The 288,358-nt window shown below is 47.0% G+C and overlaps 3 protein-coding genes and 1 non-coding gene across 4 annotated transcripts; 3 read left to right on the top strand and 1 right to left on the bottom strand.

The window, feature by feature from the left end:
- Positions 1-115,560: 115,560 nt before the first annotated feature.
- Positions 115,561-196,173, top strand: IGFBP7 (insulin like growth factor binding protein 7). Its single transcript, XM_045017721.1, has 5 exons — positions 115,561-116,002; positions 178,308-178,417; positions 191,844-191,960; positions 193,873-193,999; positions 195,967-196,173. Exons 1-5 carry the CDS (start codon positions 115,576-115,578, stop codon positions 195,984-195,986), a joined length of 801 nt encoding a protein of 266 aa, XP_044873656.1. The 5' UTR covers positions 115,561-115,575; the 3' UTR covers positions 195,987-196,173.
- POLR2B (RNA polymerase II subunit B) lies at positions 196,162-231,667 on the bottom strand. Its single transcript, XM_045017720.1, has 25 exons — positions 231,515-231,667; positions 227,943-228,015; positions 227,101-227,251; positions 224,502-224,614; positions 222,181-222,400; positions 220,912-221,070; positions 220,276-220,440; positions 219,094-219,290; positions 217,795-217,914; positions 209,520-209,706; positions 205,542-205,685; positions 205,100-205,239; positions 204,900-205,011; positions 204,394-204,548; positions 203,883-204,081; positions 203,561-203,729; positions 202,947-203,043; positions 200,486-200,580; positions 199,858-200,108; positions 199,669-199,758; positions 199,341-199,448; positions 198,664-198,777; positions 198,392-198,552; positions 197,719-197,914; positions 196,162-196,447 (listed from the first exon to the last, which is right to left on the bottom strand). The coding sequence occupies exons 1-25, from the start codon at positions 231,531-231,533 to the stop codon at positions 196,358-196,360; spliced, it is 3,525 nt and encodes a 1,174-aa protein (XP_044873655.1). The 5' UTR covers positions 231,534-231,667; the 3' UTR covers positions 196,162-196,357.
- On the top strand, positions 196,770-196,863 carry TRNAI-UAU. The gene is made up of 2 exons: positions 196,770-196,807; positions 196,828-196,863. It is a non-coding gene; the product is annotated as a tRNA-Ile (tRNA).
- A 5,401-nt stretch (positions 231,668-237,068) lies between the features above and the next one.
- NOA1 (nitric oxide associated 1) lies at positions 237,069-268,308 on the top strand. The gene is made up of 8 exons (XM_045019436.1): positions 237,069-237,569; positions 238,077-238,688; positions 246,563-246,727; positions 251,562-251,758; positions 259,396-259,527; positions 262,599-262,715; positions 264,784-264,901; positions 265,299-268,308. Exons 1-8 carry the CDS (start codon positions 237,134-237,136, stop codon positions 265,532-265,534), a joined length of 2,013 nt encoding a protein of 670 aa, XP_044875371.1. The 5' UTR covers positions 237,069-237,133; the 3' UTR covers positions 265,535-268,308.
- Positions 268,309-288,358: the final 20,050 nt, after the last annotated feature.

Raw genomic sequence — 288,358 nt, 5'->3', positions numbered from 1 at the left:
TCCAGCAAGTGACCCGTGCCCCATGCTGCAGAGGAAGGCGAAAAACCTCCAGGGCCTCTGCCAATCTGCCCTGGAGGAAAATTCCTTCCTGACCCCAAATATGGCGATCAGCTAAACCCTGAGCATGTGGGCAAGAATCATCAGCCAGCACCCAGGAAAAAATTCTCTGTAGTAACTCAGATCCCACCCCATCTAACATCCCATCACAGACCATTGGGCATATTTACCTGCTAATAATCAAAGATCAATTAATTGACAAAATTAGGCTATCCCATCATACCATCCCCTCCATAAACTTATCAAGCTTAGTCTTGAAGCCACATATGTCTTTTGCCCCCACTACTCTCCTTGGAAGGCTGTTCCAGAACTTCACTCCTCTCATGGTTACAAACCTTCGTCTAATTTCAAGTCTAAACTTCCTAGTGTCCAGTTTATATCCATTTGTTCTTGTGTCCACATTGGTACTAAGCTTCAATAATTCCTCTCCCTCCCTGATATTTATCCCTCTGATATATTTCTAAAGAGCAATCATATCTCCCCTCAGCCTTCTATTGGTTAGGCTAAACAAGCCAAGTTCTTTGAGTCTCCTTTCATAAGACAGGTTTTCCATTCCTCGGATTATCCTAGTAGCCCTTCTCTGTACCTGTTCCAGTTTGAATTCATCCTTCTTAAACATGGGAGACCAGAACTGCACACAATATTCCAGATGAGGTCTCACCAGTGCCTTGTATAACGGAACTAACACCTACTTATCTTTACTGGAAATACCTCGCCTGATGCATCTCAAGACCGCATTAGCTTTTTTAAGGGCCATATCACATTGGCGGCTCATAGTCATCCTGTGATCAACTAATACTCCAAGGTCCTCCTCCTCCTCTGTTACTTCCAACTGATGTGTCCCCAATTTATAACCAAAATTCTTGTTATTAATCCCTAAATGCATTACCTTGAACTTTTCACCATTAAATTTCATCCTATTACTATTACTCCAATTTACAAGGTCATCCAGATCTTCCTGTATGATATCCCAGTCCTCCTCTGTATTGGCAATACCTTCCAGCTTCGTGTCATCCGCAAACTTTATTAGCACATTCCCACATTTTGTGCCAAGGTCAGTAATAAAAAGATTAAATAAGATTGGTCCCAAAACCGATCCCTGAGGAACTCCACTAGTAACCTCCTTCCAGGCTGACAGTTCACCTTTCAGTATGACCCATTGTAGTCTCCCCTTTCACCAGTTCCTTATCCACCTTTCAATTTTCATATTGATCCCCATCTTTTCCAATTTAACTAATAATTCCCCATGTGGAACCGTATCAAATGCCTTACTGAAATCGAGATAAATTAGATCCATTTCGTTTCCTTTGTCTAAAAAATCTGTTACCTTCTCAAAGAAGGAGATCAGGTTGGTTTGGCACGATCTACCTTTTGTAAAACCATAGAATCATAGAATATCAGGGTAGGAAGGGACCTCAGGAGGTCCAACCCCCTGCTTAAAGCAGGACCAATTCCCAACTAAATCATCCCAGCCATGGCTTTGTCAAAACTGTACTTAAAAACCTCTAAGGAAGGAGATTCCACCACCTCCCTAGGTAACCCATTTCAGTGCTTCACCACCCTCCTAGTGAAAAAGTTTTTCCTAATATCCAACCTAAACCTCCCCCACTGCAACTTGAGACCATTACTCCTTGTTCTGTCATCTGCTACCACTGCGAACAGTCTAGATCCATCCTCTTTGGAACCCTTTTTCAGGTAGTTGAAAGCATCTATCAAATCCCCCCTCATTCTTCTCTTCTGCAGACTAAACATTCCCAGTTCCCTCAGCCTCTCTTCATAAGTCATGTGCTCCAGCCCCATAATCATTTTTGTTCCCCTTCGCTGGAATCTTTCCAATTTTTCCACATCCTTCTTGTAGTGTGAGACCCAAAACTGGACACAGTACTCCAGATGAGGCCTCACCAATGTCAAATAGAGGGGAATGATCACGTCCCTCCATCTTCTGGCAATGCCCCTACTTATACAGCCCAAAATGCCGTTAGCCTTCTTGGCAACAAGGGCACACTGTTGACTCATATTCAGCTTTTCGTCCACTGTAACCCCTAGGTCCCTTTCTGCAGAACTGCTTCCTAGCCATCCGGTCCCTAGTCTGTAACAGTGCATGGGATTCTTCCATCCTAAGTACAGGACTCTGCACTTGTCCTTGTTGAACCTCATCGTATTTCTTTTGGCCCAATCCTCTAATTTGTCTAGGTCCCTCTGTATCCTATCCCTACCCTCCAATGTATCTACCACTCCTCCCAGTTTAGTGTCATCTGCAAACTTGCTGAGGGTGCAGTCCACACCAACCTCCAGATCATTAATGAAGATATTGAACAAAACCAGCTGCCAACTAGACATGGAGCCATTGATCACTACCCATTGAGCCCAACGATCTAGCCAGCTTTTTATTCACCTTATAGTCCATTCATCCAGCCCATACTTCTTTAACTTGCCGGCAAGAATACTGTCGGAGACCGTATCAAAAGCTTTGATAAAGTCAAGGAATAACAAATCCACTGCTTTCCCCTCATCCACAGACCCAGTTATCTCCTCAGAGAAGGCAATTAGGTTAGTCAGGCATGACTTGCCCTTGGTGAATCCATGCTCACTGTTCCTCATCACTTTCTTCTCCTCTAAGTGCCTCAGAATTGATTCCTTGAGGACCTGCTCCATTATTTTTCCAGGGACTGAGGTGAGGCTGACTGGCCTGTAGTTCCCCAGATACTCCTTCTTCCCTTTTTTAAAGATGGACACTACATTAGCCTTTTTCTAGTCATCCGGGACCTCCCCCGATCGCCATGAGTTTTCAAAGATAATGGCCAATGGCTCTGCAATCACATCCACCTACTTTTAGCACCCTCAGATGCAGCATATCCAGCCCCATGGACTTGTGCTCATCCTGTTTTTCTAAATAGTCCCAAACCACTTCTTTCTCCACAGATGGCTGGTCACCTTCTCCCCATACTGTGCTGCCCAGTGCAGCAGTCTGGGAGCTGACCTTGTTTGTGAAGGCAGAGGCAAAAAAATCATTGAGTACATTAGCTTTTTCCACATCCTCTGTCACTAGGTTGCCTCCCTCATTCAGTAAGGGGCCCACACTTTCCTTGACTTTCTTGTTGCTAACATACCCATAGAAACCCTTCTTGGTACTCTTAACATCTCTTGCTAGCTTCAACTCCAAGTGTGATTTGGCCTTCCTGATTTCACTCCTGCATGCCTGAGCAATATTTTTATAATAATATAATTGGAGATACCCTATCTCCTAGAACTGGAAGGGACCCTGAAAGGTCATTGAGCCCAGCCCCCTGCCTTCACTAGCAGGGCCAAGTACTGATTTTGCCCCAGATTCCTAGGTGGCCCTTTCAAGGATTGAGTTCACAACCCTGGGTTTAGCAGGCTAATGCTCAAACCACTGAGCTATTCCTCTCCCCTTGGTCACTTGTCCAATCTTCCACTTCTTGTAAGCCTCTGTTTTGCATTTAAGCTCAGCAAGGATTTCACTGTTAAGCCAAGCTGGTCGCCTGCCATATTTACTATTCTTTCTACACATCGGGATGTTTTTTTCCCTGCAACCTCAATAAGGGTTCTTTAAAATACAGCCAGCTGTCCTGGACTCCTTTCCCCCTCATGTTATTCTCCCAGGGGATCCTGCCTATCAGTTTCCTGAGGGAGTCAAAGTCTGCTTTTCTGAAGTCCAGGGTCCGTATTCTGCTGCTCTCCTTTCTTCCTTGTGTCAGGATCCTGAACTCAACCATCTCCTGGTCATTGCCTCCCAGGTTCCCATCCACTTTTGCTTCCTCTACTAACTCTTCTCTGTTTGTGAGCAGCAGGTCTAGAAGAGCTCTGCCCCTAACTGGTTCCTCCAGCACTTGCACCAGGAAATTGTCCCCTACACTTTCAAAAAAACTTCCTGGATTGTCTGTGCACCGCTGTATTGCTCTCCCAGCAGATATCAGGGTGATTAAAGTCTCCCATGAGAACCAGGGCCTGCGCTCCAGTAACTGCTGCTAGTTGCCGGAAGAAAGCCTCATCCACCTCATCCCCCTAGTCTGGTGGACTATAGCAGAGTCCCACCACGACATCACCTTGTTGCTCACACTTCTAAACTTAATCCAGAGACTCTCAGGTTTTTCTGCAGTTTCATACCGGAGCTCTGAGCAGTCATACTGCTCTCTTACATACAATGCAACTCCCCCACCTTTTCTGCCCTGCCTGTCCTTCCTGAACAGTTTATATCCATCCATGACAGTACTCCAATCATGTGAGTTATCCCACCAAGTCTCTGTTATTCCAATCACATCATAATTCCCTGACTGTGCCAGGACTTCCAGTTCTCCCTGCTTGTTTCCCAGGCTTCTTGCATTTGTGTTTAGGCACTTAAGATAACTCGCTGATTGTCCCGCTTTTTCAGTCCGAGACAGGAGTCTTCCCCTCTTGCACTGTCCTGCTTGTGCTTCCTCCCGGTATCCCATTTCCCCACTTACCCCAGGGCTTTGGTCTCCTTCCCCCAGTGAACCTTGTTTAAAGCCCTCCTCGCTAGGTTAGCCAGCCTGCTTGTGAAGATGCTCTTCCCTCTCTTCATTAGGTGGAGCCTGTCTCTGCCTAGCACTCCTCCTTCTTGGAACACCATCCCATGGTCGAAGAATCCAAAGCCTTCTCTCTGACACCACCTGCGTAGCCATTCGTTGACTTCCACAATTCAATAATCTCTACCCAGGCCTTTTCCCTGCACAGGGAGGATGAACGAGAACACCACTTGTGATCCGCTCAAGGTCATTCTTGGCAGTATCATTGGTGCCCACATGGAGAAGCAGGAAGGGGTAGCGATCTGAGGGCTTGATGAGTCTCGGCAGTCTCTCCGTCACATCATGAATCCTAGCTCCTGGCAAGCAGCAGACCTCTCGGTTTTCTCAGTCAGGCGGCAGATAGATGACTCAGTCCCCCTGAGGAGGGAGTCCCTGACCACCACCACCTGCTTCCTTCTCTTGGGAGCGGTGGTCATGGAACCCCCATCCCTAGGACAGTGCATCTCATGCCTTCCAATCGGTGGAGTCTCCTTCTGCTCCCTTCGCTCAGATGTATCATCTAGTCCACTCTCCGCATTAGTACCTGGGGAGAGAACATGAAAACAGTTGCTCATCTGTATCTCCATTGCTGGTACATGGACACTCTTCTTTCTTCTGGAAGTCACATGCTGCCAAATTTCTTCACCGTCCCTCTCTCCCCTCTGCACAGCCTGCTCCGATTCTTCAGAACGTTGTGCCCTTAGAAGCATATTCTGATATCTGTCCAGGAAATCTTCATTTTCTCGTATGCAACGCAGGGTCGATACTTGTTGCTCCAGACCTCGAACCTTCTCTTCCAATCAGGGACGGCTTTAGGAAGTGCGGGGCCCAATTTGAACATTTTCGGCGGGGCCCCGGCAGGGATGACTGAAAAAAAAAAAAACGTGTAAAAAAAAAAAGCCTTTCATTTCTTAGCAACCAGTTCCCTATAAAAAGTTCTGCCACAGTATGTATTTTTTGTACCAATAGGGTTACCATATGTCCGTATTTTCCTCCCAGATGGCAATTTAAGAACCAAAAAGCCTGACATGTCCGGGAAAATACAGATGTATGTTAACCCTACCTAAAGTTCTTTTTTAAAAAGATGGGCCTGAACTAGAACTGAGCTCCGCCACTCCCTGAGGGTGTGCTAGGGTGCACATGTGTGGGTCCCAGCTGCTCCCTGCCCACCTCATTGAAGCAGGTGTGCAGGGTTACTGCCCTGGGAACTGCAGGGCACCAGTGGACATGGGGCTGGCTGGAGGTTGGGGGGTGAGGGGGCTGGAGGTAGGGTCTGGCTGCAGGCTGGAGACAGGGGGTGTGGGGTGGGCTGGCTGGCTTCAGGCAGGGCCACAGGGGGCGTGCGGCATCGGTTGGCAGGGCTGGAGACAAAGGAGTGCGGGACTGGCTGGCTTCAGGCAGGGGGGTGCGGCAGGGGTTGGCTGGAGACAGGGCAGGGGGTGCAGGGCTGGTGCGGGCAGGGCAGGCGGTGCGGCAGGGGCTGGCTGGAGACAGGGCAGGGGGTGCAGGGCTGGCTGGAGACAGGGGCTGGTGCGGGGCTGGAGGCAAGGCAGGAGGTGCGGGGCTGGCTGGAGATGGGGGCTGGTGCGGGCCAGGCAGGGGGTGCAGGGCTGGCTGGAGACGGGCTGGCTGCAGGCAGCGGGTGCAGGGCTGGCTGCAGACAGGAACTGGTGCAGGCAGAGCAGTGGGTGTGGGGCTGGTGCGGGCAGGGGGTGCAGCAGGGGTTGGCTGCGGGCAGCTGGTGCAGGTACAGGGAGTACAGCCCATCCTGTACGGTGAGTGCCTCCTCCTCCTCCCTCCCCCACCAGGGTAGCAGCAGCAGCCTGGGGCTCAGGGGCTATTTAAAGGGCCCGGGCCTCCCCTGCTTCCACCGCCCCAGCCCTGTAAATAGCCGCGGGAGCCCTGGGGAAGTGGCGGGTCTCTGGGGGCTATTTAAATGACCAGGCAGCAGAGGCAGCTGGAGTCCACCCCCCGGATACCCCAGGGCTCTGGGGGCTATTTAAAGAGCCTGGGGCTCCCCTGCTTCTACCGCTCCAGCCCTTTAAATAGCTGAGGGAGCCCTGGGGAAGTGGTGTGGCTTCGGCCGCTATTTAAAGCTGGAGCCCCAGCCCTTTAAATAGCCCCTGGAGCCCCCCGCTACCCCAGGGCTCTGGGGGTAATTAAAGGGCCCAGGGCTCCCCTTCTTCTACCGCCCCAGCCCTTTAAATAGTCACGGGAACCCTGGGGAAGTGATGGGGCTCCGGTGACTATTTAAAGGGCCAGGGCGGTAGAAGCAACGGGAGCCCCAGACTTTTAAAATAGCCCCCACAGCCCTAGCCCAGGGCTCCAGCAGTGGTGCTTTGGTGGCAATTTAAAGGGCCTGTGGCTCCAGCCCCTGCTGGGAGCCCCAGGCCTTTTAAATTGCCCCCTGGGGAAGCTGGGCCACCCTGGGACAGCGCACTGGCTTTTGCCGGTACGCCGTACTGGGGTTTGGGCACGGGGCCCTCTTAGGGGCGGGGCCCGATTCAGGGGAATTGGTTGAATTGGTCTAAAGCCGGCCCTGCTTCCAATATGGAGACCAGCTTGCACTTTGTACAGACAAAGTCGCTTCTGTCCTGTGGAAGAAAGACAAACCTGGCATAACCTGCGCAGGTTACAAGAGCTGAACGCTCACCTTCCATAATTTCTTCCTTCTAAGAGCTTCCTCAGCTGTTGCAGCAACTCACAGAAGCCTGCGAGATGAAAGCCTCAGTGGGCTCTCTCCAGGTGAACTCCCAGGCAAACTCCCTCTGTTAGCCTCTCCGCTGTTCACTGCTGACTGCCTTTTTATAACAGTCAGGCCTACTCAAGGCCCAGCTGGAACAAAGCACTCCCAATTCACACTTTTCAAACAAAGAATCAACCATGTTGTATTTTGTCCCCATTACCATTAACCTCAATGTCCTTAACTACTTTCTCCTTCAAAAAATTTTCCAAGACCTTGCATACTACAGATGTCAAACTAACAGGCCTATAGTTACTCAGATCACCTTTTTTTCCCTTTCTTAAAAATAGGAACTATGTTAGCAATTCTCCAGTCGTACAGTACAACCCCTGAGTTTACTGATTCATTAAAAATTCTTGCTAATGGGCTTGCAATTTCATGTGCCAGTTCCTTTAATATTCTTGGATGAAGATTATCTGGGCTCTCCGATTTCATCCCGTTAAGCTGTTTTAGTTTGGCTTCTACCTCGAATGTGGTAATATCTACCTCCATATCCTCATTCCCATTTGTCATCCTACCATTATCCCTAAGCTCCTCGTTAGCCTCATTAAAGACTGAGGCAAAGTATTTGTTTAGATATTCGGCCATGCCTAGATTATCCTTAACCTCCACTCCATCCTCAGTGTTTAGCAGTCCCACTTCTTCTTTCTTTGTTTTCTTCTTATTTATATGGCTATAGAACCTTTTACTATTGGTTTTAATTCCCTTTGCAAGGTCCAACTCTACATGGCTTTTGGCCTTTCTCACTTTATCCCACATGATCTGACCTCAATAAGGTAGCTTTCCTTGCTAATCCCTCCCATCTTCCACTCCTTGTAGGCTTTTTGCTTTTTCTTAATCACCTCTCTGAGATGCTTGCTCATCCAGCTTGGTCTACAACTCCTACTTATGACTTTTTTCCCCTTTCTTGGGATGCAGGCTTCTGATAGTTTCTGCAACTTTGACTTGAAGTAATTCCAGGCCTCCTCTGCCTTTAGATCCACAAGTTCTTCAGTCCAATCCTGAACCCTTGCCTGTGCTAGCACTCCCATCGCTGCTGCCACTGGCACTGAGGAACCAGGGGAGCACCAGTAGGGAAGGGGGAAGTGCCTCCCAAATTGAAGAGGAGGGTTAGGAGAGCTGCTGTGCTAGGCGAAGCAGTAAAACACCCACTCCGTATCAGCCCACAGTTTTGCAGAAACATATTTTGCTGGCCTTGTTTTCTGTTAGGCCTGTCTGGCAGAGCGGGGCCTAGATTTAGTCATAATCTTTTCAATGACACCTTACATGACTCATCTTGTACAAAATGCATCATAATTATGTCATAATCATACCATAATAACATTACTGTGAAGAATATGAGGTGCAGTGTCACACAAGGATTTATTTGATTTTTAGTATCTTATCTGAAATTTGCATAGCTGCTTTGGCATATACCAGGGGTCGGCAACCTCTGGCATGCGGCTCGCCAGGGTAAGCACCCTGGTGGGCTGGGCCAGTTTGTTTACCTGCTGCGTCTGCAGGTTCAGTCGATTGCGGCTCCCACTGGCCATGGTTTGCTGTCCCAGGCCAATGGGGGCAACGGGAAGCCGCGGCCAGCACATCCCTTGCCCGCGCAGCTTCCTGCCGCCCCCATTGGCCTGGGACAGCGAACCGCGGCCAGTGGGAGCCGCGATCCGCCAAACCTGCCAACGCGGCAGGTAAACACACTGTCCCGGCCCACCGGGGCATGCCAGAGGTTGCTGATGCCTGGCATATACCATATACGAAGAGCTGAGTGTCCTGAGAGCAGGTGTATGCATGGATGGGTTTCGGGGCCACATTCCCCTGTGTGCTCTGGCTGCTTTGCAGGGCTCCTGTGAGGCAAATCAGTTGAAATCCTGGCTTTTTTAGTGGGCTGAGCCAAGTTCAAGGCTGCTTTGCCTCACCAGAGGGGCACAAAGCAGCTGGAATGAGCTGGTGAATCTGGCCCTTTTATTGGAACCGACGTTTTTAAACACCGTTCCTAGGCCAGGCTAGACAAGGCCTCACCCCCTAGCTACAGCACCCGTCTTGAACCACGTTAAGGAATTCCACCTAGTAACCAGGCCCCACTCATGCAAATGAAAGACAGCACAGGGACACAAATGGCCCTACTGGCTTCAACAGACCAATCCACACGCCTAAAGTTAAGCATGTAACTAAAATACTTGCAAGATCAAGCTTAGAAGGCTGATGCATGCACCTGCTCTCAGGACACTCCCCTCTTCGTATATGGTATATGCCAAAGCAGACATGAAAATTTCAGATAAGATACTAAAAATCATATAAATCCCTGTATGACACTGCACCTCATATTCTTCACAGTAATGTTATTATGGTATGATTATGACATTATTATGATGCATTTTGTACAAGATGTGTCATGTAAGGTGTCACTGAAAAGATTATTATTTTCTGAATAAGATTATCCTATTTGTATCTATGTATCTTTTGTGTATCAGAAGTTATGAATATTGACTATGTATCTGTATTTCAAATGTACCGGTAGTTAAACCCGGGTAATGCCCACTAGACAAGATGCTTTCAGTCTAGATAGTGGGTGGGGAAGGGTCTATTAGGGGCAATGGGCCATTAAGGAAAAACAATAGGCCTCAGGAGAAGCTCATCTCCCACCTGGTGAGCCTTCCTGAGAATGCTACAGACAGCCTGTGAGTGATGGCTGCTATGACTCTACAAGGACATGTGACCAGGCCACATGACACTAGACTCCATCTTGGGACGTCAGTATTTTTCCACAGACCGGTCTGGGAACCAAGCTTTGGAACAAAGGGTTCCTGCCATATGCAAAAGCTACATAAGGCAGGGAGTGACATCGTCTGGTGTTCTTCCCTCCCCACACAAGACTCCTGGAAACACCTGAGGAACAAGGACTGAACTGGGGGAAGTGCTGGACCCAGGCTAAAGGGATTTCTAGCCTGCGAATGGAACACCTGGGGATTCCAAGCTGTAAGCAAGTGCAGCTTGTCCCTTAAGAATCTGCAGCCTGCTGGTATCATCCCTTAGGGTGAGAATCTGCTATTCATAACCAATCTGTTTAGTATGTTAAGCTTAGTTTGCGTTTTTTGTTTATTTGCTAGGTAATTTGCTTTGATCTGTTTGCTATCACTTACCGCTTAAAATCTATCTTTTCTAGTCAATATACTTTTTATGTTTTAATCTAAACCAGTGAGCTTTGACTGGAGTGCTTGGGGAAAATCTCTGCATGGTTACCACAAATGTGCGCTGTTTTCTTCACACTGAGGGAGAGGAGGACCAGGTATTAAACCCATATACTGGCCAGATTTGACCAGGACAGGACAGTACTGCTCTGGGGTCTCAGGCTGGGAAGCTGGTGGTTAGAGAGCCTGCGTGTAACTGCAGCTGGGTGTGTCCCTACCTGTGTGAATGCTGGTGAAAGTGCAGCTTGGAGGGTTTGGCAGCTTGTCACAGCAGCACAGTGTGCGAGGCAGCCCAGGCTGGTGGGTCAGGGGGCTCAGTGGTACCCCAGTTCCAGGTGGCACCCTGGGGGGAACCTGTCCCAGCTTGGTCAGTTATTCCTTATCTTCTTGCGTGTGCCCCTTTCCCCAGCTTGCCACTCAGCAGAGATTAGTGCTATTGACTGGAGGGAGGAAGCTCTGTGGCTGGAGTAGGCTATGAAAGCTGAAGTGATGCAGAACGCATGCATGCAGCACACTGGGCTGAATGAAGTGCTTGGAAATTTGCATAAACCCTGTCACCTTCATTACAGCCCTCACTAAAACTTTCAATGAGTTATTGTACACATTAAATTGTCATTTAATTGTGCCCAAGCACTATCATAAAAGCAAATGAAGCAAATCGAGCAGCACAAAAATGAAAAAATCCCAGACTAGCTACATGTTAAGCACAAGCTCGGCGCGGTTACTGTCACTCCCCCGAAAGGAAGGGAACTGCTGCCGTCATACTTAGCAAATGGTTTATGGACACCTCACTCAATCATCTGCCTTTCTGCAGCACCCAGAGACTTGCTCTTGGCCACATGGCGGCAACTTTATTGCCACTTCCACTCAGTAGGGTCAGGCCTAAGCCAAAAGGTCATTTGTACAAGCAAAATCGGCATCACTCACTTGCACCGTTCTACTCTTGGTGTTCCAGAGAGCCTCCTCTTGTGCCTCCATTCCAAAGAGGACATGCCAGCTGCTGCTGTGCCATGAGTGCACATTGCCATCCGTAAAATCTCCACGAGGGGCTTCCTTGTACCTCAGGTACCTCACTATGGACAGCCAAGTAGGAGCATGCTCACCTTCAGGGCCCTAGTGCTGTGCATCCTCATGTAGACTTACTCTGCCCGTCCCACATGCAGTTCCCTCTCAGCCTTGTCTTCAGCAGTGCCCTGACTGGTTGGGAAGCAGGCTGGAAATCTCACCCCTCACTCCCTAATGCCAGCTCTCCGCTCACTAGAGGATGGGGAGGCTGCTCAGGAGGAGACCACATTGAGTGGGCTGGAAGCAGGAGCTGCTGCAAGGATGCAGCAGGCCCAGAGACCAAGCTCCGGGTGAGGGGAGCAGCCTGGGAGCAGCCCCACCATGAACTTGCATTGCACACGAGACTCTTTCACAGCCCAGGAGGGAGTTGCCCTACCCGGGGGCTAATGGCCTGAGGCAGGAGGGGGCACTTTGGTGAAGGTGCTAGAGCTCCTTTGTTAAAGATTTACAATTGTATTAACTCGCTGTTCTAGTCTGTTCCATGTAGATTTTTGTATCGTGCGCATCACCCTAGTCTCTGAAGACCTTCCTGAAGTGCATTAAGCAATGTGACTAAAATTTGTCACCTGCTGTTTGTTCTCCTGCCTTTCCCCAGAGGCAGAAGTGTGCCTGGAGTGGAGTGTCTTGTTTTGGTAGGGTGTCTTTTTTTGTCAGTGAAACAAACATGCCTGTCGCTCTGTGTTCATGTTGGAGAAGGCAAGGTCAAGGATCTGTGCCTTGCACTTGGAGTGGAAAGCAGTGAGGTCAGCAGCGGTCCTTAGTTCCTGGGGGAGGTCACTGCACAGTCTGGGGCCGGGCCTCTGAGAAGGTGCTTTCTCCCGTGCAGACAAGCTCTACTCTTGTTGTCGAGGGTTACAAAAAAAGCCAGCAGAAGTGAATCTGTGTAGTATGATAGAACATTTCCAGGAGATAAAGAGCCAGATTCTCCAAAGAGCTTAACACCCAACAGCTCCCATTGAGAACAAGGGAGAATCCCCACCACTACTGAGAACAATGGGAGCTGCCAGGTGCTTTGAAAATCATTCACCCCAATCGTTTCATAGATGTGAAAGCCAGAAGAGATCACTATAATTAGGGCCCTACCAATTTCATGGCCATGAAAATGCATCACTGACCGTGAAATAAGCGAAGAAATAAAAATGCATCTTTTCCCATGAACTCCAATGTCCCCGTGTTCCTAGGAGCCCCCCCCTGCTCCTGGGGGAGGGGCTCCTAGCTCTGGATGGGCTGGGGAGGGACAGGACTTGTCCATCCCCTGCACAGCTGCTCGGGGGGGGTGGGAACCAGACCCACCTCCAGGTGCCTCACGCTGCTGAGGATGCCCTGGGACTGGGCAGCAGCCCCAGAGGTTCCAGCAGCTGGAGGAGACTTGTGGAGGTGGGTCCGATCTTCCCTCTGCTGCTGGGAGCGCCCCAGCAAAGGGGGCTCCTGGCTCCAAATGGGCTGTGGCACTTGTCCATCCCCTGCACAGCTCCTCGGGCAGGAAGGGGGGGAGATCAGACCCACCTCCACCTCTGGGAATATCCCGCAGCTGCAGGACGCTCTGTGGTTGCTGCCTTCAGAGTCCAGCTCTGAACTTTCAGAGAACCTTCAACAAGTTCCTTCCCCAAAGGCTCTTAAGCAAAGTAAGCAGTGATGGGAAAAGAGGGAAGGTCCTCTCATGGATCAGTAACTGATTGAAATATAGGAAGCAAAGTGTAGGAATAAATGGTCAGTTTTCACTATGGAGAGAGTTGAAGAGCAGGGTCCCTCAAAGAACTGTGCTGGTGCCGTTCAACATATTGATTAATGAGCTGGAAAAAGGGGTGAACAGTGAAGTGGCAAAATCTGCAGATGAGACAAAGACATTCAGGATAGTTAAGTCCAAAACAGACTGCTAGAAGTTAGAGGAATCTCACAAAACTGGGTGACTGGCAAGAAAATGGCAGCTGAAATTCAACACTGATAAGTGCAAAGTGATGCATACTGGAAAATATAATCCCAACTCTACATATAAAATGATGGATTCTAAAAAAGAAATCTCGGGGTTACCATGGATAGTTGTCCGAACATGCCCACTCAATGAGCAGCAGTGGTCAATAAAACTAACAATGTTAGGAACTATTAGAAAAGGGATAGAAAATAAGACAGAAAATATCATAATATCATTATATAAATCCATGGTGCACCCACACCTTGAATACTGCATGCAGTTCTGGTCACCCCATCTGAAACAGGATATATTGGAACTGGAACGATACAGATATGGGCAATAAAGACAATCCAGGGTAAGGAATAGCTTCCACATGAGGAAAGACTAAAAAGAGTAGGGCTGTTCAGCTTTGTAAAGAGATGATTAAGGGGGATATAATAGCGGTGTATAAAATCATGAATGGTGTGGCAAGAGTGCATAGAATAGTGTTATTTACCCTTCCACATAACACAAAAAACAGGGGTCACCAGATGAACTGAATAGGCAACAGGTTTAAAACAAACAAGAGGAAGTATTTCTTCACGCAATGCACAACGAACCTGTGGAACTCATTGCCATGGGATGTTGTAATGGCCAAAAGTATAACCGCGTACTTGTGGCGACCCTGAACCTCTGACGGCCGGAAGCCAGGAGTGGAAGACGGGGTGGATCACGCCATAATTGCCCTATTCTGGACACTCCCCCTGGCGCTCTGATATGGGCCAGTCAGTGACAGGATACGGGGCAAGGCGGGCCATGATCTGACCCAGTATGGCTGATCTTATTTTCTTATTTATTAGCACCCATGGCATCAGAACAGCTAACATCTCCAAGGAACAGAAGAAGAGGCTGGGACGAGGGTGCAACACCAGCCTGCAGAGGCTAAGGAAATACATTATTTAGACAGAATTAAACAAAGGAACAAATTAAATGCTGCAAATTATTCATGGACTAAAAGAGGCTGATTATTCATCTGTAATTAAAATATACAGCTGGAATAGCAGCTGCTGGTGTAGTAATCAGTGAACACTGCGACTATAAAAATGTAATTCAGTTTGTGCAGCCAATTAAAGGAAAACAGCCAAATAATCATCCAAAGCTGCTGACTTGTAATATAAGGTCACAGGGCAAAAGTTAACAAGCTCCATGAAATTATGGATGACAAAGTGGGATCAGATTGGCTCCGACCATACATTATCAACATTGGCCATGATAGCCACACTGCCATTAATCATCAGGTCTAATAAGAAGTGAATCACATGCCTAGTGTCAGCAGAAACATTTTCTTTCCACTGACTGTATGACGCGTTGCCTGTGATAATAGGAGACACTGGACTTGATGACTGGACTTGAATGTTCCCAGTCAATATGGGGATAATTGAAATCCCCCACTATTATTGGGTTCTTAATTTTGATAGCCTCTCTGATCTTGGAGCTATAATCTCCCTGTCTCATATTGTTTGCCCAACTCCGTTTTCACCAGGGAGACTGTAACTCCCCAATGTATTAAATGTGTCTTACTGGGAGCCAGCTCATTGGAGCAGAACAGGGAGCCTGGGGCTCAGATTTTGTTCACCCAGTATCTGATACCCTTGCCATTTATTGAAAATCTAAGATGAGGGTCAGATGATCAATGGATTAGACAGAGTAAAGATGTTTCGATAACCAAGTGACTGCTAAAACCCAATGGATAGCAAAACAACACAGTCAAGAGTGGCCTTCTGTTGGAATAACACAATCTTAATGAGACAAGGTAGGCTGGGGGAGGTAATATGTTTTATTGGACCAACTTCTGCTGGTGAGAAAGACAAGTTTTTGAGCCACAGAGCCCTTCCACAGGTCTGAGAAAGATGCTCTGAGCATCACAGCTAAATAAAAGGTTGAACAGATTGCTTAGCATAAGTACTTAGCACATATTTCAAGGGACCATCCAAGGTGAAGTGGCCTGTAACCCCTGTAGCCATAGGACAAAAATGGGGGTTAGCGGGCTACAGATTTTAATAAGCCATAAATCCAGTGTCTTTATTAAGACTATGATTTTTAGTGTCTAACAACGTTATGAATTTAAACTCCCAGGCTTGTCTTTTGAAAGTGTTGTGCAGGTTTCCTTTGAGTTATGAGGACTTATAGGTCAGATACAGAGTGATCGCTTTTGTGAAAAGTGTTCACCCACAGATGATAGCGTGTTTGTGTCTTTTATCATTTTCCTGTGGGACAGCACAGTGATTGTCTGGTTTCACCCACATAGTTTTTATTGGGGCATTTAGTGCCCTGGATGAGGTACACCCCCTGTTGTGATAAGCATGTGTAGGGCCCATGGTTTTTGAAAGATGTGGGGGGGGGTAATTGATCATTCTAGCAGCAGAGGTATGGCTGCAGGTTGTGCATCTATTGTTCTGGCAGAGTCTGGGGCTGCTTTGAGCTGGTGTGTCCTGGTCTGTGGGGAGCTTACGTCTGACAATGACCTTGGAGAAGTTGGAGGTTAATTAAGAACATAAGAAAGGCCGTACCGGGTCAGACCAAAGGTCCATCTAGCCCAGTATCTGTCTACTGACAGTGGCCAATGCCAGGTGCCCCAGAGGGAGTGAACCTAACAGGCAATGATCAAGTGATCTCTCTCCTGCCATCCATCTCCATTCTCTGACGAACAGAGGCTAGGGACACCATTCTTACCCATCCTGGCTAATAGCCATTTATGGACTTAGCCGCCATGAATTTATCCAGTCTCCTTTTAAACATTGTTATAGTCCTAGCCTTCACAACCTCCTCAGGTAAGGCGTTCCACAAGTTGACTGTGCGCTGCGTGAAGAAGAACTTCCTTTTATTTGTTTTAAACCTGCTGCCTGTTAATTTCATTTGGTGACCCCTAGTTCTTGTATTATGGGAATAAGTAAATAACTTTTCCTTATCCACTTTCTCAACATCACTCATGATTTTATATACCTCTATCATGTCCCCCCTTAGTCTTCTCTTTTCCAAGCTGAAGAGTCCTAGCCTCTTTAATCTTTCCTCATATGGGACCCTCTCTAAACCCCTAATCATTTTAGTTGCCCTTTTCTGAACCTTTTCTAGTGCTAGAATATCTTTTTTGAGGTGAGGAGACCACATCTGTACACAGTATTCGAGATGTGGGCGTACCATGGATTTATATAAGGGCAATAAGATATTCTCAGTCTTATTCTCTATCCCCTTTTTAATGATTCCTAACATCCTGTTTGCTTTTTTGACCGCCTCTGCACACTGCGTGGACATCTTCAGAGAACTATCCACGATGACGCCAAGATCTTTTTCCTGACTCGTTGTAGCTAAATTAGCCCCCATCATGTTGTATGTATAGTTGGGGTTATTTTTTCCAATGTGCATTACTTTACATTTATCCACATTAAATTTCATTTGCCATTTTGTTGCCCAATCACTTAGTTTTGTGAGATCTTTTTGAAGTTCTTCACAATCTGCTTTGGTCTTAACTATCTTGAGTAGTTTAGTATCATCTGCAAACTTTGCCACCTCACTGTTTACCCGTTTCTCCAGATCATGTATGAATAAATTGAATAGGATTGGTCCGAGGACTGACCCTTGGGGAACACCACTAGTTACCCCTCTCCATTCTGAGAATTTAACCATTAATTCCTACCCTTTGTTCCCTGTCCTTTAACCAGTTCTCAATCCATGAAAGGACCTTCCCTTTTATCCCATGACAGCTTAATTTACGTAAGAGCCTTTGGTGAGGGACCTTGTCAAAGGCTTTCTGGAAATCTAAGTACACTATGTCCACTGGATCCCCCTTGTCCACGTTTGTTGACCCCTTCAAAGAATTCTAATAGATTAGTAAGACCCGATTTCCCTTTACAGAAACCATGTTGACTATTGCTCAAGAATTTATGTTTTTCTATGTGTCTGACAATTTTATTCTTTACTATTGTTTCAACTAATTTGCCCGGTACCGATGTTAGACTTACCGGTCTGTAACTGCCGGGATCACCCCTAGAGCCCTTTTTAAATATTGGCGTTACATTAGCTAACTCCCAGTCATTGGGTACCGAAGCCGATTTAAAGGACAGGTTACAAACCTTAGTTAATAGTTCCGCAACTTCACATTTGAGTTCTTTCAGAACTCTTGGGTGAATGCCATCTGGTCCCGGTGACTTGTTAATGTTGAGTTTATCAATTAATTCCAAAACCTCCTCTAGTGACACTTCAATCTGTGACAGTTCCTCAGATTTGTCACCTACAAAAGCCAGCTCAGGTTTGGGAATCTCCCTAACATCCTCAGCCGTGAAGACTGAAGCAAAGAATCCATTTAGTTTCTCCGCAATGACTTTATCGTCTTTAAGCGCTCCTTTTGTATTTTGATCATCAAGGGGCCCCACTGGTTGTTTAGCAGGCTTCCTGCTTCTGATGTACTTAAAAAACATTTTGTTATTACCTTTGGAGTTTTTGGCTAGCTGTTCTTCAAACTCCTCTTTGGCTTTTCTTATTACACTCTTGCACTTAAGTTGGCAGTGTTTGTGCTCCTTTCTATTTGCCTCACTAGGATTTGACTTCCACTTTTTAAAGGAAGTCTTTTTATCTCTCACTGCTTCTTTTACATGGTTGTTAAACCACGGTGGCTCTTTTTTAGTTCTTTTACTGTTTTTCTTAATTTGGGGTATACATTGAAGTTGGGCCTCTATTATGGTGTCTTTAAAAAGGGCCCATGCAACTTGCAGGGATTTCACTTTAGTCACTGTACCTTTTAACTTTTATCTAACTAACCCCCTCATTTTTGTATAGTTCCCCCTTTTGAAATTAAATGCCACAGTGTTGGGCAGTTGAGGTGTTCTTCCCACCACAGGGATGCTGAATGCTATTGTATTATGGTCACTATTTCCAAGCGGTCCTGCTATAGTTACCTCTTGGACCAGCTCCTGCGCTCCACTCAGGATTAAATCTAGAGTTGCCTCTCCCCTTGTGGGTTCCCGTACCAGCTGCTCCATGAAGCAGTCATTTAAAGTATCGAGAAATTTTATCTCTGCATTTCGTCCTGAAGTGAAATGTTCCCAGTCAATATGGGGATAATTGAAATCCCCCACTATTATTGGGTTCTTAATTTTGATAGCCTCTCTAATTTCCCTTAGCATTTCATCATCACTATTACTGTCCTGGTCAGGTGGTCGATAATAGATCCCTACTGTTATATTTTTACTAGAGCATGAAATTTCTATCCATAGAGACTCTATGGAACATGTGGATTCGCTTAAGATTTTTACTTCATTTGAATCTACATTTTCTTTCACATATAGTGCCACTCCTCCCCCTGCATGACCTGTTCTGTCCTTCAGATATATTTTGTACCCCGGAATGATTGTGTCCCATTGATTGCTCTCAGTCCACCAGGTTTCTGTGATGCCTATTATATCTATATCGTCCTTTATCACAAGGCACTCTAGTTCACCCATCTTATTATTTAGACTTCTGGCATTTGTGTACAAGCACTTTAAAAACTTGTCTCTGTTTATTAGCCTGCCTTTTTCTGATGTGCCAGATTCTTTTTTATGTGACTGTTTATCATCTGATCCGGCCCTTACATTATACTTCTCATTCCTCTGCTCCTGACTATAACCTGGAGATTCTCTATCATCAGACTCTCCCCTAAGAGAAGTCTGTGTCCGATCCACATGCTCCTCTGCAGCAGTCGGCTTTCCCCCATCTCCTAGTTTAAAAACTGCTCTACAACCTTTTTAATGTTTAGTGCCAGCAGTCTGGTTCCACTTTGGTTTAGGTGGAGCCCATCTCTCCTGTATAGGCTCCTCCCATCCCAGAAGTTTCCCCAGTTCCTAATGAACGTCAACCCCTCCTCTCTACACCATCGTCTCATCCATGCATTGAGACTCTGAAGCTCTGCCTGCCTACCTGGCCCTGCACATGGAACTGGGAGCATTTCTGAGAATGCCACCATAGAGGTCCTGGATTTCAGTCTCTTCCCTAGCAGCCTAAATTTGGCTTCCAGGACATCTCTCCTACCCTTCCCTATGTCATTGGTACCTACATGTACCACGACCACTGGCTCCTCCCCAGCACTACACATAAGTCTATCTAGATGCCTCGAGAGATCCGCAACCTTCGCACCAGGCAGGCAAGTCACCATACGGTTCTCCCGGTCATCACAGACCCAGCTATCTACATTTCTAATAATCGCATCTCCCATTACTAACACCTGCCTTTTCCTAGAAACTGGAGTTCCCTCCCCCAGAGAGGCAACCTCAGTGCGAGAGGCAACCCCAGCACCATCTGGAAGGAGGGTCCCAACTATGGGAAGGTTTCCCTCTGCTCCCATTGACTGCTCTGCTTCCCTGGGCCTTTCTTCCTACTCAACAGCACAGGAGCTGTCTGAGCGGAGGTGGGACAATTCTACAGTGTCCCGGAACGCCTCATCAACATACCTCTCTGCCTCTCTCAGCTCCTCCAGTTCCGCCACCCTGGCCTCCAAAGTCCGTACATGGTCTCTGAGGGCCAGGAGCTCCTTGCACCGACTGCACACATACGCCACCCGCCCACAGGGCAGGTAATCATACATGCAACACTCAGAACAATAAACTGGATAGCCCCCACCCTGCTGCTGGGCTTCTGCCTGCATTGTCTCTTAGTTAGTGGAAGGGTGGTTTACAGAAAGGAGTTTTGGAATGTGGTTTGGTTTACAGGTTTTAGGGGGGGGCACAGGGAAGGTGTTATGGCCGGCGAGGGACTCCCGCTCCCTTCCCAACTCCCTTGCGAAACTCCCTGTTAGCAGCCCCTGGTCGCTTGTGCACGGCTTTATAAAGCCCTGGCCTGAGTGAATGCCCCGCCCACTGATTAAGGCTCAGCCAATTACCAGAGGCTTCGAGCTTTCAAACCTGCCTCCAACTGCCAGCCAGAGCACACGGTCCCTCAAACAACCAAACAAACAAACAAACAGACTGACAAACACAAGCTCAGCACACAGCAAGTAACCCCCAAACACAAACAAACACACACTACAGACAGTCACTTACCCCTCAGATGCTGTATTAGCTCCTCCTTCACCTGGAGAACTCCCTTGCGAAACTCCCTGTTAGCAGCCCCTGTTCCCTGTTGAAGGCCAGAAGAGGGGATTGAGGAAAGATTTCTTTCAGGATGGGATCCCCATCGAGTTTGGGCTGTAATTGTTTGATGATACCTCATATGGGGTCAAGTGTGGGGTGGTAGGTTACAAGTGATGGGGAAGGGTCAGAGGGGGTTTATTTCTGTAATTAAGTTTCTCTCGGGGTATTTGTGTGGACCGTTCCATGATGCAATCTAGGTCTCTCGTGGAGTGTCCTTGTTTCGTGAAAGCAATTTTGAGTGTGTTAGGGTGGGGAGCCAGGAACATAGACACAAAAGGAGAGTGGGACCTAGAGAATTAATATTGCAGAAAGCTTTACATGTAAGAGATTCATTTCTTTGACATAAATCAGTTAATTTGTGGCCTAACAATGCAGCCTTTCACACTTGATTTTGTTGGGATTAATTGTGTAAGTGCACATCAGTGTGAGCAAGGGATGCACAACTGGGGCCTTTATTTTTAGTCAGTATTGCCCAAGTGTCTGAGCTGCAGACAGCTTACACTAATGCCTGGGAAATGGTCACACATCCATGTGGCTCTGAAATGAGACGCTGTCTTGGCCTTCCAGGCATGGTTTTTCAAATGGACCTAAAGGATTTAGGTGCCCAGTGTTCATTGAATTTCAGGGTGGGTGCCTAACTCTCTTTGGCTCCTATGGAGCCCTGCCCCTCCTCTGAGCTGTCTCCTCATTGAGACCTGTCTCGACATATGTTTCCCCCAAGTCCATTTCAAGCATTTGGTGCACAGAACTGTTATTGATGCCAGGTTTCCCCTAGGTCCAATGATTTGCTCTGAGAAGTAAATTCCTACAGTACAGCCCAAGGAGCCAGGCACCCAGCTGTGGCACCAGGCACCCATGCAGACGAAAAGCTGTGGCTGACGGCAGCGACCAGGGATCTGTCTGATCAGCAGGGCATGAGGCCTCCTCGCCTCAGTGAGCAGCGGTACAGGTACATCTATCCGGGAGCAGTGGTAAGAGAAGTGAATCACTTGGACACTACCGCACCCAGGCTCTTCCTCAGAGCTATGTCTCCTGCAGCTCTCATGAGGCCCAGCTCCCACTGACTGCACTGAGAGCACCCCAAGCAACAGCTGCAGTGCCAGCCCCTGCCATTCCCTCCCTCACAGACACAAATCGCTGGTGTTTCCCTCTGCAGAAGCCAGTATCCGGCGTGTCAGGATCCCAACAAGGGCAGTCGGGACCAAAAATCAGAGCAGGGGCAAACCTGAGGCTGGGAGTAGAATACCAAGGGACCAATACCAAGGGACACATGCCAAGTTAGGTTTGAGGGCCCGAGCCAGGAGGCGAAGCCAAATCAAGCCAAGATCAAAGCCAGGAGTTCATGAGCAGGAATGGTCATGACAGGAGAGCTGCACTGTTGCCTGGACTCTCCCTGGAACGCCCCTTGGGGTATATAAGGCGGGGAGCCAATCATGCACCATGAGGTTGCTGCCTGTCAGACACTTGGGTGGGACTTCCCATGGTCTGTGTCCACTGCGGGTCATGGGCAGTGGAGCGCAAGCTGGTTACAGCTGCTGCTGCTGCTGGGTGGCAGCCTGGATATGCCAACTGCCTGGCAGCTCTGCAGGCCAGGGTGCTAGACCCACAGGGCCTTACACTGAGGGTGTGGAGGAAAGAGTCTGTGACAAGAGCCTCCCTAGCAATGGCTGCAGGAACTCAGGCTGGCTAAAAATCCATTTGATGCCCTTCAGGGCAAACAGTTACACATGTTGTGCCTCAGTACAAGACAGGAAGAATATTAGAGGGCCAGGGATGTATTCCCTCCAGTTTTATGGGCTGTTCCAAAGAAGGGTTGGCACCAAGCAAATCCAGCTAACTCTGAAGCTTGGCAAAAGGAATGTGGAGGATGGCTTAGAAAGGGAAACTGAAAGGAGAAAATACTGAAACAGCCATTAAAGCAAAAGTGCCCTGCAGGAGCAGACACCTAACTGAGCGAGCTCAGACAATAATGCTAAAGCTGAGAAGACAGCTGATAAAGCACTCGTTATTTATGTGATAATAATAAAAAAACCTATAGAACATAGAGGCTTGAAGTGGAAGGTAAAATAGGAGTGCATTCCATTCCATGGGATTCAAACACACACCGCCATCAGAAAAGCCATTGGAAAAATGGATAGCTGCAACATGAATAAGGGCACCTTTGGAAAACGAGCAGCAAGAATGAAACCAGTAGCAACGAAGAGGGAAGAATGATCACACAGGGAAAAGTAATTGAAACACATCCCTCCTCTTACTGTAAATAGAATAAGAATAATAACCTGCTACCTAAACCAGAGTGAACCGTCGCTATTGCTTGCTTCTTATTTGTAATGTTAATTGGCTGTGGGGTCCCGTGTTGTTTAGGATTCAGGGATAGATAGCACTTAATGAAAGATAGACATCAGCACTCTCTCATGTACAGTATGTGTCTGTTAATGTTTGAGAACAGTGATGGTATTTACCACATCCATGTTTCCCAGATAGAAACACACATCTCTTAAAGTTGGGGGTGGGGTGTTTTGCTTTTTGGCCTCCTACATACATGCCCTCATCATTAGCCATTAACAAACTGTAAAATGAAGCAGGGGGGGTTCCTTTTAAACCTTTTTCTCTGTAACCAATACACTGTATGTTGTATGCTGCTTGCATATGGGGTAGAATCATGCCTTTCTACATGAGGAGTACGGAAGAGAGAGTTTTAGAAATAGGTTAATCTGTCTTATATTTTAGCAATGATTATGCACAATGATTGAAGATTTGTTTACTGTTGTCTATGTATTGTCTGCATTACTCGCGATATAAATTGTGAGAGAAGAGGGAGCTGGCTCTTTAAGGATAGAATCGGGGCAGCTGGTGTGTGCTGTGGCAGGGGCTCTGGGTGGGGTGTGGGGCTGTGTTGGGGGATGGTCTTGTAGTTGGGGTCTAGAAGGACTCTGCCTGCAGGAAGCTCCCGAGGGAGGTTAGACTCCAAGAGTGAAGAAGTTCTGAAGTGCCCCAGCTGGTCTTGGACGACGTGACTAACAGAGGACCACTGGAAGGGAGAATAGGCCCACTTCATCGCTACTGTAACTGCACTGCAGGCAACGGAGTCACAGCAGGGATTTATTAATGCATATCAGAGGAGTACAGGAAGCAATAAAGGCCCAATCCAGCTGAGTCAATGGGAGTCCTCCCTTTGATTGCATTGAGAATGGGATCAGACCCTAACTGGGGTTTGTGGGTGATTATTAAACACCAAGAGGAGAGCTCTTTGTTCAGGAGGGGGCACTATTTTCACTGCTCTTCTGCAGAAGTGACTGCAATTCCCAGCAGTAACCAGCCCACCCCAGGCTCGGGACTCCACCACAGCCCCTCACAAGGCACTATGGATTGGCCACTGGGCCCGCCCTTTGCTCTTTTTAAAATTTCTAGGCAGTTTTAAAGGAACATACAGCACCCATCCTCTGGTCACTGCAAAATCCTCGGCACTGGTGCCCCCTCATGAGCCCCACACGACTCCTCCCACGACTTCTTACCTCCAGCCTGTGGGGCCACCTCCCAGGAATGTTCAGAGTCGTTGCTTCAGAGAAACAATGAGACACTTCAAATAAATGAATATCTCACACATTACCAGCCTCAGATGGCTACCTGAGTATTTTAAATCATTCATGCGCTCCCTGCCTTGACCTGAAGGACAAGGGAGAGAATGCAGCAGCAGATAGTCTTTGTTGGCTGTTGTAAACAGTGCAGGCAGCTGGCCCTGTATGCATTATAATAATGGGGGAAATACTAAAACCATTTCAACACAGTTAAAGGGCAAATGAAATATTTGGCGAGGACTGACGCCCTAGAGATCACGTGACACACTTGTAGCAAGAGCTGTTTGTACCTGTCAATTAAAAGCTACTTAAACCCACCAGGAAGACTTTAGCCTGGCCACAGAGGCACCATTTAGAGGGGGCAGGGGAGGGCTCTAGCCCCCCCCTGCCCCCCCCCCGCTCCCCCGAGTTTCATTGGGGAAGTCTCCTCACACCCTAGCCCCAGATGGAGCTCTTAATTGCAACAGCTTGAGTGTGAATCATAGAATATCAGGGTTGGAAGACCTCAGGAGGTCATCTAGTCCAACCCCCTGCTCAAAGCAGGACCAATTCCCAACTAAATCATCCCAGCCAGGGCTTTGTCAAGCCTGACCTTAAAAACCTCTAAGGAAGGAGATTGCACCACCTCCCTAGGGAACCCATTCCAGTGCTTCACCACCCTCCTAGTGAAAAAGTTTTTCCTAATATCCAACCTAAACCTCCCCCACTGCAACTTGAGACCATTACTCCTCATTCTGTCATCAGGTACCACTGAGAACAGTCTAGATCCATCCTCTTTAGAACCCCCTTTCAGGTAGCTGAAAGCAGCTATCAAATCCCCCCTCATTCTTCTCTTCTGCAGACTAAACAATCCCAGTTCCCTCAGCCTCTCCTCATAAGTCATGTGCTCCAGCCCCATAATCATTTTTGTTGACCTCCACTGGACACATCCTTCTTGTAGTGTGGGGCCCAAAACTGGACACGGTACTCCAGATGAGGCCTCACCAATGTCGAATAGAGGGGAATGATCACGTCCCTCGATCTGCTGGCAATGCCCCTACTTAAACAGCCAAAAATGCCATTAGCCTTCTAATGTTGACTCATATCCAGCTTCTCGTCCACTGTAACCCCTAGGTCCTTTTCTGCAGAACCACTTCCTAGCCATTCGGTCCCTAGTCTGTAACAGTGAATGGGCTTCTTCCGTCCTAGGTGCAGGACTCTGCACTTGTCCTTGTTGAACCTCTTCAGGTTTCTTTTGGCCCAATCCTCTAATTTGTCTAGGTCCCTCTGTATCCTATCCCTACCCTCCAGCATATCTACCACTCCTCCCAGTTTAGTGTCATGTGAGATGTGATGAGTTTGGAAGCTGGGAGCAGCACAGCCTTGATGGCTGGGAGTTTGTTTATAAACAGAGGCAGGGGGATTAAGATAACAAACGGCTTATCAATAAAGTAAATTAAGGATCATTAGATGATCCTGAAAGCACTGCCAGGCACTTCCCTGAAAAAATAGGAAACAAAGGGTAGGAATAAAAGATGAGAATGGAGAGAGGTACATATTCATAAATGATCTGGAAAACAGGGTATGCAGCGAGGTGGTACAATTTGCAGGTGATACAAAATTACTCAAGAAAGTTTAGTCCAAAGCAGACTGTGAAGAGTTACAAAGGGATCTCACAAAACTGGGTGACTGGGCAACAGAATGGCAGAAGAAATTCAATGTTGATAAATGCAAAGTAATGCACTTGGCAAAATATAATCCCTGGTGCCCAGGCCAACAGGGAGGAATTGCAATCAATGGTGCAATCAATGGGGAGGGTGGTTAAAGCATAAACCTGCGTTCTCCTCCAGCCACTGCCAGAGAACTCCTGGGTGACCTTGGATAACTCAAGAGTGCTGTCTGTGTCTCAGTCTTCTCCCCTTGTACAATAATGTATGTATAGCCCATCTCACAGGGGCAAGTGTGAGGCTACTTGGCTTAATATTTCCAAAGCACTTTATGGAAGTGCAAAGTATTCTTACCAGTGGTAAAGCAGCAGCCTGGGAACTCAGGAGAGCGATCTGTGGCCCCTGTTACCATAGTACCTAAGCACCTTTACATGTCAATGCATTTGCCCTCACACACACCTGGGAGGTAGGGAAGGTCTGTACTCCCCATTTTACAGATGAGGAACTGAGGCACAGAAGGCGTAGACAGCTTGCCCAAGGTCACACCCCAGATGTAAGGCTGGTCTGGGAATGAACTCAGGTCTACCAAAACTCAGGGTAGCACCCGAACCACTGGGCCATCCTTCCTCCATGCTCTGACACCTCCACCTGCAGACTTCTGTGGGATTGTGGGTGCAGGCCTCGCCGGAGCCGTAGGCATGGCTAACAGTATGACTCAAAGGCTGTGAACCAAGTAGGTGTTGTAAGAATAGCGATGCTGGGTGTCAGCTAATACCAAGTAAGCACACTCCTGACCAGAAAGGATGGTACAGGAACACACAGAGGTCCCATGTAACTACGTAATCACATGCCTAAGAGATGGCCCAAGAACACACCAACTCCTGGTAAAGATAGGGAGGGGATGACAGGCTAATGGATGAGGATGCTTTGTTTGAGCTAGCGGGTACAAGGGATAGGGTGGTAACTAACAACCTCTAATTGATGGAGGGGAGGGCAGTCTGTGTCAGGGGTCAGGTTTTACCATCAAAAAGGAAAATTTTCCACCCATGAATGCTCCATGGGATGGGACTTGGGGGTATATCTAGGGACAGGATTTCCAATCTTGTCTCCATGCTAATTGGTCAGAGGAGAAAACAGAGGGGGAGCTACCGCCAGAAGACCCACCCGCTACCCACCACACATTGTGCCGGGGCAGGACTTGGAGATACAACGACGGGTGGGGTTCCTAGGCCTGTCTCCACATGGTTTGGTCTGGGGGCAGAGTTAGGGGGCAGGGCTATAACTGAAGCTGACATGTTTCTGGGGGCAGACCTGCGAAGCAAAATTAGTGGCGCTGTGGTCGCTGGTGGAGATGGATCCTATAGCCCAGGGGTGGGCAAACATTTTGGCCCGAGGGCCACATTGGGGTTGCAAAACTGTATGGAGGGCCAGGTAGGGAAGGCTGTGCCTATCTGACCCCTTCCACTTCCCGCTCCCTGACTGCCCCCCTCAGAACCCCCGACCCATCCAAACCCCCCAGCTCCTTGTCCCCTGACCACCCCCTCCCGGGACCCCCCGCCCCTAACTGCCCCTGGGACCCCACCCGCTATCCAATCCCCCTGCTCCCAGTCCCCTGACTTCTCTGACCCCTATCCACACCCCCGCCCCCCGACAGGCCCCCTGGGACTCCCACACTTATCCAACCCCCCGTCCCCTGTTCCCTGACCGTCCCCCCCCAGAACCTCCACCCCATCTAACCACCCCCTGCTCCCTGTCCCCTGACTGCCCTCCAGGATCTCCCGCCCCTATCCAACCCCCCGGCCCTGGCCCCCGTACCATGCCGCTCAGAGCAGCATGTCTGGCAGCCGCGCCGCCCAGCAGGAGCCAAACATGCTGCCGCATTGCTCAGCAGGAGCGCGCAGCCCCACCGCCCAGAGCGCTGACGGCACGGCGAGCTGAGGCTGCGGGGGAGGGGGACAGCAGGGGAGGGGCCGGGGGCAGCCTCCCCAGCCAGGAGCTCAAGGGCCGGGCAGGATGGTCCCACTGGTCGGATGTGGCCCGTGGGCCATAGTTTGCCCATCTCTGCTATAACCCATAACCAACACCAATTGGTCAGGGAGAGGGCTAAAGGAGTATGATCAGCTGTCACTCACTTACCCCTAGGCTAGCTCTAGACTATTTTTCAATTACGATCTATGGACGGGGGTCGGGGGGTGTCAAGGGACATTACATACACTTTCAGCCTCTCTTCAGAGGTCATTTTCCATTCTTGTTTGGTCAGGCTGTGTCTTGCCACACTCTCCTGATGTGAAGCATGTGAACTACTTGCTTAACGTCCCATTGTCAACAGCACTGAGGGACATCTGGAAAACACATATCTTTGCCTTCATTTCATTTGGCCACAGGCAACAGCATGGAATCCAAGGTAAATACTGACACAGTGGCTGAGGAAAGAGACAACAGTATCGTTCCATACTACAAGGAGCCACCCTGCCTCAAAGCAGAATCCAGTGTCACAGCTGGGGTTTAAGTCACTTGAATAAAGAGAGATGAACCACCACTGGAAGAGAGAGAGAGAGAGAGAGAGAGAGAGAGAGAGAGAGAAACAATGTTCTGAACTAGGAGCAATGTCTGGGGGTTATTGAGTCAGTAGTCACTGTACTTTTAGTTAGAATTATCAAAAATACCTAAGGGAGTTAGACACCCAAGTCTGTCATCAGAACCCAACTCTCTTAGCTCCTATGACGATCCAAACCTCGATGGCTGTACACTCCAAAGATTTCTACACTGGCTTACAAGATGAGAGTTGTTTGTGCCCTGGGAGAACTATCCCACATGCACTGTGAATTTACATCACAGAGATTAGAAAAACCATGCAATAGTGTCTGAGTTGGCCGCTAACTGGCATGGAAGCAATAACAGATTCAGAAAACGCTAAGCTATTTTTTAAATGTCATATTATATCTCACCTGTTTGGGTCAACGGTTTTATCCTTTCACTCTATGTTTATGACCTTCTCTTTTTTAATCTGTTTTTTAAATTGCAGGGGCCCCCTTCCCCCATTTGTTTTTATGTGTTTATATTTTAAGAGGGGAGCATTTGATTAGGTTTTTATTAGGCTGTTCTTGCTTTCCTGTGCTGTGCGCCCCCTGCTGAAGCGGGGCGTGGAATACACAAACAATAGCAAAGCCAATAACTATTTTATCTGTATTTATTTCAGTTATTACCAGACGCCGAAGCTGCGGACACAGAGGTAGGATGCAATGAGATTGTCAAGATCAGCAGGACTCCTGAAGCATAACAGAGATGAGAGAGATCTGTCAATCTCAGGCAATATTTGCCTCACTAAAGATTTGAATTGCAAGTTGTTTGTACCAACTGGGGCAATGCTACTCTTTTGGGAGAGCCGCAGTAAGCGTGTTCATTTATATTATGCTACTTTGAACAGCACCGTTTATAAATCTGCTAAAACGGAGCTGTCTTTACTTATTGGCTGGGATTTTTCAGACTTTCAGCGTTGATCTAATTCAATGGTACAACTCCTATTGACTTAAATGAGAGCAGAGTTAGACCTATGAGGTGAACTTTTGAAAATGCCGTCCTCTGTACTGAATGGTGTGGAATTCTGCAAAACCTCAGACATGTCAATAACATTGTCCTTTTCCGCTTTGACTGCTTAGACCGGTGATATATCCCACCACCATAGTGAAGATGGGATGGGACTTGGATTACATCTAGGGGCAGAATTCCATCCTGTCTCCATACTAAATCAGTCCAAGGCAGCAGGGTAGAGGTGGAGCTACTAGTGGAAGACTCCCCACTGTGCATACTCCAAGGGCAGGACATATGGGTTTGGCTATGGGTGGGGTGCCTGGGCCTGTTTCCCTCCTGATTGTTCTGGCAATGGAGTTGGGGCAGGGTTATTGCAGAAGCTCCACCCCGACCTTATTGCACAGGCTCAAGGGGGCAGGCCTAGGAACAGAGCCTATGACTCATATTTGACTTTGATTGGTCAGAGGGTGGGGCTAAGGGAGCATAACTTTGAATCGCTGCTGAATGGGAATAAAATAATTAATTATATAAGAACTATAATGGTCTCAACCTTGACTTTCAATATTCTTCCTTCTTCATATGACCCACCATCACTCTGTGAAAGCCCCCACTCAGGGGCTAGAGGGTCCTTTCTTCACAAAACCACTGTGTCCTCATATGGATGATGATGAAAGAATTCATTTTATGAAGCTGTGGTATGTAGCAAAGCGACGAATCGCCGGCGCAGTGCCTCCTGCTGGTCTTCTTGGGAATTAGCTTGTCCAGCACTCGGAGCGCCCTCTGCTGGCCGATGTCTCGCTTGACTCAGGCCCCTGTGTCCCTCCCGGACCCCAGCGCCCCTTTACCTTGGGGTTCCACCCCTGCAGTGCCCCACTCTGGGTCTCCCCAACTCTCTAAACCCACCTTGCCTCAGTAGCTACTTCCAGTCATCATCTAGCCCCCACTCTCTGGGGCAGACTGCAGTGCGTAATGGCCACTCATCACTGGCAAGGGGGTTAGGACCTACTGCCTTTGCCTATCCTTGGGCTGCCCCTCTGCAGCCACAGTACCTTTTTGGGCCTTTAACAAGGCCTGCAGCCTGGGGGTTTACCAGGCCGGAGCTCCCCAGCTCCCCTTTGCCCTTAGAATCATCGAATCACATCAGGGCTGGAAGGGACCTCAGGAGGTATCTAGTCCAACCCCCTGCTCAAAGCAGGACCAAACCCAACTAAATCATCCCAGCCAGGGCTTTGTCAAGCCTGACCTTAAAAACCTCTAAGGAAGGAGATTCCACTACCTCCCTAGGTAACCCATTCCAGTTCTTCACCACCCTACTAGTGAAAAAGTTTTTCCTAATGTCCAACCTAAAGCTCCCCCTCTGCAACTTGAGACCATTACTCCTTGTTCTGTCATCTGCTACCACTGAGAACAGTCTAGATCCATCTTCTTTGGAACACGCTTTCAGGTAGTTAAAAGCAGCTATCAAATCCCCCCTCATTCTTCTCTTCTGCAGACTAAACAATCCCAGTTCCCTCAGCCTCTCCGCAGAAGTCATGTACTCCAGCCCCCTAATCATTTTTGTTGCCCTCCGCTGGACTCTTTCCAATTTTTCCACATCCTTCTTATAGTGCGGGGCCCAAAACTGGACACAGTACTCCAAATGAGGCCTCACCAATGTCGAATAGAGGGGAATGATCACGTCCCTCGATCTGCTGACAATGCCCCTACTTATACAGCCCAAAATGCCGTTAGCCTTCTTGGCAACAAGGGCACACTGTTGACTCATATCCAGCTTCTTGTCCATTGTAACCCCTAGGTCCTTTTCTGCAGAACTGCTTCCTAGCCATTTGGTCCCTAGTGTCTAGCAGTGCATGGGATTCTTCCATCCTAAGTGCAGGACTCTGCACTTGTCCTTGTTGAACCTCATCAGATTTCTTTTGGCCCAATCTTCTAATTTGTCTAGGTCCCTCTGTATCCTATCCCTAGCCTCCAGCGTATCTACACTCCTCCCTGTTTAGTGTCCTCTGCAAACTTGCTAAGGGTGCAGTCCACGCCATCCTCCAGCTCATTAATGAAGATATTGAACAAAACCGGCCCCAGGACCGACCCTTGGGCCACTCCACTTGAAACCGGCTGCCAACTAGACATGGAGTCATTGATCACTACCCGTTGAGCCCGACGATATAGCCAGCTTTTTATCCACCTTGTAGTCCATTCATCCAGCCCATACTTCTTTAACTTGCTGGCAAGAATACTGTGGGAGACTGTATCAGAAGCTTTGCTAAAGTCAAGGAATAACACGTCCACTGCTTTCCCCTTATCCACAGACCCAGTTATCTCCTCATAGAAGGCAATTAGGTTAGTCAGGCATGACTTGCCCTTGGTGAATCCATGCTGACTGTTCCTGATCACTTGCCTCTCCTCTAAGTGCACTAAGTCCTTCCCCAGCACTGCTCTATTCCCAGTACCCTGAGTGCCCAGGCAGCCAGGTCCCTCTCTCTCCACAGCAAGAGAGAGAGACTAACCTAGTTCCTTCCTGAGCCCTTATAAAAGGGCCAAGTGTGGCCTGATTGCGGCATGGCCCCAGCTGTGGCTGCTTTTTCCAGCCACAGCCCTCTCCAGGGCTGCTATTGACTCCTGTTCTGCGGGAGTGGAGCAGCCGCCCCACTACATGATACAAAGAAATATAAACTTTAAAAGTAACTGTCAAAACTTCACCATTTCCCCTGGTTTCATGAACAACTGTGAATTGTTCATGTTCTGAGCAGAAAACCGGAATCTCATTTCAAAACTGAGCCTCGGTTTTCTCAAGGCATAGTTGCACAGAATGGTGCCCAGGTTGGCTAGAAAGGTTCATAACCCTTAGAAAGTCTTTTGATAGCCTTGATTTTCATCACAAGTTTGTAACAAGCCCCCAAAACAGGGTTTTCTATGGAGCTTTGGGCTTTTCCACAGACATTTCTATTCAGCTGCTTAGGGTGGCATCACACAAATCAGCTGCAATAAACACAGCTGTTTCATTAATGTCGTTAACTTTCGATTGCTCTGACCCTGACCGAGGCTGTCCAGTGGTGAACTGATATGGGGCTTTGTTATGAAGCCTTTACTCACTGGCAGTCTTGCCTGGGTATAAACAGACAAAGTGCTTCAGCGCTGGGTCCATTGTCTGCAAACCTGACTTGTTGTAATGGGCACTGTTTTACACAGCCAAGACTATTTCTAAATCTCCTGAGAGCCTACACACTGATGCCCTAAAATCAGCAGAAAGTCAGCATAACTATGCATAACGGGCTCCTGCTGATCACTCAACAGCAACTACAGAAAGTTGTTATTCTTCATTAAGGCTGATCGTGGATTAGATTGCAAGTGATCCATTAGTGGCAGTCTACATCCTACCAGTGCAGCCTCTGTGCACTGTCAGTACTGCTAGCTTTCAATAGCAATAGCTAATTCTTTCTACAATGGATGTGAAATGATAATCCTTTGGTCACTTAGTGCACTTGCAGTGTGCACTCTATCATTGCTGAGCTAACAGAGGAAATAATTCATGAGTTTTAGTCAGTACACACAGCCCTGCTGCTAGGGTACTTCTGGAATGCAACAAATAACTCCACCATCATGGTCTTTTAACCCTTCCACTGGCTGGAAAGTAAATGACTATGTGAACATTCTGCTTCCAACAATTAAGGCCTGGTTAGCCTTGTTCTATCAGGAAGGATGTGTTCCTACCAATCTGTATATGTCAGATGTGAGCCTCCTCGAAATCTCTTTATACATCATGCTTTTCATACTGAACAGTATAAAAGATGTAATGCCCATGTGGAAATGTGATGATACTGACCTAATGGTACGTGCCTCAAGCAGGGCTAGCCTACAACATTTTGGCACCTGAGGCGGGGACCTCAAATGATGCCCCCATGCCCCCTCGCTTGGGCCAAAACTTTGAAAGGTCTCAATTCTGCCTTCTTCCCGGTCTACTCCTCTCACAGTGCTGCTCTGCTAACTAACAACTTAAAAGGCTTTGATCAAAAACTTTAAGTAACACTTAACTTTCAAACACCCGAACAGCAAATGTAACTTTTCTTGTCTGCATAGTAAACACTGGCATTTTTATCTGTTTGAATAATCAAAGTGGTGCTTTCTGTGCCTTCTTGGCTGCAAAGATATGAACTGCTTCCTGAAGGTCCACAGTCTGGGCCAGCTTATGCTCTGCTGAGATGGTTGCAAGGCCGACCAGCCTCTCCTGCGTCATTGTAGAGCGTAGATGTGTTTTTATTAACTTCAGCTGGGAGAAGCTGCATTCTCCACTGGCAACTGTTACAAGAAGTGTTAGAACAGGGGTTCTCAAACTGGGGGATGGGACCCCTTAGGGGGTCACAAGGTTCTATATAGGGGGTCGTGAGTTGTCAACCTCTACCCCAAACCCCGCTTTGCTGTCAGCATTTATAATGGTGTTAAATATATTAAAAAGTGTTTTTAATTTATAAAGGGGGGGGGTCGCATTCAGAGACTTGCTATGTGAAAGAGATCACCAGTAAAAAAGTTTGAGAGCCACTGTGTTAGAAGTATGTGCAGAGCAACAAAAACATTTGGAAAGAGGGTGGTTATCTTATTTGTGCACATATATTCCAGAACAGCATTTGGAGTTGATCCTGCTGAAATGTATCTTGAAAGGGCTTTCAGTTCATCACCTAAATCACTCGCATCAATCAGTCAGCCTCACCTCAGTCCCTGGAAAAATCATGGAGCAGGTCCTCAAGGAATCAATTCTGAAGCACTTAGAGGAGAGGAAAGTGATCAGGAACAATCAACATGGATTCAGCATGGATTCATGCCTGACTAACCTAATTGCCTTCTATGAGGAGATAACTGGGTCTGTGGATGAGGGGAAAGCAGTGGATGTGTTATTCCTTGACTTTAGCAAAGCTTTTGATACGGTCTCCCACAGTATTCTTTCCAGCAAGTTAAAGAAGTATGGGCTGGATGAATGGACTATAAGGTGGATAGAAAGCTAGCTAGATCGTCAGGTTCAACGGGTAGTGATCAACGGCACTATGTCTAGTTGGCAGCCGGTTTCAAGTGGAGTGCCCCAAGGGTCGGTCCTGGGGCCGGTTTTGTTCAATATCTTCATTAATGATCTGGAGGATGGCGTGGACTGAACTCTCAGCAAGTTTGCAGATGACACTAAACTGGGAGGAGTGGTAGATACGCTGGAGGGTAGGGATAGGATACAGAGGGACCTAGACAAATTAGAAGATTGGGCCAAAAGAAACCTGATGAGGTTCAACAAGGACAAGTGCAGAGTCCTGCACTTAGGATGGAAGGATCCCATGCACTGCTAGACACTAGGGACCGAATGGCTAGGAAGCAGTTCTGCAGAAAAGGACCTAGGGGTTACAGTGGATGAGAAGCTGGATATGAGTCAACAGTGTGCCCTTGTTGTCAAGAAGGCTAACGGCATTTTGGGCTGTATAAGTAGGGGCATTGTCAGCAGATCGAGGGATGTGATCATTCCCCTCTATTCGACACTGGTGAGGCCTCATCTGGAGTACCATGTCCAGTTTTGGGCCCCACACTACAAGAAGGATGCAGAAAAATTGGAAAGAGTCCAGCGGAGGGCAACAAAAATGATTATGAGGCTGGAGCACATGACTTCTGAGGAGAGGCTGAGGGAACTGGGATTGTTTAGTCTGCAGAAGAGAAGAATGAGGGGGGATTTGATAGCTGCTTTCAACTACCTGAAAGGGGGTTCTAAAGAGGATGGATGTAGACTGTTCTCAGTGGTAGCAGATGACAGAACAATTAGTAATAGTCTCAAGTTGCAGTGTGGGAGGTTTAAGTTGGACATTAAGAAACACTTTTTCACTAGGAGGGTGGTGAAGAACTGGAATGAGTTCCCTAGGGAGGTGGTGGAATCTCCTTCCTTAGAGGTTTTTAAAGTCAGGCTTGACAAAGCCCTGGCTGGGATGATTTAGTTGGGAATTGGTCCTGCTTTGAGCAGGGGGTTGGACTAGATGACTTCCTGAGGTCCCTTCCAACTCTGATATTCTATGATTCTATGAATATCGCACATGTCATCATGTGTCAACACTGTCTCTTGTGCCCTGCATTGCTGGCGTAGGTCTTCTTCAGGTAGAGTGAGGAGTTTTGGAATATCATACAACATCCCAAATATACTGCTGTGTTCCTTGAGCTGCATGAAACGTTCTGCAACTGGCTGTATTGCACAATCTAGCACCGGTTAAATAATTCAACTTTGAATTGTTGTTTGGGGTCTCTTATGGGATTATCCTGTGTCTCGTAATCAAAATGTCGTCGTCTTCAGTGGCTCTTGTATTCTTGAATGGGTGGGAAAATAGCTTCAGTGTGAACAGGGCTGGTTCCAGCTTTTCTGCCACCCCAAGTGGAAAAAAAAAAAAGATAAGCAGTGGCACTTCGGCGGCAGCTAAATCGCGACGCTTCTTCAGCGGCAGTTCGGCAGTGGGTCCTCCCTCTCTTCCTCTTCGGCAGCAATTCGGTGGCAGCTCAAGTAGGAAGAGAAGGAATGAGGGACCCGCCGCCGAATTGCCACCGAAGACCCAGACGTGCCGCCCCGATACCGGATGGGGTGCCGCCCCTTTGAATTGGCCACCCCAAGCACCTGCTTCCTGAGCTGGTGCATGGAGCCGGCCCTGAGTGTGAAGTTCCTCTGCCAACTTCTGTGCACTCTTCAGAATGTTTTGAAATCCCTCATCTGACCGGTAAGACTGTAGGTATGACTTTGCTTTGTCCAGTTGTTCCATTGCTCCAGATTTATCAAGGTCAAGACCTCAGAGTCTCATGCTTACAACATTTATTTCAAACAGTATCTCATGCCACTGTAAGGGTTTTTCTTTTTCAGGCCTATCTGATCAGAAGACTTCAGGGAACAGCACAGTTTACCTCCCAGTGGGTCCCCCTTTTAGCCCGTCTATCAGAGCTGGTTTCAATAAACACCACAAACGAATGAACCACAACACTTTATTTACTAAAGGGAAGGAAAAGAAGGGAAGAGGGATGGATTAATGACTCTGGAGATTTGGAATAAAATACATACACATGCACACATGCACACATACACTTAATGATACAAAGATGTTCTTGTACCTTTTCCAGGGGCTGCGGATGGAGAGGTTTCAGGATACGGATCACCAAGATCAGCAACGGACACCAACGGTGAATGGCAGATGGAACAGATGAGTACATAGCCCTATCTTAACCCCGACCCTATCCCATTTGCGTTGTCTATGAGTGTGAGTTTAAACTAACTAATCGGACCAGGTCCGTATGTGTGAGTTTGCTTTCCCAAAATAAAATAACCAATTAACACAAAACACTTACTGAGTGACTACTGTGGGCCAGTAGTCACTGTGGAAAAGTATACCACACCACCGAGAGAGAGTCTGGGACCTTTTAGCTCCAACCACTCCAAACTCCAAGAAATTCAAAATGAACCCCTGGCTCCTCCCGTCATCCACCTATATAGGGACTTGTTGCCTAGCAACAGCAGGCTCTTTCTGTTTCCCGCCTTTTCTTGGCATGGGGGAACAAGAACCTGACACAAAATGGAGGTTGCCTTGTCCTTTTGCCAAATCAAGATGGCCTTTCAATGTACAAACCTTAACTTCAACTAGATAGATAGATAGATAGATATCAATAATTTGGCTAAACTAAACAGGGTTTAAACTGAAATTAACATTTCCCCTCCTTGTCGGTGTTACACCCACCATTACAAGATGTAACTGCCGACACTTATGGCTTTGCCAAATTATAGCCCACCTAATGAATAAACTGACGCATAGTAAAAAATTTACAGTGAATCCAAATTACTAGTACAACTATAATAATAACTATACCCACTTCAATTAAAACTATAATTACTAATGGATGAGAAATCCATTCCACTAACTTTAAGGAATTTCCTGGGAAGGAAAAGGAACGTTGCCACCAATAAGAAAAGGTAGCGGTTTTCTGTACTTTATCCAGTATTTTAGTAATAGAGTCTACAGAATGGTGGATCATGGCCTCTAATATCTGTCCTTGCCTTTGTAATTGGTTTAATTTAGTTTCCAATTCAGGGTGCTTTAGTAACTGACCTTATAAACTTAAATTCATTCCCAGATGGATTGGGTCAACATGTTTATACAATTCATATAAACAGCAGGGCGAAGGGATAGCTCAGTGGTTTGCACGTTGGCCTGCTAAACCCAGGGTTGTGAGTTCAATCCTTGAGGGGGCCACCCAGGAATCTGGGACAAAAATTGCTCCTTTTAGTGAAGGCAGGGGGCTGGACTCAATGACCTTTCAAGGTCCCTTCCAGTTCTAGGAGATTGGTATATCTCCAATTATAAATAAATAAATATGACAAAGGCAAATTTTGAGTTTCCCATTCCCAAGAGTTAAATTTAACATCACATCCAGTTAGTGTAAATACAAAACATAAACACAAATTGACTTCCTTTGGATTGACAATATTATACACTTGGTTCACAAGAAATTTGGGACATTTACTTCATATACGTACACATCCAGGTTTTACAATGACTATTTCAGAAGTGGTATAATTTTGTACTAGAAAACCATAATGACATTTTCCTTCTTTAGCCAAACACACATGAGGTCCCCTATAAAATTTTGATGGACAAAGGTATCCCGCTTGAGGATACCATTGGCAAGAATTGATGATCACATGATGATATTCCTGATTCGCATAGGTTACCCAGTGCGGAATATCCTGTGGGACCATGAGGGTATGATTGACATATAATCCCAAAAGTATTACCAGCCAAATTTGTGAGGTGTCCCCATCCCTGATGGTAAGTATGATACACTGTACTCCTTTTGCTTGTGCATCATAAGCAAAATGCAATACTCTCCAAAATTGGTGATGTTCCCGTTTAAAAGGACTAACTTTACTTATAATGGCTTGCTTTACCTCTGGGGCAATGACTCCATTATATCCTTCTCAAATGATGTTATGTAAGATTATTCGTAACCACATTTGTACCTGGGTACAAGAGATGGCTTCAGAGGAATCTCACTGTAATTTACCCAATCCCTGTACTATGCTATCGAAATCTGACTGTTGAGTAGCATACCAAGAATGGAGGATAGTTACTAGGTCCAGATTTAATCGAGTTATAGAATTTAATGAATTGGAGAAGGGTTCTTTTAATTCAGATAACTTATAGCCCAGATTTGTTAATTTTTTTGCCACTGATCCAGAATTTAAAAGTTCCGCTATTCCTACCCCCGTGCCAATTCCTCCCTCCTTGCTGCGTCTCAAGCAACCCGAAGATGTGCGGTGAATATTGTGCTGAGCCACGCTTCCCACCCAATGTCCAACAAGGGCACAAATGAAGCACATGCTGAATACAAATTAATTACAGAGGGAGTGGTAGCAATTAAAACATTTTTATAGTAAACTGGCGGTCTGTGATGTTTGTTTGATTAGCCTCTTCTCTGATAACAACGGGGCCAATCAAACTAGAAATAGAAGGGGGAAGAACTAAAACAAATTTAACTACCATTAGACCATAGAGACCTACTACAGACCACTTGCCGGAATCTGCAATAGTCATATTAATCCTAAACATGGTTATACAGCTATAACTATTTACAGAGAAGTTTGGGGAATATTTTGAGATAAAAAATACCTTTTCCCATCTTACAACCATTTCCCTACATAGATGGAATATCACAGCTAAGTACAGGTGTAACTGTACATTGAGAACCAAGGAGGAAGGATTGTGCTGGGGTACTATCTCGATACATTGCATTAGGTCTTCCTTGAATCCAGGAAGACAATGCATTTCCAGACACCCACCCCACAGGTACATTTTTAGGCACTTCTAACTTAACACATCCGCAAATACGGGAACTGTTGGTCACCTTAACTTTGGAACAATTTCCAAACAGAGGTTTGACTATTTCCCATTTACAAGAACGTTTTGGTTTTTCTATACACTCTACAGGTGTAGCCTGATAATTGCAGTAAGTTTCGGAGACTAGTGCCTGGAATTTGCCTTCCTTAATTGATCTTTCTTTTACCCACTTGAGCGCACAGTACAATTCCTCTTGAACAACCAAAATAGAGATGGGTTCATTTTTCTCCAGGGGATCCAGGATTGCCATGGGATCCTCTGTAGTGTAATGACTACCCATCATACAAAACAAATGGTCGCCTTCGACAAGATCAATAAAGGCTTCCACCTTAACAAACACAGTGCAACCTATATACGTAACAAACATGACGATAGTGGTCATGACGATCTAGGGATGAAAAAGAAAGTACAATTAGCATGTCAGATGGGTTGACTCCCCTTCCATTCCTTCAATTGGCTGCTGTGATACCATTTTAACTTGGTCCTCCTTTTTTCTGGAATTTGGACTTGGTATAATGAGGCACCTGCTCTGTTTGTGGTGATTACTGGACCCACCCAACAGGGACTAAGGACGTGTTCTTTTTCTGAATAATGCCGGAACATCATGTTGGCACCAACCTCCCATCCCACATCGTTAATGTGGCCTAAATGAGTAGTTATTGCCTGGTTATTGCCCTTTAGCTGGAAAGCTACTTGTTATTGGAGGCTGCTGATGGTGTCTAATAATTGTTGCATGTATTGGTCTATTTGTACCCTAGGTTGGTATTCATCAGGTGGGACTCCTCCCACCCACCAGAGTTCCGGTGTATGCATAACCCTGTCAGTCAACACCTCATGAGGTGAAAAACCATGTACAGTCTTAGTAGATTGCATGGCCATTAAAATATAAGGGAGTTTGCTATCCCAATCCTTCTCTTGCGCATCTATCAATTTCCTAAGAGCCGTCTTGATAATTCTATTAGCCCTCTCAACGATTCCAGAACTTTGTGGGTGAGCCGCTATGAGCTTGATGTTTAATGTGGCACATAGTGCTTTGGTGATTTCCCCCACAAAGTGTGGTCCCCTGTCGGAATCTATTTCCCCTGTCGGAATTCCAAACCGAGAAAAGGTTTGTTCCATCAAGATACGAGTAGGTGTTAGAGCCATTGTGTTCTGCATGGGGTACGCCTCTACCCATCACGTAAAGACATCAACTACCACTAAACAATATAAGTTGCCTTTTTTTGATCGAGGGAGTGGCCCTATAAAATCAATTTGAACACAATACCAGGGTCTGTCTGCTAGATACATAGGATGTTTGATGGGCCGGGTATCAATGTTGTTCTCCACACACTGGAGACATGACTTAATATGATTAGACACCTCCTCTTTCATATCTGGCCACCATGATACTCTAGAAATTCGTTCCAAAGTTTTGGAAGTGGCATAGTGTCCTTGACTATGGGCTAAGGTAATTAATTCCTTTCTTAAACTATCTGGCATAACCAGCACAGGTAGTTCACAGTGTGGTGGTTTTGCTAGAATTAAACCATTCTTGTCCTTAACTATAGCATACCCCTGATGTTTTTCTGTTGTCAAAAGGGCTTGGAGATTTTTATCCTGTCTTTGGAGGGTTAAGATGTCATTGCCTACTGACAAGTCTGGGGATGGCATCTTGACAACAGCAGCCACAATCAGGGTCTTATTCCATAAGTTCTCTGATCCCAGCCTAGCAGCTTGTTTTGCCAGCTGATCAGCCTGACTGTTGAGCTTTGCCAGAACCGATCCCTCTTTCATGTGAGCCTTTACTTTTAGCATAAATATTTGGCCCTCTCTGGAGGAAGCGTGATTCAAATAAGTGGCATACTTGACAGCCTTCCCATCTTTAGTGTTCATGCCTCTTTCCTGCCAGACAGGGAGCCAGCTAGTAAGCGACTGAACAACCCAGCTGGAATCAGAACACAGACACAAGTTCTCTCCCAGTGTCTCCTGAGATTTCACTGCTAAAACCGCGAACAATTCTGCAGCCTGAGCAGAAGGCAGCCTAACTGTTCCCTGCAATACTTGTTGTGACCTCTCCTTGATTGCAGCACATCCTGCCACAGGATCCCCTTCATGATAATATGTACTCCCGTCAACTGCCCAAATCGCTAACCTCTTTTCCTGTGCTTCTTTCCAATATGTCAACAATAAGAACAAAGATTGTAAGTCCAAATCAGGGTCTGGTAACAGGCATTCATGCTTGTCTCCTTCGGTAATAAGAGCATAGGGACTTAGGGTCCATCCCGCCAACCGAGGTGATGATACCCTACCCTCATTAATTTGCCCAGAGATGACGTACTTTACTGGAGTGTGACATGTTCTAACTACAATGGGAGCTGTGACAGTCAAGTCCTCCCAATGTGTTAGGGACCATACCAGGGCGAATACCTCGCATTCACAAGCCGAAAACCTTGCCTCCACCTCACTGAGAGTTTTGGAGGCGTAAGCCACCAGTCTTAATTGGTCAGCTTGTTTCTGCAGCAAGACTGTTCCAATGCTTGCAGGAGTAGTTGCAATATGTAAATAAAATGGCAGGCCTTGTTTCGGGTAGGCTAGCGCTGGTGCAGCAGCTAGAGCCTTTTTAAGACAGTTAAAAGCATCTTGCTCTTCCGTTCCTCACCGTCAAGACTTCTAAGAAGTTGATATAGAGATTTAGCAATCTCCGCCTAGTTTTTGATGAATTCTCGGGAGAACCCAGTTAAGCCCAAAAACAACCAGAGGGCGGAAACATCTTTTGGGATTCGCAGTTTTATGATAAGTTCCACCGTGTTTTTGTTTGGGGACTTCCCTTCTTGACCCAAGGTGACACCCAGGTACAACATAGTTTGTTTAACTAGTTGTGCTTTCTTGGGGTTCACTTTGAACCCGTTGTTTTGAATCACCTGTATGACTTTTTCAAGGACCGATAGATTTTGTTCTCGGGACACGGTGACTATTAAGATATCATCAATGTAAGTCAAAACACACCAGCAACATTCCAATGCCTGACACATGGCAGGCACTCTTTGATGACAAATAGTAGGGCTGTTGTGTAACCTCTGTGGAGTGCATGTGAATGTTAATTGCTTCCCTTCGAAAGTAAAGGCGAATTTATGTTGGCCTGCCTCCTGGACTGGTATGCTAAAGAAAGCATTCACCAGGTCCAGGACGCTGAACCAGCGAGCACCTCCATCAATAGTGGCCATTAGCTCTTGGTATTTGGCTACCACTGGTGCCAAACGAGGGGTCACCCTATTTAATTCCCGGTAATCTACCGTTAATCTCCACATATGGCCATCCGCTTTTCTTACGGGCCACACTGGGGAATTACATGGGCTGTTTATGGTTTTTAACACTCCTTGGTCTTCCAGTGATTTTACTGCCTTTCTAATGCTGGGAATGGCTTCCTCTGGGAACCCATATTGTTTTAGTGATCAGGGATCCGGTCCCGGAATACTGACCTCCCCTTTTGCCAAACCGCAGTGCAGCTTATGCTTGATCCTTAAGTAGGATTTTTTCTACTTCGGGTTCTTGGGGTGGTGAACTATACCTCTCCATGGCTTTTATAGCTGCCACTCAATGTGAGGCAGGAACAACTATTCCCGCTTGATCAGGACATTTTGAAGGTAGCAACTGGTAATTAGGCAAGTCAGTGATCACCTGTAATTGTTTTAAAAGTTCATTACCCAATATTCCAGAGCCCCCTAGATGATGGATGAAGCTTTTACTGTGAAAGGTCCCACTGTGCAACTAATTGGCACAGTGAACGGAATGGTGGTAGAATCCCCTCCTGCATACCCTTCCACGGTCTGTGAAAAGGCCACAGGAATTTGTCCTGCCTTGTCACTCCCATCCTTACAAAGGATAGACACTGCTGCCTCAGTGTCTACCAAAGCTTCTTGTTTTAACCTGCCAAATTCCCCTACGATGATTAACAGGGTGACTGGCCGGCCCCAGCGGTCATTGTAAGTACGGGCAGAGTTAGGAGTGGCCAGGGAATTGGGTAGGCATCATAAGAGATTGGGAGGCCCATCTCCCCATGGTTTCATTGCTCACTGCTGGTGGTTCACGAGTCGCCTTGTCAGCTCTGGAGTGGGGAGACTATCTATGTCCTGCTTACGCTTGTAAGCCAATAGTTGTCCCCACACCAGCCTACGAAAGGCCTTACGGTCGTTTTCAGGTTGCCTTTGCATCTGGTATCTAGGTTGTTCCTTATGCACACCTTTGTTCTCTGGACATCCTTTTTGTTGGAAGGAGGACTGGCCCCTTTTTCCCATCTTTGGGCTACCACCTTCCTCCTGTTCGTTGTTGGTGACAGCTACTATTCTTTTCCCTTTAGGGTTAGAGAATGCGCCCCTCTGCAGCTCGTAACCCTCCCTCAATCTGTTCTCTATTTCACGGACAGTAAGAGGGTGAGGGTCAAAGGATCCTACCGCAATCCGAAGGGCTGGTGTTAACCCTTGGACCACGGAGTCCTTGAACTCATTTGTATCCCAACCATTACCACCCGCTAGGAGATACAGACATTTTTTCCTCCCGAAGTAGAACTCTGGTCGTTCCTCTCCCCTTTGTCGATCTGTCGACCAATAATGCTACTCCTGGGATAGAAAAACTGGTACAGCCCCATGTACATTTGAGTTGGAGTCTGTACATTGGCTGCCTGGATTTCTACTGGGAGGCCTAAATTCTCTTCCAGACGAATGCACTCCCTTACTAACGCAGCCACATCTCCAAGTACCAGATTGGGGATGGCTGCCACCCTGGCCATCCAGTCTAAAGCGGTTTCCCGTGTTAATGGGCCCAGTGATTTTCCCAGGGCACGCACTTGCTCAGGGGAAAACACCTTGCTCTCCTGTCTTGTCTCACCACCTTGGCTGTGGTCACCGTCACAAGTCACCACTGTGGTAGTGATCAGAGCCAAGGGGACTGGTGCTTCCGTTACAGTAGGGGCTGATGGTATAGTCTCCCTTCTGGTAATAGTTTTATCTGGATTAGACTCCGGTGGTGATTCTTCTTAGATGCTCGTGGAGTACAGCATCAAACTCAGCCATCAGCTCCACAATTTTAAGGAAGCTTCCATTGTTTGGCACATACAGCTGATCTGAAGTGCCACGCCATGCTAGGTTTTGGGTAGCAAGCATTCTCACAATGGCAATGAGCCTTTTCAGAACATTTTGCCAGTAAAGACTCTGATGAATTCTTCTCTTGATGCTGATCATCTGTGGTGGCCTTTAACCTTAGTCTCGTCTCAAGCTCTTTCCACCTATGGAATGCTCTCTGGTCATTTGCTGCCTTCTCATGGCATGCCAGATTTCTAGCCAGATTTTTCCAGTCCTTTGTTCCTGTAGAACCCAATGTGGCTGTAACATTAGACTGGAAAAGTTTGCAACAAAAACGGTATGCAGCATTCTGGGTTTTTGAGTACATAAGCCATGGCATCTCCACTTTGTCACCACTGGGGATTTCACGCCAGTAATTTGTTGGATGGAAACTTCGATATTCATTGTCTTTGGGGAACGTGAAGTTTTTCACTTGCTGTGGCCCATGCAGTACAAGGAAGTCCCTCAGGCTATTGCTCAAGTGGGTCCACAGTCCTGGATCATCTAGATCTAAGGAACTAAACTCAGCAGCAGCTGTTTCTTGTGCCTCCACCACACTCTTCTTCAGGAATGTGCATGGTTACATCCATTTGAGATGGAGATATGGATGCTGCAGTAGCTGCCAGGTCACCCGCACTCTGACTAACTGGAAGATCAGGCATCTCCTCAGCACTCACATCCTCACTGGGGCCGGAAGGCTCACCGTGAACATTTGTGTCTATGTATCTCAGGAGAGCTCCTTCCTGCTTAGATAGAAAAGCTTCCTTTGCTTTCTTTCTTTTTCTGAATGCTGCCCCAGAGGGGCGTTTTCTTCTTTCACTCATGACTGCTGTTCTGTGCCAGCTATAGTGGCTGTCAACACTCGATTGAAGGGGACAAATAAGCAGGCTGGTAGCAGGGCCTGAGTGAGGGAAGATATCAGTGTCTTAAGGGCCTAACGGGCTCCCACTACTTCAGTTGACTGCCTGTTCTCCTCAAGTGGGTTCAGGGAAGCAGCAGAAAACAGGAAGCTCCCTGAGAAGCTGGTGTTAATCAGTCCAGGCTCCTGCAGGTGCTAGAGAGGTACATAAGAGGCTCCTCCTCCTCTCTCTCCCTGCAGCTCCTGCTGCTTTCTGTTATTCCCTCTCACCTTTTCTCCTGCCTGCCTATAATGTCTCTTGTGCCCTCCCTCCTCCAGCACAGCACTCCACCATCTCTGTGCAGCTAGAGCAGAGAGAATACATATGCACCAGCAGCAGACACAATTTTCCACACTCTGGGTCCTAGTGGCACCCCCCCAGTCTGGCACCTGAGGCAGCCACATCAGTTCGCCTCCCTCAAGCGGCTTGAGGAGACACAAGGCCAATAGCTGAATGAGCCAATAATCACAGGTTCTGTTGTATCACTTTAATGTGTGTGTGCGCGCACACACACACACACAGAGTGTTATTATTTCTGTGCTTGTATAATATTGGGATTTTAAAGACCACAATCAAATAGTTATTTTTTTCTATTTTATAAAAGCATTTATTAGAGTATCGCTTTAGACACCAAGGCAAATTTTCTGAAAAGTAAAAGCGTGGTTTATGCAGGCAGTTACCATGTAAATTAAATGCACACCCAATCAGATGTACACCTAAATGGTCAGTTACAGGTGTAACTCCCATGACCATTGGCACAAATTAGTTACATGATTGGGAGTACAGATTGCTGAATATTTAGGACTGATTGTTCAAAGCCATGTTCTGATAACACACTGTTTAGAGCTTTCTGTGCATCAGCTCCCAATGGTGCACAGCTGGGATCTTGTCAGTGGGGTCAAAAAAATGAGGAAAATCCCTATGTTTCTTAGCTTAAATGGATTTGAACATAACAGACCAAGATTTTTCTCTTCAGATTTAACCACAATGCAGATATAGCTTGAACCCCCACCCTCCTATTTAATCTTTTCTATCTTATCTATGTCCCCCTCAGTGCAACATGCTCTCATTGTGTCCTTTGCAGCTCATCCTTAAACTAGCAAACCAAAAGAACAAATTAACAGGCTTAACCACCATGAGCATGGACAGCCCACGTCTCTCTTCATTCCCCCGAGCAGCAGTCACTGCTGGCACATTCTCTCCACGGCTAGATTCTGCTGATGCTGCTTGTCTTCATGCTGGTGCTGCCTCCCACTGGCCCCTCCAACTTGACTGCCATTCTCTTGTTCTTCAGGAGGAGTTTCTCGTAGGGAGAGCCCCAGCCTACACTGCGGTTTGACGGGGGTTGTTTTCTGGCTCTCCTAGTCCTTTGAGAAACCTTTCCCACTGCCTGGTTAGTCCCTCACTGAGTTCCCCGGAATGCCCTTGGTGCCAGGTCAACATAGCTCATTCTTATTATTTGTATCACGGTAGCTCTAGAGGCCCCAGCTGAGAACAGGACCACATTGGCCCTACACAAACACTGAGGGTGTCTTCACTGCAGGGTTAACCTGGGTGATCAGCCCCCAGGTTGGCTTAGCCCATGGGTGAGCAGCCAGACAGCAAAGCCCTACCCCAGTGATTGCTTCCTCACCGGTGCTGTACAAGAGTGTGGCTCTAGGATTTCTTGGGGCACATCCCATGGTTCCTAATGCTTCAGTGAGCTGCGCTGCTCTATGATTCCTTCCCAGTTAATTGTGGGAGAGCCTGTCCTTTTTCTGGGCACAAGGCGGGGAGTTGTGGGAAGGCCCTGGAGGACTGAGTGAGCCTGGGTCCTCACTGTGGGATGCCAGTAGAGCTGGTTGGCAGTTGGGCAGCCCAAATAGACAACCCACCATGAGCCTAGAAGCCCTGGAGTTCCAGGCCATAGGGGATGGCAGGGTTGTCCTGGAGCCCCAGACTCTGGGAGCCCTGGCAGATGCTGACTAAAACTGACATTCTAGTCAGTTTCACAATAGGGGTTAGTCACCGAAATAGCTTTGAGAATCTGGGCCTAAGTATCTATCTGTCATGGTTGTAGAGAAAGCCTCCAAAATGGGAGGCCCATGTACCTGATGCAGACATGTGTACCTGAGTTAGCAGAGAGCCTGAAACGTCTTCGTTCGTTTCAGAGGGTACTAAATCTGATACCCAGTTATTTCCCTTTAAATGTCAACATGGTGAGTGAACTCTTTCACTGTCCATCAAAGCATCCAAGAAAGAAGAGGAAAGATCATATTTTGAAGATCTACACAATATACGTGGCGTGACCATACATTTCAGGTAGGCAACACAGGGCAGGCTGCCTGTGGGACACTGTGATTGGTTTAATTTTTCTGCACAGGGGACTCAGCTTTCAAAAGTCTGGAAAGTTCTGCATCAATGTCAGTTTTAGCAAGTTCATGATTGCGACTGAGATGGTGACCAGCACATATTAACCTGAATCACGATCAGTGGTAGATTGACGCCCTGAAAAGCTTCACTAATGAGGTTTACCCTTTTCATTATAGTTTATTAGGTAAGCATACGCAGAAGTCGTACATGTTCGAAAGATTGGTTACTTTTGTCCCCTCTGGGCTGGATGGGAAACAGTTTTCCAATCCCATGAAAGTTTGATATTGTCAAAAAATTTCTCATCCTGAATCAGGATGGAAAGTTGGAATCTAGGAAGTTTTTGTGAACTTAAAATCTAAAAAAAACAATTTGGTTCAGGTCATTTGAAACAGTTTGTTTTGATAATTTCAAATATTTTTCTTTCCCTTTTTTAGTGTCATATTACTGAAATTTCAAAACACAAAGTCATTGTGATCAAAACACTAAAACTTTCCAGTTCAATAATCTTGAAATTTTTTTGCTCAAAAAAACCCAAACAAACCGATGTTTCACGAACAGCTTCAGTTTGGACCAATCAGCATTTTTCACTGAAAACATGTTTTGTCAAATAATCCCTGACTAGCTCTAGTCCCCGTATTAGCAAGTATCTGCATCTTGTCTCAAATTCTGTGTGTGTGATTAGGCAGAATCCAGGGAATCTGAGACTTACCCTTTGTAACTGTACAACCTTCATTCATAGTTCCTCTGGAGCTTGAGTGTTCAGGTATCAAAATTGTTAATTAGCCGGTTGAGCATTATGGCCCAGATCCTCAAAGATATTTAGGCACTTTGTGCCCACAGAATAAGGTGCCTAAATACCCTTGAAATCTGGGCCTATGTCACCAGTTAGCTCTGTTTTTAATACACTATCACACCAGAAATTCTTCACTACTCCATAGCTAGGAAGCTTTGATCCACAAGCTGTTTTTCTTCTGGCATAGCTCAAATGAGTATTGCCTCATTTCAAAGCATTTGTGTGATGCCAAGGGTGAGGGGATTTATGAATGCACAAGCCTTTCCACAACAAAACCAGTTACACACTGCACGCTATGCTGTGACTGCTAACACCAAGGTAAGTTCCAGTAGGTAGCCAGCCTGAGAGGTGGCAACCATGCCCTTTTGGGAGATCCTTTTAAAGTTAATTGATTTCTTCTCCCTAGGACAGCTCTCTGTTTTGCACAGAGACAGTATGAGATTCATTATTTGCAATAACAAATACAGCTCAGACTAGATTTTCAGCAAGACCGATGATTTGTAGTAAGAATGTTCTCAGCAACTCACCTGTCAGACAAGGTGGGTGAGGTAATAATATCTTTTATTGGGCCAGCTTCTGTTGGTTAGAGAGACACACTTTCAGGCTACACAGAACCCTTCTTCTGGTTATCAACAGGTGTGTCCCCATGACTAGAGCATTCCAGCTGCTACCTACAAATGCTACACTCTAGTGCATATTTAATAAGAAAGACGTATTTCCTTATCCAGGGGTTTTGAATTCCTCACTGCAGCTCTCTGGCACCTGCCTACAATCCATTTCTACATCTGAAAGCTCAGCAATAATCACAAATCTCACTGGCGATGGGGGATGGCAATTAGGGGGGCAGGGCAGCCTAAGTTTTGGTGTGGCAAACCCTCCGTGGCTGGCTGGCTTTAACCCTTGGAATGCTGGCCTGCACTGGACACACGGAGCCGCTGCTGGGGGAAAGGTGCCATGAAATGCGTACTTTGATAGCGAGTGAGACACGTCCAGCCTGAGCTGATACAAGGCTTCACTAACATATACACCCCAATATGGCAGAACGTTGCTGGGAGGGTAGGGGAAGAATTGAGTTGATGGAAAGTGGTTGCAACTTTTATTCCCTGTGGAGTCAATAGTAAGCCAGCAATGTCCCCAAAGTGGGTGTGGTCTGCTGGGAAGAGGGAGTGGCCAAGCTGGCAAGGGGATGTACCTTGCACAGCACTGCTGGGCTGAAAGCTCCTGGACAGCTCTGGCTGAAAGCTAAGGCTCCCTGCCTAGAAAGCCACAAGGCCTGTGCACTAGCAGCACTCGCCCCAGGTAGATTCTCCCCACCCCAAGGTACCGGCCCCACGCTGCTGTCCAAGCAGTGTGGTTCGCTGGGTGCGGCTCTCACCCACTACATGCAATGGAGGTGAGCCAACATTAGTACAGTTTGCCAGGAGCAATTTGGCTCTGGTCCCATTTGAGGTTCTGTTCTGGCCCATCTCTACCTGCACCACAAGTGTTAACTTCCCACTCCATCTCGTTACACTAAGACAATGCTGGGAGTGCACAGGATGAAAAGAACAAGATATATCAGTGGCCTTATTGAGTGACATTATTTATTAAACAGCGAGAAGCCAATTTCATGAATATTCAGAGCTTTCTGCTCTGCTACACGGAAAATAATAAGAATGAATGATTCACTGTCAAGGTTTTTTTTATATCTTTATGCTCAGGCAAGAGCACAAAATGCTACAAGTCAATCAGAAATCAAAAGGATGAGTAAATGCCAAAAGCCCTCTCCAACTATTCCTGTATTTCTGCCGACCAGGCCCTTTGTAGCCACTGCAGGAGCCTAGCAGAAAGCAGGATCCAGTCCTGCACAGCCCGTTCGTATGCCCACACATATGTATAATGATCATCAGTGTCCCAGATCCTAGCACCAGGTCTCACAGCTGTCACATCTCCCCCTACAGAGGTTACATACAATCCCAGCCTGCAATTATACACAGTCTTAATACAATAAGATCTTTCCAGGATATTACAGGAAATTGCCCTGGCACAATCAGAACATAGTTGTTGCTTTCTCCAGCCTCCTGAAGGAGAATGGATACCTGGGGCACACACTATGTGGAGAGAGGGGCACCTCTCGCAATTTTCATCTCTTTCAGGGGTACATGGGAGTCCCTTCGGTAGACTCCTCCCTTTGGTATTCCATGGCTCTTCCTCACCCGTACCCCCACACATTCGCCTTGCTGTTACCAGTGCAGTGCACCAAATGTTTTCGGATAACTGACTGCATGTACTTAGTAACTTACCTTGTTCTGTCTGTTATTACTTGGAACCACTTCAATCCTACTTTTTATACTTAATAAAATCACTTTTGTTTATTAATTAACCCAGAGTAAGTGATGAATACCTGGGGGAGCAAACAGCTGTGTATATGCCTCTATCAGTGTTATAGATGGCAAATCATTTATGAGTTTACCCTGTATAAGCTTTATACAGAGTAAAATGGATTTATTTGGGGTTTGGATCCCACTGGGAGCTGGGTGTCTGGGTGCTGGAGACAGGAGCACTTGCTGAGCTGTTTTCAGTTAAGTCTGCAGCTTCGGGGGCATGGTTCAGACCCTGGGTGTCTGTTGCAGCAGACTCACTTGTCTGGCTCAACAAGGCAGGGTTCTGGAGGCTCAAGATGGCAGAGAAAATGGGCTCAGAGGTAGTCTCAGCACATCAGGTGACAGTCCCAAGGGGGTCTCTGTGACCGAACCGGTCACACCCCAGTCTCACAACACGGGAGGATTTTCCAGGGCTCCTGGGAAGGAAAGGGAGCCAATATCCTATTCAGCTACAGAAAGAAGATGCACTCTTAAATGGATACCCTAGTGGTCAGTCCAATATGGGGGTGGAAGAACAGCCTTGCCTCTCAGGTCTAGTAGCTGGGAATGCCCTTCCAATCCGTTTTCTTTAGTACCAGATGACAACACCCTTCCTTAAAGTAATACCATCTTACCCTACAAGCACGGTCTGTCTGCAGCAAGACCAGGCATTATGCAACATGAAACCATCTGCCCCCTAACAATTTCATCCTTCTCAGGCTATTTCTGGTACTTGCATGACACCTTGGCCAATGCACCAGAGGATTGAATCAGGAACCTCAATGTGCTAGAAGGAGGAGTGATGGCACCTTGAGCTAAAGAGTCACGCTCTTCCGGGGAAGGGAGCGCATAAGATACTCTCACCTTCTATGGATTGGGCACAGAGCAGTGAGTTCTGCATCCCGCCCTGATCAGGGGGTTACATTCAGGGAGTGGCAGCCAGGCTTAAAGCTATGGCTACATCTCAGTCGGGACTGTGAAGAGGCGTGATCCCTGACCGACACAGCTGCACTGGCAGAAGTCTCTAGTGTTGATGCAGTTATACTAGTGGCAGAACTTTTACTAGGATAGCTGGGGTTTTTTTCAGGGGTGGTGGAATATACCAGCAACAGTTGCTGATATAAACTGCATCCACACAAGAAGTCCTTTCCCAGTAAAGTATACCTACACAGGGACAGAGACCCTAGTGCAGACAAGGCCAAAGAATGGATTTTTGATCCCATGTGGCCAAGTTATTTATTTAGAAACAGAAAGAATACCAGATAAAAGTGAATATTTCCTTAGTGCCTAGAGACCAGGCCAAGGGCTTACTGTGCTAATGAAGCCAGCCTCGATTGTCTGTACTTCCAGTACATCTCTAACATGACATACACGCCGCTAGGCTCAGGAGTTTTGCACAAGGATCAGAGGATCTGCAGACACCTGAAGGGATCTGTCACTTTATAGTTTCATCGGGAGCTGTCAGCTCTACAGACCACTCCTGGTATCACATCACTGGGGGTTGTAATAATGTCTCTACAGCACTGAGGTAGCCAAACCTGAGCAGGGCTCTCTGCTCTAACCCAGCAGTTAATATCTTTCTCCAAAAAATTCCTTTGGGGCAGAAGTTTCACATGTTGGCTGGGCTCCAGCCAAAAGGAATTTGTTCTTCAAAAAGATTTTAAAAAAACCAAAACATTCAGCTGGTTTGAGTTATATAAAGATGAAAATACTTATTTTGTGCTTTCAAAATATTGATCCAAGGATATATATCTATTATACTTTACAGTCAACTCACATAAAGCAGGGTTAAAAAAAAAGGTCACCTGCAAATGATTGGGTTTCTGCCCTTTGTTTTTGCTTCTTTATGATGCATAAAGAAATCTTGAAACAGGTTTTGTTTGTTTCCCTTATAAATCCCAGGATTGTAAAGACTGGAGACTGTTGGTTTTACTGAAGGACCTCCAGGGCAGAGGAGAAGGGGTGGTGTCAGAGCCCTGTATTGTGTTTTCTCACACCTTATTTGAAAGAGGGGAGGGGTTTGAATCTTTAACAAAGATCTCCTTTCTTCTAAGTGGTCATTAGGCACTGAAGTTCAAGAGGTGTCCCAAAAAAGCAAAACATTTTAAGGCAGTCTGACTAAAACTCTCTTCTTCTCAACTGCTCAGCTTTCATGGGTTGGCTCTGGGGATGTCATTATTTCACTCACTCTCCAGTAGCCCAACTCATCCAGAGTTGACAAAACCTGAATTCCAAATGTAAATGACAAGCAGAAAAGAACACTTTCCCCCCTCAATCCTTTCTGGGCTTCTTCACACATCATAAGGAAACAAAACATTTTATTTTAGACCAATTTTATTCTCTTTCCAAGTTTCCTTTAAATATCAAATATGGTGTGTGACTAATCCCCCTTGAGCAACAGTCACCCTGCTAAGGGTGAATTCATTCCCCAGCAGTGGGAACCTTCCCATCTTCTACCCCACCAATGACAAAGCCCCTGAACCTTCCTACCAGCATAATCCCTCCTGGCTTCCACCTCTCCCGCAGTCACATTGCCAACTGCAAACACAAGGGCAGTCAGATCTCAATTTCAAATACACAACGGTGAGAAGATTTTAACATGTGATCTGGTTGTTCACAGCATACGTAGTAGCATTTATTCTTTGCACTTGTCCCTGGGAGAACACGGAGGTCTGCAGCTGGAAAAGAATGTAAGGGGGAGATTGTCAGCGTACAAACCAAAGTGACACTGGAAGCCACATGGCGTTGGGTGTCTTCCTGCTGTCTTCCCCCTGGATTGTGAAATGGGCATGGGGAAAGTAAGCGCTGCCCCCAGTGGGAACAGACTTCTCTAAGGCAGTAAGGAAAGGGCTGGCTGGAAGGAACACCTCATTTCTTATCTCATCTCTACCCATGATTTGCTGTGTGGCTCTGCCCAGGCTGCTGCATTTCTCAGCCTCATCCGTAAGGATACTAAGTAGAGCTAATATTTACACACAGGATCCACCTAGTAAGGGCTGGGGGGACTAGATAGTATTGGCACAATGCTTCGATGAAGAGTTGTCAGATTAAATAATGATCATAACTATGTGGAATGGGAAGGAGGAAGGGGAGGATGTAAGACCCAGGTGAGCAAAGCTGTGATAGAGGGGGTCATGAGCTTTAGATGGAGAAACTAATGGGTTTTGTTTTGTACAATATTAAATTATTGTTATTATTTATCTTGTGACAGCACCGAGGACTCCCAGTTGTGGGCGGGGACCCCCCTAGTCTAGCTGTTGTATAGACACTGCCCCAAAGAGCTGACAATTTCAGTAATAATGTCCCCACGTGTGCAGAACTCAATAGTAAAATGCACCTTGGAGTTCCTGTAGCAGAACACGACTGATATCCCCACAGTCTTGGCCCGCATTTACAGTTTTACTACGTACAAGTGGGCCAGTTCCTCGTGCTATGAAATTCAGAAAGTTACATTTTTAATTTACTACCAAATGATCTCACTGAAACATACAGCTGTTTCTCAGAAAAGGTGATCCTCTTTGTTCCATATTTTCTGTTGATGTCTCTTAGCATTTCTGTCTTCCATCACAACATTCAAGGTTAAGCTATGCCCAGAACACCAAGAGACATGAAACCAGCCTTCATCAAACAAAACCAAGTGTTCTGTGCATGTCCCAGCTGCTAAGAGCCGCAATCTGCTTTCTCAATCAAATGCAGGTACAAATGACTCACCCTCTCCCATTACAATGAGCCACAATCCAGCTGAAAGTGTTGGGGTTTTTCTTATTCTTCCGAAACCACAAAGGATACAAAACAACCTGAGGAGATAATGAAATATCATCTCTCTCCAATGAAATCAGAACTCCCAAAAAGCTGAGCACTGCAATCATAGCGCTTGATTACATTAAAGGAAAACATTACATGATAAAGAATACCCTTGGCATTGACCTTCAAAGACTCTGCCCTACCTAAGAGTGATGATACACAACCAGTGTAAAATAGTCTCTCCCTGCTACACTCGAATTCCTCTGATATTTCCTTCTCCCCCCTTACATTAGTGCACAAAGTGATCAATGGACAAGAAGTCAAGTATATCCCAGGGGACAAGAATTCAGACAAAATAAAACATTCTATTTGGTCATTTCAAATGTTTATTCTTTCATGCCCCATCAGTTCTTTATTATATATAATCATTTCACTTGGCTGCAAAAGTAGAAGGTTGTTCTTACACGCCCAAGGCTTGTGTGCAGTCTATCAATGTTTTATGAAGGAAGGTCTTTTTAAATGGGTGTGAACCTGAGCGGCCCAGCTCAGTAGCCGTACATTAGGATCTGAAAGCGAGCTCTCTCCCAGCACGACCAGGACAAGGTCATGATGCTCTAATCAGACCATCCCTGACAGGCGTTTGTCTAACCAGCTGTTAAATATCTCCAGTGATGGAGATTCCGCAACCTCCCTAGGAAATTACTCCAGTGCTTAACCACCCTGACAGTTAGGAAGTTTTTCCTAATGTCCAACTTAAACCTCCCTTGCTGCAATTTAAGCCCATTGCTTCTTGTCCTATCCTCAGAGGTTAAGAAGAACAATTCTTCACCCTCATCCTTGTAACAAACTTTTATGTACTTGAAAACTGTTATCATGTCACCTCTCAGTCTTCTCTTCTCCAGACTAAACAAACCCAATTTTTTCAATGTTTCCTCACAGGTCATGTTTTCTAGATCTTTCATCATTTTTGTTGCTCTTCTCTGGACTTTCTCCAATTTGTCCACATCTTTCCTGAAATGGGGTGCCCAGAACTGGACACAATACTCCAGTTGAAGCCTAATTATTGTATGAGTAAAGGGCAGCAGACTGTGCTTAGCCTGCCTGGACTGAGGGGGTCTCCCTAAACTGAACCTCACTTGCTAAGCAAGGGTAGGGATGCCAAATTCCAGTGAAAGAGAAAAGCGGTAGGGCTGAGTGTTTGTACTTGGAGGTCTGTACTCTGCTTAGGGAGTCCTAAACGCCAGCTGACTTCCTCTCTGCGGTGTTTAAGGCAGAGCTGCTTAGGCTCAGTTGAGGGTCCTTGTTTCTGTTCAGTGGTTACCAGAGCTGAATCCCTGAGGAGCAGGTCTAGGGGCTAAGCCTTAGACCTGGTGTGGGACAGTATTTTAATGAAAGGCAACTCAGAGGTTCAGTAGCACTGAAACAGAGTGGGGGTGAGAGCTGCGCCCCCCTTTACTGCTGTCCGCATCCCTCCCTCTCCCTAGAGCTGGAGCCAGCAGCAGGGCCATGGCTTTGGGAGGGAGGGATGCCGATGAGGTAAGGGGCCCGAGGCGGAGGCCACAGCTGGGGGTGGGGGTGCAGCTCTGCCATGGGGTTGGCAACTGGAACCCCGCGTGCAGGGCTGGCAGTGGAGTCCCTGGGCGTGGGGCCAACAGCCTGGACCGGGGCCAGAAGCAGAGCCTCTGGTTGCAGGGCTGGCAGCCTGGACCCTGCACAAAAGCTGTGGGTGCCCCAGTTCCCGCTCCTATGCAGAGGTTGCACTAGTAGTGCGGTTCTCAGCTACCCAATGAAACCACTAAGAGCTGCAATCCCTGGGAGCTGGGCTAAGCAGTGGAACCCCAGAATGCGGCATCGCAGATGGCTGTGAGTGGCCAGCAGCAGCAGAGAAAACAGCAGCAGCAATAAACCAGTTGCAGAGGTGCATGGCAGCAGCAGAGACATTGTTTGATATGCTGCCCCCAACCCCTTTCAGGGAGGTGAACCCCTGTGAATGCACTTCAGAATTCTGGGTCTTTGCTGTTCAAAGACAACTCATGCAGTAGAGGGAAAGGGGAGTGGTGTGTTTAAGGGACAGTCATTTGTTGGACTTTCACACCACAAGGTGGGGAACTCAGGCAAAGGACACTGCCCAACGTACTATGGGGTGGGTGTTTGCTTACCGTTAGGTGCTTCTGAATCATGGATGTGGAGTTTTCACAAATTAATGCTGGGTTCCCTTTTAATAAAAGCTTGTCTGGTTCTTAATTCACATCTAGAGATGACAGGGCCTGCTGCACAGGAAAGCCGGCAGTTACTGTCATCTGAAGCATAGCAGGGGTTCTCCTGAGCTAGACCAAGAGAGAAGGAAGTCTCATCCATAAGTTAATTATAGGCGTCTTTGGTCTGAGAAACTAACAGAAGTTGGAGAATTCCTTATCAAGCATCAGAACTTTCCTTTCCTGGGAATTGTGTATTTTAGCTGTAGCTTATTTAATGCTCCCCAGGCAAGATGTCCCACTTGTTGGGATAGGCCTATTGATTCTCATTGTCTTTAGCTCTGAAAGGAAGCAAAGGTTTGGGATATGCAGAAGGGTGACTGCAATCAGATAGTTAAAAGGGCACAGAAAGAAAGGAAACATTTCCCAGGCGTGTTTGAATGTCATCTTATACTCCACACTCTTTGCTAGGGAAGTGGGGCATTTCTCCCACTTCTTAAGTAAATTATCAGGGCTGATCTCATGGCACCTAAGTTGCAGCTCCCTGCGATGACAAGCACTTGTAGAGTGTGCAAAAGCAATCTTTGTCAAATGAGCCTGTGATGCAGGAGCTGGGTGTTGCTACAGAGAGAGAAGTCTGGAGCAGAAGGGGGCCGTAGGGAGTCATCTTTGTGGTAGCAGAGAGACCTGACTGGATCTAGGAGGTTCCTGCAGGGAGAGAAGGAAACCAGGGGCGGAAGAGACAGGACTGGAGCAAGCTCCAGCAACTGACCCTGACACAAGGGCAGGAACCCGACCTCTGGGTGTGTTGATAAATTGTGTAGTCCATTGCTTGACGCACTTTGCTTCGTTATTTCATTATGAAATCTACTCAAGAGACCAAATAACCAGTGTCAGTCAGGTGTATTAATATGGTACAGGGCAAAGGTTCTGTACAATACCAGTCTCTGAAGAGCAGTCCCATACAGCAATGCTACTTTCACCTTGCCCAGAAGGTCTGCTTCCCGAAGTGACATCCCTAAAGCCATCTTTTTATACCCTATTGTTTACCAGTAAAAAGTTCTATATTCCAGGCATGGTCAAACTGTGGCTCATGAGCCACATGCAGGTCTTTTACAGTTAACGTGCGGCTCCCGGAGCCCCCCACGTACCCACCCCCATTCTCTACCTACAAGACTGGGCAGAGGGGAGCTAGGAGCTTCTGCCCTGCAGTGAGGTGGTGGGACTAGGGGCTTTTGCCCTGCAGGGAATGGCCTTAGCTCAGCAGGCAGTGCCCCGTGGGGCAAGTTGTGTGTGTCTTGCCGCTCTCGAACTTCTGAAGTTTATTGTATGTGGCTCGGAAAGTCAGTACGTTTGCTATATACGTCACCTGAAACTAGATCCAATTAATCAGCTTTTTACCTTGTTTGTTTCTGGTACCATGGTGTACCCCTTTATCCCTTGTTCTGAGCACATGGATCTCAGGTCCTAAAGGGCATGAAGACACCTCTTAGGTTTGTGAGGGTAACTCCTCTCTTGTTGCCATGAGGAAACAATCACATGCCCTGATGTCCTGTCTATTCAAGTCAAGGCTTACTTTAGCTAATGTGAGGTGTTATGGGATACTTAACATAAGTGAACAGGAGAATAACAAAGGTACAGGGCAATCTGGGCTATATAAGTGCTATACTAAAGTTTAATAATATATATACTTAAATGCTTGAAATACATATTGTGGGTAGTATTGTCAGTATAATCTATATGTATGCTAGCCAGCATATATCAGTCAACAGGAACAGCCCTTCCTAGCATCCTCCCAAAATGTGGCCACTCCTGCCCTTTGTTCATGGTACTGGGTGGGAAAACTTGACTGTCCACGAAACTTGACTTCCAGAGGACAAAGGAAATTAGCCTGTGGACCTGTGGGATACTTTTGGTGGACTCCCAAAGCACAAGTCTAGTGGGGCTCTGACTACACTGCAAAGCAACAGGGCTTGAACTCTGTGTCCTGACTTGACTTGGGCTCAGACCCTCCACCCCCATGGAGTCTTGGGACCCTGGGTCAGTGTGATTTGTGTGTAGATGGAAGGATGGTTAGGTTTCAGCCTGAGCTGGAACCTTGGGCTTGCACTGCAGTGCCGACGTACCCTTCAGACCTAGATAATACTTAGTCCTGCCATGAGTGCAGGGGACTGGACTAGATGATCTCTTGAGGTCCCTTCCAGTCCTATGATTCTATGTGTAACTCTTCTGCCCCTCTGAGTGGGCACCCATGTCCCTTGTCCAGCGAGTGCTACTTAAGTGATGGTGAGACTCTCTGTCATAAAGCAGTCTCATAGTTCCTCATTCACATAATCAGGGTGACAACACTTTATTCCTCCTGCCCCAATAACAAAGAAATTGGGGATCCCAGAGCTGTCAAAATAACCATCCCAGGCTGCCGTGGGCTATGCTAGGCAGGGTGAGTGTGCAAATGCAAACACCTGAAATTCCTGTCCACTCTCCCTGAAATTCCTTTCCACACTCCCCATAATTCACCACCAGATGTCAGGGTAGAGCTCATCCTGACTCTGCTTACATATGAATAAGGATAACAACATTTCATTAACCCTGCGTTCAAAACTAAAGTAAATTGTAACCAACACTAGCCAAAATTGATCACTATGGCAAAGGAGCAGCATCTTCTAGGCACCTAGGCAGAGCAGGTGTGTCTATGCAGATACAGTCTGCTCCTGAAGTCGTTTTTCCTGCAGTTCATCACTAGATGTCAGGGGAGTGCTCATTCAGACCCTGCTTACACACACACACATATATATATATATATATATATATATACTCCAACTTAGAATTGTACATTTGTTTGCCTTATGAATCAGCTGTGCACGTCTCTATGTCAATAATTTGTCTTGTTCCTCAAATGTAGTGTCTCATATCCCATGATAAGTCTGGAAGGATGTGAAATGAAGAGTATTAGACATAATCAAAGAATATAAGGATCATGTCTGTGACAGAGGACCAATATCCTGGACAAACTTTAATGAATCAAATTAAACCTCCTTGCATTCAGTTTCACATCTTTGGAGTTCATCGTATTAAAAATGCAACAGTTTGTGTGTTATTGTGAGACTGACAGTTACTACTCTAGGACAAGGGGGGTGCTAATGTAATTCCTCCTGTTATCAGCCCTTTCAAGCCACCCCTGGAGAGGTTCACATATACTACTTCAAAATGAATTTTCCAGGAACCAACAGACAAAGAAAGGATTTTTGGATAAACAGCCAGGTCTTAAACATGCTCAGGGCCTTCCCCCAATCCAGCAAACAGACAGGCCCCAATCCTTAGGGAAGGGTTGAAGGGCTGGGCCCACTGAGGCCCCATCATTTTGTGTGCTAGTTCTGAGCTGAAGCTGTTATGAACTTGTGAAAATAGGAGAGACCCTTCTGGGGGTTGAAGGGCTGCTGTTGCCCATGTAAGAGTTGGGGTGAGCTCCGGTGAGTGTATTACGCATGCATGTAGGCTTTTTTATTGTTTTTAATGTTTTCTCTGTAGTACTTTTACCTTAAGAATAACATAAGCTTGAGCAGGACATGCTGCGTAGTACCTTAAAACTGTGGGCAATTATTCTATTAGTCTCTGAAGAGACACCTGCTTAGGTACCTGTCTTTTGCTGTGAATACCACAATGAAGGCCGGGAGATACCCTAATCAGAAGGGAGAGAGACACGTGTGTCTACCCAAGAGAGGTGTCGGCCAGGGGAGCCAGGACTTGAGAGCAAGCACCCTCGCTGAACCAATGAGGGGAAAGACAGGTGAAGTTGCCCAGAACTTTGACAGTGTCCACTAGCTTTAAAAAACTATAGAGGATTTTGTTTGGTTTTTTTGTAAGTGATGGTTGCAGCCTATAAGTGATAAGAATTGTATCACACAGAAAGGAATGTTGACAGATATAATCAACCTAACTAGGATATAACTTTGGAATATTAAGAGAAATTGTTTAAAAGCGGCAGGGGGCGGAGGGTGGTGTCCCAATTAATAGTGAGGCTAACCAGGAAATACAATCCAAGAAATGAAACAAACACTCCAGCTAAAAGAAACATTGAAAAAATTTGTTACGCGTTGATGCCATCTATTGGATATCAATGGAAGCAGTAGAGAATCAGAGAGTTGAGAGCCATTTGGCAAATGACCAACAGAAATCAGAGGGACACCCTGCCAGGAGCCCTGAAATCAGGGTATTTAAAACTGAGGTCCCCATGTGGAACCCCAGAATTTGCTACACCCCTGCAGACAGCCTCACCCCTTGTCCATGGTCACAGGACAAAGAAGAGTTCCCCCAGCTAACTGAACCCCTGTGCAATGAAGACTCTCCCCATTGCCCTGGTCACAGGATCAAAAGTTGACTGAAGACAAAAAGATTCTGTGACCAATGCCCAGACCAGCCTGCAGAAAGGACGCTTCCTTATTCCAGGGTGAACAGGATAAGGAGAAGAAGTGTTGAGATTTCATTTCAAAGATTGTATTTCCCCTTCTGTACTTCAACATAAATAACTGTAAGTCTTCTTGTTTTGTTTAGTGAGACATCAAGTAACCATATTTTAGATTTTAACTAATACTATACGACTGGCCTCCTTTAACAAGTCCAAGCAAATTGGCCTAAAAGAGATTTTAACTATAACTAAGCCATTGCTATTGATATTCTAAACTGGTCCTTTTTGACCAATCCATTAACCTGGGCCAGCTCCTGCTCAGCCGGGGCTGCCTCCTACCTGCAGACAGGCTCCTTGTCAGGCTGCAGCAGCTCCAGTCCCAGCCCCGGAGCAGGGGGGGAGGGAGGTGGAGACAAGCGAGCGATGTGGGGAGGGTCACAGCCGAGCCACCCCAGGTAACCCAATGGGGTGGAGAGAAAAGCAGGGCTACCCACACCCTCCACCAGCCTCGAGCCCGGGTGTCATGGCACCCTGGCAGTAGCCAATACCACTCCACCACGCGCAACACATGGGGCTAATTCCGATGTCCTGGGGGTATGTCAAAGCAGGAAGGGGGAGTTCAGGCAAAAGGATGCTGTCTGGGTCTCAGTAAGCATGAAGGAGTCTAACTTACAGCTTCCTTGGAGCTCTGTCCTGACCTGAACCCTGGACGGTCTCTGACTGCTGGGCTGTGTGTGCGTGAAGCCTATTGTATGCCACTTGTTCCCAGACCAAAGCTGCATTGATCCCCCCCAACGAGATGGGCGGGAAGCAAATACCTGTTAGAGAGCTTATTCCTTCACTCTCCCACTTCCCTGGTCCTTCTCGCATGAACAGAGAGCAACAGGGTTCAAGGAAGTAATAGGACATCTTATGCGGTCCCTTGCGCTGTTGGTTTTTTTATTAAATAGAGAGACATATTAACAAATAAACAAAGAAAAACCCCTGATGCAATTTCAGTAAGACAATACATGGAAGGGCTCTTGATATCATATCTCATAAGTTTCAAACGTGGCCTACTATGCCCCACAGCTTAATTAAAAAATCTGTAATATATTCTACCAACAGCACAGTAAATGCAACCAGTCAACATTCTGAACATGTAATCCTTTCTCAAGGTGAATGAACTAAAGCAACACAAATCACTCTTCTTTCACTCAGAGACCATTCTATCAGGAGTGGCAGGGCAGGAAGGAAATAATACGTCAGTAATAATGCTGTGCACTTTTGGAGTACCTTTCAAACTGCTTTACAAACATTAATTAATGGCACATCCCTGCACTCCTGTGAAATAACACAAATCGGTGCATTATCCCCAGTTTAATAACGGGGGGGAACCAAGCACAGAGAGGTTGAAGGTCATTCTGACTGTCTGTGTCAGTGCAAGGAGGAGAACACAGATCTCCTGTCTTCCAATCCCATGCTTTTTAGTGCAATTTCTGCTCTGAAGGTGATTGTGAAAATGGCAATGGGCAATTCCCTGTTTGCTCAATGAATCCAGGACAAATCTGCTTGATCTACAAGTAAAAATCTTCTCTCCCTCTGCCCCCCTCCTCCTCCATTCCCTGCCTGCCAGATCTGCAAACTGAATCTGGCTCTGAATGTCAAGCTGCATCTTGTCTTGTTTGCACCTCATCAGCAGAAATAAAGATTGGCTGAAATTGTCAAAAGCAACTAGTGATTTTGGATGCGTCATCGTTTGGGTGTCCAACATGAGACAAAAGAAAAAACAGAGACACCCAAAGTCACTATTTGCTTTTGAAAATGTGGATGTCTGCAGTCAGAACGTAGCAATTCTTTGGCAGCTCTGTACAGTGAAACACGAGTCTCTGGCTGACTGGCTCTTTACAAACTATACCAGAGCTACATTGTGGTTTTTTTGATATGGATGTAGCATGAGAGGGAGCAGAGGAAGGAGCCTCTTCCATCACCTGTGCTCCTGGACTGAAATGCCCCTAGGAAGCCTATCACAGAGCTAAGACCCCAGTTCTGAAGGTGCAGTGCATGAGCTTTTCTACAGCTGCATTGTTCCACACCAACAAGGCTGCTGGTGCTACCGTACAGTGTGTCATCGCTTATGGGGCTGGACCTGTGTGCAAAGGAACCTTCCTGCTCTGCATCCTTCACAATCATTGCACTACCCCAAGTCCAAAGTGACCCGTCTGGGCAAGGTTATTTCCATCACTACTGCACACCAACCAACAAAGCTGCCCATTCTGGACCCTCTCAAAGTGTCTTCACTCCTACAGGGCTCCTGGGGGCATGGTGCCTGCCTGAGGAATGTCGCTACGCTGAGTCTCTACTGAGGTCATAAGTCTGCGCATGACTCTCCAGGCTGGGCTTTGCATTGCACTGCAGTAGCATTATGTAGTGACCCAGAGGTCTCCACGTCATGACACAAACATGCTCCTCACAACGAAAACACCACCATTGGAATGTGATAGTGCTGCTGAGCTGGTCCCAAGGAAACAGCTGAAATACTTTCAGTGTGCTGTGAGTCCTAATACTGACCTGAGAGAACGTGCTTTCCTTTCACCTATCCGCATGCACAATCGTCCATTAATTACCTGGAAGCAATACCTTCTGTAAAGCAAGTGTCATCTGATGGACCAGAATTATTAAACTTTTAAAAAACACTCAAACTGGCATGTTCTACCATATTCTCAACCTGAAGAAAATTCATCTGAGGCCTAGGAATCTGCTAAATGCATCTGCTACATGCTAAGATACTTTCAAGCCACTGTTAGTTGATGAGCTTTCTGTTCCAATACAAAGAAGTTAGAATGATAGTGGTCTGGTGGACACAAACATTTTTAGGTGCATTTTTCCATTCTTTGAGATGTATGCTGGAAAATTTAATAAATGTTTTAGGCAGCCTGAATCTGTAAATATCAGTTAATATTAAGGTGACCAGACATCCCGATTTTATAGGGACAGTCCTGATTTTTGGGTCTTTTTCTTATATAGGGTCCTATTACCCCTCCACCCCCGTCCCAATTTTTCACATTTGCTGTCTGGTCACCCTAGTTAATATCCAGACACTGTTGTACACAAACCAGTAGTGCAGTAGGGTCACTTGGCTTGTAGCAATGCATGAAGAATGTCAGCTTATCTCAGAATTCAGTGTGATTTCCTTCACTTTGAACTGGGATCCTATTTAAAGCAAGGGAGTTATCTATAAGGAGGAATTAATGAAGGAATGTCTGCAGCTATTGCGGGAACAGCCTGAGTTTCAAAATAGTACTCTTGAGAAATGTAAGATAAACTCGGTTAAGTATAACTGGGATTTCCCAGTTCACAACTGCTGAGTGGTTCAGGCAATGTGCTGCTGTCTGTGCTTCCCCTCCTTGGCTAAGAGAGTGCTGGAAGTAGCACAAGAGACTTTGAGGTTTGCATTGCTGTAAAGAGGACACAGTTATGATTATACTTAGAGACAATGAGCCAAATACGCAGCAGGTTACTCCCGGAGATCAGTGGAATCACACCAGGGGTAACTGTGGCCTGATGACTAAAATGGTGTGTGGGAGGAGTATGAAATAAAATCTCCTAATCACAGTGGGCTGGTAAATCACACGCAGTCTCTATCACTTATTTCTGTAATACAACATCTATAGAGTAGATACAGATCTGATTTGCCATGAAAGGATGAAGCATGCAGTCGCTCCAGCTGAACATAGGAATTCAGAAGCAAAGGAATTGTATGCTAATGTCCAGGATCATCTCCCAGCTCTCTGCTGTTTCACAGCATGGCTGATGTTTGAGCAGCTCTGGGGACAAAATGAATGATCTGGCCAATGGAAGGGTAGGAATTGCCTATGCTGTTCTGAGTGAGATGCAATAGAATCCTTAACAAGAATTGTGTGTCAGTTTTTCTGCCCACATCACCACAAGTCTCATGGGCTCTGGGTGGGCACCGTGTATGCTACAGTGGTTTGCTCATGAGGATTGTGTCAAACATTTTCTACGTTCAGCCTTTGCTTTTTTTAATGTGTTATCCTGGAAGTGAACTACTGCGTTCACTACTATTCGCTATGATATTCTATGCGTCTATATCCATTCACTGCTGACCAGTCATCAGCTAGCCTTGTAAATTCTGGTACAAAGTTAAATAGTCGAGGCCACCCTAGTCAATCAGTTAAGCTAGAGACATTTTTAAATCACCTTTAAAGAGGGGAGAAACGTGCTTTTCTCACACACACCTTTCTCCAGTCTGTCTGTGAAATACACAAGATGGAATTCACAGGGAGCTTCAGTGATTGTAAAAAGATAGGAGGTTTGTGACAGAAAGTTCGGTGGGAGATCTCCCAAAACCACTGGGTTAGCAGACATCTCCTCCATTGTTATCATTTTCTTGCTCAGAAACTCTGGGAAGTTGTAAGAAAAAGCCGCTTGCTTCCTCAGCACCTATTTATAGCATTCATTATATCACATTGGTAGATGTGCACCTGCAAGCATTCTTAAAACTACAATACTCACCTGCTGAAGTGAAAAAACAGATTGACAAAGCCTGAAGAGTACCCAGAAGTCATCTACTCCAGGACAGACCCAACAAAAAAAATAACAGAACGCCGCTAGCCGTCACCTTCAGTCCCCAACTAAAACCTCTCCAGCGCATCGTCAAGGATCTACAATCTATCCTGAAGGACGAGCCCTCAACTCTCACAGATCTTGGGAGACAGGCCAGTCCTCACTTACAGACAGTCCCCCAACCTGAAGCAAATACTCACCAGCAACCACATACCACACAACAAAAACATTAACCCAGGAACCAATCCTTGCAACAAAGCCCATTGCCAACTCTGTCCACATAGCTATTCAGGGGACACCATCATAGGACCTAATCACATCAGCCACACCATCAGAGGCTCGTTCACCTGCACATCTACCAATGTGATATATGTCATCATGTGCCAGCAATGCCCCTCTGCCATGTATGTTGGCCAAACCAGATAATCTCTATGCAAAAGAATAAATGGACACAAATCTGACATCAGGAATCATAACATTCAAAAACCAGTAGGAGACCACTTCAATCTCTCTGGTCACTCAGTAACAGACTTAAAAGTGGCAATTTTGCAACAGAAAAGCTTCAAAAACAAACTCCAGTGAGAAACTGCTGAACTTGAATTAATATGCAAACTAGATACCATTAACTTAGGCTTGAATAGAAACTGGGAATGGCTGAGTCATTACACAGATTGAATCTATTTCCCCATGTTAAGTATCCTCACACCTCTTCTCAACTGTCTGAAATGGGCCATCTTGATTATCACTACAAAAGTTTTTTTTCTCCTGCTGATGATAGCTCATCTTAATTAATTAGCCTCTTAGAGTTGATATGGCTACTTCCACCTTTTCATGTTCTGTATGTATATATATCAGGGGCTGGCAACCTTTCAGAAGTGGAGTGCCGAGTCTTCATTTATTCACTCTAATTTAAGGTTTCATGTGCCAGTCATACATTTTAACGTTTTTAGAAGGTCTCTTTCTATAAGTCTATAATATATAACTAAACTATTGTTGTATGTAAAGTAAATAAGATTTTTAAAATGTTTAAGAAGCTTCATTTAAAATTAAATTAAAATGCAGAGTCCTCCAGACCGATGGCCAGGACCCGGGCAGTGTGAGTGCCACTGAAAATCAGCTCACATGCCACCTTTGGCACGCGTGCCAGAGGTTGCCTACCCCTGATATATATCTTCTTACTATATGTTCCATTCTATGCATCCGATGAAGTGGGCTGTAGCCCATAAAAGCTTATGCTCAAATAAACGTGTTAGTCTCTAAGGTGCCACAAGTACTCCTGTTCTTTTTGCGGATACAGACTAACACGGCTACCACTCTGAAACCCTGTCATTGTTTAAAATGTAATTCATAGTTTGCAACTTCCTTGGGACACGTTTGCTTGTTTTTAGAAAAAAGTTATATTGTGTCCAGTCAATTCTGGGTGGGACCCTGCTCACTACAGTGATAAATTTGGCATTGTTCAGAAAGGGACCAATTGTAGATGAGGGGAACCAAACAGCTCCAGCATTCTCATATTTGATATACTAGCAAATGCTCTCCTGACTGGTTAGTGCACAATTTCCCCCATTAAATGTTTCATGTGTGTATCATATAATGTCACAGAACATGATAGGCTATTCTATCTGTGTGACACTAGCTGACCATACTAGAGTGTATTCAGGTCAATTCACTTGTGTAGATCAAAGTAACGGTTAGATGTACAAGTGTGTATGTTACTTGTATTGTTTTCGCTTATCTATTCCTGTCATAATGTAATAGCAAACATTTACATGGTAAATACCCTGGTAACTATATTACTCATCAAAGAAATCTTGTGAAATGCTAAGAAAGGACTTAAGAACTTTAACAGAAAATGCTAACTTCAAAGTGAGTGGCCATTATGTATATGGTCAGAGGTCAAAAGTCTAAGCGCATTCCTCATGCAGTGTTATGAAAGGAAAAGCCCGCATGGGTACAGACTCTGTCAGCTAGCTTTCTATGTAAAGGAGATACAAAAGATGGATTCAAGGAAAGATCCTGGATCTCTGGAGTGTTTGGATTCCAACAGGGCAGAATAACTGAATGAGAAGAGAGAGATCCCCAGAATTCTTCTGTGTAGCCCTGAATGACTTTTGGGAAATTAGCAGTTATTACATCACTGTGATTTACCTGTTATTATATTACCTGCTTTAACCTCTCAATAACCTAATTCTTTTTTCTTAGCTAATTAACCTATAGTTAGTTTACTATAGAATGGCTGTCAGCGTTGTCTATGGTGTAAGATCTTGAATACCAATTGATTTGGGATGAGTGACTGGTCTCTTGGGACTTGGAACTTAGGTTTAAGTGACTGTTATCACAAAGTCCATAGAAATGAAAGATAGGAAAGATTAGAGTTGTGCCAAACACAGCGGCTTCAGTCTGCTTCACGCTTCCTGAGATTCGGGTTCAAATTAATAAAAACTCTGAGCAAAATTCAATCGAAACAGTAGCATTTCTTTGATGTTCATGTGAAAGCTGGACAAAGCCAATAATTCCAGGACCACGCAAAATGCAGCCTTAGAGTCACTCTCAGTTCATCTAAGCCAGAGTTTCTCAACTTTTTCAGGTTGGCAGCCCCTTATCTGAAGTAAAAAATGTTCATGGCCCCTTACATTTGCTATGAAAGTAATATTAAAAAAATGTATTTATGATAACAATGATAGGCCTATATAATGTGTGTGTTGAGGTTGACAGAGCATACTTGACCTTGAACAATAAGGGTATGTGCGGAGTAGGGGAGCAAGATTTTCTTTGCTTTACATTTTAATAATTTTCAGTGCTTCACAACCCCTGCCCTGCCTTTCACAGGCAATGCATGGGGGGGGGGCATACGAGGTCATGTCTTCCCCTCCTCCCCCATTTGCTGCTTGGCTTGTATTGAGCATGCTCAGTAACAAAGCTGAAGCCAGCTGCCCTCACTCTGCCCCCCACTATCAGTTCTTTCGCCTCTAGTGTCCCCTGCCAACGGTTGCTCCAATCTGCACCACTTGGCACTCTGGCCAGGGTATGTTTAATCCCACCCCTTCCAGGATAACAGAGAATCCAACAAATAATTCCAAGACCTCAAGTCAGGTCCCCGGCCTGAGTCTGGGCCCCGTGCTCCTTACACCCTTCTCTCAGAGCTTTACATCATCCTTGTCCCCTTGCATCAGGGGGCTTCATGCGACTTTCTCAGGGGCTGAGAGGAGAATCCAGGCCCTCCCTCTACACAGGGTTGCACTCCAGGGACCCTAGGACAAGCAGCCAAGGTCTGCTCCCTCTAACACCTCACCGCTGCCTCCCTGAACATCTTCCTGCCCTTAGCCTTTCCTCAGGCCTTTTCCCCAGCCGCGTCTAGCATTCTGTGCACCAAGCAGCACCCCCAGCACTTCTCCTCAGAAGTCTGATTCCTCCCCTCTGCCAGGGCCAGCCACAGGCGCTTGCTCCAATCCTGTGACTTCAGATGTATTCCCCACCCCACAGTTTCCGCCTCGCTCTGCAGGAGCCTTCCTGTTCCCCACACACCTCCCCCCTCTATACGACCAAAGGGGTGACTGCAGAGTTCTCCCCTTTCTCCTGGCAATCACCTTCTTCCCAGACTCCCCCTGTTCACAGCCCCACCCAGCTGGGCTTCATCTAGCCTTATGCCTGGCCCATCCTCCGGGTGCAGCCAGGTGTGTTAATTGGCCTTCCAGGCCAACATTAACCTTTTCATCACCTGTACGGGGTAAACTCCCCATCACACCATCTTTTCCACACCTTGGACAATACAGGAGAATTCCTGAAAGTAACTAGTTCTTTCTTTGATACATTTTTAGATGAGTCAAGCAACAGAGCTTCCCCAACTTCCTGTGGGCAATTATTCCAGAGTCTAAAAGCTCTTTCCATTAGGAATTTTTTCCAGTTTAAATTTTCTTTTGTTCAGTTCCATCCAATCACATCTCTGAACAATCCCTCCTTGACTTTCACAGCCTTCTACTTCTTAGAATAAGATATTAGAAGCAGGGCTGGTAGTGCCCTGTATTATTAAGGTTACCTGTCACTTTCTATTATAAGATCCTTGTGACCGAGTTCCCGGGGTGCAACCTGGACTGTGGGACTGTGTTACCCTCTGTCCCACCAACCTGGGGTATCCCTCTCACTCTGTGGTGTTGTTGCCAAGCTACAAGCCTCTGACCGGTGCTGTACTTACTCAGCCATGGACAGGGACACACCCAACATAGTTACATGAATGCTTTCGCAGCCACTCATGAACCAACAATAGAGAGGCTCCAGCCAATTCTCCTTCCCTGCTCAGCTCCCCAGAACTGTACATCTAGCACAGGTCAGAAGCTGGCCAGTGTAAGTTCATTACCCGTCCACCCCTCCCTTGATGTGGAGAGGTCACATGCTAGCCTTTGTAAACTCAGCTGAGATTTCCCAAACACTTCAACAAAAACACACTGTTTTAAGTAAAATATAAAAGAGATTTATTTATTACAGAAAGATAGATTTGAAGTGCTTATAAGTAGCAAGCAAAGAGATCAAAGTTGCTTACCTAAGAAACAAAAATAAATTTGCAGGCTGAGTTCTATAAACTAAAAAGGATTTGAATCAAAGTGGTGTCTCACCCTGACAGATGGTATAGTTTCTCAATTCACAGACTGGGGCTCTTTTCTAGTCTGGGACCACCCTCCCCAGTTCAAAGTCTTTGTCCTCCAGATGTGTTTCCAAGTGTTGAGTTGTGGGGGGAGTGACACCAAGTCATGATGTCACTTCCCCTATTTTATAGTTTCTTCCAGCTTGCTGGAAAGATCTTTTGACATGGGAATCGAGTAGCTCCCATTCATCAGGCAGTCTCCATTGTCTACATGTTCTCTCTGAGAAGTCTTCTGGGATGGCCATCAGTAGTGGATTCCCTTTAATGGGCCATCAGTACATCTGGCTACCTCACTGCTGTACCTGAAAGGCCAGTTGTGGGTGTTCACAGCACAACATACTTCACTAACACACACAAAGCAAAACTTTGTAACTTCACATACAATAATAGCACATACAAACGAACAGCATATTAATGTTCAACAGATTAAGACTTTTAAAATGATACCTCATAAGGCATACTTTGTACAAAACATATCATAATTATATGACAATGGTGGATATGGGGGTTCCAGGGTGCTGCTTTAAGGGACAGAGTGCCACAACCTTCTTTTCTGTTGCTTATATAACTATGTAAAACTTTAACCATTAGAGATGTAATTTTCCATACTGGTTGTCTGCGTCAGACTATGTTTTTATTTATTTATTTCCATTTCAGCCAAAACGTCTGAGTTCTTTCCAAGAATGAGGCTGGGTTAAACATGTTGTTACAAAATGTTTTTTAAAATCTTAAAAATTAGTTAAAATGATATCACCCTCATCCTTTGGGGTGGGGACTTGAAATTTGGCAGGGTTGTGGCCTTTCTTTGATGGAGCCTTCCTTAACTTTTCCCATGAAAATCCTCCCAAATTTGGCCAAGTTAGAAACCTTTGAAAAATTGCGGTTGTCACATGCTCAGTAGAGATTTCTTAAATTTTTAGCAGCTAAATTCCCTGAAGGTTCCATTTGCACTGAGCATGCTCCAGCTCGGGCTAAGCAGGGCTTTCCCTGTAATTGCTGCTCTGGGTAGCTGGACACTGTGCCAGATCTAGGTCCTGGTCCATGTCCAGGCATCTGAACAGGGAGTCTGTCTCTCCAGTGCTCTCAGTGATCCCCCGTTGGACCCGGGCAGCATGGAGGTGGAAGTTGCCTGATCCAAAGGCAGGGGAACAAAAGAGACAAGAGATGGACCTGTGGTGGGGGCAGGGGTGTTGATTGGAACAAGGAGCCTTGTGGGGAGCCTGGGACTGGAGGATGGGGGGCAGAGAGAGAGGATACTGGGAGCTTGAGTGATGAGGAACTGGGACTGGACAAGCAAGTGCAGGGGAACAGTCAGGCGGCTGGGAGCCAACGGGTGGTGGAAAACTGAAAACAGATGAGGAGCCAGGGGGAGACTGGGACTGAGAACCGGTGGGAAAGGGAATGTGGGAGGCACAGGTCTGAGGAGGTTGGCATGCGGGGGAGGAAATGAGACAGACTGAGCAAAGAGGCTGGGACTAGGAAATCTGGGAGGGGAGACAGATTGTACGGGGAGCCTGAGGAGGGAGATTGGAACAGGGAGCAGGGTGGAAGGGGAAGATGGGTGGGGGTGAATGGGGACAGGGTTGAGGGGAGAGTGATTGGATGAGGAGCTGGGAGGTGGAGGAACTGAGACTTGCTGGGCAAGGAGCTTGGAGACAAGGAGCTGGGGGGGATTGGAAATGGCGGGGCAAGGAGACTAGGACTGAGAGTGGGGAAGAGTCTGGGATGGGGAGTCCAGAGGAGTGAGACTAGGGCCTGGTCTACACTAGGAGTTTATGTCGAATTTAGCAGCGTTAATTCGATTTAACCGTGCACCCGTCCACACCAGGAAGCTAATTAGTTCGACCTAGAGGGCTCTTTAGTTCGAATTCGGTACTCCACCCCGACGAGGGGAGTAGCGCTAAATTCGACATGGCTATGTCGAGTTAGCCTATGTGTGGACGGAAATCGACCTTAGTAGCTCCGGGAGCTATCCCACAGTGCACCACTGTGTTGACGCTCTGGACAGCAGTCCGAGCTCAGATGTTCTGATCAGCCATACAGGAAAAGCCCCGGGAAAATTTGAATTCCTTTTCCTGTCTGGCCATTTTGAATCTCAGTTCCTGGTTGGACATCGGGGCGAGCTCAGCAGCACCGGCAGCAATGCAGAGCTCTCCAGCAGAGGGGTCCATGCAATCTCAGAGTAGAAAGAGGGCCCCAGCATGGACTGACCGGGAAGTCTTGGATCTGATCGCTGTGTGGGGCGATGAGTCTGTGCTTTCGGAGCTGTGCTCCAAAAAACAGAATGCAAAGACCTACGAGAAGGTCTCCAAAGTCATGGCACTCAGAGGATACAGCCGGGATGCAACGCAGTGCCGCGTGAAAATCAAGGACCTGAGACAAGGCTACCAAAAAATCAAAGCGGCAAACGGACGCTCCGAAGCCCAGCCCCAGACATGCCGCTTCTACGAGGCACTGCATGCCATTCTCGGTGGGTCTGCCACCACTGCCCCACCAGTGACCGTGGACTCTGAGGATGGGATAGTGTCGACGGGCAGTTTCTCGGCGATGTTCGCGGATGGGGAAGATGAGGAAGGGTTTGTGGAGGACGAGGCAGGCGACAGCGCTTACAATACTGATTTCCCCGACAGCCAGGATCTCTTCATCACCCTCACAGAGATCCCCTACCAACCCTCCCCGGCCATTAACCCGGACTCTGAATCGGGGAAGGATCAGTCGGTAAGTGCTATAAACATGTAAACATTTATTTTTTTAAAAACAGGAATAAAAACTATATGAAAAGAAGGTCAATACATATAGGGATCGAACAGAAATCCTCCTGGGACACTTCCACGAAGCTCTCTGAGAGGTACTCGAAAAGCCTCCGCAGGAGGTTCCTGGGGAGAGGTGCCTTATTGGGTGCTCCGTGGAAGCACACTCTTCCGCGCCAGGCCATCAGGAGGTATAATGGGAGCATCGCCTCCACCAGCATGGCAGCATAGGGCCCTGGTCTGTGCAGGGATTCACGCAGCATGTCTGTCCTAGTGACCCGCCTCAGGGTGATCTCGCTCGGCGACTGCTGCATCTAATTAGGGGAATTAATGTAATGTTACTATTGTGAATGCTTGACTTTTCCTTTGCATAACAATGACTGTCGTTTAACAGCCATGTGTTGGAGGCTGCAGAGGGAAAGCATACAGGGATCTTTCCCGGGGACAGCCGCGAGGGGCTGGAACAGGGTCAGACTTTATGCTTTCCAGATTGCCTGCAGCAGGAGGCCACTGCTATCCATTAACTGTTAAGCAGCCTAAAGTTTACGGCTTACCAGGCCTGGCTGCTACACGGATTCTGCTGTCCTGCCCCGCTTGTCCGATCTCCAGTGCAAGACCCCAGGCAATGAAAGCGAATGCCGAAAATTCGAACTTGTCCTGAAAGCACATGAGATAGGTGCCCTGTATGGTCTTGTTCACAGAAACTGAGTAGACTGTGTTCAGTGTTCGCAAACATGTATCTTTGCAAGGAAATCACTTCCTTTTTCCCATCACACAGCTGCGGCTCTTTCCCGAACTGCCCCGGCATCCCCCTCACAGAGGCTGGCGCAGATTAGGCGGCGAAAGAAAAAGACTCGGGACGAGATGTTCGCTGAACTGATGGCCTGCTCCAGAGCCGAGGTGGCCCAGCAGAGCCAGTGGAGGGAGACCCTCTCTCAGCAGCAGCGCTCACACAGCGAACGGGAGGACAGGTGGCGGCAGGAAGACCAGCAGGCGACTCAAACGCTGCTTGGACTAATGAGGGAGCAAACGGACATGCTCCGGCACCTTGTGGATGTTCTGCAGGACCGCAGGCAGGAGCAGAGAGCCCCCCTGAACTGTATCTGCAACCGCCCTCCCCCGCCACAAAGTCCTGTCCCCCCCTCACCCAAAATCACAAGAAGGAGAGGCGCTAGGGACCGTGAAAACTGTCACTCCACCCCAGCAGAGCACTCATGTACCAAACAGCTCTCATTCCCTAAAGTATGAGAATTGCTTCCCTTCCTGGCTCACCCGATCCAAAATCCCAGTTTCATCCCCCAACTGTGTAGTTGAGTATTAAAAATAGTTTGCTGTTCATTACTGTTTCCGTCATGTTTCTTTGCAGAAGACTTTGTGTGAAGGGGAGATAGGGGTTTGTTAATTGCATAGGACAGCCACCATTACCAGGGTACAGACATGGGGGCAGGATCAACAGCAGGTCACACACAGAGTGCAGTCACTAGGCACCCGGGTCACTCTGGGAGGTGTCTGCTGCCCCAGGTCAGTTTGGGAGGTGTATGCTGCCCCAGGATCCGAGCGCCTGGCATCCACAAATGGCAAGGCAGGCTGCCCTTACCATGCCCTTCCACCCTAGCCATGAACCTCTCCGATGCCCTGAGCCCCAGCCAGAGCCATCATCCCCCTACACCTACTCACCCTTCCCACACACCCCTCACCCCTTCCTGCAAACCCACCCCTTCCTGCACACCCTCCTGTAACCGTCCTCCCCCCAGAGACCGCTGTAGGAGCAGGAGCCTGTCAGTCCTCGAGTGTAGAAGTGGTCTGTACATCACTGCACACCGTACCCACCACAGTCTGCGTCCCTGTTTGAACCCTTTAACGTGAATTCGTTAGTAAAGAAAACTTTGTTAATTAAAAATGTTCCAATAACTTTATTTTTAAACGTCTGTTGGAAGGGGGGAAACCTGGTGAACGGGGTATGTAACCGCTGAAAAAAGTCAATAGTAACTGAAACAGGGGCAGGTTCAGCTTCTCTGTAAAGAGACTGGACAGTCATAGGTTACCCTGCTCTCTGAGGAACCTAGCTTTCAAAGCCTCCCGGATGCACAGCGCTTCCCGCTGGGCTCTTCTAATTGCACGGCTGTCTGGCTGAGCGTAATCAGCAGCCAGGCGATTTGCCTCAACCTCCCATCCTGCCATAAAGGTCTCCCCCTTGCTCTCACAGAGATTGTGGAGCACACAGCAAGCTGCAATAACAATGGGGATATTGGTTTCGCTGAGATCCGAGCGAGTCAGTAAGCTCCTCCATCTCCCCTTGAGACGTCCGAAAGCACATTCCACCACCATTCTGCACTTGCTCAGCCGGTAGTTGAAGAGCTCCTTGTCACTGTCCAGGGCGCCTGTATAGGGCTTCATGAGCCAGGGCATTAGCGGGTAGGCTGGGTCCCCGAGGATCACTGTAGGCATCTCCACATCCCCAACACTTACTTTGTGGTCCGGGAAGAAACTACCTTCCTGCAGGCGTCTAAACAGACAAGAGTTCCTGAACACACGCGCGTCATGAACCTTGCCCGGCCACCCGACGTAGATGTTGGTAAAACGTCCCTTATGGTCCACCAGTGCTTGCAGCACCATTGAAAAGTAGCCCTTTCGGTTAATATTCTGGCTGGCCTGGTGGGCCGGTCCCAGGATAGGGATGTGAGTGCCATCTATAGCCCCACTGCAGTTTGGGAATCCCATCGCGACGAAGCCATCTATGACGACCTGGACGTTTCCCAGGGTCACTACCTTTGACAGCAGTAGGTCAACGATTGCGTGGGCTACTTGCATCACAGCAACCCCCACGGTAGATTTGCCCACGCCAAAGTGGTTCGCTACTGACCGGTAGCTGTCTGGCGTTGCAAGTTTCCAGAGGGCTATGGCCACTCGCTTCTGCACACTCAGGGCTGCTCGCATCCGGGTGTCCTGGCGCTTCAGGGCAGGGGCCAGCAAGTCACACAGATCAAGGAAAGTGCCCTTACGCATCCTGAAGTTTCGCAGCCACTGTGATTCATCCCAGACCTGCAGCACTATGCGGTCCCACCAGTCCGTGCTTGTTTCCCGGGCCCAGAATCGCCGTCCCATAGCATGAACGTGACCCATTGCCACCATGATCTCCGCGGCGCGGGATCCCGTGCTTTGTGAGAGGTCTGTGCCACTCTCACACTTCATGTCCTCACCGCGCTGCCAGAGCCTCCTCGCCCGATTTCTCAGCAGCTGACTGTGGAAGAGGTGGACGATAAGGTGCGAGGAGTTGACAACGGCCATAAGTGCAGCGATGATCGCAGCGGGCTCCATGCTCGCAGTGCTGTGGCGTCCGCGCTGTCACTGACCAGAAAAGTGCGCTAACAGATTTCCCGACGGCGCTTTCAAGGAGAGAGGGCGGGAGTGACGGTTGAATGACGACAGTTACCCAAAAACCACCCTCGACACATTTTTCCCCCAGCAGGCATTGGGGGCTCTACCCAGCATTCCAATGGGAAGCGGGGACTGCGGGAACTGTGGGATAGCTGCCCAGAATGCACCGCTTCCAATGTCGACGCTTGCCCCGTTAGTGTGGACTCACAAAGTCGAATTAGTGTCCTTAGTGTGGATACACAAATTCGACTTCATAAGGTCGAATCCACAAATTCGACCTAAGTTAAATCGAACTACTCTTGTAGTGTAGACATACCCTAGGACTTGCTGGGAAAGGATAGTGGGACTAGAATGAGACATCAGAGGAGAAGAGACTGGGAATGGCAAAGTGAAGAAAATGAGACAAGGATAAGGAGCCAGGGGAAGAGAAGTGACAGGCCCAGGGGATAGCATAGAAGAGGTCACAGGATGCACAGGAGAGTCTGTGCTCCCTAGAGCACACTCCCCTCCAGAGCCTGGAATAGAACCCACGGTTTCCTGAGCTTCACGATTCCGCTGCTGTCTGCAAATATCAGTGAAACCTGCTGGCAAAGTGTCCCATCCCTCTTCAGTGGTGGGCCACAGAAAGGGTGACCGACTGCTATCAGTTACACTGGTGCAAGTGTGTGTGGTGGAGCTAAAGGGTCCAACCCTGCTGCTGTATCATAGCATAGATGCACAAAGGGACTGAATGAAGGTTGCACAAGCAACCTTAATTCTGGCATTTCCTAACTTTTGTGTGATTGACTTTGCAACCTTCATGTTCTTTTAACATAGTTTTTGTGCGTGCATGATTGTATCAGATATCCTACTGTAGATCATATGTCACTAGCATGAGTTTTCATAATGGCTCTTTCTAATTAAAGACAGGCCTACACCCTGTGTGGAAAAAGTGGGGAAATGTGGCTTATTTCTTATCGCTGCAGGCCTGGAACAGGGAGGGTTCTGATTCAATTTACCAGCTCCTCCTGTGCCTTTTAACTAACTTTTCCATTCCTCTCCCTGCAGCAGAGACTCCGTGCTGTTTCCAGGGACAGATTTGCACACAGGGTTGTTTTGTAACCTTTGCTAGAATTTCAGAAAATGAAAGTTGAAGAAAAAAATTTAATTAAGATGATTTGTTACAGAGGAGCCAGATAGGAGGTCCTAGCCCAGAAGGTAGGACAGATTAGAAAATGGCATTGCAGGGACTGAGAACAGATCTACAAAGAAAGGAAAACTTTAGCATATTGGTAGAATCCATATCCCAGCAGAGTGAAACATTTCCCCTATTTTTCCTCAGAGATTCACATATTAGGTAAATACTTACATGTAGTCAGGGTCCACGAAAAGGAGTTCAGTCACTCTCATTGCTGGCCTCACTCTGCTACCACTGAATTCAACAGGAACAGAGTCAAATTCCAGCTGATTTCAATGGAAGCAAAGGTAGGCAAACGCTGAGTGCTTTTGAAAATCCCAATCCAAGGGCTCATGAATTTTACATTTCCAAAGCTACATTCAAAAGAAAACAAGTATTTATAAGAGGCAAACAATGCGTTCAAGACACCCATGTTAAAAATTCCATAGCCTCTGGAAGTTAAATAGCATGAATACCCTGAGGGTCCAATTTTTAACAATCATAGAATATCAGGGTTGGAAGGGACCTCAGGAGGTCATCTAGTCCAATCCCCTGCTCAAAGCAGGACCAATCCCCAACTAAATCGTCCCAGCCAGGGCTTTGTCAAGCCTGACCTTAAAAACCTCTAAGGAAGGAGATTCCACCACCTCTCTAGGTAACCCATTCCAGTGCTTCACCACCCTCCTAATGAAATAGTGTTTCCTAATGTCCAACCTAAACCTCCCCCACTGCAACTTGAGACCAACTAGACATGGCACCGTTGATCACTACCCGTTGAGCCCGACAATCTAGCCAGCTTTCTATCCACCTTATAGCCCATAACTGAGCATGTATCAGCCTGATACTGACTGATACTTCCTCATACAAGTACTGCCATTTAAGTGACCAAGTACAGGTCAGTTCTGATGACATTTGGATAAGTAGTGTTTCAGGTAAACCAGGGTTATGTTCAATACAAATTTCTGATCCCGGTGACATAGCTGAAATCTGGTTAGTCTGAAATTCAGATAGTTGGGTGGGATAATCAGAGTTTAGCTTTACCTGTTTTAGGCAACTAGGTACCAGTGTGAGCACCTAATGGTGAAACAGAGAATCATCTATTATCCTGACATAAAATGCTCCCTGTCTGCTGTCAGACTGTGTCCCAACACCATGTGATATTTCTGTCCCCAATAAGTGATGTAATGTGTTTGGGTCAGATTCACTGGTACGTTCTGGCAGTTTTGCCCCATTGGCAGCCCTCATATCAGCCATAAGCCTGACCGAACTGGGCAGTTTCTTAGGGTGGAGAGCTGCTTGGTGTTGCTGGAGCAGCACAAAACAATCAGAGCAGATCAGTAAATCTGGCCCACACTTTACCTCATCTGCACTAGTTAACGTTTCCATATGCCCCTGCCCATCCCCCACATGCTGTCACGCAGCTGGATTCTACAGAGCAGAGCCACACTGCACAGCTTTCCTCCATGCAGACCCCCGAGCCCTGCGGCAGCAGCTCCATGACTCAGACTGTCAGCTGTCTGGGGCAGGGAGTGTTTATGCACGATGTGTGCTTCTGAGGCTGCTAGACACTACCGTCCGCAATGCAACTAACCAATCACGAATCCTTCCAAGGGAGCCTCTACAACCGCAAAAGATTCACCTCGGAATGCCTCTGTGCCTCCGTTTATTTATCTGCAAACTGGGCAGAGCTGGGTTTTGCTAGGTACAGTTAGCTATTGTCTATAAAGCCTTTTGAGAGCCACAGGTGAGGCATGTTGTATCTACGCCCTGTTATTAAATATACATTAAAAAGATAATACAGTACTCATCTGTATTCCTCCTCCAGAGCCTATTGCTGGTATTTAACATTTACCCAGAACCTTCACTCCACATGTCAGCAGAAGTGCTGTGGATCTAGGATCTGGCCTCTCCACCATCAGCACCCCCAGAGCCCTGGTTGGTTAAAGAGCAGGCAGGAAATTCCAGCCCTACTCCCTGCTCTCCTCCCTCTGGAGGATGAGGATGCCATTCAAGGAGGGATCATACAGGCAGGTTGCAGGAGAGGTCCTGTGCTGCTGCTGCTGCCACAACTCAGCGGGCTCAGGGCTCAGGGCTGGGGGACAGGCCTACAAAGCAACCTGGGTGTGAGCCTGCACCATTCCAGAGAATGAGCCACCAAGACGGAGGTTAGGGGTCTATTACAGGAGTGGGTGGCTGAGGTTCTGGGCCTGCAATGTGCAGGAGGTCAGACTAGATGATCACAATAGTCCCGTCTGACCTTAAAGTCTCTGAGGTGCCTTAATCCAGGACTAAGGAGCCAAGACTGATGGGGCCATCAAAACTGCGAATGATGGAGGCAGAGTTCCACTGGGGCCTCTGGGATTTGTGCCCTACGCCCACTGACTCTGCAGGCTTCTGTAGGTCTGCTAATCATGGCAGAGATGATCATTAGCAGGGTCTGCTAATCATGGCAGAGATCTGTGCATTAGAGCAGTTCCTGCCTCCCCAAAGACTGTGAGAGTTGGGAACAATCTAGTCACCCCCCCACACTGCCCTCTGAATAGCAGTTGATGCCATGAAAGCACTGATGAGTCTTCAGACACCTGGGAAGTGAGTACTGTTATCCTCAAATTACAGATGGGAAAATTGGTGCAGAGAGGTGAAGTAACCTGCCACAAAGCCAGGGCTGGAACCAGGCCTAGTCCAACCTACGTCCAGCCCACTCGGCCATGTCTCTCTGCTCTGATGCTATACTGTAGCAGTCACCTTATAAACCCTCCCCTTTCAGAGTATATTCATCCAGCTGGAGCCTTCACTCAGGACTGAAAGATCTTTGTCCAAAAACTGCAGCTATCCAGTTCTGAGCTAATATAGCACCCAGTAACTTGTATTCATGTCTTGTTAATGGCTCCCTACTGTAACCTGGCACTGGATGGCATGTGTCAAGACGATCCTTTTACGAGCCATCTTGGACAAGTTATGTTTTCTGGACCTTGTTTTTTAAAATGCGTGCGCTAGGGACTGTGCTCCCTAGAATGAGGGCAGCACAGCTTTCAGTCATGGCAGGCAGAAAACAGGCTTCTTGCCGCACTCCTGGGGAGGCTCGTCCCGTGTGGGCACTGATGAAGAGTGGACTCACCCCTGGTGCACTCTCTCATGGCCGGGTGAAATGCAGCAGGCTCTCCTCTAGCACCCACACCGACAGTCGCACTGACCCCGCAATGGTCTGCCTCTTCTCAGAACTCAGCCTTTGGCCAGCTCACCTCTGGGGTAACAAAGGTCCACCAGAAGTAGTTCTGTCTCCTTACATCAGACTTTCAGACCCAATTCTGGGCCCTGTGACCTTACATCCTCTCATCTCAGGGCTTTCAAGAGTCCTCAGCCCCTTATATCGGGGGCCACATGCCACCTTCCCCAGTGCCTGATAAAGGAACTCAGATGCCCCCTCTCCTCTGGGTTCTAGCCCAAGGACCCTGTTGTGAGCAGGTAAGGTCTGTCTGCTCAGCCCCCCGCCCCCCCTTCTCCCTTCCTGGGCTTCTCCTTTCACCAGCAGCCCCGTCCCATACCACAGCCCCTTCTGGGGCCCACTGTGCACCCATATTCCTCCCAGGCTGCAGAGTCCTCCTAGAGTCCCCCAGCTTTCAGAGCAGGGGCTTGCAGGGCTGTCCCCTGTGGTCCCCCAGCAAATCCAGCTAGAAGCCCAAACAAACCATTCTGCCTTTAATTGCTCTTTAATCCTCACCAGAGCCTGCTCCACACATAGGCGCCGACTCCGTGGATACTCCGGGGCTGGAACACCCATGGGGAAAAACTGGTGGGTGCTGTGTGTATATATATGTATGTATATATAGTCTTTTGTCTGGTGAAAAAATTTCCCTGGAACCTAACCCCCTCATTTACATTAATTCTTATGGGGAAATTGGATTCGCTGAACATCGTTTCACTTAAAGTCGCATTTTTCAGGAACATACCTACAACGTTAAGTGAGGAGTTCCTGTACCACCCAGCTCCTCCCCAGCTACAGCTCCTCTGGAATTGAACCTGGCCCACCCTAAGGTGCACCCACGTGACCTAGAGCTCTCCAGCTCCCTTACCCCTTTCAGTGCCAATGTGCCGTTAGTTACCATCCCATCACAGGCACCCATCCCACCCCAATCTGCAAATGCTTCAGCACTCCAATCAGAACAGATGATATCCATCCACTGATCACAGAAATAGTGTTTGCAGCCACAGACCATCAGGTCTGTGAATCAGGTTGTATCAGATAATCTTCCACCTTAGCCTGTTGAGCAGTCTAAGTGGGAGTTAGTCACGGTAGAAGGGGACCACCTTTTTGTTAGAAGAATGTAAATAGAATAAAAACTAAACAATAATAATCTTGCTTCTGACCTTGCTTTTAGTTTAAACAGGCTAAATAAGCAAGCAAGAGAATGTAAGTGAAAGCACAAGGCTGCACTCCTCTCCCACCCACCGCCAGCTGGTAGCCTTGCTTTTCAGTGACAAGAGAAAATAAGGGCTAATCGAGGGGTGGGAAGGTGTAAGGAGGAGACACAAAGTCTGCAAGTAACCATGGCCACAAGTAACCCCGCTCCTTACCCCTCTCATCAGGTACAAAAAAGGTGGTCTTATTGACACCAGATCCAAGACCCCCCCAGAACAGAACAGGACCATTTTTTGGAAGAGGTGGTACCAGGGGAGGGGCACTACCAGTAAAATTAAGTTTGCCAAGAAGAGGGAGGGGGAAGAGGGAGCTCCCTCGGCATGCGGAGCTTGGGGTTAGGAGAAGAAAGGGTTCTATCGGCCTATAGAACAGTAGAAGAGGGAGGAGAAGAGGAAAACTCTATCAGCATATAAAAATAAGCCTGACTAATGTCAAGGGCTTCAACGCTTGCTTGCTTTTTTAGCCCCAATAACCCCAACAAATTGCCTGCAGACCGGACTCTGGACTGTTATTTTCCAACAAACTGTGTCTAAAAACTAAGAGGGAGGAGGGAGCTGGACCCCCGCCAACACTTTTAATCCAGGGAACCTTGTTGGCAGCGGACTAAAGCTACAGTAACTGAAGCAGCCAGAAGTTTGCTGCATTGTACTCTGGCCTCTCCAATAGGCGGGTGCATCATTGCTGACCTGGCACTGGCCACTGTCAGAAGACAGGATACTGGGCTAGACAGACCTTTGGTCTGACCCAGTATGGCCACTCTTATGTTCTAATGCTCATCTTGGAAAATCAGCAACCAGCTTGAAAGTGGGACTGAGATTTATGGGCCTGGTTCTCTTACTGAGGCCTGACCTACACTTAACATTTAGGTCAACATACCAACATCAGTCAGGGGTGTGAAGAATCCACACCCTGGGCACAGTAGCTATGCTGACATACCCCCAGCGTAGACGCAACTAGGTGGATGGAAGAATGCTTCCGGCAGCCTCGCTGCTGTCATTCAAGCAGGTGATGCTTCTCCACCAACAGAAAAACGCTTTTGTGGGTGTAGGTTGTGTCTATGCTACAGGGTTATGTCAACTTAGCTAGGGCAATGTCACTAGGCTGGTATAGGCAGCAAAGAGTCCTGTGGCACCTTATAGACTAACAGACGTTTTGGAGCATGAGCTTTCGTCATGCATCCGATGAAGTGGGTATTCACCCACGAAAGCTCATGCTGCAAAACGTCTGTTAGTCCATAAGGTGCCACAGGACTCTTTGCTGCTTTTACAGATCCAGACTAACACGGCTACCCCTCTGATACTATGCTGGTATAGTCCCCGCAGTGTAGATATAACCTTAGGGCCTGAACCACAGCCCATTGAAATCAGTGGGAGCCTTTCCATTACTCAATCAACACTGGATCAAGCCCTTTAATCTAAGGTATTTATCTGGTCCCCATTACCATTGGCTCTGCACCCCTCACAATCTTCAGGGTGTTTATCCTCATAACATCCCTGAGGCAGAGCAGGGCTGTTCTACTATCCCCATTGTACAGATGGGGAACTGAGGCACAGAGGGACTTAGGGCTGGCCTACACTTCAAACCTACATCAGTATAACTATATCAGGTCCTCAAGGAAACCATTTTGAAGCACTTGGAGGAGAGAAAGGTGATCAGGAACAGTCAACATGGATTCACCAAGGTTTGCCTGACTAACCTAATTACCTTCTATGATGAGATAACTGGCTCGGTGCATATGGGGAAAGCAGTGGATGTGCTTTTATCTTGACTTTAGCAAAGCTTTTGATATGGTCTCCGACAGTATTCTTGCCAGCAAGTTAAAGTATGGGCTGGATGAATGGACTATAAGGTGGAAAGAAAGCTGGGTAGATCGTCGGGCTCAACGGGTAGCGATCACCGGCTCCATGTCTAGTTGGCAGCCGGTGTCAAGCGGAGTGCCCCAGGGGTCGGTCCTGGGGCCGGTTTTGTTCAACATCTTTATTAATCATCTGTGCTTCTGTGAGTGGCTCTGCATAGTCATCTTTTTGAGTAGTACTGGTGCCTAGCGGTAGAACCTTCTCCAAACAGAGCTTATTAGAGCGATGGCACGCTCCCTCTTACACTTCCACCCCCAGCGTTCCAAACATTCTGAGCATGAGGCTGTATAAGGGGTGCAGCATCCTCTACTGCCTCAGTTTCTTCTAACTACTGCCAAAGAGAAGTGCCAGAGAGAAGTGAACCAGTCCAGGCCATTCGGATCCAGGATTTTCTTTATTCTAAGTGTCTTGGTCATTGTTTAGCATAGTTATAGTTTAGTATAGATAGTGATAAGTATAGGTAGTTACATTACTAGCTTGGTTCCGGGTTATGGCAGAACTGAAGAAAAAGAAAACCCAGGATCTGAGATGTGTCCTTCACCCCCAACTGTTTTCCAGAAGCTAGGATTGGGTGACAGGGCATGGATCAGTTGATAACCTGTCTGTTCATTCCCTTTGGGGCACCTGCCATTGGCCACTGTCAGAGGACAGGATACTAGGCTTCACGGACCCAGGGCCGGCCCACAACATTTTGGCACCTGAGGCAGGGAGCTCAAATGACGCCTCATGCCCCGTTGCTTGGGCCAAAACTTTGAAAGGTCTCAATTCTGCCTTCTTCCTGTTCTCCTCTCATGGTACTGCTCTGCTACCTACCCCAATAAAGGAGAACTAACAACTTAAAATGCCTTGTTCAAAAAGCAACAGAGAGTCCTGTGGCACCTTTAAGACTAACAGATGTAATGGAGCATAAGCTTTTGTGGGTGAATACCCACTTCATCAGACGCATGTAATGGAAATTTCCAGAGGCAGGCAAAGAAACAGTCAGGACCAGACTCCAAAGAGAAACTGCTGAGCTTCAGTTCATTTGCAAATTTGACACCATCAGATCAGGATTAAACAAAGACTGTGAATGGCTAGCCAACTACAAAAGCAGTTTCTCCTCCCTTGGTGTTCACACCTCAATTGCTAGCAGAGGACCTCACCTTCCCTGATTGAACTAACCTCGTTATCTCCAGACTGATTCTGTCCTGCATATTTATACCTCCCTCTGGAAATTTCCATTACATGCATCTGACAAAGCTTATGCTCCAATACGTCTGTTAGTCTTAAAGGTGCCACAGGACTCTCTGTTGCTTTTTACAGATCCAGACTAACACAGCTACCCCTCTGATACTTAACTTTCAAACACCTGAACAGCAATGAAACTTTTCCTGTCTGCATAGTAAACACTGGCATTTTTATCTCTTTGAATAATCAAAGTGCTGCTTTCCGGGCCTTCTTGGTTGCAAAGATTTGAACTGCTTCCTGAAGGTCCACAGTCTGGGCCAGCTCATGCCCTATTGAGATGGTTGCAAGGAGCGTAGATGTGTTTTTATTAACTTCAGCTGGGAGAAGCTGCGTTCTCTACTGGCAACTGTTACAGGAAGTAAACAAAGACTGGTTCTCAAACTGGGGGTCGCAAAGTTATTATATGGGGGGGGTGTCATAGGTTTATTCCCCACTTTGAACTTTAGCGTTCACAAGATGGGGACCTGCATGGACTCCTCTAAACTAAATCCCAGTTTAGATCTGGTAAACGCTGCCACCAACTAGAAATTCCAGTGTCTAGTACACTCCCTGTTCCCCCAAACTTGCCCTGGGGAACACAGATCCAAATTCCTTGAATCTCAGCACAAAGGGAAATAAACCATTCCCCCCTGCTTCTTCCCCCTCCCTTCTCTTAGTCCTTAGGAGAGATACCTGGATTCAAATTCCTTGAACCAAACAAAGAGGGATTCACTTTTCCCCCCTCCCCTTCCCCTGAAAATCCAAACAAGGGAAGAAATCAATCAAGTTCTAAAAAGAAAAGATTTTATTAAAGAAAGAAAAAAAGTACACTCTCTCTGTATTACCAGGATGCAAAAATACAGGGTCTAACTTATAAACCTGGAGAGGCTTTCCACCCCCCCCCCCTTCTCAGAATAATCAGAGTAACAGCAAACAGAAATAAAGATATTTCTTCAGCAAACACACAATTGCAAATGCAGAAATTAATTATAAGACTAATTCGCCTTTCTAATACTCACTATACTGAATAGAAGAAAATACTTCAGGAAACTTTGGAGAACTTGAAGAATATGTCTGGCCTCTCTTAAATCCAAAGAGAGAACCGCAATCCAAACAAAGGACACAGACAAAGACCTCCCTCCTCAGAGATTTGAAATTATCTTGTCCCTTGATTGGTCCTCTGGTCAGGTGTTCATCAGGTTACTGAGCTTGTTAACCCTTTACAGGTAAAAGAGACTTTAATCCTTAACTATCTGTTTATAACAGGGTCACAAGCTGTCAACCTCCACCCCAAACTCTGCTTTGCCTCCAGCATTTATAATGGTGTTAAATATATAAAAATAATGTTTAATTTATAAGGGTGGGGGTCGCACTCAGAGATTTAAGGGCCTAACTGGCTCCCACTACTTCAGTTGACTGCCTGTTCTCCTCAAGTGGATTGAGGGAAGCAGCAGGAAACAGGAAGCTCCCTGAGAAGCTGGTGTGAATCAGTCCAGGCTCCTGCGGGTGCTAGAGAGGTACATAAGAGGCTCCTCCTCCTCTCTCTCCCTGCAGCTCCTGCTGCTTTCTGTTATTCCCGCTCACCTTTTCTCCTGCCTGCCTGTTATGTCTCTTGTGCCCGCCTTCCTCCAGCACAGCACTCCACCATCTCTGTGCATCTAGAGCAGAGAGAATACATATGCACCAGCAGCAGACACAATTTTCTACACTCTGGGTCCTAGTGGTGCGCCCCCTCCCCACACACACAGTCTGGCACCTGAGGCAGCTGCCTCAGTTCGCCTCATGGTAAAAATTGCCTCACTCATTGAGTTATAGCTGATGTGATGCACATGAAGAAACCTTTCTTCACTTCCAATACAGTCATGGCACGAGACGCCAAAACTCCGTGTTACAGTCACTCAGACTCCGAATGAGACGTCTGTCCCCAGCTTTCCAGGCATGCTTAATCTCTCTTCCTTGTGGTGATCTGTGAGGAAAAAGCTGGAGCAGAAGATGTATTTAGGAGCCGCTATCATCAATAGTGGTGAACAAAGATGATTATAGTGTCCTAGCAGGCCACCAGATAGAGTGGCTTGACCCAGTATACTGCCTCAGTGCGCTCAGAAACACAGTGGTTTTCATTAGCAGCCAAGAGTCAAGCATTCCAATGAGGCTTTGGCCCAATAGGAAAAGCGCACACAAACATAAGACTGGCCATGGCAAATGGTTCACCATCACCTCCTCTCCTCCAGCCTCAGTGCAAAAGCCGGAGCCATAGTGTAGTCAGATGCACGAGCTGAGCCATGACCAACCTGCGGGAGAGTCAAGGTTATCATGACAACCATGAGATCTTGCTCCAGGCATTCCAGAACCCTCATGATTTATTGAAGTCACCAAGAACTACAAGTCTGGCTGACTCATGCCAACCAACTCTCTAACTCATCCACTGCTTCTAACGCTGACTTGCTGTTTAATGTTCCTCATGTTTACGGGGAATGGGAGGGAAAGATCTGGACCAGAATCTACTGCAAGTGCATTGCTACTTGATCTACAAAACAATGGATGATTTGAAGTGATATTATTATTATAATCCATTACTATAGTAGTATTTTGGAGCCCCAGTCCTGGTCTGGGACCCATTGTGCTAGATGCTGTACAAGCAAAACAAACAAACAAAAAGATGGCTCCTGCCCCCCAGGAGCTTACATCCTAAATGTAAGACAAGAGGCAACAGGTGGAGGCAGACAGTGGATCACAAGGAAACAATAAGACAATACTTGTCAATATATAGACAGCATTACATTACACTGTCCTGGTACAACCTTGGCCTTGCTTAGGGTGACTTCAGCTCTAGCTATCATACTAAAAACAAGACCATTCCATCCAGCCACCAGACTGCACAGGGAAGGACAGCAGGGTAAATTCCATGAGCTGCCAAGAACAGCCTAAAATAACTAAATACATGCTCTAGAAAAAGATATTTATGAAGATGGGATTTAATAAGACTATGAAAATTTAAATGGCAGATAGACAAGGTCAAGCCAAGTCACTATTCACAGCTCAAAATAGATGATGAGACAGGATGACACATACAGAAATAAAAAGAAAGAAATCAGAGCAGATCAGGATGTTACAGAAAATAATGAGTGGAATGGCTTTCTAGGCACAGCTACTGTGATACAAATACTGGATCATTCAAGAAGTAATGAAAGGATATTCCTGGGACTGGAATAGTTCAAATGGATGCATCTAGATGGACCTACTGGATTTATTCATTATAGCTGCAGCACTAGCCACAGTTAAGAACATAAGAAGGGCCATACCAAGTCAGACCAAATGTCCATCTAGCCCAGTATCCTGTCTTCCAACAGTGGCCAATGCCAGGTGCCCCAGAGGGAATGAACAGAACAGGGAATCCTCAAGTAATCCATCCCCTGTCGCCTATTCCAAGCTTCTGGCAAACACAGGCTAGGGACACCATCCCTGCCCATCCTGGCTAATAGCCATTGATGGACCTATCCTCCATGAACTTATCTAGTTCTTTTTTGAACCCTGTTATAGTTTTGGCCTTCACAACATTCTCTGGCAGAGAGTTCCAGAGATTGACTGTGCGTTGTGTGAAGAAATGCTTCCTTTTGTTTGTTTTAAACCTGCTGCCCATTAATTTCATTTGGTGACCCCTAGTTCTTGTGTTATGAGAAGGAGCAAGTAACACTTCCTTATTTACTTTCTCCACACCAGTCATGATTTTATAGACCTCTATCATATCCCCCCAGGGGCGTAGCCAGGTTTTCAGTGTAGGGGGAGCAAAAAACATAAAAAAGGCGCCCCCCCCTTGGCTCCTCCTCTGGCCACGCCCCCTTGACTCTTCCTCTGGCCACGCCCCCAGACCGGATCCCCTCCCCCGCTCACCTTCCCTCTTGTGCTGCCGCCCATCCCTGGCTCCTGTCCCAGTGCTCGGCTGCACGGGCCGGCAGGCGCAGCTTCCACGCCGGCCTGCAGCCCCATGGCTCCCCGCATGGCTGGAGGAGCCGCAGGGCAGCAGCCCGACGTGGAAGCAGCGCCTGCCGGCCAGCACTGCCAACCACATGGCTGGAGGAGCCGTGGGGCAGCAGGCGCCACTTCCGCACCTGCCGGCCTGAGGGGAAGCAGCTGCTTCCACTGAACCCTGCCAGCTACGCTACCCTTAGTCGTCTCTTTTCCAAGCTGAAAAGTCCCAGTCTGAATTGCTTATCGCTTTTCCAAAATGTTCACCTTTAGAGTTGACATGTTCCGAGTCTAGTCTCAGCCTGAAGGTGAATGTTTGGAGAACATTCAAGCCAAAGTGGTTCTATCCTTTCGCAAATGAAGATATTGTAACTTCTTTTAAGGCTGTTGCTTAAGTGGTTTAAGCCATTTAAACGGCTAGGGATAGAAATAGCCTTTGCTGAGAAGGCATGCCTTTGAGTCCTCTGGTGGAATTGGTTGGGTTTGGCCACTTTATGGCCCATTAAACATCACACTTCATGCTGCCTCCCCAAAGGAAAACACAGGACAGGAATTGACTGGGAAGCTGCCAGAGCTCCCTGCCACCAAGCCTCATAGCCAAGCTCTGGGAAGTCTGTCGACCATGGGTGATGGCTCACTAGGGCAGATCAGAGGGGAACACAGGAGGGAACCCAAATCCAACCTATGATGACGTCCGAGGGAATGGTACAAGGGTCGGAAGTGACCCAGGGAGGGCACTTAGGGGTACTGGGCTCTGAGCCCTGTGCAAGGGCCATTGTTTCAAAGGACCCTGGGTCAGAACCCAGTGGAATAGGGTGGGCCCGGGTTCCTAGTGGGTGACACTACCCTAAACTGTAACTGCCAGGGAGATTGACCTTGGGACTCTTGCCATTAGGCGTTACACCCCAGAGTATAGCCATTAGGCCATACTGCCGGCCTGGAGCACAAAGCCAACCTCTATCCACTGCGTACTTTGCAAGGAAACTGTAACAGGCGTATGCACTCTTGCCGCTCTGGTGCCTCCGCTAGCCCATCTGGGGATCAGCTCGCCACATGGTCTGATGCCCCTTCCCACTCACTCGCTCCGTGGCCTCTCTCCTGCTCCCAGAGCTGCAGTGCTTTCCTCTTTGTGGCTCACAGCCCTCTGGCCAAGCAGAGACAACCTGACAGTGGGGGGGGCAAAGTGAGGCCAGCTGGTGTCAGCAGTGTTACTAAGCATGCAAATCTGCAGGGGCACATGACCCCACGTGCCTTCCCCCCCCACATTGCCTCTGCAGCCAAGTCATATTAACATTCCCCCTCTTCCAGGGTACTAGCAAAGTCGCCTTTCAAGTTGTCCCCAGCAATCCCCAAATAGGCTGTCCCTGACATGCCGCTCCTGCAGTGGCTTGTAGGGGAACCAGGGCCCACCCCTTACACTGGGGTCCAGTCCAGGGACCCTCAACCCAGGTCTTTATTCTCCCAACCCTTCCTGCTCCTTCCCTGGACTACTCCCTACACTACCTGTGAGAGGTTCCTTGTATCAGGGAATGTGAGTGCAGGCTTCTTCCCAGCATGCCTCCCTCTCTTGCCAGCTCCCAAGCTTTATAGAAGCCCTGCCTGTTTCTGCACAGGTGAGCTTCATCCCAATTAAGCCTTATTATCTCCTATCTCCCCCCAGGTGCAGCCTATAGCTAATAGGCCTCTCTTGCCTATATTAACCCCTCCAGTGCTAGTGTGGAGTGAACGGCTCATCACAGGGATCTATGGAGTTCTGCCACTTAGACTTTGCAGCTTTCAACATGCACATTACGAGGTGGCAGACTAAAGCTCTCTAATAGGACACTGCATTATCTGAGATAGCATGTGATCATGTAGAATATGGGGGAAATTTTACATCCACCTTGCAAAGGTGTAAATGAAGACATAAGGTACAGGGCAGGTGAGAATCAGGCCTATTCCATTTTCCACCAGTTCCATCATGCTGCTAAAACTTCTCGGGCATTGGCAGCAGGCATTTGAAAGTCTCCTTTCAGAACATCACTGACTCACTGGCCACCGGCTTTCACTGACAAATGCTGCCATCTACTGTGCAGCAATGAAAACACCAGTACTGGAAAGGCAAAAGGAAGCTGCTACCAGAAGCTGAAGCCTTCCTGAGTAATCTGCAGCCAGATGAGCAGGAAAAAAAAAACAGAACAGTTACTAACCTTACAGTAACTGTATTTCTGCAAGATGTTTGGTCCATGTGGATCTCTCTTCTGGGACACATGTGCCCCATGCATGCATAAGTGTACACGGGGCATATATGCCCCCAGTGGTGGGATCCATATGGACAAATAATCAAAGAAGGAAGAAGAGTTCCTTCAGCAGCAAAGCTGATTACAGTTTCACATGTTGTCCTGAGAACTGTTAAAATGTGTAATGCGTCTGCATTTTATGTACATACCTGCCCCCCTGAACAGTTTTTATTCTTTTTAAACCTCCATCTAGTTATTTAAATATGTCATTGTCAGGGCCGGCTCCAGGGTTTTTGCCGCCCCAAGCAGCGAAAAAAAAAAAAGCCACGATTGCAATCGGCGGCAGCTCCACCGCGCCGCTTTCTTCTTCGGCGGCAGGTCCTTCCCACCAAGAGGGACTGAGGGACCCGCCGCCGAATTGCCGCCAAAGAGCCCGATGTGCCACCCCTTCCCCTCGGCCGCCCCAAGCACCTACTTGCTGCGCTGGTGCCTGGAGCCGGCCCGGGTCATTGTCTCTTTACACAGTATAACCCCGTGTTTTCCAAAAGACACCTGAGACTTTCAGAGACTGGAAATGCTGATCATTGGGGTCTGAAACTTAGGAACCATGCAATGGTGGAAGTATGAAGTTTCTCTCCAAAACATGTCAGGCGCTTATCAAGAGCAGAGATTCACTCAGTGCAGTCCCGAAGAACTGGGACATGGTAGCTTCAGTTAGTAGGAGTTAAGAAAATCAGCATTGCACTGTGGCAATATGGTGGCCTGGTGTCCGCGTCCCAAACACCGCCACTACTGGGACCAATTGATGACAGTTGGCAGTTTGAGCGAAATGCTAAGCAGTGAATGAGCCATTGAAACTGAACTATCCTCTCAGCCTAACAGGGAGCGCTCAAAGCAGTGTGGGGAGGCTTGCGTTGGCACTGCTTATGATTAATTTGTTCTGAAGACAAATAAATAGAGGATTTCAAACCACAAAGGTTGTCAATCCAGCACTTTTCACCCATCCTAAACACCGCTAAGAGGGTGGGGGAAATGCATTCCTACAATAATACAATTTATATTCTCCTCAGCATCAGGGATTTAGTCTGCAATATTCATTTTTACATTGCAAAAAAAACCTTCTTCTATATTTGCAAATTTTTAAATTGTCCCTAAATAAAATGAGTCACCTTGGGTTGTCCAAGTCTAGGAATTTCTTATTACAACCAACATTCACCTCAGATGCATGTGGGCAATTCCAGTTGATCTCAGTGCATGTATATGGGCACAGGGTTTGGCCTGTTGTAATTTGGAATCACTCCTTGATTTAATATACAAAGACAGAGTTTCTTGATTGTATTTGTTGTTTTTGATTTTGAGACCCAGTACAGGTATCCAGGCAGGTGCAATCTGTACCTCCAGGCTCTGTTGGAAACAGACCATAGGGGCACAGAAAGCAGAAAGGCGCTATTATTGTTATTAAGTTGTATGACAGTGACATGTAGAGGTCCCAACCTGAGCCCCGTATCGGTTGTATCACAGGAGAGCCTGGGCTGGAGATCCTCCATTATGCTAGGTGCTATAAACACACAGAGAGGGAGGGCAGTCCCTGAAGTCCTCCAATACCTCTTCCTCGTCAGTCAAAGAAATTACTGCCACCTGATCGTAAAACGTGATCCTTGCTCAGTGCTACAGAAGCTGGAGAAGTTTTTTCTCTTGCCAACATCCCTAGAAGGAAAATTCTTCATATTTGCTGATCAGTGTAACCCCATGTACGTGAGCAAGGATAGCCATAGTGATGTATCTAATCCCACAGTGCGCCAGTGGGGACCAAGTAATTGTCCCGGGTTTTCTTGAACTGTAGTTCTCCTTAGACTAACAAAGCTGTTGTTATTGCCACTATAAAGCAACTAAACAATGTGCAGCGACCATTTTTGTTTTAATCAGGGGGACTGCTGCATGCTGAGGTTACTAATTAGTCCTCCACTGCTGCTCAAGAAAGGGAGGAAGCATCTTTTTAATTAAATTGGTTTTTAAATGAAAAACATAAAGCATCAGTAAGTGCTTAATAATGCATTAATATGTGCCCCAGAACATGCTTCTCCTCATCTTGGAATGCTGACCTATCAAGGTCCAAGCTGTGTGTCAAAGACACATATATTTGTAATGCAGAAAAGCCTCCAAGGATTTCATGTTCTTCACCAAAAATATACTGTATATTGCAGAAGGGCAATGCTCCTGTGGGAGCGTCTTTTCAAATACTGTTAGGTTCAATCTATATTTCATCCCTACATTCTCAAGAAAAGAACACCTATTTCTATACATTTTCACAACAGGGTATTGCTTCAGAATCCTTGTTTTGTCCCTAATCCATATCCAAGAAAGCATTTTAGCAGCCTATAAATTACTTCTTATTCATAATTATTGACTTGGGTTGTTGATGGGGGGCACCATCACGATTTAAATATCCTTCTGGATCAACAGTCATGTCTCAGGTAGAACAGGGAAACTCAGTGATATAACTTTGCAGAGTTTGTGTGAATGGTTAATTTCTTTTGGTCCTTATGGGTCAGCTAATTTAGCATCCCATCCTCGCCCCATGTCTCTCTGGGTTCCTGTTTTAAATCTTCAGTGGAGCCCAGATGCCATGGTAATGGGTGCCAAGTATAAGTCAAAGCAATGGTCTGACTCCAGGAGAGGGTGTGTTCTGATCAGGATGCTAAGGAATCACTTCTAAAAGCTAACTAGAAGGATGTGGAAAAATTGGAAAGAGTCCAGCAGGGGGCAACAAAAATGATTAGGGGGTTGGAGCACATGACTTATGAGGAGAGGCTGAGGAAACTGGGATTGTTTAGACTGCAGAAGAGAAGAATGGAGGGGATTTGATAGCTGCTTTCAACTACCTGAAAGGGGGTTCCAAAGAGGATGGATCTAGGCCAGGGATGGGCAAACTATGGCCCGCGGGCCGGATCCGGCCCTTCAGGGCTTTGGATCCGGCCCGCGGGATTACCCCTGGTGGTGCTGCGGGCCCGGCGCTGCTCTCAGAAGCAGCCCCCGGGCCGGGAGGCAAAGGGCTCCATGTGCGCACGCAGAGCCCTCTGCCCCCCCCATCCCCCGCCCAGGGGCCGCAGCACTTCCTGGAGTGGCGTGGGGACAGGGCAGGCGTGCAGGGAGCCTGCCCTGGCCCTGGTGTGCGCCACTGCCACCCCGGAGCCACTTTAGGTAAGCGGCACCGGGCTGGAGCTCAAACCCCTCCTGCCCCCCGCCTCCCAACTTCCTGCCCTAAGCCCTCTGCCTGTACCTCGCACCCCTCCTGCACCCAACTCCCTGCCCTGAGCCCCTTTCTGCACTCCTGTGCATTCCAACCACCTGCCCTGAGCTCCCTGCTGCACCCTGCACCCCGTGCACCCCAACTCCCTGCCCTGAGCCCCATCCTGCACTCCGTACCCCTCCTGTACCCCAACCCCCTTCCCTGAGCCCCCTCTTACACTCTGCACCCCTTTTCTGCCCCAATCCCTTGTCCTGAGCCCCTTCCTCCACATCCCGCACTCCACCCACCCTGCCCCGGCCCTGCATACAATTTCCTCACCCAGATGTGGCCCTCGCCCCAAAAAGTTTGCCCACCCCTGATCTAGGCTGTTCTCAGTGCTAGCAGATGACAGAACAAGGAGTAATGGTCTCAAGTTGCAGAGGGGGAGGTTTAGGTTGGACATTAGGAAAAACTTTTTCACTAGGAGGGTGGTGAAGCACTGGAATGGGTTCCCTAGGGAGGTGGTGGAATCTCCTTCCTTAGAGGTTTTTAAGGTCAGGCTTGACAAAGCCCTGGCTGGGATGATTTAGTTGGGGATTGGTCCTGCTTTGAGCAGGGGGTTGGACTAGATACCTCCTGAGGTCCCTTCTAACCCTGATATTCTATGAGTCTATGATTCTAACTCACTAGGCTACACTTATAAAACAGCAGATGCAAATGGGCAAATTCAGAGTAATTCACAGCTAACTCTGCAGGCAGTGTGAGTGATAGCTTGTTAGTAGGGTGCGCTATTTCCAACAGAGCAGGCACAGTGAGTGCACATTTATGCACCAAATAAAAATATTTGAACTATAATGACCAAGGAGTGGGTGGATCTCATTTCAGAGAGAAATTGGCAGGGAAAAAAAGTGACATCATGGTAGGGTCAACTAAAAACCACCAAGTCAGAAAGAGGAGGTGGGTGAGGCATTTCTAAGAACAAACAGAAATATCCAAAACAAAAGTCCTGGGGTAGTAATGGGGGACTCTACCAATCCAGACATCTGTTGGAAAAGTAACAAGGCAAAACACAAAATTTCCAATAAGGGCTTGGAATGTACTGGGGGCACCTTTGTGTTTCAGAAAGTAGAGAAAGTAACCAGGGAGGCAGCCATTTTAGACTTGATCCTGACCAACAGGGAGGAAATAGTTGTGAATCTGAAGATGGAAGGCAATTTGGCTGAAAGTGATCATGAAATGATAGATTTCATTACTCTAAGGAATGAAGGACTGAGAGCAGCAGAATAAGGACAATGGACTTAAAAATGCAGCCTTTAACAAACTCAGAGAACTGGTAGGCAAGGTCCTATGGCAAGAAAATCTAAGGAGAAAAGGAGTTCAGGAAAGCTGGCAGTTTCTCAAGGAGACAATATTAAAGGAAAAACTACAAACTCTCCTGATGCAAAGGAAAGATAAAATAGTAAGAGGCCAATATGGCTCCATTAGGAGCTCTTTATTGACCTGGCAATGAAATAGGAATCCTACAAAAAGTGGAAGTATGTATGGATTGCTGGGAGGAGTACAAAACACACGGTTTTACACTAATGCACTGGTTCTGAATTGGTGTGCCATGACCCCAGGCCAGGGGCTCAAAAAAACCAATCAGGCAGTCTGCAAAGGGTTGATTATTTTTGTTACAATCTACAGCAAAGAAAATAAAATTTCCAGAATAATCTAGAAGGGGCCAAAGTTTGTGAGATCAAGTGCAGTGGTTGTAGCAGTGGTTGTATTGTATGGGCTGATCATTAATACTTTATTTACACTTACTTTTGTAGCAAGTGGAAGTGGGTTATGAAAATGTTTGACTTTGAATAATGGGGTTGCCATTGTGAAAAAGTGGAGAAACACTGCACTATGTGTCACCACAGCTTTAGTGGAGGGGCCTGTTACCCTTTCCTCACTGCAACTGGGAGAGAATGGTGAAAACAGCAACTTGGAGAGAGAAAATCTTAATTCTAGACCATAAAAATGTGTCCTCTTGTTTATGGGAGTGATTGAGCGCCTGATCCAAAGCCGACTGATGTCAGTGGAAAGACTCCCATTGACTACAGTAGGCTTGGGATCAGGTCCTGAATAGAGACAAAAATCAGGCTGATACAAATGTGCTGTTTAGGGTCTTTGAAAATACATTTTAGCAAACACTTGAGGCTGTGCACATGCCTGATCCTTAGGGATTTTCTTTTTGTATGGCGCAAGGCAGCAAAAAGTGTCCATCCCATGAGGATGAAAGAGGGACAGCACAAAGAAGCTGGTCTCTAAAGGAGGAAACTAGGTCAAATGCTTTATTTTCGCATGATATCACATTGATTTCTGCAATGATGAGTCTGGCTAACAAACCGGAACTTGGCTTTCTAGTAGGCAGTGCCCAGGGACCTGTGTGCAAGATCATAATCATCAGGAATACATTGCAGAGAAAGCACTACAGTAATGTTCAGCCTAGACAACGGTATGCAAATGAAAGATATTGATGACTTTCCAAAGCACTTGCAATCTATTCCCATATATTTCCTAACTTAAGGAAAGACAGAAGTTGTATGAATAAATGTATCTCTTGCATGTCCAGCCAGCACATATTTTTCTGAAAGTTGAAGAGCCTGATATAATTTGCAGTTGCAAAGATGGTAGTTGTAGTTAGATAAATATTTCATTGGAAAGAATCTAGTAACATCGTGTCATAAAGTTCTCAATGTTCCCATGTGAAGAAGAGTTTCTTGCCAGGTAGGAATGGTAAAATGTAATGGAAAATAAAATTTCTTACTGAGATCAGTAATTTTTTTCCTGTTCCTGATGTCCACCATCTTGCCAAAAAGTGACTCCAGCAGTGCAAGCACCCTGCACACATTTATTTCTCTGATGCATTAATATTAGTCTAAAAACCAGAAAAAGGTGGAGTTTTCAAAAACGAGTTAGGTGCTGTTGGCTTTCAGTGGGAGTTGGGCACCTAACTCTCATAGGCACTTTTGAAAATTCAATGCTAGGTACTTAAATTGCATCTGCAAAAACATGAGTGTGCCTTGGAAACAGGTGATCTCACATATGCTTTCACATACAGAGAGGCGTGTTTGTGCACAAAATTACCCTCTTGTTCATCCAGTTGGTCATTTGTATTTGCAAATACAGTAACTCCTCACTTAAAGTCATCCTGGTTAACATTGTTTCGTTGTTACATTGCTGATCAATTAGGGAACATGCTCATTTGAAGTTGTGCAATGCTCCCTTCTAACATCGTTTGGCAGCTGCCTGCTTTGTCCACTGCTTGCAGGAAGAGCAGCCCATTGCAGCTAGCTGGGTGGGAGCTTGTAACTAGGGTGGACTGGCCAGGGGCGTCTCTAGGAATTGCGCCGCCCCAAGCAGGGCGGCACGCCGCGGGGGGCGCTCTGGCGGTCGCCGGTCCCGCGGCTCCGGTGGACCTCCAGCAGACGTGCCTGCGAAGGGTCCGCTGGTCCTGCGGCTCCGGTGGACCTCCCGCAGGCACGCCTGCAGATGCACCACCGAAGCCGCGGGACCAGCGGACCCTCCGCAGGCATGTCTGCGGGAGGTCCACCGGAGCTGCCTGCCGCCTTCCTGCGGCACGCTGCCCCAAGCGCGCGCTTGGTGCGCTGGGGTCTGGAGCCGCCCCTGGGACTGGCAGCCCCCCATCAGCTCCCTGCTCCCCTAAGCTCCCTGTGCTGCAGCTGCCCAGCAGTCTATCAATTGCAGGCTATCAATTGCCGGCAGTTCAGCTGTCCCTCCCCCCACTGCCAGGTGCTACTCCTGCCCTCTGCCTTGGAGCTGCTCCCCGAGACTCCTGCTTGAGGTGCAAGGGAGGAAGGGGGGGCTAATGTCAGGGTGTCCCTCTCCCCCCTGCTCCTGCATCCCGCTTACCCCTTCTCCATATAGAGCAGGCAGGGGACACAGACGGAGAGAGACATAGAGAGCTTGGGGCAGCAACTGCTGTTTCAACTTCCTGATCCACTTATAAAGACAATGCACTTAAGAGTGGGTCAGCTTCCTTAAAGGGGCAGTGTGCATCTCTGGTATGTGTCACGGACTCTGTCTGATATGCTGTCTCCCCTCACCTCCATTCCTGCTGCCCTGTAGAGTGTGAGAGACTATATTAACAACGTGTTAACCCTTGAGGGCTCAGCGAGTGTTAGTTCATCATTTAGCAGTAAGGCATTCTCTGGGAAATATCCCACCCTCTTCCACCCTCTGACTCCACCAGCTCAACCAAGCTTCACAAGCATCATTGCTGTGAACAGTATTAAATTGTTGGTTTAAAACATATACTGTGTGTATAGCGATATAATATAATATAGTTTTTTGTCTGGTGAAAAAAATTTCCCAGGAACCTAACCCCCCCCCACACTCCATTTACATTAATTCTTATGGGGAAATTGGATTTGCTTAACATCGTTTTGCTTAAAGTCGCATTTTTCAGGAAGCGGCAAAGAGTTCTGTGGCACCTTATAGACTAACAAACGTATTGGAGCATGAGCTTTCGTGGGTGAATACCCACTTTGTCAGATGCATGACGAAGTGAACATAACTACAATGTTAAGCGAGGAGTTACTGTATGTTGGCAAGTATCAGAGGGGTAGCCGTGTTAGTCTGGATCTGTAAAAGCAACAAAGAATCCTGTGGCACCTTATAGACTAACAGACGTTTTGCAGCATGAGCTTTCGTGGGTGAATACCCACTTCTTCAGATGCAAGAGTATGTTGGCAGGCACAGTTACCTGTTTGCACTGTACTCGTGTATTTACATGAGTATAAATCTAGCACCAACGGAATAATTTCATATTTACAGAGAGCAAAATTTGGTTTAAACAATAAAATTCTTCTCACTATTGTTAAACATACAGAATCAGAGAAGTTAGCATCTCACATTGATCTCAAGATTAATAATATAGGCCAATGTTTTCAAAAATGTTTGCCTAAAGTGAGGATCCTAAATCCATGTTTTAGAGGTGGCTCAAGTGGCCTTATTTTCAGAAATTCTGAGCTCAGAGAAGTTTGAATAAGTTCAGGCAACTTGTGACACTTTTAGATGCTTATTTAAACCTCTGAACCTTTACAGGAAGGACCATCCATGACAATAATTGCAGGGTTTGTCAGAGAGATAGATCTAGGTATATAGCTATGCACTGGACTAGGGCTTCTGTTTTATTTCTTTTAGAACACCAGACATATGCCAGATATAACTTCCTCTGACAGGGTGTCTGCTTCCTCTTAAAAGGGGCAGAGGAAGAGAGGGACTAACTTCGGGCCCAGCTGCGGCAGATGCTGGGCCGGAGGCATCAGAAACCCCAAGGGCAGTAGGCTTGAAGGGGAGGATGTGTGACAGGCTGTCCGCCCTGCACTGGCCCTGATAGGGTTAAAACCCAGCCTGGAGGGCTGCAGGGAAACAGCCAGTGAGGGCAGTGGCTGCAGCCAATTAGGGAGGCAGATGGACCAGCCAATCAGGGCCCAGCTGGCCCATATAAAAGAAAGCTGCAGGCCAGAGCAAGGCAGTCTACTGCAGGAAGCCCAAGGGAGGGACCTGGCTTCCTAGGGGGTTACAGAGACTAGCACCGTGAACAGGGCTGCTAGGGCTTGCAGTCCCAAGGCCCTGGGAAGAAGGTGAAGGAGCCAGAGGCAAGAGCTGAAGGTGCTGGGGCTGTGAGGAAGTGGCCCAGGGAATTGAGACAGACTGGTGGAGGAAGGAGGGGCAGCAGGACGCTGTTGTTTACAAGATCCTTGGGCTGGGGCCAGGAGTAGTGGGTGAGCCTAGGTCTGTCCTCCCGTCCCTAACTCGCCACTGAAGAGGTGGCCAGGCTGTGGACTGCCAAGCCACTGCGAGGAGCAGCTAGACTGAAGGAGTCTCCAGAAGGGGGGAACCTGGATTGTGATATGGCTGGAGGAGTGTGCCACAAAGCAGAGCCAGTGAGACTGGAACTGTGGTGGGTCTGCAGGCGGAGATGAGGACAGGAGAGCCACGACCACCGGAGGGCACAGCCACTGACCAGAGCTAATTCCCGAAACAGCCAGAAGGAGGCGCCAATGTGGTGAGTGCCCCCGTGATACTTCCGACCAGAGAAAATCTCTTTACCTTACTAACAATATTCCAAGCCATCCAGTCAAGAACCAGCCTGATGTAAAACCAGCCAGCCAAAATCTTAGACCATTCCTTTTTGCAGGTGACCTGCAAAGGTGGGGTTTTTTATGTGTTTGTCTGCTTTTTGTGTTATTTTTGATAAAAGGAGGTGCAGAAGGTTGGTTATTTATTTGTTGTGTTGTTTACATTTTATTCTGCTTGATTTTTACCGTAGGAATGTCAAGTGTGGTCTTCCCTGTATTTACTGCTTCCTACCGTGGTTCTTGCTGCTGCAGTCTGGGCATCTCCACGGTCTCTGGATTCCCCAGTCTGCGCTGTCCCTGGCAACTCTGGGCTCTGCAGGGCCTCCGTGGGTAGCCTGGCATCAGCCTGAGTTGCAGCGTCTCCAGCTCCTGTGGTCTTAGGCTTCACCTGATCCTTGGCTGGAGCCAGAGACATGCACTCTTTCTCTCCAGTGGTCAGCTCCAACTGAGCTGAGCTGCTCAGTGCTCCCTCTTATACTGGTGCATTTGGAGCATGCCCAGTAGAGTTGAGGGGGCGTGGCTTCCTTTGCCCACCATGTAGGGTTAACTCTTCCCCATCCAGTGGGGGGCGAGTGTACCCCATCACACAGCCGTTAGGTCAGGAACCCCAACTTGGGCAACGCTGGTCTCCCCTGTGAAATCTGCAACGTACAGGGTAAAAGTGCACAAGGCCAGATTTCCTGGGGGGAGGCCAGATTTCATGGTCCATGATGCGTTTTTCATGGCTGTGAATTTGATAGGGCCCTATTTATATTTATATAAAACAATTTAGAAAATCAGGCCTTGCACGTGTTGTGGGTTAAAAGAGGTGTTGTTCTCTTTTATTTGAGCACCAGTTTTCATATGTTAAGGGAAAGCATGTACTTTAAAAAAAGAGAAAAACTATTAATAAACAGTGTTTGTGTAAGTGCTACTAATGGTGCACTGTTTCAGAGGGGTAGCCGTGTTAGTCTGTTTCAGCGAAAACGATGAGGAGTCTTGTGGCACCTTAAAGACTAACAAATTTATTAGAGCATAAGCTTTCGTGGGCTATGACCCACTTCTTCAGATGTATGGAGTGAAAATTACAGTAGGCAGGTATAAATATACAGCACAAGAAAAGATGGGAGTTGCCTTACCAAGTGGAGGGTCAATGATTCGATCTAGGTGGATGTGTCCCATTCCCAACACTTGACAAGAAGGTATGAATGTCAATAGAGTAAAAATTAGAGTTGAGGGGCTCCGTGCCTGTAAACACTCCAGATAAACAAAACATCCAGGCCCGCTAGCGCTTACCCTAACAGGCCAGGAGCCAAAGTTTGCCAGCCCCTGAAATATAGGGTCAGCTTATGAAAGGTTCATGCAGTTTTTGCTATTTTTACCTAACCATCTTGGGGGGTCAGCTTATAAACTAACAGGCTGATGAATAATTATATACAGTAATAATAGCAGGAATAAATACATAAATGCAAAGTAAAACAGGAGTAATTAATTTGTTTTAAATATAAATTACCCCATAATCCCATAATGTAGGGACATACACAAGGGTATCAGAGTTGTCAGTCTGGATCCTTTCACAAGAACTACATTCTTTTAAATAAAGGAGACCAGCATTGAATGTTTCTCTAGGGGTCTGAAGTGGAAATAATGAAACCACCTTACATATTTCAAAAGCAGGCTACTCCATTTTAGTAGGCCTAGGGTAATTTCATATTTAGAAAAATAAATTGATCTCTATCCCAGTGGCTTTGTCATCTGCCATAGGTATTACATGACACTGGGCCATGATACACAGGTTTGAGTTCTTTGAAATAATTGCTTTTTGTATCTTAAGATCTCTTTTCAAGCTGTCCCAAAAGTCTCTCTCTCCTACAGAAAATGCATGGTAATAATTCACCCCCTGTTGGGAGCAATTTTAATTTTGACAAGCCTATTAGTAAGTCATCTCAACTGATACCTCTTGCTGTACTGAAAAGCAGATCTCAGGGATGCTATACGGTTACTGACTCTCTAGTGAACAGTTGTTTTCAGTAACACTCTGATTCGCTGCCGTTCAAACTCCCCATCCATATTTCCTATAACAAAAAGAGCCAGCTCAACATTACATTTCATTATTTAATCAATCCTTTTCTAGGCCCTATTCTGCAATTCTTACTCCTGCAAAACTCCCAGTGAAATCAAGGGCAGCTTGGCCTTGGTCACACCCCAAAGCTACCATTTTAATTCACCCTAACATTTAGGGCCAGTTCCTTCATCAAACAGTGGCAAAATCTTGCCCTTAACCATAATGATGCTTCATGGTGCTTCCTGTTAATTTGCAAATAACTGGGCTAAATGAACACCTTGGCCTTATCTAGATACGGAGATGGACACAATTATCATTACCTCATAAACAGGAAGCAGCTTCAGGTCATCATCTAAATAACCACTCACCTAGATAAGGAATACTCCCAGTCGCAGATTTATACATATGTATACACACGTGTGTATGTATACATATAATTAGAAGGAGTTACACTAACAGTTAAGATTGCAGTTAGGTGTTGGTTTGTACTTAATCAGCTGTTAGGCTGTCTTGAGGGGGGAAATGATTTACTATCTAAGAAATATCGTTCATCATATCTTTGCCTTCATTGTACAGCATATTAAAGGTAAAAAAAAGTAGGGGATCTTCAGAGGATGTTTAATGCAGCTTGGCACTTTTAAGCAGAGGTAAAATAGTACCACTTATGTACACAGCGGTTTAAAAACACAACAAAACATAAAATATATTCAATTTAATTAAAACATAAAAAGAAAATGAGGTATCACTAGTACAAAGAAAACAATAATGTTGCAGTTATAATCATGTGCTACATCAAAATATTTTCAAGTCATTAGTGAGAATATGGTAAAACAAAGCAGGGAAAAAGGAATTTAAATTAGTGACATTTTTGTTTGCATTTAGCGGTTTCTAAATAAATAGTATTAAAAATCTTAAAGCAACTTTTGTAATCAGAGTATTATGTAACTGAAAACAACACCCGATGTTCATTATTAAAACTTCCTTCATAACAGCAAAATCAAATTCTTGGGAATGCTTTAATGAAATAATTGTCAATCTCCTTCTGCAGAATAAATGCCTTGCAACATTGAAGAATGGAATTTTTTGTGCTGCCTCTGTATAAACTGACACATTTGTAATTCTTCCCCCTCTTTTTGACCCATGAAAATTAGCTACAGTTTATCTCTGCGTGTAGGCTGGAGCTGCACAAGACTTGGTGGAGTGAAATCTGAAACCAGACAAAACTAGTGGTTTCAGGTTCAGCTATGAAGCACGAGTGAAAATAGGCTGACTGAAAGACCCACAGATCACACTTCATAATAAAGGGTATTGTAATGACAGTGTAATCACATTGCACTCAGAGCATAGTTACACTGGGGCTTGGTTTTGGATTCCTGTCATTCATTATTATTGTGGCAGCACCTAGGGGTCCCTGTTGTGCTGGAGCCTATGCAAAAATGGGAGAGGAGAGAGTCTCTGCCCTGAGCAGCTTACGCTCTGAATTGTCCGGCTGGACACAGGGCTGGCGGGAAGGGATGCTAAAGCAGTCTGATGGGCTGCAAAGAGCATAATAGTGCCATGCTTTACAGGGGGGAAGAGAGAGCTGGGCGGTGTAGCTTCATTCTTTAAAACATGGAGGGCAGGGCGAGTCGGGCTGAGGTGACGGGACTGGGAGTGAGGGGCAGGAGGAAGCTGCAGCAAAACGTCCAATCAGCACATGGGGATGAATGTCCAGAGCAGCATCGTAAGAACCAGTTAGATATCGATGACATCGACATCATCCTCATGCACCCGTCCCTGCTTCCTTCAGCCCTGATGCTGCCAGCAGCATGGCCTCCCCTGCACAGTTCTGCCTAATTCCCTCTCATTCATATTACATCCAAAATAACGCCATTACAAGAATGTTACTGCAGTTGCAAAGTCAAGCATTCAAAATGAGGAATGCCAGAATTAAGGTCACCTTTGCAATGTCCCCCCCCCCCTTGGTATGCATGCTGTATGATGCAGTCTGTAATTACATAATCACATAGTATTTTTTCCCACATAGGATCCTGCCTCATTTGGTGAATGGACAGCTACTCAATATTTCTTTTTATCCTTATTCAGCAGATGGGGCCCTCAGCTTTATTTACCACATGCCATCCTAACCCTGCACTGAATGCTGAATTAATTTCCTCCTGGCCATTTCTATGGAGCACATCCCTATAGTATCTGAGAGTTTCACAAACATTCATGAATCTATCTCCACAACTCCCCGGTGGGAGTACATGGTATTATTAGCCCCATTTTATATCTGTGGAACCAAGGCACAGAGAGATTAAGGCAAAAATTGTCAAAAGTGTCCACTAACAGTGGGTGCCCCATTTGAGACACCTAGTCTCTGATTTTTCCAATTACTTAGCATTTTTATATGCAGTGTAGTTGTAGCCATGTCAGTCCCAGGATATTAGACACAAGGTGGGTGAGATAATATCTTTTATTGGACCAACTTCTGTTGGTGAGAGAGACAAGCTTCTGAGCTACACAGAGCTTTTCACACAGCAAAATCCAGACCTGAAAAAGAGCTCTGTGCAGCTCAAAAGCTTGTCTCTTTCACCAGCAGAAGTTGATCCAATAAAAGCTATTACTTCACCCACCTTGTCTCTCTTAGAATTTTTACATTACTTAATATGTTCACAGCCCAGCCCCCATCTACTTCAATTGCAGCTGTGGGCACTCAGGATTTCTAAAAATATGATCCCAGGTGTCTCAAGTTGGGCATCCAGAAAATGAGGAAAGCGCAGCAGCCACCCGTGAAACGTTTGGGTTAAAAGTGACTTGCCTAGTACCACACAGGAACTCTGTGGCAGAGGCAGGGATAGAATCCACTTCTCCAGGGAAGCATTCACCTACTTGAACTATGAGACCATATTTTACTTTCTGCAGTCTCCTGCTCCATTCACTACACATCTTCCAACTTTGGCAACAAATGAAGTAGGGGCCCTTCCAACAGCAACCTCCTTCACTGCACAGCCCTGACTCGTTCCCTGTGCACTGTCCATCATGTGCACTGAATGAGGGAGGGGCCCTATGGGAAAAACAGTACGTGATCATGTAATTAAAGTTTACATCATGCATGGGCTCCCTTAATGCTGGTATTTCCTAACTGTTGGGTGCTTGACTTGGCAACCTTAATAGTCTTCTCATGGGCGGGGGGGTTGTTGTTGTTGTTTTTAATTAGGAAAGTACAAACTGAAAAAACAGACATTTCATCACATGAAACCATATTGAGTTTGGACTTTTGAAAGTGACAAAAAGAAATCAGCCTGAGACACGGAAAACTTCAGCCTGAATGTTTAAAGTTTGGCAGTTATATGGAACTGAAAATAGAGTCTCATAGTGGGAAGTGTCAGGCAACCTGAACTATAGGTGTCATGACCTATACCACCTGTAATAAAAGGAGATACTTTTATAAGGTACCATATAGCCGTCCTGTGGCACTTGCTGCCGCGGCATATTACTGATTTAGTGGTTGGGTTCAGATTATCGATTAACAGGACATTAGATAACCCACCTCAATCAGTTCATTAAACATATATAAATCAGCACAAACATACATTACCAACCTGGGGAACAGGTTTTCAGCAGTTACATCTTCACTCTGTTTCAAAGTATGAGATCACTTCTACTCATGTATATTCCCCTTGTTTACAACAGATAGGAAATTCCACAAATTCCACTGTATTATTACATACCTTAGTTCCATTTTCTTATCTAGTTTCATACCTATTGTTCAGGGTACATAGACAACTATATTAACCATCCCTAGCATATTACACCAACCATACCGAGCACACACTGTTTATATTTGGCAAGCCTCAGTAGAACATACATCTTGTTTGACAGATTCTACACATACAAAGAACAGAAGTTATGCAAAGTTTAGCTACTAGTAAATTTTCACTATAAAGTTTAGCATGAGTACAAGGCATTCTGGGAGTAACGTTCATGGTTATACAACTTAGCATAATAAATACATATAAGCTACCACTGAGATCTAAGTGATCTAACTCAGTGGTTCTCAACCAGGGATCTGGGCCCCCTGGGGGGCCACAAGCAGTTTTCAGGGGCTCAGCCAAAATAAACCAGAGTGCAGGGCCAGTGTTAGACTTGCTGGGCCATGGAATTTTTATAGCATGTTGGGGCGGGGACGAAGGATCAGAAAGAAAAAGGTTGAGAACCTCTGGTCTAACTTACAGAGGCTTCTCCAGGACTTCCTATGAGCTGCAGAGCAGCCCAGGATCCCCTGTATTTCTCAGTACTATGTTACTCTCTCTGCTTGTCCCTACAAACCCCATCCAGCCTTTTACATAGTAGGCCATGATGGGACCTATACATCAACCATAGGCAACTTCCACCCTGCAGTGATTTTCCCTCAGCCACTTGCGGTTCTTTTACAGCAGGGGGCAGAATCAGCACCTAGGAACTTTGAGCATGTTCATACTGAGAATATGAAATATATAAAAGCAGGGGAGGATTTTTATATTTCAGACAAAACAACTAATGAAATAAATACCATATATACTCATTCATTAACCCTCTCATTTATAAGCCGACCCCCCAAGATGCTTAGGTAAAAATAGCAAAAACTATACAACCCTTTCATAAGCCGACCCTATATTTCAGGGGTTGGCAAGCTTTGGCTCCCAGCCGTCAGAGTAAGCCACTTGCGGGTCGGGACGCTTTGTTTATTTGGAGCATCTGCAGGCATGGAGCCCCTCGGCTCCCTCTGGCCACAGTTCGCCATTCCCAGCCAATGGGAGCTGTGGGAAGTGGCACCACTTCCTGCAGCTCCGATTGGCTGGGAACGGCGAACCACGGCCAGAGAGAGCTGAGGGGCTCCATGCCTGCAGACACGCCAGGTAAACAAAATAACAATGTATTAGATGAGGGGTAGGCAACCTATGGCACGTGTGCCGAAGGTGGCACGTGAGCTGATTTTCAATGGCACTCACACTGTCCACCAAGCCGGGGGGCTCTGAATTTTAATTTAATTTTAAATGAAGCTTCTTAAACATGTTCAAAACTTTATTTACTTTACATACAACAATAGTTTAGTTATATATTATAGACTTATAGAAAGAGACCTTCTAAAAACATTAAAATGTATTACCGGCACACGAAACCTTAAATTATCATAGAATCTCAGGGTTGGAAGGGACCTCAGGAGGTCATCTAGTCCAACCCCCTGCTCAAAGCAGGACCAAACCCAACTAAATCATCCCAGCCAGGGCTTTGTCAAGCCTGACCTTAAAAACGTCTAAGGAAGGAGATTCCACCACTTCCCTAGGGAACCCATTCCAGTTCTTCACCACCCTACTAGTGAAAAAGTTTTTCCTAATATCCAACCTAAACCTCCCCCTCTGCAACTTGAGACCATTACTCCTTGTTCTGTCATCTTCTACCACTGAGAAAAGTCTAGATCCATCCTCTTTGGAACCCCCTTTCAGGTAGTTGAAAGCAACTATCAAATCCCCCCTCATTCTTCTCTTCTGCAGGCTAAACAATCCCAGTTCCCTCAGCCTCTCCTCATAAGTCATGTGTTCCAGCCCCCTAATCATTTTTGTTGCCCTCCGCTGGACTCTCTCCAATTTATCCACATCCTTCTTGTAGTGTGGGGCCCAAAACTGGACACAGTACTCCAGATGAGGCCTCACCAGTGCTGAATAGAGGGGAATGATCACATCCCTCGATCTGCTGGAAATGCCCCTACTTATACAATCCAAAATGCCATTAGCCTTCTTGGCAACAAGGGCACACTGTTGACTCATATTCAGCTTTTCGTCCACCGTAACCCCTAGGTCCTTTTCTGTAGAACTGCTGCCCAGCCATTCAGTCCCTAGTTTGTAGCAGTGCATGGGATTCTTCCGTCCTAAGTGCACTTGTCCTTGTTGAACCTCATCATATTTCTTTTGGCCCATTCCTCTAATTTGTCTAGGTCCCTCTGTATCCTATCCCTATCCTCCAGCGTATCAACCACTCCTCCCAGTTTAGCGTCATCTGCAAACTTGCTAAGGGTGCAGTCCACACCATCCTCCAGATCGTTAATGAAGATATTGAATAAAACCGGCCCCAGCACTGACCCTTGGGGCACTCCACTTGATACCGGCTGCCAACTAGACATGGAACCATTGATCACTACCCGTTGAGCCCGACCATCTAGCCAGTTTTCTATCCACCTTACTGTCCATTCATCCAGCCCATACTTCTTTAACTTGCTGGCAAGAATACTGTGGGAGACTGTATCAAAAGCTTTGCTAAAGTCCAGAAATAGCACATCCACTGCTTTCCCCTCATCCACAGAGCCGGTTATCTCATCATAGAAGGCAATGAGGTTAGAGTGAACAAATGAAGACTCGGCACACCACTTCTGAAAGGTTACCGACCCCTGTATTAGATATTCAATTCAATGATTCCATAGAGTTTAAAATCATCAAAATTTGGGGTAGACCCATTTATAAGCTGACCCCTGCTCTTTGATGAGTCACTTTTTTACCAAAAATATTCAGTTTATGAACGAGTATATACGGTATGTCTTTTGTGATTATCTGTGTAATACTGGTTTTCCCCAATGTTACCATCCTCCTCCCAAATAACTCAATAATGCCATTTTGTATTTGCTTCACTTCTTCATTTTATGCTACTTAAATGGAGGAGGAAGAATGGTCCAGTGGTCAGGGCACTCGCTAGTACTTGAGAGATCTGAGTGTAAGTCCCTACTACTTTGCCACAGACTGCATTTGTGACCTTGGGCAAGTCACTTAATCTACCTGTTCCTTACCTGAAAGTGGGGATAAACATATTAAAGGTGAGGTGCTCAGTAATGGGTAGAAGATCAGTAGAATACAGTGCCCTACATAACATTTGCAATGTAAGGGCTCAAACCTGCCATTCCCCTTGCCCATATTAGTAATTCAGATTCATGCAAGTAGATGCATTACCTTCAGTGGAAACACACAAGTAAGCACTGTAGTGCTGAGGAAGGCCTTACAGGGTTGGACTCACACGTTTATACAAACATTTGAGATAATAGCTTGTCTGCCCACAACATGCAGAGTATAATGTACATTTCACTAGTGTTCTCATTAAAAGTGTACTATAAATAGTATTCTTACACTGACTACCAAATTCAATTGGTTTGGAAGTATGTTCAAGATACATATTACTAAGAGAAACAGGACACTAGATCCACCAGGTCAAACAAGGAACTCTGACAAGACACTAGGGGTCCTTCTCCCAAAGCCATACTGTGATGTATTGTCCATGTGGGAGCAGAGTGCTGTCAGGACTGAAGTGCACTTGCGTCCTATTTAATATGAAAATAAAGAGACTTTTATGTGGAAGGAAAAACAGGAAGTTCGTTGATGTCATTCCCCATGTCTGAGCTTGGAACTGTATCATGTTTTTTCCCACTCCAAATACAAACAGAAACATGCTGTTTGGATTACTGTGTTGCACCAATATTAAATTCCAGTCAGCAGTATTCAGTTTAGTACGCCTGTCATAAATATAGAGATACGAGTATCATAGAGTCCCTCCTGGGCAGCTGTACTGAATCGCTTTACCTGTAAGGGTTAAGAAGCTCAAATAACCTAGTTGGCACCTGACCAGAAGGACCAATGAGGAAAGAAGATATTTTTAAATCGGGGAGGGGGGGCAGGGAGAGAGGATTTGTTTGTGGCTCTCTTTGTTTGTTGAACTTTGCAACTTTGTCCTCACCCACAACTATTTCACATTTGGGGACAATGTGTACCTTCAAGTCAGCGGCACGGCTATGGGTACCCGCATGGCCCCACAGTATGCCAACATCTTTATGGCTGACTTAGAACAACGCTTCCTTAGCTCTCGTCCCCTAACGCCCCTACTCTACTTGCGCTACATTGATGACATCTTCATCATCTGGATCCATGGAAAAGAAGCCCTTGAGGAACTCCACCATGATTTCAACAATTTCCATCCCACCATCAACCTCAGCCTAGACCAATCCACACAGGCGGTCCATTTCCTTGACACTACAGTGCTAATAAGCGATGGTCACATAAACACCACCCTATACCGGAAACCTACTGACCGCTATACTTACCTACATGCCTCCAGCTTCCATCCAGGACACACCACACGATCCATTGTCTACAGCCAAGCTCTAAGATACAACCGCATTTGCTCCAATCCCTCAGACAGAGACAAGCACCTACAAGATCTCTATCAAGCATTCTTAAAACTACAATACCCACCTGTTGAAGTGAAAAAACAGATTGACAGAGCCAGAAGAGTACCCAGAAGTCACCTACTACAAGACAGGCCCAACAAAGAAAATAACAGAACGCCACTAGCTGTTACCTTCAGCCCCCAACTAAAACCTCTCCAGCACATCATCAAAGATCTACAACCTATCCTGAAAGATGATCCCTCACTCTCACAGATCTTGGGAGACAGCCCTGTCCTCGCTTACAGACAGCCCCCAACCTGAAGCAAATACTCACCAGTAACTCACCACACAACAAAAACACTAACCCAGGAACCTATCCTTGCAACAAAGCCCGATGCCAACTCTGTCCACATAGCTATTCAAGTGACACCATCATAGGACCTAATCACATCAGCCACACCATCAGGGGCTCATTCACCTGCACATCTACCAATGTGATATATGCCATCATGCGCCAGCAATGCCCCTCTGCCATGTACATTGGCCAAACCGGACAGTCGCTATGCAAAAGAATAAATGGACACATCAGGAATTATAACATTCAAACACCAGTAGGAGAACACTTCAATCTCTCTGGCCATTCAGTAACAGATTTAAAGATGGCAATTTTGCAACAGAAAAGCTTCAAAAACAGACTCCAACGAGAAACTGCTGAACTTGAATTGATATGCAAACTAGATACTATCAACTTACGCTTAAATAGAGACTGGGAATGGCTGAGCTATTACACACATTGAATCTATTTCCCAATGTGAAGTATCCTCACACCTTCTTGTCAAACTGTCTTAAATGGGCTATCTTGATTATCACTACAAAAGTTTTTTTTCTCCTGCTGACAACAGTTCATCTTAATTAATTAGCCTCTTAGAGTTGGTTGGGCAACTCCCACCTTTTCACGTTCTCTGTATGTATATATATCTCCTCACTATATGTTCCATCCATGCGTCTGATGAAGTGGGCTGTAGCCCACGAAAGCTTATGCTCAAATAAATGTGTTAGTCTCTAAGGTGCCACAAGTACTCCTGTTCTTTTTGTTTGTTCCCTCTCTGGACGGAGAAAGAGACCAGGAAGGTACAACATCTCCTGAAAATATACCTGAAATGATCCATCTAAAATTACAAAAATTCTAAGTAAGGCAAGGTAATGCGTTAGGTTATCTTTTGTTTTGGCTTGTGAATTTTCCTATGCTGCAAAGGTAGTTTTATTCCTGTTTTTGTAACTGTGAAGCTGAGTCCAGAGGGGAGTCCTCTGTGTTTTAAATATTTTTATTACCCTGTAAAGTTACCTTCCATCCTGATTTTGCAGGTGTGATTCTTTTACTTTTTTCTTTATAATAAAGTTCTTCTTTTAAGAACCTGATTGATTTTAGTGCCCTAAAGATAAAGGGTCTGGTCTGTACTCACATTGCTAAGGCAATTAGTTAGTATATTATTCTCAAGCCTCCCCAGGAAAGGGGATGAAGGGGCTTGGGAGGATATTTTGGGGGGATAGGGATTCCAAGTGACCCTCTAATGAATTTTTGTGTAAATCACTTGGTGATGGCAGCAATACAGTCCAAGGACAAGGAAAGGAATTTGTGCCTTGGGGAAGTTTTAACTAAGCTGGTAGAATATAAACTTAGGGGGTCTTTCATGCGGGCCTCATCTGTACCCCAGAGTTCAGAACCCTGACAAAGCCACTGCTGATTGATAAAATATATTGAGGTTTGCTACCCAACGAATGTAAGGAGAAAGGATATCCCAGCTGGATGCCTGCTGAAGAAATGTAAAGATATCATAAACTCTGCGAGGGAAGGTTGAGTATTGGCATGGAACTGTGGGGGGATGAGAGAGAGGTGCACTGTGCAAAGTGATTTCAACGTGTATCTTATAAAATCAAATGGTTGTTTATGGGTCAGAGTCTGTCCCAGGCAGAAAAGTCTTCAAAGCAGGCCTACATATTGCTGCAACAACAGCATTCCTTTGCACTTACCCTCTCATTAGCAATGGCTCTTCAACACAGATTGCTCCTGCTGGAAGACACAATAACCTGCATGAGAGAAGGATGCTGTTCTCATTGGCATCACAAGGATTCACATTGTCAGACACCAAGACATGGAGGGGCAAGCATAGTGGTCGGAGCAGTGGTCGTCTGGCTGTGTGGTGGCAGCCAGGCCAGATGACCACTGCTCCGACGACTAGGCTTGACTCGTGACTGTGGCTCTGACCTCCGAGTGGGACCAAGGGTCAGAGGCAGAGGAGAAAAAACACTGCAGAAGGATCCTTGCTGTGAAACTCCCACACTGTCAACAGCAGTAGCATAGGAAGATCCACCATTCCCAGTCAGATTGTTGAGTTTGGGAAACTTCCCACATCCCAGGTCCTTGTGAGCAAAGACCAGCAATCAGCACTGAGACTGTGCTCAACATTGTACAAAGCATAGAAAATGATTTGGGCTCAGATTCCCAAAGGTACGTAAGTGCCTCACTCCCATTGAAATCAGAGTTAGGTGCATAAAACCTTTCAGGTTCTGGGCTATGGTCCCTGCTCCAAGAAGTCAGTCTAGCTAGACACAATCCAATCCAGAGATATTACCATACATACATATAATACATACATATGGGAACACAAGACACATATGCTGATGAACAAACCTCATGAATTACTTTTAAACGTATATTCAGTGTTTGGTGGGTTCTACTGAAAGACAGTACAGGGAAAAAGATCTATTTTAATGAAGGTTAGGAAAGTACAGAGGGAAGTTGGTTGGTGAACAAGGCACACCACCTATATTTTATGTTTGCCCAACACATGAACTTTAGCATACAGACTTTCAGGCCCAAACGTTTCCTTTTTCAAGTGAGAGCGCATAATTTTTTGTAACTGGACTTGTTTTTATGATTTGCAGTGACGCAATGCACAGATATTCATTGCAAGACAGATTATATGAGTAAAATCATACAAACCCATGCTCAAAGGACAGGAGTGGCGCCAGGGTTTTTGGCGCCCTAGGCGGGGGTCCTTCCCCGCTCCCAGTTGTTGGTGGCAATTCTGCAGCGGGGGGGGGGCTGTCCTTCCGCGCTCCCAGTCTTCAGGGCACTTTGGCGGCGGGTCCCAGAGTGAGTGAAGGACCCGCCGCAGAATTGCCGCCGAAGACCCGGAGTGCGGAAGGACCCCCCCGCTGCCGAATTGCCGCCCCCCCAAATACTGGCGCCCTAGGCCTAGGCCGCCTAGGTCACCTAAATGGAAGCGCCGGCCCTGGCAAAGGATACTCTCACAGTATGTAGTGATGGCAGATGAGTAAATTAAGATGTTTTTCATATCCTGTTTTAAATCACCTATGAAAATGTGTTGGTGCAACTTTTGTGACCATCATAAATCCCCCCAGGCACAATTCAGCACAACTGAAGTACACAACACAACTGCTTAGCCATGTTAGGTATTTCAGAGATAGGACATATATGAACAGCAGTGACTATTAACTAGTGCTAAATGATGCCTTTGCATGTGGTGCTTGATTCCACAACCATTACAGCTCCTACTGACTGCAGAATGGGGCTCATGGGCCAGGGAAAACAAAACAATAATATGATAACAATTAAAAAGAAATGATAAGATTAAGTAAGGAAAGCTTAGAACCTGGTTATGAGGGAAATTTCCTGAAATGATTAGTGCTACAAGACCGGAATAGTCTCTTAAGGGAAGTGGTAGAAGCCACATTACTTGAGACATTTAAAACTAGACTAGAGGATGTCTTGGAAAATATAGTATAGATAACAATCTTGTGCTGGCCCCAGGAACTGGACTTTTCCATTTCTGATTTCTGTGCTTCCATGACACTCTGAACACTTTTTGGGATTCTGTGCTTTTCTATCAACATATGAATGTGGTAATTTAAAAAAAGTTCAATAACATTGTTTATTACAAGCCCTTGTTTCCTCCTGACCCACCTCCAAACACATGGAATGCAGAAGACAGTAAATACACCGTTTTGCAGTGAATCTTTTCTCTTTTACACTGTTCCCATATTTTAAAACTTGCCACTAATTTAAAAAAACAAACAAGGTGAAATAGGGGGAGACAGCTCTAGATCCAATTTTTAGATGTTCTTTCAATGTTTCTTCAGTGGTTAACAGCACTTGGGAAAGTGCCCACTGGTTTCTGCTGTGAAGGAATGAAGTTTAATGAGGAGCAGGTGACCACCCCGGAGTTATGTGCAGCTGTTGTGTTGTTCCCAGGCTACGGCAGCCAGTGATGCTCTCACAGGGGAGGGGGTCACGCTGCCTCAGTCAGATGGGCAGCCAGGGCTGGCCGGCCCTGGGCTTGGGAGGAATGTAAATGCCAGGGCGTTACACTGACAAGGGGAGGGAGTTCGTTGTCTTTTACTGGACCAGCTTCTGTTGGTGAGCAAGGGGACCTGGCTGCCTTGGCCTCACACAGAGGCAGAAGCTGGTCCGATAAAAGCCATCACCTCCCGCGCCGGGGGTCTCCCTCACCCGCTGACCCGCAAACGCTGCCCGTGGGGAAGCCCACCTGGGGCTCGGGCAGCCGGCCGGGCACAGCCGGGACAGCGCCGCCTGCCTCCCACGCCCGTGCGGTCCCCCGCGGGGCTACGGGGGCGGTCCCCGGGCGGGGTTTGCGGAGGGAGCCCAGGCCGGCCCCGGCCGGGCGGCTCCAGTCCGGTCCAGTCCCCCGCCATGCTGCGGCTGCTCAGCGCCTGCCCGCTGCTGCTGCTGCTGCTCGGGGCGCGCCCGGCCGCGGGCGAGGAGCCCTCGGGCGCCGCCTGCGGGCCCTGCCTGCCGGCGCTGTGCCCGGCGCTGCCCGTGCGGGGCTGCGCGCTGGGCCGGGCGCGGGACGCCTGCGGCTGCTGCTGGCTCTGCGCGCGCGGCGAGGGCGAGGCGTGCGGGGCGGGCGCGCGCTGCGCCGCGGGGCTGGAGTGCGCCCCCCCCCGCCCGGGCCGCGCCGGGCCGCCCGCCCTGTGCGTCTGCAAGAGCCGCTACCCGGTCTGCGGCAGCGACGGCGTCACCTACCCCAGCGCCTGCCGCCTGCGCGCCGCCGCCCTCCGCGCCCAGCGCCGCGGCCAGCGCGGGCCCAGCCAGCGCCGCAAGGGGGCCTGCGAGCAAGGTGCGGGCGCGCGCGGAGGGACCGGGGCGGAGGGAAGGGGGGGCGCGGGGCGGGGTCACGGCAGGGGGCGCTGTGCGGGGTCACTAGGAGCTGAGTTGCCTGAGGGCAGGGGGCGCTGTGTGGGGAAAGGGCGGGAGCAAGGGGCATTGTGCGGGGGCAGGGGGCGCTGTGTGGGGTCACGGCGGGAGCAGGGGGCGCGGGGCGGGGACACGGCAGGGGGCGCTGTGCGGGGGCAGGGGGCGCTGTGTGGGGTCACTAGGAGCTGAGTTGGCGGGGGCGCTGTGCGGGGTCACGGCAGGGGGCGCTGTGTGGGGTCACTAGGAGCTGAGTTGCAGGGGGCGCTGTGCGGGGTCACGGCGGGGGGCGCTGTGCGGGGTCACTAGGAGCTGAGTTGCCTGAGGGCAGGGGGTGCTGGGCAGGGGGCGCTGTGTGGGGAAAGGGCGGGAGCAAGGGGCATTGTGCGGGGGCAGGGGGCGCTGTGCGGGGTCACGGCAGGGGGCGCTGTGCGGGGTCACTAGGAGCTGAGTTGCCTGAGGGCAGGGGGTGCTGGGCAGGGGGCGCTGTGTGGGGAAAGGGCGGGAGCAAGGGGCATTGTGCGGGGCAGGGGCGCAGTGTGGGGTCACGGCAGGGGGCGCTGTGTGGGGTCACGGCAGGGGGCGCTGTGTGGGGTCACTAGGAGCTGAGTTGCCTGAGGGCAGGGGGTGCTGGGCAGGGGGCAGGGGGCGCTGTGTGGGGAAAGGGCGGGAGCAAGGGGCATTGTGCGGGGGCAGGGGGCGCTGTGTGGGGTCACTAGGAGCTGAGTTGCCTGGGGGCGCTGTGCGGGGTCACGGCAGGGGGTGCTGTGCGGGGTCACTAGGAGCTGAGTTGCAGGGGGCGCTGTGCGGGGTCACGGCAGGGGGTGCTGTGCGGGGTCACTAGGAGCTGAGTTGCCTGAGGGCAGGGGGTGCTGGGCAGGGGGCGCTGTGTGGGGAAAGGGCGGGAGCAAGGGGCATTGTGCGGGGGCAGGGGGCGCTGTGCGGGGTCACGGCAGGGGGCGCTGTGCGGGGTCACTAGGAGCTGAGTTGCAGGGGGCGCTGTGTGGGGTCACGGCAGGGGGCGCTGTGTGGGGTCACTAGGAGCTGAGTTGGCAGGGGGCGCTGTGCGGGGTCACGGCAGGGGGCGCTGTGCGGGATCACGGCAGGGGGTGCTGTGTGGGGTCACTAGGAGCTGAGTTGCCTGGGGGCGCTGTGTGGGGTCACGGCAGGACCAAGGGGTGCTGTGCGGGATCACGGCGGGAGCAGGAGGGCTGTGTGGGATCACTAGGAGCTGAGTTGCCTGGGGGCAGGGGGTGCTGTGCGGGGACAGGGCGGGAGGAAGGGGCGTTGTGCGGGGGCCGGGGGCGCAGGGCAGTGTTTGGGGCTACGAAGGGCTGAGTTTCTCAGTGGTTCCGGTCGGAGGATGTTGGCCAGGGCATTAGGGGCTACTAGGGATTGTGGGGCAGAGGGATGCATGAGGAGACACATTCTGAACATCTTTAGCAAGTTTGCTGAGCTGAAAAGCTCAGCTGGGATCCCATCTTTGGGCTCCTGGTGCAGTGGTGAGGCTGGCTTCCACTGCAAGGCAAGTGTTATTGATGCATCAATGCCAGGCACTCCCAGGACATTTCCAAGGAGCTGTGTTCTTGGCATGGTTTTCAGTGCATAATCCTCAGGCATTAACTTAGTGCTGGATCTCTGGCTGCCTGTGCACTAGTTAGAGCAATGGTGAGAGAGATCCCAATCTAACACAGATGTATGCGGTGGCAAAAATAGAATACTTAATTCACCCCCACTGTAGCTCCACCATAGACAGGGCTCAGGTGTTGTCTAAACCTGCTCAAACCCACCAGACACCTGCTTTCACCACTGCTTCTGCTGTTACTACCAATGGCGGCACTGCCCCAGGGACCCTGTTTTTGCAAGTAGACAGACAAGCACTACTTGGAGTTGGATTAATGCCCTGTGCCCTCCTCTAGACATCAGCGAATTTGTCCTACGATGGTGTACAATGGAATCTCTGTATTGGAGATCTTGGGTGCATGTAGGTGGTGGACTAGGGAAGGTAGTGAAGAGGGGAATTATTCATGAAAGTCCTAGTTAGACAAAGATGGGGATTAAAACGTCCTGTGTAGCACCAGAGTCCAAGAGATTTCATTTCACCTACACTCCTTCCTGGGCATACATTTTCATCATTCCCCCCCTCCCCCCCAGTTACTGATATGTACAGTAGTTATTTTTAAAAATGAACGAACCATCTGTACAAACAATGGGATGCTGCTCCCCAAAGCAAGCTCAGTTTGGTGGGGTATAGTAGCTTTTCTACAGTTTCTTAGCAGGGTTTTGTTTTGTTTTCATTGTTTGTTTTTGTTTTTTTCCCAGTAGCCTACATGGTTCCGTCTGTGGACTGTTCTCAGTCCGTAAATTCAGATAAGACTAAGCCATTCATTCTTTTTGTTAATGTATATTATGGAATCTAATACAGTAATTTGATTGTCTGCTTCCTAATCTTTTGTACTAAAACTATCCTGTAGCACCTGGTATGGGGTGCAAATGGGAGGGACAAAGTTGCAATTAGCTCATCTCTTCTCTGTTCCTTCTCCCCAACTAACTGTCAATGTAAACTAGATGAATTATTACCTATTTTACAACAGGATCTCCAGAAATCCCAAGAAGAATGCAAATCAAAATAAGTCAACTAAATGATCACTACAAGTAGCATTTTTCTGAATTATTACAATGATTTTAAGTGGAAGGCTAATATCAGATCATTCATAGTTTAGTTGCAAGCTTACGGGGGGAAGCTAAAGCAATAAACTCTTTTTCAAGGGAATTTATTGCTTTTAAATGTGATATGTATTTAACTGGGTAATATAGTATCAACTGCAGAACACTTGCTAATGTTCTTACAACATGTTTCAGAAGAATACTTTTAGTTGTTTTGCTTAAGAAACCTGATGCTGATCATCTATAAAGGATTTAATGATCCCAATCAAAATCCAAAGATCAGCAGAGAAAATTGAAAAAATCATGTTGTAGTATGAATTAGGTACTCCATGGATGTTGTCTAATTTCTCTTGGTAATTTTATGAAAACAAATTGTGTGTTGAGCACTTCAATATACACAATTTAAAAAGGGAAAGTCATTCTGGAATCATAGTTACATATAGCAAGATCCAAAAGGATAGTTGCAAATGTAGTTTGAAACAGTCTTATTCCACATAACTTAAGAGCCGATTGTAGCATTGAAAACATCAGTTGATATTTCCTATATTAGCATGCCTTATGGGTCTTATCCAAAGCCCAATGAAGTTGGTGCATGTCGGCAGACTTTAGATCTGGTCCAATGTCAGCAATTTGAGGTATACAGTATTCTCAAAGGAATGCAGAAAGCTTTAGCCATGTAACTTGTTAACAAGAGGGTAAAGCATTTTGCATGTTAGGGCCAACATTTTAAAAATATGACCTGTAATTTTGGGTGCATAAATTTTGGGGTGTCTAACTTTACTTTTAGAAGGGCTGAGCACCCATTGGTGCACATTTTTTAAAATCACGCCCAAGGTGTGTAAAGCTAGTCTCTCAAAAATTGAAAATCTGGTTCATTGGGACACTAATTAAAAAGCAAAATGGACCTCAGACCGTCTTAAGTGGGTTTTTAGGACACTATGAGACACATGGAATCTCCTGACTAGGGAGCAAGAAACATGGGGAAGGTTTGCCATGTCACAGAAACACACACAGCCTCAGAAATGAAGCCACCAGAACTTTTCATCAGCTGCTCTCTGCTGGGCACTGGCTGCCATGGAACCATCCAACCTGGCTTTTCATGCCTTGAGTGAATTTTCCCAACCATCTACCACCATCTGCTTCCCTGACCCCGACATTCCTACACAAGGTTTCACAAAAGCTGGGGCTTTCCTGCACAGGGGCTTTCCAAATACCCAAGCTATTTAGATGCAGATGGCTGTCAAAACCACAAAAACTCTGTCCCAACTTATTTGAATCAAAGCTTAAACAAGTGGGTTCATTTAACTGAAATTATTGTTTGCTTTGAGAGGCCTCAGGAACAGCTGCAGAAACTAAAGCCCTACATAATTAATAAAATGGCTTTCGCACTAGCCACTGGAAGTATGTGCCAGTATTCTTAATATCCTCTTTCCCTTTACAGTGTTCCAAATCAGCAGTGCTGTAATTATGTGCAGTGCTGAAGCTTTTGTTTTGAGAAAATGCTACCCGAAAAAATCTCTGCAGCAGTGCCATTGATAGGAATCCTAGCTTCTAAGCTGTCCTCAGGTTCCACAACCAATGGACTGATTTTGACAGGGAGGAATGGAGTGGCATACTGTTCAAGACACGTCTCAAGGACAGAACTGAAACTCTAATCCCATTTTGCTGGAAGGATGTTTTCATAACCAAAGTGTGTTAGGGTTATCATCCCCCACTTCCTCTTCTTGCTTCCCACATTTCAAGCCAAGAACATCTTGTGAAACTCAATGTGCTTCTGGAGCTTCTGAAACTAAAAGAAAAGAGTAAAGCATGAGCACCATACGTGTATGCTATGTACTCAATATTACCTCTATAGCACTGTAAATCATACTTTACAAACTGTACAAAAAGACTACCATAGATCCCTTTCCTTGAAGAGTTGAATTCATCCCTGCCCCAGACCCAGTACCAGCACAAGGTCAGCAGTTTGTGCCACCTCCATTGGGACTACCTCGGGACTACCCTACCTTGCACCCCTGCTACAGTGAACAGAATTACTGGGCGCTCCTCGGCCGTGCCCTCTCCTACTCTTGACTTTGCCAGAGGCTTCTGTGTGGGGAAGGACACTAACAAAATCATCCAAAGCCCAAGATTTGGTGGTGATGGGGGACTTCAACTGTCCAGATATATGTTGGGAAAATAACACAGCATGGCACGGACTATCCAATAAGTCCTTGGACTGCATTGCAGACAACTTTTTATTTCAGAAGGTTGAAAAAACTACTAGAGGGAAAACTGTTCTAGACTTGTTTTTAACTGTCTAGGAAGGAGTACGGCAGAAAGGGATCTAGGGGTTATAGTGGACCACAAGCTAAATATGAGTCAACAGTGTGATGCTGTTGCAAAAAAAGCAAACGTGATTGTGGGATGCATTAACAGGTGTGTTGTGAGCAAGACACGAGAAGTCATTCTTCCACTCTACTCTGCACTGGTTAGGCCTCAGCTGGAGTATTGTGTCCAGTTCTGGGCACCGCATTTCAAGAAAGATGTGGAGAAATTGGAGAGGGTCCAGAGAAGAGCAACAAGAATTATTAAAGGTCTTGAGAACATGACCTATGAAGGGAGGCTGAAAGAATTGGGTTTGTTTAGTTTGGAAAAGAGAAGACTGAGAGGGGACATGGCAGCAGTTTTCAGGTATCTAAAAGGGTGTCATAAGGAGGAGGGAGAAAACTTGTTCACCTTAGCCTCTAAGGATAGAACAAGAAGCAATGGGCTTAAACTGCAGCAAGGGAGGTTTAGGTTGGACATTAGGGAAAAGTTCCTAACTGTCAGGGTGGTTAAACACTGGAATAAATTGCCTAGGGAGGTTGTGGAATCTCCATCTCTGGAGATATTTCAGAGTAGGTTAGATAAATGACTGTCTGAGATGGTCTAGACAGTATTTGGTCCTGCCATGAGGGCAGGGGACTGGACTCGATGACCTCTCGAGGTCCCTTCCAGTCCTAGAATCTATGAATACCCCTGTTGTATTATTATCTCCATTTTACAGATGGGGAAACCGAGGCATGGAGAGATTAAGGCCAAAATTCTCAATGGTATTTAGGTGATTGATAGAGCAGGGAATTGAACCTGGGCCTCTCAAATCAGTGCCTTAACCACTGAGCCATCCTTTGTTTCCATTACATTTGGAGTATGCAGGCTGTCACCAGTCGGGGCTTATCAGCTATGATCACCATGTTCTATGAGGTCATATGGGAGCCCCATGGACCTCCAGTGCTCTGGAGCAACATGAGCTGTTTACTGTGTTTGGGGAGGGAGGAAAGGGGAGATTCACCTCTGGTCAGCATCCTTTGAATGTTCCTCATAAGGCTTTCCACAGCATCACTCCTCCCCCAGATAGTGCCCAGATTCTGGACTATCAGTATGGCAATTGGGCACTTGAGAAAGATGCTGAGGGACTCCTCTGAACATGCTGGGGAAAGGGGGAAATTCACCCTGGTGCCAGGGGTCAGCATAGACTTGTGCACCAATCATGTCCCACTTAATACCTTGAAAGAGGGCTTAATTGATGCCTAGGCCTTATGTGGGGCTTCTGCACTGGGGTGAATGTCACCCAAAGTCTCTGTAGCCTCCTAACATGGTTGACCACACATCAGTCGCCCAGTGGGGAACTGAAGAAGGACCAGAGCCTACAGGCAGAGGGGGAGCTGTTCATGCCAGCTATTGACCTCTGATGTTGCTGAGGAGGTAAAGGCCAATAGGTGGCATAGACAATGGAGCTGGCCAGTCAGCTGCGAAAGATAAAAGGACAAAGAAGACCCTGTGTAGCGGGGTAGTTACCCCGCTCCTGCCCCGAAGGGCTTAAACCAGCCCTGGGAGAGGGTTGTGGCAGGGGAAAAGCTGGGCTGATTGGGAAAGCAGCCACAGCTGTAGCCAGAGCAATCAGGGCCCAGCTGGCCCTTATAAGAGGGCGGTGGGCCAAAAGGGGACACTGTTTCTCTCTAGCTGTAGAGAGAGAAGGACCTGGCTGCCTGGGAGCTGAGAAGGGCAGAGGGAGCTGGGGAGCTCCAGCCTGGTAAAACCCCAGTGTGCAGGCCTTGTTAAAGGCCTACGAAAGGTGCCAGGGCTGCAGAGGGGCAGCCCAGAGACAGGCAGAGGCAGCTGGTCCAACCCCTCCTTGCCGATGATGAGTAGTTTACAGACTGCAGTCCGCCCCAGTGAGCAGGGGCTAGATGGTGACTGGCAGTAGCCACTGAGGCAAGGTGGGGATAGAGGATTGGGGATTTCCCTGGGTGGGGAGACACAGATTGAGGGTTACTGCTGGGGGCAGAACCCTGACATAGAGGGACATGGGGGGCAGCAGCATGCGAGACACTGGCCTGCAGAGGGCACTCTGGGCTGAAAGAGCTAATTCCCTGGACAACCAGCAGGAGCGCTGGGCCAGTGAGTCATCGCCCCGCCACACCTTTAAGGAAGTGGCCCAAATTGGTGCACATCCGGGGCTGCTTTTATTAAATGGCTAGTTATGCGTGATCTTTTAGCTTAAAAACTATATCTGAGGATGGATCACTGAGCCTATACAAGTACCTTACTTGTGCCTCTGCAGGAGCCTTTACATGGTTTCCATTTACATTGCAGTCATGGGGATAGACTGAATGGCTGTTATTAGTCGTCATGGATGATGGGAGGAGAGTTTATTGTGGTGCTGCGATAGCCATTCCTTGGTGCTTCTTCAGTAGGCTGACCTTTCTGCTGGATGGATTACTAGTATCCCCATGGAAGTGAGATGTGCATCTCTCCAAGGAGTGTTTGTGATGGGCTCAAGCTCATGGCTGCCTGATATGGAGGAGCAACAGAGAGGTGTGTCCTGTCCTGACAAGCCTGAAGAAGAGAGTGCCCATCATTGTTCACATTTCTCTAAAGAAAGGAGACATATATTCTTCCTGATTTAAAATATATATATATTTGATGTTGATTGTTTTTCAAATGGCAGAGAGAAGGCAAGATGAAATGGTGATTGGGGCGGGAGAAATCACCAAAGGGCAAAATCTTTGGCTTTCCAATTTCCCAGTAGCCAAGGGTGGGGCCCACCCCCACCCCCACCCCCACCCTTCTTATAAAGCTGGGTGGGAGACCCTGTGCAGCTAAGTAACTAGGCCAGGCAAACTCCCTTTATGGTAAATTATTTGTATAAAACTTCTGAACACTTCTAAGCACTTGTTGCTGTGTATATTTTCCACAGGAAGGAGTGGTGCAAAAGTTCAGGCATCTTCATTATGGCAGACTGAACACTATTGTGTCTCACTGCTTCTGCTAGTTTGTTCATTCACTGAAACGTTGTAGTCACGCCACATATTTCATAAAGCTGTAAGCAAGTGAAACCGTCTTGGAAATCTCAGAGAGTAGCAGTCCAGAAAAACATGTTTACTACAGTGGATGTTGATTGATTTTATTTTTAAATGGAATTTGGGATTTATTTTTTCCTATTTTGTTTAACTATACGTAGCATTTAAAAACTGAAATAGGGGCATTAGAGGAGGAAGTGTAGGCCCAAGGGCAGGGGAAAGCAAAGGTGGAGATGGAGGCTGGGAAAAGCTCCGTAGAGCTATAAAGTGAGAAGGAAGAGTTTTAATCCCAGGCAGAGATAGCGGTGAAGGGAATGGAAGAGTAGCAACACAGGGTTCTCCTGCTGTGGCTGCTGAACACTCATATAGAACAAATGATACAGTCTGAGCAAATGTCCACCTGCGTTGGGTAAAAACTAGGTCTTGGGGGGGGGCGGGGAGAGATGTGTGAGAGAGAAAGATATGCCACCAGAGCCAGTGCCAGCAATACTCACTCAGGTGCCCATCTCCTGTTACCCCTTCCAGTGGGCAGGGCCAATAGAGTTTAAATAAAATGCCCACTGTGCACCATACTTAGCCTCCAGGATGAGGAAGCTCACCCTCATCTACTCTGTTCCCACACCACACCCCATTTTTCCTCTTGCACTGGGGGAGCAGGAACTAGCCATGTGTGTTAATGGTGGCAGGATTCGGGACCCTGCTCTTATTTAACAGGGTTTGCATTTTGTGCTTCCCAGTGGGCATTTAAAGGGTCTGTGTTCCCCTCTGCCTGCCATACTGGTTGATGCAGGGTCAGCCTTTATTTACTCAAAACAGCACAAGCATGATAAGAAGATTAAATTACTTCCCCAAACATGCCCAAGCAAATACTCTTTGAATTTCTAGCATCTTTGCCTTTGAATACTTCTGTTCTGTGGAGATGCGGAGTACCCTTTATAACCACAGCAGAAGAAAATTTCACAAATGCACTTCCATTTTTGCTACATGGCTGGATTTTTTTTTATGATAAAGATCAATTTACACAATAGCATCTATCAGAATATTCAGTGTTTGAAGTGCATGGGCAATGCCACTTGAATACTTATTCTGGATTTCACAAGAGATTATTTGCAGACCTGGTAAAATAACTTGGAAACAAAGATCTTCTTATAGAGAGGGTTACATAAGTTTTAACATGCAAAATACTTTTTAAGATGCACATATTTTCACATATTTTCATATTTAACCATCCTGACATTATAATCAAAGAGGCTGATAAAGGAGGTGCTGTTGTCATCATGAACAGGTCTGACTACCAAAAGGAGGCCGCCAGACAACTCTCCAATACTAAATTTTACAGGCTACTTCCCTCAGATCCCACTGAGGAATACACTAAGAAACTGCACCATCTACTCAGGACACTCCCTACACTAACACCAGAACTAATCAACATACCCTTAGATCCCCGACCAGGGTTATTCTATCTACTACCTAAGATCCACAAACCCGGAAATCCTGGACGCCCCATCATCTCGGGCATTGGCACTCTCACTGAAGGACTGTCTGGATATGTAGACTCTCTACTCAGACCCTATGCTACCAGCACTCCCAGCTATCTCCGTGACACCACTGATTTCCTGAGGAAACTACAATGCATTGGTGACCTTCCAGAAAACACCATCCTGGCCACCATGGATGTAGAGGCTCTCTACACAAACATCCCACACACTGATGGAATACAAGCTGTCAGGAACAGTATCCCTGATGATGCCACAGCACACCTGGTTGCTGAGCTCTGTGGCTTTATCCTCACACACAACTATTTCAAATTTGCTGACAATATATATCTCCAGATCAGTGGCACTGCTATGGGCACCCGTATGGCCCCACAATATGCCAATATTTTTATGGCCGACCTGGAACAACGCTTCCTCAGCTCCCATCCACTCACGCCCCTTCTCTACCTACGCTACATCGATGACATCTTCATCATCTGGACCCATGGGAAGGAGACTCTGGAAAAATTCCACCACGATTTCAACAGCTTCCACCCCTCCATCAACCTCAGCCTGGACCAATCTACACGGGAGGTCCACTTCCTAGACACCACGGTGCAAATAAGTGATGGTCACATCAACACCACCCTATATCGAAAACCTACCGACCGCTATGCCTACCTTCATGCCTCCAGCTTCCATCCCGGACACACCACAAGATCCATTGTCTACAGCCAAGCACTGAGGTACAACCGCATCTGCTCTAACCCCGCAGACAGAGACCAACACCTAGAAAATCTCCACCAAGCATTCTCAAAACTACAGTATCCGCACGAAGAAATAAGCAAACAGATCAACAGAGCCAGACGTGTACCCAGAAGCCTCCTACTGGAAGATAGCTCAGTGGTTTGAGCATTGGCCTGCTAAACCCAGGGTTGTGAGTTCAATCCTTGAGGGGGCCACTTAGGGATCTGGGGCAAAAATTGGTCCTGCTAGTGAAGGCAGGGGGCTGGACTCGATGACCTTTCAAGGTCCCTTCCAGTTCTAGGAGATTGGTATATCTCCAATTATATTTTTTATTTTATATATTAATAAGACAAACCCAAGAAAGAAACCAACAGGACTCCACTGGCCATCACATACAGTCCCCAGCTAAAACCCCTACAACGCATCATCAGGGATCTACAACCCATCCTGGACAATGATCCCACACTTTCACAGGCCTTGGGTGGCAGACCAGTCCTCGCCCACAGACAACCTGCCAACCTGAAGCATATTCTCACCAGCAACTGCACACCGCACCATAGTAACTCTAGCTCAGGAACCAATCCATGCAACAAACCTCGATGCCAACTCTGCCCACATATCTACACCAGCAACACCATCACAGGACCAAACCAGATCAGCCACAACATCACCGGTTCATTCACCTGCACTTCCACCAATGTAATATATGCCATCATATGCCAGCAATGCCCCTCTGCTATGTACATCGGCCAAACTGGACAGTCTCTAAGGAAAAGGATAAATGGACACAAATCAGACATTAGGAATGGCAATATACAAAAACCTGTAGGAGAACACTTCAACCTCCCTGGCCACACAATAGCAGATCTTAAGGTGGCCATCCTACAGCAAAAAAACTTTAGGACCAGACTTCAAAGAGAAACTGCTGAGCTCCAGTTCATCTGCAAATTTGACACCATCAGCTCAGGACTAAACAAAGACTGTGAATGGCTTGCCAATTACAGAACCAGTTTCTCCTCCCTTGGTTTTCACACTTCAACTGCTAGAACAGGGCCTCATCCTCCCTGATTGATCTAACCTCATTATCTCTAGCTTGCTTCTTGCTTGCTTATATATACCTGCCCCAGGAAATTTCCACCACTTGCATCCGAAGAAGTGGGTATTCACCCACGAAAGCTCATGCTGCAAAACGTCTGTTAGTCTATAAGGTGCCACAGGATTCTTTGCTGCTTTTACAGAACCAGACTAACACGGCTACCCCTCTGATACTTGACATATTTTCACTGTGGATTTATTTCTAAGGGAATAAAAGTTCATTAAAATGCTAGTTGACAAAGTTGACAAAATACATGCCCAGTTGAGCTTTCCATATTCATCAGTATTGTGTGTATTGCAGCTATGACTGAAGCTTTTGCTTACAGTGAGATCCCCTTCAGCAGCTGGGGAGTACTTTGACATTTCTTACTTCTTGGACAACAAAAGGAAAGAGCCAACACTTGAGTCTGTATAATTTTCCCTGACCTTGTCCTTGGGACTATGTCTCTGTGTTGCTTTGTTTTCTAAAATCCTGTAATCTGAAGTTTGTAGTGCAACAACATCCAGTAGTTGTCTGATGAGTTGTATTCTTTGTGCTAAAGTAGCTAAATTGTGTAGAAAATTTATTTCCAGAGAGACTGATGTTTCCTGCTTGTGAGTCAAATGAAACTGGAAATGTTTGTGAGGAACAAGAATGGAAATAACCCTCACTGGCACCATGCTAAGCAGCTGCAGGGACAGAGAACAGAATCTGCATCAGCCTAGCCAGTATCATGCTCTCCTGGGATAAAATAGGCGAGTGTGTGACAAAACTCAGTAAACAGAGGCTCACCTTCCCAGCTTTCCTCTTTTGGGAGAAGTTTAGAGGAACATAACCTTTTAGAGCTTTGGAGCCAGGAAGTGCTCTGCTCCCAATCCCATGGAGCCTGGCCCTTCATATTGCACTGGGCTTCTCCTCTCCTCATGGCAGCGCAGCTCCCTCAAAGACGTGGCAGCATTGAAGTCCACATACAACTGTGTGACAGAACCCCACTAGGTATTAATATTACTGACAGCCCAGTGAGTCATCATTCACAAAGATAATCTAAAATCACCCACTAGCCTAGCCATCCAGGATTCAACACTGCTCTTGCGTCATCAGAATAACGCTTTGTGTGCCACGCTTCAAGTCACTCGCTGCTTGGCAGAATAGAATAGCAGAGCCAGAGACATCTTGCAATTGATTCTCTGAGGGTTCGTGTCCCTGTGTTGTGTGCCTCCTCTGCTCCATGCTTCTGCTGTTCCCCTACTATTCTGATCTGTGCAGGGTAGCTAGCGGCCGTAGACTGAAACTGTGATGGGGCGGAAGTGTAAACATGATCCAATGAAGGACCCAGTTCCATGGGAGTTTTGTCATTTATTTTAATAGGTGTGGGATCATCCCCTAATTCCTGCTCCCATGAATCCTGATGCTAAATATACTGTAAGAATATCTTATCATACCACTGCATGGTATTAGTCCTCCCCAGCTATAGTCCCAGACAAGGGGGCCTGTAATCTGAGCCCCAGGGCTAAAGCCCTCAGGCTTCCGCTTTGGCCCCAAGTGGTGGGGCTCGGGCTTTGGCCCCAGGCGCCAGCAAGTCTAAGCCAGTCCTGATGACCCCATTTGGGGTCCCGACTCACAGTTTGAGAACCGCTGGGTTATTTCACTGAAAAGGGGACTGGCCATCCCTAGCCACATGTAAATCATTGCTCAGGGAAGGCCAAAGCCTACATCAATCACACAAGGAGTCCTCTTAAGGTCAGTGGGACCACACAAACCCTTGGTGGTGTGTGAGGAGTTGCAAGACATTAGCTCTCTGTATATAGGAGTTGCCTCAGTCTGTGCCACGTACATTGACCCTGACATTATTGGCCAGTTTTCCAAAGGGACTCAGCAGCTCCCTTTGAGTAGAAATGGGAGCTGAGCTCTTATGATAATCTGACCCCAGTTGTGGGGGCTGAGCACTTCTGATATTCTGGCCCTGTGGTGATCAGAGCCAAGCAAACAACTAATTAATGAGGTTGTGATAGGAATAAAGTGTGAGGTTTTGGACTTAAGGAGGGAAGGGAAGACAAGGCATTTTTTTCGTTATATGTCTTTAATTATATTTAAAACTCTTTCTCCCAAAGACAGAAGAGCTAGTAAAACTAAGCACTGACTTTTTACAATAAATCTAGAGTAACACATACCAACTCCAAAGAGGATGGATCTAGACTGTTCTCAGTGGTAGAAGATGACAGAACAAGGAGTAATGGTCTCAAGTTGCAGAGGGGGAGGTTTAGGTTGGACATTAGGAAAAACTTTTTCACTAGTAGGGTGGTGAAGCACTGGAATGGGTTACCTAGGGAGGTGGTGGAATCTCCTTCCTTAGAGGTTTTTAAGGTCAGGCTTGACAAAGCCCTGGCTGGGATGATTTAGTTGGGTTTGGTCCTGCTTTGAGCAGGGGGTTGGACTAGATGACCTCCTGAGGTCCCTTCCAACCCTGAGATTCTATGATTCTATGAACTCTTTTCAGTCATCAGAAGAAATATTCTGTTTTGCCATTAACGAACATATGCAGTTTTCTAATAAACTATGAATGCTGTGGAGAAACATAAAAAGGATAACCTCTCAAGGGTTCATTTGGTTACAGACAGACTTTTTGCCAATTTATGCTTGCCAAACACCCAGCTAGAAATATGTAATCCTTTGGGACCTCTGCTCTTGTCATCCTTTAACACATTTTTATCAAGTAATGTGCCCTTTTTGGCTCAAAGCACAATAATAGTTTGTATTCAGAATGTGAGTGCTACAACTTCAGAGGACTTGCTCATGATGTAAAGCAAAACTAGAGCATTATGCTGATAAATTCAGTTATCCCAATTCCAATGATTATGGAGCAGTGATTCTCAATCTTTTGTACTGGTGACCCCTTTTACATAGCAAGCCTCTGAGTGCGACCCCCCTCCCCTTATAAATTAAAAACACTTTTTTATATATTTAACACCATTATATGTGTGCTGGAGGTGAAGCGGGGTTTGGGGTGGAGGCTGGCAGCTCGCGACCCCCAGTTTGAGAACCCCTGTTTTGGAGTAATGAAAATCCCAGGTAACCATCCCAGGGTACAGTGCTAGCACAATGTCCTTGGGCCCCATCTGAGCCGTTTACTAAGTCCTGAATTCCACCCTGGCTAGCAGATAGAAGGTGCACCTGTGCTTCTAAAAAGCATTAAATAGCAGGGAGCTTTTTAAAATCTCTCCACATATTTATTCTGAAATGGACAACAGTGCCTGAGCCCCTGTGCTGCTGAGTTCCCTCTGCTCCCATTGAGGTTATTTCTTGTCTCTGGGAGCTCCCAAGGCTCAGCTCCTCACAGCAGATGCACAGTACCTGGCAGGATTCAGCCCAAAAACTGCATAACTAAGAAGGATGTGACTAATAAAGAAAATGACATCAGAGCTGATTTAAGTCACTTCTTGTAAATATTTAAACAGAGGTTTCATTTGTTTTCCTTTATGAAGGGGAAATATGCAGGGCCTGTGAAGGGGACACAGTTCAATAATACAGCTAAACAGCTGTTTCCGTCTCACACAGGGCTTGATTCTGATCTGGCTGGCACTGGTTTTACAGCTGTGCAGCCTGAATGAAATCATCCCTGATTTATGTCAGATGAGAATCAGGGCTCCTACATGTAGATTATCCATACATAGAAAAGCAAACGTCTTTCCTCTGTAGAAAACATGCCTTTCCTGGGGTAAGAGAACAGAGATCTTGTCATGAGGATTGAAATTGAGTAGGACATGGGTTAAATAAAAGCAGTGTACAATCTGAGCTAAAGGAAGCACTCTGCTGTGCTTTCCCAAGGCCTGAAAGTTGTGCTCTGCTATTCCATTTAGATACAGGCAAAGGGAGCTGCAGAGGACGTATGCCCTGCCCCTGGAGTAAAGGAGGTTCTATGCTTTTGGCTCTTTGCAGCCTCAGGCCATGCCTACACAGGAAATCTTGGTGTTGCAGTGCCCTAGCATGCGTCCGCACACAACTGCTTCTCCATACTCCTCATCACCGGGATTCTGTTTGCTCTGGGCAAGGCTACTCACTGTTATCCATACCAGGACAGAACTGGTATAGACAGCAAGGAGGAGGTAGGTTCCTGCAGTACAGGGTCTCATGGGAGGAAGAGACTAGTGGGGATTTTTGGAAGTCCTCGCAGGAATAGAGGACCATTCATTCATGTAGCACAGCCGTCCTCCCCTCTAAGGCCCTGCACAACTCTTCCCCTAGGCATTTAGGCTTTCATTATTTCCTAATCCTCATGTCACTTCTTCAAAGCGTCCTGCCTCACTTCTCCATATTTTTCCTTCATATTCTCCCAGCAGCCCCAGGGAAATGGGGAGGGAGGCTTGGGGTTTACCAGCCATCTCAAGTACTAGCTAGAGATGGATGCTAAAGACAGATTTCCTGAACAGATTCCAGGGACAGTACCCTACCAAGAATCCCAGCACCATCCTCTCAGCAGTTCAAGGAGGGTGTGGCTGGGTTCTCCCCCGCTGTTGCCCCCCTACTTTTCATAGTGGTCTTTAGCTAGTAGGTTTAGTTTGGGGGTTGATGGAGGTGAACAAGGGGGAGAGAGTGATGGGGTAAGTTAAGTAAGAGAGAACAGTGTGAGAGAGATGCTGCAGGGAGAATGGGGAGAAGAAAGGAGACCATATAGGGAAAGAGGTAGAGAACGCAGAGTGGGGAAAGAATGGGAGATACAAAGAGGTGAAGGGAGAAAGAGAGCATGGAGAAAACAGACACTGGTGGCAACTCTGGGAAAGTTTTCATGATCTATTAAAGGAAAGAAAAATGTAGTGTGAAGCCAGGATGCGGAAAGAAACTCTAACAAAAGCAAGGAGTGCAGTAAGGTACTCCTACACAGTACATTGACTAGACCAGTGGTTCTCAACTCACAGTTCGCTTGTGGCCCAATCGGCATACAGCAGTGGCCCATGTGACATCCTTAGGGCCATACATGTATATATGTTGTGGATGTAGCCCACATAACACATAGATGTATGAACTCTTTGGCCCAGTTCATAGTCCTGGGGACAAGCTGGTCTCTTTTATGTTTGTGTGTTCAATGCTGAGCTCACAGCCAGCCCTTAATAAATAATAAATGGATGCACTGGTTAGTGGAGGATCTTGGCTCTCTGGGCTAATGTTCAGATGAACTATATACCATGGGATTGATACTCCCTTAAATTCTTAGTCCCTTCACTCCAGTCAGCCTTTTTTTTTTTTTTTTTGCTGGTACAAAGTGCTTCACTTCCAAATTTCTTAGTGCTAGCTCCGGAATGAAAACAAAGATAAACTTTTCAAGTTCCCATAGGTCAGTTTAAAGATAAATAAGAGCTACATAAACATATAATTGCTGGAGCATTCCATCTGAATTTAGCCATAGACAGTGCTATGCCAAGGATTTTTTTTTTTACCCACTCCTGTGCAAGGCACAAGTTGAGATTCCTAGGGAAGTTTCCTAGGGAATGTAGGCTTGTTTATCACCACAGCACCTGCTAGTGCTTTCTTGGCATGTCTGTGCTAAATTCCAGCATTGATTAATCTTTAAAACTCTAGATGACTTTGTTCTTATTGGACTGAATCTTGCAAGAGGCTCTCATTCTGGATGCATGCTCTTTTAATTAAAAAAAATATTTTAGTCATTTTTCTCAATTCCAGAAGATTAAAAATACAGTACCTTTTCCCCATATTAGAACTGTTCTTTTTCACCTCCTAGTTAAAAATAAAGGATTAGGCCCTGTTCCTGAATGTATTAGGGTCAGGGGGCCTGAATGCCCCAAAGCCTATTGCCTCACAGTCTCAGATCTTTACTTTTCAAAAATTAGGAAGGGACATGAGAATATTCTACCTCTGTGTACAGATCTCCTGTGGTTATTAGCGAGAGCTCTGCTGTTGGAACAAAGGTGGAGATTGTCAGCTCTTTGGGGTTGGGACTGTCATTTTTGTTCAGTGTATGTATAGCACCTGGCACAATGGGGTCCTGGCCAATGACTAGGGCTCCTAGGCACTATCGCCGTAGACATATTAATAAATACACTCCTTCAGTGGGCTGTTTGGTGTTGAGCATGCAGCGTAGGTGAAAACTCTAACCTTTTCTCCTGATAAGCAAAGTTATCCATGTTTCCCCACCATACATGAGAGTGCTGAGGACACAAGCTTGGTACACTAGCATTTTGGTCTTGAAGGTAAGCTTTGAGTTGTTCCATGCTCTTTTAGCTAGTCTGCTAAAGGTGGTGGCAGCCTTTCCAATGCGAACATTTAGTTCTTCATCCAGTGAGAGGTTGGTGGTCACTGTAGAACCTAAATAGCTGAACTTTTGGACGACTTCTAGCTGGTTTGTATTTAAGGTGATTGAAGGATCTTGTGGAACACCTTGTCCTAATACAACCATTTTCTTAATGCTGATGGTGAGAGCAAATGCCTGACAGGCACTTGAAATGAAGTCTGTCCATGAGTTCTTGTAGTAGATCTTCATCATGGGCTATGAGGGCAGCAGCAGCAGCGAATAGAAGTTCCCTGATTAGCACCTTCTTTGGTCTTTGACTTAAGTTCATAGAATCATAGAATCTCAGGGTTGGAAGGGACCTCAGGAGGTATCTAGTCCAACCTCCTGCTCAAAGCAGGACCAAACCCAACTAAGTCATCCCAGCCAGGGCTTTGTCAAGTCTGCTTTTCTGAAGTCCAGGGTCTCTGTTCTACTGCGCTCCTTTCTTCCTTGTGTCAGGATCCTGAACTCGACCATCTCATGGTCACTGCCTCCCAGGTTCCCTTCCACTATTGCTTCCTCTACTATTTCTTCCCTGTTTGTGAGCAGCAGGTCAAGAAGAGCTTTTCCCCTAGTTGGTTCCTCCAGCACTTGCACCAGGAAATTGTCCCCTACACTTTCCAGAAACTTCCTGGATTGTCTGTGCACTGCTGTATTGCTCTCCCAGCAGATATCGGGGCGATTAAAGTCACCCATGAGAACCAGGGCCTGTGATCTAGCAACTTCTGTTAGTTGCTGGAAGAAAGCCTCGTCCACCTCATCCCCCTGGTCTGGTGGTCTGTAGCAGACTCCCACCATGACATCACCCTTGTTGTTCATACTTCTAAATTTAATCCAGAGACTCTCAGGTTTTTCTGCAGTTTCATACTGGAGCTCTGAGCAGTCATACTGCTCCCTTACATACAACGCAACACCCCCACCTTTTTTTATCCCTCACGGGGGAGGGATAGCTCAGTGGTTTGAGCATTGGCCTGCTAAACCCAGGGTTGTGAGTTCAATCCTTGAGGGGGCCACTTTGGGATCTGGGGCAAAAAAATTGGTCCTGCTAGTGAAGGCAGGGGGCTGGACTTGATGACCTTTCAAGGTCCCTTCCAGTTCTAGGAGATTGGTATATCTCCAATTATTACTTAAGTTGTTACAGGTTGAAGAGTTTCCCATCCAATCTTGTGTGGAGATACACTCCATCTTTCATGTCCTTAAACACACAGTTCAAGAGTACCAAGAAGAAGATTCCAGAGAGTGATGGGGCTTGCTTCACTTCGCTTTTCATCTCAAAGCTGTCCAAAGTGGACCCGTCATACTGGACAGTTGCTCTCATGTTGTTGTGGAATGAATGTATAAGACTTAACAGGGTTGGTGGGCATCCTGTCTTTTCTAGTAATGCACATAGACCTGCTCTACTGACTGTCGAATGCTTTGGTTAGGTCCACAAAGGTACAATGGTCAGTTTTGCTCTCTGCACTTTTCTTTTTTCAACACCAAAAGATAAAGTCACCACCACAGAGATTCTTCAAAGGGAAATTTACCAAGTGTGACAGCCCTGCTCAAGCAAAGATGACTGCACTGGCTGGGCCATCTGAATAGGTTAGAAGACAGATGCATACCCAACGACATGCTCTATGGGGAGCTATCAGAGGAAACAGGAACAATAGGATGTCCCAAGCTTCACTATAAAGACACATGCAAGCGAGATACGAAGGAATTTGGAATTGATCCTGACCAATGGAAAATCTTGGCAAGTGGTCATGGCAAGTGGCACTATCGTCTCCATCAGGGTACCAAAGTCCATGACAGGAGCTGGCTCCTACACCTTGAAGAGAAAAGAGCCTGTAGGAAGCAAGGAGCTCCCAACCAAGATATGTACATTTGCAATAACTGCTAAAGATCATGCAAATTTCCGATAGGACTATTCAGTCACATGAGACATTGCAAACCCATCTAGGTCATAGGCTGCAATTCCCACCGTCTCTTGTAGATGAAAGGATGCCAACAACTCAGTAGACTAATTTTGGGAGAAGCAGTTTCAGCCACCCTTGCTCTACAGAGTCTCATTAATAGCAGAGAGGGACACATGCTCCTCTTTGATGTGTGGCATGTATCAAAACATTTAGTCTGCAGAAGAGAAGAATGAGGGGGGATTTGATCGCTGCTTTCAACTACCTGAAAGGGAGTTCCAAAGAGGATGGATCTAGACTGTTCTCAGTGGTACCTGATGACAGAACAAGGAGTAATGGTCTCAAGTTGCAGTTGGGGAGGTTTAGGTTGGATATTAGGAAAAACTTTTTCACTCAGAGAGTGGTGAAGCACTGGAATGGAGGTGGTGGAATCTCCTTCCTTAGAGGTTTTTAAGGTCAGGCTTGACAAAGCCCTGGCTGGGATGATTTAGTTAATTGGGAATTGGTCCTGCTTTGAGCAGGGGGTTGGACTAGATGACCTCCTGAGGTCCCTTCCAACCCTGATATTCTATGACAGAAATCCTTGTGCATTAAATCCAAAGGGGAATTGAGCCTAGGTGCTCTGATGCCGTAGTGAAACAGAAACATATCATAAATGCCAATATGCAGATGATGGGTGGGTTAGCATAATGCTTAAAAAAAGAGCAGTGGTTTGTTGAAAGGTGAGAAATCATGGGGGGTGGGAGTCCCCCAGGGAAGCTGCTGGCCGCTCAGTCTTCAGAAAATCAGTCCACTTCTTTAGCTACCTAAATACAGACTTAGGAGCGCAACTTTAGGCTCCAGTTTTTGAAAATCTTGATCCTCATGGGCTCACAAATTAGCACAGGCAGCTAGTCAGATATCTAGCTGGCCATAGATGTACAAATATAATTGACTTGTGTGCATACTTCCAGTATTCACATGCAGAAATTAGGCACATACACTTGCTTATGTATGCCTAAATTTAAAAGTTTGATCCAACTGTCAAATCATACTGCTCCCCACCTGTTCTAAGAAGACTCCCCATCCTCCTCCTCCCCCCCCCCCCGCAGTGTGTGTGTCTTTGGTAGTTTTGCTTATTTATTCTTCCATGCCCAGTTGCAATTATGACTAATTTATTTTTGTATATGTACCCACATGCAGAATCTGACTCCAGTGCTGGCTGGATACATAGGGGCTTAAATCAATTTTTCCATAAAGGGGCATTATTCTGATTTCATTTATTTACATTTACATTCATTGTCTTCTGGATATATGAAGTAGTAATTTTTTCTTCATAACATTTTCAAGCACATGTTGCTGTATTACTTTAGTAACAGCTCAAAGCTCTGGTTTAATATCATGCAACATGGGCTGTCGTGTTCTATCAAATATCCTTGAAATGTCTATCTGTAAATTATTCCCTAGTTTTCAGACCTTCAGTGGATTATGACTTTGATCCAAACATTGTTTCAAATGCTGAAATCATGCAGATACACATTTGCTGGTCTACTGCTTTGTGTTTTTCCACTGTTTATAAAAAAAATTCTTATTTCACCTTAAAGGCATTCAGTTATTTTTGCAGTGTTTAGGTTCATTGACACTTGGTACGCTTATGGTTTTTATGGTTGCTTTGCTCAAATCTTATTAGAGGAGCTGTTTAATATATTACTTGGCCGTTCAGAGTTTCGTATGTTTCTAGTTCACTAGTCAGCATGACTCCGAGAGCCCAGAGAAATGGCCATTCTTTAGTGTACGTAGAGTGCTTATGGACCTCAACTAACAAAATGCCATATGTTATTTGTAACATTTTTTCTCAGAATCTGGAATAAGAAAATTGTTATTATGGAATGAAAAACAACTCTAGTTTACTTCAGCTAATTCCCCCAGTGCTTGTTATTGCCAGCCCTGGGAAGACTGTGCTGTGTTCAAGAATTTCTCTAATCCTTTGTTGGGCAAAATGTTGTCTGAGACTCCTGCCTAATCATAGATAACTGAGTAATGATTCTAATCAGGATGGACTTCTGAAACCATGCTCATTTTACCATGAATAAATGCACTCAGATCTCATGCCTCACCTTCACATTTTCAGCCCTGAAATTGCAGGCTTCCCAAATTCTTTACAGGTTTAGGCCTCTTTCACAAAAGAGCTGTCAGAGACAGAGAAAGCCCATCTGGCTGCTAACAAAGTGTTGTTCTGTCTGGTGGTTCATTCAGTGTACAACAAGTGTGTGGACTGTGTGGCAGCAAAAGTGAGTACAATCCTTGACCTTCATCTGCAAACCTTCAGCTTCCTGAGAAAGGTATTTGCAAGTCTTTACATACATAAGCATCTTGGGTCTCTATTACCCTTCATGCCCTGCAGAAGCTCCTCCATAGCACGCAGGCCAGGGTTTGGGGTCAGGCAGAGGCCACTGTCCACAGCATCTTACCCCCTTCCCCCTCCAAGCCCCACAGGAGAGTAGAGGGTACATAAATGCTGACCTTTTCATAATTCTCCCCCTACTCTGCAGAAACCCTCACCCCACGAAGAAGGGACATCATGGTTATGGGCTGCCAGTGGGGTTTGAATCATTGCTGCAGCATGGCCCTGATGGACCTGAGTTACCCACTGCATTTCTGTGGGAGGGTGGCAAGTCCCACCCCCCCTGAGCTTAGAATGAGGCAGAAACTCTATCTAAGGTCCACGCTTGCAGCATTGACCTGAGCGTAGCTAGCATAGTGGGACAGTGGGACAGCTTCATGGAATTAGGCTATAGCCTAAAAACAACAGGCATTTCTTGTTCTATTAAAGACAACAAAATTACACTGATCTATAGAGCAAAAATAGCACTGACTACTAATACTGCAGATTACTCTGCTGAGGTATCTAGCCTGCACTGCAGACTTCATATTTTGTGTGCTCTATAGGGCGCAACAGACTCTGGGGAAGAGCACACAAAACATGAGGCCTATTACTGCAAGCCCTCTGCTAGGAGACCTCCCACTGACTTCACTGTGAGTCCTGCACATCAAGGCCTTGTGGTATCAGCCCATCAGTTCAAAAGTGCAGTGTAAGCTACATGTGGATTATCTGTGCCTAAACGCCAGACAAAAATGGGGCCCCATTAAGCTAGGCTCTGTACAAACACTTACTGTCATAGGCCTGGTCTACACTAGGATCTTAAATCGAATTTAGCAGCGTTAATTCGAACTAATCGCTCAACCGTCCACACCAGGAAGCCATTTAATTCGAACTAGGGGGCTCCTTAGTTCGAATTTGGTACTCCACCCCGACAGGTGGAGTAACGCTAAATTCGCACTTGCTAGCTCGAATTAGGCTAGGTGTGGATGCAAATCGAACTTAGTAGCTCCGGGAGCTATCCCACAGTGCACCACTCTGTTGACGCTCTGGACAGCAGTCGGAGCTTGGATTCTCTGACCAGCCACACAGGAAATGACCCAGGAAAATTTGAATTCATTTTCCTGTCTGGGCACTTTGAATCTGACGTCCTGGCTGGACATCGGGGCGAGCTCCGCAGCACCTGCAACGATGCAGAGCTCTCCAGCAGAGGAGTCAGCCCAATGCAAGAATAGAAAGAGATCCCCAGCATGGACAGACCGGGAAGTCCAGGATCTGATCGCTGTGTGGGGCGAGGAGTCTGTGCTGTCGGAGCTGCGCTCCAACAAGCGTAATGCAAAGACCTTCGAGAAGGTCTCCCAAGCCATGACACAGAAAGGATACAGCCGGGATGCGATGCAGTGCCGCGTGAAAGTCAAGGACCTGAGGCAAGGCTATCAAAAAGTCAGAGCGGCAAACGGACGCTCCGGAGCACAGCCCCAGACATGCCGCTTCTACGAGGCACTGCATGCCATTCTCGGTGGGTCTGCCACCACTGTCCCACCACTGACCGTGGACTCAGTGGATGGCATAGTGAGCCAGGACAGTTCCTACTCGATGTTCGCCGATGGGCAAGACGACGAAGGGTCCGTGGAGGAAGGCGCAGGCGACAGCGAACACAATGCCGCTTTCCCTGACAGCCAGGATCTGTTCCTCACCCTCACAGAGATCCCCTACCAACCCTCACCGGCCGTGAACCCGGACTCAGAGTCAGGGGAAGGATCAGGCGGTAAGTCGTATAAACAAGAAAATATTTATTTGCTCGAAAACATGTATACCAAAAATATAAATTCTATCTATAAATACTATATCTAAAACTTTTTAAAGGGAAACTAAACGAACAGTAGGTCTACACAGATTGGGATGGAACAATAGTCCTCCATGGACAATTCCACAAATGCTTCAAACAGTTCCTCAAATACCCTCCGCAGGAGGTTTCGAGGAAGAGGTGCCCTATTTGGTCCTCCGGTGAAGCTCACTCTTCCACGCCACGACATCCTCAGATACAGGGGAACCATCGCCTCTACCAGCATGGCCGCGTAGGGTCCCGGTCGGTGAAGTGCTTCCCTTAACATCCTTTCTTTCTGCACTCGAGAGACACGCCTCAGGGTAATCTCGTTACTGAAGTGCTGCATCTAATTAGGGCAATTAGCGAATAGTTACTGTTCTTAATGGTTTACTTATACTTTGCATAACAAAGCCCCGCGCTTAGCAGCCACGTGCTGTAGGCCACACAGGAAAAGCATACATTGATCTTTCCCCTGCAGTGTCGGGAGTGGCTGCAAAAGGGTCATAGTATCTGATTTCCAGATTGCCGTTAGCACGACGGCACAGCTATCCGTTAACTGATAAGCATAATGTACTGTAAGGCTTACCAGGACTCTCTGCTAGAGGGATTCTGCTCTCTCTCCCGACTTCTCCGCTCTCCTGTGCAATGGCGCAGCCAATCAGAGCGTAGGCCAAAATGTTGTGCTTCTCTGGAGACCACGTGACACTTGTTGTCCGGTACGGTCTTCTTCATGGAAATTGACTAGACGGTGTTCACTGTTCGCGAAAATGTATCTGTACAAGGAAATCACTAACTTTCCCCATCACACAGCTTCGGCTCCTTCCCGGACTGCCCGGCATCCCCCTCGCAGAGACTGGCAATGATTAGACGGCGAAAGAAGAAGACTAGGGACGACATGTTCGCTGAACTGATGGTCTGCTCCCGAGCAGAGGCTGCAGAGCAGAAACACTGGAGGGAGACCCTATGTGAGCAGCATCGCACACTCATGGAACGTGAGGATAGGTGGCGGCAGGAAGACCAGCAGACCACCCAAACGCTACTTGGTCTCATGAAGGAACAAACGGACACGCTTCGTCGCCTTGTTGATGTCCTGCAGGACCACAGGCTGGAGGACAGGGCCCCCCTGCAGTGTCTCTGCAATCGCCCTCACCAGCCAAGAAGTCCTGGCCCCCCCTCACCCAAAAGTACAAGACGGAGGGGTGGTAGAGGACGTGAGAACTGTCACTGAACCAGAGCAGAGCGGCCGTGTACCCCGCACTTCTCACGTTAGAAATTTGTAGAAGTGCTTCCCTTATAGGCTCAGCCAGTCCCAAATCCAAGGTTCATCCCCCCACTGTTTATTAGATTAATAAAAGCTGTTTGCTGTTAATCACTGTTTCCGTCATGTCTTTCCTGTCAGAGGATTTTTCGGTGTATGGGGTGGACAGGGGTTTCATACTTGCACGGTATAGCCTACAGTACCAGGGTACAGACTTGGGGAAAGGATCAACTGCGGGGCACACACACACTGCAGTCAGTAGGCACCAGGGTCATTCTGTGTTGTGTATGCTGCCCCTGTTCATTTCGTAATGTGTATAATTGTCCAGGGTCCTAGCGCCTGTCACGCCATTACTGTGAAGGCAGGCTGCCCTTACGATGCACTTGCAACGGATCCACGAGCCTATCCGCTGCCCTGAGCCCCAACCAGAGCCCTCATCCACGGACAGATAGTCACCCTTCTCCCACACCCATCACCCCTTCCCACGCAGAAACCCGCAGCCCACTGCCGTCATCCAAACCCCTATGCAAAGAAGGCACCACTCGCCCCTTCCTGCAAACCCTCCCCTTCATGCAGAACCACTGTCATCCGTCCCCCACCCCAGAGACCTATGTAGGAGCAGGAGGATGTCAGTCCTCTATGGAGGAAGCGGTCTGTACGTCAGTGCACACCGTGCCCAGCACAGTATGCGTCCATGTCTCAACACCAGAACAGAAATGCAAAGTAAAAGAAAGATTTATTAATAATGAGTGTAACAATTACTTTGCTTAAAAACGTGCTTTGGAAGTGGGGGAAACTTGGAGAACAAGGCATGTAGCCGCAGATCCAAATCGACACAAACTGACACAGGCCCAGGGTCAGTTTCTCTTGAAAGCAAGTGGAGAGTCATAGGTTACCCTGATCTCCGAGGAAACTTGCTTTCAAAGCCTCCCGGATACAGAGCGCTTCCCGCTGGGATATTCTCTCGGCACGGGTGTCTGGCTGAGCGTAAACTGCAGCCAGGCGATTTGCCTCAACCTCCCATCCGGACAAAAAGGCCTCGCCCTTGCTCTCACACAGATTGTGCAGCACACAGCAAGCAGCAATAACTACGGGGATATTCTTTTCGCTGATGTCCGAGCGAGTGAGTAAGCTCCGCCATCTCCCCTTGAGACGTCCGAAAGCACACTCCACCACCATTCTGCACTTGCTTAGCCGGTAGTTGAAGAGTTCCTTCTCACTGTCCAGGGCGCCTGTATAGGGCTTCATGAGCCAGGGCATTAGCGGGTAGGCTGGGTCCCCGAGGATCACTGTAGGCATCTGCACATCCCCAACCGTTATTTTGTGGTCCGGGAAGAAAGTACCTGCCTGGAGGAGTCTAAAGAGACCAGAGCTCCTGAACACACGCGCGTCATGAACCTTGCCCGCCCACCCGACGTTGATGTTGGTAAAACGTCCCCTATGGTCCACTAGTCCTTGCAGCACCCTGGAAAAGTAGCCCTTTCGGTTAATGTACTCGCTGGCCTGGTGGGCCGGTGCCAGGATAGGGATGTGAGTCCCATCTATAGCCCCACCGCAGTTTGGGAATCCCATCGCGGCGAAGCCGTCTATGATGACCTGAACGTTTCCCAGGTTCACTACCTTTGAGAGCAGTTGCTCAACGATTGCGTGGGCTACTTGCATCACAGCAACCCCCACGGTAGATTTGCCCACGCCAAAGTGGTTCGCTACTGACCGGTAGCTGTCTGGCGTGGCAAGTTTCCAGAGGGCTATGGCCACTCGCTTCTGCACACTCAGGGCTGCTCGCATCCGGGTGTCCTGGCGCTTCAGGGCAGGGGCCAGCAAGTCACAGAGTTCAAGGAAAGTGCCCTTACGCATCCTGAAGTTTCGCAGCCACTCTGTGTCATCCCAGACCTGCAGCACTATGCGGTCCCACCAGTCCGTGCTTGTTTCCCGGGCCCAGAATCGCCGTTCCACACCATGAACTTGACCCATTGCCACCATGATCTCCACTGCCCGGCGTACCCTGCTTTGTGAGAGGTCTGCGCCACTCTCCTCACCGCGCTGCCGGAGCCTCCTCGCCCGATTTCTCAGTAGCTGACTGTTGCACAGGTGGACGATAAGGTGCGAGGAGTTGACAACGGCCATAAGTGCAGCGATGATCGCAGCGGGCTCCATGCTCGCAGTGCTGTGGCGTCCGCGCTGTAACCGACCAGAAAAGTGCGCGAACAGATTTCCCGCCGGCGCTTTCAGGGAGGGAGGGCGTTTGTGAGTGACGGTTGAATGATGACAGTTACCCAAAACCACCCTCGACACATTTTTCCCCCAGCAGGCATTGCGAGCTCTACCCAGCATTCCAATGGGCAGCGGGGAGTGCGGGAACTGTGGGATAGCTTCCCACAGTGCACCGCTTCCAAAGTCGACGCTGGCCCCGTGAATGTGGACTCAGAAATTCGAATTAGTGTATTTAGTATGGATACACAAATTCGACTTCATAAGGTCGAATCCACAAATTCGAACTAAGTTGATTCGAAATAGTCTTGTAGTGTAGACAAGGCCCTAGAGAGTAAGAGTCAAAAAACTCAGTCTAAATAGATAAGACCAGATGGAGGGTAGGAAGGGAATATAAGAACGGCCATACTGGATCAGACCATAGGTCCATCTAGCCCAGTATCCTGTCTTCTGACAGTGGCCAATGCCAGGTGCCCCAGAGGGAACAGAACAGGGAATCATCAAGTGATCCATCCCCTGTCACCCATTCCCAGCTTCTGGCAAATAGAAGCTGGGGACACCATCTCTGCCCATCCTGGCTAATAGCCATTGATGGACCTATCCTCCATGAACTTACCTAGTTCTTTTTTGAACCCTTAGGCCCATATCCTCAAAGGTTCCTAACTTTCATTAAAATCAGTGGAAGCTAGGAGCCTAAATACCTTTGAGGAGCTGGACGAGAGAGAGAGTAAGTGACTTACCCTAAGTCACATGGTAGGTCAGTGGCAGAACCAGCAATAGAATCCTCCCTTTGGCTGAAGTTCCCCATTCCTGGCCAATAGGAGCTGCAGGGGAGGTGCTGCAGGCAGAAGCAGCCTGCAGAGATCCCCTATCCCCCCACTCCCCTGGAGTTACAGAGATGTGCTGGCCACTTCCTGGAGCGGCGTGGGGCCAGGGCCAGGGCAGGCAGGGAGCCTGCCTTAGCCCCGCTACGCCACCGGACTTTTAGCACCCAGAGACTGCGATCAATTGGCAGAGGCTTCGGTCGAGATCTACTAGTTAGTGGCCACTGCTGTACAATATACTGTGATTGCTTGGCTAGGCCTGTCAGCTGTGGTAGTTTTTCCCTAGACGTGATGATAAAGCACAGAGATTCATGATGTGTACAGAAAGGATAAATCTATCTGGAGCTCTGCAATGTGTGTGAAATATGGAATTAGGCTGCAATTCTTGTGCACCCAAATTAATGGGAATTTTGGACGGAACAGGAATATAATGTGAGAATAGAAGGTTCTCATAGATTGGGTTGCTAAGATCTTCAGAGAGCGAAAATGTTACCCCTATGTAGAGTACCTGCACCATGGCTATGAACCACCTAAATCCCACTGTCTCTTCTCGTGAGCCCTAAAGTGGTGCTGATGTTTTTTGTGATATTCACCACAAGATGGTAATGTATGTGCATAGATTACACTGTTGGATTTCAAAATTGGAGTTAAAGTTTATGGGCCTGCAGCTCCTCACTTTGGGAATCTGGCTTGTATAAGGGCTGCAGTGTTACTCTGACTGTTCAGAAACACAGAAGTTGGAGCCATTCATGTTTCTTCTTGTTTATCTGTTGCAAGCATATTTTATTAGTTGGTGGGTTGTTTTGTTTGTTTGTTTTTTTGCTTTTTGAAAGTCCATCTGCTCCTGAATATAATTTGATTGCTCTCCTACATGGATCCATGGGTCACAGTTTTAAATAGTAAATATCAAGATCTGTGAGCAAGCCCAAGTTGTTCTGATCAGTTCCAGTGCAGGATGCCAGACTTGTTACCCTCCTCTGGAAATTTAAAAGCTGACGACACAAAAGAATAAGGAAAGATTTTGCATTGATTTGTGGTATGGAGCAATAGAAGTGCTTTGAGTGTGAAAACATCACTGCGTGTTTTCATCGTTTGAAGCAGCATTTTGATTTCAGATTTGTATTAACTGCATTGCAGAAAAGATGCATTTGTGGGTAGCTCTAGGCCCCATCTCCTTAAGCCCCTTTCCCACTTTGTCCTCTCAGTTCTGCCCAAGTCAGAGAACTAGCTGTCTTCTGTATGTCCTTCTGCCACTGTGGTGTGTGATTCTCATCAAGCCATTTTCCATCTGCCCCCTGTGCCTCCCTGATCTAGTCCATCTTTTTTCTCTTTGAAGTCCATAAAAAAAATCCCTTTCCCAGCAACCTATAAACCGTAGACCGCTGTGCAGAGAGGTGTTAACAGAATGGAGTGCACACAACACTTCCTCCCCTCGTCCCTCTCCAGAATAGGGTGACCAGATGTCCCGATTTTATAGGGACACTCCGGATTTTTGGGTCTTTTTCTTATATAGGCTCCTATTACCCCCCACCCCCTGTCCCGATTTTTCACATTTGCTGTCTGGTCATCCTACTCCAGAATGTCATGCAAAATCTAGTGGAATAAAAACTGCATGCAGCTAAGAAGGCACTCAGAGACTATTGTGATAGGCATGGAACAAGAACCTGAATAGAATAAGAAAATATATTCCTTTCTGGTTAATTACTTCCATTTCATGTCTAAATATCCCATCCTTAGTCTATACATTGTCTCTTTAGATTGTAAATTCCTCAGAGCAGCGACATTGTTTTCCTGTTTGTACATAAAGAGCAAGTCACAATGGGATTTAGGCACCTACCTGCCATTTTAGGCACCTAAACTGACTCAGCACCAAAGTTTTTGCAGTAAAAGTACCCTGGGCGCCTATGTTTCTGCTTCTGGGCATGTACAATGTTGCTCCACTCTAGGCATCCAGATGCTTATGCTCCACTGTGATTAGGGTGACCAGACATCAAATGTAAAAAATCAGGACGGGGGTGGGGGGTGATAGGAGCCTATATAAGAAAAAGACCCAAAAATCAGGACATCTGGCCACCCTAAGTGTGATGCACGAAGTGGGGGAAGATAAACAGGTGTTCCTCTGCCTCAGTCACCTGTGGGGTCTGCTGCAGGTGTGCACAGAGGCTGCTTCCCAGGTTGGGCCCCACACAGGAGCTCATACAATATGGCCTGCAGGGGCAGAGGCCCTCCCTCAGGACTGTTAGCCCTGTGGTGGAGGTACTTAGCTGAAATGTGGGAGACATCCCCTGGTTCAAGTCCCCCCTACGCCTGTGGGGGGAAGAAATTTGAACAGGAATCTGCTACCTCTCAGGTGAGTGCCCTAACCACTGGGCTATGTGATCTACAGGTGGGAAATTCCTTCACACTCTCCTGTTGAAGCTGTTCCACTTTGGATTAAATAATTAAAAAGAGTCATTGTGGGAGAGAGCAAGCATGAGAATTGTTAGGCCTGAATAAAGATATAGCAGACAAAAACAGTTATGCCAACCTGACCGAAGTCAGGCTAACAAGGGCTTCTGGGTAATCCTGGAGTGGAAAATACTGAGACGCAGCATGTCTCACAAAGCGCTGGGAAAAAGTGAGATAAGTGAGGGTCTGGATTCCTGGCATAGTACCAGCTGTGCTGTGTTAGGAACAGTTCGTTTGAAGAACTGATAGGGAGCCAGCCTCCCTGTATTCACTCCCGGTTTCTGTCTTAGGTCCGTTCTTAACTCCTGTCTTCCAGTTTCTGGTGCTTGGCAACCATGCTGATAAGAAAGTTGCTGGGGCATCACAACTTGCTTACATTATAAAGAAAGATAGATATGCTTTGTTACTAAGGTTTTTTGTTACTAACCAAAGTGGGGGTGGGATATGGGTTGTGTGAAATGAATAATTTGTGACGCGACGGAACTGTCTATATAACCTATACTTAGTTGTAAAAGAGTGGGCTGGTTCTCTCTGGAGATGAGCTGCTCTCTATTGATGCGTGCACTTGTCAATAAAGAACTTTTGATTGGACCTTGCTGGTGTTGCCTGTCTCTCTGCGGTCAGACAACGAACTTTGCTGTCGGGGTTAGAGTCCCTGACATCTTTGGCAACTCCGCCGGGACTTTGTCTGACTCTCCGGCGGGGGATCAGACTCTGAGGCAATGCAGCGCGCATCCTCTGGTTTAGAGGAGCCTTGCCTGGTAATCTGATCTCTGCGTTGGCGATAAGGCGAGTTCTGTGAACCAGCTGAAGCTCGTAGAAATCCAGCAACATCCACCTACCGTTGAGTAGGGTCAAGGTTGCCTGGGTTAGAGTCCCAGTGCAGATTGTCGGGGTTCGAGTCCCTGACAACTTAGGTCTGGGTTAGAGTCCCAGTCCAGGTCTGGGTTAGAGTCCCAGTCCAGGTTTGCGCAGGATCCAAGTAGTCTGGGTTAGAGTCCCTGACAGAATGATTTTGTATCCCTGTGATTAGAGCACTCACCTGGGAGGTGTTGTTACCCAGGGTCCCTAATCATAGAATCATAGAATCTCAGGGTTGGAAGGGACCTCAGGAGGTCATCTAGTCCAACCCCCTGCTCAAAGCAGGACCAAACCCAACTAAATCATCCCAGCCAGGGCTTTGTCAAGCCTGACCTTAAAAACCTCTAAGGAAGGAGATTCCACCACCTCCCTAGGTGGTGGAATCCCAAAGCTCTTGCTAATTTTACTGTCTGCAAGGCAATATCAGGTGTGGCAAAGTACCTGCTTCTCCTCAGCAGGCTCAGTGTCTCCTTAGCCTTGGAGACACTGGCTTGGGCAAAGCAAATCCTTCCAGGTAGCACAGGGTCTGGCTGATCCTTCCCTCAGTCAGTCCCTTGTGCTGGTTTTCTCCCCTTCTGGGGACAGAGTGCAGCCTTCCTTGCTGGAAGGGTTCAGAGCCTTGCTGCACCTAACTTGATGGCTGCTTCTCTCACTCTCCCCCCTGCTTCCATGCCAGGGAGGGTTTAAAAAGGTCTCCAGCAGTTGGGGCCAACTGAACCTAATTAGTTCCTTGGTAACCCCTGTTCCAGCTGAAACTTATTTCCCCATGGCTATCTCTCCTCAGTGGATAGGGAAAGGCCTTTTAACCCCCTGGGACTAATTACTACCCGTTCCTTTGTAGCCATTTGTCCTGGCTTTGCCACACAGGAAATAAACCAGGGGAGATGCAGCACCTTTGTCTGCTATATGGTTGGCATAAATCACACAAAATCAAGTGCTTTTACGTAAAGCCTTCGCTTTATTAATCTCCAGTACTCTCAACAGGATGCCTTTACTCAAAGTCTCTGCTTTATTTAATCTCAAGCACATACAAACACAATATGTTATAGACCGCCCCCCAATCAATACTTACCCATAGTCTGGAGGGGTCTCGATTGGTCAAATGACAAGGTTCCAGTGGCCAGCTATCTGCCTGTTGCTGGGGATTCCAAGAGATGTGCAGAATGTCAAATCCAAATTCCTCAGACCTGTCTACCTCTTTATGTTAATAACTGATACAATTGCATCAACAACATGTCAGTCAAAGAAAAAACATTATGCAAGCACTGTTTAAGTTCTAGAGATGTGTTTTTGCAGAGTCTGCAGTCTCGTGGGTCTCAGCACACCCACCCACCCACCCGAAGTCAATTATATGTAGGCTGCCTGTTTTTCATAGACGCTTACCCCAGCGTATCAGAGAGGACATAGAATCAAGCTCACTCCTCATGATCGCTGTCCCCGCCCCCCGGCTACCTTTGTGATACTGGTACAAAGGCCTTATAGGTGCTACTCTTGGCAATAAGTAAAATAATGGATAGTCCATCCCATTAATTGGCAGTGGTTTGAGCACCTGGCTGGTTGTTAAAAATGCCCCTCTACAGTATGAGACCCAGGATCGTATGTGCCAATGACATTTTTTTTAATTATTTAACAAGAGTGCAACGGCTTCAACAGGAGAGACTGAGGGAGCCTGTGATGGGGTGCTCCACTCATCGCTAGGATGGCATGGCACCTCCCCCAATCACTCTGGGGCAGAGGTTCTTAAACTGCGGTCCGTGGACTACCAGTGGTCCATGAGCTCCATTCAGGCAGTCCGCAGATAGTTCCCTCTAAGGTGCGCACCTGGGCGGCCATACAGGAGAGAATGAAGGGGGCTGCCATGGCAGGGGAGAGAGGGCACATCCATTGCATTAGAAAGGTAAGACTACTGATATTAAAATATGAATTGTTTGCTTTTATTTGTAGAACAAAAAAAATTATCATTAAGGGTGGTTTTATATAGCGCTTTTATCCAAAGCACTTTACAATAGTTAGCTAATGGTACAAACAACATTTGGAAAGATCATTAAGTGGTCTGCTGAGACCCACAGCAATTTTCAAGTGTTCTGTGGAAAAAAAAGTTTGAGAACCACTGCTCTGGGGAATAGCTCGCTAGGTTGCTGTTCCTCAGGGCCGCCCAGAGGATTCAGGGGGCCTGGGGTCTTTGACGGCGGGGGGGCCCCGCTTCGGTGGTAATTCGGTGGTGGGGGGTCCTTCCGCTCCGGGACCTGCCGCCGAATTGCCACTGAAGACCCGGCACTTCAGCAGGTCCCGGGGCAGAAGGACCCCCTGCCGCGGGTCTTTAGGGCACTTCGGCAGTGGGTCCCGGAGCAGAAGGACCCCCCGCCACCGAATTACCGCCGAAGACCCGGAGCAGAAGAAGCTCCGGGGGCCTGGGCCCCGTGAGAGTTTTCCAGGGCCCCCGGAGCAAGTGAAGGACCCTGCTCCAAGGGCCCCGAAAAACTCTCGTGGGGGCCCCTGTGGGGCCTGGGGCAAATTGCCCCCTTTCCCCCCCCTCTGGGCGGCCCTTCATGATTCAGCCCTCTGGCCAAGTCACTCAGCGTTTCCCCCTTCCAGGGTACCATAGTCTTTCGTCAGTAGGCCTAGGTAGGCTTCCCATTCACTACCACACAGTGCCACCCTCAGTGGCTGGCAGGGGAACCCAGGCCTCCCCTCTACTCCAGATTCCAATCCGGGGCCCAGTAGTGAGCAGTTAAGGAGTGCATCTCCAACACCTTACTGTTCTCACCCCTAGACTCCTTCCTACCACACTTCTCCTCCCCTTCCTTCTTCCTGACCTCAGGGATGGGGACTTCAGGCTTCCTCTCTGCTGCCTCTTTTATCAGTCCTGGGCCAATTCAGATTTTACCCCACCCAGCCTACCAAACTGATTAGATTGTTACCTCCCATCCATCGTGCATCTGAGCAGATTTCCTTTGGGCCTTGTCTGCTGGCTCCCTAGACACCTTAGAGGAGCACTGTCCGGGACTCACTGCTCGGTGCCCCATTCTGGATCCTTGCTTTGACCCTGTGACCCCAGGGCTTCAATAGGTACTTACTCTCTGAACTCTGTCAAAGAACCTACATCAGTGTCCTGCAGGTCAGTGGCTAGAGCACTCACCTGAAAGGTGGTAGAGCCCTGTTCAGATCCCTTCCCTGCCTCAGGCAGAGGGGGGCAGGGGTGCCGGAATAGGAGAGGCCAGGGGGCCATGGCCCTTCCACTTTTTGAAAGTGCACAGGCCTGGTCCATTCACTTTTTGGTAGGGGCCACGTTCCCCCCCACCACCTCCCAGGCCTATCCTGAGGAGCCTGGGCAGCTGTGGGGCACCGTGCTACAGACCCTCCACCTGCCCAGGGTGGGGAGTCAAGAACATCCCATGTCCCCACCCCGTGGGCCCCCTGCCCAGGGCAGGTGGAGGGTCCATGGCGCAGTTCCCCACAGCTGCCTTTACCCACCTCCAGCTGTAAGAGCCGCGTGAGCAGCTGTGGGGAGTTCCGGACCCTCCTGCTCTGGGCGGGGACACAGGCCAGGAGCTGCTCCCAAACCCCAGGCAGTGTACTGCCTTTTGTGGATCCCCTTCTGAGGCTCCTGTCTCTCCCGATTCATTGTACAGGGAGCCGAGGCGCTGCACTCAGGCTTTGTGAACCCAAGTGATTTTCTAGGTACCTAAGAGTTAGGCATGGTGACATTGAGTGTCACTAAACCCAAGTCACTTTGGAAGTCTGGCCCACAGGGCCTAGCACACTTTTGGTGATTTAAGTTATGCAATATTGCTTATCATAGAATCATAGAATATCAGGGTTGGAAGAGACCTCCCTAGGTCATCTAGTCCAACTCCTTGTCCATATTATCCTTATCTGTAGGCAAGGCAGGCTAATCTCCCACACGAATTTGACTGTGGAAAGTAATTGCAACAAGCTGCCATACAGGTTGTGAGTTTATTGTTGGAGATATAGATCGGCTAGGATTTTTCAGAAGCACTTGCACTGACCTGACTTTTCTCCCACTCTTCTGAAAATGCCTCCCAACCTGTACAGGAGCTATGCTAATGTGCTGTTATCTCCATCTGCTGTGCCTGATGCAGGGATGGTATTGCATCTTCCCCAGTACACTGCTCTTTGGAAAATGTTACTACTTTGCCGAACCTTCTTTTGCCTCGTACAGCCCAACTATACAGCACATAGCATCAGACGTGTTCTCTAGTGAGAGCTAGGCTAGAGCTCCAGCCCTTTGGAGAGAGGAGTACAGCAATTCTCAAATGCTCTTCTCTCAGCCTTTCTGCAAACCTTCCATTGACTCTGGTGGGAATCCTCCACATGGGACATGGGCAGAGTATACTCCTCTCCTGGAGGAAACTCACAAATACAGACCTGTCCAAGTGGTAGAGATGCAAATGAGCATTCCTGCAAACTGATCTCTCATGGCCCCAATTCAGCAGAGCATTAAGCATATGCTTAACTCCATCTCTGTTCAGCAAGGCACTTGAGCACCTGGTTAACTTTGAGCACCCGCTTAAGTGCTTTCCTGACTAGGGACTGATGAATGACTGGGGGTTGACAAGAGGAGATGGAAGGATGAAGAGACATGGGATGGAGAAGGCAAGAGGGGTTTACTGTACATCATGGAAAAGTCTTTTTATATTCAGCGCAGGATCCTGGGCACCCCACCCTTTCCCTCGACTTCCCTCTACCTGTGTGAAATCCCTGCTGGGGAGGATCCTGCCTGTCCCCATCCAGGCAGCCCCTCCCCTCTCTTGGGAGGCCTGTCACTGTGTCCTGGAACCTGGGCAGTCTCAACATGCAGAAAAAAGACGGAACAACACGTGGAGATGATTGTTCAGCTCTCAAAAGCTTTAAAAGGGATGTGTCACTCCTTTGTCTGAATTTCTTGCCTGGTATCATTGCTGGTAACACCTCAGGTGTCTAGAACCAGAGGCTCTGACTTTCTGAGTTCCCAGGAGGTGCTCGACCCCCGCCCCAGATCTCACCCCCACTCCACCTCTTCCTGCCCCCTCCCCCTGCCTCTTCCAGCTCCTGCTCCTACCCCTCTCCCTAGTGCCTCCTGCGTGCCGCTGAACAGCTAATCACCGGTGGGTGGAAGGCACTGGAGGGGGAAAGGGAGGAGCTGATCACTGAGCACCCACTGTTTTTTTTCAGTGGGTGCTCCAGGGCTAGAGCACCCACAGAGTTGGCGCCTATGTCTAGAACCCACCAAGATTAGAGACAGACCCTGTGGTCAACATAGTTACCCTGTGCATTTGAGATCAATCCGTACAGCCAGACCCACTCTTTTCCCTCTGTTAGGCTGGATTGTAACCATCCAGTCCAGCTGAGTAAGGGATGAGCCAGGCAGGAACCAAACTGTGACTCAGGGTATGTCTATACTGCAAAAAAAAAAAAAAGTGTGTTCTTAGCTCAGGTTACCTAGGCCATGTTAAAATAACAGTGAAGACTGGGCGATTTGGTTTTGAATTTAGGTTAGCAGCACAAGTTCAACTCCAGACGGCTCTGTAGGTTTTAACTCACTCTGCTAACCCAAGTTAAACCCCAGATTGCTGTGTGTTCACTACTATAGAACCCAAGTTAAGAACACACCTGGACGCACCCTGAGCAGAGCTGGATTAATCTGTTGTGGGCCCCAGCACCCGGACTGTGGCTAGTCCCCCACTCCACTCCACCCATGCTCCGCCCCAAGGCCCTGCCTGCTGCTCGCTCCTCTGTCCTCTCTCCCCTTTGCCCCCTATTCACGCCTCTCCACCCCTCCCTCACACCTGCTGTTCACTCCTCTGCACCCCCTCCCTCCGTGCGAATGGCGTGTGGAGCCTTGGGGGATGGGCTGAGCAGGGGCGGGGCCTCGGGGCAAAGCATAGGTGGAGTGGGGGAGGCAGGACCACAGTCCAACTGCTGGGGTCCCTTCTGAGTGTGAGCATGGCACCATTGGCACCATAGTAAACCCGGTACTGACCCTTAGTTACAGTTTGACTATTTTGAGTCTTTTTTTTAAACTGCCTAGATTTCAAGTTGACCATTTCCCTTTTTGAGCCTTACTCTGGAAAGAGCAAGTTGAGGGTGTTGAAAACAAAACTGGCAGATGCTGTTTACAAAAGACTGCTTCTCCATATAAAGTCATTTCTAAGTGAAAACGGCTTCTTGGCAGCTTGCGAAATAAAATGGAAAAGTTATTTTTAGAGACAGATTTTTGTGAGTGTTTGGGTGCAAAATAAAATCAAAACCCATCATGAAAATAGAGAATTCCCAGCTTTCTGCTTTTGTTCTGATAGCACGAATTCGTCTCCCCATATAGCGATCAGATCCCATACCTCCTGTTCAGTCTATGCTGGAGCTCTTTTGCGATTCTGGGACTCCATCATGGTCATCTTTGCTGATGAGATCTGCACTCACCTGAAGATTGCCACGCTGGCCCCAAACAGGAAATGAGATTCAAAAGTTTATGGGCCTTTTCCTGTCTACCTGGCCAGTGCATTGGAGTTGAGAGCGCTGCCTAGAGCGTTCACAATGGAGCACTCTGGGATAGCTCCCAGAGGCCAATACCGTCGAATTGCAACCACACTACCCCACAGTACCCCAAATTTGACCCAGCAAGGTCAATTTCAGTGCTAATCCCCTTGTCGGGGGAGGAGTACAGAAATCGATTTTAAGAGCCCTTTAGGTCGAAAAAAAGGCTTCGTCGTGTGGACGGGTGCTGGGTTAAATCGATATAACGCTGCTAAATTTGACTTAAACTCAGTATAGACCAGGGCTTGGTCTGCAGGGAGCTTGCTTCTGAAGATGGGCTTGGTGATGTTATGAGGGATTATTTGAAGACTAGAAGAGGTTTGGGAAAGATTTCTTTCAGGACATGGTTCCCATCAAGTATGAGTTGTAATTGTTTAAAGACACTCAATGTGAGTTCCAGTGTGGGGTGGTCGGTGACAACTAGAGTTGTGTGATTGGTGGGGGTGGGGAAGAGCTTCCTGTATTGAAGCAGGTTCTCTTGGGGTATTTGTATGTGTGATCTACTTTTCTGGTGGAATGTCTTTGTTTGACTTTCTCCTCAGAGCATATTCTGTGATATCTGAGTGTATGGCTGTAGAGAACAGATTTCTTGGTTTGTTTGGGGTGGTTACTGGACCTGTGAAGGTAAGTGTGGCAATCTGTGAGTTTCTTGTACATAGTTGTCTAAAAGTTCCATTGTTGAAGCTGATCATGCTGTCCAGGAAATTGATGTTGGTGTGAGAGTGTTCCAGCGAGAGTTTGATGGATGGGTGGTGGTGGTTGAAGTTGTGGTGGAAATCTGTGAGGGAGTTTAGGTCGGCTGTCCAAAGGATGAAAATATCCTTGGTGTATCTCAGGTATGTCATTGGTTTCATGGTGCATTTGTCGAGAAATTCTTCCTCAAGCTGGTTCATGAAGAGGTCGGCATACAGGGAAGCCTTCCTGGTACCCTTGGCTGTTCCCATGGTTTGGACAAAGTGTTTGTTGTTGAATGTAAAATTGTTATGGGTGAGGATGAAATGGATAAGTTGGTGATGTGTTGAGGGGGATATCTGATGGTTGCACATAGTCTTGTAAATATTTGAGGCAGGCAGCTATGCTGTCATTGTGAGGGCTGTTGGTGTATAAGGAAGTGACATTCTAGAAAGAAAAGAAATGAAATTAATGGAGATATCCTATCTCCTAGAACTGAAAGGGACCTTGAAAGGTCATTGAGTCCAGCCCCCTGCCTTCACTAGCAGGACCAAATACTGATTTTGCCCCAGATCCCTAAGTGGCCCCCTCAAGGATTGAACTCACAATCCTGGGTTTAGCAGGCCAATGCTCAAACCACTGAGCTATCCCTCCCCCCCTAGGATCCCTTGTTTGTGTATCTTGAGATGCAGGTAGAAGGTCCATGAGGTGGGTTCATGGGGGATGAGATTGTAGAGTTTCTCTTGGAGTTGATTTGGGAAGGATTTGATGATATCCTGTTATTCCTGGGTGTATTGTGGTGTGGGGTCTTCTTTGACTTTTTTACAGTAGGTGGTGTCTGAGAGTTGTTGGCCGGCCTCATTGATGTAGTCAAAGTTGAGGACTATGATGGCGCCCCCTTTGTCTGCTCCCTTTCATCACTATGTGGAAGTTGGATTTCAGTGACTGTATAGCTGTCCTCTAGGCAGTGGAGTGATTGTGGTGGATATGATGTTTGTTAAGGATTTCACAGTCTATATTTTTCCTGAAGCAATCAGTGTAATAATCAAGTGTGTGGTTTTGTCCATTGTGGGGTGTCCAATCAGATGATTCTTTTTTCTTATGACTGTCAGTGTGGACCTGGTAATTGTGGGTGGGGTCGTGTACAAGAGTTTGCCGGGGCTTGACCCTCTCTGGGGTGGCGGGGAGCCACACCGGCTCACTACACACAGTCGATGTTGGGGAATTAGTCTGGCCGCGGGGTCTCCCTCGGCAGCCCTTGTTGTAACAGGAAGCAACACGGTAAGCCCGGCCCTGGGTCAGGGCGGGGCAACACCAGGTCATGTGCTCAGACCCTCAGGCTGGAGCTGAGCACTGACACTATAAACAGTAGCAATAAGCCCAGGCCCTAGGTCAGGGCAGGCAACAAACGCTGAGTCAGGGGCTCAGGCCCTCAGGCAGTGGTGAGCAGTACGTACAAATAGGCCCCAGCCTCCTCAGGCCAGGGAGAGGGGGAGTCTGCCACCCAGGAGTTGGGTGGCTGGGGGGACGCAGGCCCTCCCACTCCACTGCGTCCCAGCCCGGGGCCCTAGCAGCGGCCAAAGATCCACTGCTTAGTCAGTGGGGATCCGGACCGCAACACACCGACATGGGCTCTGGTCGTGCTGCAGCCAGACTGGGGTCGGCTACCCCTGAGCTACTTCCACACTCCCCCTTGGGCCCTACCTGGGTCCTGGCGTTGGCCTCTGGGGGGTCCAGGAGCATGGGTTCTTCGGGGCAGGGGTTGATCGGCAGGTCCGGCAACTCCTCCGGATAGCGGGCGCAGGGCAGGCCCGGCCAGTCTGGGCAGCCACCTTGGGCCGCGGGTCTTCCCAGTTGCGGGCTTGGCTAGAGACGTCTGATCTCTCCGGCGGCTGGGCCCCTACTGAGCTCTGAGGGCCAACCTTTATACTTCCGGGTCGCCGCCTGACCCTTTGAGGGGCGGGCTCAGAGCTCCCTAGCTCCACCCACTCTGGCCTCCAAGTGGGCTCTTCCTCCTCCGGGGCAGTGGGGAGCCACACCGCCTCACTACAGGTTGTCATTGTTGTGAAAGAATTCTTTGACTGGAGTCTGTGAAAAAATTCTAGTTCTCCACATGTTAGTACTGTATCAGGTTCTTTGGTGGGGCAGAAGTTCTGTCCCTTGGAAAGTACGCTTTTCACAAAGCCTTCACTCTATATATGGCCTCTCAGTCCTCATTTTGAAAGCAAACCTGCACAACAACTTAAAAAGACGAGCCTGGGAACTTAAATTAATAACTTTGCTAGATACTAAAAATCATGGAATCAATAAAGGCATTGGATTTATGGCTCATTACAGCAATCTGCAGTCCACTAAACCTTCTTTATTGTACAGCTTCAGAGGTGTTAACTGCCCACTTCACCTTGAATGGTCTCTTGCAACTTTCTGGGGCTGGTTCTCCACTCACTTGCACCTCAGTGAGTCATTTACACACACACAAATGAAAGTGGTAGTGTTTTATCCCCACTTGAGGCTCACCTTGGAGTGTCATGAACAGGGATGCAGGTGGTCAGACTCCATAGTCAGAGCAGTGATGGGAGCCTGGAACTGGAGCTGAGGGGTCAGTCAGGAGTCAAGCCAAGGGTCGGAGCTGGAGTCAGTAGCCACGGGTGGGGCATAGAAGGTGGGATCTGGAACAAGGCAGGAATCAGGAATAAGACAGGGCTCAGGAGTCAGGCAAGAAAGCAAGACCAATGTAGCAGCCAGCTAGGAATTCACCTCAGACAACTTCTTGTGCCTCCTTCTGGCTTAAATAGCAGATCTGAGCCAGCCGGAGAGGCTGGATGTCTCTTCCAATGAGGTGTGTCAAGGGCGGTGCCTCTGGTGAGCTAGGGTCCACAGCCCACACTTCCTGCTGGTATATGGAGCTGCCAAGTGATGGCAGCTGCCTGGGGACCCACAGACCTGGGTTTGAGACCCACCACTCCCTCACAGACAGATGTGAAACAACTCCACAAGGGGTACAAGGCAGTAGATAATCAGGCCTGTTGACCCAAATTCATCTCTGATATAACTCCACTGGCATCATTTAAGTTATATCAAGGATGGATTTAGTCCAGAGGATGAATTCTGCACTCAGCTACATGCCTGCAGCCCCATTGACTTCAGCAGCAGGTGAATGAGGGGCAGGATTTGACCCTCTATATCTGTGTGTACCTACAGTATACAGGAGATTTGCATGTGGATTTTACCTCTGCCAGCTGCACTTTCTGTAGGATGCTGCTCTCCTGATATTTTTGTCTTTGCTTTCATCTGGCTTTAAGTGATGTTAATACTGACAGTAGTTTCAAACTCTGGATTTAGTCAGACCTTGAGCCAGTGTTGCAGATAACATTCTTCCAATCTCTGTATCAGTTTCACAGTTGGTGGTGGGGAGGGATGAAGGTTCAAACAATAAACGCTGCTAAGAAATAACTACATGTCATCCTAGTGCCAGGCTTAAGGAAATGAAATGCCAAATATATTGCTATCCTAGATGCAATCTATTCTTTGCTGTCATATGGCTTGCTCTGGAACAGTCTAGTATGGGCACCTTATTACCAGAAAAATAGAGATAAATGGGAAGGTGTTGGAAGATGAGAACAAAAGCCCTAGGAGTGAGCTGGAGATGGGGACAGGGTAGCAGGTAGTGGGGGTAGTTGCTGAAGAAAAATTAAGAACATAAGAACAGCCATACTGGGTCAGACCAAAGGTCCATCAAGTCTAGTATCCTGCCCTCTGACAGTGTCCAATGGCAAGTACACCAAAGGGAATGAACAGACAAGTTACCATCAAGTGATCCATGCCCTGTCACCCAGGCCCAGCTTCTGGCAAACAGAGGCTAGGGACAGCCTTCCTGCCCATCCTGGCTAATAGCCATTGATGGACCTATCTTCCATGAATCTATCTAGCTCCCTTTTGAACCCCGTTATAGTACTGGCCTTCACAACACCTTCTGGAAAGAAGTTCCAGAGGTTGAAAGTGCGTTGCGTGAAAAAATACTTTCTTTTAAACCTGCTACCTGTTCATTTCATTTGGTGGTCCCTTGTTCTTGTATTATGAGAAGGCGTAAATAACACTTCCTTATTTACTTTCGCTATACCACTCATGATTTTGTAGATCTTTATCATATCCCCACTTAGTTGCCTCTTTTCCAAGCTGAAAAGTCCCAGTCTTATTAATCTTTCCTCATACGGATGCTGTACTATACCCTTAATCACTTTTGTTGCCCTTTTCTGAACCTTTTCCAATTCCAATATATCTTTTTTGAGATGGAGCAACCACATCTGCACGCAGTATTCAAGGTGTGGGCATACCATGGATTTATATAGAGGCAATATGATATTTTCTGTCTTGTTATCTATTCTTTTCTTGATGATTCCCAACATTCTGTTAGCTTTTTTGACTGCTGCTGCACATTAAGTGGATGATTTCAGAGAACTATCCACAATAACTCCAAGATCTCTTTCTTGAGTGGTAACAGCAAATTTAGATCCCATCATTGTATATGTATAGTTAGGACTATGTTTTCCAATGTGCATTACTTTGCATTTATCAACATTAAATTTCATCTGCCATTTTGTTGCCCAGTCACTCAGTTTTGTGAGATCCTTTTGCAGCTCTTTGCAGTCTGCCTGGGACTTAACTATCTTGAGTAGTTTTGTATCATCTGCAAACTTTGCGACCTCGCTGTTTACCCCTTTTTCCAGATTGCTTATGAATATGTTAAATAGGACTGGGCCCAGTACAGATCCCTAGGGGACACTACTATTTACCCCTCTCCATTCTGAAAACTGACCATTTATTTCTACCCTTTGTTTCCTATCTTTTAACCAGTTACCAATCCATGAGAGAACCTTCCCTCTTATCCCATGACTGTTTATTTGCTTAAGAGCCTCTGGTGAGGGACCTTGTCAAAGGCTTTCTGAAAATCTAAATAAACTATATCCATTGGATCTCCTTTGTCTGCATGCTTGTTGAGCCCCTCAAAGAATTCTAGTAGATCGATGCGGCATGATTTCCCTTTACAAAAACCATGTTGACTATTTCCCAACAAATTATGTTCATCTATGTGTCTGACAATTTTGTTCTTTATGATAGTTACAACCAGGGCTGGTCTTACCATGAGGCGAACTGAGGCGGCCGCCTCAGGTGCCAGACTGTAGGGGGGCACCACTAGGACCCAGAGTGTAGAAAATTGTGTCTGCTGCTGGTGCATATGTATTCTCTCTGCTCTAGCTGCACAGAGATGGTGGAGTGCTGTGCTGGAGGAAGGCGGGCACAAGAGACATAACAGGCAGGCAGGAGAAAAGGGGAGAGGGAATAACAGAAAGCAGCAGGAGCTGCAGGGAGAGAGAGGAGGAGGAGGAGCCTCGTATGTACCTCTCCAGCACCCCCAGGAGCCTGGACTGATTCACACCAGCTTCTCAGGGAGCTTCCTGTTTCCTGCTGCTTCCCTGAACCCACTTGAGGAGAACAGGCAGTCAACTGAAGTAGTGGGAGCCAGTTAGGCCCTTAAGATACTGATATCTTCCCTCACTCAGGCCCTGCTACCAGCCTGCTTATTTGTCCCCTTCAATTGCGTGTTGAGAGGCACTCTAGCTGGCACAGAACAGCAGTCATGAGTGAAAGAAGAAAACACCCCTCTGGGGCAGCATTCAGAAAAGGAAAGAAAGCAAAGGAAGCTTTTCTATCTAAGCAGGAAGGAGCTCTCCTGAGATACATAGACACAAATGTTCACGATGAGCCTTCTGGCCCACATGGGGATGTGAGTGGTGAGGAGATGCCTGATCTTCCAGTTAGTCAGAGTGCTGGTGACCTGGCAGCTACTGCAGCATCCATATCTCCATCTCAAATGGATGTAACCATGCACATTCCTGAAGATGAGTGTGGTAGAGGCACAAGAAACAGCTGCTGCTGAGTTTAGTTCCTTAAGTCTAGATGATCCAGGACTGTGGACCCACTTGAGCAGTAGCCTGAGGGACTTCCTTGTACTGCATCGGCCACAGCAAGTGAAAAACTTCACGTTCCCCAAAGACAATGAAAATAGAAGTTTCCATCCAACATATTACTGGTGTGAAATCCCCAATGGTGAGAAAGTGGAGAGGCCAGGGCTTATGTACTCAAAACCCCAGAATGCTGCATACTGTTTTTGTTGCAAACTGTTCCAGTCTAATGTTCCAGCCACATTGGGTTCTACAGGGACAAAGGACTGGAAAAATCTGGCTAGAAATCTGTAATGCCATGAGAAGGGAGCAAATTACCAGAGAGTATTCCATAGGTGGAAAGAGCTTGAGATGAGACTAAGGTTAAAGGCCACCATAGATGATTTGCATCAGAGTCTCTTTACTGGCAAAATGTTCTGAAAAGGCTCATTGCAATTGTGAGAATGCTTGCTATCCAAAACCTAGCACTGCGTGGCACTTCAGATCAGCTGTATGTGCCAAACAATGGAAACTTCCTTAAAATTGTGAAGCTGATGGCTGAGTTTGATGCTATACTCCAGGAGAATCTAAGAATCACAACCCAAGAAATTTACACACACCACTACGTTGGAAAAACAATTCAAAATGAGATCATACAGTTACTGGCAACAAAAGTCAAACAGAAGATTGTGGCAGATCTGAAGTCAGCAAGATATTACTCTGTTATTCTGGACTGCACACCTGACATCAGCCATACGGAACAAATGATTTTAATGGTGCATTTTGTAACAACAACAGAACCTAGTGAAAATGTCCCTGCAATGGTGACTGTCAGAGAGCATTTTCTAGAATTTATTGACATTGATGATACTACAGGAGCTCATATGACAACTGTGCTTCTTAAAAAGCTGGAAGTTACGGGAATTGCGATAGCTGACATGAGAGGTCAGGGCTACGATAATGGTGCCAACATGAGAGGAAGTAACAGAGGAGTGCAGACACGGATCCGAGAGTTAAACCCTCAAGCTTTTTTTGTCCCATGCAGTTCTCATTGATTGAACTTGGTGGTCAGTGATGCAGCATCAGCTTCTAGTGAGGCTGCTGAATTTTTTAATGTAATTCAAAGCATCTATGTATTTTTCTCTGCATCAACTCATCAATGGCAAATTTTGAAGCAACATCTGAGAACATCCTCTTTGACACTGAAACCACTGAGTGCCACACAATGGGAAAGTCGAGTGGAGGCAATAAAGCCTATCAAACACCAAATTGAGAAGACAGATGTTGCCATTATGGAGGATAATACTATGACAGGAACTGTTCGTGGGAGAACAGTGGCAGAGGGAAATGGAATCACCAGAAACATACATAACTTCAAATTTCTGTGTGGCTTAGTGTTGTGGCATGACATACCATTTGAAATAAATGTTGTAAGCAAGAGACTTCAAGGTGTTGACCTTGATAAATCTGGAGCAATGGAACAACTGGACAAAGCAAAGTCATACCTACAGTCTTACTGGTCAGATGAGGGATTTCAAAATATTCTGAAGAGTGCACAGAAGTTGGCAGAGGAACTTCACACTGAAGCTATTTTCCAACCTATTCAGGAATACAAGAGTCACCGAAGAAGAAGACATTTTGATTACGATGCACGGGATAATCCCATAAGAGACCCCAAACAACAATTCAAAGTTGAATTCTTTAACCAGTTGCTAGATTGTCCAATACACTCAGTTGAAGAACATTTCTTACAGCTCAAGGAACACAGCAGTATATTTGGGATGTTATATGATATTCCAAAACTCCTCACTGTACCTGAAGAAGATCTACACCAGCAATGCAGGGCACTAGAGACAGTGTTGACACATGATGACATGCGCAATATTGATATGAGTGATTTAGGTGATGAACTGAAAACCCTTTCAAGATACATTTCAGCAGGATCAACTCAAAAGGCTGTTCTGGAATATATGTGCACAAATAAGATGACCACCCTCTTTCCAAATGCTTTTGTTGCTCTGCACATACTTCTAACACTTCCTGTAACAGTTGCCAGTGAAGAACGCAGCTTCTCCAAGCTGAAGTTAATAAAAACACATCTACGCTCCACAATGACACAGGAGAGGCTGGTGGGCCTTGCAACCATCTCAATAGAGCATGAGCTGACCCAGACTGTGGACCTTCAGGAAGCAGTTCAAATCTTTGCAGCCAAGAAGGCACGGAAAGCAGCACTTTGATTATTCAAACAGATAAAAATGGCAGTGTTTACTATGCTGTTCAGGTATTTGAAAGTTACGTGTTACTTAACATTTTTGAACAAGGCATTTTAAATTGTTAGTTCTCCTTTACTGGGGTAGGTAGCAGAGCTGCACCGTGAGAGATGTAGAACAGGAAGAAGGCAGAATTGAGACCTTTCAAAGTTTTGGGCCAAGCAGCAGGGCATGAGGGCGTCATTTGAGCTCCCCGCCTCAGGTGCCAAAATGTTGTGAGCCAACCCCGGTTTCAAACAATTTGCCCGATACTGAAGTGAGGCTTACCGGCCTGTAGTTTCCGGGGTCACCTCTGGAGCCCTTTTTAAAAACTGGCATCACATTAAGACATTAAGAGTATATTGGCCAAGCCACAGCTAAAATGGGGACATAGTAATTTCACGTTTTGAAGCGTTTAAACACCAATACGTTGGCTATGGGTACAAAGGATCGAACTAGGAGACATAGGATAATTTAGGCAGACTCTTAGGGAAAAGTCCTACCTATATATTGAATCCTAACAGTACAGAGCAGAAGCGTGGTTGAATAGACTGGGGACTTAGGAGCCCTTGGTTCTGTTTCCAGTTCTGCTACTGGGCAAGTCCCATTTTCTCTCTGCTTCCACTCCCACCCTTTGTCTGGATGGACTGTAAATTCTTTGTGGCAGGGATAGTCTCTTCCTGTGTGCTTGTACAGTGATTACCACAGTGGGGCCTAAATGTTGGCAGGGGTCTCTAGGCACTGCTGTGATCTAAATAAATATTAGCCTGTGAAACAGTCTCCCAAAGGGTGTGGTGGAAGGACCTTTTCCTGAGATATTTAAAGCTAGACTCTACAGCATACTAGAAAATTGTTTGCTTTGGCAGGGAGATGAGATAGCCTATTAAGGTTATTTTTTTTCATCTGCTACTTCTATTTTTACACAATGTAGACAAATAGCTCCATAAAAGCCTGAGAAAGCTGAGCTACAGGCTCCCTGGTTTCTCTTCCAGAGCGAATGACATCACTAGAGCTATAACTAGCCACTCTCCATCACTACCAACAAGGCCAGTAATACCTATTTGTTTTTAAAAATAATTAGTAGTGTGAAAAATCCAGTGCTAGTTTTAGTGAGAACCCTCTTTCAGCTATAACTACTTTATTTCAGCTAAGAGAATATATTCTGTAGGCACAAAAGATGTGCACCTTTCTCACTAAAGCAAAGAGGGTTACATGATGGGACTATCTTCCTCACTGTGCCCTACATTTGGAGGATCAGAAACCACAGTGAACATCTAATTTAACATGATTGAATCATCACACCAGTGTAAGTCACATGAGAACAGAAGATTGTGAAGTGCAGCCTGCAGTTGTCCAGTCCAAAGGAAGTTGTTGTGAATTGTGTTTGTAATCAGAAGTAGAAATGTCACTGCTCTACTTGATTAAAGTCTAGAGCATTTACCAAGGTTTAATGCAAAATGTAAGGCACCTAATGAGAGTGCTCTTCACGGTGCTTCTCTGTGTACTGAACTGGCACTCCTCGCTCACGCACATGACCATGTTTCAGTAGCCATGACTGGTGTGAAAGTAATTTACATTTCTTACCGGTACGGTCCAATCGCAAGCAACCCATCTCTCCTACATATTTCATGGATCCCTCCCATTGCATGACTTAGATATAGAAACTAAAGCTGCTACTACTACCAGTACTGTCTGTAATAAAACTTTAATATTGGAATAAGCCTGAAAAAGTGAAAACTCACTGTCACATTTTTCTCCTTGTCCTCCCTCCTCCTCCAGCCAGGCTGTGGATGCGGCTAGGCTCCACGCTCCCCCACCATCACCACCACCATGCACTCAGCAGGGGCTGCAGCAGCTCCCCTCTAGCTTGCAGCATGGAGCAGGGGGACTGTCTCAGGGAGAAGCCTGCCCAGGACACCTGCCACCTGCATAAGAACAGTTTAAACTCGGCTGTTCCCTCTGCTGTTCAGCCCCCGGGATTAGAGGCCATTTCTGGCATCTTTGTTAATTTCACTCACAGGTGTGTGTGTGTGTGTGTGAGAGAGAGAGAGAGAGACCGACCAAGACAGGGGCAATTCTTTTCTGCCCCCTGGATGAGGGGATTTCCAATAGTATAATACAAAAAAAAATACAATCAAAATCAGGAACCATTTCCAAGCCCCTTGCCCCCCTGGTCAGTGTAGGAGTCAGACCAACAGCCCCCCCGGATGCCATTAAGCAGCACACATTAAGCAGAAGTTCCTGAGGTGTTAGCCGCAGAAACACTGTCTCCCCCGTCCCCCCGCCCCTCAAAATGGCACCGGCGCCCTCCCCACGGGCTGGGCGCCTGGAGAATGCACCTGGCCGCTGCAATGCGTGGCCACCTGCTTGCACAAGAACAATAATACATACAGTATGTATGTGTATGAATGTGCCACAAACAATGCAGCTGCAGCCTGCCGCCGACCAGCAGCGACCCCAGTAACCGGCCCCTGCGGGCTGCTGTCTGCAGAGAGCCAGCAGGTGCCTCTGGGCTGGGTCTGCCAAGGAGTAAATAACCAAGGCAAAAATCACAACCAGCCACCAGCCAGGTGGGCAAGGGGCTGTGCTGCGCCATGCCCCGCTTTCCTTAGACCCTCCCTACTTCCCAGCAAGTCAGATATCAAGGATTGTTTAATCTCCCTTCCAGGCACATAAAAGGGTGGAGCGGGCACACCAATGGGTGGCTAGTAGTAGGGGAAGGCAGGGTGAATGAAAGACAACTAGGATAGCCTTCATGATATATACAAGATACTTAGAGAAAGTTTTGTCAATTTCAGCCTCGGCACTCTGCAGGACACCGACAAAACAAAAAGAGATCTGAGATTGCGCCCCTATGTCCTAAGGGCATTTCAGGTGTTTAATTCAATATATAAAGAGGGTGGAATGAAAACTACTATTTCTTTCAAAGGAGGCACAATAATTTCCCTGAATATCCGGTTTTCCCCTCCAATCCCTCTGTGGTTTTGTCTATCGGACTATTTGCTTTCCCTGTAAATCTTTAGTTGCTTTACCCAAAATAAACCCCCCATCATCATGACGCATCTTCTCCATGGGTTTTTTTTGTTTGTTTGTTTTCTTTTCTTTTGTTTTTTTAACAGTAACATTTCAAGGAGGATCTGCAAGAAATTTGGACATCACAACCACGATCCTCTGCTGGGGAGGAAATGGGATAGATTTGAACTTGGAAATGGTTCCCGATTTTGATTGTATTTTTTGTGTGTTATACTGTTGGAGAGCCCCTCATCCAGGGGGCAGAAAAGAACTGCCTCTGCCTTGGTCACACCCCACCCCCAACAACTGTGAGTGAAATTAACAAGGATGCCAGAAACGGCTCCTATTCCTGGGGGCTGAACCATGAGGGAACAGCTGAGTTTAAAGTGTTCTTATGCAGGCGTCCTGGGCAGGCTTCTCCCTCAGCTAGTCCCCCTGCACGCTAGAGGGGAGCCACTGTAGCCGTTGCTGAGTGCCAGGCCGGGGAAAAGCGCGGAGCCTAGCTGCGTCCGCAGCCTGGCTGGAGGAGGAGAGGGAGAGAAACAATAAACACATGTGACAGTGAGTTTTCCCTTTCCAAGCTTCTATTAGCTCTGAGTTTAAGCTGTTTGTTATGCAGCCAAAAGAGATTAAGTAAGCTGGTGCTGAATGCTCCACTTTCTTGCCATTATACTGCTGCACCTTTTTTTACTGGTACGCTGTACTGTCCCATACCAGCTGACTTTCACCCCTGGCCATGACACACTTCACTTTTTTATAGACATTCAAGGCAGATTTCTGGATTCTATTGGCTAGGTCAGAATTAGGGGCTCTGGTTCTTTGCCCGGTCTCTGAAATGTTGCTGTGTAGCTTCTAGCAGAGAATTCAGATGCTACTGCAAGATCCTAGATGGCACTGCTGCAAAGGGGTCCTGGTCAGTACATTCACCCTATACTAGGGCAGGATTGCTCTCGACCCCAGCCAAGGTTCCAGCCCTGCAAAGACTTAAGAAGGCAAGTTACTTTACTCACGTGAGTAGTCCTGTTGAAGTCAATGGGGCTACTCACAAGAGTAAAGATATACTTAAGCCTTTGGAGGATCAGAGCCTAACTTACTGTTGCACTTTCTCAGGGGGGCAAATGCAAGAGGAAATCAGATGGAGGGGGTGAGGGAAGAAGCATAGTTAGGGCCCTACCAAATTCACGGCTATGACAGACGCATCATGGACTGCGAAATCTGGTCTTTCCCCATGAAATCTGGTCTTTTGTGCGCTTTTACCCTATACTATACAGATTTCACAGAGGAGACCAGCGTTTCTCAAATTGAGGGCCCTGACCCAAAAGGGAGTTGCAGGGGGGTTGCAAGGTTATTTTAGGGGGGTTTTGCCACCCTTACTTCTGTGCTGCCTTCAGAGTTGGGCGACCAGAGAGCAGTGGCTGTTGGCTGGGCGCCCAGCTCTGAAGGTAGCGCCCTGCCAGCAGCAGTGCAGAAGTAAGGGTGGCAATACCATATCATGCCACCCTTACTTCTGCACTGCTGCCTTCAGAGCTGGGCGGCCAGACCATGGTGGCTGCTATCTGAGGGCCCAGCTCTGTGGGCAGCAGCGCAGGAGTAAGGGTGGCAATACCATACCCATACCATGCCATTCTTACTCCTGTGCTGCTGCTAGCGGCTCTGCCTTCAGAGCTGGGCTCCTGGCCAGCAGCCACCGCTCTCCAGCTGCCCAGCTCTGAAGGCAACACCGCTGCCAGCAGCAGTGTAGAAGTAAGGGTAGCAGTACTGCAACCCCCCCATAACCTTGTGACCCCCCCCCCACAACTCCTTTTTGGGTCAGCCCCTCTACAATTACAACACTGTGACATTTCAGATTTAAATAGCTGAAATGACATTTAAATTTTTTAAAATCCTATTACTGTCAAATTGGCCAAAATGGACTGTGAATTTGGTAGGGCCCTAAGCGTAGTCTGTGCTGCATTCCCCAACCCCACCCTCCCTGGAGCAGAGGGAGGGGGTGATTGTGGGGGACAGAGGGAGTTCAGGGGAGTGGAGCTGCAGGAGGAATGGAGGGGGTGCAGGTGTGACTGTGGAGAGCAGGAGGAAGGCAGAGTAGCAGGGGGAGGGCATTAGGAGTTGGAGGGGGCAGTGTGAGGGGATAGAGGGGTGCAGGGGAGGGAGAATGATGAAGAGTAGGATGTTGTGGGGGGGAAAGATGTGGGGCAAGTGGATCCAGGCAGGGGGAGCAGACTGGGGGGGAGCATGGAGAGGGAATGCGAGTGAGGCAGCTGCTAAGCCAGGGGACAGGAGAGGATAAGCTGAGACCCCTCCGATCGATGGACAAGAGGGCCTTCTGCGTTCCTGGGCATGTTTAAGGCTGAATCATGATGATCTCACAGATATTGGGGCCATGCAGCTTTCCCTAATGGATAAAAAAAATCAGAGAGCATCCTGACTTCTTTTTGTTCATTATTATTATTATTTTAAATCTGATGATTTTTAAGCCAGTCATGATTGTGGGGCATCTGACCGATGAGTCTTGGATGCTAGGACCCAAGAGACATCAGTTCCTTTTGTTTTGAAGAGCTGCTTCTTCTCATGACATTTGTGCCTCTCTTGGGGACACTCACTCCCTTCCCAGCTTCGGGCTCAGGCCAAGTAAATCAGGACAAAAGGACATAACCTCTCCAAATTCAATTTCAGAACTAGGCTTTCCAGCAAAAGGCAGTGGATTCCTGAGCATATTCCTGCATTATATGTTTAAACTCTGAACTGCAATCACAGCACTGTTTTGTAAAACAAAATAAGTAGATGAAATGCTGGTCAGGAGCTGCATTGCAGTGTGTGACTCCAGCGTTCCCAGTGCAATTGAGCACAGCCAGGTGTTGTTATCAGGGTTTTCATCGCAGAGATTTAGGGGAGATTTGGGAGATCTCCCTCCTTCTGTCAGCTGATTCTTTTGAAAGCCTGTTCTGGCCTTCTCCAGGCAGTGAGTGCAGGAGGGAAGATAGTAACTCAGACTACCAGCAGCTATTGCAAGCCAGGAAACAGGTGTTCCCCTTTGCTCTCTCCAAATCCAAGCCTAAGAAGAAGCTGATGCTCTGTGATAGGCTGGGCCAGCTCTTCTCTGCTGGCCGCATGGCTTTCTGCTCTCACTTGGGAAGGGACAGGAGCCCCCTATCCTTCTGGTTGGAAAGATATTGGGCCTGATTCTCCAGTCGCTGACACCTGTGTATGTGAGGATCGGCTCCCTTGACTGCAGTGGAGTTACACTGATGTAACAACCAGTATGACCAATCCCAGGCATTCACAAATCATGAGTCAGAGCTCTGGAAAATAAGGAGATTGGCTTAAAAATCAGGAGATTTTTAAGATAACAAATGTCAGGTCCTTATTACAGTAAAAGCTGTGTTATCCGGCACTTTACCTAGCGGAAAGCTCTAGAAACCAGCATTTCTGATCTTCATTAAAAGTCTGGTTGGCATGGGGCTGGCAGTCTCCCTACCTGGCTCCATGTGGCTACCCGAAAGTGGCGACATGTCCCTGCTGCTCCTAGGCAGAGGAACAGCCACGGGGGCTCTGTGTGCTGCCCCCACCCTGCCCTGAGCACTGTCTCTGGTTTGGCTGGGAACCGCGGCCAATGGGAGTTGCAAGGGTGGCACCTGAGGGCGGAGGCAGCGCGCAGAGCCACCTGGCCACGCCTCCGCCTAGGAGCAGCAGGGACATGTTGCTGCTTCCAGGGAGCCACCTGAGGTGAGTGCTGACTGGATCCAGCACCCCAAAACCCCTCCCACACCCCAACCCCCTGCCCTGAGCCCTCTCCCAAACCAAACTCCCTCCCCACTTAGTTAACCGGAATTTTGACTTACTGGCATTCCCTATTCCCCCAACATGCCAGATAACACATTTTTTGCTGATTTTGCCTTCCAGTCTTTTAGTCCTTAGGGGTCACATTTTCAAGCTTTTCTCCATTACCATGAAGACTAGAAACTATCTATTTTTTAAAATTTATTTTAAATGGGAACTGCGACTTTCATGTATTCACAAGACTCCAGGTGTTGGGGCTCTAAGGAAATATTGCAAGTCGTGTGATAAAATCATGAATGTTAGTAGCATTTAGAAAGAGTGCAAAGGCAATGAGACCCAGGCCCATTCTGAAAGTGAACCAGGGCAATTCTGAGTCTGCAGACAGGCTGGAGACACTGAACCTTGTTCCCCATGGCAGAACTCCCACTTTATACTGGTGTACTCCATTGACTGCCCTAGTGAAAGCTGGAGTAACAGTGATGAATTGGGTCCTCTAAAGATCAAATATCAACATTCTGCCCCCCCCCCCCGCCTGCCCACACACACACTATAGTCACAAAAGCCTCCCACTGAGCAGAAATGCTGTGGTTCTGTGTGATGAGGGTGTGGAAAATAGGACACACAGTGGCATTTGGTGGCATGGCAATGCAGGCGACCCATCCCTGCTCAGACCCAAAGATCTGAACCCCCAGCAAACAGTAGTGGCCAGTCAACCGCTCTACACCAACCCACCCTATAGCCAAGGAGAAATGGCCTCTGCTCTGCTGAGGAAGGTGTCAGGAGAATTACCCAGCGCTCGCATTAAGAGTGAAGAATTATGTCTCCTGCGTGGGCCCTCTCCCTATGACTGCACAGGGGGCTGTCCATAAATTACCTAACGTGGTAGATAGATCCTTAATTTTGCATGACAGTCTTCGTTTCAGTGTTACAAAGCTTTACAAGGGGGCAGGTGGGTTTTGAAAATCACCAAAAAAAAGTATTATGTAATTTATGAACATCCCTCATTGCCTGGGGTGGGAGATGCCCAGCCGCCTCTCCTGGGTCAGAGGAGGGGAGGTTTTGCTAGCCAGGTTGGCTCTAGTTTGTAGTGAAGCCTTTAATGAAACCCCCCCAGGCTTCACTATAAGAAGAACCCCTCTATTTGAAGGGTGATGACAGTAAATGCCAAGAAAGGTGCAGAATTGGGACACAAAGGGGCGTGACTAGCACACAGGGCTGGAGTCTAGCAAAGCTAACAGACTGCACAGGAGCAGGGCCGGCTCCAGACCCCAGCGCGCCAAGCGCAAGCTTGGGGCGGCGTGCCGCGGGAGGGCGGCAGGCGGCTCCGGTGGACCTCCCGCAGGCGGAGGGTCCGCTGGTCCCGCGGCTCCAGTGGACCTCCAGCAGACGTGCCTGCGGAGGGTCCGCTGGTCCCGCGGCTTCGGTGGAGCATCCACAGGCATGCCTGCAGGATGTCCACCGGAGCCGCGGGACCAGCGGACCCTCCGCAGGCACGTCTGCTGGAGGTCCACCGGAGCCGCGGGACCGGCGACCGCCAGAGCGCCCCCTGCAGCGTGCCGCCCTGCTTGGGGAGGCACAATTCCTAGAGCCGCCCCTGAACAGGAGTAAGTTTCCTGTCCCAGTGAGATCTGTTAGGCTGTGGGATATTCTGTCCAGGGGTGTTCTGGGTGCCCCATTGTTTGAAAAACATATATAACAATAGAAACAGGCTGCAGGAAGTGGCCATATGCTGGCAAGCAGCAGATGATCTGAAAAGGCCTTTTCCATCTTTAACTTCTATGGTTCTAAAATGGCTTTTTCCTTTGCAACTTTCAGTGGAGTCAGTATTGCGTAGGGCTCAAATATGTTCTCGTCAGTTCTTGGGCTGTGCTCTGCAGACGTGCAGCTGATGGTGTGCTGGGGGAGGTTGGGAGAGTGAGGTTCCCCCAGGAGGGGATTGCGCCTATGAAATGTTCCAGAACTACTGTGCTGGGGGAGCTGTGTATTGTATTAATAAAACAAAGCCCTCCCTTAAAAAAACAATTTATATTGCAGGCTTTGGCTACACTTACACTTCGCAGCGCTGCCGCGGCAGCGCTTTGAAGCGCTAAGTCTAGTCAAAGCGCCAGCGCTGGGAGAGAGCTCTCCCAGCGCTGTCCGTACTCCACCTCCCTGTGGGGAATAATGGACAGCGCTGGGAGCCGCGCTTCCAGCGCTGGGGCTTTGACTACACTGGCGCTTTGCAGCGCCGCAATTTGCAGCGCTGGAGAGGGTGTGTTTTCACACCCTGCTGCAGCGCTGCAAATTTGTAAGTGTAGCCAAGCCCAAGCATTTATGCAGCCTTAACTCAGCCCCCTGCGTGGGTGCACTATGATATATGTGGTCACATTCAGACTTGGCATTCTGTGTGGACCAAATTCAGCTTCTGGTATAAACAGGCACAGTTACTGTTGAGGTCAGCCAGAGGTGCAGCCCCTATGGGAGGTCTGAATTTGGTCCTGACACAATGCCAAACTGGCGATATTACCCTCATTTCACACACCCACTAAATGACCAATTGATGTGCTGTGTGACTCCTCCCCACCCTTACAGCCCCACTGAGTTTGCCCCAGAAACATCTAAGGAAGCTTTTCTTTCTCTCTCTCTCTCTGCCAAATTCTGTTGTCAGTTACAATGTATAAATCCAAAGCAACATCCCAGAAGCCATCGGAGCTACTTCAGATTTATACCAGTGCTACTGGAAGCAGAAACTTGGCCTTGATGTTTTACATTCAGTAGTTCCAACAGTGCAGTCCAGTGGCTTGTTACATACTTAGTTCACATATGGAGCAGGCACCAATAGTGTAAACTCCTTCACACGCCCTTGCTGTAATTTCTCCTGTCAATCCTACCTACTCTATACCTTGTATCAGCAACTATCCCTGTGCCGAATACTCCAAACTCGGATGGGTGGCATTTCACACCCACTTTGCACTTGTGACAGCCGCCATCTTGACTGACACACCAGGAACCTCAAGAGCTAAAAGCAGGAGCTGGCACAGTTTGAGCTAAGGAGCCAATGCTCTTTAGCTGGGGCTATAACAGATGCATATTCTCTCTGGATTGCCACAGACAGGGACCTGTAACCCACACTCACCAGTGAATTATACGCGCTCTGATTCAACCGAGCATTTAAGCATGTGCTTTACTTTTAAGTAATGAGGCTTAAGCACGTGATTAAGTGCTTTGTCAAATTGGGGTGTCTCTGCACTTGTGTAAGTGGCTCCAAATGGTGCAGACAGGGGATGATCAAACCCCTTGTTCCAAGATCTATAATCCAGGTTTGATCTTTTCGTACATACCAGGCCCTTGTTCAGGTATATTTTGTGATCTCACAGTATTAGGGTGACCAGATGTCCTGATTTTATAGGGACAGTCCCAATTTTTGGGTCTTTTTCTTATATAGGCTCCTATCACCCCCCACCCTCTGTCCCAATTTTTCACATTTGCTGTCTGGTCACCCTACACAGTATGCACCTGGGATGTCTGATATTGTAGTGCATGGCCCTGAAGAGAACTATGGTGTCTCAAGGAAACTAAAGCCACTAACTGACTTGCAAAATTAAATTGTCAGGAGGAAGAAAGATTTAAAGTGTAGAGGAACCCTAATTAAACACTAAATTATCAGTTAGTTAATAGAATAAGTTATATTCTGGTGATAAAAATAAGGGCTGGGTTTGACAGTGGGTTTAATATCTGCAAGAGAACAGTGTACCCAGCCCTGACTGTGCATTGTTTTAGCAATTAATTAATTTCCCCTGTTGCTGAAGGACATATTTGTCAAGGCCCATTGTAAGAAGGTGAGAGGACAGCATATGAGTGGGGGAAAGGAGGGATAGAGAGAGCAAAACACACTGGAGGAGAGAAAATAAAAAGGGACACTGGATACAGACTATACAGTGCTGAAGCAGTTCAAACCGGAATTAATTCAGGGAAGTCCCATAGCCTGTGTGATGCAGGAGGTCAGACTAAATGATCACAGTAGTCCTTTCTGGCCGTAGAATATATGAATCATGACCATCCCTTGTCACAGCCATGCAGTGACATCCTGCAATCCATGTTTCTGCCCGTCAGTGGTGCTGCAGTCCCTGTAAGATGACCTGTGAGAACCATGCAAGAAGGTGAATGAAAACCTAATCAGGAGCAATGGAGTTTAGTAAGATGAGGCCCTGAAATATAAACTCTTGTGTCAGAGGCCTAGTCTGAGGCCTGAAGCCTGAACCAAAGTACTTCCAGGCACTGCTAAGCAAAAGCTGGGCTGTAAGCCAGAGGCAGGCCTCACTCACAGAAATTGGCAAGAAGAGGGTTGTTAGAAGCAAGTGCGTTCACACATAAGGACTAATAAGAGGAACTTGTGCCAAGATGGCACCTGGACAGCCTGATACAAGGCCACTCCATAGACATAACAAGGAACAGGCAGGTGCATCTTAAAGACAGGACAGCGTGATGGATAGATCTGTATGTCTGGAACAATATAATCAAAGAGGAGACAGCACCCTAATGAGCCAATACGTCAGGAGGGATGAGTAATTTGTCCTGTAACTGTATAAAAGTAGGTCCCAGAGTGCGTATCTTTGGCCAGCCTAGGGGGCAGTGGAGTGTCCCGCCACTGACTGAGCTGTGTCCATTGCCAGGGGGCACATATTCGTAGTATGTCCTGTAGAGTCTATAGGAAACTATTACTGTGCTTTGTTTGACAGTAAACCTGGCTCAGGTTCCTTCGTATCTTACTGGAGTCTGTGGTCTTTGGGGGTTCTCTCGGGGTTTGCTGTGTCAGCTATCTGCGCAGAGCCAGGACAGCACACAGAGGGAACACGCACGCAGCCGACTGTTGTTATCATCATCGAACAAGAGCAGAGCACCACACTGGTAGTTACTAACAACATGGGGTAAAACTAAAAAAAGGAAGAGGTTGAATACCAGTGAGCTCTATTGGTTGGAGAAACAGTCTCGTATGGGACATGATGAAGCCTCATCCCTGGAATCATTCAGTACTAACCTGGACAGAGCACTTAGGAACACATTATAGTAGGAAGTGGCCCTGCCCCAAGATGGATGGGACAAGCTAGTGAACTAACATGGCTTTGCCATCTCTTGCTTCTGAGACAAGGGGCCACTTCCTTAGCTGTTGTAAATGGTCACCACTCCATTGATCTCAGTGGGGCTTTGAAGAAGTGCATCTGAAGAAGTGAGGTTTTTTACCCACGAAAGCTTATGCCCAAATAAATCTGTTAGTCTTTAAGGTGCCACCAGACTCCTTGTTGTTTTAGGGGGGCTTTGCCAATTGAGGATCTTCCTCTTTATGTTTAAGAACAGAAAATTTCTCGTCCCAATAATTTTCTTTCTGCTAGAAGCATCTCCCACAGTTTCAAAGCTTAAAACACTGACATCCCAAGATGGAGTCTAAAGACGTGGTCTCATCACATGTCCTTGTAGAGTCATAGCAGCCCATCACTCACAGGCTGTTTGGAGCATTCACAGGAAGGCTCCCAGGTAGAAGATAAGCTTCTCCCAAGGTCTGTTGTTCTTTCTAATGGCTCATTGCCCTGAATAGGCCCTTCCCAACCAACTATCTAGACTGAAAACATCTTGTCTAGTGGTGTTACCCAGGTGTAACTACATTGAAATACAGATACATAGTCAATATTTATAACTTCAGATACAAAAATGATACATGCATACAAATAGGATAATCATATCCAGCAAATCATCATTTTTCCAATGACATCTTATGACTTATCTTTCATAAAATACATCATAATTATGCCGTAATCATAGCATAATAATACAGGAACTCCTCACTTAAAGTCATCCCGGTTAACGTTGTTTCGATGTTAAGTTGCTGATAAAATTAGGGAACATGCTTGTTTAAAGTTGTGCAATGCTCCCTTCTAATGTCGTTTGGCAGCCGCCTGCTTTGTCCACTGCTTGCAGGAAGAGCAGCCCGATGCAGCTAGCTGGTGGGTGGTTGGAACCAGGGTGGACCAGCAGCCCCCTATCAGCTCCCCACTCCCCTAAGTTCCCTGTGCAGCAGCTGTCCCTCCCCCCACTGCCATGTGCTGCTCCTGCCCTCGGCCTTGGAGCTGCTCCCAGAGACTCCTGCTTGCTGTATGGGGGGAGGGGGGGAAAGGGGGGCTAATGTCAGGGTGTCTCTCCCCGCTCCTGCACCCCGCTTACCCCATCTTCCATAGAGCAGGGGGGACACATGACAGAGGGAGGGAGCTTCTAGGCAGTAGCTGCAGTCTCAGGTCTCAGCAAGCTGATTTAATGAACAAGGCAGTGTACTTAAGCCTGGGGTCAGCTACTTAAAGGGGAAATGCACATTTTTTCTCTCACACACAGGGGGTGTGTATGTCTGCCCTCCCTCCTTTCCTTCGGCCTTGTAGAGTGCTGTGAGAGTTAACCCTTGAGGGCTTAGTCAATTGCTAGTTCATTTAGCAGTAAGGCATTTCCTGGGAAATATCCCACCCACTGACTCCTCCACCTGAACCAAGCTTCACAATCATCATTGCTGTGTACCAGTATTAAATTGTTTGTTTAAAACTTATACTGCTTGTGTGTGTGTGTGTGTGTGTGTGTGTGTGTGTGTGTGTGTGTGTGTGTGTGTGTGTGTGTGTGTGTGTGTGTGTGTATATATATATATATATATATATATATATATATATATATATATATAGTCTTTTGTCTGGTGAAAAAATGTCCCTGGAACCTAACCTCCTCATTTACATTAATTCTTATGGGGAAATTGGATTCACTTAACATCGTTTCGCTTAAATTCGCATTTTTCAGGAACAAAATTACAATGTTAAGTGAGGAGTTCCTGTATCACTGCAAAGAAGGGATGCAGTGTCACACACACGACTTGCTTGGAGTATCTACCTTACAGGGACGGAAACCATACATGACAACTGACCACTGAGCTGGATGTCATGGCCCTGACTGAAAACATCATAGTGTCCATTGAAGCATTAATCAGAACTGCTGTTGCCAGGGAAATTTCTTCGAAAATTGGCAACCCTACTACCCCTTATAGCAGGGGTTGGCAACCTTTCAGAAGTGGTGTGCCGAATCTTCATTTATTCACTCTAATTTAAGGTTTTGCGTGCCAGCAATACATTTTAATGTTTTAGAAGGTCTCGTTCTATAAGTCTATAATATATAACTAAACTATTGTTGTATGTAAACTAAATAAGGTTTTTTAAATATTTAAGAAGCTTTATTTAAAATTAAATTAAAATGCAGAGCTCCCCGGACTGGTGGCCAGGACCTGGGCAGTGTGAGTGCCACTGAAAATCAGCTCACATGCCACCTTTGGCACACGTGCCATAGATTGCCTGCTCCTGCTCTATAGTAAAGTTCTTTCAAGCTGTGAGAAAGGCGATTCCCTGGTATTTGCGAAAATCCAGAAAGATTTGTTCCTGCAGTCTCCTCCCCATGCCGTGATGCTGAGTGGTTATCTCCTCCCCTTGTTAGCTTGACAGTTTTGTTTCCTCTTATGTAAATGGATTCCCGTGATACCTTGGAAGTACCTTCAAGATAGCTGAACCACATTCCTTTGTGTAGGATGGGGTAATTTTAAAAACATAATTCCCAGTACGTTTGTAATTTTGAATTTGACTTCAATACCCACACTTTGCAATAATATTAATGATCAGTATGTTATTAGATTTCTGTTGGTATCTTACTAGAACTGGAATGGGTTACCTAGGGAGGTGGTGGAATCTCCTTCTTTAGAGGTTTTTAAGGTCAGGCTTGACAAAGCCCTGGCTGGGATGATTTAGTTGGGTTTGGTCCTGCTTTGAGCAGGGGGTTGGACTAGATACCTCCTGAGGTCCCTTCCAACCCTGAGATTCTATGATTCTATGATACATGATACCTTTTAGACACTGGTTATGTCATTAATGAGTTGGGGTACACTGAACTGGTCAGACCATCTGAAACTCCCTATCAGGGAGCCCCTTGCCCTCTTGCATTGGGATGCTGTTCAGCTCACACACACCCAGTCCAGCTCTTGTCCCTTCATCATTCAAATCAGGCAGCTTCCTCCTCCTCGCTGCCTGGGCACCAGCAGAGGGGCCACTGAGAGCACTGGAGAGTCAGGCTCCCTGCTCTCAGTTCCAGTTCTTGGAACCCAGCGCAGCCCAGAGCAGCTGGAAGCTGCAATTGCCGAGAAAGTCCTTCTCAGCCCCCTGTGTCCCCAGGCTGGAGCATGCTCAGTGTGGACAGAATCTAAGAAGGTTTTAGATGGTAAACTCCATCAAGTCTCTACTGAGCATGTGAAAACTGTAATTTTTCCAAGGCTTATAACTTGGCCAAATTTTCATGGGGCAAAAGGCACATACCTGACACAAAGGCCACTCCCCTGCCAAATTTCAAGCCCCTGTTCCAGAGCATAGAGGTGTTAGAGCCTCTCAATGAAAATGTCACCTGAATTTTTTAATGTGAGTAAAACAACGTATTTTCCCCTATTTTGGTTCTTAGAAGCAACTGAACCATTTTGGCTGAAATTTTCCAAACTAATTCAGCCTGAGGCAGATACACAGTCTGGAAAATTTCAGCCCAAACAGTTCACATTTGGCAAAGTCATAAGCAACTGAAAATGGGAAGTGTTGGGCAACCTTAATTGGGTGGAGCTACCAAACCTGCTTATAATAGTATTAGAGAGTCCTGGCACTGAAAAACTACTGAATGTAACTGGGTACAAACAAGAAGCAGGGAACCAGACATCAAGTTGAAGTCACCTGTTTTAAAGGATTTCTCTCTTTTCAGGGCCTTCCATTGTGACTCCCCCTAAGGAAATCTGGAATGTCACTGGAGCAAAGATTTACCTGAGTTGTGAAGTCATGGGCATTCCAACCCCAGTGCTCACTTGGAACAAGGTCAGTGGCACGGGATCTGTTTTTCATGGGTAGTTTGGCTTATGCCATGTTTATTTACTATAGTACAATATTCTTCACCTCTTGGGGGAGATGGCAGAGAGAACTAGAGAAAGGCAATTTACAGCAAGCTCTGCACTGCTTTTAAAGTGGCAAGAAAGAAGGGCAGTCCCATTTGTGCAAGGATGAGAAAAATACTGAATGTGTTACCAAATCCAGCACCACCTGTGAACTGTAGCACTTTCAAAAGAATAGCTAAGACTGTTAGACAGCAATTGCAAGACAAAGGCTACAGCAAACCCACCATCAGAAGAGCGTGTTTACAGTGAGTTTCTCTGGTCAATGCAAAAAAAAAAAAGAGAACATCTTTATTTCCCATTCCCACTCCGGATGTATTTAATTCCTCCCTCTGCCCCCCAAAAACAGTATTTTTTTTCTTTTGCACTTTTGTTTATGCTGATAAGAGAAACACAATTATGCTTTGCCATATTAAAGACTGGTATTAAGAGTAGCTAAAGAATGCTTCCCAATGATCTGTTTTATGCTTATACATGCCTGTGGCTTTGAAAACACTGGCCTTGTATGCCCAGGTCAGAGTCATAGTAATCCTGCAGTGTTTTTGTTGGAATGGCAATATACAAAAAACTGTAGGAGAACACTTCAACCTATCTGGACACGCAATAGCAGATTTAAAGGTAGCCATCCTGCAGCAAAAAAAACTTCAGGACCAGACTCTAAAGAGAAACTGCTGAGCTTCAGTTCATTTGCAAATTTGACACCATCAGCTCAGGATTAAACAAAGCCTGTGAATGGCTTGCCAACTACAAAAGCAGTTTCTCCTCCCTTGGTTTTCACCCCTCATCTACTAGAAGAGGGTCTCATCCTCCCTGATTGAACTGACCTTGTTATCTCCAGACTGATTCTGGCCTGCATATTTATACCTGCCTCTGGGAATTTCCACCAGATGTGTCTGACGAAGTGGGTATTCACCCATGAAAACTTATGCTCCAATACGTCTGTTAGTCTATAAGGTGCCACAAGACTCTTTGTTGCTTTTTGTTTTCTTTTGTTAGCCTTGAGGTGATGCTGCTCCTGGGCTGTGTGGTTAGAGAACGCTGGTGGCCTGGGTTTGTTTTTTACCCTTCGTTCATAGCAAGGAAGGTGCACAGTCATCTTCAGCTCCAGAAACTGCATCGGAATCTGGCACTGGGACCTCCTAGGAGCCTGCAGCCCAAAGCAAGGCAGGTTCCATACATTCACTTGTGCGCCTCCCGCTTTGCTGCCTCTTTGGAAGTGATGGGACAGAGAGAAGACTTTGATTTGGTGTTAAATTTCAAACAGAGTGTGCAGGTTAAAATCTAAAAATAGTGCCATTGTGCAGACTCCATCACTTTTCAAGTTTTCTCAAACCCACAGGCTCTTGGGACCTCTGATGGTTTATAGCCCTTTACAATCAATTTAAAGAATGTATATTTAAAACATTTTAAGGAAAATTGTTCAGATAGTGACTCACCTAAATAATAGGGCCAACTACAGACATTTCCTGGTGACATAGGAGACCTTGTTGTTTGTAAGTGAAATCAGCTGTGGTGTACGTTGTCAGACAGATCGTCAGTGGACTTTTAAAGCTCCACAACTAGTTATGTGATCCAGTGCCTCCAATTAAAGTCTGGCCGGGCCGGCTCCAGGCACCAGCTCAGCAAGCAGGTCCTTGGGGCAGCACGTCGGGTTCTTCGGCGGCAATTCGGCAGCGGGTCCCTCTAAGAGGGAAGGACCAGCCGCCAAATAGCCGCTAAAGAAGAAAGTGGTGCGGTGGAGCAGGCACCGATCATGATCGCGGCATTTTGGGGTTTTTTGGTTTTTTGCCACTTGGGGCGACAAAAACCTGGAGCTGGCCCTGAGTCTGGCACAGAGAAATGACAACCTCCTCTCACAAGAAACTGAACATGCCACTCACCAGCACTTTCAGGAACTTACTAGAGCACTGCATGGGAGGAGTGTGCAGGAAGGGCAGAATTAAGCTGCTCTATTCTGTAAACAAAATAATCATGGGAAGGACTAATATTTACCAAATGAACTGTAGAACGTTTTATGGTACATTGCCAGGTGCAGCTTGTTCACACCATTAGCTTCATGGCTGATTAACGAGGCAGATCTTTTGTTATCTCCTCCCTCAGCACCAAAAAGGCTGAAAAAACACAAACTACACATTAACAAAGAGGTGTGGTTTTCTGCTTCCAGGCAACATTTCTATCAAGGAGCCTCTCAGCTAAGCTGGTCATAGTGTGGCTTTGCACTGTGCATAAGTGTCTAGAAGCTTCACAGTGACAAGCCTTTTTTGCCAGTCTTGCCCATGGCCATTTGGAAAACATTGGGGTTAGGGCAGCAGTTGCTCAGGTTGCTGCCTTTGGTTTACTCTGTGCACCATTCTCCTTGGGAAAGTCACGTGCCATGGGCCCTACCCTGGTAACAGCATGTGCAGTGCTAGTTTCCCACTGCTCCAGAGCCCAAAGGCCAAGTTTTTTCAAAAGGGCTCAACACCCAGAAGCTTCCACTAAGGATAGTATCAGAGGGGGAGCCGTGTTAGTCTGGATCTGTAAAAGCAGCAAAGAATCCTGTGGCACCTTATAGACTAACAGACGTATTGCAGCATGAGCTTTTGTGGGTGAAAAGACGGTTACTCACCGTAGTAACTGTTATTCTTCGAGATGTGTTGCTCCTATCCATTCCAGTCAGGTGTGCGCGCCGCGCGGGCACGGCTCTCCGGAACATTTTTACCCTAGCAACTCCGGCGGGCCAGCTGGGCGCCCCCTGGAGTGGCGCCGCTATGGCGCCCGTTATATACACCAGCCGGCCCGTCCGCTCCTCAGTTCCTTCTTGCCGGCTACTCTGACAGTGGGGAAGGAGGGCGGGTCTGGAATGGATAGGAGCAACACATCTCGAAGAACAACAGTTACTACGGTGAGTAACCGTCTTTTCTTCTTCGAGTGATTGCTCCTATGCATTCCAGTTAGGTGATTCCCAAGCCTTACCTAGGCGGTGGGGTCGGAGTGAGACGTGGCAGAGTGTAAGACTGCGGAGCCGAAGGCTGCATCGTCTCTGGATTGCTGCACCAACGCATAGTGGGAAGCGAAGGTGTGGACAGAAGACCAGGTGGCCGCTCTACAGATGTCCTCGATAGGAATATGGGCCAGGAAGGCGGCAGACGAGGCCTGCGCTCTCGTCGAGTGAGCAGTGAGGCGGCATGCAGGCACGCGAGCAAGCTCGTAGCATGTCCGGATACATGCCGTTACCCAGGAGGAAATCCGCTGCGAGGAGACCGGCTCGCCTTTCATGCGATCGGCAACCGCTACAAACAGCTGGGTCGAACGCCGGAGGGGCTTCGTCCGCTCGATATAAAAAGCGAGGGCCCTGCGGACGTCCAGGGTGTGAAGCTGTTGCTCACGAGGTGAGGCGTGCGGCTTCGGGAAGAAGACCGGGAGGAAGATTTCCTGATTAAGGTGAAAGGCCGACACCACCTTAGGGAGGAAGGCCGGGTGTGGTCGAAGCTGCACTTTGTCTCCGTGGAAGACGGTGTATGGTGGACTAACCGTTAGAGCACGGAGCTCAGAGACTCGTCTTGCTGATGTAATTGCGACGAGGAAGGCTGTCTTCCAGGAGAGGTAGAGCAGAGAGCATGTGGCCAGAGGCTCGAAGGGCGGTCCCATCAGCTTGGCCAGAACGAGGTTTAAATCCCAGGTCGGAGTAGGACGCCGCACCGGCGGGTACAAACGGTCCAGGCCTTTAAGGAAGCGGGAAACCATCTGGTTAGCGAAGATGGAACGACCTCCTATGGATGGCCGAAAGGCGGACACGGCTGCCAGGTGCACCTTCAAGGAGGAGACCGCAAGACCTTGCTCCTTAAGATACCAGAGGTAGTCCAGGATGGTAGGGACAGGGACTACAAAGGGATTGAGGCCTCGTTGATCACACCAGAGCACGAAACGCTTCCATTTCGCAAGGTAGGTGGAGTGAGTGGAAGGCTTTCTGCTCTCTAGCAGGACTTGCTGCACTGCCTCCGAACAGTCCCTCTCCGCGTGGGTCAGCCACGCAGGTACCAAGCTGCAAGATGGAGGGAGCCTGCCGAAGTCCTGCGTGATGAGGTCCGGCCATAACGGGAGGGGCATGGGATCCCGAACGGAGAGCTCGAGCAGCAGGGTTTACCAGTGCTGCCTCGGCCAGCTCGGAGCGACGAGTATGACGTGGGCCCTGTCCCTCCGAAGCTTCAGTAGCACTCGGTGTACGAGCGGGAACGGAGGGAAGGCGTAGAGGAGGTGATCCGTCCAGGAGCAGAGGAATGCGTCCGAGAGGGAGCCTGGAGAGCGACCCTGGTACGAACAAAACTGGTGCCACTTCCTGTTCTCCTTTGAGGCAAACAGGTCTATCTGGGGAAACCCCCACCTCCGGAAAATTGTGTGCACCACATCCGGGTGAAGAGACCACTTGTGTGAGAGGAACAACCTGCTGAGATGGTCGGCCAGCGTGTTCTGCACTCCTGGAAGAAATGAAGCTTCCAGGTGAATGGAGTGGGTCACGCAGAAGTCCCACAGGAGCATCGCCTCCGTGCACAGGAGGGAGGAGCAGGCTCCGCCCTGCTTGTTCACGTAGAACATTGCCGTCGTGTTGTCCGTGAAGACTGCCCCGCAGCGGCCTTGCAGACGGGCGCGGAAGGTGTGACACGCTAGGCGGATCGCTCGCAGCTCCCGGACGTTGATGTGGAGAGCGAGCTCTTGGGGGGACCAGAGACCCTGGGTGTGAAGGTCGCCCAGGTGAGCCCCCCATCCCAACGCCGAGGCATCCGTGGTCAAGGTGACGGATGGGCGAGGAGGACGGAACGGGACTCCTGCACACACGTCTGGGTTCAGCCACCAGCTGAGCGACGCAAGTGTCGGCTTTGTGACGGTGACTACCATGTCTATTGAGTCGCGGTGCGGGCGGTATACCGACGCCAGCCAAGATTGAAAGGGGCGAAGGCGGAGCCTCGCGAACGCCGTGACAAATGTACAGGAAGCCATGTGGCCCAGGAGGCGCAGGCAGGACCGAACCGTCGTCGTGGGAAAGGTGTGCAGGTCTCGGATCATAGAGACCATCGTCTGGTGCCGAGAGCGTGGGAGGCAGGCCCTGGCCAAAGAGGAGTCGAGGACCGCTCCGATGAACTCCACCCACTGTGATGGAGCTAGAGTGGACTTCTCGGCATTGATAAGAAGGCCGAGGGACCGAAACAGGGATAGTATCTCTGACATCTGGTCCTTTACCAGCTGTCGGGATGTCCCGCGAACCAGCCAGTCGTCGAGATATGGGTATACATGAATGCGACGACGGCGGAGGGCTGCAGCAACTACTGCCATGCATTTGGTGAAGACCCTCGGTGTGGTGGACAGGCCAAAGGGTAGCACCGCAAACTGGTAGTGCGCACCGTTGACCACAAAACGGAGGTAGCGTCGATGGGGAGGGTAAATTGCGATATGGAAGTACGCATCCTTCATATCGAGGGCGGCAAACCAGTCTCCCGGATCCAGGGAGGGAATGATGGTCCCCAGGGTGACCATGCGAAACTTGAGCTTGAGCACATACGCGTTGAGCTCCCGGAGGTCCAATATGGGTCGAAGACCTCCTTTCGCCTTGGGGATGAGAAAATATCGGGAATACAATCCCCTGCCCCGCATGTCGTGCGGCACCTCCTCTATGGCACCCAAGCTCAACAGAGTCTCGACCTCTTGTAGGAGGAATTGCTCGTGAGAGGGGTCCTTGAAGAGGGACAGGGAAGGCGGGTGGGAAGGAGGGGGCAAAACAAATTGAAGGCGGTAACCAGACTGGATTGTACGAAGCACCCAGCTGTCCGATGTTATTTGGGACCACGCCGGAAGGAAGTGGGAAAGGCGGTTGTAAAATAAACGGGAAGGATCCGGTACAGAGACTGATGGGCCGTCCTCAGGCGTCCCATCAAAAGGCCTGTTTGGGTCCTTGAGGGGCCTTGGAAGGCGCCTGGCCCTGGTTGCGCCTATTGCCCGACGGTCTACGGCGACTCAGTCCGGGACGCCTGTTATTGTAGGGTCGCGACCTAGGCTGGTTAAATGGCCGGTAGGGTTGCTGCCGAAAGGACCTTCGCTGGGTAGCCGGTGTGTGCATACCCAGGGTGCGAATGGCTATGCGACCGTCCTTCAGGGTCTGAATTCTGGAATCCGTCTTTTCAGAAAACAGACCCTGAGTGTCGAAGGGTAGGTCCTGCAAGGTGTACTGCACCTCCGGTGGCAATGTGGAGGACTGCAACCAGGAGATGCGCCTCATGGTTACTCCTGAGGCCAGGGTTCTGGCACCTGAGTCCGCGGAGTCCAGAGCGGCCTGGATGGAGGACCTGGAGGACTTCTTGCCCTCTTCCAGGAGGGCCGTGAACTCCTGGCGCGAGGCTGTTGGGAGCAGCTCTGTGAATTTCACCAGGAACACCAAGATGTCAAAGGTGTATCTGGCGAGGAGGGCCATCTGGTTGGCGATTCGGAGCTGGAGACCCCCTGCCGAATAGATCTTTCGGCCCAACAGATCCATGCGCCTCGCTTCCTTGGACTTCGGCGCAGGGGCTGGCTGACCATGCCTTTCCCTGTCGTTGACCGACTGGACCACTAGCGAGTCTGGTGCAGGATGGGTATATAGGTACTCGTATCCCGTGGGGGGGACGGAGTACTTTCTTTCGACACCGCGGGCGGTGGGAGGGACGGACGCTGGTGACTGCCAGATGGTAGTGGCATTTTTCTGGATAGTGCGGATGAATGGCAAGGCCACCCGCACTGGAGCCTCCGCTCCAATCACATTTGTCACCGGGTCCTCGTCCTCAGTGACCTCCGCTACCGGTAGGTCGATAGCCTTCGCCACCCAGCGAAGAAGGTCCTGGTGGGCCCGTAAGTCAATAGGCGGAGGGTCTGCCGTAGAAGCCCCCGCCACCGCCTCGTCTGGTGAAGATGACGAGGACAGACCTTGGACCACCGCCTCCGCAGGTGGGTCCTCAATGGGGTGGGCAGCTGACTCGGACGTGGATGCTCCGCGGGATCAGGCGGTAACTGGGCCTCACCCGGTGATGGGGGTGGCCTGCTGACAGTGGCCTCCGGCACTCTGCGCTCGGAGGCTGGGGTCCGCTGGGGGCAAGGTAGCCCTTGAGCTTCGTATTGGGCCCAGGGGACCCAAAAACCCCACTGCTGTGCCCCGTGGACTTGGCCGTGCAGGGCCGCCTGGAGATGGCCATAGCTGTCCGCCCGCGAAGCTACTGATGAGTGACGGGATGGCCACAGAGGTGCGGAGGCGCTGACGGACTGCGCCGTCGAAGCTGGCAGCCTGTCCCCGGACGGTGCCGAGGGTCGGTGCCGGTCGTCGCGGTACCGAGATGGCGAGCGAGACCATCGACTGCCGCGGTGCCGGGAGCTCGACCGGTGCCGGGAGCTCTACCGGGATCTCGACCTGCGGTGCCGGGAGCGGCTTCTGGAGTCACGGTGCCGGGACCGGTGCCGGGACTCGGACTTCCTGCGGTGCCGACGGGACGGTGATCGGGACCGTGAGCGTCTCCGGGAGTGCGACCGGTACCGCGATGTTGAGCGGTACCGGGACTGCGACCGGCGTCGAGAGGGTGAACGGTACCGCGATGGAGAGCGGTGCCGGGACCTGGAGCGGCGCGACGGTGACCGTCTTCGGGACCGGGAGCGAGACCGAGTCCTGGAGCGCCGTCTATCCCGTCCGTCAGGGGAAGGGGGCCGCATCATGGCCGGCTTGCCCGCTGACTGAACAGCCCGCACCGGCGGTGCCGGGGGCCGGAGGCTCGGTGCCTCTGTGAGCTCGATGAGCTCTCTCGCCATCGAGAATGTCTCGGGCGTGGACGGGAGATGCAGCTCGACCGTGGTTGGCACCGGGGAGCAGGGAGGTACCGGACTCGACGGCTCTTGAGGTGCCGGAGTCAACGGGACCGTGCACGGTTTGTGCACTACCACAGCCGGTGCCGGAGGTGCCGGTGATGGCTGGGTAAGCTGTCCCGAAGCAGGAGGCTTAGGAGCCGAGTGCGCCATCTTCCGCTTCCTCGGTGGAGAGAGGGAACGGTGCCGGGACTTCGGTGCCGTCTGCGAAGATCTAGCAGTATCGGTACCGGGGCGGCTCGGTGCCGCTGGTGCGCTGCGCGCCGAGGACGGTTTCGGTGCCGCCGGGGACGGCGCGGGAGGCTGAAGTGCCGACTCTGTAAGGTGCTGCTTGAGGCGAGAGTCTCGCTCCTTTCTGGTGCGCGGCTTAAACGCCGTGCAGATCGGGCACTTATCTGTCCTGTGAGATTCCCCGAGGCAGCGCAGGCAGGAGTCATGTGGGTCGCCCACGGGCATGTGCCGCTGGCAAGCCGCACAGGGCTTAAACCCCGGTGCCTTGGGCATGAGCCCGCACCGGTTGTGGAAGAAGAGGGGCGAACCCCTCTAATTCCCCTACTATACTATAACTAACTAAACTTATTCAACTAATCTAACTACTAAACTAAGTTAACCAACTATGTACAGAGAAGAATGGAGAAACGCTAGGGCTGTGGAGGTAAAAGAGCACTCCACTGTTCCAACTGGCCGTCACGGGCGGTAAGAAGGAACTGAGGAGCGGACGGGCCGGCTGGGGTATATATCCAGCGCCATGGCGGCGCCACTCCAGGGGGCGCCCAGCCGGCCCGCCAGAGTTGCTAGGGTAAAAATGTTCCGAAGAGCCGTGCACGCACGGCGCGCACACCTGACTGGAATGCATAGGAGCAATCACTCGAAGAAGAATACCCACTTGCATCCGACGAAGTGGGTATTCACCCACGAAAGCTCATGCTGCAGAACGTCTGTTAGTCTATAAGGTGCCACTGAGGATAGAGAATCCAGCCTCACACTCCAAACTATCACTGAGGACAATGGGAGCTGCTGGGTGCTGAACACTTTGAAACTCTGGCCTTTTGGACTGTAGGTGCTACTGAAAAACAGACAGCAGCCACCATGGACAGCCCAGGGAACCACCTTTTCCCATCTTTATACAAGTACTTGCACCATTTCAGGCATTTAGGATAGGATCTTCCAAAAAGTGCTAGGCGCTGGCCTAGCTCCGCTCCCATTGTAGTCTGTGGCTGTTTTACCACTGTCTTCAGTGGGAACACAGTTAGGGGCAATGCGAAGTGCTAGAAAGTTGCCCATGGAACCTGCCTTGCTTTGGGCTTCAGGCTCCTATGAGGTCCCAGTTGCCTAATAAGTCTACACTACGGGGTTAGGTCGAATTTAGCCGTGTTAGGTGGATTTAAAAATGACTGCGTCCACACAACCAACCCCGTTCCATCGACCTAAAGGGCTCTTAAAATCAACTTCTGTACTGCTCCCCGACAAGGGGAGTAGCGCTAAAATCGACTTTGCTGGGTCGAATTTGGGGTAGTGCGGATGCAAATCGACGGTATTGGCCTCCAGGAGCTATCCCAGAGTGCTCCATTGTGGCCGCTCTGGACAGCACTTTGAACTCCGATGCACTAGCCAGGTACACAGGAAAAGCCCCAGGAACTTTTGAATTTCGTTTCCTGTTTGGTCAGCGTGGCGAGCTCAGCAGCACAGGTGACCATGCCGTCCCCTCAGAACCGTAGAGCGTAGACTGTTTCTACGCTCCCCTATCATCTCCATCCCTGACGTTATTGCAGATTAGAAGGCGAGAAAAACGCACTCGCGATGACAAGTTTTCCAAGCTCATACAGTCCACCCGCACCGATAGGGCACAGCTTAATGCATGGAGGCATTCAGTGGCAGAGGCCAGGAAAGAATTAAGTGAGTGCGAAGAGCGGAGGCAGGACGTGATGCTGAGGCTAATGGGGGAGCAAACGGACATGATGAAGCATGTGTAGGAGCTGCAGGAAAGCCAAGAGCACAAACCCCCACTGTATAACCGCCTACCCTCCTCCCCATGTTCCATAGCCTCCTCACCCAGACACCCAAGAACGCAGGAGGAGGCTCCGGGCACCCAGCCACTCCACTCCAGAGGATGGCCCAAGCAACAGAGGGCTGTCATTCAAGCAGTTTGATTTGTAGTGTGGCTACAATAAAGAATGTGGCCTTGTCCTTCCCTCCTCCCCCACCCCACCCGGGCTACCTTGTCCGTTATCTCATTTTTTTTTAATTATTAAAGAAAGAATGCACGGTTTCAAACCAATAGCTACTTTATTTTGAAGAGGGGAGGGTGGTTGGCTTACAGAGAATTAAAATCAACAAAGAGGGCAGGTTTGCATCCAGGAGAAACACACACAACAGTCACACCGAAGCCTGGCCAGTCATGAAACTGGTTTTCAAAGCCTCTCTGATGCGCAGCGCGCCTAGCTGTGCTCTTCTAATCGCCCTGATGTCTGGCTGCTCATATTCAGACGCCAGGCGATTTGCCTCAACCTCCCACCCTGCCATAAACATCTCCCCCTCACTCTCACAGATATTATGGAGCACACAGCAAGCAGCAATAGCAATGGGAATGTTGGTTGTGCTGAGGTCTGACCAACAGCGCCAGCTTTTAAACGTCCAAAGGCACATTCTACCACCATTCTGCACTTGTTCAGCCTATAGTTGAACTGCTCCTTACTACTGTCCAGGCTTCATGAACGGATCCCCCGAGCAGGAGAGCAGAGTTGCAGCAGAAGCAGTGGACGAGGATGGTTAACAGTCCAACTGCACCATCTGCTGCCAGCAGCACCCAGGAGGACCAGAACGGATCCCCCGAGCTCGTCACTGGGGAGCAGGAGAGCAGAGTTGCAGCGGAAGCAGTGGAGCCGTACACCAGGCCCTGGAGTTTTCTAGGAGCTGAGCAGGGAAGACGTTCCCAGAACCCCCGGCCAAGCTACATGTCCGACGAGGACGGTTAGCAGTCCTACTGCACGGTCTGCTGTGAAGGCAAGGAGCTGCTGCTGTGTAGCAATGCCAGCTGCTGCAGGTGCATCTGTATCGAATGCTCAGAGGTCTGGGTAGGGCAAGGTACCTCGGCCAAGGCAAAAGAGCAAGAGCCCTGGAGCTGTTACACGTGTCAACCACAGAAGTGCTATGGGGTGTTACAGCGCCGACCAGACTGGAATGTATGGCTGGAAGACTTCTTCACCAGCGACAAAGACAGGAATATGATGCATCTAAAATCTGAAAAGACCCGCACGTTTCCCAGAGTCACTACCCTTGATAACAGAACGTCAGTGATTGCATTGGCTACTTGGATCACAGCAGCCCCCACAGTAGACTTGCCCACAACAGCAGAGGTGACGATGAGCTGAGCGGGCTCCACGCTTGCCATGCTATGGCATCTGCACGGGTAACCCAGGAAAAAAGGCGCAAAACGATTGTCTGCTGTTGCTTTCACGGAGGGAGGGGTGACTGATGACATGTACCCAAAACCACCCGCGACAATGTTTTTTCCCCATCAGGTATTGGGAGCTTAACCCAGAACTCCAATGGGCGGTGGAGACTGCGGGAACTGTGGGATAGCTACCCACAGTGCACTGCTCCGTAGGTTGATGCTAGCCAGGGTAGTGAGGACGCACTCCGCCGACTTAATGTGCTTAGTGGGGCCATATATACGGGGGGGATAGCTCAGTGGTTTGAGCATTGGCCTGCTAAACCCAGGGTTGTGAGCTCAATCCTTGAGGGGGCAATTTACAGATTTGGGGTTTGGTCCTGCTTTGAGCAGGGGGTTGGACTAGATGACCTCCTGAGGTCCCTTCCAACCCTGATATTCTATGATTCCCTATAGGAGTAACCATAGTGGTAGCAATCTCTTTAAATCAATGTAACCATGCCAAATGTACAGGCCTAGTTAAACCAGGACAGCTTTTGTGTGTAGACAAGGCTTTATGGGTTTGGGGGCTTAGGTATTGTAGGTACAGGAACTCCTCACTTAAAGTCATCCCGGTTAACGTTGTTTCGATGTTAAGTTGCTGATAAAATTAGGGAACATGCTTGTTTAAAGTTGTGCAATGCTCCCTTCTAATGTCATTTGGCAGCCGCCTGTTTTGTCCACTGCTTGCAGGAAGAGCAGCCCGTTGCAGCTAGCTGGTGAGTGGTTGGAACCAGGGTGGACCAGCAGCCCCCCATCAGCTCCCCACTCCCCTTAATTCCCTGTGCAACAGCTGTCCCTCCCCCCACTGCCATGTGCTGCTCCTGCCCTCGGCCTTGGAGCTGCTCCCAGAGACTCCTGCTTGCTGTATGGGGGGAGGGGGGAAAAGGGGGGCTAATGTCAGGGTGTCTCTCCCCGCTCCTGCACCCTGCTTACCCCATCTTCCATAGAGCAGGGGGGACACATGACAGAGGGAGGGAGCTTCTAGGCAGTAGCTGCGGGTCTCAGCAAGCTGATTTAATGAACAAGGCAGTGTACTTAAGCCTGGGGTCAGCTACTTAAAGGGGAAATGCACATTTTTTCCTCTCACACAGGGTATGTGTCTCTGTCTGCCCTCCCTCCTTTCCTGCTGCCTTGTAGAGTGCTGTGAGAGTTAACTCTTGAGGGCTCAGTCAATTGCTAGTTCATTTAGCAGTAAGGCATTTCCCGGAAATATCCCACCCACTGACCCACCATTGCAGGCAGTTCTTCCCCATTTCCCAGCACTCAGAGTCCGTGGGAACAAGGAACCGCGCACACCTTTTATTTGGGAAAAACACAGTCACTATATATTTACCTGCAATAAAATGGGCAAAACCCAAACTGTCCAATTCTGGTCACTGGTGTATAGAAAGGATGTGCAGAAACTGGAAAGGATCCAGAGACGAGCGACAAAGATGATCCAAGGGATGGAATGCAGCCATACGAGCAAAGGCTGAAGGAACTGGGTATGTTTAGTTTGGACAAGAGGAGATTAAGGGGGAGATATGAAAGCTGTCTTCAGATACTTGAAAGGCTGCCATAAAAAGATGGAGAGAAGTTGTTCTCTCTTGCCACAGAGGGCAGGACAAGAGGCAATGGGATCGAACTACAGCACAGCAGATTTAGATTAAAGCTCAGGAAAAGCTTGCCAATTGTCAGAACAGTAGGAGAATGGAACAGACGCCTAGGGAGGTTGTGGAAACTCCTTCACTGGAGGTTTTCAAAAGGAGGCTGGACAGAGCTACCTGTCTCGGATGGTTTAGACACAACAAATCCTCCACCTGAACCAAGCTTCACAATCATCATCGCTGTGTACTGCTTGTGTGTATGTATATATATATTCTTTTGTCTGGTGAAAAAATGTCCCTGGAACCTAACCCCCTCATTTACATTAATTCTTATGGGGAAATTGGATTAGCTGAACATCGTTTTGCTTAAAGTCGCATTTTTCAGGAACATAACTACAACGTTAAGTGAGGCGTTCTTGTATTTACAATGGCAATCTCATCAAACTACTGACAACTTGACTCTTAATATTCCTGCTCAGATAATAAGGGGACAATATGGTGTCCAGAGGCTGGAGCTCCTGCCTGGAGACCGCGACAACTTAGCTATCCAGACCCGTGGTGGCCCTGAGAAACATGAAGTGACTGGCTGGGTATTGGTAAGTACTTGTGCACATTCACATACAATTCTGATAACTTATCAGCAAGATCCAAGTTTCTATGCATAATACTGGGAAATTACAATGGAGTAGGTGCAGTATTTTTCTTGGTGTTGAAAATAAGAGTCCATGTGAATTTGAAGTTAAAAAGCAGTGACATGTATGACAAGGAGTAAGATTAAATGCATTCAGTTGGCCCAGTTCTTTGCTTTTATCTTTTGTAGTTACTTACACTCATGTAAAATGTGTGTGAAAACAATGAGGAAGAGCAGGATGTTTAAAAGCTTTCAGGAATAGGACCCGACTGAAATGACAGACCACCTCTCCTTCTGCACTGTCTGTAAAATACTGTGATCAACAGGTGCAGCACAGCAGATTGCTAGCACTGGAGACCAGTTATCTTTGGTGAAGGTCACATGGGAGTGGAACTCTCCATAGATCAGGGCACTACTGTCCTACCTTTTGTAGAGCATAGTGCAAGACTGAGCTCGACACCAGACTCCCTCTCCACAGAGACAGAGTTACTCTCATAATTTCATATGAGCCCCACAAACCCAAGCTAGAATCAGCCTGGCCTCTCTGAAGCAGTTTATATTTTGTACCTGTCTTGCTGGGGCACTCTTTCCAATCAAGTCTGTACAGCTCAAGAGACAGTCCCCTATAGTTACAAGCTTGACCAGATGAGATGCCCTCCTCAAAGAACTCTGACCTGCTAGGTATACATTTACTTAAGAGGAAAGAGGTAGAGACCTTTACTTCCACTTGATTCCATGTCCTACAGCTCAGACTGAGGATTGCTACATGAACATGGCAGGACTGGTCTGTCCTGGAGTTCACAGAAAACCCTCGCTCTTAGCATCTCTGATCTGTGTCCTTAAGGAATGTGAACTCTCAAGAATCTGCATCCCAGACATCTAAAACTTGAAGTTAAACGGTTGGTTTTTTAAAAAACTGTTCTCAGATAGGGAGTTACTCAAGTGGGAGTGTGACAACATCCTAGGGCCTGAGCTGTAATGCATGGAAATGGATTGGAGAGGGGAAAGAGCAGCAGCAGCAGGGAAGCCAGCGGAGAGGATGGCACCATAGGTCAGGGATGAGAGATTTGCTTTGGAAATAACAGACCACACTGTGCAATCTCTTCAGCTGCCAAATGAGGTGTGGCTGGGGAATAGAACTCAAAGGCATTAGCTTACACTGTACGCCAAAACAGAGGTGGAAGCTTGGGCAGAGAAAGCTTTGGAGTAGGGCAAATATGCTACTGAGCCAACAGAAATATGATGAATCCCCTTCCTGGAGAGGAGCATTAGGGCTACCACTTTTTTCCTGCCCCCCCTCTCCATGACAACAGGAAGTTCTAAAACATCACAGACACAAACCTAAGCAAGCACAAAAAAGGCTTGAAGTCTGGCTAAAGCAAATCCTAATGTGGAAGACAGAGTGAAATTAGGAGTGGATTGATTCACTGAGCTCCAGGACAGGTACCAGAGTGCTTGTTGTAGTATAGTTGGATACTGCCACCTATCTGATTTGGGAACCATGGCAAACCACTACTGACCAAGTCAGGCTGACTGAAGCCCTTCGACTCAGTTGAAAGAAGTCCGGATTGAGTTTTGTGCTCTCTTTGCTAATAGGGAATAAATTCTCATTTTTAAAAGTTCAGTTTATGATGCAATTTTTTTAAACAAACTATTGCATGTTCAGAAGAACATGTGCATTTTCCATACTGCTGGCCATGAGAATATTCTGGACATGTGCAGTCTCCAACTATTAGTTCCCACTCGATCAATTACCTGTATTGAGTCTGTTACTAGTTCTATTGTTTACTGCTGTTATACAACCCAACAGTAACACAAAGGAACTTGAGAACAAATCCTCTGTAGTAAACAAGGATACTTGCTGCTTGTTTTCATAGATATCTCCTTTGAGTAAAGAAGATGCTGGAGAGTACGAGTGTCATGCATCAAACTCCAAAGGAGAGGCTACAGCCTCTGCACGAATTACTGTTGTCAATGCCTTACATGAAATACCCATAACTAAAGGTAGGTAATATGTGCAAAGTTTTAACAGTTATATATGTGCAAAGATTTTTTTTAAAATGGGGTTTATGCCCTTTGGTTGTTTAGGATATAAGAGAACAACCTGAAAAGTTGCATTTAAAACTGTTAGCTGTAGCTTGCTGATATTTCTAATGTCAAAGCCAGTCTTTCTGGTTTTGGTGAAGCACTCATGGAGGTCTCTAGTGTAAGAGCTCACAAATAGCTGAGAATTGGGTTGTTGCATCTTTATTAAAGACATGCTTTTTCCAAAATATGTGTTAGGTATAGGTTAGCTAGGTAAAAGTTAAAACATCTGACTAAAAATCCCATCTGTTCCAAATAGCTCAGCTTTCAGGCTCTGGTTGTGATTTCATTGGTTCTTCAGCCACCATGATATCTGAAAAGACCTGAATTTCAAATTGTATAAAAGGCTTTAAAAACACTTCCAAAAACAGCAGGACTATTTTGCCAATATATGTAGTCCTAATAGCCTTGATCTTCCATCCTAGCAACCTTTAACATAATTAAGTCATGCCCTTTGCTAGTGTCCAACTTGACCCAATTGATGGTGGGATTCATTTTATACTCTTGCTTTACTGCTGGACAATATCTGATTTTTTTTAAAACAGCTTCCAGCTATTCATATGTGTCATTTAAAAGAGCTGAAGTCTAGAACCTAAATGAATGGATTACATACATTAACCTATACATGTGTGAGATAAATATAAAGGTGCTTGGTTTTGGCCATATAATACCTCTTTTTAGAAATCCATTATCACAAATGCAGGGGATAAATGATTTAGCTTTTTAAAGGACAACTGAAAACTGTCCAAAAGCAGGTCAGGGAAGTGATGGGCTTTTGCTGTTTGTTAATGGCAATGCTAGTACTAGACTGCAGCATGGTACAGGCTTGATAGTAAACCATAGCCACAAAGATACATATGAGGAGATATAAAAGTATGCCATGAATTATTGCAGCTCCTTCTCACCTTTAGGAAATGGCAAGAAAAGTGTTGATGCAACAGAAATTAATTTCCGTTGCAGCAAAGTTTGACGCATGCTTTAGCTAAGCAATAAGTGAAGGTGCAGACGATCTATAAAAGGAGTGTACCTCAGGGCTGTTAAAGGGGCATTGTGATAGGGCGACCCTGCTTCGAGTGCCATCCAATGCATGACAGTTGTGTCAAGCCTGGTTCCCTTTTGCTCACCCAAAGGTACACAGTCTGAGCTCAATTTATTCATCTACACCAGTGCCATAGTTCCTCAAAAGCCTGGTTGTAAAGCAGTAAAAATACATAGTATGTTTTTCCATTCCCCTCACCCATCCAAGAGTCTCCATCAGCACTGTGCTCTGTTCCTTATGCCTCCATTCAGGACCTCGGTCTCTAGACCTCTCTGCCTGAGTGACCAGTCCTCCCACAGCGCTTCATGGAGAGGGTTCTCCCTCAAACAGCGTTCCTCTCCCTGTCCTCCCTGCCTGCTTCCCCTCACCAAGCAGAATCTCCCCCTTTTTTCTAGAGGCCACTGCCCAAGCCTTCTGCTCATTAGGAGTTCTTGCTTTGGTCAGTCCCAGCTCTCATCCACATACAGCTGTCACTTCTGGGGCTCCTGAAGCTCTTGTCCAAGCAGCGTGCCAGCTCTGACTTGCTGTCTGACTGTCTCAGGCAGCGACAGCCACGAAGTCATCAGATGGCATCTCAGATGCATCAGTAATAAGTACAGTCTAAATGTCTATGTAGTTAGCCAACTACTGACAATGGACATGTTCCAGTGACCTTAGAGCAATGGGACTGGGACCTTTCACTAAGCTATCCAGTTCCCTCAGAAGAAAGAAAAAGAGGAAAAGGACTGATTGTTCTTAATTATCCACATTTAAGTCAAACAGAAAATTCACTTCATTCATTCGAGTATCTGTAGTGTTACCCTCTTGTAATTATGAACCCACATCCCTTTTTGTTTTTCTTCCACAGATGATGGTGCAGAGCTGTGATGTGAGGACTTTATCACTTATGCACAGTTTAAGTATTAAGTAGTATTTTGGAAAGCTGCAGCCACTGACTTCTAGGCTAGAGCCTGATAATCAGTTCCTTATCTGACTCATTCTTCCTTTTAGTAATGTTTTGCTTACATGCTTTTGGCAGACATACAAATAAATGTAATTCACATTTGACTACAAATCTTTATTTCTATTTACAAAAAGTAAGCTCAAGATCATTCATTTAAACAAAGTGTTCAGATGCAAAACATAACCTGACGTAAATGACATATATAACATTCTGCATTCAAAATCTTTTAAAATGGAACACTAGAACTGCGCAAGCAGATACGTAAAATCAGAACTAAAGCAAAGCCTTTTAAAGGCTAAACACTCATCATACGAGGTGCAATACTCATGGACATCAGTTCTTGAAAGAGAAGTTTACAGGCATATGGCATTCGCACCAAGGAAATCTGAAAGGGAGGTAAGAAAATTTAGTTCATGGTATCTTTTTAAAGATTAATTTCACTCTCCCTACCCACTAAGTAAATATGTTTGGGGGTCTAGTGCTTCATATGAAGTTATTTTTTTTGTTAGCCTTTTAGGGAAAGTCTTTACAATTCACCTTGAAGTGATGACTGATCCCACTCCATCCAGGGTGGCATTACTTTACTCAATAGTGTTGATATGTTTCTCTATGGGGTCCAGATCAACACAACACTCAGTTGGCAGAGCATCGGGCTTTTAATCTGAGGGTCCAGGGTTTGAGCCCCGTCCAGGCACTTAGCTTTATGGGCTCCAGTGGTGCAATGGGTTAGCACACAGTACTTATAGAGCCGTGCTGCATGGAGTGATGCTGAGGTTGTGAGTTCAAGCCTCACCTGGCGCATCAGTTTTTTTTGGGAGAGGGATAACTCAGTGGTTTGAGCATTGGTCTGCTAAACCCAGGGTTGAGAGTTCAGTCCTTGAGGGGACCATTTAGGGATCTAGGGCAAAAATCTGTCAAGGACAGAACTTGGTGCTGCTGTGAAGGCAGGGGACTTTAATATGGAGATAGAACTGGAAGGCACCTTGAAACACTATTTATAATTTATCATTTTAATACAGTAGACTTGTCCTTCAGTGGTCAAAAACTGTAGACAAAAGATTTCTCTTCTGCTCCTATTGGTCAAGATATTTTATTTGTGCATATTAACTATTACCAGACAATTAAGCTCCTTAGAGGTTGAAGGAGTAACTGAGTTATGGTAGAGAAAAACAATCCTATTTACAGTTTATACTTGAATATAAACTTCCGTATTAATTCAAAACCTGTGATTTCCTTCCCCCAGCACCTCAACTATGTGACATTTAAATTTATTCCTCTCCCAACCAAAACATAATATTCTGAAGAGTTAGAGAAGTGGCAAAGCCATCAAATCAATCCATGAGTTATACAGCATCAGTTTTCCCCCCAAAATTTAAGATTTAATGTTCACTTTTAGTTAAGTTCTCTGAAAACCCAGTATTATAAAATACATAAGTGAAACGTCCTGCCAAATGACAGCCAGAATTCTGGCAATTATAGGGAAACATGAGTGAACTCTGACACTTACTATATAACTTGTTTTTTCTAACTATTGGGTTAATTTTTGTGTTTCTTTTACCACTTGCTCTCTTCATCCTCACTCACCCTCATACTCCTTTAATCATTGTTTGTTCTTGACTGCAAACAGAAATACTTGCTGAGGAAATCCATACATACCTGTGTTTTATTACGGCACCCCCTGCACTCGTACGTGTGTGTCCTTGTGTTAGCTATTGCCATTATTCCGCAAAGATTGCAAACGTGAACTTGGTATGGGTCTGAAGCCTCAAACAATCTCTCTCTCAAAAACTGAGCTGCTCCATGAGCAATCTGACAGTCTCGCTCCATTTCTCCAAAACGAAGGCCACCATCGCTATGGGGGAGGGGGGGATATTTTATCATTAAGTCAGAAATGATGGTTCCAGCAGCTAAGATGGAGACCTAATTCTGTACAAATACATCAGCAGTACTACAAATAGGTGCCTCTGTACCCAGCAAGTTGTCATTATCTCTTCTCCTTCTCCCAAAAATAAGATCATTGGGAAGAAGTCAGCCAAATTATAAAACTGCTGCTCCCACTAACAGTCACATGACTAAGAAAATTTCTACAACAGAGGACAATATAGTGTTTGAACAGACAAAACCACAGCAAACTCTACTACAAATGACTACATCATGTTTTATCTGCCCAAACCTAAGCACATTACCATCAGCTCCAAAAGGGTGGGTAATTGGATGAGCCAGTTAAGATACTGCTGTACAGTTGAGGCAGCTAATTCTTCTCTACCTTAGCAAACTTAGTGAGACTTCAAGGACACTCATAAAAAAGAAAATCCACAAATATTCTTACCGAGATCTACCTTCCATTGGTTGCCTGTTAAGAATCTGAATTGGCCCTCTTGCACGGGAATGAATTTTGTCATCTACCATATGTTTCAACCTCTGGTAGTAAGTAGGACCAATGAAGATTTGTGATGTGATTTTGCGTCCTGTGAAGCCATTGTAGAGAACCTGAAGTAAAGAATACAATCTCTGAAGCACAAGCCTAAACTAGACATATTAACAAAATTTATCAAAACAAACCAATAACCTTTAGCTAGACTGGCATTTTGAACACTATACCTCATTTCCTCTCAGATGATAGCCATAATCTGATAGTAGATTGGAAATCTTCTGCACATTGACTGCATCATTAAAAGGTGTAGCATCACCAATTTCTCCCTTGTTTGCTGATACCTATAGAGAAAAAGGGTTTGCTGAATACCGTACATTTGTATAGACATAAGCTGTGCATTCTATATAAAGTAATCAGACAGAATGTGGGTAACTTGAAAAGGCTAACCTACTCCCGCTGTTAAGATATCAGACCCAATGCCCAGGACTGTATCCAACCTAAACTTTCTAATGCAATGGATATATTTCTGTTGAACAAAAAACTTAGACCCACAAGTTACAGGTGGGATTTTCAGAAGCACTTAAACACCAGCCTAACTCTGTTACTCCTTTCTTTTCCATAGATTAGGAGACTGCTTTTATAGTAATTCTGTCAATAAAAGCAGCAAAGAAATTCTGCTATAAACACATTGTGGTTTGACCCACTGAAGATAGCACTCTGGCTTCTCCCTAAGGAAATTAATATACCTTTTGTTTTGTTACTAGATCCTCAAATAGGAACTTGATCATCATTCTTTAGTGGATTAACAAATACCAGGAACTAGCAGATCAGCTTCTCCACAAGATAAAACAAATGCAGTTTAATTCTCAGATTTTAGCTACACAACACAAACTGTTCTCCTTACCTTCCCTTGAAGACATTCAATCAAGTGACCAATTGTCATACGGGAAGGGATGGCATGGGGGTTGATGATTATGTCAGGTGTGATGCCTTCACAGGTGAAAGGCATATCCTAAAGCAGGAAAGAGATTCTCATTATGCCTCGTGAGAAGCTAGGGAGTTCCAACAAAATAAAAATCCAATTCAACTTAAGTGACTCAAAGACATTTTAAATAAATGAAGAGAGGTTAAATTTAAATCAATATATTAAGGTAACTTATTTTGCAGGCAATCCACATTAATACGTAAGTTTCACTGTACAGTGAGATATACAAGAGAAAAAAAGTTGCTACCTCTTGCCTGTACTGGATACCACAGGTACCCTTCTGACCATGCCTGCTGGCAAATTTATCTCCAATTTGTGGGATTCTCACAGAGCGCACCTGGAGGCAACAGAAAACACTTTAGATCAGTGACTTTTTTTTTTTAATTTAAAGGGAATAAGTATAAACAACCCAGAAGCCATAGACACTGGTACTGACCCTAATTTTGCAAAACTTGTATCCTTCCTGGTTAAGGGTTACCATGACCTGGTCTACAATACCAGTCTCACTTGTTCTTAGGAAAGTGCTACAGTCCCTCTTTGTGTATCGTCTATTAGTGCTTTCCAGTTCATCTTCGTTCTCAGGCAGAGTTACTGTTTTCCCAATGATGACATCATCTCCTGACACACGTACACCAGGTGCTATCAAACCATCATCATCTAGTTTGTCATAGATGGCATGCCTCATACCTGAGATTAAAGACAAATGAATTCAGAGCCAAAAATCCTTCAAAGTATTTCTACAAAAACATTAAGGATCACGTTCTCAGAATAGCAGACACCATATTTGCATTCTGTGCCAGTACACTCCAGTATTGTGAATTCATGACATTTAGCAAATGCAGATTCTACTATAAATGTATGTGCTGCTAACATATCCAGAAAAGGAATATTTGTATTTTTACTCACCATACAAGTTTCTTTGTACCAAGAGCACAAAATGTATCATTACATGTTTACAGTTCAATACAGTCAAATATAGTAAGGTTAACATGAAGGACTCTGTCTGGCAAAGTCTGGCTACTATTTGCAAGGCTTTATTTCTTCCATCTGCCATCATCTCTTACCCTGACAAGTTTCACGTGTAGGTTTTTCAAAAACTTCTTCTTGGTCAAATCCTTTCTTGGACTCTTGTTCTTTATATGAGCGATAGAACACAGATCTGAAAGAAAATTTTAAAAGAAAAAACTTGTTTAGATATCAGTGTTCTTTAAGTTGTGTGCTATAACCCCATCTACATCACAACTGAGATGTTTCTGTTTTTATTGATTTGTCCAGAAAAATTCCTAGATTTTGCAAAAGCTGATTTTTTTTAAACTGATTTTCACGCAAAATTTGGATCATTCAAGTGAATGAAAATACAGATTATGTTAAAAAATAAAATCTGCTCTATTACATTAGATAGTGTTTGTTAATAAATTAGTCTATCTAAGTGTAAATGTGAGGCAATGTAGTAGAAGATATGCACATCCATGTTTGTATGTATACGAGTACAGAGTGTTAACGTGCAGTTCATGCAATAAGCCACAGCATTAACTTCTTTTACTTATAATACACTTATTTTCCTGTCTGTTGCTTTTTTCCTGTCCTTTTGTTCCCTCATAACAACCCTGGTATTTACCTAGAAAACTGGGGTTAGTTTTTGCACTGATTTTCACCCACTTTTAATTTAATTTTTTGTAATAAACTGAAGTTCCCAGGACATTTTGTTTTCAGTTTTTATTTTGTTTAAACTGCCCTGGCTCACAGCACAGTTGGGTTAGGGTTACCGGTAATGACAAGGCTGAAAGAATGCGCAGGTCCCACTCAAGAAGTTTTTACTTGGATACTACAGTACGACTTCTAGAGCAAATCAAGGAGAAACAATGAACCCCACAAGGACATTATGACAGTCACTTCTCACAGTTTTACTCTGAGATGTCTACAAATAAACTGCTGGTTAGTGACAGATGGTGGTGACTTTGGGATCTACTATACATCTTACAAAAAAGGGAATTGTGTTATCCCTGTGTTACAACCCAGATCACTTTACTCATATTTCACCCCTTTTCCCGCCTTTTAGCTTGCATGTTTTGATAGCACCCCATCACCCAAATGCTAATGTAAACAATGACACCACCCCGTACACATATACTAGAACATCACGTGTCCAGTGATGAGTAATTAAGAACACTTCTCCCCCCCCTCCCCACAGCATCTATTAAGCTGCACTCTGAAGTACACCTCCGATACAACAGTGCGCTTTGGTTTTATTCAGGTTTTTCAATTTTTCTCTTTTCTTTCTTTTTTTTTTTTAAATGCTGCCTTAAAGGCTGGCATATGCATCCACAGCCGTACTTGAAGTTTAAAATTTTTTTATTTTTAAAATGTGCCAGTGAACATAACCAATGCTCACTTTAAGCAATAATTATTAATGCGATTCATAAAAATCCAGCCCAGCTTCTCATTTCTTATTCTACATAAGTAACCAGATGTGAAGAGCGAACATGCCTCTAAGGTCTATCCAACCAAAAGTAGAACAGAATGTGGACCTAGATAGCCAAAAGACAACAATGAATGTGTCCATTATATCATTCAGGGGTAACTGCGGCCAAGTGGTGAAAGGTCCCATCAATGAATATTTGCACCAATAATGGCTATGTTTCTTAGGGCAGGTCTACACTAAGGGCGGGGGTCGAACTAGGGTACGAACTAGGGTACGTGAATAGCGTAGCTGAACTCGAAGTACCCTAGTTCGAACTACTTACCCGTCCAGACGCCGCGGGATCGAAGTCCGCGGCTCCAAGGTCGACTCCGCCACCGCCTTTTGCAGTGCTGGAGTACCGGAGTCGACCGCGGCGCTTCCGGAGTTCGAACTATCGTGTCTAGATCAGACGCGATAGTTCGAACTCCGAGAAGTCGAACTCACCGCATCGACCCGGACGGTAAGTGTAGGCTAGCCCTTATTCTAGAACACCTGCAAAAATTCTCTGTGCAAGCATTTACCACTTCCCTGGCTAACAATAGGATTATATTGGGAAGCTCAAATGCCTGGCATCAAGGGGCTCACATAACTGACAGTTCAAAAGAGAAGTCATCCAAATTCTATCAACATACAAATATGATTCAATGCAGTGAGCAAGAGCTAACTTTAAAGCAAGAGCAGGAAGAAGGTTGGTTGGGAAAGTGTGTGTCATGTTTTTAACTTTGGCCCTAGTTATTCACTGGAGCTGTTAGTTTTGCATCTTCTTGCTGTGGCAGTTGTAACTTTTATAAAATGACTTTTTTTTTTTTTAAACAAAAATAGGGTGAAAAAGAGCAACTGTACATTTTAACACACTAACAACAATAGGCAGTAATCAGCTGCTGGTAGTATTTTAAAATGTCTGACTGTAAGTTAAAATTTGTCTAGAGGCTTAGAAAAGGCATGTTATGTCCTTTAGACATCTGAATAAAGGCTGGGAAAGATTTAAATCTTCAAATGAGTAAAACCAACCATAAAATTTACATGAGCAATTTTCCACAGTTCAAAGTTCAGGAAAACCATACCTGAAAAAACCTCTATCGACAGCAGAACGGTTCATGATGACAGAGTCTTCCTGATTATAACCAGTGTATGACGCAATAGCCACAATTGAGTTGATACCTGTAATGCAAATCAGCAAATGTTTAAAGGATCTACAGCTCATATAAGCAAGGCTTCTTCATTCAAAATGAACTGCATTCCATATATTTACACTGCCTGGCCATTTATTAAAGCAAATCTCCACTACACACACACAAAACATAGGCCATGTGGTACTGAATAAATACAAAATCAGAATATACCATAGATTAGAACTTTCAATACAACAGTGACCCCTTGTGGAGATCTAACAAATGCTGATGAAAAATACACTATTTCCAACAATTTAATCTGGGGGTGGGGCGGGGGATTCTTTTTAACATACTGTATGCATGTTGTGGGCTCAGCAACTATGCTGAGAAAATCTCCTTATAGCTAGTGATGCCTAGATTACAAGGCACAATAATATGAATGACCAGAAGTTACTACTAAGCACAATCCTAGTTACTTTTCACCATAATGAATGGTCTTTAAATATTAGTATGTGTGTACATTTTATGCAATATATTTTAGGTTTGCTTATTAAGCCACAACATACCTGCTGGCAACTCTCTAAATCGCAAGTACTCCATAGAGCGTGTAGTCACAAGGGGTTTTTGAGGGTAATACAGCACATGGGCTAGTGTATCCATACGAACGTGAAAGTTTGTAATATAAACTCCCATAGCCTGTTTTCCCATAGCAGACTGGTATGTGTTCCTAGGAGACTATGAAGGCAAGAAAAGAAGCAGTGTCAACAGAACATCTATTAAACTCTTCATGCATATACATGTCTACATATGTTAAACATGATTTTAATTTTCCTTTTGTATTATATTCTCTCTTTTAAAGTTGATAAGAAGGAAAGAGAGGCTACTGACCTGGTTGTGATCAGGGAAAGGAATAATAGATGCACATACTCCTAGGATCATGGATGGGTGAATCTCACAATGCGTGTAAGTCGAACAGTATGCGACTCCTTTCTCTTGCAAGTCATCTGGAGTCATTGCCAGCATCACTGTCTCTTCTTCTAGCGTATCGATGTATTCTACTACACCACTGGCCACAAGATCCTGCCAACTAAACAATCAAACTGCCTCAGTGCCTTACCATTCAAAAGTAACATTTAATACAGATTTCATTAGCGATGTCAAAAAGCAAGACTTATCTTGTTTGAAATTAGGAAATACACCACTGCCTTGATTTGACACAATCACGCTCTATGGTGATAATAAGCAACACTGTGTAGAACACACTAAGTAGTCAAGTAACAAGTTCTTAAATACAACGGTGGCTTGCAGCTTCAGCTGACTTCAAACAAACCCTCAGAAGTGTACATCACATTTGGAAGAAAGAGCAAGACATTTCTCCTGTTCTGGGGAGATTTCTTACCTGTAGTTGTTATACTCTCGTTCTTTTAGTTGGTCAATATGCCTCTTCTTCAACAGCAGCTTTTGTTTTTCCACAATTAAAAGTGGCCTGCAGATTCTGCCAGCATCAGTATAGATGCGGATTTCTCGCTCCCTAATATCCCTGATCATGGAGACCTGAATATGCAAACAATGAGAATTAATGGGTACACACATTTGAGTCTTTGTATGACCCATGGAACAAGAGTCATGGTACACACAGCAGGAGCTATAACAAAGTGAAGTTCCCCAAAGTGGGAGCCTTTAAGCTACTGTCTACAGTATGCTGTGAGTATTAGTGCTCCACTGAACATGGTTCCAATTTGAAAAGGGCAGTTTTCAGCTAAATTCTCTTTAAAAATGGTTTTAGTCACTAAGCCTTTGAAAAGGCTTTCTGCTTGTACTCATACCTAGGAAAGGTGTGTTCTGCCTACTACATTCCATCCTTCGCAGCTAGAATTTACATGGTCGTTCATTCAGAAAATTTACCTCTGACACAATGATGTCCATCTGACGACGTAATTTTCTTAGTGTGTTCATCAGCTGTTCTGGATCTTTGTGTATTCCTACCCAGCAGCCATTAACAAAGATCTTGGTTGCACTATGCAAAGGAAAGCCAGAATTATTTTAAAAAATGGTTTTGAATTAAAAGTTTAAAATTATTCAGAGACAAACTCATTTATACATACTCTGCAATGGCTGCTGGAGATATTTCTTCTAGATTTTCCATACTCCATTCTTCTAAAAATTCCAGAATCGGAGATGGCTGAGACCCCACAGAAATGTAAGCCATCAAGGCTAAGTTCTTCACAAGTCCTACTGCATGGCCCTAACAAACAGATTTTAGTTTTGTTGTAAAAACCAACAAATCAATATGCCTTTGAAAAGGCTAGACAAATAGTTTCCAAGAAAACACACACACACAGAATTGATAGTGATTCAGACACAATCACTTTAGTTAAAAAACATCTTATGCCTTCACTGCAAATTTAACTTTAAATCTGAAATATTTTAAATTAAAATACCAAAAGTTAAAATGCAATTACATATTGCAACTAATCTGCAGATGTTATACCATAATACAAGCAAATATGCTTTTGAATACATTAGTTTCAATGCAATTTGTGTTACCTCTGGAGTCTCCGCAGGACAGACCATTCCCCACAAGGTATTGTGCAGCTGTCTGGGCTTTGCTAGTTTACCATCTCTACCAATTGGAGAATTCAAGCGTCTCAAGTGGGAAAGTGTGGATGCAAAGGTCAGGCGGTTTAACACCTACATGTAATTGTAAGATTTCAAAATTAGACACCCAAGCTGTCTTCTTCATTTCAAAATGCCTACTAGAAGGAAGTCACTTACCACGTAAACTGACAACTATCTTTATGCCTTTCAACAAAGTAATGATAAACAGAAACCAGTTCACCTCAACTCATCTTAGACTAGTGCGATGTCTTGCCCAGGTCACCCAGAACTGTGAGCCACTGTATTACCACTCTGCCTCAGCACGAGTTAGCTTTGCTGCTGCTAAGCTCTGTCAGGGTGCTGACACATCAGCTTGTCTGCCTTACCAGCAAACTCTTCAGGACTCTGCCAGTCCAAACCTTCCCTTGCAGGCAACAGTGAACCCAAGTTCCTCAGAGATGTATTTCTGCAGTGTCCAGTCCCTCTCACTGACCACTCACAGAAGTTAAGTTTGCTGCCTCCAAAGAGACAGAGCACACAAAAGCCTGTTAGATTAGCTAAAGTCCCACACTTCACTTCAATATAAAAATCACTGAGATGGTCTGTAATAAAACAAGAATGAGTTTATTAACAACCCACATAGACTTAAGTGATTTCAAGTAAGGGTGAAAGAGATGAAAGATTACAAACAAACCAAAACACACACATTCTACTGACTAAAACAACTTTAGCAAGTTACAATCTTTGTGTCAGCAGGTTTTTCACCTACAGTCAGTTCCCAGAGACTTCAACCCCTTTGGCTGAAGGATCCAACTCTCCCAGATTTAAGCACTCTGGCCTCTTTTGTCCCCAATTAATTAATCCCTGTTTCTGCTTGTATTTCATTAAAACCCATTGTCTGTTTAGCCAGAAAGGCTTCCTGGGGATAGAGCCTCCATCCCTTGTCATAATCGTTAAGTGGTCATCTCCCCCACTTGCTAGTTTAAGGGCTTCATTTACCAGATATGTAAATGTACTCTCCTGGTTTCTGGCCTCACCTGGCTCAATTTACATTGGAGAGACAGTCAAGCAGGCGAAACAACATTTGTTTGTCTTGGACCGGCTGGGCTTATGCACTGCTTGCCAAACACGTCTGGAACATATTTCCAGCACACACACCTATAATTCTTGTGGAAGCAGGGGAAGAATTAATAAGGATTTGAAGGGGATTTTAATGCATGTCAGTCAGTTAGCAAGAGTCAGGCCATACTGTAACCCTAATGACGTGAGACTTGTAGAAGCAAGGATAGTGCGAGGCGAGAGGACAAGAACTGTGTACAAAGTTATTACGACCTTGCAACAGTCTAACCAAATATGCAGGCTTGCTTTTCTTAGGAGTGAGACAAATAAGATAGCAGAAAGGCTTATGTATAAACAAAATGTATTTGTTGCTTTTTACCGTCTGTATTATTGCTAGAAATTGTCTGTAACAAAGGTATAAAGCTTGCTGTAATTGTTTACCAGTTGAGAGACCTGTCCGGGACTGGGGTGACCCTGTGTCCTAGGGCACTCTCTCCCTCCACTGTAATTACTGGAGAAATAATAAAAGTATTTGATTTTGCTGCACCCAAACAAAAAGCGAGAACTGAGTTTTTCTCCGACAATTTGGGGACTCGTCCGGGATGGCAATGCCCACGGACCCACAGACGGCTACTACGGATCATTCCCCTTCGAACCCCCTGGCGCCACATGAGAGGTATGAGACCTTTTGAAATCTCTATTGGGGTATCGGAGGACTGTCCGTGAGGACGTCTGTCTCTGTTGGGCTCACGCCATCTGAACTTATTGACTGTGCAGCAAGATCAGATGCAAGTGGTATTGGGGAAAGGCCCCAATAAGGTTAGTTTATAGCAGTATTGGGAACTGCTGAGTTGGCCAACAAGGTAATGCATAAGGTAATGCATAGGTAAATGCATTAGAATGCACCGGTGCTGAGGGGTTTTTACCGCCTCAAGAGGGGTTGTCATACCGCCTCATGGTATTGATCCGGACCAGGTAAAGATGCATCGTGGTAAAAAAAAAGGTAAAGAAAAAAAAAAAAAGGTTAAAAAGGAAAAAAAAAAGGCCTTGGTGTGTGTACACACACCAGTGTGAGTGGCTGTTACCGGAAGACGCCCAGAATACCCTATGAAGCGAATGCTCATGATCAGGACTACTCTAACGCAAGCCCAGTAACTAGTGGATCTTTAGGAGATCCGACCCACGGTGGGCTGACTCGGCCTGGCATAGTCCAGCGAGGAAACTGCCTGGGTCTAGGCGTGTGTGAACCCATCTTCCCTCCCCTTCCTTTCCGTGTGGGCTACTGACAGTCTGATCATCTCACTGGATGCAATCAGAGTAAGCGGCGCCGTCTCCCAGAGACTAGCCGACGCTCTTTGCTGAAGGGAGGTGTAGGAGAGTCGTAGTCTTCCTTGTGAGTCTCTCCTGTGTGAGTGCCCTGTAGGGAAAGATCCTTAGTTTCTGAGCCGCTAGCGCGGACAGGGCACCCTCTCTGTGTGTGTAAGTGGAAAATGGGTAAGGGACAGTCTAAACATTCCACCTTACCCCCTAAGGGTACCCCAGCATATTACATGTACGTACATTATGGTCCTAAAACCTGCAGGTATTTAGAGAATTGGAATCTTCACACGCGTGAAAATCCATCTAAACAATGCCCATTAGAAGGTACCTTCAATCTAGATAAGATCATATATCTCAGAGGAGCCTTTAATCACCAAAGAAAAGCCTCTGACACAGTGTGATCAATTTGTCTAGGAACGGGTTAATTTGAAATTCAGCTTAGCCCAGAGATAAAGGAGAAGTTGTTTTGTGTTCAAGGTCAAGAATCAGCGTGGACTATGCTAAGTGCAAAGAAAAACTGCTTTCAGCCTCAGCTGATGTGGAAAAATAGAGACAGAGGCAAACCAAAGGCAGTACAAGTTACGGAATTGGAATTATATTTGCAAAGCTTAACTTTCCAGTGAGACATGTGTGAGTATTAAAGTGGCTTAAGGCTTGGGGCATTCATATTTTTCCTGAGTGAGGTGGGAGCATTCCCAACACTCTCCATTGTTGTTTTATTATTTTTAATGAAGCTTTAAAATTTGGTTATATGGTGTGTTTTCTTCCCTCAACCTCCTGCAGTGTCAGTCTGATCACCTGACATGAGGGATAAATTGGTAACAGGAATTTGTCAGTTTGGTGAGCAACTAATAATGGGCAACTAATAATAATAATAGAAAAGCAAGCCTGCATATTTGGTTAGACTGTTGCAAGGTCGTAATAACTTTGTACACAGTTCTTGTCCTCTCACCTCGCACTATCCTTGCTTCTACAAGTCTCACGTCATTAGGGTTACAGTATGGCCTGACTCTTGCTAACTGACTGACATGCATTAAAATCCCCTTCAAATCCTTATTAATTCTTTCCCTGCTTCCACATTCTTTACACATATCATACAACAACATTAACAACCAGTTGTGTTACCAGTCTGGATAGGATACCTTACATGACACCTTTCAGATACAGATGATGACAACAGTTTGTTGGGGCAAGGAGTACATCAGGTGTTTTGCGTTACGGTATGGCATGCCCTTTGCCAGTTGGCACTGAAGAGCTCCCAGAATCACAGCTAGGTCTCCACTTGAGATATTACTCTACTGGCAGAACTTTTAACTGTGTGCATTTGGGCGTTCAGCAACTTCTATAGTAGGGCTGACCCTGAAAGAACTCTGTTCACCTTTAATATATACCAGGAATGCTCTGTAGTGACCGCCTAGCCAACATTAAGATTCTGTCACATCAGAGTTTTTAAGAGAGAGCTTTTAATATGAGCATTCTGGGTAGGTGGATAGCATCTTTTACAAGACTAAACCTATGCCTGGTCTAAGACTTATTTAGCTATGTTACCTGAGATACTCCTGCTCTGGCCTGATGAGCTTTCTTCTGATCACCCCAGTTTCCAGTAGCCAATGAGTACTTCAAACCATCTGATATAATCCTTGTTTTAATTGCCAGTTCCAAGTTAAAATCTTTCCCTCTGTCAATAAATTTCTGTGCGTATATTCTCACTTCTTTGAGCAAATTCTTAAACATTCTGTTAAAGAAAGCAGAAAATGTAATTGTTAGAAGCCAGGAAGGGTAATTGTAGTAACATTCTGTAGCAGGTCAATTTAATCAAACAGATTTATGGAGAGTTCTTGAAAACAGGACACAGAAAATAGAAGTGAAATGCTTCACAGGAGTCAAAATAGAATTACATTTTGGGTATGGCTACACTTGCAAATTTGCAGCGCTGCAGCAGGGTGTGAAAAAACACCCTCTGCAGCGCTGCAAATTGCGGCGCTACAAAGCGGCAGTGTAGTCAAAGCCCCAGCGCTGGGAGCGCGGCTCCCAGCGCTGTCCGTTATTCCCCACAGGGAGCTGGAGTACGGACAGCCCAGCGCTGGGGCTTTGACTACACTTAGCGCTTCAAAGCGCTGCCGCGGGAGCGCTGCCGCAGCAGCGCTTTGAAGCGCTAATGTAGCCATAGCCTTTTATATGGATAAGGATTCCATCCACAGTTACATTAGGCAGCATAAATATAAAGGCATATAAACGCCTCATCCTACAGCAGGGGTCGGCAACCTTTCAGAAGCGGTGTGCCAAGTCTTCATTTATTCACTTTAATTTAAGGTTTTAGGTGCCAGTAATAATACATTTTAATGTTTTTTAGAAGGTCTCTCTCAATAAGTCTATATATTATATAACTAAACTATTGTTGTATTGTAAAATAAACAAGGTTTTCAAAATGTTTAAGAAGCTTCATTTAAAGTTAAATTAAAATGTTGATCTTACGCCGCCAGCCCGCTGCTGGTCTGGGGTTCTGTTCACCTAGCCCGGCAGCGGGCTGAGTGGGTCTGCAGCCGGGACCCCGGCTGGCAAGGGTCCAGCAGGCAGAAGAGACGGTTACTCACCGTAGTAACTGTTGTTCTTCGAGATGTGTTGCTCCTATCCATTCCAGTCAGGTGTGCGCGCCGCGCGTGCACGGCATCTCGGAACTTTTTTACCCTAGCAACTCCGGCGGGCTGGCTGGCGCCCCCTGGAGTGGCGCCGCCATGGCGCCCGTTATATACCCCAGCCGGCCCGTCCACTCCTCAGTTCCTTCTTGCCGGCTACTCCGACAGTGGGGAAGGAGGACGGGTCTGGAATGGATAGGAGCAACACATCTCGAAGAACAACAGTTACTACGGTGAGTAACCGTCTCTTCTTCTTCGAGTGATTGCTCCTATGCTTTCCAGTCAGGTGATTCCCAAGCCTTACCTAGGCGGTGGGGTCGGAGTGAGACGTGGCGGAGTGTAATACCGCAGAGCCGAAGGCTGCGTCGTCTCGAGACTGCTGCACCAACGCGTAGTGGGAGGCGAAGGTTTGGACCGAAGACCAGGTGGCCGCTCAACAGATGTCCTGGATGGGAACATGGGCCAGGAAGGCGGCGGACGAGGCGTGCGCTCTCGTCGAGTGAGCAGTGAGGCGGCATGGTGGCACGCGAGCAAGCTCGTAGCAGGTCCGGATACATGCTGTGACCCAGGAGGAAATGCATTGGGAGGAGATCGGTTCGCCTTTCATGCGGTCAGCAACCGCTATGAACAGCTGGGGTGAACGCCGGAAGGGCTTCGTCCGCTCGATGTAAAAAGCGAGGGCCCTGCGGACGTCGAGGGTGTGAAGCTGTTGCTCCCGAGGCGAGGCATGCGGCTTCGGGAAGAAGACCGGGAGGAAGATCTCCTGGTTGAGGTGGAAGGCCGACACCATCTTGGGGAGGAAAGCCGGATGTGGTCGAAGCTGCACCTTGTCTCGATGGAAGACGGTGTATGGTGGACCAACCGTTAGAGCACGGAGCTCAGAGACTCGTCTTGCTGATGTAATGGCGACGAGAAAGGCTGTCTTCCAGGAGAGGTAGAGCAGGGAGCACGTGGCCAAGGGCTCGAAGGGGGGACCCATCAGCTTGGCCAGCACGAGGTTCAAATCCCAGGTCGGGGCAGGACGCCGCACCGGCGGGTACAAGCGGTCCAGGCCTTTAAGGAAGCGGGAAACCATTGGGTTGGAGAAGGTGGACCGACCTTCCACAGATGGACGAAAGGCGGACACGGCTGCCAGGTGAACTCTCAAGGAGGAGACCGCAAGACCTTGCTCCTTAAGGTACCAGAGGTAGTCCAGGATGGTAGGGACAGGGACTACAAAGGGATTGAGGCCTCGGTGGTCACACCAGAGCGCGAACCGCTTCCATTTCGCCAGATAGGTGGAGCGAGTGGAAGGCTTTCTGCTCTCTAGCAGGACTTGTTGTACTGCCGCCGAACAGTCCCTCTCTGCGTGGGTCAACCACTCAGGTACCAAGCTGTAAGATGGAGGGACTGCAGGTTCGGGTGGCAGAGTCTGCCGAAGTCCTGGGTGATGAGGTCCGGCCACAACGGAAGGGGGATGGGATCCCGAACGGAGAGCTCGAGCAGCAGGGTGTACCAGTGCTGCCTCGGCCAGGCCGGAGCCACGAGTATGACGCTGGCTCTGTCCCTCCGAAGCTTCTGTAGCACTCGGTGCACGAGCGGGAACGGAGGGAAGGCGTAAAGGAGGTGGTCCTTCCAGGAATACAGGAAGGCGTCCGACAGGGAGCCCGGCGAGTGACCCCGGAACGAGCAAAACAGGTGGCACTTCCTGTTCTCCTTGGACGCGAATAGGTCTACTTGGGGAAACCCCCCACCTCTGGAAGACTGTGTGTACTACATCGGGACGGAGAGACCACTCGTGGGAGAGGAACGACCTGCTGAGATGGTCGGCCAGCGTGTTCTGCACTCCCGGAAGAAAGGACGCTTCCAGGTGAATGGAGTGGGTGACGCAGAAGTCCCACAAGAGCATCGCTTCCTTGCAGAGGAGGGAACAGCGGGCTCTGCCCAGCTTGTTCACGTAGAACATTGCTGTTGTATTGTCCGTGAACACTGTCACACAGCGGCCTTGTAGGCGGGCGCGGAAGGTGCGACACGCCAAACGGATCGCTCGCAGCTCGCGGATATTGATGTGGAGAGCGAGCTCTTGGGGCGACCAAAGGCCTTGGGTGTGAAGGTCGCCGAGGTGAGCTCCCCAACCGAGCGCTGAGGCATCCGTGGTCAGAGTGGCGGATGGGCGAGGAGGGTGGAACGGGACTCCGGCACACACGACCTCCGGGTCGAGCCACCAGCTGAGGGACTCGAGGGTCGGCCTGGTGATCGTGACCACCATGTCGATGGGGTCTCGATGCGGCCGGTACACCGACGCGAGCCAAGACTGGAACGGGCGGAGGTGGAGCTGCGCGTACGCGGTGACATACGTGCATGATGCCATGTGGCCCAGGAGGCGGAGGCAGGAGCACACCGTCGTGGTCGGGAAGGTGACGAGGTCCCGGATGATGGAGACCATCGTCTGATGTCGAGATTGCGGTAGGCAGGCTCGGGCCAACAAGGAGTCGAGGACCGCTCCAATGAACTCCACCCGCTGTGACGGAATCAAAGTGGACTTCTCGGCGTTGATGAGAAGACCGAGTCGCTGAAAGAGGGACAGGATTTCTGTCATCTGGCCCATTACCAGCTGTCGAGACTGTCCGCGAACCAGCCAGTCGTCGAGATACGGGTAGACGTGTATCTGATGACGGCGGAGGGCTGCGGCAACCACTGCCATGCATTTGGTAAACACCCTCGGTGCGGTAGCGAGCCCGAATGGTAACACGGCGAACTGGTAGTGGGCATTGTTGACCACAAAACGGAGGTAACGTCGATGAGGAGGATAGATCGCGACATGGAAGTAGGCGTCCTTCATGTCGAGGACGGCAAACCAGTCTCCCGGATCCAGAGAGGGAATGATGGTCCCCAGGGTGACCATGCGAAACTTGGGCTTGAGCAGGTATTTGTTCAGCTCGCGAAGGTCCAGGATAGGACGTAGCCCTCCTTTCGCCTTGGGGATGAGAAAATAACAGGAATAGAATCCCCTGCCCCGCCTGTCTTGAGGCACTGCCTCTATGTCACCCACGCTCAACAGAGTCTGGACCTCTTGTAGGAGGAATTGCTCATGAGAGGGGTCCCTGAAGAGGGACAGGGAGGGTGGGTGGGAAGGGGGGGGCGAAACAAATTGAAGGCGGTATCCCGACTGGACTGTTTGAAGCACCCAGTTGTCCGTTGTTATTTGGGACCACGCCGAAAAGAAATAGGAGAGGCGGTTGTGGAAGAGAAGGGTAGGATCCGGTAGGGAGAGTGATGGGCCGTCCTCATGCGTCCCATCAAAAGGCCTGCTTGGACCCCTGAGGGGTCTTGGAAGAGGCCTGGCCCTGGTTACGCCTGTTGCCGGAAGGACGACGGCGATTTGGGCCCGGTCGCCTGCTATTGTATGGGCGGTAGCGTTGCTGATGGAAGGACCGGGGGGGTTGCTGCCGGAAGGACCTGCGCTGTGGAGCCGGCGTGTGCATCCCGAGGGTGCGGATGGCAATGCGACCGTCCTTCAGGGTCTGGATCCGGGAATCAGTCTTCTCAGAGAAGAGACCCTGCGTGTCAAAAGGCAGGTCCTGTAACGTATACTGCACCTCCGGTGGCAGGGTGGAGGACTGCAGCCAGGAGATGCGCCGCATCGTCACGCCGGAGGTTAAGGTCCGAGCTCCCGAGTCCGCGGCGTCAAGGGCGGCCGTGATGGAGGACCTGGACGATTTCTTTCCCTCGTCCAATATTGCTGAGAACTCCTGGCGGGAGGCTGTTGGCAGGAGTTCTGTAAACTTCGCCAGGGACATCATGATGTCAAAGACGTACCTGGCGAGGAGAACCATCTGGTTGGCGATGCGCATTTGCAGGCCGCCCGCCAAGTAGATTTTGCGGCCTAACAGGTCCATCCGCCGCGCGTCCTTCGACTTAGGCGCAGGGGCAGGTTGACCATGCCTCTCCCTGTCGTTGACCGACTGAACGACCAACGAGTCCGGGGTTGGGTGAGTATAGAGATACTCGTAGCCCGTGGGGGGGACTGAATATTTGCACTCGACCCCACGAGCCGTAGGAGGGATGGACGCTGGCGTCTGCCAGAGTGTGGTGGCGTTCTTTTGTATTGTCCGTACGAACAGTAACGCCACTCGCACTGGAGCCTCCGCTCTGACCACATTTGTGATAGGGTCCTCGTCCTCCTGAACCTCCGCCACGGGAAGATCCATGGCCGTCGCCACGCGGCGAAGCAGGTCTTGGTGAGCCTTCAGGTCTACAGGCGGAGGCTCCTTGGTAGAAGCTCCGGCCACCGCCTCGTCCGGTGAGGACGACGAGGACAAGCCCTGGACGACGACTTCAGTCGAAGGACCTGCGGACTGTTCGTCGACTGGTTCGGGCTGCATGGTCCTCTCGCGGTCAGGCTCGCGTAGTGGTGAAGGGGGCGGTCGGTTAACAGTCGCCTCTGGTACCCTGCGCTCGGAGGCAGGGGCTCTTGGGGGCAACGGCACCCCCTGAGACTCATACTGGGCCCATGGCACCCAGAATCCCCACTGCTGTGCCCCCTGAGGTTGACCGTGTGGGGTAGGCGGTAGGAGTCCATTGCTGTCCGCCGCGGAGGCGACCGACGCAGGGCGGCATGGCCATGGCGGTGCCGAGGCACTGATGGATTGGGCCGTTGACTGAGGCAGTCCGGCCCCGGACGGTGCCGAGGATCGGTGTCGGTCTTCACGGTACCGGGATGGTGACCGAGACCAACGTCTGTCGCGGTGCCGGGAGCTCGACCAGTGCCGGGAGCTCGACCGGGATCCAGATCTCCGCGAGTCGCGGTGCCGGGACGGAGACCTCCGTCGGTGCCGACGCGACGGCGATCGGAATCTGGTGCGATGCCGGGAGTGCGACTGGTACCGCGATGACGAACAGTACCGGGACTGCGACCGACGTCGAGACGGCGACCGGTACCGCGATGGCGAGCAGTGCCGAGATCGCGAGCGACGGGACGGTGACCTGCGGTGGGACCGGGAACGTGACTGGGACCGTCGTCCGTGCCGTCTGTCCGGAGAGGGCGGCCGTGTCATCATGGCCGGCTTTCCTGCAGACACGACAGCCCGCGCCGGTGGTGCCGGGGGCCGGAGGCTCGGTGCCTCTATGAGCTGTATAAGCTCCTGCGCCGAGGAGAATGTCTCCGGCGTAGATGGCAGCCGGGGCTCGACCACGGTCGGTGTCGGGGAGCGTGGCGGTGCCGGACTCGACGGCCCTTGCGGTGCCGGAGTCAACAGTCCGGTGCACGTCTTGTGCACGGCTACCGCGGGGGCCGCAGGTAGCGCCATCGTCATCGTTGCTGAGTCCTCCGCGCGGGACTTAGCAATCGCCTTCGCCAGTTTGCGCTTCTTAGAAGGCGAGAGCGAGCGGTCCCGGGTCTTCGGAGCCGCTGGCTGAGGCTGCGGAGCCACGGTGCCGGAGCGGCTCGGGGCCACCGGTGCGCTCTGCACCGATGAAGTTCTCGGTGCCGGCGCGGACGGTGCCGGGGGCTGGAGCGACGCCTCCATTAGGAGTTGTTTTAATCGAATGTCCCGCTCCTTACGAGTTCGCGGCTTAAAGGCGGAACAGAAAGAACACTTATCTGTTCAGTGACCTTCACCAAGGCAACGGAGGCGTCGTGCGGGTCCCCGATTGGCATAGGCCTCTGGCACGATGCGCAGGGTTTAAAGCCCGGTGCCTTGGGCATGAGCCCGCACCGGGGGAGGAAAGGGAGGGGATACCCCCCTTAACCTTATCCTAAAACCTAACTAACTATCAAAAACTATCTACACTAAGTACTACACGAACTATATACAGAGAACAGTAGCGAGAGCTAGGGTGGTGGAGGACAGAGAGCACTCCACAGTTCCAACTGGCCATCACGGGCGGTAAGAAAGAACTGAGGAGCGGACGGGCCAGCTGGGGTATATAACGGGCGCCATAGCGGCGCCACTCCAGGGGGCGCCAGCCGGCCCACCGGAGTTGCTAGGGTAAAAAAGTTCCGAGATGCCGTGCACACACGGCGCGCACACCTGACTGGAATGCATAGGAGCAATCACTCGAAGAAGAACCCCAGACCACCAGTGGTCTGTGCGGGGCCGGCGGCCGGGATCCCAGACCAGCAGTGGGCTGAGCGGCTCAGTCCACTGCCACTCAGGGGTTCCATCCGCCAGCTCCTGCCAGCTGAGATCCCGGTTGCCGGACCCACTCAGCCCGCTGCCGGTCTGGGGTCCCACCCCTGCCCACATACAGTGGGTACCTACCTTCTCCCTGGTTCTGGCCCATTCTCTTCCTCTCTCTGCACTGAGCTGAGGGTGGGAGTGGACCGAGCACAGGGCTGGGGGTGAAGGGTCTGGCCAAGAGCTAGAATGAGGGAGGGAGCTCAGGGTGGAGGCAGGTGGTTTGGGTGTGGGGCACCTACCTGGGCAGCTCCCATTTGATGTGAGGGGTGCAGGTGGGAATGGGGGGGGGGTCAGGAGCTCCCATTTGGTGCTCAGGGTGGGGATGTGGGGGGTGCAAGAGTCAGGGCAGAGGGCTGGGGGCACGTGAGGGGGTACAGGTGTCAGGGCAGGGGGGAGGCTAGGTATGTGTGGGGGTGCCAGAGTCAGGGCTGGGGTTGTGGGGGTGGTGAAGGAGTCAAGCAGAGGGCTGGGTATGTATAAGGGGGGTACAGGGCTCAGGGCAGGGGCCTGGGGTGTGTGCAAGGCTGTGAGGCTCAGGGCAGAGGGCTGTGGGGGGAGGGGGGCGGGGTGTCAGAGCAGAGCGCCCCCGCCCCCCCCTCCTCCTGCGGCCCCCAGCCGGCTCACCCACTCAGGGCACCGTGGCGCACTGCACCAGCGCAACTAGCGCCCCCCAGCGAGAGAGTCTCCTCTGGCTGTGCCTGGAGGAGCCGCTCTGGGCGGCGCATGACCCCACGGTATGCGAGCTCCTCGCCCCAGGGCTCTCTGCCCACCACCAATTCCCGCTCACCCACACCTGCTATGCGCTCAGCGCCGCCAGGCTGCGGGGCTCTCCGCTCCTCCCAACTCACGAACAGCAGGTACTGATCCATGGCCGCGGCCGGGCGCCTCCTCCCGGGGATGCTCAGCAGCCGGTGTTGCTGCCACCGCGGGCCTCTCCCACCTCCACCAACAACTATTACATGAAATCAGACCCTTTTTAACATTTGAATACCATTCAATAGCTACAATTCTGTTTATCATGCTTACCCTCTGAACAAGAATGCAAGCAATGGCCCTGCCAGATCAAGTCTTTTGTTGCCATAATGATCTCTGTCATCGAGTTCTCTTCTGCCCAGAGCTGCCAGTAGTAATCTATGAACCATGTACCTAATAAGATAAAAAGAGACAACTTACTTTGTATTTTAATTAGAACCAGACATTCATCACCAAGACCAGACAACTATTTACAGGACATATCCACTGGGGTGCCTATGAATTGTCAATCCTAAATCAAATGAAATTATTGCATTTCTAAACACAGACCTCTTTACCAGGTTAATAAGCACAAGTCCTAAAAACCCATTGCTTATTTAAGTCAATACAGACCCTAAAGGAGAATTATTTTTTAAATAATCTACCCCACTTTTGGATTGGACCGTCACCTGGCCAACCAGTGTGCTTTTCCTTGGTCTTGTATTGTCTAATTTAGGCCCCAGTTAAGTCAGCAAGGCTCTGCATGAGCATGGGGGCCACCAACTGACTGAACTGGGGCCCTGGGCTCCTGATGCAGGGACTGACAGCCTGTATACCATTAGGCACTGAGCAAGGTGATACCACCCAAATAATTTTAGATGGCCAAGAATACACTACATGGCCTTACAGTCAGTCATCAGCCTGCACCACAACTACACTATCAACTCAAGCAATAAATTAGCAACACAATAGAACCAAGTTATGAACACTAGAGTGATGAACTGACCAGTCAACCACACACCTCATTTGGAATCAGAAGTATGCAAACAGGCAGCAGCAGAGATTTAAAAAAAGCAAGTAGAGTAGAGTATTGTCTTAAATGTAAACTATTAAAAAAATAAAGGGAAAGTTTAAAGAAAGATTTGACATGGTAAGAAAACTTTCTGGGCTTATTTCGTTTAAATTAAGATGGCTAAAAGTATAGCCAACTTTTCTTCTGTATAGTAAAGTTTCAGAGCTGTACTAAGTCAATGTTCAATTGTAAACTTTCAAAAGAACACCCATAACATTTTGTTCAGTGTTATGAACAACCTCCATTCCAGAGATGTGCGTAACTATGAGGTTCTACTGTAGTGTCTTTATTTAGGTCACTAACACCACATTCAACTTAAAATCCAATTTCTCATTATTTCTGCCATTTCAGTGCCGCAAGGACTGGGTTGCAAACACTACAGTAGTATTATTTTGAAAATTGTGGAAACATTTCTACCAGTCTTACATTTCATAAATATCTAAACTAAATTTTGAATCAATTTTGAGTTGATAGTTTCCCTATCAGATGTATGACAGCTTTAAGACAAAAAACAGTCATACCCCAGAAAATAGGCCTTTTTGGTTTCACAGAAGTCACTGACACCAACATGTGGAAGCATTTCCTTCTGTAAGACTTCTTTCGCATACTTAATTCTTTTCTCTTTGGTAACACCAGGCTTTGCACCTCTTGATCCGATGAAGTTTAATGCAACATTCTGTTCCTGAATAACAAATGCTTCATCCAAGGAAGGTTTGACCTAATGCACAAAAGGAAGCAAAATCATTGCATCAGAGGAGGGGGGAAAATAGATGAAAACATCCATGGATGATTCAGGATTTCAGTTACGTAGCTGTTTAAAAAAAAACATATTTTCAGGACGTTCTAGTAATCAACTACATTTTACATAAATATTCAAAAAATAATTATTTTTTTCCAAACATAATTCTCTATTATATAGCAATAACTGATTTTTTTTTTAAAGGGGCAGCAAGAAACTTATTCAGATATTCTAGAATAAGACATGAATACAAAAGTGGCAGCGCACGTAGAATTATTTTCTGACGTTACAATTAAGCATGTTTCATTTAAAAGTAAAATTTAGTGGGTGATGACAGTTTAAATAAACCCTTCATATACTATGATATTAATACCAAATTAGCTAACATGATGGCAGTCACCACAGACAATGCACTTTCAAGTAAGAAATATTTCTAAACCAGCAAATGATGACTGGATCTTTAAAAGTAACTATGTTCACAGGATTGTATCATTAAACATGATTTCAAGCTACTTCGCAGCTAAGTAGTGGGATTTTTTTGTTTGTTTTTTAAAAAACAGTAAATACAGATCAGCTTTTTGTAAAAGACAACTGTGGATCAGGGTGGCATAGTAGGCAGTGCACTAAAAGATAGTTTAGACAGACATCAGTGGGATTTTTGCCACTGATTACAACGGGAGCCGGATCAGACCCTGTAACTGAATAGTAAACAGCGCTCTTCCATTCCCACACAAGCACTTCGGGTAAATGTACATTTACCATAATTGGTTTATTGCAGAGAACTTTTATTACTTTAACCAATGCAAAAAAACCCAAAAAACTAACATTTAAAATTCAAGTGGTACATGAGTCTTAAAATTACAACTGGGATATAGACAGGATACTTTGAATATAGTAGAAGTAGACAGACTTGACTTTAGCTCACTTAACATCATGACCCATACCATTATTTAATATACATTACCATTTCCATCATCTCAGGATCTTCAAAGTCATAAATTATGTGCTCCAAAATGTCTCTGTCAGATACAAAACCTAATGCACGGAAAACAATAATGATGGGCACTTCTTGTTTGATATATGGCAGAGTTGCTACAATACGCTGACCAATAGCGCTCTTCTTTGCACCCTAGAGGAGGGACAAGGTAGATGAGTCTCAAATGCATTTGATTTCAAACAAACCAACTTTTTCTGGACTTCAAAATGACTTGAATAAAAGTACTTAACTCTCTTGAATAAGTATGGTTTTTGAAACTGAAAAGAATTACCATCTACAAAAACCATAAATATAATTAGATTAGGTCTGTTCCATTTCTAATGCATCTGTTTTTAAACTATGAATGCCGCAGAGCAGCTACTGAATAACATTTTTCATCTTATTCAAGAGGTTACAATTACATACATTAGATTTGAAAATCTAATCACAAATACATATTTAATTACACTCTTCAAAGCCAAAACACAGTTTCTCCAAAAACTCTAAATTTAAATACCGAGATACAACATAAACAACGAACTCCAAAAAGTCTTAGAAAATTTCAGCCCAAACATAAGCCAAACATAAAATATCTACCATTATTAAATCATCAGTCATGCATACCTGCCCTCCTCTGGCCAACATGCTAACCCATATAGTACTAGTGGGTCGAGAGGAATTCTCCAGGCAGGATCTACATTCTCCTGTATAAGCATATTTCGAATCTTTCTTTGCAAACACATACACTGTGTTTGTAGCCATCTTCTCTTGAGCAATCAGAACCTATATTGGAAACAAAAGCATTGTAAATAACCAGGTAAGAGTATGTTTACAGTAAGTAAATATAAAACATGCAATACCTGTAGGATGTTTAGTTTTTAAATTGACTTCAAACCCATGACTATTTGTTGTCAATTTCCCAATCTTGTTCTTACCCAGCTATTAAAATCTAGCTTATACTGTACTATCCTTATTGGCAGTGCTGTACAATAGCATAATAGTACTTGTTAAGCTCTCCACATAACTATATGCACATTGTTATGTGGCTAAAGGCTGCTTGTTGTGCTGGTGTTTTTCACCTTTAGAAGAACAGAGTTCTAAGGAAATACCGTGTAACAGTATTACTTAATATAGCACACCAGAAACAAGGGACACTCCAAGATCACAGGGTTTTAGAACACATTTATTGCATTGTCTAGTAGTGATGCATTTAGATACTGCTCTGTAGAGGTCTTAGAATGCCTTAAGGGTTAGCATATTGTATCTGAAAAACTGTAAAAATGGCATCAGAAGATTGATTCCATGTTTGTTGTCTTAATTTCCATGTCAAATGTGCTCAGTGCACAAATAAATAAAATTTCAACAGCCAGCCCTGAGAGTCAAATTAGGTTGTTGGTTTTTTTTCTTATCACACCAACAGCAGAGATGCTAAGGGCCAAATTATGCCTTTATTGACAGCTGTGCAGTCATAGTGCCTTCAACGCATTTACACAGGTGCACATTAAATGAACTTGGCAAACAATTTAATTGATGAGGCACATGATGGAACAGAATTTACTACTTATGCTGGTTCTGCTGAATAAGAATAAAAGTAGCAAGTACCTATTTTGTCACTAAAACAAGTACATACAACTCTGAATAACAAGGAAAAGGTTTGTTGAGTTAGAAGGTGCCATTTTTATACTGCCACTTTTCAGAGTTAGACCAGCACTACAGTGTTGGAACTGGAAACAAAACTATCAAAAAATGTTTTAAGTAGTATTCCATAAAAAACAGTTTTCTGATTGGTAGAGAGGAACACGTGTCATAGTAGAGCCATTTCAATGTGTAATGTGGAATTTTCAGTATCAGTTAAAAAAACAACATTTCTTCATGTGAAATCTAATTCTTTACCTTTTCTGATCCATTAATAATGAAATAGCCACCAGGATCAAGAGGACATTCATTCAGTTCACAAAGATCACGATCAGTCAAGCCATTCAACAGGCAGTATGTTGAACGGAGCATGATAGGAATTTTTCCTATAAAGGTTTTCTGATGCTGTGTCTGTAACTGGTCCTCTCCTTCTTTAATAACTGTTTTAGTTATGTCCACATACAAGGGGGCAGAATATCTATGAAAAAGAAAATACTACATGACTATATTACAGGGGTGGCCAACCTCCAGAGCCACATGCAGCTCTTCAGAAGTTAATAAGCGGCTCCTTGTACAGGCACCGACTCCAGGGCTGGATCTACAGGCACCAACTTTCCAATGTGCCGGGAGGTGCTCACTGCTGAACCCCTGACTCTGCCACAGGCCCTGCCCCCACTCCACCCCTTCCCGCCCCCTCCCCTCAGCCTTCCATGCCCTTGCTCTCCCCCCCACCAGCCTCCTGCATGCCACGAAACAGCTGATTGGGAAGTGCAGGGAGGGAGCGGGAGGTGCTGATCTGCGAGGCTGCAGGTGGGTGGGAGGCACTGGGAGTGGGGTGGGGGAGCTGCTGTGGGGGCTGCTGATGCATTACTGTGGCTCTTTGGTAAATTCTGGCTCCTTCTCAGGCTCAGGTTGGCCACCCCTGCTATATTATAACATTAGAATCATAGAAGATTAGGGTTAGAAGATACCTCAGGAGGTCATCCAGTCCAAGCCCCTGCTCAAAGCAGGACCAATCCCCAACTAAATCATCCCAGCCAGGGATTTGTCAAGCCAGACCTTAAAAACCTCTAAGAATGGAGATTCCATCACCTCTCTAGGTAACCCATTCCAGTGCTTCACCACCCTCCAAGTGAAATAGTTTTTCCTAATATCCAACCTAGACCTCCTCCACTGCAACTTGAGACCATTGCTGCTTCTTCTGTTATCAGCCACCACTGAGAACAGCCGAGCTCCATCCTCTTTGGAACCCCTTCAGGTAGTTGAAGGCCGCTATCAAATCCCTCCTCACTCTTCTCTTCTGCAAACTAAATAAGCCCTAGTTCCCTCAGCCTCTTCTCGTAAATCATGTGCCCCAGCTCTCTAATCATTTTTGTTGCCCTCTGCTGGACTCTCTCCAATTTGTCCACATTCCTTCTGTAATGGGGGGGCCCAAAACTGGACGCAATACTCCAGATGTGGCCTCACCAATGCCCAATAAAGAGGAATAATCACTTCCCTCGATCTGCTGGCAGTGCTCCTACTAATGCAGCCCAATATGCCATTAGCCTTCTTGGCAACAAGGGCACACTGCTGACTCATATCCAGCTTCTCGCCCACTGTAATCCCCAGGTCCCTTTCTGCAGAACTGCCACTTAGCCAGTCTTGTCTTCAGCCTGTAGAAGTGCATGGGATACTTCTGTCCTAAGTGCATGACTCTGATGAGGTTCAGCAAGGACTTCTTTTGGCCCAATCCTCCAATTTGTCTAGGTCACTCTGGACCCTATTCCTACCCTCCAACGTATCTACCTCTCCCCCCAGCATAGTGTCATCTGCAAACTTGCTTAGGGTGCAATCCATCCCATCATCCAGATCATTAATGAAAATGCTGAACAAAACCGGCCCCAGGACAACGGCTACTAGTTGATTCCTCCAGCACTTCACCAGTAAGTTGTCCCCAACATTCTCCAAAAACTTCCTGAATTGTCTACACACTGCTGTATTGCTCTCCCAGCAGATGTCAGGGTGATTGAAGTCCTCCATGAGAACCACAGCCTGTGATCTGGAAACTTCTGTTAGTTCTCCAAAAAAAAGCCTCCTCTACCTCATCCTCCTGGTCTGGTGGATTATAGCAGACACCCACCATGACATCACCTTTGTTGCTCTCACCTCTAAACTTAACCCAAAGACTCAACAGGTTTTTCTCCAGTTTCATATTGGAGCTCTGAGCAATCAGACTGCTCTGACACACACTGCAACTCCTCCTTCTTTTCTCCGCCCCCCCCCCCGTCCTTCCTGAACAGTTTATACCCATCCATGACAATATCATTACAGTATGAAGATAATGCATTCTAAACTAGAGAAAGCATAAAATAAATGACTGAAAGTTATTCCAAGAAATTGTTGGTACTGTTAAATTATAATACTTGGTAATAAAGTGCCAATGATCTTTTGTACTTAATACTCAAGTAGTTTGTTTTAAATATAAGGAAGTAATTCTTTTTACAGGGCATAATTAAAATTAGAGAAAATCCTATTAATTTAGATTGCAGATTTATTCCTTCATGGTATCCAACAGCTGCTAAGGAGCTTTTTCTTACGTAAGATTTCTCAGCCTGGCTTCATTGGGCATCATGGGTGAAGGTGCGCCATCTCTTTCCCAATGCGTAGGCTTGGAGAGATAGATTTGTTCAAACTTCAACAGATATCGTGGCTGAAAATAACCCAAAATACCTAATTTTAATAATCAGAATGGCAAGTCACAATATGCATGAGAGAATTTAGAGCTTGTTTAAAATATATATATATATATACACACACACACACACACAGATCCCAGTTCACAGATTAGAGAGGTAATCCCCTTCTATATGTCTAAAGACAAACTGCACTTACAACACTTCACTGGATGCCTCATTAACGCAGATGTAGGATAAACTCAAGAGAATTCAGAAAAAAAAAAAAAGCAAATGATTAAGATCTGGACCCACGTGGAAAAGTCCTAAGTATGTACAGATTCTCTTAGCCATGACTAAAGATATTGGGCAGGAGGGGATGCAAAAAAAGAGAAACACAAGAGTCTCCAAGTAGTTTGAAGAGTTCGTAACACTAAAGAGGGAGAATAATTATTTAGCATGCTACAAGGGGTTATTCACTAGCAAGAGTGTGATAAAAACTAAGGAAAGGAAAGTTTTAGGAAGATTACCAGGAAAACTTTTCTGACAATGAAATCTATTAGTCTCAGGAGCAGTGATAGAAGCAGATTGTTTATTTACAAACCAGACAAATTATGAGAAAAAAAAATATTGTAAGGGACAATCCTGCACTGGCTTGGGTTGAGAAAGGTCATGGAGAAGCAGATTAAAATGCATATTTGTCTATGGATTTGCACAAATTTGCTGAACTAGATGTTTTATTGTCTAGTAAGATCAGATCACAATACAATATTATGTTGCCTTCAAGCTATAAGAGCATTAATATTTACTGGGTCAGCAAGGAAATATGTAAATATGAATTTATAATGGTATTAAAAATCTACTAAGATACAAGAACTTGAAGTCACAGTATTTATTTGAAAATATATCCTGTATATAGACTCCCAAAGCAGTCTAAATCAGAAGTACACAACAAAACAGTCCTGGAATTGCTCAATGGCACAAAGCCAGGACTATTTTATTTACATATATTTCTATTGTGCATATAATTGTAGCATCTCAATACATTAAACGCTACCAAGTGGTAGATGAGAATTTGACTCTCCATGACTTCTTGCAGGTGGTGGAAAGGGAAGACTAGGAGTTATGTGAAGATGACACAAAATTGCAGACAAAAGCTTTATGTCAGTGCAACAGCATCTTTTTCTGAAGTATCTGGCGATTTCCACATTGCATAAGCTCTGGTGGGAGCAATTCTATCCATCCATCCAGTAGTAAGGCATAAAAAGACCTCTTGGTAAGAGAACAGGGGAAAAAGAGAGAAAAACTTGGATTTCAGCAGGGTGCACATTCTCCTTATGGCCACTTCTTATGCCCCCAGTAAGAGTTTCCTTATTCAGCTGGCCAGGGCACCATCAGATATAGATGCACACTGAGCTGATCTGGTAATGGAGATGGATAATATAAAAAGGAGAAAACCTAATTATAGCTGCTTCAAGAGCTGTATTTCAGATCATAAGCTGTTCAAGTTTTCCCACTGTCATTGTCTGTTTCATGAATGAGTTCTGACAGTTTCTAATCTGTTAAATGTAATATGTTCAACAGTGGAATTCAAGTCATTCTTTTAATATACTTATTGTTTGCATTGGTTTACTATAGCCTAACATTAGCAACTTTATGACTGAAAAGGCACTTCCATTCCAATCCCTATTACGGATAGCTTACATTTTTTTCCAGTAAGTTGCACCCTATGATGAATTATTTCATACTTGGCTCTGAAGTTTGCTTTAGTTTTAGTATTTGTACTACCACAGCACCTAGGAACCCCAGTCATGGAGCAGGACCCCATTGTACTAGGCACTGTACAAACACAGAACTAAAAGACGGTTGCCCCACCTCAACGGGTTTACAATCTAACTAGAAATCTAGTTATTTTTCAGAAGTTGTTACTCTGTGAGGATAAGTATCTTTTGGTTACTAGATCTTGTATCAAGATCTTCAGTTCGCTCCAGCCAGCTTTTCTTTAAACTTGATATGAACTGTGTCCATAAGTGTAACATTCACTTGGCCTAGATTGAAAACAATGTTTTGAAATTAAGTTCCAAAAGTTTGAGAATGGCATTCTGATCACATGTAGCACATCATGCTTCTGGAGTTAAGGAATACAATTTGGTAACATGCCAAATGAGAATAATGAGAGCTAAGCCCTTTTAAATATCTGGCCCCAGATGTGGGTGCGAAAAGTTTTGAAAATCTAGCGGGAAATGAATAAAGGTTAAAAAAATGATATTTCTCGCCCTTGATAAAGTTAATTATGGTCATACCATTTTTGCCAAAAACGTTACAAGTTTCAATTGCTTTAATGACCCATTCATTCCCCCAAGTCCCCATTAGTAGCATATGCATTTCTTTTTAGCTATATCATGCACTAATTGACTGGATCTGCCTCTGCAGCCTTCAGCTGTTCAACTGAAATAAGAACTCCCAGCACAATTTTCATATCTGTACGATTAAAAGAATGAAATTCTGCAAAGATCCCTCTTACTGGCTCTTCAACTTCCCCTGTGGCATGCTGAGCTTCAGCTTGTAGATCAATAGGTGGGGCATCTTCTACAATTCTCTGCACAGACATCTGAATGAACTCATCAAAAGAATCCAGCTGTTGTCGGACCAACCCCTTCTCATCAAAATAGGAGCTTAAAAAAATAAGGCACATTCAATTAATCAACAAAATTCTACGTTTACATATTCATAAACTATGTTAATTATCAGGTAATGTTTAAAAATTCAAGATAAACATACTGTAAATAATCAAAGGATATTATTGCTCTCTGAAACAAAAATCTTTGCTTGTATTTCAACATTGTGCTGTGGGAAGAAAACAATTGTTCCAAATAAACTTTCAAAAAAAAAATAGACAGTAATATTTATGCCCAGATCCCGCAACTTTGTTCCCTATTGACCCACATGCAAGAAGCTGTGGGATCAGAGCCTTAACTTACCAATTCACTATGTTAGCATCATTCTTAGCAGTAATCGCATAAACGTAGCTCTGCACCCACAAGCAATAATGGAAAATATTGTGTTAGTGCTGAACTTGCTATGAAAAACCTTTTAGATTGTGTAGGAAGACAATGACTTACAAAATCATTGACCTTTGGCCATTTATACACAGGACCAGTGGTCTAAAATGTTATAGTCTCTCTTTGTAACAGTTCTTTCAGTCTTAAAGAGAAAGCATTTATGATTTTGGACATGAAATCTTGAAATTTCCATCACAAGTAGTTATCTAATACTAATAAATATTATATGCCGTTTTAGCTAAGGGTACACTTGCCTGATTACTTCACTATTTTTAACATTTCTTAGAAAGTTTGATAAAGTTACCTAATAACTATCCAGCATGCTTCTTGCCATAAATCTGGAGTGATTTCATCATCATCTTCATCATATTGCATATCTACCAAGAAAGCAGAACACTCAAATCAGTCTTTCTATTCATTCATGTTTTCTTTGGCTGTATATAGCTACTAAATACCCAACGGCTGTACACAAATCCATTATTTTTCTGCAATCTAGTGAACTTAATAAAAACTGTAAGTGGGATAACAGTAAGCTGTGTTCATAGCTTTCCTGTCATACTTGGACTGTAAGCTCTTTGGGCAGGGACCATCTTTCATTCTGTACAGTAACTCCTTGCTTAACGTTGTCATTATGTTCCTAGAAAATGTTACTTTAAATGAAACGGTGTTAAGCGAATCCAATTTCCCCATAAGAATTAATGTAAATGGAGGAAGGGGGTTAGGTTCCAGGGAAATTTGTTTCACCATACAAGAGACTGTGTGTGTGTTTAAAATTTATACACACACACACAGTAAAAGTTTTAAACAAACAATTTAATACTGTAAACAGAAATGATGATTGTGAAGCTTGGTTGAGCTGGTGGAGTCAGAGGGTGGAAGAGGGTGGGATATTTCCCAGGGAATGCCTTACTGCTAAATGATGAACTAGCACTCACTGAGCCCTCAAGGCTTATCACATTGTTATTAATGTAGCCTCATACTCTACATACAGCACGAATGGAGGGAGAGGAGACAACATGGCAGAGAGAGAGAGAGAGAGAGAGATGGGCATTGCCCCTTTAAGTACCCTGACCCCACTCTAAGCACACTGCCTTTTTAAATAGATCGGCACATTGAGACAGCAGCTGCTGCCAGCAAGCTCCCTCCACTCTGAGCCCTGTCATGTTGTTGTCTCTCCCCACAACACCCCTGCTGGAGCGTGGGGCAGGAGCATGGGGAGGGGGACACCCTGACATTAGGGCTCTCCCTCCCCCCACCACACACAGCAAGCAGGAGGCTCCTGGGAGCAGCTCCAAGGCAGAGGGCAGGAGCAGCACACAGCAGTGGGGGGAGGGACAGCTGAACTGCCTGGCAATTGCTAGCCTGCTGGGCAGCTGCCACAGAGGGAACTTAGGGGAGCAGAGAGCTGATGGGGGGCTGCCAGTCCACCCTGGTTCCAAGCCCCCACCAGCTAGCTCCAACGGGCTGCTCTTTCTGCAAGCAGTGGACAAAGCAGGCGGCTGCCAAACAATGTTATATGGTGTCAAGTATCAGAGGGGTAGCCGTGTTAGTCTGGTTCTGTAGAAGCAGCAAAGAATCCTGTGGCACCTTATAGACTAACAGACGTTTTGCAGCATGAGCTTTCGTGGGTGAATACCCACTTCTTCAGATGCCATCTGAAGAAGTGGGTATTCACCCACGAAAGCTCATGCTGCAAAACGTCTGTTAGTCTATAAGGTGCCACAGGATTCTTTGCTGCTTCTAATGTTATATGGAAGCACTGAGCAACTTTAAATGAGCATGTTCTCTAATTGATCAGCAACGTAACAACATTAACTGGGACAATTTTAAGTGAGGAGTTACTGTATTTGCTCAACACTTAACACAGTGGAGTCCTGGTCGATCTCTGGGGATCCTAAGCACTACAGTAACAAAAATAAATTACAATGTTTTTATCTGGAACACAGAAAAATTTTATAACTCCACTGGTCCTTGAGAAAAAGTAGGCAATCTATGAAGGCTTATTATAAAAAGAACTTTTATGGGAACAATAGGATTCAGTCTACTTTGTTTCCTAAGGTTAAGCATCTGTTTCTAACACTTCACCACCACTCAGCAGAATATGCACGACAGCACTCAACACTTGTGCTACCCTAGAGTACCAATTACTAAATCTGTCTGAATTCAACGCAAAGCTCATTAAAGTCAAAATAAAGATTTTTACTGAAGTCAGCAGGCTTTGGATGAGGCCCTTTATGCCTTTGGTAAAGATCAATTAACTTTCCATTGTATCTTAACAGATGTTTCAGTTTCCTGTTTATTTAGGAGCTATGGACAAGCTATTTCAATATCTAAGCATCTTTCAAAGTTTTTGTTATGCTAAAAACACATTTTTCACTTGTAGCATCAAGAACATTGGACACTCACGCAGATATTTAAGTTTTGCCCTCACACTTTTTAATTTACAGAAAATACTGAATATGGTCAAAGGTTGAAACGTTCAAAAACAGGAGCTCAGTACTAGGATCCTCAATACATACCTCCATTTTTTCAAAGCACCAGTTTCCCCATCAGCCACTTTTGATTCCAGTAGAAGCTGCTGCGTGCTCAGCACTTCTGAAAACTAGGTCACTTGTTGAAATGCCTAAGTCCAAGTCTACACTAGATTCACAGATTCCAAGGCCAGAGGGGATCGCTCTGATCATCTAGTCTGACCTCATCTAGTCATAGAACTTCCCCCACAATAATTCCAGGAGCATAAACAATCTTGAGCTAAAAATTGCCAGGGATGAAGAATCCACCACAACTCTTGGTAAATTGTTCATTGGTTAATTACTTTTACTGTTAAAACCAAATGCTTTATTTCCAATCTGAATTTGTCTAGCCTCAACTGTCAGCCTTACTGTTTGGCGGACGAGCATCTGCCGAAATGCCGCCAAGAAGCATCATCCTTAAGCGCCGCCGCCAAAATGCCACTGATTTTCGGCGGCACCGCCTCTGGATGATGCTGCTTGTTGGCAGCATTTTGGCAGCGATGCCTATTGACGTTGCCGCTTCTTGGCGGCATTTTGGCAGATGCTTGTCTGCCGGCCTCGGTCCTCAGTGGCTCATCGTCCGGTGCCTGCCAGACGAAAAAGGTTGGGAACCACTGCGTTAGACCTTACTCAGCTAGACTGAAGAACCTATTTTCAAATATTTGTTCGCACGTAGGTATTTACAGACTGCAATAAAAATCACCCTTTTGTTCAGCTAAATAGATTGAGCTCTTCGGCTCCATCACTATTAGGCTCGTTTTCCAATCGTTTTGATGGCTCTTCAGTTCTTCTTGAATTGTGGGCACCAGAAGTGGACACAGCCCAGCAGGAGTCACACCAATGCCAAACATAAAGGTGAAATAACCTCTCTACTCCAGATTCCCCCCTTGACGCATCCCAGGGTCGCATTATCTCTTAGCCACGGCCTGGAACTGGGCGCACTTGGTCAGCTGATTATTCACCGCATCCCCCCCAGTCCTTTTCAGGGTCGCTGCTGCCCAGGACGGAGCCCCCCAGCCGGTGCTCTTGGCTCGTGGCTATACGCGCTGGCGCTTGAGGAGGACTCGGGGTCCAGCGCTACAGATGCGGCTCCTCCAGCAACGCCTCCGCCCCCCCCCTTGCAGCCCCAGCCCCAGCCCCGCAAGCGCTTCTGCCGGCACAGCCCCGCCCCGCCCGCGGTGAGGCGCAGGGCGTCACTCGGCCCCCCTCGCCGCGGCACGGCCGCGCTCCCAGGGTCCGCAGGCCCGGCCCGACCGCCCCCCAGGTGCCCGCTGCGGAGGGAGGGAGCCTCCGGCCCCGGCCCCGAGCTCCCGGCTGAGGTGACGGCCCCGGCCCCCCCAGGGCAGGGCTCTGGCGCGCTCACCCTCGTCCGCGTCGTACATCTTGGCGGCGCGGGGTGGCCTCAACGGCAACTACCGAGCCCGGCCTGTCGCCGCGAGGGACGGGCTGCGAATGCGCAGGCGCAGGACAATAGGCCGGACTGCGGTTGCGCACGGTTTGTATCCCGCCTCCTTCTCGCAGTGCGGCTCCAGGAGCTCACCACGGCTGCGCACACTATGAGCTGGCCTCCCCCACTCCCGTTCGCACTGCGGCTGCGCGCCCACTTCGCGCTACGGTCCGCCTGAGCCGCCTCGTGACCAGTTCCTGGGGCGACTCGAGGAACGCGCGTGCGCGCGGCTCAGGTGAGAGGCGCCAATGAACTGCGGAATGCGCATGCGCCTTGGCACCCGGTCGCGCGGGGCCCATCTTTTTGAGGTGGGCTGGGAAGTACCATTCTCCCAAAATAGGGGGGAGCATAATAGCGCTGTTCTCTTCCCAGCCGAAGGTAGGGTAAAGAGTTGAACGTGCTGCCCTCATGGAGTGGGCTGAAGTCTTGCCCAGCTGTAGCACAGCGCCCCACCCCCTCCTCCAGGGTCAGCGCATCATGGCAGGGGCCCTGCCCGCTCGCACACGCGCACTGCCAGGCTTGCACTAGGGGGTGAATTACAGCGAGACCCAGCCCTTGGAGCCAGGGTGCCAATGCCAGCCCCTGCTTTGACTGCACAGGAGCGCCTCACTTAACGGTGCCGGTATCTGCCTGGGAAATGCCACTTTAAGCGAAATGATGTTAAGTGAATCCAATTTCCCCATAAGAATTAATGTGAATGGGGGGGTTAGGTTCCAGGCACATTTTTATCACCAGACAAAAGACTATATATATATATATATATATATATATATACACACACATGGTATAAGTTTTAAACAAACAATTTAATACCGGTACACAGCGATGATGATTGTGAAGCTTGGTTCAGGTGGAGGAGTCAGTGGGTGGGATATTTCCCAGGAAATGCCTTACTGCTAAATGAACTAGCAATTGACTGAGCCCTCAAGGGTTAACTCACAGCACTCTACAAGGCAGCAGGAAAGGAGGGAGGGCAGACAGAGACACACACCCTGTGTGTGAGAGAAAAAAATGTGCATTTCCCCTTTAAGTAGCTGACCCTTGTACAGTGCCTTGTTTATTAAATCAGCTTGCTGAGAGGGCAGCCTGCTCTATGGAAGATGGCGTAAGTGGGGTGCAGGAGCAAGGGGTAGGGGGAGACACCCTGACAGCCCCTCATTTTCCCCCCTCCCCCTGTACAGCAAGCAAGAATCTCTGGGAATAGTTCCAAGGCAGAGGGCAGGAGTAGCACATGGTAGTGGGGGGAGGGACAGCTGCTGCACAGGGAATTAAGGGGAGTGGGGAGCTGACAGGGGACTGCTGGTCCACCCTGGTTCCAACCATTCACCAGCTAGCTGCAACGGGCTGCTCTTCCTGCAAGCAGTGGACAAAATAGGCCGCTGCCAAATGACATTAGAAGGAAGCATTGCACAACTTTCAATGAGCATGTTCCCTAATTGATCAGCAACTTAACACTGAAACAACATTAACCGGGATGACTTTAAGCGAGGAGTTCCTGTACTTAAAAAAATGTTTCCAGACCTGGTGGAGAAAAGCTTGAAAGCATCACCCTGGGAGGCTGAGCCAGCAGAAGGCAATTAAACCCAATCCAAGAGCTAGTAACATCTCATGATTTTAAAATCAATCTGACTTTTGATTTTTTAATCCTTGAGGCTGGCAGTACCAGGTCAGTGGTTTGTGGGGTACTCATCTTGTTTTCCTGGACAGAGCCTCTTTTTTGAGCCTCCGTCTTCTGTCCTGGTGGATTTTTCAAGTAACAGGCAATCGGGCCTGTTTGCCCCAAGCACCAGCACACCAAGCGCATGCTTGGGGCGGCAAGCCACTGGGGGCGCTCTGCCGGTCGCTGCGAGGGAGATCCGCCGAATCCACAGGACCAGCGGACCCTCCGCAGGCAAGCCACCGAAGGCAACCTGCCTGCCATGCTTGGGGCAGCAAAATGCCTAGAGCCGCCCCTGCAGGCAATGTCTTGGATTCTTGCAGAGCATATGCTGTACCTCAGAAAGAGCCCTGATTGATCCGCTTCCAGTGGATTTCTGCCCTGAATCCACAGCTGATTGATCTGTTCCCTGCACCCACAGCGGCTGGATCCCTGCCCCCAGCTCTGGGGAAGGAGTCCTGCAGGGAGGGGGCTGCCTGACGGACATCACTGCGTCCTGAGCTTGTGCCAGCTCCACTGCCACCGTGACAGTGTTGGTGTCATTAGGCATGACTCTAGGTAACTCAGGAGGGTGGAAAACCATAAGTGTCAATAAAGCCTTTCTGTAGTAGGCCTGAATGAACTAAAGTCATTCCATGTCTGACCAAAGCGCTCCCATGTTTGAACTTTAATCAACCTAACAAGCTAGCAACAGAGAATGGAATGTGTAACAGCTAGTTATCAGGTGCAACCCCACTCACACCAGTACTAGGAAATAATAATGAGGCCTGTATGCCTCTGGCTAAGGGGCAGAATAACAGATCAAGGAAAATAAAACAAGATAACTGTTCACAGAAGAATTACTAACGAGCTAAAGTGATTGTTGCCAAGTATGACTTAACTGCTTAATGTAATTGCTACTTGCATGATGTATTTGCTATAGAAAAATAGACGGGAGGGGGAAGAAGGGGGGTAAGGAGGAGTGTGGGGGTGATGGGAATGCTTAGCTGAAGTTATGTATAAAGAGAGAAAAACCGCTTGTATCTGTGTGCAGGATTTGAGAATGCTTTTTCTCCCTGGCACCTTCTTGGGCTCAAATAAACTTTGTCTGCTTCTCCACCTTGGTGTGTTTGTTGGAGCGAAGCACACTGGGCAACGAACCACTATTGCTGCTGCCTCGGGCCGTCTGTGCCGGCAACAACAGGGAGTGACACTGTCCCCCACCTCCAGTGATTACCCCCACTCAGGGGTGAAAGTAAGGCAGTACGGCGTACTGGTAAAAAGTAGCCGCCAGTCAGGGGCGGCTCCAGGCCCCAGCACGCCAAGCACGTGCTTGGGCAGCAAGCCGCAGAGGGCGCTCTGCCGGCGCCGCGAGGGCAACAGGCAGGCTGCCTTCGGCGGCTTGCCTGCGGAGGGTCCGCTGGTCCCGCGGCTTCGGAGGACCCCCCCCTGCAGGCAGGCAAGCCGCTGAAGGCAGCCTGCCTACCATGCTTGGGGCAGCAAAATGCCTAGAGCCACCCCTGCCGCCAGTACTGGCCCGTACTGCTGACTTTAAAGCGCTACCGCAGCAGCACTTTAAGGACCCTGCCACAGCAGCGCTTTAATGTCGTTGCCCCTTTTGCCCCCACTGGCCGCTGATGGGGGGGGCAAAAGAAGTAGCTGCCCCGGGGCTGCAATTTAAAAGGGCCTGGGGCTCCAGCTGCTGCTACTGCCTCGGGCCCTTTAAATCATCGCTGGAGACCCAGGTGGCATGGGGTAGGCAGCGCAGATGGGCTGGGTGGGGATGCTGACCCCAGCCCTGCCCCTTCCTGGGGGGCCAGAGCTGGCCCCATACCAGTAAGAGCTCAATTTTACTTTCACCCCAGCCCCCACTGCATGTACCCCTTCCAGCAACCCCAACTGTACCTCCCCCAGCTCCTCCTCCCCCAAGTTTTCCAACTTGTACCCCAACACACATGCAGTGTCCTCTTCTGGGGAATCTGAAACACGGTAACCCACACATAGGACCTTTTGCACAGGGCATTGTAGATTCAGGCTCCAAGACTCTTCAGTCATTCAAGGAGGGCCCTTACTCAACATCTTGCCGAGTTGTTTGTATTTTGTTACAATTGAGTGAGTTACCAACACAGGCCCTGACTGAGCCATTTTGCAATGAGCTCCAGAAGCAGGCATGCTATTGCAGGTTTAGAGCCACACTTTAGCCAATCCTTCTCCTCCTTGCATAGTGCTTATGATTGAAAGCATGATTTTAAGATGATTGGGGCAGGGCGGGAGAAGGTTTGCACTGTTGTTGCTTGGGTTAAAACACTGTGATTGGTCACACACCAGCTTCTACTGGCCACCACACATTGAAATGCAGAAACAAGTGTTTAAGCCGCAGCGTTTCTCAGTTATAAAAACGGAGTTTCAGAAGCACCACTGTCTACCAGCATCTCTCAAATGCGGCCATCATGGCTACATAAAGCAGCCAGGGGCTTTTCTTGCGGCCACAACCGCCTGAGCAGTGATTGGGGGAGAGGGCGCACAAAGCAGCAGACCCTCCCCCGGGGACCGCCAGCAGTGGTTGGGCCCTGCCCTCTTCTGGAGACACGAAAGCTGGAGGAGCGGGCAGCAGGTGTGAGTTCCCCACTTTCCCTGGGGTGGTGGGGTTGGGCTTCAGCCCTGGGGTGGCAGGGAGCAGGCTCCAGCCACAGGGATTTGGGCTCCATTCCCTGTCTGCACAGTGATGGGCTCTGGCCCCAACCTCACCTGCCCATCACCCTCGGCCCCTGCTGCCTCCCCCAGTGCCTTTGGCCCCCACTGCCTCTGTACCGACCTCCCCATCCAGGACTTAATTTTCCAGGGCTGAGTAAGCCTGCTGTTAAAAGTAATATTTGCATGTTTGTTAATATCACTTTTCACAGCAAACTGAGTAGCCAACAAGTTTTTTTTTTAAACAACCAAAAAAGCAAAAGAAATAACAAGAACAAAGACAAGAATGTGTAAAGGACCTTATTTGTGTTTCTATTCTGTTTAGGTCCAGTAAAGAATAGAGAACTGTACATTATTTTTATTACTGAGGCTGCAAAAATAATCCTACATAAATAAATTACAATGATTCCTAGCGCTTTCCTGCTTCCCCAGCTGTGGTCTGGCCCAGTCAGCACCAGGGCCGGCTTTAGGGCGATTCCCAGGAATTGGGCCCCGCGGCTGCGCCTAAGAGGGCCCCGCACCCTCCGCCAAAATGCCGCCGGAAACAGCAGCAACCAATTGAGCTGCCGCCGAATTGCCACCGCTATCTTTGGCACCAGCTCAATCGCTGCCGCTGTCTTTGGCGGCAGCTCTTTCCAATCGGGCCCCGCAGGTCCTAAAGCTGGCCCTGGTCAGCACCCCACAGAGCAGCAGGCCCTGGGCCTTACATGCAGGGTCGGCTCCAGGCCCCAGCACGCCAAGCGCGTGCTTGGGGCGGCACGCCGCGGGGGGGCGCTCCGCCGGTCGGCAAGAGGGTGGCAGGCGGCTCCGGTGGACCTCCCGCAGGTGTGCCTGCGGATGCTCCACCGGAGCCGCGGGACCGGCGACCGCCAGAGCGTCCCCCGCAGAGTGCCGCCGTGCTAGAGCCGCCCCTGCTCACATGCCCCAATTTACAGCTGGGGGAGCAGGAGAGAGGCTAAGCCCCTTGGCCAGGCTCCCGCAGCGAGCCAGGCGCTGGCACCACTGGCACTGCCCGGCTGCCTGTGGGGTATGGCGGAGGCTGCCCCGGGCCCTGGGCAGGCGGGGAGGCGTTCGTTGCTAGGCAGCCCCTGGACTCCCCGCCAGGCCTGGCCCGCGTGCCCAGGCCCGCCCGGCAGGAGGCGCTGGCTCAGGCCCGGCTCTCCGCGTGGCCCAGGCCAGGGGAGCGGAGCCGCTGCCTCGCTTCTCTCATGCACCGACTGAGCCGCGCGCTGCTGCGGGCCCTGGCCCGGGCCCCGCTGCTCCGGCAGCCCCCGGGCCCCGGCCGGCTCCTGCCCGCTGCCCTGCGGCCGGGGAGCCCGGGCGGCCTCTCCACCCGGCCCCGGCGGGAGCCGCCCGCCGCCCCGCAGCGCCCTGCGGCCCAGGGGCCGGGCGGCGAGGAGGAGCAGTTCGTCTTCCCCGAGTACGTGCCCGAGCCGGGCCCGGCGCCGGCCAGGGAGCCGCCCGCCGCCCCGGGCCGCCCGGAGAGGAGGCCGCGGGAGAAGCGGCAGCACCGGGTGACGGGGCGGCCGGACCCGTCGGTGCCGCCCAGCGGGGTGAGCTGCTCGGGCTGCGGGGCGGAGCTGCACTGCCGGGACCCCGCCGTGCCCGGCTACCTGCCCAGCGAGAAGTACCGCAGCCTCATGGGCGGGCAGCCGGGGGGCTCGGAGGGGCAGGCGGCCTTGGGGGGCTCGGAAGGATTGGGGGTGCAGGTGGCCTTGGGGAGCACGGGGGCACAGGGGGCCCTGGGAGGCTTGGAAGGATTGGGGGTTCAGGGAGTCTTGGGGGGCTCGGAAGGATTGGGGGTGCAGGGAGTCTTGGGGGGCTCAGAAGGATTGGGGGTGCAGGGGGCCTTGGGGGGCTCGGAAGGATTGGGGGTGCAGGGAGCCGTGGGGGGCTTGGAAGGATTGGGGGTGCAGGGGGCCCTGGGGGGCTCGGAAGGATTGGGGGTTCAGGGAGTCTTGGGGGGCTCAGAAGGATTGGGGGTGCAGGGGGCCTTGGGGGGCTCAGAAGGATTGGGGCTGCAGGGAGCCTTGGGGGGCTTGGAAGGATTGGGGGTGCAGGGGGCCCTGGGGGGCTCGGAAGGATTGGGGGTTCAGGGAGTCTTGGGGGGCTCAGAAGGATTGGGGGTGCAGGGGGCCCTGGGGAGGTCAGAGGCACACCGGGCCCTGCAAGGGGTGGTGTGTCAGCGCTGCTGGCTCCTGGTCCATCACCAGCAGGCGCTGCACATGCAAGTGTCCCGGGAGCAATACCGCAATCTGGTGAGTGCTGCCCTGCGCAGCCCCCCACGCCACGGACGCCGCCCCCTGGTGCTATACATGGTAGACATGCTGGACCTGCCCGACTCGGTGCTACAGGACCTGCCTCAGCTGGTGGGTGCAGGGTCCAACATCCTGGTGGTGGGCAACAAGGTGGACCTGTTGCCTGGGGACTCTCCAGACTATCTGAAGCGCTTCCGAAAACAGCTGCTGAGGAGCTGTGCGCGTGTGGGCATCCTCCCTGCAGCCCAGGGCTCTGGGGGCCAGGTTGGCAGGCCTGGGAGCCAGAACTTGGTGGATGTGCACCTGATCAGTGCCAAGACAGGCTATGGAGTGGAGGAGCTGATCTCCAAATTGCAGCGCTCTTGGAAGTGCAATGGCGATGTGTATCTCGTAGGAGCTACCAACTCCGGCAAATCCACACTGTTCAATACTCTGCTGCAGTCTGACTATTGCAAGTCCAAAGCCCCGGAGGTGATCAACAGAGCAACAATCTCGCCCTGGCCAGGTGAGAGGGGCATGGATGGGGACTTTTATCAGTATCTGTTTGGACTAAGCTTTTCAGGGCAAGGAGCATCTCTTAGGCTTTTATATAGGGGCCTGTTCCTGACTCTGATCTCCTGGGGGGTGTTATGTATATAATAACTATTCCCCCAAAAAGTTGGTAAAAGAACTTTTAAGGTTGAAAAATCAAGCACTCCAAAGTTAAGCTTTCCCTTAGTCCGGTCTCCTTGTGCATTTGTATTATGATACAGGCTTATTAAATACAGGCATATTAAATGGCACAAACCTTTGTTAACATAGAGTTATGGTTGTCTGGTGGTAGCTCAGGCCTTTCAGAACTTCAAGTTCAGCAAAACTCAACACTTCTGAAAACCAGGAAACACAACCTTAACTCAGCCCTGTGAAGCTGGCAATAGCCATTGGAAATCATCTGCATACACTCTAAGCATTAGGTGTAGCTGTATTTAATGGGAGAGGAATGAGCTGGGATAGCTTGGAAGAGCTGGGATTGTGATATGAGGAGATTTGTGGCTGAGTACTCCCATGTGTGTTTTCAAAAGAAAGAGATGCAGGTTCCAGTCTGCGTCCATTCAGTACAGCATTGTGTAGGTTGTAGCAGGGCAGTAGAAGCTTCTTGGCATGGGCATTGTCAGTGGTGAGATGGTATATGAGAGCAGCTGGGTGTGGATTTAATGATGGGTTGGGGAAAGTCCAGGTTTGGGAAATATCCTGTGTGCAAGTGTCAAGGGATTGTAAAAGGGTATGAAGCAGTTGTTAAATTTCACAAGTGTGATATTCTGTCAAGGGAGTAGGCTCATGTTTGAGCATAGGGTAAGTGCAGCTAGCACCTGTCTAGTAGAGGAAAGGCAGAGGGCCAATATTTATGTTACTGGTGTGTTGGGGCAGAGTTAAGATTGTGTGGGGTTTTACCTTAACTCTGTATTTCCTGATTATCAGAAGTTTGAGTTTTGCTGAACTAAGCATTCTGGAGGGACACAAGCTATTTGCAGATAACCTTAATTCTGTGTTAACAAAGATTTTTGTCAGTGTATTTCCTAGTTTTTTAAACAGAACTCTTTGTTAGTAGGAGGCAGTGGTCATTTGGGCAGTTGTAGTTCTCACTTAGGTTTGCAGTTGATATGCTACTGTGGCTTAAAATGAAAAGACTTAGCTGTTATCTAGTGGTTTCATCAATAGATCTCAAAGAAGTTTCCATATTCCCATTTCACAGATGGGAAACTGAGGCACAGAGGTGAAGTGACTTGCCCAAGGTCACCCAGACAGCCAGTGGCAGAGCTAGTAATAGTCTCAGTCCAGTGGTCTTTCCACTAGGCCACTCAGTTGCCATGTGATTCCTCAGTGCTCCTCCCCGCTCCTGTACATTTTGTTGTACTGGAATGGGGATAATGGTCGTGCTTTGAAACGTCTGCAGTGTGTAGCGGCTAACAGGGCCAGCGAGAGAAATCTCATCCGTGTTCTATGTCCCAAAACCTTGACAGTTTTATGACATGGTAGTTATAGTAATTATAAGCATGTGAGGGAAGACGCGTGTGTCTCTCTCCTGCTCTGCCCCTTGCCACGGCATTCCCTGGCAACATACAGTGCCCACCCTCAACATTTCCAGCTCCCCCTCCCATCCCCATCCCATCGAGCCAGCAGATGGCACAGGCATGCCAGTTCTCAGGTCCTCACCTTTGTCTCCTCAGTATGTTCTTGGTGCTTACTCTCAGCCTGCCTTTTTAAAGCTCTCCACCCAGAGGGGCAGGGGGGCTTCCACAGATCCTGGCTCACATGGCAGGGCAGAGGGGCAAGAGAAAGGGGCCAGACACCCCCAGGAAGGTAAGAGGTCTCCAGAACCTGGTTCATGCGGGGAGGCAAAGAGAGGGGTCAGACCACCATAGATGGGCTGAGCCCCCAGATCCTGGTGCACACAGATAGGAGTAGGGAGAGCACCATTGTGGGGACAGGACATCCAGGTACCAGCTCCCATAGAATCATAGAATATCAGGGTTGGAAGAGACCTTAGGAGGTATCTAATCCAACCCCCTGCTCAAAGCAGGACCAACCCTCTGCCTCTATTCTTCCCCATCCCTCTGCCACTCATTCTCATGTCTCCTTCCCATTGTCCCTCTCCTGAGCCCTCCCAATCTCCCTCAATTCTTCTATCACCCATCCCCATTTATTCCCCCCCCGCTGCAGCCCCAAGCCCCTCACTCTTATTTCCCCTCAAATGCCCTTCTGCCTGCAACCATTCACATTTGTTTGTTTTTCTTTTTTTCTTTTTTTAACAAAACTGCTTTGATTACATTCTCCCAATATAAAAAACAACCAATTGTGCCTCTCTGGTGACGCAAAGCAGCTGTTAGACCTGGTTTAACTGGCCAGTTAAGTTAGCTTTGTATCTAGTTTGCGAGTGAAGCAAAGTAGCTGGAATGGGCTAGTGAACTTAGACTCATAGATTTTAAGGTCAGAAGGGACCATTATGATCATCTAGTCAGACCTCCTGCACAATGCAGGCCACAGAATCTCACCCACCCACTCCTGTAACAAACCCCTAGCCTATGTCTGAGTTATTGAAGTCCTCAAATCGTGGTTTGAAGACCTCAAGCTGCAGAGAATCCTCCAGCAAGTGACCCGTGCCCCCATGCTGCAGAGGAAGGCGAAAAATCTCCAGGGCCTCTGCCAATCTGCCCTGGAGGAAAATTCCTTCCCGACCCCAAATATGGCAATCAGTTAAACCCTGAGCATGTGAGCAAGACTCACCAGCCAGCACCCAGGAAAGAATTCTCTGTAGTAACTCAGATCCCACCCCATCTAACATCCCATCACAGACCACTGGGCATACTTACCTGCTGATAATCAAAGATCAGTTGCCAAATTAATTGCCAAAATTAGGCTATCCCATCATACCATCCCCTCTATAAACTTATCAAGCTTAGTCTTGAAGCCAGATATGTCTCTTGCCCCCACTACTCCCCTTGGAAGGCTGTTCCAGAACTTCACTCCTCTGATAGTTAGAAACCTTCGTCTAATTTCAAGTCTAAACTTCCTAGTGTCCAGTTTATGTTCTTGTGTCCACATTGGTACTAAGCTTAAATAATTCCTCTCCCTCCCTAATATTTATCCCTCTGATATATTTATAAAGAGCAATCATATCCCCCCTCAACCTTCTTTTGCTTAGGCTAAACAAGCCAAGCTATTCAAGTCTCCTTTCATAAGACAGGTTTTCCATTCCTCGGATCATCCTAGTAGGCCCTTCTCTGTACCTCTTCCAGTTTGAATTCATCCTTCTTAAACACGGGAGACCAGAACTGCACACAATATTCCAGATGAGGTCTCACCAGTGCCTGGTATAACGGTACTAACATCTCCTTATCTTTGCTGGAAATACCTCGCCTGATGCATCCTAAAACCGCATAAGCTTTTTTAATGGCCATATCACATTGGCGGCTCATAGTCATCCTGTGATCAACCAATACTCCGAGGTCCTTCTCCTCCTCTGTTACTTCCAACTGATGTGTCCCCAATTTATAACTAAAATTCTTGTTATTAATCCCCAAATGCATGACCTTGAACTTTTCACTATTAAATTTCATCCTATTACTATTACTCCAGTTTACAAGGTCATCCAGATCTTCCTGTATGATATCCCTGTCCTCCTCAGTGTTAGCAATACCTCCCAGCTTTGTGTCATCCGCAAACTTTATTAGCACATTCCCACTTTTTGTGCCAAGGTCAGTAATAAAAAGATTAAATAAGATTGGTCCCAAAACTGATCCCTGAGGAACGCCACTAGTAACCTCCTTCCAGCCTGACAGTTCAACTTTCAGTACGACCCGTTGTAGTCTCCCCTTTAACCAGTTCCTTATCCACCTTTCAATTTTCATATTGATCCCCATCTTTTCCAATTTAACTAATAATTCCCCATGTGGAACCGTATCAAATGCCTTACTGAAATCGAGGTAAATTAGATCCACTGCATTTCCTTTGTCTAAAAAATCTGTTACCTTCTCAAAGAAGGAGATCAGGTTGGTTTGGCACGATCTACCTTTTGTAAAACCATGTTGTATTTTGTCCCAATTACCATTGACCTCAATGTCCTTAACTACTTTCTCCTTCAAAATTTTTTCAAAGACCTTACATGTTACAGATGTCAAACTAACAGGCCTATAGTTACTCGGATCACTTTTTTTCCCTTTCTTAAAAATAGGAACTATATTAGCAATTTTCCAGTTGTACAGTACAACCCCTGAGTTTACTGATTCATTAAAAATTCTTGCTAATGGGCTTGCAATTTCATGTGCTAGTTCCTTTAATATTCTTGGATGAAGATTATCTGGGCCCTCTGATTTAGTCCCATTAAGCTGTTAGAGTTTGGCTTCTACCTCGGATGTGGTAATATCTACCTCCATATCCTCATTCCCATTTGTCATCCTACCATTATCCCTAAGCTCCTGATTAGCCTCATTAAAGACTGAGGCAAAGTATTTGTTTAGATCAGGGGTCGTCAACCTTTCAGAAGTGGTGTGCCGAGTCTTCATTTATTCATTCTAACTTAAGATTTCGCGTGCCGGTAATACATTTTAACGTTTTTAGAAGGTCTCTTTTTATAAGTCTATAATATATAATTAAACTATTGTTGTATATAAAGTAAATAGGGTTTTTAAAATGTTTAAGAAGCTTCATTTAAAATTAAATTAAAATGCAGAGCCCCCTGGACTGGTGGCCAGGACCTGAGCAGTGTGAGTGCCACTGAAAATCAGCTCGCGTGCCGTCTTCGGCACACATGCCATAGGTTGCCTGCCCCTGGTTTAGATATTGGGCCATGCCTAAATTATCCTTAACCTCCATTCCATCCTCAGTGTTTAGTAGTCCCACTTCTTCTTTCTTTGTTTTCTTATTTATATGGCTATAGAACCTTTTACTATTGGTTTTAGTTCCCTTTGCAAGGTCCAACTCTACATGGCTTTTGGCCTTTCTCACTTTATCCCTACATGTTCTGACCTCAATAAGGTAGCCTTCCTTGCTAATCCCTCCCATCTTCCACTTCTTGTAGGCTTTCTGCTTTTTCTTAATCACCTCTCTGAGATGCTTGCTCATCCTGCTTGGTCTACAACTCCTGCCTATGATTTTTTTCCCCTTTTTTGGGATGCAGGCTTCTGATAGTTTCTGCAACTTTGACTTGAAGTAATTCCAGGCCTCCTCCATCTTTAGAGCCACAAGTCCTTCAGTCCAATCCACTTCCCTAACTAATTTCCTTAATTCTTTAAAGTTAACCCTTTTGAAATAAAAAACCCAGATCTATTTTTGTTTATCCTTCCATCTAGTTTGAACCGAATTAGCTCATGATCACTCGAACCAAGGTTGTCCCCTACAACCAATGCTTCTATGAGGTCCTCACTACTCACCAAAACCAAATCTAAAATGGCATCCCCTCTTGTTGGTTCTTCAACTACTTGGTGAAGAAATCCATCAGCTATTGCATCCAGAAAAATCTGAGCCCTAGTATTATTATTATTAGCACTTGTCCTCCAGTCTATATCTGGGAAGTTAGTCTCCCATGATCACACAGTTCCCATTTAAAACATTAAAGAGGTCTCTATCCATATCCAAATCAGATCCTGGCGGTCTGTAGCACACCCCAAGCACTATCTCAGGGGAGGCTCTAGTAGCTTTCTTTCCCAATGTGATTTTTGCCCAGACAGACTCTGTCTTATCCATTCCATCACTTATTTCTTTACAGTTAACCTCATCATTGATATACAATGCTACTCCACCACCTTTGCCTTTATTTCTATCTTTCCTAAACTGCACATAGCCTTCAATACCTGTACTCCAGTCATGACTACTATTCCACCATGTTTCTGTTATCCTTATAATATCCGGTTTCACTTCCTGCACCAGTAGCTCTAGTTCCTCCATTTTGTTACCGAGGCTCCTCGCATTAGTGTACAAACATCTTAATTTTTGCCATTTGGTTTCACTGACATTCTTTACCCGGTTAGGCACAGACATTCTACCACCAGTATCACCAATTAGACTGGTATCTATACTACCCTTCCTCCTTACATCCATTCTCCTGCCCACGGCTGCATCCTCTCTTAGTTTGTTTTCTTCCCTCTCAATGTTGAATTCCATTACCTGGACATCTCCCAACCATCTCCCCCAAATTCCTAGTTTAAAGCTCTCTTATTCAGTTGTGCCAGCCTCCATCCTAGAAGTCTATTTCCCTCCTTACTCAGGTGAAGTCTGTCCTGAGAGAACAGTCCTCTGTCCATGAATGCTTCCCAGTGGCCGTACATCCCAAAGCCCTCCTTATAGCACCACTGCCTGAGCCATCTGTTTATCGCGATAATCTTCTCACACCTTTGTTGCCCTTCTCTAGGAACAGGCAGAATCCCACTGAAGATCACCTGAGCCTCGATTTCCTTAAGTGTCTTCCCCAGTCTGGCATAGTCTCCCTTGATACGTTCCAGCGAGAATCTAGCCGTATCATTTGTTCCCACATGAAGGACAATCAGCGGATTCTTTCCTGCTCCCATTAAGATCCTTTTCAGCCTCAGGTCCACATCCCGTATCTTAGCACTCGGCAGACAGCACACCCTTCTGTTCTCCGGATCAGCTCTAGTTACCGGCCTGTCTATTCTTCTCAGTAAGGAGTCCCCAATCATGTAGACCTGCCTTTTCCTGGTGACAGTGTGATTCTCCGGTCTATCCCCTGTTCCCTCTGGCTGCAAGTCCTCTCGATTTCTATTGTCCCTTGCAATCCTCCACAACCCATCCCGTATCCTCCTGGGGCTCATATTTGGTGTTCTCTCCATTGCCTCTTCCCCTCTTCCTATAGGACTAGCTGTTCTTCTCTTCTTCCTTGCCCCCTCACCTTCAGCAACCACCTGCTGTGCCCCTTCTTCATTTTCCAACTCTGCAAACCTGTTCCTGAGCTCTGTTTCTCCTTCACTGGCCCGTCTTTTCCTCTGCCTGGTTCTCTTAGTCACATGCTTCCACCGTTCACTTTCCTCACCCAGCAGTCTCCCCTCAGAATTCTTTGGTCCTGCTTCCATCTGCAAGTCTGAGCTTTTCCCTTCATCCTCCTCATAACTTTGCTCCATCATCTGCTCGGACCCCCTTCTACATTCCACCAGAGTTTCCACCTGCATCTCCAGTCCTCGGATCTTTTCTTCCATCAGCTCTATCAGTTGGCACTTCATGTAGACGAAACTCTTTTCAGGTACCCCCTACAGGATCATGTACATGCCGCAGCTTCCACATCCAGTCATCCTCATTGTGTCTTTCACTGCTGCCTCTGTATCGGTCATAGCCTTCCCACCTAAAACCTGTTAGTCCAGGAAACAGAAACCAAAACAAACCCCCAACAGGCACCGCAACACAACCCACTCCCTTCACTAGCCTGTCAGTTCCTCTGCCTAGATCTCCAGGTCTCCCCCGCAAACTCCCCCTGTAAACTCTCACTGAAACTCCCCTGTTTACAGCTCTGTTTGCTGGCTCCTGTGCCGGGGCAACTGTCTATGCCGCTGCCTGACTGGCTGGCTACCTTTATAGGACCCCTAAGCAGAGAAGCCCCGCCCCCTAATCAGGGCTCAGCTTCTCTCCCAGCACACTGCGCCTACCAGCCTCCTCACATGCAAACTACAAAATACAATACACAAAATACAAAAACCTTCTCCTCCAACAGAACTCCCACTGAAACTCCCCTGTTTACAGCTCTGTTTGCTGGCTCCTGTGCCGCTGCAGCTGTCTATCTTTCTTCTGTATGTGGCTTTTTTCATTGTTTGAACCTTAACATTTAATTGCTTTTATATATACTGTGTTCAGTTTGCACAGTCACAGACCTGGATAGTGTTGGAATTTGTTTTTCAGGCACAACTTTAAACCTCCTGAAATTTCCAATTATTAACCCTACATCTGACAGACTGTTCAGGAGACAGGAGAGGCTAAAAGCAGATGCAGAAAAAACTGAAGAACAACTTAGTGATGATGAACAAAAGTATCTTAAATGCCTTAAAAAGCAAGGTTATTTAATAGGTGAGTATTACCTGAGGAAGAGTATCACCATTTGTTCTCAGATGCAAATATTGCATTATACAAAAGACTCAATTAAGCTTTACTGTAAGGTAAGTCAGTGTCTAAAGTGAACTCTTAATTGGTAAACATTGCTAGCCAACATACATTTATGATACATTCTAATTTGGGTTACTAGCGTACGCGATAGTGCAACAGCATATCAGAATAAGAATTCTTCAAATATATATTAATAATCTTCAGTAAATCCTTATTCTTGATCTTATTAACAAAAAGCAGGTTAAGGGGCGACTTGATTACAGTCTATAAGTACCTAAATGAGGAACACACATTTAATAATGGGCTCTTTAATCTAGCAGAGAAAGGTATAACATGATCCAATGGCTGGAAGTTGAAGCTAGACAAATTCAGACTGGAAATAAGGCATAATTTTTTTGACAGTGAAAGTAATTAACCATAGGAACAATTTACCAAGGGTCATGGTGGATTCTTCATCACTAATTTTAAATCAAGATTGGATGTTTTTATAAAAGATCCACTCTAGAAATTATTTAGGAGAAGTTCTTTGGCCTGTAAATTATATAAGAGGCCAGACTAGATGATCACAATGGTAGCTTCTGTCCTTGGAATATGTGAAAATCTAATATGCCGGAACTCTGACTTTCTAAAAGTCATAACTTCAGATTTTTTTTTTAATGTCACCTGCTTTCATTCTACCCAATAAGAGGTATATATACGTAAGTTTCTCCCAGACACCACACCAATGCATCAATTCAGTCCTTGTCCTTCTGGTGTAGCTGGCTTAATGGATTTCCAGGATTGCATCGCAACTCTTTCTCCTTTTCCAAAATAAAAAAGACTAATACATTTAATTGTATTGGCTATTCATTGGTAATATGCAAACTGATGGTGTGTCTTGTAGAAATGGGCCAAAAGACTACAATTACCTTCAAAGAGAATGTCGTCCAAAGACACTTTAATATAGCTGGAGATGGGTCCAGCTACTGAGTTAGGTTTTAGGGTAGGGATAGGATACAGAGGGACCTAGACAAATTAGAGGATTGGGCCAAAATAAATATGATGAAGTTCAACAAGGACAAGTGCAGAGTCCTGCACTTAGGACGGAAGAATCCCATGCACTGCTACAGACTAGGGACCGAATGGCTGGGCAGCAGTTCTGCAGAAAAGGACCTAGGGGTTACGGTTGCCGAAAAGCTGAATATGAGTCAACAGTGTGCCCTTGTTGCCAAGAAGGCTAATGGCATTTTGGGTTGTATAAGTAGGGGCATTTCCAGCAGATCGAGGGATGTGATCATTCCCCTCTACTCAGCACTGGTGAGGCCTCATTTGGAGTACTGTGTCCAGTTTTGGGCCCCACACTACAAGAAGGATGTGGATAAATTGGAGAGAGTCCAGCGGAGGGCAACAAAAATGATTAGGGGGCTGGAGCACATGACTTATGAGGAGAGGCTGAGGGAACTGGGATTGTTTAGTCTGCAGAAGAGAAGAATGAGGGGGGATTTGATAGCTGCTTTCAACTACCTGAAAGGGGGTTCCAAAGAGGATGGATCTAGACTGTTCTCAGTGGTAGAAGATGACAGAACAAGGAGTAATGGTCTCAAGTTGCAGAGGGGGAGGTTTAGGTTGGATATTAGGAAAAACTTTTTCACTAGTAGGGTGGTGAAGAACTGGAATGCGTTACCTAGGGAGGTGGTGGAATCTCCTTCCTCAGAGGTTTTTAAGGTCAGGCTTGACAAAGCCCTGGCTGGGATGATTTAGTTGGTGTTGGTCCTGCTTTGAGCAGGGGGTTGGACTAGATGACCTCCTGAGGTCCCTTCCAACCCTGAGATTCTATGATTCTGTGATTTCCAACAAGTGCAGAAATGTTCAGATCTGGAGTTTTTGTTCAGGCATATCCATGTGTGACCGGTGTTCCGGGGGGTCACACTGAGATTGCTCAATCTGCTCCAAACTGGTAGTTATTTCTAATACTTAGATTCACCAAGCCAGCAACAAAACAGCTTCTATGATACCTAACTGGTTACCCAGAAGCCAAAACAAAGCTCCCTTAAAGCAACCCCCCCAGACAGCCAGTTCAAATATTATGAAGATTACTGAAAATCTTCTTTATCCTATAAAAAGTTATTCCAATCCCGAAGGATCAGATACATCACCCACCAGGTCAGTGAATATTTCAGATCTTACCCAAATACACGCTTACCGCCAATTCTTATTAACTAAACTAAGATTTATTAAAGGACAGAGAGTGGATATTGGTTAAAAGATCATTCTACACACAGACTTGAATAAAATTCTTAGGTCAGTTTCATAGTAGAGATGGTGAGCTTTAAAGTTGCGAAGAGTTCTTTTTCAGAATTAGTCCATAGGTTACAATCCAATGTCCAATATCAGGGAGATCCAGATGGGACTGGAGACCTCAGTCTTCGGACTCAAACTTCCCCTGACAAGCTTAAGCAGATCTGAGATAATAGGGTCAGGGCTCAAGAGTTCTTTTTATAGTTCTTTGGCAGCCTCTTGACAGTGTGAAGTCCTTGGGTGAACAATAGCGGCTTTGAAGTAACCTATTTCTTAAGCATAATCAGTAATTAGCTACATGGATTAATGTAAAGCAGCTACCCATCTCCTGCCAATTACAGGTAGTTTACTACATACTTCAAAGAGAAATTAAGACAGTGATATTACTACATTCACAGTTCATCTAAATGTTAACATCTTCTTTTGATCTCTGAATTAACAGAATACAATGGTAGGAACCATTTAGTTACATTGTCAGCCTCTGACAATATATTTGTAAACACATACAAAAACACAACTATTATCTACTAATTTATCTCTAAAGGTTTAATCTGGGTCAATTACCCTGCTATTCTGTAACCCTTCCTGGTCCTGTGTCACACCCTAATTAAAACAGTTATTATTAACGCTTTATAGAGAGCAAAGACTTAGAAAACATAAAAGATACAGTTATGTGTAAATGGATGTATGCTATGTATATGTGGGCTTTCTTGATTGTAAGTCTGAACTAAAAGTTATAAAAAAGAACAGGAGTACTTGTGGCACCTTAGAGACTAACATTTATTTCAGCATAAGCTTTTGTGGGCTACAGCTCACTTCTTTGGATGCATAGAATGGAACACACAGACAGAAGATACTTATACATACAGAGAACATGAAAAGGTGGAAGTAGGCATACCAACTGTAAGAGTCCAATCAATTGAGATGAGCTATCATCAGCAGGAGGAAAAAAAACCTCTGAAGTGATAATCGAGATGACCCATAGAAGGTGTGAGGAGAACTTAACTTGAAGGTGGCAATTTTGCAACAAAAAAACTTCAAAAATAGACTCCAAAGAGAGACTGCTGAACTTGAATTAATATGCAAATTAGATACAGTTAACTTAGGTTTAAACAGAGACTGGGAATGGTTGGGTCATTACACTAATTGAATCTATTTCCCTATGTTAAGTTCTCCTCACACCTTCTATGGGTCATCTCGATTATCACTTCATAGGGTTTTTTCCTCCTGCTGATGATAGCTCATCTCAATTGATTGGACTCTTACAGTTGGTATGCCTACTTCCACCTTTTCATGTTCTCTGTATGTATAAATATTTCCTGTGTGTGTGTTCCATTCTATGCATCCAAAGAAGTGAGTTGTAGCTCACGAAAGCTCATGCTGAAATAAATTTGTTAGTCTCTAAGGTGCCACAAGTACTCCTGTTCTTTTTGCAGTTACAGACTAACATGGCTGCTACTCTGAAACCAGTTATAAAAAAGAAAGCTAAGGAGGATAGTTAACATTTTTCAGCCTTGAGTTACCATATTAGGGGCTAGTTACGCCACAGTTGCAACCGAGTTAGGAACCCAGTTGTAAAACTGTTCCAATTTCTAGTGTAGGCAAGATCTCTACCCATGTCCCAGAACATGGACTTGCATTAATATTATAGCTACATCAAAAGCTTACACTGTAAGAAAACTTCTCCATAGGGACATCTCAATACAGAAGCAGATTCTGTATTGAAATCTCTGCTTTTGCAGAGCTTATAGCTCTGTGCAGTTTGTAAGACTGTAATTGCCCCAAACCAAGGGCCTTATCCTGCAAAGATGCACATGCTTTTACATTTATACACGCAGTTCCATCCAAGTCAATACTCACACAAATAGAGTTAAGTACATGCATAAGTGTTTGAAAGATCAAGGTCTTAAATGTCAAAAAAAGACAATCTAATTTACAAAGTGTTTTGTACAATGCCTAGAACAATGGGAACACGATTGGGGTCCTTAGGGTTACTGTAATACAATAAAAGCAGCAAAGAGTCCTGTGGCACTTTATAGACTAACAGAAGTTTTGGAGCATGAGCTTTCGTGGGTGAATACCCACTTCGTCAGATGCATGCATGCATCCGACGAAGTAGGTATTCACCCACGAAAGCTCATGCTCCAAAACTTCTGTTAGTCTATAAGGTGCCACAGGACTCTCAGTCTGGATCTGTAAAAGCAGCAAACACGGCTATCCCTCTGATACTGTAATACAATAATAGCACATTATAGCAGGTCCATGATCTGCGGTACTGCTAAGAGCACTGGATTTCTTGGTTTTTGTTGGACAAGAAGGAAAATTAAAATACAGAAACATAAGTCACTTTTTAACATCCTGACTTTTGAGCATTTAAATTTGTACGCCTCAATCACATTTATATTACTTTATCATGTGTATTTTATTTATTTTTAAGTGTGTAAGAAGAGGGAAAAATTTCCAGTTGAAGAAAATGTAAAGTAACGTAAATTATTAAAAGTACTTTTCCTTTTTAATGTAGGAAGAGTTGGAAGAACATTTCAACAACAGAAGTCAAAAGCTGTCATTGACTTTGATCCTGATGAGCTCTCTTTTAACATGGAAGAGGAGCCTGTCTTTTCATCCAACAAGCCTAAAGAGAGAGTGGAATTTACATACAATGAACTGAAAGATGCTCGCTGGTTTTTTGACACGCCAGGGATTGTAAAAGAAAATTGTGTAGGTGCTCTGTCTGTCTGTCTGCATTTGAGAAGATCGGTATTTGGGAGAAGGGAGTACTGTCTTAGCTAACTGTGAGTGCAGGAATAGAGATTTTTGATATCCTTATGAAATAAGACTCACATTCAAGTCATTATATAGTGCCACCCAGTGTATCAGAATATTGTGTAATGAATGGAGCTGAGCGAATAATGGATTTTATTTTACTTTTATTTTTATTTTTTGTTCAAAGGTGACCCAAAATTGCCATTTTATCCTGTTTTATTCAAAATCTTTCATTGAATCAAAAAACTTGAAATAAATTTGTTTCTAATTGACTGAAGTGTTTTGGTCAACTTGAAACAAATTTTTTCTGGTTTTTCAATTCAGCTATTTTCAGGGGGGTTTCACTTTTTTTCACTCATTTTGAAATGGTCAAAATGAAATTTTTTAACTTTTTTTATATTTTTTCTTTTTTCACCCAAAACTATTCATCAGATTCAATCTGAATTTGCAAATTGTTTTAGAGCCTCAAAAACTGCATTGTTTAGGATAAATTTCTATTTCCCAAAAATAATTCTCCCACTTCTAGCAATAAGGCCTGTTTTATATAGGAAAATTTATTCCGCTGGTTGGTTTGGCTGTAGCAAGTAGTGCCATAACTATCTTACAACATAGGTATTTACCAATGTAGATTGGACTAAGCACTATTTGTAAGCATGTTAGTGAACTGTTTACAGACCAGTTTTTTGTAGATAAGCCCTGAATGTGTCTGTCTGTAGTAGTACATTTCTGTAGGAGGAATGAATGGGTCGGAATATTGAAAACGGGATCTGGTGGCAGGATATAGGATTATACCTTTAGCTCTGGTTTTGAGTGAGAATCAGATCACAAGAGACTAAAGGCTTGTCTGTTCTAAAAAAAATTATATTGGTTTAACTGAATTGATTTAAAATCCATCTAGTTAAACCAGTGCAACCCCCTAATGTATAACCTGTTAACCATTGCTTAAATAAATTTGCTTTGCATTGGTAATTTACCAAATAGAGCTAATCCCATTTAAGTGCATCTACCTTAGGGGTTATTTAACTAGATCAATTTTTAAATAGATTTTAATGTTTAAACAGATACGATTTTTAGTATAAAAATACCTAGGACTGAGACTTTCAAAGCTGCTTAAAGGGTTTGAATGATAAATTCATGGGACTAAGAAGTTCAAATACCCTAGATGGCTTTGAAAATTTTGGCTTTAAAATTAATAGAGCCACTGGAAATATGCTCTGTAGAAATCCTGCAGTTATATGGAGTTACGATCTGTCTATGGATATAACTGTTTTCTACAGAATTGAAGTTAAACTTTAAAAAAAAAAAAATAGTCGTCGTACTTTGACTTTCTAAGGCTGGTCTACCCCCAGATCTTGTACCAGTATCACTCTTTTGGTTAGAGGGATGATACTTTTTTTTTTTTTAACCAAAATAGCTAAACCAGTACAAACACTAGTGTAGACACAGCTATATCAGTAGAAAGGAGCCTTATACTGTTATAACTTACTCCCCAACATGAAGGGGAATAAGTTTTACTGATCTAAGCACCTTTATACCAAGATAACTACAGCCACACTAGGCAGCTAGTACTGCTTTAACTATACCACTATAATTAAAGTGGTTCAACTTCTGTGTAGACACCAGGCCTAATTGTGAGGATAGACTTTCAAATAATGTTAGACTGACTGATCCAAAAAACTCTGAGAGGTGTGAACTGTCCCATTCATCTCAGTAGCATCCTCAGTCAGACTTCAAAAATATTGCCTTGTTGAGATGTATTATTACTCTCAGCTTCAGCCAGGCTCCAGGACTGTAATAACGTGGTTAGGTGTCTCCTGCCTCAGCTGCCTCAACAGAGTAAAGATTCTGAAGCCTAATGTAGATTTATTGTAAATGTCAATTTCACTGCTGGTCAGTTTAGTATATACATCTAGCTCAATCACAAGTTATGGGTTTGATGCCAGAATTACCAAGTGAAATTCTATGATCTGTTTTATACAGGAGATCAGAATAAATAGTTACAATGCTTCTTTCTGGCCTTAATATCTTTTAATTGAGTAGAAGCACCTAGCTAAGGTGTGTGGTTTGGATTCACTTGAAACAATGTTTGATATGAGCAAGTTTTAAAGACACAGATGATTAATTGTACTGCGTCTAGCACAGTGGGGACTCGATCATGCCTCAGGAAGGTAGTAATAATGGCACACAAAATACTACATTGAAAGAGTGTTAAGGTTGCAAAGTCAAGCATGCAAAAGTTTGGAAATGCCACATTTAAGATTGCCCGTGTAAACTTAATCCAGTCCCCTTGTGCGTATGCATTATAAACTGGTCTTTAATTACATGATCACACACTATTTTATCCACAGGACCCCACCTTATTCAGCATGTAAATTGGACAGTGCTCAATGAATGAGCAGCTTTTCAATTTTAATTTTACCTTCGATGAACAACCTTCGATGAACAATGTGCCTTATTTACTGCACACTATTCCAATCCTGCTCTGAAGACAGGATTATTAATTACCTCATGGGCCTTTTCATCTTGCTCCTATAGTATCTGACTACTTCAACAAACATAAATGAATCTTCACAATGCCCCTGTGATGTAAGGGGGGGCATTATTCTAATTTTACAGAAGGGAGAACTGAGAGACAGAGACATTAACATGAACAATACACACTGAGTGGGATGCTCACTTTGAAATGTCTGTGACCTGACTTTTCAGAGATCTTAGTGTTTTGTAGCACTTTCTATGTTTGGAGAACAGTTGCAACCGTTCAGCATGTCTGCAAATCAGACACCAGTACTCTCAAGTTGGACACTCAGAACGTGAACGTACAGTTTTAGTGACCCCCTGTGAAAAGTTTGGATTAAGTGACTTGCCCAGTATCTCATAGGACCTGTGTGCCCGAGATAGGAAGAGAATCAGTTCTCCAGAGTGCTGTTCAGCTGCCAAAGCTGTGACACCATCCTTACTCTTTCTGCAATCCATTGCCTCGTGCACCTTCCAACTTCTGCAGCAAATGAGGCAGGGGTCCTACGGACAACAGCTTCCTTCACTACATAGTGGTGATCATCCCTAAACACCATCTATCCTGTGCACTAAATGAGTCAGGGGTCCTGTGGAAAAACTAGGAAGTGATCATGTGATTAAATATTCCATCACAATGCATAGGTGTAAGGGAGTCAAATTAAGGTTACATGAGCAATCTAAATTCTGGCATTTCCTATTCCTTGACTTAGCAACCTTAACATTCTTTTAATATAGTTCTTGTATGTCATTTCCTAGGTTTTTAATATCAACCTGGGGGGGAAAAATGTCTGTCATGTGGAACCCTATTGGCTCCATGTGGTTCATCAGCAGGGTTCAGACCTTTAGAGCTACAGTAACTCCTCGCTTAACGTTGTAGTTATGTTCCTGAAAAATGCTACTTTAAGCAAAACGATGTTAAGCTAATCCAATTTCCCCATAAGAATGAATGTAAATGCGGGAGGGAGGGAGGTTAGGTTCCAGGGAAATTTTTTTCACCAGACAAAAGACTATACTTTTTTTATATATGTATACACAGTATAAGTTTTAAACAAACAATTTAATACTGTACACAGAAATGATGATTGTGAAGCTTGGTTGAGGTGGTGGAGTCAGAGCTGGAAGAGGGAGGGATATTTCCCAGGGAATGCCTTGCTGCTAAATGATGAACTAGCACTCGGCTGAGCCCTCAAGGTTTAACACGTTGTTAATGAAGCCTCACACTCTATATACAGCACGAATGGAGGGAGGGGAGACAGCATGGCAGACAGAGACACACACCCTGTGTGTGAGTGAGAGAGAGATGCACATTGCCCCTTTAAGTACACTGACCCCACCCTAAGTACATGGCCTTTTTAGATCAGGAAGTTGAGACAGCAGCTGCTGCCTGCAAGTTCCCTCCATCCTGAGCCCTGTCAAGTTCTCCCCCACCCCCGCTCTATGGAGATAGGGTAGGCAGGGGGGAGGGGGACACCCTGATATTAGCCACCCTCTTCCCCCCCCCGCCCCACAACCTCCCCGCCCAGCAAGCAGGAGGCTCCTGGGAGCAGCTCCAAGGCAGAGGGCAGGAGCAGCACATGGCAGTGGGGGGAGGGACAGCTGAACTGCCAACAATTGCTAGCCTGCTGGGTGGCTGCTGCACAGGGAGCTTAGGGAAGCAGAGAGCTGATAGGGGGGCTGCCGGTCCACCCTGGTTCCAAGCCCCCACCAGCTAGCTCCAACGGGCTGCTCTTTCTGCAAGCAGTGGACAAAGCAGGCGGCTGCCAAACAAACGTTATACAGGAGCATTGCGCAACTCTAAACAAGCATGGTCCCTAATTGATCAGCAATGTAACAATGTAAACCGGGACGACTTTGAGGAAGAAGAATGAGGAGTACTTGTGGCATCCGATGAAGTGGGTTTTAGTCCACGGAACCTTATGCCCAAATACATTTGTTAGTCACTAAGGTGCCACAAGGACTCCTCGTTCTTTTTCCTGATACAGACTAACCCGGCTACCATTCTGAAACCTGTCACCATTTAAGTGAGTAGTTACTGTACAGCACAGACCTCTGTGACTTGAGCTAATGGAGTAATCGATAGATGATGACAACCTGCTACTGCTATGTGGACCATTTACAAGAGCAGGGGATGAGATGTTTTGCCAGTGGGTCTTGCAACTATTTGCTGACAGCAGAGGAATATGGAGACTCAGAAATCCTAGGTTATTATATGCCAGGTTCCAAGAGAAGGGTGCTTTAGTAGTTACAGACCATTCTGTCTCTAGCCAAACCAACTGCCAGGCCTAGCTCCTCACCTCTCTGCATCCAGTCATGCTGATTGCGCCCCCTCATTACTGCCAGGGTGCCAGCAGCAGGAGCATTGGGAGCACAGAAGAATCTCCCAGCTCTGGAGCACAGTGGCCCCTGGCTGCCAGGAATTGAATGAGCATAGAAAGTGAATGGACTTACTCGTGCTCAGTAACTTCCTATAGATAGTTCTAATTTTGATTAAGCTTGGTGTGCCTGTGAAGTGGGGCAGGTATGAGACATGCCAAAGTTCGGATTGAATTTCCACTTGTCACACTGTTCGTTTTGGCTGGAGAGGAGGAGGGGTTGTCTGGGCACCAATTTTGAGGTGGGGAGCAGGAATTTTCAGTCTTTGCTTTCTGTACATTTTTGTGAGGGTTAGATGACATAGATAGATTTGCCATTGGGCTAGTTCAGTCTATGAATTACTAAAGATGTTCGGCTTTATAAGGGAGCAAGAGAAAACTAAACTTCTAGAAACTGAAAGAAAGGGGTTTTGATAGCTGTCAAATTTAGCACTAAGCATTACCTAATACTCCAGCATATTATCTGCGGAGCTTGCAGTCTGCAAGGCTCCTACTGTTTCAGAATTGGTGCAAAAGTTGCCAAGATTTTCAGACTAATGTTGACTCCATCTACATTACAGAAAGAGTGTGTAGAGACCCAGTCACACTGTAGTAGTTGCTGACACAATTACAAAACGGTTCTGTCTTTTAATGCAGAGTCAAGACCAAACCATGTTGTAACCATGTTGCCAAACTGTAGTACATATTTGAATGTTAGCGAGGCTGTGGCATGACTTAGGCACATGGTTAGAAGAGTTTGGCTCTGTTTGTGCTGAAAATTCCAAGTGTGTGAGAAAGGGATGCTGTCTATTTGGAATCTAGTTAGTGCTTTAAAGTTAAAAATAATGTTGGGTACTGCACCTGGGCCTGGATCCCACTGACATCTTTTGTGCTTTTCCAGTCACTTTTTCCTCTTTTTAACATTTTTTCTCTCTCTACTGTTGCTGTGTGTAGACAGGGGAAGCTGACTGTGTGGGGTTGGCGGGAAGTGAAACTGACTGCACACATAGTCCCATTAAATGTACAAAGTATGCTGGAAAGTACCTTTCAGTTATAGTCACCATAGGCATTACTTATAACAATAGTAGGAAAAACATTTCAGGCAAAAGTTTATTTTTTAAGCTGGAGTCTCTCGCTTTGCCTGGGGCACTTTAGTGACACATCAGACACAGTAGTTCCTGCTTTTTAGGTGGGAACTCTGTTGCACATAAACCTATGCTGACGAGCTAATCTCTCAGTTACATTTCCAGAGAATTTATTCTCAAAGTATTTTTCGGTGGTAGAGGTGGGGACAAGAGATCTCTGAAACCTTAGTCAGTTTAAAACGATTTACAGTTTTATAGCAGAAAGCTTGCTAATACCTGAAATATCCTCCTTAAACTCAGAATTGCTATAACGCTAACTGTAAGAAATATTGATCCAAAATTCTGTTTAATATACCTTGAACTGCTGGCACATTAAGCTTAACAAAATCTGCTGTGGTAGAGGAGGAAACAATTGGCTGGTTATTATTAGTGGCTTCATAATAGAAGTGATAAATAGTAATTCCTGAATGGAGACAGTGAGAGTTCAGCACAGTTGCAACATGTTTTTACTCTGGGGATCTCAAACTCATTTTAGGTTGTTCCACAAATAAATAGTATTTGTGTAGAAACATAGCAGGAACCATCCGCAATCTTTGATGGCTAAGCAGCAGTTCTGCAGAAAAGGACCTGGGGATTACAGTGGATGAGAAGCTGGATATGAGTCAGCAGTGTGCCCTTGTTGCCAAGAAGGCCAACGGCATATTAGGCTGTATTAGTAGGAGCATTGCCAGCAGATCGAGGAAAGTGATTATTCCCCTCTATTCGACACTGGTGAGGCCACACCTGGAGTATTGCGTCCAGTTTTGGTCCCCCCCCACTACAAAAGGGATGTGGACAAATTGGAGAGAGTCCAACAGAGGGCAATGGAAATGATTAGGGGGCTGGGGCACATGATTTATGAGGAGAGGCTGAGAGAACTGGGGTTATTTAGTTTGCAGAAGAAAAGAGTGAGGGGGGATTTGATAGCAGCATTCAACTACCTGAAGGGGAGTTCCAAAGAGGATGGAGTTCAGCTGTTCTCAGTGGTGGCAGATAACAGAACAAGAAGCAATGGTCTCAAGTTGCAGTGGGGGAGGTTTAGGTTGGATATTAGGAAACACTATTTCACTAGGAGGGTGGTGAAGCACTGGAATGGGTTACCTAGGGAGGTGGTGGAAACTCCATCCTTAGAGGTTTTTAAGGCCCGGCTTGACAAAGCCCTGGCTGGGGTGATTTAATTGGTGCTTTGAGTAGGGGGTTGGACTAGATGACCTCCTGAGGTCCCTTCCAACCCTGAGATTCTATGATGTAACACAAAATAGCAGTAAACTGATTCTGTGAACACTGCAAAGACAAATTGGCTTGAGCTGTTTAGACTGTAAAGCCTTAAGACTCATATTGTTAGTTTGGCGTGTCCATGTTACAAGCTACTGTAAGTCTGTATGTGTGAATTGTTAAAAAAACTGAGCACTTTCTTGCCATGGCTGAACTGAATTTGCAGTCCTACTTGTCTGTAATTTCTGTATGAGATCATTTGAGACAGATATTCTCCATTCAAGTATATTTGGTCATCATCCTTTTTCCCCAGAAAGCAAGAGCATTGGTTTCATCGTTTTTGTAAAAGCATCCAAAATGAGTTATGGTTATACAATTTGCTTTGCAGGTTTTAAATCTTCTAACAGAGAAAGAAGTAAAGCTTGTCTTGCCGACACATGCCATTGTTCCACAGACCTTTGTACTTAAGCCTGGAATGGTTTTGTTTCTAGGTGCTTTGGGACGCATAGACTATTTGCAGGTAAGGGAGAGTGGATTTTGTAATGTTCTGTGAATAAGATCTTGTTTGCACTTTGTGGTGTTATAACAAGTTACAAAACACCTTCACCATCAGGCTGTTTGTATAGCTTTCTTCATCATTTATTTGGTAGCTGTTGCTCTTAAGATTTCCACTAATGAAACACAAACCTCGTTGTGTAAAGTAAAAAATGCTTTTGAAAAAGGCTGTGCCATATGATAGCCCAAAGTGAAGATTTTTGTACTGTAAAGGAGCATCTTGCAGCATGTTACAAAGAGGTCCTGAGCTTTGTTCTAAATGAAACCAGAGAATTGCTTTGAGATTGACGGGTCACTAAAAGAACAAGGGTACAAATCCTTGCAAGTTGGCTAACAGTGGTAGAGTGTAGCCAAAATAAATCAGCTTTAAAGGGACAATATCTAGTGGTTATATGAAAGAGCTACAAGGAAGGGAAATTTGATTCGTATTTCCTCCAGGTTTAAAGAAATATAAGGGCAGAGCAGAGGGGTGTATGTGTCTGGGGTCCGTTCTCCCCTTTATACACTTGCATTATTAATGGAAGTTTTATTTATTCCATTTCTAAAATGCAGCTGTCAATGCCCGTCCGGTGCTCTGCATGCCTAGCACATAAATAAAAAATTAAAAAACCCACCAAAGACTGCCCATAAATAAATCGACCTCAGCCAACCCCTCCTCAACAGCCTTAAGCAAGATCTACACTAGAGCACTATACCAGTATACTATCCTAGCAAGTATCAGAGGGGTAGCCGTGTTAGTCTGGTTCTGTAAAAGCAGCAAAGAATCCTGTGGCACCTTATAGACTAACAGACGTTTTGCAGCATGAGCTTTCGTGGGTGAATACCCACTTCGTCAGATGCAAGAGTGGAAATTTCCAAGGGCAGGTAAATATAAGCAAGCAAGAAGCAAGCTAGAGATAACGAGGTTAGGTCAATCAGGGAGGATGAGGCCCTGTTCTAGCAGTTGAGGTGTGAAAACCAAGGGAGGAGAAACTAGCAAAGCGCTCCTAGTGTGAGTGCAGCATATACCGGCAAAACTAAACTTTTGCTGGTATAGCTTATTCTAGGCCCCACCATCCCCACCCGGGTGAAATAAACTATATTGGTAAAATCACAGTTTTGCTGATATAATTGCATCTGCACTAGGGGCTTTTGCCAGCACAGCTATGTCAATCACAAATCTTCATGCCCTTGATCAACATATCTGTCCTGGCAAAAGTGTGTAGTGTAGCCATGGGCTTGTGGGGGGAGTTGTATCCATGCATCAGCAGGAGACTAGATTCCTTGGTTTGGATTTGATGTAATCCTGTTTTCCCACTGCAGTTTGGATGTACAATTCATTATAGTAATTTTCATTCTTAAACGTGGTTTGTAGAATTCTAGGTACCCCAAAGCAGAGTCTGGTAAACAAGAGGGATATTTTACTACAGGATCTGGGAAATGGTCTGAGAGGATCAGCTGGACAGGAGAAGTCTGTCACACCATCCAGAAATAAGCCTGCCAGTTTTGTTCACGCTGGCAGGCAATGAATGCTCACAAAATTGGGGTTGGGGTGTGGGAGGGGGTGAGGGCTCTGGTTGGGAGTGCAGGCTCTGGGGTGGGGTGGGGGAGTTTGGGGTGTAGGAGGGTGCTCTGGGCTGGGACTGAGGGGTTCACAGGGTGGGAGAGGGATCAGGGCTGAGGCAGGAGTGCGGGAAGCTAATTTGAGGGGGCAGTGAGTCCAGGATCGCTGGCTGTATTTTAAAGAAGCCTTATTGAGGGCACTGGAACAAACTGTCCCGAAGTGCTGAAAGAATAGCAACAAGGTTTTTAAGGCCTGACTTGACAAAGCCTTGGCTGGGATGATTTAATTCAGGGGTTCTCAAACGCGGGGTCGGGACCCCTCACGGGGTCGCGAGGTGTCACCCTCCACCCCAAACCCGCTTTGCCTCCAGTATTTATAATGGTGCTAAATATATTAAAAAAAAGTTTTTAATTTATAGGGCAGGGTCACACTCAGAGGATTGCTATGTAAAAGGGGTCACCAGTAAAACAATTTGAGAGCCACTGGTTTAGTTGGGGTTGGTCCTGCTTTGAGCAGGGGATTGAACTAGATGACCTCCTGAGGTCTCTTCCAACCCTGATATTCTGTGATTCTAAGGGGTGCGGGCTCTGGGGTGGGGCTGGGGATGGATGAGAGGTTTGGGGTGCAGGAGGGTGCTCTGTGCTGGGATCGGAGGGTTTGGAGAGCTGTCAGGGGGTTGGGGCATGGGGAGAGTCTCGGGTACAGGCACTTACCTCAGGCGGCTCCTGGCAGCAGTGGCATGTCTCTTCTCCAACTCCTATGCGTGTAGCGGCCCCCGACCCTCAGAGCGGGGCCATGTGGCTGCTTCCGAGAGCCAGGAGGTGTGGCCCCCAAGCCTGCACCCTGGAGCGGGGCCATGCCACAGCCCCTGACCCCACTTCCCAGCGGGAGCTTGTGGGACATAGTTTGCCCACCCTTGGTAAAGATACACATTCTGTAACATTTGACTATCGTTTTATTTGAATGACCTGAGTGTAGAACAGATTGGTTTTGGGGGTTATTTTGTTTGTTTGTTTAAGTGCCATTCCAATTATCCAAATTCCTTTTCTCTGAAAATTCACAGCGTGTCCCCCATGTGGCCACTTGTTAGTTAATAGCACTTCCATTTGTCTGAACACACAGTTATCCAGGCCATAGGGATAAATGTGAGTGCATTGTATTCGTATTATAGGAGCACCTAAGTATTGTGCTGTGATGCAGAAGCTCTAGAATCAGGAAAGTTCTGGGCTTGCTTTAGGACTAGAAACTTTGAGGTGGCTCAGCTGTTGTATTTTTGTATTGAAAACTCAGCTCCATTATATGCAGAGAAGTAATTGTTTATCATAGAAACAGTACAGATGCATTTCAAAGACTAAGACCCTGCCTATCTAGATGAGAGAGAATCATGTAAGAGAACTACTTTTAAACAGAAGGTGTGGGGAAGGCTGGACAGTAACTTGTAAATATCTTTACAGCAGTCAGTTTTTTTAACAATCACCCCTCATTAATTTTAGGGAGCAAAATCCTCCTGGTTTTCTGTTGTGGCTTCTAACCTGTTGCCAGTCCATGTTACTACCCTGGAGAAAGCAGATAGCGTCTATCAGAAGCATGCTGGAAAAACATTACTGAAGGTAAGAGGACACCTTCTATATGGTGTTCTGGTATGTGTAAGGAGTAAGGTCATGTGATCTCTTTTGTAGCTCAACAGGTACCCTTACAGGTTTCCTTATGCATGACACAACAGAGGCTTTGTTAAGTCCTCGTTAGAACTCGTTATGCATTGTCTTGTCAGTGATTCTTCCCCTTTCTGGGAAAACCAAATAAAAGAGTATATGCATTATTCCTCCCCTGGCTATGGGAAACAGATATGAGAATGAAAATCTTATTGCCAGTCACAACATACATTTTTCCTGTTTAAAATTAAACTAACTCAGCAAGAGGGAGCGCCCTCTGTGCATGGACAGAGGAACATGGCATGGGCAGAGGTTAGGACTTTAGCCTGGGGCTCTGGAAGACCTGGGTTGAATTCCCTGCTCTGCTTGTGTACAAGGGACCATATTAGTACATTAGACAGTCTTGTAAGTAGGGATATAACTTTTTTTTTTGTAAGAAGCACACAAACTACTACTGAGCAGTCTTCACTAAAGTTAAAAATGGCCGGTGGGGTTTAGGCTTATGTTTGCGAAGGCATCATGTTCTGGCTCAGGGAGAAAGCCCCTCTTTCTGCAGCGCTGATGCGGCAATATCTGGAATACTGTGTTCTGAGCTAGGCCCACTGATGCCAGGAAGACATTGACAAATTGGAGCTACTCAGGCAGGAGTTCAGAGACAAGCAACAAAAACTGTCTGCTATGGAAAGATATAAATTGGCAAAACACAAAGGGAGAGAAATATAAAAGGCGGAGAGGTCAAGAACTACAAATAGCAGCAACAAGGTGGAATTAAGAAATAGAAATACCTGGAAGTGATGTAGATCCCATCATTTGGGACTTCTGAAACTAGATAGGGGAGAGATCAGCAAAAAATATTATATGGAATTGTCCTGGGGATGGACATTATTTGTAGCTTTGTTTTCTAAGATTTCAGATTGACACCTAGTTCCATAGCACTTCTGGAGCAAGACCAGTATGTCTTTTAATATATTTACATTTTATTTTCTATATCTTATACTTTAAGCGTGCAGTTTGGTAGTGTAATTTGACTAAAATTCATTCTGATGCATGGTGTGGAAATATTTGGTTTTTTTTAAAAGTCATATTCTCATGATTTAGGCTTTATCTAGAAAGAGGTAGAGTTAGCACATTGGTTAATGTGCCAGGTAAAACAGTCAGAAGTCTCCCGCAGACAAGCTGTGCATACTTTAACGTATATTAGCTGATTAAGTTAAAAGTCTGTGTTGCCCCCCTCTCCGCTCCCCCCTGGTTTGCCTCAACCAGCGAACATGCTAATACTTGCCCTTTCAACACTAGGGTTTTAAATGTGTTAGCTGTCATGTTTTAAAAATGCATCTTTTTGTCTTCCTATAAGCAGGGCCTCTGTGTGTGTATATATATATATGTGTATATATATATATGTGCATATCTTGATGTGTTTTAACTTGTTTCCTTGGCAATACCACGAAAACTGAAACACTCTCTCTGTAGTAAATATTAAGGATCCCCTAGCTACATGGTACATTTTCCACTATCTGAAGCAGTTTAAAGCTCTCTCTTCTGGTATTGATCTTCACTTGCAAAGCAACAGTACAACTCACTGTTCATGTTGAATTCACTTTATGAATTATTGCACCATTTACAAAAATAAATGTTTCAGAGATTGTACTATTAGTAACTTCTGCTATTTCATTGAATTAGCCTGGAACTGAATCCTGACACCTACCCAAAATAGGACAATCTCTGATACTGCAATATCTACTTCTTGGCATCTCTAAGGCACCTTAGTTTGATATCTAAATGACATTTTTATCACCTTAACGTTTGTTTCTGGACAAACTGTCCCTTAACTGTCCAAATGCCATTTTTAATAGAAAAGTTATGTGAGAGCAGTTACTCATTCCATGTGCCCAGTGTGTGAGTCGGTTAGAATAGAAAGAGTTAAGTTTTGCTGCATTTCACTTTGTAACCTAGTCTGTAACTTGAGAAGTTTAAAGTTGCCTTTCTTCTCAGCTTTTAACCCCTTTCTCCTGTATTTTATTGTTAGGTTCCCATGGGGGGTGAAGAGCGAATGAAGGAATTCCCACCGCTTATTCCTCAGGAAATTACGCTGGAAGGAATTGGCACCCTTGAGGCAGTGGCTGACATAAAGCTGTCCTCTGCTGGTAATTCTGTATTTCCTCCTCCACATGCTGGGTATCCGCTCCTGCTGTGCACTCTTGTTCTTGGATGTAATTTGATAATGGGTGTATCATGTGCATGTGCAAAGGTCTTGTGAATAGGAAAGGTGACACAGAGTCGACCAAAATGCCTGCTGCCTTGTATGTCATTATGAACAATTGTTTTCTACTTTGGGGGTAGATTTTCCAAAGTGCTAGGCACCCAGCAGCTTCCATTCTTCGTCTAAATGGGATCTGTTGGGTGCTGAATCTGTGTGAAAATCTGACCCTTTGTCTTATTTAAATGGGTGTCCCTTTCCATTTTTAAAATTTGATACAGTTGATTCTCATTTTGTTTGAAAGAGGTTGTAACTAACTGGATTCTGTTCTGGTATCTGCACAGGTTGGGTTGCAATAACCGCTCACTTGGAAGACAAACTACAGCTGCGAGCCTATACTCCTGAAGGGACAACACTGATGATACGTAAACCTCCTCTGTTGCCACATATCGTTGACATCAAAGGGAACCGCATCAGAGGAAGTGCATCCTATAGAACTAAAAAGCCACCTCCCCTAGTGGAAAACTTAAAGGCAAATGGAACAAATAAACAAATAAATAAAAGGGTATCTAAAATTTAAGAAGCACAGGAGCTGGGAAGCCCTTGGACATATGTGTTGCTTACAGACAATTATGAAAACAATTATTCATAGAAAACACATTCTGATTTTAAGACTGACTTCTGTAAAACATGTTTGAAAGACCTTGCAAATGCAGATTTGAAGTTTGTATCAGGCTACTGCGTAGTGCAGCTCATGGGATCATGTGATTTGCAGTCTCTACTTCCCATTACCAGATGGCCTGTCTCATTCAGATTCTTTAGTTCTGCATTCGACAGACAGATTTGGCATCACTTCACATTATTGCTGGTTCCCCTACAGTGAGTGGAGTATGGCTGCCGTCAGGAAGGGAGGGTCATCTCAGTTACAGCAGGAGGGCTTTAGTGAAGCTGTCAGAACTTGTAAGTCTTTCTGGTTGCTACCGATATTTGGACAGGAGACACATTGCTTGTTTTTTGTCTTTTCGCATGAAATTAGTGATAAAGATTTCAGAAAGAAGGCCCTAGAGACCATCCTACTAGGTCTCTTTGCAATAATGTAGAACTTTAAAGATAAGCAGACACCACCTAGGGGAACACTGTGTATAGCTGAAGGGAGGAAATCAGTCTTATGCCTCAACTGAGAGCTCCTGCAAAACATTCCCATGCTGTGATTTGCCCTAAATGCACAGTCATCTGTCTCTTCATCATGATAACTGTGACAGGTTGGACCCCTTGGGAAGCCACCTGATGTGCTGAGATGCCACTGAATCTACCTGTTGTGCCAGCATGGGCCCCCTTTAACCTGTCTTGCTGAGCCAGGCTCTTAAAGCCTCCTCTAACACACACACTCAGGCAGGGCCACACCCAGCTGCAGATCAGCTCTGGGAAGACTCAGCTTCAGGGACTTGCTGTAATGTCATTTGTAGGTGTTTTTGCAAAGTTCTGGGTTTCTGTTACCAGAAAATATTTTGGCATGTAGCATTGTGTACATAATGCAGATGTCAATATCTTTTAAAGTGGAGGTGTCTTGGTATTTAGCCACCAATGCCATGAGGCAGTGTGCCTCAGTTTCCCCTTCCACACAGCGGTCTTGATCGGCTATGCTTTCTCCACTGTGCCAAGCTCTAAGCCTGTCTACAGGGACTAGCTGAGAAGCAGTATTCTCATAGGACTTTCTTGTGACCACTCCTAGACTGTACCAAAGATTTTTCCCCAAATCATGCATCTTACACATTTTTTAAAGTATTTACCACCGGTATCAAATTCTTTGTCTTAACCCACTGTGTGTGTAGTAAGAGACATAAAGTTACCAGCACATTCATGACAGAGAGGCGCTTCCACGTATGATTATCATACCACGCCTTCTGTCTAAACAGATCAGTTTGTTCAGCATTTATTATATTTCTCATCACCTCAGTGAAGGTTCTTATTTTGGGTATGTTTGGGGGGTTTTGGCAAGGAAAGGGTGTAAGGAGACCTTGTATGTTAATGGCCCTCTCCCTGTGGAGTTGCATTTCCTCCCCAGGGTTAAGCCCATGCTAAGAACTTGCTCTCCTGAGATTCCTTTGTGTTGTTCACCCCCATCACTCACTGTCTGATGCTTAGCTGTGGGGAGGGTTTACCTGCCTGGGAAGTGTCTGTCTCTGCCCCTTCATCCGGTGGATCATTAGCATGTTCAGAGACACCAAAATGCTTGGAAGAAACCTTCCCCCTTCCCCACCGCCTTAAAGAGACAGAGTTAGTTTTCACAAGTACTGCAAGAAAAACATTTTGCAAAAGTGGGGCCTGGATTGGGGAACCCTCTGTCACCTCTCTCGCTGTTGCAATTAGTCAGCTGTATGGATGCTCCCCTCCGAGAGGTCAGATACACAGTTCCCCTGAGCCACAGGGCAGGTTCCTGGGATCACAGATGCAGATTCAGCAAATTTCTCCTGGGCAAACTCTTCCCTGCAGTGAGTGAGGAGACATTCCTGTACTCCCCCCACATTCCCTCTTAGCCTCTTTCTCTGGGCCCCCTGCCAGGACACACACCCCTGCACTCCCTGGAGGGCAATCTGTCCCCTCTCCAGCTGTGGGCTCACAGCTACCAGCCATGCCAGACCCTTCACTGGCAAGCCGTGTACCCTCCTTCGTCTTTGGATTGGGCTGGCCTCCAGGTACAGAGCCCATGGAATCCTGACCCCCCACAGCAGTTTCTCGGATACCATCTTCTCCCTCTACGGCTTCCTCCAGGACACATTTCCCTATGCATCCTAGAGCAGGATCTGTCTCTTGCTTAACTACAACTTCCTGGCAGCCAGCCACCTGGACAGTCTCCTTACCGTCAGGCAAAACATTCCCCTCCCCTGAGGGAACAGCCACTGGACTGGAGCTGGTTCTACCCATCCCCACCCCTCGTGGCAATTTGATTTGCAGGGCAGTAGAGGAATTAAAGAGACTCATTTACTCAGCAGTTTCTGTAGCTCTGCTCATTCCCACTGGGGTTCCAGCACAAGATTTCTCCTGGCTGCTGACAGACCCCTGTATAGCCCTAGCCACATTGAAATTGTGTTGGGTTATGAGAAACTGCAGCCACAGTTAGGTCAGTTTGCAAATCCCCAGTTTCTATGTGCATTTTAGCCAAAACTCGCTTAAACTCACCACCAGTGTTTCAGGGCAATAAGCAGTGCACACTATCCTGCCTGACTATGCCACTCTGATGGGTTGGACCCCTTGGGAAGCCACCTGATGTGCTGAGATACCACTGAGTCTACCTGTTGTGCCAGCATGGGCCCCCTTTAACCCGTCTTGCTGAGCCAGGCTCTTAAAACCTCCTGTAACACACACACAGGCAGGGCCATACCCAGCTGCAGATCACCTCTGGGAAGACTCAGCTTTAGGGACTTGCTCTAGCACTCAGATGTCCACCTCCTCTGGAGTGCAGACCCAAAGATATATTATGAAATTTCCCCCTCCCTCAATGTGGAGAGCGGTGCACAGTTCTTGCCTCTCCCCCCAGTTAGAAATTCACATTATTGAACTGGGTTCAATAATAAAACAAATGTTATTAACTATGGAATGCAGATTTTAAGTGGTAAAAGGGGTAACAAACAGAACAAAGCAGATTACTAAGCAAATGAAATCAAACATGCAAACTAAGCTAGTTTCACAAAAGAAATTGGTTACAAATAAAAGCAGCAAAGAGTCCTGTGGCACCTTATAGACTAACAGACGTTTTGGAGCATGAGCTTTCGTGGGTGAATATCCACTTCGTTGGATGCATCATGCTCCAAAACGTCTGTTAGTCTATAAGGTGCCACAGGACTCTTAGTCTGGATCTGTAAAAGCAGCAAACACGGCTACCCCTCTGATATTTGGTTACAAATAGTATTTCTCACCCTCGATATTGTTGCAGGCAGATTGCAAAGTTTCTGTTGTTCAGAGTTCCAGTTATATTCCTTTTCAGACAAACCCTGTGTCAGTCTGGACTTCCCACTTGCCTTCCCTTTTGCAGTCTTCCTTCTTGGGCAGACAGGCCATGAAGAGGAGGAGTCCTGTTTGCCTTCCTCCCCACGCTTAAATAGGATTTATATAAGGCAGGAATCCTTTGTTTCCCAAACCTCCCCCCCCCCTTCCCTGACAGTGGAAAGTTACAAGTTCCAGGTATGTTTTAGTATCAGGTGACAAGACCGCCTGACTCTGTAGGATCACAGCGTTTATGAGTCAGGGGCAGTATGGAGTGTCCACAGGAAAGTCAAGCTTTTCACAGTCCATTGTCACTGATGGGCCATCCGCCCTGGCTGGCTTTTCCATTGTTGTACCTGAAGTGTTAGCAGTGGGTGTCACCCAAAGTAGCATAGTTTGAAATACAGATACATAGTCAATATTCCTAACTTCAGATACAGAAATGATACAGGCATACAGATTGGATAATCACATTCAGTAAATCATAACTTTTCCAATTAGCTCTCACATGAGCCATCTTGCATAAAGTGTATCTCAGTTATGTCACATTCATATCATGAGCATATTTTCATAAAGAATATGGAGTGAAACATCACAACAATGATCTAAAGAGGCATATAATATCAAAACTGATCTCACCAATCAAATACAGCTTTCTGTGACGAGGTGACTGATTGGCACAGTTGATGTCCCATTGAGCTAGAATGTTGAAATTTGGGACCCTCTATGGTATTTGCCACTCTGCACAGAATGCCAAAGAGAGACGACCTTTTGAACAGGGGTCATCAAAAGGCCTTTAATCTTACTAGATTAATGAATCATCGTGTGCCCTTTTGAGCTACAGGCTTGAAATTTGGTCACTACATGCCACTGCCAGCCATCAGTTAGCACCCCTGAGTGCTGCTTAGCCAGCAGGGGAGTGGGAAAGAATGTGGCTTCTATTGAGAAGAGAGAGCGTTTGAGAAGCTGCTGTTTGGAATGTTGGAGGACAAGAAAATTCCCTGAGGCTTGAGGAGTAGACTGGCATGAGAGAGCTCCTGGGGTGAAAAGGGGCATAGGCGCGTCGAGGGAGAGGGGAAATCCTTGTTTTGGACCTTCCTCTTTCCAGCATTGGTTACCAAAAGGTCAATAGTTTGTAACAGTTTGCTGATCTGAAATCCATGTTTGCCGAGACAACCATGCTGGAGAGCGGGACTCCAGTCTGCAGAAAGAAAATCAAGGGCAGTTATGAGTGGGTGCAGTGCAAGGTGCCAGCATTGCAGTCTAGGAACCTAAGCTCTTATTGATTTTCTTTAACATCAGGCATAGGGAATTATGTAGTAAAAACACGTTATTAAAGGCAAAATAATGAGAATATTGTTGCCATTATATTTCACATGAGTGGATACTAAACTTTGTGATTCTGACCATTTTGATTTCTGAGCTTGCATGAAGATTTTTGAAAGCATGAGTGTATAATGAAAACCTGGTTTCTAAGATCTTTACCATTTGGTTGCAGTTAAAAATAATGGCAAATGATCTTGTCCACTCTTCAATGGATACACATTTTTTGTAAGATATCCCACCTAGTAAATATATAAACACGCTTTCAGGTTGTCACAGTCTGGAAAAGAACACTGCAGTTGGAAAGTGTTTCAAAACCAGCTCTTCCTATGTCTTGGGTGCAGCTACTAGACAATTTAGCACCACTAATCTGCAGCAAGTGTGCACTAGTTCAATCTTACCAATCATGAATTTATTCCAAACCAAAATGAACTGTGTAAAACTGGCTTTCATTTCACAAATAAGCTATTATACAAATACACAATATTTCATGCTATTAGTGTAAGGAGAATGTGAATCAAAGCTTTGAGAAGGCATTTCAACCAATGGATTAAAAAAAAAAAGCTCTCAGAATGGGCAGCCTCTTTATTGGTCAGGCCTCAACAAGAATAGTTACAATAAAGCAGGCATGGAAACAGCCCATGGCTCAATAAACTAGCTTAAAGTGAGAAACCGAAAAATGGGTTTGCCTGCATTCTGCTGTAAAAACTGATTCCATAAATGTAAAACAGACATGAAAAGTCCAGGAAAAAGATCAAATGGGGAAGTAAAGCGAGCCTGCTCGATGCTCCATTTCTGGCTGCAGGCGGCTGAGAAGGAAGTGAGGGCTGTTTGCCCATGTAGCCTTCTATATTCTTGGTACGGGCCATGAGGCTGTGTAGGGTGTTGGGCTGAAGGGGCACTGCTACCAAAAATCTCCGATCAAAGACAGGTGGGGGTACATGTGTACCTGAAGTGGAGCACCCATAGGGGGACACATCTTGAAGAACCCCAGCTACTGCACAAGGTGAGTAACCTTTTATAACATTCCTCAAAGGCCATAAGTCTGCTAAAGATACAAACCAAATGATGAGCTTGTCCACATGCTGGAATAATAGTTGTGAAATGTGTCTCTAATGTAACGCTGGCCCAAATTCCCCGCCCCCCACAAGCCCAATGGGTATTTGCTAATTTAGTTGTCCTATCTTAATATGATATGAAAAATGTTTTGTGCTAGTTCATTTGCTTCCAAAATGCAGCCTTACTTTACAACCATCGACAGTGAAACAATGGATGCAGTGTATACTTCTAAGGGGAAAGCCTTGCTATCCAGCAAGTGGGCGGGCTGCAGATTGTGACCAAATTTGGTCCCCATTCACTGACTATTTGAAAATTAATTACCCAGCACAAAAAGAAGAATCAAGACCATATAGTTGCTTAAGGGGAGTGGTTAAATGTTCAAAAGCACCTAAGTGCCATTGATGTTCAGTAAGACAAAGGCTCCTAAGTGACTTTTGAAAATGAGATTTAGGCACTTTTGAAGATTTTCCCCAATATATACTGGCTCCAAAGGATAAGAAGTCATTCTCAGCAGAGCTGTGTATTTTTGTAATAAAGGCAGGGTCTGTAGTATTTTTATTCCAGATTACAAATGGACTTTAAAAGCAGGTGTTTCTCCCCAAGCATTTCAGTGTTTGAATATTGGTTTTAAAAGTTAAACAAGGAAAAAAGTTACATTCCTGAATATATATATCAAACTTGGTATCATGGTGGACTGCAGTGTGGAAGCAATTATGCCTGGAGAAAGTATGCAATGTCTTTTATGAGCCTTCTTGTGACTGAATTAAATTGAAGTTGACTGCCTGCTCTGAAATGCTGCTTTCAGGAAGGGTTTTATGATTGTTTTACACTTGTGGCAGAGAATAAGAGGGGCGAGATAATGTTTAACATGTCTGTGTAGGCAATAGTTAACTTAATTCTACTGTAAAAGCCCATTGGGAGCAGATGGGTTGACTCTGTCAAGAATGAGTCATGGGGCATGGATTATGGGTGCTGAGCACTTTTGAAAATATGGCCTTAAATGCTTTCTTAATATTACCTTCCCCGCTAAGCAATTATTTATAGCTGACCCAGGGATGCCATGGGATTATGAATGGGCGAGGAGATGGTTTGTGTAACTGTGAATGGGAGGAGAGGAGGGATGGCCATGAGACAGTCTCCCTACTAAAATGTGGTTTGACCTATCTGTCTGAGGCCAGTCCCATGGGAATGATTGAACAACCCTGTGATAACACGTCTTTGGCCCTCTGTAATGCACTCCTCTTGATACAAACCAGCACCCTATGGGCCACTTTTACTTATTGGCCACTTTTATGGCTGCTGTGCAGTGTAACAAGAATTTCGATCTAGCACTACAATTAGGTCCTTTCCTTGACCATCACTCACTGCTGTCCAGACTTTAATTAGCTTAAGTATTATCTCCAGCTAAGCACATGCATAAGAAAAAGATTTGAGAAGTTAACATTAAAAAATGAAGCTGAGACCTTAGCAAGAACCTGTTTATTGCTTGGGATGGAGAGTAAAACCCAGGGAGATAAAGCTAAACTTCTAAAGAGGAGATTCAAACAAGATATTAGCAAGGGCTTTTTCACCCACAAGATTGCTGGCTTGGGGTACAGTCTATTTAAGAGAGGAACACAGAAATAATCCGATGGGGCTTTTCTATATCTTATCTAGCCCAGCCTCCCTAGGCCAGCAGGAGTTTGTTTTGTGCAGTATTTTCTATGGGACTTCTCTTTTAGGGTGAGATTTCAGACTGTAACATACATTTCAGGTTATACTGACTGAGAAGCAGATTGGTCCTGCCAGGAGGAAGTGTATAGACTTGCTGGGTCTGTTATTGTCTTGAAGGAACGACTTTTATGCCAAGCATAATTGGCAAGAAAATATGCTGACATTCTGTAATGTATCTTTTAAGTTCTTTGTACTAAATACCTATACATCAGTCTGATGAAATCCTAAAGGCATCTCAATGTAAGTTTGTAACTGATCCACAAATAACTCATTTTCTGGAGCAGTAGTTAAGGAGAAAGACGAATGGCAGGCGTGCTGTTGTGTATCGACTTGGACATCTAGAGCAGTGGTTCTCAACCTGGGGTACACGTCCCCCTCGGGGTACACAAAGGTCTTCCAGGGGGTACATCAGCTCATCTAGATATTTGCCTAGTTTTACATCAGGCTACATAAAAAGCATTAGCGAAGTCAGTACAAACTACAATTTCATACAGACACTGACTTGTTTATTCCGCGCTATGTACGAGTACAATATTTATATTCCAATTGATTTATCTTATAATCATAGAGTAAAAATGATAATGTGATTTTTCAGTCACAGTGTGTTGTGACACTTTTGTATTTTTATATCTGATTTTGTGAGCAAGTCGTTTTTAAGTGAGGTGAAACTTGGGGTACACAAGACAAGTCAGACTCCTGAAAGGGGAACAGTAGTCTGGAAAGGTTGAGAGCCACTGGTCTAGAGAAACTAAACAGATAAATAAACCTTTGCTGCTGACCAGCAAATCAGATGATGCCCGCCAGCTCAATGGTAAAGGGGATTTTATTCTGTCCTCAGTAGCTTTACAGCTTTCAGCATGGCTCCACTTTTAGTCTGTGCAGTCAGTGACTAGTATAGAAGGAGAGGGTGTGCCTGTGAATGGGAGGGTTCTTCAGATAGGGACAATCCAGGGGTTCACATTGTGACTGTATTCGGGGAAATCGTTAGGGCAAGGCTTACTGTGTGGCCCAATGGAAGAACAATATTTCATCCTTGCGTGGGGATCTAGACACAACTGAGCTGGACCTGTTAGCCAGAAGGGGTGAGACAAGATGGAATTCTCTGTCTAAAAGATGTGCTGTAGCTCAACCAGAAGTTATGAGCTTGATGCAGGAATTGTTGCATGAAATCCTCTGGCCTTGTGCTATGCAGGAGGTCAGTGTAAAATCATAATGGTCCTTTTGAGTCTTAAAACTGATGAGTAATAGGAAAACTCCTATTACCTTCAGTGGGACCAGGATTTCACCAGATGAGACACTGTCAGACTTGACCAAGAGCTTACATGCCCTTAGCTATCTACCGCTGATTTGTTGTTGCTGCTGTAATTAAGGCTGCCCACCTGGTCCTGTGCATGGGCGCCAACTTATATGGGCTCTTGGAGCTAAAGCCCCAGGAATATTCATAATCAGGGGCTCTGCTCCACCAATATTTGGAAATATTAGATTTTTCCCCCTCCCCGGAGTTTCCCTGCTTGAATGTAAAGACAGCACACAGCATGTCTCTCTCTCTCTCTCTCTCCTTTGCTGCTGCTGCCGGTAGCCTAAGGGCTGCAGCATTAACATAAGAGGAATGTGCTAAGCATTAACATAAGAGGAATGTGCTAACGATTGCTGAAGCACTCAGGAGGGGGAGGGGAGTGGAGGGGGCCTCCCCTCCCCTCCCGCCCTTACCTGGAGGAGACACAAACGGGCCAGGAGACAGACATCATTCACCTTAGCAGCAGTTAGGACTTCCGTGAGTGTTTGACCCTATGATTTTTTATTATGTTTGAGTGTTTGACCCTATGATTCCCACCCTGCCCCAGCCCCAGTCCCAGCCCCCCAGTGAGGCACAGCAGGCTGCACAGGGGAGGCAGGAAGCCACATGTGAAGGCAATGCCCCCTCCCCCAGCACCCACCAACCCACCCGCCACAGGAGGGATGGGAGAGGGAGGCTTCCTAGACCTGAGCAGCTGGGGCTTGGGTGAATTTTATGACACTCTGCTCCCCCACCCCATAGCCAGCCACCACCCTGCCTACCCCACTTCTGCCCCATGCTGGGCAAGGGGCAGCCCCATCCCCCATCCACAGTGAAGTTATGGTGAGGGGCAACATGGAAGGCCACCTGTGCCCCCCCCCAGTACCCATCATAGGGGAGGGGAGTGAGCTTTCTGGACCTGAGAGGGGCTCTAGGAGCATGTGCAGAGTGTGTGTGCCATGGGGGGCAGGAGGGGACCCTCCCCTGGAGCTTGCTGCTGCCAGTGGTGGTGATGGGGAGTCCTCTCTGGCCCTAGCCCTGGGGCAGCCTGTCTGCACCCCAAGTTCCTCATCCTCAGCCCTGCCTCACTCCAAAGCCTGCACCCCCAGCAATGAGCACGCTCCTGCACTGTGAACCCCTTATCCCCAGCCCCACCCCAGAACCCTCACCTGAGGGGAAAAACATGCAACTTAAATTTGGTGGTCAGTTTGGAGTATCATTGTATTTAGCACAATATTTGATTATTTTACACCCTTCAAAGTATGTAACTGGTCGTATACAGGTGTTTTCTCTGAATACTGTCTGTGTGCCTCAGTTTCCCCAATGCATTTCTTAAGGCTCTAGATGGTGGGATAAGGGGGTGTGATTGTTGTAAAGCCCTAGAGGGCCAGTGTGATGCCGTCTGCACAGAGAATGGCTGACACCCTGTCTCCAGGCAACTGATGGCCTGGGCCACTCTCCTGCAAAGTGCCAACTGAAGGTGTTGGAGAACAAAGAGATCAGGTGGCCTCCTAATGCCTGGAAAAGAGACAAAGGCCGGAGGAGGGAGTGTCAGTGCCTGTGCAGACTTCCGGGAAGCGCATGGTGTGGAAGGGGATGCTGGGATGCTTTGGAACAACTCCATACAAAGCCAGTCAGGACTCTGGGGGAGCCTCCTCTCTCTGAGCAGACTGTCTGCAGGGCAAGAAGCTCACACATTCCTGGGTCTGACCTCGGAGCATTCAGCATGCCCTTCCACACCATGCACTTTCCGCAGCGAGTCTGCCCAGGCAGGTCCTGGGGCAACCAGAGGTCCCTGCACCCCAACTCCGCAGTCAGATGTGACTCTCAGCCAGACAGTAAAACAGAAGGTTTATTAGACGACAGGATCACAGTCTAAAACAGAGCTTGTAAGTACAGAAAACAGGACCCCTCAGTCAGGTCCATCTTGGGGGGTGGGGAGCCCAGACCCAAGTTCTGGGCCTCTCCCGATTTCCCCAGCCAGCTCCAAACTGACACTCCCTCATCTGGCCTTTGTGTCTCTTCCGGACAAGGAGGCCACCTGATCTCTTTGTCCCCAACACCGTCAGTTGGCACTTTGCAGGGGAAACTGAGGCACCCACACAGTATTCAGAGAAAACATTAAGAACATTCCCACTTTGTCACAACAGGTGCAACAAAATTTAATACCGTATATTAGGTATTAATAAGCAAGTGCTGCTTCTGACTTTCCACTTTTAATTGACCCTTGTAATCTTGTGGTGCTGACGCATTGTAGCTTCATTTTATATCAGCTTACAGGGTGAGAGCGGGGGGGAGGGGGGGACACCACCATTTTGGGCCCCACCAAAAATTATATGAACCTGCCGCCTATGGTCCTGTGATTACCCCTGTTTTCAGTCTCACTCAGCTTTCACCAATCTGGCTGATGTTTCCCAGGTTTGGTCTCTGCCCACTCTGATTTTTTTTTTTGAGCCAATGGGTCCCAGAGCCATCCTCGTCCATCCTTCCTGTGCAAGGAAAAGGCCCGGGTAGAGACCGTCGAATCCTGGAAGTCAACGAATGGCTATGCAGGTGGTGTCGGAGAGAAGGCTTTGGATTCTTCAACCATGGGATAGTGTTCCAAGAAGGAGGAGTGCTAGGCAGAGACGGGCTCCACCTAACAAAGAGAGAGAAGAGCATCTTCGCAAGCAGGCTGGCTAACCTAGTGAGGAGGGCTTTAAACTAGGTTCACCGGGGGAAAGAGACCAAAGCCGTGAGGTAAGTGGGGAAATGGGATACCGGGAGGAAGCACGAACAGGAGAGTGCAAGAGGGGAGGACTCCTGTCTCAGACTGAGAAAGGGGGATGATCAGCGAGTTATCTTAAGTGCCTAAACACAAATGCAAGAAGCCTGGGGAACAAGCAGGGAGAACTAGAAGTCCTGGCACAGTCAAGGAATTATGATGTAATTGGAATAACAGAGACTTGGTGGGATAACTCACATGACTGGAGTACTGTCATGGATGGATATAAACTGTTCAGGAAGGACAGGCAGGGCAGAAAAGGTTGGGGAGTTGCGTTGTATGTAAGAGAGCAGTATGACTGCTCAGAGCTCCAGTATGAAACTGCAAAAAAACCTGAGAGTCTCTGGATTAAGTTTAGAAGTGTGAGCAACAAGGGTGATGTCGTGGTGGGAGTCTGCTATAGACCACCAGACCAGGGGGATGAGGTGGACGAGGCTTTCGTCCAGCAACTAACAGAAGTTGCTAGATCGCAGGCCCTGGTTCTCATGGGAGACTTTAATCACCCTGATATTTGCTGGCAGAGCAATACAGCGGTGCACAGACAATCCAGGGAGTTTTTGGAAAGTGTAGGGGACAATTTCCTTGTGCAAGAGCTGGAGGAAGCAACTAGGGGCAGAGCTCTTCTTGACCTGCTGCTCACAAACAGGGAAGAATTAGTAGGGGAAGCAAAAGTGGATGGGAACCTGGGAGGCAGTGACCATGAGATGGTCGAGTTCAGGATCCTGACACAAGGAAGAAAGGAGAGCAGTAGAACAGAGACCCTGGACTTCAGAAAAGCAGACTTTGACTCCCTCAGGGAACTGATGGGCAGGATCCCCTGGGAGAATAACATGAGGGGGAAAGGAGTCCAGGAGAGCTGGCTGTATTTTAAAGAATCCTTATTGAGGTTGCAGGAACAAATCATCCCGATGTGTAGAAAAAATAGTAAATATGGCAGGTGACCAGCTTGGCTTAACAGTGAAATCCTTGCAGATCTTAAACAAAAAAGAAGCTGACAAGAAGTGGAAGATTGGACAAATGACCAGGGAGGAGTATCAAAATATTGCTCAGGCATGCAGGAGTGAAATCAGGAAGGCCAAATCACACTTGGAGTTGCAGCTAGGAAGAGATGTTAAGAGTAACAAGAAGGGATTCTTCAGGTATGTTATCAACAAGAAGAAAGTCAAGGAAAGTGTGGGCCCCTTACTGAATGAGGGAAGCAACCGTGTGACAGAGGATGTGGAAAAAGCTAATGTACTCAATGCTTTTTTTGCCTCTGTCTTCACGAACAAGGTCAGCTCCCAGACAGCTGCACTGGGCAGCACAGTAGTGGGGAGGAACTGACCAGCCCTCTGTGGAGAAAGAAGTGGTTCAGGACTATTTAGAAAAGCTGGACAAGCACAAGTCCATGGGGCCGGATGTGCTGCATCCGAGGGTGCTAAAGGAGTTGGCAGATGTGATTGCAGAGCCATTGGCCATTATCTTTGAAAACTCATGGCGATCGGGGGAAGTCCCAGATGACTGGAAAAAGGCTAATGTAGTGCCCATCTTTAAAAAAGGGAAGAAGCAGGATCCAGAGAACTACAGGCCAGTCAGCCTCACCTTGGTCCCTGGAAAAATCATGGAGCAGGTCTTCATGGAACTAATTCTGATGCACTTAGAGAAGAGGAAAGTGATCAGAAACAGTCAACATGGATTCACCAAGGGCAAGTCATGCCTGACTAACCTAATTGCCTTCTATGAGAAGATAACTGGGTCTGTGGATGAGCGGAAAGCAGTGGACGTGTTATTCCTTGACTTTAGCAAAGCTTTTGATACGGTCTCCCACAGTATTCTTGCAGGCAAGTTAAAGAAGTATGGGCTGGATGAATGGACTATGAGGTGGATAGAAAGCTGGCTAGATCATCGGGCTCAACGGGTAGTGATCAATGACTCCATGTCTAGTTGGCAGCCGGTTTCAGGTGGAGTGCCCCAAGGGTCGGTCCTGGGGCCAGTTTTGTTCAATATCTTCATTAATGATCTGGAGGATGGCATAGACTGCACTCTCAGCAAGTTTGCAGATGACACTAAACTGGGAGGAGTGGTTGATACGCTGGAGGGTAGGGCTAGGATACAGAGGGACCTAGACAAATTGGAGGATTGGGCCAAAAGAAACCTGATGACATTCAACAAGGATGAGTGCAGAATCCTGCACTTAGGACGGAAGAATCCCATGCACTGCTACAGACTAGGGACCGAGTGGCTAAGCAGCAGTTCTGCAGAAAAGGACCTAGGAGTTACAGTGGACGAGAAGCTGGATATGAGTCAACAGTGTGTCCTTGTTGCCAAGAAGGCTAATGGCATTTTGGGCTGTATAAGTAGGGGCATTGCCAGCAGATTGAGGGATGTGATCATTCCCCTCTATTCGACATTGGTGAGGCCTCATCTGGAGTACTGTGTCCAGTTTTGCGTCCCACACTACAAGAAGGATGTGGAAAAACTGGAAAGAGTCCAGCGGAGGGCAACAAAAATGATTAGGGGGCTGGAGCACATGACTTATGAGGAGAGGCTGAGGGAACTGAGATTGTTTAGCCTGCAGAAGAGAAGAATGAGGGGGGGATTTGATAGCTGCTTTCAACTACCTGAAAGGGGGTTCCAAAGAGGATGGATCTAGACTGTTCTCAGTGGTAGAAGATGACAGAACAAGGAGTAATGGTCTCAAGTTGCAAAGGGGGAGGTTTAGGTTGGATATTAGGAAAAACTTTTTCACTAGGAGGGTGGTGAAGCACTGGAATGGGTTTCCTACGGAGGTGGTGGAATCTCCATCCTTAGAGGTTTTTAAGGTCAGGCTTGACAAAGCCCTGGCTGGGATGATTTAGTTGGGTTTGGTCCTGCTTTGAGCAGGGGGTTGGACTAGATGACCTCCTGAGGTCCCTTCCAACCCTGAGATTCTATGATTCTATAAGAAGGGGGCACAGCCCCATCCTGGGGAGCCCTGGGACAGATTTCCCCAAGTGCTCAGCACCCGCCATTGCAATCTGATTTCCTAAAGAAAACCTGAAACTGAGATTAGTGTTGGTATCGAAAAGGTCCTCCTTAAGGGGGGTGCAGATAGCTCAGAGGTTTGAGCATTGGTTTGCTAAACGTACGGTTGTGAGCTCAATCCTTGAGGGGACCATTTAGGGATCTGGGGCAAAAATCTGTCTTGGATTGGTGCTACTTTAAGCAGCAGGTTGGACTAGATGATCTCCTGAGGTCCCTTTTAACCCTGGTATTCTATGACTGTCAGGCTGTGGGACATACAGATGGTAATGAGCAGCCAGAGCACACATGAACCAGTGCCCTAGCACTGATAGGCTTCATGTCTCCCCTCACCACTCTGGAAATCAGCCAGCCCCTCTGGAAGCAGGGATTGTCAAACCATCACTAGAGTGGTGCTTCCTCTCAGGTCTGCGAGTGCAAGAGCAGGAACCAGAAGCACCATTAGGATGCTCGCAGAGATGGCAGTCATGCCCCAGGCAGTGAGTGCCACACCCACAGCTGTGTCTAGTTATGGGAGGATTGTGTTGCTTCACCCTATCTGCAAGCCGAGACGTGCCATTCCAGATGGCAACCTGTGATCCTTTACTTTGGAATGCTTCCCACTCGACTCTGACTATCCAGGAGCAAAGAGAACCGTTTCCTGTCTCTCTCCAGCACAGCCATGGCTCCTGCCAAGCATGCTGTGTGGTGCACCTTTGGCTTGTTCCACCAGGTACATGCTCATTTTCTGAAACCACAGTTCACAGAAGACTCCTGACTTGGAAATGGATTGGAACAAATAATGCCTAAAGCACAGTTACCTGATCCAAGACCCAGTTCTGACATAACTGGGAGCTGCAAGCAGCAGGCCCGTTGTTTGTTGGACATGAATGGCAAATGCTTTTCAATAGGACTTCTAGTTAGGCCGGTCTTTGTGTGGCCCCATCAGTCACGGCTCAGCCCCTCATAGTCATTAACTAATCTAGCCTCCCACTGCCCCTTCACAATAGGCAAGGAGCACTACCCCCATGTTACAGACAGGGTAGGGAACAGGCACAGAACGATTAAAGTCTTGTCTAGACTAGGAAAAAAGCTGTTGTTAATGCCATGTTAGCTAACCCACTTGGGTAGCCACCAAGGACCTAGTGCACAGGTCCATCAATGGCTATTTGCCAGGATGGGCAGGGATGGTGTCCCTAACCTCTGTTTGCCAGAAGCTGGGAATGGGCAACAGGGGATGGATCCCAAACCTGAGCTGGCTTTTGTAGGTGACAAATCTGAGGAACTGTCACAGATTGAAGTGTCACTAGAGGAGGTTTTGGAATTAATTGATAAACTCAACATTAACAAGTCACCGGGACCAGATGGCATTCACCCAAGAGTTCTGAAAGAACTCAAATGTGAAGTTGCGGAACTATTAACTAAGGTTTGTAACCTGTCCTTTAAATCGGCTTCGGTACCCAATGACTGGAAGTTAGCTAATGTAACGCCAATATTTAAAAAGGGCTCTAGGGGTGATCCCGGCAATTACAGACCGGTAAGTCTAACGTCGGTACCGGGCAAATTAGTTGAAACAATAGTAAAGAATAAAATTGTCAGACACATAGAAAAACATAAACTCTTGAGCAATAGTCAACATGGTTTCTGTAAAGGGAAATCGTGTCTTACTAATCTATTAGAGTTCTTTGAAGGGGTCAACAAACATGTGGACAAGGGGGATCCGGTAGACATAGTGTACTTAGATTTCCAGAAAGCCTTTGACAAGGTCCCTCACCAAAGGCTCTTACATAAATTAAGCTGTCATGGGATAAAAGGGAAGGTCCTTTCATGGATTGAGAACTGGTTAAAGGACAGGGAACAAAGGGTAGGAATTAATGGTAAATTCTCAGAATGGAGAGGGGTAACTAGTGGTGTTCCCCAAGGGTCAGTCCTCGGACCAATCCTATTCAATTTATTCATAAACGATCTGGAGAAAGGGGTAAACAGTGAGGTGACAAAGTTTGCAGATGATACTAAACTACTCAAGATAGTTAAGACCAAAGCAGATTGTGAAGAACTTCAAAAAGATCTCACAAAACTAAGTGATTGGGCAACAAAATGGCAAATGAAATTTAATGTGGATAAATGTAAAGTAATGCACATTGGAAAAAATAACCCCAACTATACATACAACATGATGGGGGCTAATTTAGCTACAACGAGTCAGGAAAAAGATCTTGGCGTCATCGTGGATAGTTCTCTAAAGATGTCCACGCAGTGTGCAGAGGCGGTCAAAAAAGCAAACAGGATGTTAGGAATCATTAAAAAGGGGATAGAGAATAAGACTGAGAATATATTATTGCCCTTATATAAATCCATGGTACGCCCACATCTCGAATACTGTGTACAGATGTGGTCTCCTCACCTCAAAAAAGATATTCTAGCACTAGAAAAGGTTCAGAAAAGGGCAACTAAAATGATTAGGGGTTTGGAGAGGGTGCCATACGAGGAAAGATTAAAGAGGCTAGGACTCTTCAGTTTGGAAAAGAGAAGACTAAGGGGGACATGATAGAGGTATATAAAATCATGAGTGATGTTGAGAAAGTGGATAAGGAAAAGTTATTTACTTATTCCCATAATACAAGAACTAGGGGTCACCAAATGAAATTAATAGGCAGCAGGTTTAAAACAAATAAAAGGAAGTTCTTCTTCACGCAGCGCACAGTCAACTTGTGGAACTCCTTACCTGAGGAGGTTGTGAAGGCTAGGACTATAACAATGTTTAAAAGGGGACTGGATAAATTCATGGAAGCTAAGTCCATAAATGGCTATTAGCCAGGATGGGTAAGAATGGTGTCCCTAGCCTCTGTTCCTCAGAGAATGGAGATGGATGGCAGGAGAGAGATCACTTGATCATTGCCTGTTAGGTTCACTCCCTCTGGGGCACCTGGCATTGGCCACTGTCGGTAGACAGATACTGGGCTAGATGGACCTTTGGTCTGACCCGGTACAGCCTTTCTTATGTTCTTATGTTCTTATGATTACTTGTTCTGTTCCATTACCTGTTCTGTTAATTCCCTCTGGGGCACCTGGCATTGGTCACTGTCAGAAGACAGGTTACTGGGCCAGACGGACCTTTGGTCTGACCCAGTATGGCCGTTCTTATGTTCTCATATGTTCTTATGCAGATGCACTTTAGAACCAGGCTAGCTGATCACTGGGAACTGTAGTGGCAAACCTAGGGTTGAACTGTCCAGTTAATGCAATTTCATAGAATCATAGAATCATAGAATTCAAGATCAGAAGGGACCATTATGATCATCTAGTCTGACCTCCTGCAAGATGCAGGCCACATAAGCCGATCCACCCACTCCTGAACTAATTCTCTCCCTTGACTCTGCTGTTGAATGCTCCAAATCGTGATTTAGAGACTTCAAGTAGCAGATAATCCACCAGCAAGCGACCCCTGCCCCATGCTTCGGAGGAAGGCGAAAAACCTCCAGGGCCACTGCCAATCTACCCTGGAGGAAAATTCCTTCCCAACCCCAAATATGGCGATCAGCTGAACCCCGAGCATGCGGGCAAGACTCTCCAGCCCGACCCTCTGGAAAGGGCTAACAATATCCCAACATTCACCCTATGTACTAATTACCAGTGGCACGTTATTGACCTATTGACTAAACCCGTTATCCTATCGTACCATCTCCTCCATAAACGTATCCAGCTTAATCTTAAAGTCATGGAGGTCCTTTGCCCCCACTATTTCCCTCGGTAGGCTGTTCCAGAATTGAACTCCTCTGATGGTTAGAAACCTTCGTCTAATTTCAAGCCTAAATTTCCTAACTGACAATTTATATCCGTTTTTCCTCGTGTTCACATTAGCACTGAGCTGAAATAATTCCTCTCCTTCCCTGGTATTTATCCCTCTGATATATTTAAAGAGTGCAATCATATCTCCTCTTATCCTTCTTTTGGTTAGGGAAAACAAACCGAGCTCCTCAAGTCTCCTTTCATACGACAGGCCTTCCATTCCTCGGATCATTCTAGTGGCCCTTCTTTGTACTCGTTCCAGTTTCAATTCATCCTTCTTAAACGACCAAAACTGCACACAATACTCCAAATGAGGTCTCACCAACGCCTTATATAATGGGACTAGCACCTCCTTATCTCTACTAGAAATACCTCGCCTAATGCATCCCAAGACCGCATTAGCTTTTTTAACGGCCACATCACATTGCTTACTCATAGTCATCCTACGATCAACCAGGACTCCTAGGTCCTTCTCCTCCTCCGTTACTTCCAACTGGTGCGTCCCCAGCTTATAACTAAAATTCTTGTTAGTCATCCCTAAATGCATAACCTTACACTTCTCATTATTGAATTTCATCTTGTTACTAATACTCCAGTTTACAACTCTCCCTGGAGGATATCCCGATCCTTTTCCGAATCGGCAATACCTCCCAACTTGGTGTCATCCGCAAACTTTATCAGCCCACTCCTACTTTTGGTTCCGAGGTCAGTATCTACAGTGGGGTTTAAGTGATGTTAGCTGAGGCACTCATTTTCCTAGTCTAGACAAAGCCTAAGTGATTTGCCTGAGTCCACATGGGACGCCTGGGAGCCAGAAATCAAGCCCAGACTTCCTGAATCTTAGTCCAATACCAGAGCCACAAAATAGCCTGTACCTAGTGTGACAGACCCAGACCAGTGGGGTACAGGAGTTTGGTCTTATTGATAGCCTGCCAAAGGACCTCCCCCCAGCCTAAGGGGAGGATCCACAGGACCTGGATAACCAAATAATTCCGGGGGACAACAAATTAAATAACAGAGACAGGAGTGTGGTCAAAGGGCTAAACATAGGGAACCTAACAGGGACACCGAGCAGAGAACCCCAGACAGCGCTCACTGATCCTGGAAGGCGTCAAGGGAGCCAGCAGACGCCGCCCAGAGGAACTCTGCCCAGATGCGTGAACGGACTGAGGAGCGGAAATAGGCTCCACAGTCGCAGGAAATCCCGTCGGCCAACCTCCGCTCCCTGGTTTTGTAGATGGACAGTTTAGCCAGGGGCAAGAGGAGGTTGACAAGGAGATCCCTCGACTTTGTGGGGCCTCGGATGGGGAGTGCATAAATGAACAAGTGAGGGGAAAAGTGCAACCAAAAACGTAATAATATATCTAAGAGGAGCCGGAATAGGGGCTGCAACCTGGCGCACTCCAGATAAACGTGCGCCAGGGTTTCCCTCACGCCGCAGAAAGGGCAGGTGTCTGGGATAGGGATGAACTGCGCCAAGTACATGCCCGTGCTCATGGCCCCGTGAAGGAGCCGCCAACTGATATCCCCGGCGGGCTTCAGAACTAGGGGGGAGTATAGGCTGGCCCACCGGGGCTTCTCCCCTTTGAGAGGTGGCAGGAGGTCCCGCCACTTTGTGTCGGGGCGAGACGCGAGGGTGAGGAAATGAAGGGTGTGGAGCACGAGCGTGTAGAGATGTTTCCTTGGCGCGGTCTGGAACTGAACCGGCTGCAGATCGTGCAGCTGGCTTGCGGAGAAGGGGCGGGGGGGCCAGTTGGTTCCATGGGGCAGGGGCCTGATGAAAAGGTCCACAGGGCCTGGGGTGGGGGGTGGGCGGGGCGAGCCCTCTCGCAAGATCCGGTCGAGGTAGGCCCGAGCAGCGGGCAGTAAAGCGGCCTTCGCCTCCTGAAGTACGCGCCAGGGAGTACAAGGTCTGGAGAGCCCCATGCGCTGAGCGAGCGTCAGGGGATCCAGCCAGTCTCCCCGGTCGTAGTCCAGGAGGTCTCCGACCCTGGTAGCTTCTGCCAGGACCAACCTCTGGTGCACCGTGGGGGACTCCGCCACCTGCACACGGAGCTGGGGGTTGTGTAGCAGGGGCTCCGCGAGGAGATCAGCCCCCTCAGTGGCCGCCATGGACCTGGTCGCAGAGAACAGCTTCCAGGTCCGGAGGAGGTCCTGGTAGAAGACCAGCAGCCTGGAGAGGTCTCGCGGAAGACCCCTCGGATGGAGATAAAAGAGCTGCCGGTCGTATCGGAGCCCTCGGAAGCGGCGCAGGAAGGCGTGCGCCAGTGCTCTCCACGCCGGACTACCCGCACCATACAGGAGCCTCTGCAGTGCCTGGAGGCGGACGACGTGGACCTGAGCACGTAGGCACTTCAGGCCCTGCCTCCCTCCTCCAGGGGAAGGTGGCGGACCCCTGCAGGGACCCAGTGCAGTCTTGGCCAAAAGAACTCCAGAACCACCATCCGGAGGTCGGCCAGGAAACCCAGGGCCAGGACCAGGATGCTGAACCGATACCAGACCATGGACAGGGCTAGTTGATTGAGCACTAGTCCTGTCCATTTCCGGAGCTGCTCCATCACCCTATCCTCTAAGCTGTGCCAGTTCTCCGGCAGAGACGGATGCGTGGCAGAAAGGTAAATGCCGAGATAGAGCAGCGGACCCGCGCTCCACCGGATGCCTGAAGTGCAGGTGGGAGGGAGCTCGCCTGCCACCCATCCCCGACCACCAGGCCAGAGCTCTTGACCCAGTTGACTTGGGCGGAGGAGGCCGCTGAGTACATGGTCTGGCATGCCTCCACCCGCGCCAAGTCGCCCGGGTCCTGGACCACGAGGAGCACATCGTCGGCGTACGCCGACAGGACCAGCCGCAGCTCTGGCTCTCGGAGCACCAACCCCATCAACCTCCGGCAGAGGAGACAGAGGAAGGGCTCGATCTCCAGAGCGTACAGCTGGCCCGAGAGGGGGCACCCCTGCCGCACTCCTCGCCCAAATCTGACCGGCTCAGTCAGGATTCCCTGCCATCCCCTCAGCTCCTGATCAGACACAGGAGGAGTTGACCTCCTGTGAGGAGGGATAGCTCAGTGGTTTGAGCATGGGCCTGCTAAACCCAGGGTTCTAAATTCAATCCTTGAGGGGGCCATTTAGGGACCTGGGGTGTAATAAAAAAAAATCTGTCTGGGAATTGGTCCTGCTTTGAGCAGTGGGTTGGACTAGATACCTCCTGAGGTCCCTTCCAACCTTGATATTCTGTGATTCTATGACCTGGTCTGTGAGACACACCAGCGGGGAAGGTCTAATTTGGATCTGGCCTGTCCCTGACCCACTAGGTGGGACACAGAGACTGTGGGGATTGTTCTCCATTTCCCCCATGCTGGCCAGTGATGAGGTGAGCTGAGTGAATGGCAGGTTTGACCCTCTAGCAGAAGCGGTCAAACTGAGGGCTGCCGTGAACCTCTGAGGCGAGCAAATCTGCCAAAAAACACAGGACCCACCGAGGCAGAGGAGGAACTTTGTCACATTAGGGAAAGGTGCAATGAGCTGTTAGCCAGTAGATCAGATCTCCTCTTCTGCTGACAATATTGTGTTTCATAACTGTTATTACCAATTAAGTCTTCATATTTCCACCCTAGGGTGCCACAACTATCATCTCCCCCATTTTGCATATAAGATGACTGAGGTTATACAAGGTCACTTCTAGTGAAGTTGAGAATAGAACTCCGACCTCTCATGAGGCCTCGTTCTCGCTGCCTAGAGAGATGGATTTGCCTCAGCAAATAGTCATACATCATGGCATTTCAGTGTAGCAAAATAAGACACAGGCTGCTAGAAGGTAATGATGGTTGACAAGGGACTGGAATGCAGGAGGCCTGGGGTCTGACTGGTTCTCTGACACAGGCTTCTGTGGTAGTGGTGGTGAAGTCACTGAAAGCAGGATTTGGGGAAAGAAGAGGCCTCCCATCCACGAGACATTTAGGATGAAGGATTGTCATGTCATTATGGCACTAGAGTGAGACTTGAGAGATCAGTTTAGTTCCTGGTTCTGACACAGACTTGCCTGTGTGACCTTAGCCAAATTGGTTAATCTCTCTGTGTCTCAGTTGCTAAATCTGCTTAGAGTTTAGGGAACACTTTTGACGGGTGCAGTGCAGGACCTTTTGGAGCAAGAGAGAAACCCCTGGTTTAAATGGCTCTTGGAAGGCACTGGAACACAGGGAGCATGGGGCAGGGAGAAGAAAAAAAGGAAAATATTTGTTAAAAAAAATAGGTTCCTTCATCTTCTAAAGATGACAGCTTGCACCTAAGGCTAGTGTGACACCACAGATGCCTTGGACAATACCTCGATTGCAATGCAGCTTTGGTATTTATGATTGCATATGCAGCAATACACCTCTACCTCAATATAACTCTGTCCTCGGGAGGCAAAAACTCTTACCGTGTTATAGGTGAAACCGCATTATATCAAACTTGCTTTGATCCGCCGGAGTGTGCAGCCCCCTCCCCCCCCCGAGCACTGCTTTACCGCATTATATCCAAAAT

The sequence above is a fragment of the Mauremys mutica genome, chromosome 5 (assembly GCF_020497125.1).
Source record: "Mauremys mutica isolate MM-2020 ecotype Southern chromosome 5, ASM2049712v1, whole genome shotgun sequence".
Taxonomy (NCBI): domain Eukaryota; kingdom Metazoa; phylum Chordata; order Testudines; family Geoemydidae; genus Mauremys; species Mauremys mutica.
The sequence above is the reverse complement of the archived record's forward strand: the minus strand, read 5'-3'. Positions and strand labels throughout refer to the sequence as shown.

Excerpts from the sequence above, each read along its gene's own strand:
- IGFBP7 (XM_045017721.1), top strand. The coding sequence starts at position 115,576 with ATGCTGCGGCTGCTCAGCGCCTGCCCGCTGCTGCTGCTGCTGCTCGGG. Across the intron at positions 116,003-178,307 it reads CAAGGGGGCCTGCGAGCAAG|GGCCTTCCATTGTGACTCCC; the intron begins GTGCGGGCGCGC and ends CTCTCTTTTCAG. Across the intron at positions 191,961-193,872 it reads AAGTGACTGGCTGGGTATTG|ATATCTCCTTTGAGTAAAGA; the intron begins GTAAGTACTTGT and ends TTGTTTTCATAG.
- POLR2B (XM_045017720.1), bottom strand. Across the intron at positions 222,401-224,501 it reads GCCAGGCTGAGAAATCTTAC|ATATTCTGCCCCCTTGTATG; the intron begins GTAAGAAAAAGC and ends TCTTTTTCATAG. Across the intron at positions 221,071-222,180 it reads TTATTAATGGATCAGAAAAG|GTTCTGATTGCTCAAGAGAA; the intron begins GTAAAGAATTAG and ends TTTCCAATATAG.
- NOA1 (XM_045019436.1), top strand. The coding sequence starts at position 237,134 with ATGCACCGACTGAGCCGCGCGCTGCTGCGGGCCCTGGCCCGGGCCCCG. Across the intron at positions 246,728-251,561 it reads AAAGCAAGGTTATTTAATAG|GAAGAGTTGGAAGAACATTT; the intron begins GTGAGTATTACC and ends TTTTTAATGTAG. Across the intron at positions 259,528-262,598 it reads GACGCATAGACTATTTGCAG|GGAGCAAAATCCTCCTGGTT; the intron begins GTAAGGGAGAGT and ends CATTAATTTTAG.